Below are 288,358 nucleotides of genomic sequence, written 5' to 3' on the forward strand. Positions count from 1 at the left end.
GAAAAAAGGTCACTCTGTCTAATATTTGGTTGGACCGCCTTTAGCTTTTACTACAGCACACATTCATGGGGCATTGTTTCAATGAGCTTCTGCATTGTCAAAAGATCTAGTGTTGCACTAATCTTTCACCAAGATCTTGTATTGATGATGGGAGAGTGTGAACGCTGGGCAAAGCCTTCTCCAGCACATCCCAAGGATTCTCAATGGGGTTCAGATCTGGACTCTGGGGTGGCCGAAGCCTGTGTGAAAATGATGTTTCACGGTCAGTAGGCCGGTCCAATTTTGAAATTCGATGTATTGAAGCAGGAAAATGTCATGATAAACGATTTTGCTGACTCTAAAGATACTAGATATGTTCAACTCTAAAGCATGAAAATCACCGAAACCTGTATAGATACAGACGGCATCTCTGGCATCACTAACATGATCATCATCTTAGCATCATGCTATGCTAATAATAGCTACTTAAAAACCTGCTGTCACAAAGAATAAATAGGGGAAAATGCAAATAAATGTACAGACGATAAACATTGTATAGTTTATCTGTTGTTAATGCTTCCTGGACCACTCTTTCACAATGTGAGCCCGATGGATCCTGGCCATGTCACTTTGGAAAATGCCTGTGCCATCAGGGAAGAAGAAATTTACTGATGGAGTAACCTGGTCATTCAGGATGTTCAGGTCGTCAGCTGAACCTAGACCTGACCAACTGCAGCGACCCCAGATCATAACAGTCAGCTAAATCCAGGTGGACACTTTTTTATTTTGGTCAGGCAGTGTAGGTCACATTCAGGTTCCACAAAGTGATGACGTCATAATCTCAGACGAAGGGCATAGATTAATGTGATCATTATTTGTGAGGGATTAGGACTTCAAACCTGTCATATTAAGCTTTTGCCTGAAAGTCGTTACAACTAACCAATGTCACACATGTTTTTCATTATTTCCACCACCACCATTATAGGAAAATAATTGGACTTCAAATGTGCTGGCAGAGAAGATGTTGAGCTTGTGCCAGTTCTTTTTTTCATTTTAGTTTGTTTTAAGCAGAAAAGCCCAGTAATTAGAGGTAAGTCAAAGAAATCAGCATTTTGACAGTAAAGTCGTGCACGACACCACGGATTTACAGAACAACTTTGAACCAAATCATTACAAGCTACAATGAAGCTTAGTCTGTACATGACAAGAGAAAGAGTGCAGCCTGAACAATTATTCAGCGTTATCAAACACCCGAGGTTCCTTTAGGCGCCACAGACACCGGATCACGCTGGACGCTTCATATGAATTAGCAGAAATTAGAATGTCTAGACACGGCTCGCTGCCCGGAGAAAGTGCGGAGAGCGTTGTGTGGCTGTAATGACTGCGCCGATAGAGCCGCTCTTTGTGGCGTGCTCCGGTATTGGCTGCCACCTGCCTGCCCCTCTGCCAGCCCCATCACTCGCCTCCTCTGTCCCACCGGCTCCAGTCACACTCCGCTGGGCCCCGATAACGCCATGAAAGGAAACAAGCATTCCTCCGACAAGAGACAGGCATTCCTCAGGTGAGAGAGAGAGAGAGAGAGAGAGGGACGGCCCACCAGAAAGTTATGTCTTTTACTCAACACAGGGGTAACTAAAAAGACAGTTTGGGTAAAAATATAAATGATACAGTGTACACACATGGTTTGAAGAGAATGTAAAGGCCTCGTTCATACATTCACCTGTTTTCAAACCAAAAAAAGGAGCTAGTTGCGGATCTCATTACTTACTTCCCTAATGCACTCCAAACATCCCAATTCTTCGTGGGGATGACTTCATAAGCTTCAAAGCTTGTGCTACACCTTTCAGGGAGTAGAGTAATGTTCACAATCATTATTCTGCACAAGGTGTAGCGCAACTCTCGGGTTTGCGATAGCTAATATCTAAAAACACATCACATTTGTAAAGACAGGTGCTGTATAGCCAGTACAGGCTGGAAGATTGTGTATGGCTACTAGGGCTGGGACGATCCACTTCTGCTACGATCCGATACATATCACGATACCCAGGGGCCGATCTGATACATATTGCGATTATAATAAGTGATATGTTTACCTTAAAATGTGTAAAGGGTCCAAAGTTTATAAACCAAATTCCATTTGACATTTACTGAAGTGTCTAGATTGAAAAGTGCATTAAATGTAACGTAAGTGCTGTGTAACTGTTACTGGAAAACAAAGGAGTATGTGATAAAAAATGCCTCCGAACACAAGTATACAAGATACTCGATAAAGTATCGACACTTGGAGTTGCAGCACAAAGTATTGCTATCCAAGTCCGATCCGAAATATTTCCACTAAATCTCTTATGTAAATGAGAGAATGCTGTATGTAAACGCACTGCACATGGTTCTTTTGGGACTCTTCCAAACGTTACGCAAGTATCATGAAAATGGATACAATACATACATGGATACTCTACAAGGAGGCAAAGTGGATTTCTTTGCATTAAAATTGGCCTGGAAAAAATAAAATAAAATCCAGTAGTGTCTCCAAAAGCTGTATCATTTTATTTGTATATGGGTATATTTGGTTAAAGTCTTATATATGTATCTGTATGTATGCAGAAGCTCATCTTCAGCAATTGTCCTGAGAGGGTTTTTCAGAGATAAGTTAATCTTGCCTTTATTTGGGAAAGCCCTATGCAAAGTCAACATGTCTGCAGTCTGCAATGGTTCTTATTAAGTGTGTAGCATTAAATTACTGTGGTTGCTTGTGTTTGACTGTGCTTGTTGTGCATCTTTGGTAAGAGAAGCCCGTTTAAGCCTCTACAAACCCGTTCTGAGACGCATGTGATTCTTGGTTTGGAGACTTCTCTCAAATTTCAATGTTCCTCAACTCTAAGAACAGAATCACAAATGTAAACACGGGCATAAATAACATTTATATTTTCAACAACTGTCCAGCTCGACTGTATTGCTAGAAAATATCCTGAATTCCTGTGTGCATCTTTGAACTGCATGGAAAGCATTAAGGCCCACAGTTGGCGAGATCTAAGAACCTCGGTGCTGTACTCACACACAGAGAAAAGTCAGAGGTCCAGATGAAAAGGTGTTATTTTTCAGAGCCGACAGACAGTCCTGAGGAGAGCAGGTGCCATCTTGTCTCCATGTGTGGACAGAAGACCAGGGCGAGTCTGGACTAAAGGGATTCCTACTGGAGCTCTGCCAAACACTGACAGCTCATAGACAGCTTCGGGTGAGAGGGGCACTGGCCTGCGCTTCATACAGACATGCAAAACACACACTGGACTAAAGGCCCGGAGTCAGTGATGTGGACGCAGGACTCTGGACACTAAACTGTGGGGTCCCAGGACAGCATCGAAGAAAGAAAGTGACCTGGTTGTTTCACCGCAAATCAATGACATTGTTAAAGTAAAAGTAACGGGAGCTGCCTTACACTACACTTCTGCATTATTCTTCTCAATGAATAATCAATCCATAGAGACAGAAAGAAGTGATTGTCCCTGTAGGGAAACGTGTCCTCTGCATTTGACCCATCCTTCAGAGCGGCTGGGGAAACATGCTCCACACAGAAAAGCACCATTAAAACAGTGGTTCACAAAGTGGGGGTCGTGGGACACTGAGGTGGGGTTAGTGAGATTAAAACTGTTTTTGTTTATTTGGTCACGACAGTGCATGATAATGAACACACAGGGAACTCATGCATGTAAACACGCCACGCCAGGTTGTAATTTCCATCTGTTATCCCCCAGTCGCTCACTCAAACACTTCCTCACTGTTTTTAGTGGGAGGGGAAAACATAAGAGTGTAAACGTAGGAAACCTATGCAGACACGGGGAGAACAGGCAAACTCCAAACAGAAAGGAGCACGAGCACTAACCGATGCGGCATTTATCCAGACAAACATCACTGAACCAAAATGACTATAGAGATGCTACTTAGGTTTTACATTTGGGGGTCCCATATGTAGTGAGGTGGGGTAGGTGTCCCTGCGTTAAGCCAATAGAAAGTAGGGGGCGCACTATAAAAGGGGCCTCTTCCCCATCACCTGCCCTCTCACCTCTCTGACGTCACACCTGCTGCGAGGCTTCGCTAGCGGCTAGTCTGGGGTTGTCTGGTTGTGCGTCGTGTCGGGAGCGTCAAGCCGGCGACGTAGGCTTAAGGCCGTCAACTTTGTATGCAACTTCCATGCCTCGATGGTAAGCGTGTTCGCAGCTTGTGTCTTGTCATGCGGGTACGTTTTGTAAGTTCCTACTGTTCACATAGCGCTGCTGATGCCGGTCCGAGTGGTGTCGTATAGCTGGACGTGGTCCGGGGTCTGCGGGCTCGTAGGGTGTCGCTTCGCTTTCGCTACCTGGTAGGATCTTTTTGTTTTTGTTTTTGGCACCTGTAAAATGCATTGTTCCGTACTCATGTTAAATGTAATTGCAGGGTCCTGGCAGCACCATCATGCCTCCCCTGCCTGTATGTCTGTCCACTTGCTCTCTTCTGAAACCAAACTTAACTTTTATAATAAAACAAAACATGCTTTTGTAAATCATTTGCCTCTGCCACGTCCTTTTAACGAACCTGTGTGCCTTAGACTTGTAAAGGTATTTCCCAGTTATACTGGGTGGCGTTGTGGCAACATATTTATTCATTTTATAGTAACCTCCACTCTGCTACACATAGCTCAGTGGTTCTCAATCTGAGGGTCGGGACCCGCAAGGGGGTTGCGAAACAAATTTGTGGGGTCGCCAGATCATTTAGATAAAATAGCCATCATTAGCATATAATCTGATATTTTATTGTAGCATGTGTTTGCTGTTAACCAGAGTGCCATTATTTGTTCGTAGTTTGATGAATTTCATTTTAGCCATTTTGTTTTTTTCTTTGTTTTTTAAGAATTATGTAGGCTACTATTTCTATTTCTCACGGTGTGACCCGAGCGGGGGTCACAAACCCCTGTTAAAATGGGGGTCGCGGCGCCAAAAGGTTGAGAACCACTACCATAGCTGTTGATCAACTGAGTCACGTCCCAAAATGTGTGTGGTCCCGGGTCTAAAACCTGTACAGCAGGATACACTGGGGACCAGGAGGTAAATGTGTTTTTTTACTGGATGGCAGGGGAATATTATGAGAAACAAAGGTTAATCCCTTATAATAACGCTTGTGTTGCACTTTACAAGTTGACAAGCTTCTCACAGTGCCACACCAGAATGATGGTCAGGGTTTCCATTAGCCGGCTGTAAGCGGCTTTTGGGCCGGTTTTATACAAGCAAATGTCCAGTAAATAGACTTTTTCCAAATTGACCGAGAGGAAAAAGATGGAAGAAATCTATTGGGAGTCTATAATCTTGCCTAATTTCAAGTAAGTTTCTCTTATTTCAAGCCAAATCAACCTACTTAAAAGTTAAAACCAGTATTAATTGTCTTAATTCAAGCACGTTTCAAGCCATTTATCTGAAATAGGTGATATTTTTTCCAGTAGCCACAGGTGCCCTGGTTTTAGACTGACGGAAGCACCCCAGACAACTCGCACACTACATTCACATACTGTATGCGAGGTGGTGGGTGAAGTGTCTTGCCCATGGTTGCAACAACAATCTGCACCTCGGAGCTTGGATTCAACCCGCCAACCATCCAGTCATGAGACACCCCGCCCCCGCCATGATCTGAACCGCCTTCCCCTATCATCCTGGAAAAAGGAAACTGTAAAAGATCTCAGTGGAACTCTCTCAGTTAAATAAAAGAAATAATGTAATACAGAATACACTATAGCATGTGACTTGTTTCCAATCGTTGCTGATTCATCCATTTATATTTTAATTTTTATCTTTTTTTTTCATTTTCATTGACAGATTCTGATAAAATGAACCACATTCATCGTTGAGATCCATGACCTTTTCCTTCGGCTAAACTGAGCCTGGAATATCCACTCATTTCCCTTTTCACAAGAATAATATTTAGACATTTAGCCGCTGATATTACTGCAACCCAACCCTGTTAAAGCATTGGGCTGAGAGTTTTCGGGAATAAACAACATGATGGGGCGGTTTACGGTGCCGCTGTATCCTGCTCCTCGCTGGGGTCGGCCCGGGACACCGCCTCAAGGGAGCGGCCTGTTAGTGCGTCTGAACTCATTTAGGAAGAAGACGATGATGTTGTTTGGGCGTGTCTGATGTGGGGTCAGGAAAGTTACCGTAATAAACTTTCACTGCGCTTTAGTGTTATTGTAGTTTTTGGTTACGGGCGACCTTCTGACCTCTGGGTGACCTCAGGGAGTCTTCAATGACACAAGCCGATGTTGGTTCTGTAAAACCAGGGGGGTAGTTAGTGTTATTATCAATAACACGTACAGAAATGATGTTTTGTGTGGTGTGATTTGTGTGGTGCTACTCACTAATGGCTAAACCAATGCAAATCCGAGTGTTAGGGAAATTGATTGTCTAATTTTTTAACGTTAAAGCAGAACTAAGTATCTCTTCCCCTAGAGGCCATAAGCGCAACTGTAGGTGTCGTGGCATGTTGCGTTGTTTTACTCATGAATTGTCCATGAGAGTAAATACTACGCTGACAGAAAAGACAAAGGGAGAGAGGGATATTGTTCATCCAATTACACAATGGAGATCATTTTTTTCACTGAAACTTGGCTGTAAATACGGTTTAAGTGGTGCTACCCCAAAGTTAGCTTTGCCCGTTAGCCTGTTAGTTTCTTTGTGATTCTTTTAGTGTGTATTGGGGCCTCCAACCCAGAGGCAGGGAAGTTGCAATTGTGGTTTTCTGGCCAGAGGGACTACGGAAAGGATTTATTAAGGTAAACAAGTTACTTGGTACTGCTTTAAGACACTTTGATGTCCGAAGAATGATAATTGACAAATCAGTACATAGCAAGCAGTAACACCTTTCAAGACATTTTCTTATTTTTAAGTGGCCAATGGCCATATAACGCAAAATTGTAATGTAAAACATAATTTGGGTGATATTTTATATGTTACAATTAGCGTTCAGCGCTGGCTAGCTGAACGTCGTTCATTCTTGCAATTTGACTGCGTTTTTGGAGCCAGCTCCATTATATAAAATAGGACGACACCAACGCGTGCAGGTCAGAATGACAAGCCTGTGATCGATAATGACTTAAAGAGGGAAAAAACTTTAACTGGAATGTCGACAGGAGCCAAGAACTTCCGGAGCCAGCCGCCATTCCCTTACAGTTTCAGGAAGAAGTCGGCCACAATAAGTTAGTACAACTTAGTTTTACTGTCAGAGACTCACAGATTGCCTAGAGTGCCTTCTGCAGGTAGTAGTGGGAATGACACATTATAACAGTGAAAATATGTTTCAGACTACAGCACTGAGGAACACACTTTGTGCTCAGGGCTCAAAGGGATAAGTGATGGATCTAAAAATGTGGGCGACTTTTGCAGGGCTCTCAGGAGCACTTCAATCAATCAATCAATCTATCAATCAAAACTTTATTTCTAAAGCGCTTTTCATACAAGGTTGTAACACAAAGTGCTTTACAGATTAAAAGCAGTTCCCGCCCACCCAACCACCCACTCTTCCAAACAGACAACACTGCTCTTCCCACCCCCCTCCCCATAGCCACACACACGCACGCGCACACGCACACACACACACACACGCAGCCACACACACACACACACACACACACACACACACACACACGATGAGGTAATGGACGTAGTGCTGAGTCTGGGTACAGATGAACCAGGTAAGGAAATGCCATCAGAGGAGCCGTCTGCACCGGGAGCGGTACATCAGCCACAGCCACAGGGCACCACCACCGGACACCCAGCGGAGGTGCAGCAGAAGCACCTCCATCCGGGCACCCAGAGGACAGTGCCCACACACCCACAGGGCACCACCACCGGACACCCAGCGGAGGTGCAGCAGAAGCACCACACCTCCACCCGGGCACCCAGAGGACAGTGCCCACACAGCCACAGCCGACCACCGCTCCCAGGGCAGAGGGCTCCCTCAGAGGAAACACTGGAAATTCTAAAAATGCAGAACTGCAATATGCAAATAATAACATTAGAATAATAAAAACATATATATAAAACTAACTAAAAACTAGTATAATAAGATAATTATAAACATAAATAATAATAAAAATAACTGAATAAATAAGTAAGTAGAAATCAGCTAAAAGCTAAGCTAAAAAGGTGGGTCTTGAGCCTGCTCTTAAAAACATGAACGTTCTCTGCAGCCCTGAGCTCCTCCGGCAGGTCGTTCCAGAGGCGAGGGCCGTAATATTGGAAAGACGCCTCGCCATAAGTCTTTTTGTTGACTTTAGGAATAACAAGGAGACCTCTGCCAGAGGAGCGAAGTGGCCGTGAAGGTTTATAGGGTAAAAGCAGTTCTGAAAGATAAGAAGGACCAAGACCATTAAGACATTTAATAACCATTAAAAGAACTTCAGCAGTAAAGATGACATGATTAATCACTTGTTGTTCAATAAATGACAGATAAACCATACAGTATTTATCGTCTGTACATTTATCTGCATTTTTCACTTTTTGACAGAAGCAAATCCTGTTACATTGTATTTCATGTTTTTTGCAACTTGCTCTTGATCTTTAGAATCAGTATTATCGTTTATTCTAATATTTTCCTGCATCAATAAGTCAAACTTCAAATTTAGCTGTTGTGACAGGCCTGTTCAGCAGTAGAAGGAAAAACAAGCAAAGATTACAGTCTCACTCAGAACTGGGTGAAGCGTGAATAACGTGGTTAAAAGCTTAAAAACAATGGTTTGTCTATTTAAAAGTAACAGTTGGAGCTGATCAGCGCTGAGTGTGCACATACATCTGGGTCAGAGGAGGTGCTGGTGGTCCGCTGTGGTTGACTGATGGGATCACGGGTATCCTACAGTGGGACAGACACATTCCTGAGGGGCACAGTGGGTCCTCTCAGACTGTCCCGTCCAGAGACAGCAACCCACCCCCCATTCTGCTTTAAACACTATCTACTGTACAAGAGAAGGCCCCAGCGCATATTTGACCTGAGGTGAATTCTTTTTTACTCTGAAGCCGGCTACTGGACTGCACTTGTTCACAGCAGTTACAATGTGAATCGTGTTCATGAATTGTGGAATTGCTAATGCCATATTTTGGAATTTACACTTGGCTTTTCTTATTTTTCAATAAAAATAATCAATGAAAAGTGCGAAGTCACAAAGTTTATCGATACCACCCCCTACCGGAGCTTTTCAGACAGTACTAAGCAGGTACCGTTTAACGGTACCCAGCCCTAATCAACACTGGTGAGAAAGCTTGCGTGGCCCTCAGTCAGCTGTCCACCTCCATCTCAAAGCCACCAACCACTCCTTTGAGGACATGAATTTTAGCGAAACGAAAGCATTGGTTTGAAAGATGAGTCAAAAATGCAATTTCTATTGAGGTCTGAGATTTCATCTGTTCCCTCTGTACAGCAGCCTCATGAGCCCTAGGCCTGGAGGGCTCTGTTATGCTAATGAGGCTGAAACTCAGCCCAGGACAGATCCATGGGCAGGTAATTAGCAGTGATCAGCTGAGAGTAGGGCTGTTGTGACTTAGAACTACAAAGGTTTTTAACCTCCCAGGGGTCTTTATCAAGTCCACGTGAGTGCTGGAAACTTTAGTGTCACTGACAAAGCCTTTTGGGAGAGAGGCGAAACGTCCTACACTTCAACTACAGAGTACAGCAGATGACTCAAGAACCTTCATCGAAGATGTACAACTCCTTTACGACTGAGACTAAACACAGACACACAAAGTTATAGTACCAAATGCTTCTTGGGTTGGATTTTTTTTTTTGGGTTGTGATTGTCCCGGGACGTAATAACAGGGCAGTCTGCTCGGAGTCCAGCCGTCCCTTCATCCAATCCAAGGTCAAAGTCAGAGCTCATGTTTCAAAGACTGTAATGTTTGACATGTCCAAGGTGTCTCCACAAGAAAAGGAACAACTTCCTCTAGTTTTAGAAGTTCAATTTCATACAGACTTTACATAAGCAGGCGGAAAATTGAGATTATTAGACTTTTGTGAAAGAGGGGTCTCAGATAACACTCTGAAGAAAAACTGAAGTTTAAAAAATAAACTTCATCTTCTCAACTTCAAACTGTCATAGACGTTTGCTTCTTTGATGGACATAAAACCTGCAAGCTACTAGCAAGTGTTGATGCTCATGTTCCTGATTCTATCATTATGCAACATTACATTTTCTCTGCAATGTGAAAGTAGCAGAAACGTTCTAGTTCACAAGTTACTGAGTAAAGTGTGTGATAATCTTAATGCACTGCCGAGACATCGAAACATTCCAGTAAGTCACTTAAACCTACAGCATAATTATGATCAGACAAATCCACAAGAAACTGCATCAACTTTTGGCCCTGAACATTATCTGTACGTTCACTCATGTACTGTGGTCATCTCGTATCCTGGCGACACAATTACTACACAAACACGCTCTCCCGCATTAAAAACACATTTTTCTGTTCAGGATAAACTTGTCACAGACTGTCGCTGACGCACTGTTGGTTTAGAAAACGATACTCCCTGAGCAGAGATCTTCTGAAGAGACACTTATCCTGGCACTCACGTCTATGACATCAGGGGTCACGGGAGGTCGGGCTCACCTCCTTCACTTTCTATGGTTCAAACATAGATATCTCTTCTTTGTTCAATAAACGGGACAGGAACAAATTACATTAGATTGATCAATTTGATATCATTGACTTTGATTTGGTAAAGTTTGATTGATTTTGTGATGATTTATGGCCCAAATTTAAAACCTTACAACATGGATAGTTTGGCTTTAAGCTTAATAGATTTATATCTGCTAAATGTGCAGCTTCACATCAAACACCTGCTAATGCTTTAAATTCAGCCGATAAATTGTTAATTGGGGTGACAACTGCCATGCATTTTTTTTTTATCTCAAAAAAAGTTATAAACCAGTCCTATTCAGCATTATCCTTTTTGCAGTCCAAAATAGCTTGATCAATATGGCTTTTTCTAAGGCTGTTTTTGAATTTCTTGTTTATAATCCTCTGTATGATGCTTCTAAACGAAATGTGTTGAACTGTGACAGCAGGGGGCGCTTTATTACGGGCTTAGGGCTGATTCATTTAGGACATTTATGTTTAGGAGGTACTTCAGAGTAGGACTGGGAAAAAAATCGATTTGATTTAAAAATGGAGTTGGTAGGTCAAGTCGATCGGTCATATTTTAAAAAAATCGATGTTTTTTCTAGCTCTCTGCCCTCTGCTCAGAGCGAGAAGGTCCTGCTGTACAAATGTGCCTGAGAGTTACCTCAGGATGTTTTGTTGTTTTATTAGCTCAATCCAAATACAGTATAAATAATTTGGATGTTAAATAGTCTTTGTCGCACCATGACTTTTCAGTTAGAGAAAGGGTTTGCCTTTGCAATTTTGTTTCTTGATGCACTTAAATTAAATACAATAAATATATATTTTCTAAATATATTTACAGTTCGCAGTTATTTGGTTTTAAATCCTTCCGTTGTCTACGATCCACCTACCAGAGCCATGTGAGCGAGTGAGCGCTGGAAGACTCTCCAGATCTCGTGCCAGGACTTAAGCCATTCGACTGGAGGATCAGTGTACTGGGCATGTGTTTTGGGAGCTGACAGGGGAAATTGACCAGAGTATTGTCTAGAGTAAGTTACGCACAAAGACAGGGGGAAACCAGCCAGTCTGTCACTGTGACACTGGCTCCATACTTTTGATTGATTATAGAATTGCTTGATAATATACATTACCAGGACTGTGTAAAATTGCCCTCACACTGGACTGTCAAACGGAGGGCACGGGTTGTTATTCTTGCAAGTTGTTGCAGAACAGTGTTTGCCGACTGGCTCAGGAAAGCCACTTCTCTGACGTCAGAAAATGCCAGCAGTGACAAGGCTGATTTAAAAAAGGCAGGTGAGCTGCGGCAGAACAAAGCCACTCACTGAGACCTGGACTGTCATAGGGTTTTTACAGGGTCAAAAACATTAACTATTATTTCTCAATGATCAAAGAAGCCCAAAACAAGCTTTCAAAGACACAATTATTACCTCATAGAAACAAAAACATAGTCTATAGAGGGACAATTCAGGAACTATAGATGTGGTTGTAAATCATATATGGTTGGGCAGAAACAGCCTCCAAAAAAATCTCTCTGATGTATGATCTTAGAAGTCGGTCAACTTTCCTAAAAAAAAAAAAAAACACTTTGTCGGACCAAATTTCAGTCTTGTTTCACTTAACTTGTCTGCTGCACTAACAATCCATCTTACAAGTTCTGATTTCAAGATTTCTTTTAGTTTGCTACTTTTTTAACGAGGCAACATGAATAGGATAAATGATCTTTTTGTCTTTTCTTCTTGTTTAATCCTTTAAAAAGGTGTCAAAGTGAGTCAAACGCTGTGCTGCTGCCTGTTGTGAGCTGGACACCGTGATAAATGAAAATATTGTTAACATTATTGCGGAGCTGCTACTCCACATTTCTGAAATACCAGTCTCTTCAGCACCACTTCCATCTGGAGAACAGTCACGAGCATCTGGTCCAGGTTAAACTCTCACTACAGCTGCCCCCGGCGGCCACACGCAGTACTGCACCCAATCAAGCAATTAGAGCAAAAACTAGTGCATAAAACTTTACATCGTTCTTTGCAAAAGCATAACATTTTTTGACATGACTCAACAAACTTTTTGGCATTGTAAGCAAGAAATAGTTTAGCGAATTCTGTGACAGGGTAAAACCAAAATTATTTTTTTTTGAGAAGTTTTGAGAAACGTCTGTAATTGTTCTTACCTGGTCGATGACAGCTCCACGTGTCTTTGCTGAACGAAGACGACGCATCCGTGACGTAAATTCCCAATAAATTAATCAATACACACAGAGCGATGTATTTGCGAGAACAAGGCATGGCTCTAATGACTAAAATTATGCATCTACTGAACTCAGTCGGGTCATATCAAATCTACGCTGCAAAAGCTGCAAAAGTCTGGACTTGTCATCACAGTCTTCACTTGTCAGCGCGGGGTTATAGGGTTTTATTCATCAGGGTGAAGCTCTGTTGGGTCAGTGCAAGTACTTCCGGTCAGATTGTTTCAAAATAAAATATAAAAATAAAACTTTCTTTTAGCTCACGGTTAATACTCAATACACTATCGGTATTTTTTGCTGAAATATTGATCAAATGTTTTATAAATTGATGAACTGAAGAAATAAATAAGCCAAAGTGGAATTAGGAGATTATTGGACTTTTGTATACAAAAGTCCTATAATCTTCTAATTATTTTTATTTTTTCAGTTGCTAGTTTTTAATCAATTTTATTAACAAAACAAACCCATTTGCAAAATCTCTAAAATAGGTAACGTGGTGTCCCTCAAAAATAGAATTTTTTTGGAGAAAGCAAAAAAATATATTAACAAAAAACCCTCACCCTCCCTCAGCCACATGTTCTGGTCTTGTTCGCACTTAAGCAACTTTTGGGGGACCATTTTCAGCACATTATCTCAACTACTGAGCTTTAGGCTCGAACCAAATCCCGTATTAGCCCTTTTTGGGTTTTTTGAAAATCAAACATATCTCAGCGCCAACAAAAGACAGTCACTAGTCTTTGCTTTGCTTTTGGCACGCCGGGCCATTTTACTTAAATGGAAGGAGGCCTCCCATCCGTCACACGCACAGTGGCTGCAAGATGTCATGTCCTGCTTAAAATTGGAAAAGATAAGATGTTCGCTAAAACAAACGCCTGGTACCTTTGAGGATACTTGGGGCCCATCTTACTTGCATTTCCAGCTCTGTGATATTGTATTTGTACTTTACAGTGCCTTCATTGGTCTTGGTCTTGGTGTGACGTCATTGTTTTGGCAGTAATGGTGGGGTTTTTATTTATTTTATTTTTTTATTTTTTATTTTTTTGTTTTGGCCGGGGATTTTGTTTTTAATATACCATTTTTGTACCAAACACATGTACATATGTTTCATCTTTTTTAATATGTTAAAATTCAATAAAAATATTCTTGATTAAAAAAAAAAAAAAACTCACAATTCGTTATGTCAGTAATATACAGGATACAATCTTTCCAAGAGATGTCTTTAAATCTATATATGTATTTATTTTACATAATGCCCTTTGTCTTGCCTTGAACCCAGCGGCTGGTCGCACTGATGCCATAGATACAGAGGGCAAATGTCATGCAAGAGGGCGTGGCCTAGACGAGGGGTAGAAAACCTCTCATGGGAATCACGATATTTTCACTGTTTATTTTTTTAATCAGTTTTCTGGCTGACCATAAACATATTTATCATATACCAATGAAGTCAAGCCAAAGTCAGGTCCGCACGGATAGCACATTTTTCAGTAGAGGCGTAACGTAAGCATATGTAGCATGAAGCTAATATAGCTTCGTATTTATGCTGTTGAACCACCTTGCTCCCCTCCATGTCTCCGTATCTTTATTTAGTAGAAAAATATATTCATGTATTAATTAGGGCTGGGCGATTATGGAAAAAAAAATGATCACGATTATTTCCCCCATATTGATCGATCTCGATTTTCAATTCTATTTTTTTGTTTTAAAGAAAAACGCAATAAATGTGGTCTTTCCTGGACGAGCATGTAAACAGATGCTGCGGCCAAACTGAAAACTGCAGCTAATTCAGCAGCAAAAACAAACTAAACACTTCACAGTACAGCCTCCCCATGGCACCCATTCAAGAAGGTCAGAAGCAGACAATGAGCGCATGTTTGTGTGCGGAGCCTCAAAATGCCACGACGTCACGGAGTGAAGCGCTAACAACTTAAAGGAGAGTTTAAAAATGTTCAAATTAAGTATTTTCCTCCCCCTACATCCTGCAATGTCCTAATGTGTAGAATGAGCCCAGACCTGTTCACCACAACTGCCTCTAAAATCCTGCACTGTCACTCAAAAAGGTGTCAGGTCCGAAGTGCCGAGCTTAGAAGCAGCAGTTACACGTATGACCTGAGGTGGCAGTAGTGAGTATAAAATGGCTAACTTGCATCTAGCCCATTTCATATTTACAAAAAAAAACAAGTAAACAGCGCATTTATTTGGAAAAAAGACGATCAAACTTACAATTAGCTGTTAGAATTCCAGCTAATCCACGGCTGCAGCCTCAAAACAAATCCACATGGTACAAAGAGTAATCAATAGTTTTCCTCTTCATCCCGTGCACGTGTCCTGTTCCTCTGAGGCTCCTCGCGAGTTTCTGTTTTGCCCTTTAGACGAGTTAGTTTGTAGCTGATTTTAAAATCACCTGGTCCTCTCCTCCGGCTGCCGCGTGTGTCATCCGTGTTTCCTGTTTGTTTGGGCCGAGTGTTTCCCTGGGATTGACCTGACAGGCACTGCAGCATTGCGCCGTCCATATTCTCCTCGATTAAAACACACCGCGCGATTACCGTGATAGACCTTTATTAAAATCTCGATTAGATTAAAATTCGATGAATTGCTCTGCCCTAGTATTGCTGGTTTGCAGGTTCTAGAATGTGATGATGTCATCGGACCCAGTGGGGGGCAGGCGCCAGTTTTTCCTATTAATAACATTACACTTTCACAAGTCGTAGCTAAAAAGAAAATATATGAATTTAAAAAATGATCTTTAATATCAGTCACTGGGTCAAAGATCTCTCTGTACAAGACCAAAAATTTCCTCAAAAACAAAATAAATTTTCCTCTATATAATATTATAGGCCTTTAGAATGCTGTGATGTCACCTGCAACCCAGCAATTAATTCAGTATTTGTTTTCTTTCTTCCTTCCTTTTTTCCCCCTCTGGCTGCTTCAAACATGACCATATGGAGAATTCCAAAGATGCAATGCTGGGTTTCAGGTGACATCACAGCGTTCTAAACCTATAATATTTATACAGGTGGGGCGCAGGTCAAATTATTTTGTTTTTGACCTGTGACATCATCACATCCTAGAACTTAGAATGTGACATCATCACATTCTATATCTTAGAATGCAGTGCCATAACCGGCATTCTACTGTTGCCGAGAAACAACGAATGTTTTTCCCGCCTCTGATTGGCCGATCATATTCTACTTCCTGTGATGTCACAACACATCAGATTAACATATCATTTCTGAGTGGAGCTGTAATCAGTCAACGCACTCATTTGACACACAGAGCAGCAAAACTCAGTTCTCGTTTGCGTCACAAGCCCTGTTACTTGTAATAATTGTAGCTTTAAAGTTTGGAATAAATTAATTAATTGCTATGTCTAGCAATACAAACTCAAACATGGGTAACGTGGTAATGGGAGGCAGCGTGTCTAATGGAACTTCGGAGAACAGGCTTGTTGAGACGAAATCTGTTTTGGAAACCGCAACGTCGGAAAACCAACTCTGTCAGCATGATCCTACAGACGCACAAACCGAAAATGGCATTGAAACAGAGCAGAGGTCCCTTTTGGAAGGCGCTGTGCAGAAAAACCAAGTCCCTCAACCCGAACCTATCGTGCAACGGCCCAGTGTTCAAGGAAACAGGACTTTGGATGCAAGCACGCAGCGTCAAGAAGAAACAGAAGCTCTCAGAAACCAGTTGAGTGCTGGAAATGATGCCCTTGAAAAGGAGTTTGTGGAGCTTTGTCAAAGACAAGAGCAAAACGGCTCAGTGGAAGTGCATACAGACCTGGAGAAGGAGATTGCTGAGCTAATAAGGCATCAAGGCTTTTTGCAGAACGCGATCAAACGTAGGGAATCGAACCTGCAAACTCAAGCGGCCTGGAAAGAGCGATGTGTTGAGTTGGAAGCGGAAAAACTTCGCATTTGTGATAGCAACAAGACATTTGAAGACAAACTTACAGAGCTAAGTACCAAAATCGAACCACGATGGTCCATGGATTACTTTAATCGACTTCAAAATGAGATTGCATCATTTAAAAGTCACAACGAAGTTTTGCAAAAGGATATTGAAAGTGTTGAATCTAAACTTGAACAACAGGCCATTGTGAAACAGCAATGTCTTGAGTTGGAAGAAGGAAGGAATCATGTTAGTGAGGAGAACAAAGCCCTCGAGACTGCACTTACAGAGCTGTCTAAGCAAATAGAGTCACAGGAGTCCATGGATCAGTGTTTGGAAAAAGCTAAGGACATTTCAAACGAGACCGCAGCGCTGAAAAGCCACACAGCTGATTTACAGGATGAGCTTCGGAATGAAAATGCCAAACTGCAGCAACAAGTATCCGTGATGGATCACAGTTTTGAGTTGGAAGCAGAAAGAGATCGCATTATGGAAGAAAACGATTCAATATGCCAAAAAATCAACGTCGTGATCAGGAAAATTGCTCACGAGAAAAGCTGGGAGCAAAAATTGGATGTGATGAAGGTGTCAAAAAATGTCATGGGAAGCGAAAATCGGCTTTTGAAAGAGAAATTTAAGAAGCTACAAAAAGAATTCGACGCACAAGCGATCACAACGTACAAATACAAGCTCATGGCCAATGAAATTGACGATTTGGGGAGAGAGAATTACCATCTCCAACAGGATGTCCATAACTTGATGAGCAACATGAGAAATAGCAAAGCTGAGCAGGAGAGGCATGAACAGATCACCAAAGATGACACTCAGGTTAAGGCAAAGAACAAGCTGTTGAGAAAGAAAGTGGAGAAGCTTACGAACGAACTCAAGAAGCTTCCGTGTGTGGAGAAGGCTCATGAGGATTTAAGAAAGAGCCAGGACGAATTGCGAGAAGAAAACCGCATTTTGTATGAAGAAATCGAGGAATTGAACAAGGGTATTGCGAACAGGAAAATGCTCGAAGTCCAAATGACGAGTCTGAGAGCTGAGCGGGTGTGGCTTTCGCAAAGAAACAACGACCTGAGTCAGAGGGTGTTGCAGCTGATGGATGTTCAACAGGAGCCGTTAATTGACCACTGCGAGGCGTGGGTGCAGGGGAATTACAACTTAATGCGACAGAACGAGAAGCTGCGGCTTAAGTTTGTGAACGAGTTTGTCAAAGGGCACAAAGGAGAAGTCCAGGAGATTCTAAGCTTCACCTTGATGAGACAGCATGAGCGCATGGACAAGATCAACCAGAAAGTAACGGATGAGATTGTGAAGCTTAACCCCACCGCGGACCTGAGCTGCTAAATTCTCCAAACACAGTCTTCTGGGGCTTAAGGTTTTTGAAAGGAACCCTCTTAACTTTATAATATCAGATTATGAAGGTAAGAGTGTGGGCCTGATCATCAACCCGCTCCTCCAGAGTCTTCTGTAGCACCCGGTAGACTGTGTAAAGGTTTTCATATCTGTCATCAGGACTGGGCTGTGTCATCTGAGTAGCTTCATCACATTCATTTGTTGATCCTTTGGTCGTCATGCTGGTTTTAAGGAGTTAGATAAGGACAAGGTGCTTTATTTGTCCTTATATAACAACCGTACAATGAAATGTGTCCTCTGCATTTTACCCATCCCTCGACGCTGCTGGGACGATGCGTACGGAGCAGTGGGGGGGAGCAGCAATGCGCCCGGGGATCCCGATGTGGAGCCATGCTGATGGTTACAATCACTTGGCTGGAGGATTCACCTGTTGTACATGTTTCTAGTGGTAGGGGAAACCGGAGTACCCGGAGGAAACCTACGCAGACACGGGGAGAACATGCAAACGCCACACAGAAAGGCCCCGTCTGGGTGGGAATCGAACCCAGGACTTTCGAGCTGTGAAGCACGAACGCTAAAGTGCCGCCCAGCGTTATACGTTTGTTAAGTGGTGACGTCACAGCTCTACTTCCGGGGTCGTAGATGTGTGAGAAATGTTGAGTTTCTGAAATATTGATTGTTGTATTAAAGAGTTTGCTAGGACGCGTAAAGAGTTTGCTAGGACGCGTAAGTCGTGACGTCACACTTAACAAACGTATTGGTGTTTAAAGGAATAGGCCACCGTTTTTTACCTGAGCTTAGACGAATTGATGCGTATCTGTCTGGTCTTTATGGTTGTTGTCTTAGGGTTTAGGACTAGAGTTAGGTCCATTGGTAAACTTGGAATATCTTGAGTTTCTACACAGGAACTCTCAGTGATAGGGCTGTGGTAGCTGGTTTATTGTCTTGTAGTAGCAGTAGAGAATTCCCACCCCTGTCTGTCCAAGGGAGATGGATCTCTCCTTCAGTGCGGTTCTCCTCAAGGTTCCTCTTTTATCCCACTGGATTTTTGAGTTTTTCCTTGCCGTGAAGGAGGGTCAAAAAGGGGGCGCTTGGGGGAACTTTCCATCTCAACAACCCATCTCATCTTTGTGCATCTGAGAGGAAACTCTGTTGCTATACAAACAAACAACGTGATTTGCTTTGCTGTGATAATGTGAGAGCTAGAAGCTAGTTGTGTCTGCAGCTCATAGTTTAGACTGACTTTTATGGCGTGAATATGGCACTATATGGATAGTGCAGGTTTATTGATAATAAGCTCTGACAATGTTGTTTTAATTGACTGTTTTCAGATACCTCGCTTGAAAGCCTATAGAAAACACAAAGTTGTAATTTTAGTTGCATTTCTTTATCTTGGCCTAGAAACTACAAATAAAAGTTTGTAGTTGCTAGTGTTGTTGAAAAAAAATGTATTTTTATACAATTTAGTGGGCTTCAGTTTAACAATCAACACAGCAGGCTTCAAACAGAGCCATAATGTATTACTTTATTAATGGTTATTAACTATCTAACCAACTAACTAACATTGTCATTCAATCAATCAATCAAACTATATTTATAAAGTGCTTTTCATACCGAAAGGTATCACAAAGTGCTTTACAGATTACAACATTTAAAACACCCTGGCACATCCTCCCATATACACTGCTCACAAAAACTTAGGGCACACTCAAAAAACACATCCTAGATGTCAATCAATTCGATTTTTCGGATGAAAATCTTTATTCATAGTGTAGGGCAATGTGTTGAGAACAAAATAACATAAGAATGATAAATGGAAATCAAATTCTCAGCCCCTGGAGGTCTGGATCCAAAATTATAGTCAAAATCAAAGTGACAACTCAGGTCACTGGTTGATCCAAACGAGTCTGTATCATCCTCAGTCGTGTGTGTGGCCTCCACGTGCCTGAATGCACTCCCTACAACGCCTGGGCATGCTCCTCATGAGACCACGGATGTCCTCCTGAGGGATCTCCTCCCAGACCTGGATTAGAGCACCAGTCAGCTCCTGGACAGTCTGTGGTGCGATGTGGCGTTGATGGATGGACCGAGACATGATGTCCCAGATGTCTCTATTGGATTTAAGTCTGGGGAACGGGCAGGCCAGTCCAGAACATCAATACCTTCATCATGCAGGAACTGCTGACACACTCTTGCCACATGTGGCCTGGCATTATCAGGCATCAGAAGGAACCCAGGGCCCACAGCACCAGCAAATGGTCTTACAATAGGTCTGAGGATCTCATCCCGGTACCCAATGCCAGTCAGGGAACCTCTGGCTCGCACATGGAGGGCTGTGTGGCCCTCCAATGAAATGCCTCCCCAGACCATCACTGACCCACCACCAAACCGGTCATGCTGGATGATGTTGCAGCAGCAGAACGTTCTCCAGGGCGTCTCCAGACTCTGTCACGTCTGTCACATGTGCTCAGGGTAAACCTGCTCTCATCCGTGAAGAGCACAGGGCACCATTGGCCAATCTGCCAATCGCTGTGTTCTCAGGCAAATGCCAATCGTGCTGCACAGTGTTGGGCGGTAAGCTCGGCCCAACTTGTGGACGTCGGGCCCTCATACCACCCTCATGGAGTGGGTTTCTGACCGTTTGAGGACCAACATGCACATTTGTGGCCCTCTGGAGGTCATTTTGTAGGGCTCGGGCAGTGCTTCTCCTGTTTCTCCGTGCACAAATGAGCAGATAGCGGTCCTGCTGCTGGGTTGTTGACCTCGGTCGGCCCCCCCCAGGTCTCCTGGTGTACTGGCCTGTCTCCTGGTATCTCCTCCAGGCTCGAATGGACGTGCCATTTTGGATGAGCATCACTCCCTGAGCGACTTCTGTGGGTTGTAGATGCTCCTCATGATACCTTTAGTGGTGAGAACACTGGACAAATGCAAAAGTGTTCCAAAAATACGGTACAAAGGATGAAGACAGGGAAATGGTCTGTGGTCACCACCTGCAAAACCATTCCTCTTTTGGAGTGATCTTGCTAATTGCCTCTCATTTCCACCTGTTGTCTGTTTAATTTCCACAACACCAAGTGAAATTGATTCACAATAAGCGTGGCTTCCTAACTGGACAGTCTGATATCCCAGAAATTTGACTGACTTGGAGTTACATTGTATTTTTTGAGTGTGCCCTAAGTTTTTGTGAGCAGTGTATTTTATATATTAGGACTAAATAAATAGATGTCAGTCCATCCATCCATCCATCCATCCATCCATCCATCCATCCATCCATCCATTTTCTTCCGCTTTATCCGGGGCCGGGTCGTGGAGGCAGCAGTCTAAGCAGAGATGCCCAGAATTCCCGATCCACACACACCTCCTCCAGCTGTTCTGGGGGGACCCACGGGCACCACTGATGCCTTCACCCTCCAGGTTTTCTCCAGCTCTTCTCTGAGCCCTGGTATTTCTCTAGTTTCTCATGTTCCTTTTTCCTGATGTTGAAGTCGCTTGGTATTGCTATGTCGACCACAACAGCTTTCCTCTGGTCGACATAGCTACATTTCTGCTCTTTGTAATTGGCAAACACCAGATTTTACTATAATAAATCAAATTGTTTCAACCACTCACAGTAAGTGGTCACCAAATATTTGTTGTTGTTTTTTGACATGTTGTTTTTGGCGCAGGTGGTAGAGCGGGTCATCTGGGGGTTCCACTTTCCGATCACCTGCAGGTGCACACTGTCATTGTGTCCTTGGGCAAGACACGTCACGTCACCCACCTTGCCTCCAGCGTCTGCGTACAGTGAACGAGACTGTGAATGGGTGAGTGGTTCCTTGATGTAAAACAATTTGGGTAAAAGCTAAAGATGCACCGATCCAGCTTTTTTGCAAACGATACTGGGCTGGGTTTGAGTATCTGCCGATATCCGGTATTTACCGATACCAAGAGACTCTTAAAAGTGGCTTTCTCTGAATGAAAAATTGAATTGACTATTTTCTCCATTTTAAGATCAAATAGATCAAATTATCTATTGATAAACTCTTGGATAAACATTTAACAAGGATCACTGGACTTTTCTACACTTATTATCCTTGGCTTTAGGTTACATTAATATAAGCAACTCACATTAAGTGATCTGATCATTACAAATGTTAGATCAGTTATTTCTTAAACTAGAATACAAACATTTGGCTTCAGCAGTGGTTATTTTATTTTAGGTATTTCTATCATAGTTTCTGACCCAACCTTGATTAGTTTTCGTTAGCATTAGCATGTTCCCACTAGCTTCAGCATACTGATGCTAACCGCGTAATTTTGCACGGCGATCAGAAATACATTTGCAAAGGTTAAACTAACTCAGCGATTAAATTCCTCAGCTTCTAAGCGTTTGTATTATTGATAATAATTTGATATACAGCATGCCCACATTCACTTTGATAGTGGTGGTAAAAGTTGTTTTTAAGGCATTGAGAGCCAAAACTGGTATCGGTTCAGTATCGGATATTTGTAGCCGATACCCGATATCGTATTTTTCCAGTATCAGGTCTGATATCCGATACCCGATATCATATTTTTCCAGTATCGGCTCCGATATCCGATACCCAATACCAGTATCCGATCAGTGCATCCCTGGTTGAGACCATTTACTATTTTACGCTATTGAGCCATAACTTGCTCCTATTTCATCAATTCACATCATTTGATTAAATCTTACCATTTTCTTCATGATTAGTGCTCGATAGTCTGTTCGGGAGTTACGGTCTGTCTGCTGTGAAAACTTGAGATTTCATGTGACAATGTGACAACTTAGGGTTAGGGTCGCCGAGCAAAAGCAGCGAAACAAAATCAGAGTATAATATGACATGGGCCACATGTTTTCATTTGCTTTTTTATTTCAAGGTACTTTGCTTCATACAAAATGTTTAATGTAGAAACAACAGCAGAATTCAAAGTCTGGCCAAGAAACAGATGTCAGGCAAACAAACATTTCACTGAATCCCAAAGACCCAAAATAAAGGGGGCGCCCCGGACCTGCTGCGCAGCACGGGGCCACCAATACAATACTGCTCTCGATATAAACATGTTTTTTTAATATATATTTTATGTCAACAAACCCCACACTTTTTATCAAATATTAAAAATCAACAACAAAATAACACGCGGTGTCTAAAAGTACTAAGTCTCCTACATGCACATACGTCGTCAGAACATGCAAACATTGTAATATTTTGAGAAATCGCCACATTTACACGGCCAGTGGTTAGCGGAAATGGAAAAGTCGGATTGTTTGACAGGTTTTTGGAAATTTGTTTAAAAACTGGGCATCCATATAAAGGCCGGATCTATTTGTGTAGCCATTTAAAAAATCCCATTTGTTCCCAGTTGGTGTTGAGAGGTAAAGTTATGCATGCAAATATATGTATGTATACAGTTGCTGTAACCCTAAATATTGGTTTTGTTTATTCTTTGTGCCTTTATGTATGTACGGTAAGTCTTTTTATCTATATTTTTTCAAAGCATTTTCTATTAAAACAAGGGGGGAAAAAACTTGCTCACAATCACACAGATGCCTGAATAGATTGGGTTCACGTTTCAGAAGAAGATGGAGGGCAGGGCCCTGGTTTGTGGAAAGAAAAGTGACAGAACTTTCACAAATGTATTTCCTTGGAAACGTTTTGACAGAATAGCACAAGTAATGTTATGTCAAATTAATTGTACTCAAGTAGAAGTTATGAAACTCAATGTGCTCAGAGATGAGATCAGATAAATATTTTTTAAGATAAACAAAAATGAATGGAACAAAAATAATGATTCATTTTCATCTCATCATGAGGCTACACCTATATATTAAATGTTTTCTAAGTCCTGTTACACAGAACATTTTCTGGCCTCATTTTAACAGTATGTTCTATTGAGTCCCCACTGCTCTGAGTTACTTTGAATAACTCTCGTCAGAGTTCTGTCTAATGCAGAATCTCCATGACTTCCTTCTTCAGCTGTTGGTCTGTGACAGACTGAAGAGCAATTTTACTGAAAACAAAGAGCACAGTGTATTTAGTATTATGTTACTGAGACTCATGGTGTCTGACCTGAAGTGTAACACAGTTCATTCAAAGTAACTCAGAGTGTGGACTCAACAGAACACACTGTGTTTAGAATAATGTTAGAAGTATTACCGTGTGTTAAACTACTAAACGATACAGTACAATTATTTTAAAATGTCAATGTAACTTAAAACTACCTGCATCTGTTTGTCAGTGATGAATTACTATAAATATATGTAAATGTAACATTGATTTTTGTTTTGTAAAGACATTACCTGTGTCAGTGTGGTTTGTTAATACTTTGTAACTTTAGCCTCAGACCATCTTGTATTGTTTTATTGTGTTTGGAGAAAGAGCCACCTGTTACAAGCTTTCTCTTCTTTGTGCTCCTTTTCAATCATGTAAACATACAGTGTAAAGCTATTCGTGAAACAACATGAAAAAAGTAAACAATTCGACTGAAATAAATCAAAAATGAAATTAAGTCAAAAACAAACCTGTCATATTGAAGTCCATTCACTGAGAGAGGGGGTATTATGCTTTGGGGTAAAAAACTGTCTCAAATGCAATATTGATCTAAAACAGCTGAAACAAATGATCCAGTAGTTTCACGTCCTGATCCGTTGAGCGAGCTGAAATAAGCCCCTCCAACTCCTTTCCTCTTACTGTTTTTTGTTTTGCTTTGAAAGAATAGCTGCCTGGGAAGATCCAAAGATTACTAAAAGATGTGCCGGCAGCTCATAACACAACTCACAACTATGTTTTTAATGAGAGAGAGCAACATTGTAACGTTGTAAAAGCTTGAAAAAGTCAATTTTGCATAAACCCCCCTTGAGGACTGTGCAATTGAACAATATGGCCATTATGTGAAAGCAAGTTCATCTTAGTCAATTTGAGAACAATACACTTTAAGGACATTTTTGTTTCAGTAATTACCAAAATATTAACCACAAACCAGGTCAAAACATCTGTGACTTGGAAGTTACGAGACAAATCCAACCACAGATCGTTTTAGTTGCCCCGTCATCTCATCAGACACGTGAACACAACCCATTATAGAGAAGACCAGCACAGAAGCTACAGATGAAAGGAGAAGAGAGGGTCGTCGTGTTGCATAGCCCTAAAATCTTCACAGGAAAGTGGCCAGGCCTCCCAATGTCGCTTACTACACGTAACCATACAATTTTATCCGTAAATGTCTTCAACTACATCTTAATAATGCATATTGACAGACTTTAGCATATCAAAGTACACTTTTATTTACTGAAACAACAAAAAAACGTTTTCTTATGCAGAGCAACATTGTTTTAGCGGCTAAAAAAAAAACATGAATTCATTGCATTTTGATCACTAAGGTCTGCATAGGGCCACTTTAAGATTGCTCTGACCAATATGACAGTAATATTATACTGGAAGAGTCACTCAAATCATCAACATCGAAGCCACGATTTTCTGTAGAGACAAATTAAATCCAATCTACAGTTTGGCAATGTTAGAAAAATGAGTCGGGATCTAGAGTCGACCACTTTCTTCCGCTTTACTCCTGGTACTGGCCACGGCGGGAAAAGACCCACAGACGTTGCATTTTTTTTTTGGAGACGCTCATTACATTTCAAAGTAGCCCTTGTCATTTTCCATTCAGAAAGTCTTGCTACTTAGTTGGACGAAGAAGATCCAGCTACGGTACTGGCTGGAACACATCACTGTTAATAGCCTGGCCAGCATTTATACATATTTCCAAAACATAATCCAAAACAAAGTTGGATTGAAAACCAGAGCGAGAGGAAAGAAAAGGAAATGTTGGAAATACACTGGTGACTAAAAGACGAAAGCATTTGCATAAGGTCTGTATAGATCACAAAAACAACACATCATTTGAGAGGAAGACCGTTTAAAAAGGACACGCTTCACATCGAAATGACTGGCCAGGCTACGCTTTTCTCACAATATCACCCATTGTCATATTCAAAGGAAACTTCCCATCTTTTGCAACACAAAGGTTAAATTATGAATGTTTAGGCTTGCTGCACCTAAAGAAAATATGTCAAATTAGTCAAAAACTGGTAAGAGTAGTACATTACTTGACTTAGGGAAGTTTCTGACGAATCATCTGCGAAAGGAAAAGTATAATTCCCTTTGAAATAATAAAAGAAGAAATTAATTTATTTTATCTATTTATAGGCAGAACATTTGGCCATAAAAATGAAGAAAAGAGTTTATTTGCAAAAACAGATAATCATGTATTCATTTGTTTATGTCTAGGATGATTACGAGTGACATTGGGTGAGTTTCGGTTGATGAGGAGTAACTGAATATTTGTAAATCTTTGCATTAAATATATGCAAAGAGAATATTACAAACAAATGTCCCCGTGGCAATTTCGTTTTTTGCAAATACACTCTTGAAATCTTGCGCTAGGGCTGCACAATATTTATATACTTATTTCATTTATTTATTGGTTTATTTGCTGTGCTTACGAGTTATTACGAGTGCTAACCGCTGCGTCACAATCACAATTTAACAGCCTAAAACCTTTTTTGGAAACACTTTATTTTACTCTACCCCTGATACATTATATCTACCGAATTTAGCACAATGGAATCTGCGTTGTAACAAAGCACAATAACCTATATATCCACAATGAAATAATATGCATTGTAGTTTGGAGGTACATAATGTAATAAGACCCTTATTTAGGGTTAGACTGAGGGTCTTATATCTTGTTACGTTATGTACCTCCAAACTACTAAGACACGGTATTCCATTGTGTATGTACTACATGAGTACAAGTTATTACACTTTGTCACAACACAGATTACATTGTACGAATCCGATTACATATTAAGGTAGTGTAAAATAAAGTGTAAGCACATTTTTTGTTTTACGATGAGTAGTTTAGGTACAACTGTGTGCATGGTAACTTAAAAGTGTTATCATGCAATGTTTTCGTTTTGACTTGTTTCAGCTCTGATTTATTATTATGTAAGTCTTGTTTTACAATGATTTGATAAAGAGTCAAATTTCTTCCCATTCTATATATTAATATATCTTTTTTTCTCATATTGTGCAGCCCTATTGTGCTAAAAAAGAAGCTCATGAACTCATGTATCTTATTGATCTAAACTGAACGACTCAAAAACAAGGTAAACATTCATCATGTAGATAGGTTTTTAGTGGCGTGAGATCTCCACTGTTGTGTAGCTGCTGGAGCAACGTGACGCGTTAAAGTTAGTCACACATTCGACAAGATGGTACAAAAATATGCATCAGGTGGACCCGCACTGGGGAAAAACACGTCCATGACTTTACGCACACGGCTAACGCTATAGGCTACATTTTTAAAAAATAAACTGTGTAGCCTCCACAAAGTCACTCTCTCACGTTCACATTCGCGCTCCTTAAAGTCCAAACAGCGAAATCGAAGGCAATACACGAGGTCCACTGGGTCATGACATCCTTTTTTTTTTTCCCCCACTAGAGAAAAAAGAACTAAAAATCTACACCGTCTTTGCATGCACGTGTTACTGTAGTTAATGTCACTTCTTTGATTGATATAGTCATAAGCAAAAAGGCTAGCATTGTATTTTTGCACAAAGTTGATTCTTGCTCCACCACAAAACAAACAAAAAAAAGATTTCAAAACTCAAACAAAACTTTAAACCAGGGTCGTGCTATCATTCCTGTTTGTAAAGCATATTGTAGGTGCGCGTCTCTGCGTTTAAGGCTTTCTGTACAACTTGTTTTCCGGCAGAGCTACATACAGAACGAACCGAGTCGATGCATTTAGAAAACAGTTGCTTTTTTTTTTACTCTTATATATAACTCTACAGTCGTTATCTAAAAGGAGAGGCACTTTGTCTTCAAACGTCGCAAAGAAGTCTGTAAAAAACATCGTAGACCTGAAACAATGGTAAGCAGAAAAACTCACGATGTCATACAAAAAACGTACACAATGAAACCTTTGAAATAAAAGAATAAAAAATCAGAAGTACACCTCACTACCACGCGTCGCTTCTCGTCTCTCGGAGCGCGGTCAGCCTCGAGTGATGGGCCGACGGAAAAAGGGAATGTAGAGATTCGGCAGCGTCATGGAATGGCAGACTCCGAAAATAAAGGACTTCTCTTTGTACAGCGTCTGAACGACTTTGAGGTTGTTCTTTTTTTTTTTTCTTTTCTTTTTTTTTTTTTTTTTTACACGAACACGCAAAACCAGACTTCGAGACTCCCACGGACGTTAGGTTTGAGTGAAACGACCGCACGGACACACGAACAGACCCCAAGGTGCAGATGTTTAACAGACAAAAGGGACAACAATTGAACGTAACAGAAGTTGTCTTGTGTCCAAAGCAAGTAAAGGAATAAAGATTTCACAGCACTAGATCTGGAGATAGGTCCAAAATTGGTGAAGGATGGGTCAAATGCCATTAAGTAAACCTTAAACCTTTGGGCAGGGGTGCTCAAAGTGCAGCCTGGGGGCGAAACCCGGCCCCTCAAACCAATTTTTGGTGACCTTCAGGCTTCAGTTCAGAGATGGTACTTTTAACATCATCAAAAAGAAACATTTTATTCTGAGCCAGAGCTGGCATTAAAAAGGACCATCTTATCCCTTGCATTAAAGGGATATTTCAGGATTTTTGACATAGGGCCTCATTTCCTAGTTATCCAGAGTGTTGCTGATTTCTGGAGATATTTTTTTTTGTAATTCATGCAGTTCTTATATTTGAGGAACTTATGGGTGCTAGGCTAATGCAAGTCTATGGTATCAGAGGGCCTGCATTAGAAACAGTCTGACACACTCCACAGTGCACCTGAGGCAAATCACTTAACTGACCTTGTATCACATGAATTACCGCATTTTTAGGGACTATTTTCTAGCAGATCACTCCGCCGCTGCGTAGCACGAAGCAGATGCTGCTCAAATATAAATGCAAAACAGTTATAATGATTCTATTAACACAGACATTTATATGGTTAGTCTGGTGTTATAAGTGATTTGCCTCAGGTGGACTGTGGAGTCAGACTGTTTTTAATGCAGGCTAGCTGATACCATAGACATGCACTAGAGTAGCGCCACTAAACTCTTCAAATATAAGAACTGCATGAATTTAAGAAAAAAATATTTCCAGAAATCAACAACACTTTGGATAACTAGGAAATGAGGCCCTATGTCAAAAATCCTGAAATATCCCTTTAAGGTACTTTATGCTGAGTTTGAGTCGACATGAATTAAGATGAAATCAACGTTAATGCCAATGGAACAACTTGAAATCAGGCAATTTCTTTATCACTTAAAACGACACAAAATAATCTGAATTGAGAACAAAAAATAACTTGTTCCATTGGCAATAAGAGGTGTTGTCTTATCCTAGACCAAACTTTTAGTGATGGGATTCACGGCTCTTTACTGGAAGCCGAGTCTTTGGGATCTGTTCATTTCAAAGAGTCGTTCAAAAGGCTGGCTCTTCTTTAATATAAAATTTGAACAACGCCAGCCAGATAACTCACAGTATCGAAGACGCGGTAGAGAAAAGGCACACGCTTTTTATTTAATTAACAAAATGACAATGGGACTGATATTTACGCTTTGAAAAAATGTGTTTTTGAATCAAATCTTGCACCACGAGTGATTAAAAGAGGCTGCAACCGTCTGACAAATCCTTTTTAGTGCATTTAGCTTTAACTTTAGCGCAGAAAACTATCACCTGTTTGGCCTGCTCCAGTGTTGGGCTGATTCTTGTGTTCATTCAGGGGAGTTCTGGGTAAAATTGAAATTGAAAAAAGATGTGTCTCTTTTCACGATTGAGATCCAGTTCGAACCGTTCAGCGTAAAAAGCCAAAACTTTAGATTTTAATCTCTTAATCCACGTACATTTAGCCTATGTTATTCCTTCCTTAAGATTATTATTCTTTTTTCCATTGTAAGCCTAAATTAAAGTGTGGGGCACAGTTTGAGCCTCCTGTTTTATACACCCAGTTAAAGGTTTCACCGATCTATGTATACACTTTAATGATACAAGTTTGGGCACCCCTGCCTCGTCCCCTTAAGTTCAACTTGCTTGTAACAAACCCGATCCAGATCACCCATTTAAACAGTATAGTTTATACCCTGATGTCCCATTGTACAAATAATGTTTTGTTAATGATTCGAGTGGAGGGCAGTACTGACCACATTGTTCCACATGAGCTAGAGGAAACAGCTCTGGAAACAATCTGAAAGACAAGTAAAATAATAAAATAGTAAATAATTTAATTGAAATATATCACAAGTGGATCTAAATATAACCATAATGGGTCTGTTCAGTCAGAGTGTGTCTATTTGGTGGTTTCACCTCAACAAGGAAGTCAAAGTAATTCCAGCATTAACTGTAAGACATCTCAAACTGGCAAAAGGTCCACTTCCATCTAACGCCTTGAGCACTTTCACCCACACTCGCGTCCCTCCTGCCTGTAACCATGCGCGCTCACCGAGGAATAAAGTACAGCATTTAACACACAGTGACAATGTAAACAACGAAAGCCTTCAAAGAAGATGATAAAACTCATCACGATTTCTCCAAAATGCATTAAAAAGGTTGCTTTAAAGCCATGCTAGCACCATTCGTCCTCTTCCGCCTCTTCGTAATACCTGGCCGCCCGGGGACCGCCAGGGCTGCTGCTGCTCGGGCTGGTTCTGCCCCCAAAACTGAGGTGGTACCCGTTGGGCACCCCCAGTCTCTGCTGCTGCTGCTGTGGGGAGGAGGGCAGGTTGGTCCGAGGAGAGTGTCCCGCAAAGGGGAAGACATCCAGCTGCTCGCGGAGGCTGCTGTAGGGGCTGACCTCCACGCGTTGCCCCCCTCCCAGAAAGGGCTCCGAGCAGATTCTAGTAACGGGACAGGGGAAGTAGTGGGAGCCGCTGTGCCGGAGCGCGACGTGCTCCGAAAGGCCCCTACTCAAGCGTCCCGAGCTCAGCGAGGGAGCCTGGCCGGACACAAAGTGCACTGGGGAGGAGTTCGCAGTCTTGTAGGCCACCCCAGGGCGAGGGGTGTGGGGCGTCTGGGGCAACTGTCGACGACCGCGGACCGGAGTGCTACAAGAGGAGCTAACCCAACCACTGCCCTGCATGAAAAGTGGACAAGCAGTTGGTTTGTTTTGGAGACGATGAGGTAGTGACAAGGGGGAAAAGGGAAAAGGGGCACGAGAGAAAGGACACGGAAATGTGGCACGGGACAGAATGAGGGCACACGGCAGACGGGACGAGACACAAAGGAGGCGATGGAGGAGAAATGACGACACACAAATGAATGGTGAAAGCAGAAAGTAGAAAAAGAAGGGAAAGGCCATAAGAGGCAGCACCACAGGAAGACAGAGAGAAAGAGTCTGCATGCATCCAGTTAGAACTCGATCAGTCTGTGCTGTTTTATACAACGTAATGTTAACACTGAGGAGCTTTGCAATTGGATCGTAGCTTCCTCTTTACATTTTCATGTACCTGAGCTGTTTAATTAACACTTTTACAGTAAAATATATATAATAGGATGGAAATAGTATGGAATCTAACAGCGTAAAAACATAGTAATTTGGAAATAATTACCTGGAAATAGTTAACGCTGAAATTATCTTCAACTTTTTCAATACTGTACGTTTAAATTTAACGTTTAATTTAAATTTAAGGGGAGACACATAAAGGGAAAACTCTTTTTTTTGTTTTGGGCCAAATTGGTCTCTTAGCATATAAACTTTCACCTGGAAACAAATAAATACCTAATTTTCACAACAACATGTTTAATTATTGCACTGATTCAATGTTTAGCGACAGATTTATTTGCGAAATTGAAAATTTAAGGGCCATGTCTCTCACATTCTCTGAATATTTTGAAGGGTTTTTTTTAATTTCAGAGGGATCTTTTCTTGTCTAATTCCTAACATGTTTGAGTATGGAATTTCGAATTAATTAATTAATTTTGTAATCTCAAAACTAAACAAGATATCTAAAATCCCCTCTAAACCATACATTTAAACCTGGAATGATCCATTATTCAGATTTTTTTCCGAAAATCTGGGAAATTTGGGGCATTTTTTTTACGTAAAAGGCCTGATTTGTATATTAAAAGATAATTCTTGTTTTTTCGTCTCTTTTTTTGTTCAGTTTTTTAATGTTTTCTTTTATTACTTCTTGCTGCTTTCTTTTTCTTCGCTTTTTGACGCTTTTTTTGATTGTGTTTTCGTTGCTTTTTTTCCGTTACTGTTGCTTCTTTGTCACTTTTTTGCAGCATTTTTGCACTGTAGAGTACAGTATTATTGTCCTTCTTATGTCACAGACACTTTGGCCCGAGCGGCCCGTCCACGTTGTCCCACCTGCTTGTTGCTGGTGTCCTGGCCCTCGCAGGGGGAGGCGGCACAGCTGGCGGTCGCAGACTTGGTGCTTTGGTGGCAGTGTTCCCTGCTGCAGTAGCGGTCGCAGGAGTAGTACCGCTGTTTGTCGGCGGACGAGTGGTGGTGCCGCCTCTCGTGGGACCGGCCGCGATCGTGGGTCCGCTCCCGGGGCGCAGGCGGCTCTGGCCCGGGCTCCGCTGGGGCACCTGGCGGGACGGAGGAGATTTCGGTTCATCATGCGTTATTGTGGTCAAATTGAAAACAAGGGGTATTGCAAGTGCAGAGTATCCCACTTTTTAAATTCCTGAACAGATTTTTTCACTCAAACATTCTGATAAAGTTATAATTCCCCGTGACAGAGCATGAAAAGTATCTACTGTTACCTTAGGGCTGATAAAGATGGTCTGTTGTACATATGGATTGCCACACTGTGTCGTGATAACTTTTACAGCGCTATGGTTTCACTTTAATTTATAGGAATACCTTTGTGCTCACGGACAAAGGGAAACACCCACAGGTCTTCACATAGTTTTGGTATCTCTGGTCTCTTTAACTTTTCCTCACCTCAACGCACAGAGAGGCAGCCCATAAATCTGTCTAAGGCTTTGAACAGGCTCAACATGCAGCATGAGGGTTTCTAAAATACAAATGCTGGACAAAAAAGCATGGACAAGTGACATGCTTCATTCGTCCATTATTGCCTCTGGAGTTCTTTCATAATCTTAAAGTAAACACGATGTGGCAAATAGTGGAAAGTTGAGTTGTTTTTTTCTGTTTATGTATGATTTCATGTGTTTGTGAATGAACATTATATCCTTTACACGAGGGGTCTCCAACCTTTTGTACCCAGCGAGCTACTTTTACACAACAGATGCATCAGAGAGCTACACTCATGTAAAAATGCGACTTAAATGTGACTCATTGAGCGTTTGAATAATCTAAAAAGCCACAAGATTTTTTGACCCCGAGCTGATGAACGTAGTGGATTGTTCCTTTATTGTTCAATATACTCATTGTAGACGGCTTAAAGGAATAGGTACCCACCGATGTTTACATAATATACTTAATACTTATATACTTTTATACTTAAAATTGATTTTCATTTTGTGAAACTGTTCAGAATTAAAGTGAAATATCTCATCTATATTCATTATTACAAATTGTGTCAAAAAAAATTTCCTGGCCCACCTCTATAATTTTCCATTTGTGCTAACTTCAGACTGACACAAGAATATGACTGCACAATATGTCATCAAATTAAAATTATTACAGTATTAGCCATAACACATCGCAAAATCTCTAGGCTCTTCCCATCTGAAGATGAAAAGAAACTTAAAATCTAAGCAAACGTTAAAATGTTAGCTTGGTTTTGGTCTGGATTTAATACTAATAAGTCTTGTTTTTAGCCAATATCATGAAAAAAGTTAATTTATTGGAAATGATCGATCACAATATCGCAATATTCAAAACAGTTATCTAATCTTTTCCCTCATATTATATTATGCAGCCTTACAAAACAAGTATAGTGACTCTTTAAGTTACAAAAAAGGATCAAATGGCATCAGTTTGTGTGTGCAGGTTTACGTCAGACCCACCAGCAGTAGTATTGGAGGGCTGTCCCACTACAGGAGTGTCTAAAGACCTCTGTCTCTTCTCCCTGTCCCGCTCCCTGTCCCTCTCACGCTCCCGTCGGTGGTGGCAGTGGTGATGGTGGTGGCGGTGGTGCGGTCTGCTGTCCTGGACGGGCTTCTCCAGCGTGTAGTCCATCAGGTTGACCTCCTGGGGGCGCTGTGGGGTCACACTGGAGGCAGAGCGCTTCATGTCTGGAACAGTCTAGTGCACAGAGGTGATGCAGATGCTTGTTTTAGGCATAAGGACCAGAGACTTAAGTACTTTTAGACTAATTCATAATATACCAGGTTAAACAGGATTAAATTTAGTCTAAACTCTGACAGATTAGGACAGAACTGAGTGTCCTAACCTTAAAACAAGGAGCAAAACTGTCAGAAATGAAGCTTTACCATAGTAATTGACAAACATACCCATCATATAAAATGTGCAGTACTTATAGGACGTAATCATAATACAAAAATAAGTAAAACACATTAAAAATGGACATACAGTGAGATGATTTCCTGGAGAGAGACACGACTGACGCTGTTGAAGAGAAGAAACAAGATTCACTACCAATCCATCAATATACCAACAAAACATAGTTTTCAGCGTAGACTCTACAGGTTAATCCTGAAGGAAATGTTTAAGTGACAAAGGAGCAGGAGTGTCCTAATGTCCAGTGAGAATCTACAAAGCAAAAGGTCTTGAAATAAAAATAAAAAAACAATAAATAAAAAAGAATCGTTGGACTGTAAGTCATATTTGGCACCTTTGTTTCAGAAGTCCATTGAATCACTGAACTTAGTCTGAGTCTAACAGAGGCTTTACAGGGGTAATTTCTACAACAATGCATTTATTCAAATTAAGTTGAGAAATAGCCTTTGTTGATCTCACAACGGAGAAATTTACCTATTACATCAGCTCTCAGACACACTCAGGGTGTGCAAATAAACAAACAATGAAACAGTAAATAGTGGTATCTTATATAAAAAGCTTTAAGAATATCGAAATGTAGAAAACCTAAATGTCAGCATTAGCAGTGCAACGTTTTACAGTCATAGTGCAGGTGGTTGATAAAGTGACGTGATACAGAGAGTATTGCGCTTAGTTTTGCAGAGGAGTTATTGCACATGATGAGTTACTTTACAGTAGCGTTGGGGATGGGACAGTGGTGGGGATGAAGGACTTAGGTGGTAGCGCTCTTTCCTGCACTGAGGGTGTCTCAGTCTTCCACTGAAAGAGCTGCTCAGCCCCTCTAGTCCCGTGCAGTGGGTGGGAGGCGTTGCCCATGATGGATGTGAGCTTGGCTAATACCCTCCTGTCCCTCACCTCATTCACAGACCAGCTTGTTCAGTCTGTTCTCAAAATGAAACAATGGCGTGTGTCAAAAAATGCAGGTGCAGTAATCGGGTGTAACCTTACAGAATAGAGGATATTATAATAGCTTTTTCTTTTTTTCTGAGCTTTCTCTTCATTTAACCCATTCTCAATGCCTCTGGGGCGACCTGTAGGAGCAGTGGGCAGTCAGTGTAGGCCGCCGCCTGGGCCGCGGTGAAGCCATGTTTGAGATTCACCTGTTGTACATGTTTTTTGCAGATGGGGAAACCAGAGCACCCTGAGGAAACCTACGCAGACACGGGGAAAACACACAGAAAGACCCTTTCCGAGGATCAAACCCGGGACTTTCTAGCTGTCAAGCACAAGCACTAAATGCTGCGCCCGCGTGCCGCCCGACTTGCACTGAAATGTTCTGCCTTTGGGCGAATAACCCCGAGCTCAGCCAATACAATTCTATACAAATCCAGCTATAGCAGACCGAGCAGACACTTCTCCAAGTCCTGGTTTAATTGAATTGGCTGAGGGATTTCCTGCCGCAGCTCCAAAAGACGGAATAAGCCACTCAACCCAAAGAGGGAACCACCATCTCCCCATTGATCCTCCTCCCAAGCCTTTCATGAACACTATATAAAACCTCTGCCTATCTCTCACTCTTCACTCTTTCACCTGTGAATCTGGATCATTTATGCGGCCTTCGGAGACAATATCATTACACTTATTCGACTTCGGGCTGTTGCAAAGGGGGGGAAAACGACACCACGCAGGCAAATCGCTGGCCGACTGCCACAGGATGATCTGATTACTGTAGACTTCTCCAACGCACAAAGCGGGAGCAGGATCAACAAACGCTTTTCCAATTTGGGGGCCCTGAAAGGAAAGCACTTTTAAACGCACCAATCGATCAACCTCAACATCACTCAGGAAATGGGGAGCGTATTATTATATTTCTTTGGGCCTTAGAAGGATTCATTCAGAGGTTTTCGGACTTTAACTTAATGCCAGTTCCAAGCAGCGATGATAGGCAGAACATTGAATAAAAAACACTTAAGTCATGATAAGAACGAAGCGGGCTGTGAGCTTCGAAGTGAGGGCATGGATTCAGAGTTGTGGTGCATCGATGGAAACGCAGGAGTGAGAAATTCAGGCTTTGGAGGTTTTCCAATTCCTCCAACGATTTAACTACCACCACATTGTAACTAAATTCGCTCATTAGAAATATGCAAAGGTAAAACTGGGTCTAAGTCTGTACCTACAATCTCAAGACAAAAAATATTCCTCACAGCATCTGATTAACTCCTTTTCAGAAGTTTCCTGGCCAAGTAAATAATAATAACTAGTACACTAACCTCCGCGTTGAGTCGAGGCATAGAGGCGGCTCTGCCCTGGTTCTCCAGTCCTGACCCTGGGACCGGTAACGTACTGCTGGCACTGGGCTCCATCTTCGTCATCTCCACTGACTCCTGGAAACAACACTTTATAATATCAAAAATGTAGAAACACATACATTTTTAAATTTTGCACGAACAAAGCATCTTTATATATACTATGCAGCCACCTTCATCTTTCCTAAACGTAACACTAAGTGCAGTTACATAAAGCTAGATATAATTTATACGAATTCTTTGAAACCTGTGCAGCGTTGTCTGGGGTGTCCTCTGAAGGGTCCCGGGACATGGGCCGTTTGGTCTTGATTCGGGGCAGGTCTTTAGGCATCTCCGTCACCCATGAAGAAGACAGCCTGATGCTGGGCTCGTGACTGGGTCTGTTGTATTAGTAGGTAATACAATAGCAAAATTAAATCTATTCTTGCTTCGGCCCACTCCTTTTGAGCAGAATGTAAACTGCTGAAATAAACAAATAAACTAAACTATTGAGTACTCAGGGTCATCTGCAATTTTAGGCTTTCATTTCATTTATGCCTTAGCAAAGCATTTAAATTGTGTATTTTTCAGTTTTAGGCATCATTTTGTCAAATTTAGATCTAATGTCTGATGATATTTGAAAGGTCAAATATTTGATGAGGAGGTGAAAAGTTTGAGAGCCATGCGAGCTGTCCGGCTGTGGTAGGCACTTTAATGTTTTAAATCAATTATGATTGGCAAAAACAATGCTAACAAACAGGGCATAGCTTCCCTTGTGCTATAACAAATTGGTAATTTTATAACAGTTGGAGGTCTTGATGCATCAGCCAATCACCAAAACATCCGGGGAAAATCGAGGAAGTAAACAACCTCGGAGGGCGCTCATATTGACCTGCTGATGCAAGACAAGTTTGTTTGAAAGCACAATTCATACACGAGGTAATTCAAAGTGCTTCACTGTTACATTAAATTACAGGAAGGCAGATCGAATCAATCTATAATAAAACAACAATTCACAGTTTCATTCAATCCACAGTCGTACACAGCAAAAAGCAAGCTAGAAATACGTAACATTTTCTTGAAATAAGTAAATTTGCCCCTGATTTGAGTATCTCATTATGATGTTTTGTGTAAAAACATTCCCCATGAACAGATTTCTTGAAATGAGTTGCTCAAATAAAGAACACATGTTCTTATTGCAGGAAACTTGAACTACTTACTACTCGATTGCTTTTTGTTGTGTTCATTCTGTGCTCACCATCACACAGTCATTCACATCTTTGTCTGATAAAACACAACATATTCAAACCCAGTACAGACGACGAGTTCAAACCAGGACTGGACTGGCCACGAGCACCAGGACTTTCACCCTGGGCCGACGTTTTTTTGGGCTAGATCAGGCCCACTTTGCACCTCACCAGCCCACGACAGAAACATCGTTATCCACTGTAGTGTAGAGCAGTGGTTCTCAAGTGGTACAATCACAACAAGCTATATAAATATAAATGAAATACTGTATTATTGCTCATAAACTATTGTTGATTAACCATTTAATATGCCTTGCACTATTCTATATAATTGATTCTGTCTAGCACATTTCTATACCCCTCCGTAGGCATGCTTTAATGCTCCCCAGATAATGCTTGAATTGTTTTTGTAATATGGCCATTTGTTTTGCTAAAGACCTCCTCGACTGGATCAGTTGCTTCAGAACTCGTCTGAATCATTGATACTGAGCAATTTGTAGAATAATACAGTATTTATTAATAGTACTAAATAGGGCTAAACAATACAGGAAAAAATACCATGTACTGTTGTATGCTCCAACAAAATCTCATTGCTGTTTTTAAATGACATTGACAATAAAGCTTAGTTTGATTGCAGAAGTTTTGATGCCTGTTGGGTCAAATAAACGATACAATATAAATAGTATTTTATTATTTTTCTGTTAAATGGTTCTAGAAAAAGTAAAGCATTGCTAAGGTATTGGTATAAGTATAGTTAAAGTACCGCTATTGAAAATAATTTAGTAGCCCTAGTACTAAACAACTGATTAAAGATGGGATTAATGGTCATGTGTTTTCACTCTATTATTTAAAAATTCTGTAGCCTTCCCTCAATCATTAGCTTATACTGTGTATATATAGATAGTGCAGGAGTTTCAAACATACGGCCCTGATTTAATCCGACCCCTGCCCTGTAGAGCATAAATTCCAGAGTATGTAAAAAAAAAAGTAAGTCTCTAGCCCATTCCTGCGTGGAGTTATGATTTTTTAAAGAATAACCAGAATGCTCATTCTAGCCACTAGGGGGCATTACATTTTAAAAAGAAAATAGTTCCACAGGTGTCCAGGAGAGGGCACTGACATAATAAGAGCTCCGGATATGAACAACACATTATATAGCCATGTGATAAATGGACAGTCTGCCCCAGGGCGGCTGTGGCTTCAATAACAGCTTACCGAGTGTGGAGTGAATGAACAATGACTATTATATAGTACTTTGAGGAACTTGTGACACAGGCCTTTAAAGTGCAATACAAGTGTAAGCCGTTGTTATTAATGAAGCTACAGTCAAGTTGGAGCTTTGACCAAATCACAGCTTATACTTATTCATTTATTGGACATTTTTTCTCTATTAGATGCGGCCCGCGACCCGCCGTGGGAGCTGAATAGATTTTTCCTGCCAGTCCAGCCCTGATTAAAAACATTTCCATTACTGTATAGACATCTTGCTGTGTTCTATTCTTATATATTGGACTATCATGAATGTCAAAATAATATCCTACTGCGGTCCAGACTTACAGTGCTCCTCCATTGTTGAGCGAGTTGGAGCTGGGTCTAGTCTTGGGCTTGTGCTGAGGCTGGAGCATGCTGGGAGGCTCTGTGCTCCGCCCCATAGCGGGCGGGTCTTTGGCTGGGAGCTCCTGCAGGTGAGGCAGAGGCAGCAGAGGCTTAAAGAGAGCCCCGACCCTGCACTGTGGAGGAGAGACGAGGCCACATGCTCAAGGAGTCCAGAGGCAGCAGGCAGAATATTGTAAGACCCAAACCGGACAGCAGGGGGCACCGCCGCTGTGTCAAGCTTGGGCCAGAATATTCATCAAAGTTTCAGTCATGCTTTGTGACTTTGTGCATTGGGATGTCGGTGTGGTGTACATGCAGGTTCATACACAAGGCTCTGAAAAACTGTTTAAGCCAGCTTCATTATCAGCCAGTGTGTGTCGCGGTGTTATTGGTCCTAAATACTTTTCATTCGAGATAATCCTGAAAAATGAGTAAAAAAAGCTTCGATATGTGTGTGTTTGCATGCACGCATTTACCATGAGAGCAGCTTATACTGCTCTGAAAGTATGGCTTTGTTGTAATGTCTTTAAGTCAGATCGTGGCGGTAATTACACATGGGCCAAACTAACAATGGATATAGCAACACAACTTTTCATTCAAAAGTGTCTAAAAGGTAAATATAATACATAATAACAAACAGATTTGACTGTATGAATGTGGTTGATTTGTGAAGTATTGTACAACCAATTCAGGGACAGTAAATAATAGTATTTTATCATAGAAATAATAATTTTTGGCCATATTGATATTTTTTCACACTAATTAGAAGGCTTGTCTAATTATGATGTAAGATGTAATTACGCTCTAAGGCCAACTACCATTAATAACCCCAGTGTACTATAATTTATAAATGAATAGTCCTGATTTACGTGTAAGACGGTACATTCACATGATACTGATGGCTATACCGAACTCGAGATGCACCGATCCAGCTTTTTGCTTCCGATACTTTACGATAACTTAACTTAACTTTCTTAAAAGTGGCTGCTTTAAGTAAAAACGTGATTGGTGTTCTTTACTCGATTGTGAGATCCATAAAGTCTTATCTTTTCTTACAAACGAGATGTTACAGATTAGTTATGAATCTATTTAGGATCCGAGGACTTTTCTACACTACACACTGGGTATATGACAGGCTTAAGGTTACATTAAAGCAGAACTAAGTAACTCAAGCCCCTAGAGGCCATAAGCGCAATTACAGGTGTCGTAGCATGTTGCGATTTTTTTACTCATTAATTGTCCGTGAGAGTAAATACTACGCTGACAGAAAAGATAAAGGGAGAGAGGGATATTGTACATCCAATTACACAATGTTTTTTTTTTTTTCACTCAAACTTGGCTGTAAATACTGTTTAAAGTGCCTCTAGCCCGCAGTTAGCTTTTCCCGTTGGCCTGTTAGCTTCTTCTTCATGATTCTATTAGTGTGTATTGGTTGCTCCGGTTCAGTGGCAGTCAAGTTGCAAGTGTGGTTTTCTGGCCAGAGACACCAGGGGGAGATGAAACACCCCCCAATCATCCCATCAACACTTGTATTACCCCCAGAGGGACTACGGAAAGGATTTATTATGGTAAACAAGTTACTTAGTATTGCTTTAAAGTTTAAGTTTCTGTCCGAGCCTCAATTAGTTGACATTAGCATTAGCATACTGCCGCTAGCTTTAGCATACTGTTACTAGCCTCTGCATTTTGTGTGGCCATCAAAATATGTTTGTGGAGGTAAAAACTAACTCAGCGATTGAATTCGTCTGGTTCTGAGCTTCAGCATAATGCAGGTGCAGCACAATATTTCTTTACTCGCCACTGCCACCTCAGGTCTTACGTGTAACTGCAGTCTCTATGTTAAGCTCGTGCATGACGATAGAGATAGTTGGTATTTTGGCCCTAACACTGCAGGCGTTCAGCTGCAGTTAGGAAACATTAGGACATTGCTGGATGTAGAGGGTGGAAAATACATAATTTATGTCCCTTTATGTTGGTGAAAGTTGTGGTTTTAAACAAGTGAGAGCCAAAACAGGAATCGTTTCAGTATTGGATATTTGCAGCTCAAATATAATATCACATTTTTCTAGAATAGGATCGACGCATCCCTAATCCAAACCCATTTTACGATTCTTGAGAAATAAACTTGTAATGCACAGCGAATGACAACAACAAAGAAGCCTTGTAAACCTGTGTAAAGTTATGAAATGTTAATGACAAATAAAGCGAATAAATAGTTGACTTGCTCATTCAAACTTAAATAAAAAAAAATAAGCAGAATTTCTGAACGACTGTAGTTTAGCCCCTGTGTCATTATTCTTTGCCGCCCGTGATATGCGTTCATCTCGGCGTGCGCAGGCTTGTGTTGTGACCATGCAGATTGTGTCTTGCATCATCTCAGGTGCATGTGTAGTCCGTGTAAATGCGCTTTACAATGAAACAGGCATTTTGTGAGAGTGTGCATCGTGTTATTGTGATGTGCTACCTGTGATCCGCCGTCATCCTTCAAATGATGCTTCCTCAGGCGGTTCTGCTTGTAGTAGTCGAAAATCATCAAGGCCGCGTACACCTTACCCACTGTCAGCTCATTTGCTGAAAGGGAAAACCAAACAAAAGTGATTGATACAAACAGAGAATACAATTTTACTAGAGAGCAACTACTGAGTTACTGTCATGCTTTGGGTAAATCCATTTTGAAAAGCACAGAGTCATGTGTTTTGTCCTCCCTTAGTAGATTGTAAACTTACACATTTGTGGGAAAAACATTATGCATCTAATTGTAAAGCAAGCATCAATTTCATGACCCCAAGTGACTCTGAAAAGTGATCCTGGCAAGCTGAGAAATGGGCCTATATAGGAGGCAAGTCCATTTTAATGCCCAAATTCTATATTTCATCAAACAGAAGAAAGGGAACGGGACAAAACAGGAAACATTAGAGCAGAAACAACGTGGTCAATTTCAGCTAAAACGTCCCAACTGGAGCGGCGTCAGGACAGTATTAAACAAGCCAAAAAAGCTGAAATTATGACAAAAACCCAATAACATTCATTTTCACAGACTCAAGTAGTGATTCTATACTTTCCCTGTACATAAATATTAAGAGACATGTATATTTCCTGGGAAAGGTTCACGACCCACTGAAGACGGTTCCGCGACCCACCAGTTTTAGACCATAGTTTTGGTATTTTCGATTACCTACGACAAAAAGTGTTGAACAATGAAATTTTTTTCCAAGAAATTACAATTTAATGCCAGTTTGAATCACATTTTATGTTTTTTTTAATGACATTTAAGTCCTTGATTTTGGCACAATTCACTTATCGACTTGCCGGCCCCGTGAAGAATTCCAATGCTACAAATATGTTTAAGTTAGAAATGAGTTTGGAACACGACTGACATTTAAATTTAGTGGCTTCCTTTTTCATTGTAATGTAAAAAAAAAAAAAAATCAGGAATAGGGCCTTTAAACAACAATGGCTGTAAGCTAAAATGCAGATTGAAAGTAGTAAATACTGTATAATATTAAAGATAAGCTTCTGCAGCGGTTCTGAGGTCCCCCTTTGGGAACCACTTCTCTAAAAAGATTGCAGATGTGTTCAAAATGTTCCTAAAAACAGATATCCATACATGTATTACGTATGAGCTGTATTGCCACTACAGTAATCCAATTCAGATCATCAAGATTATCTAGAAATGTTGAAAGCCTTTGAGTGCTACCAGGAGATTAGCAAGAAAGAAAAAAAACATGGAGACACCTGCTGTAGAAACCGTAGGGAAAGCAATGTGCTGAGTCATTGGTCGGACTCCATTCATTTTTCTATTAATATGTCAAACCAATATTGTAGTTTGAGGAAGTAACCTGCTTATTCTACATTAAAGTTATTCACTCTAAGTAATCACGCGGAATTTTTAAGTTTTAGCTAAACAATTCGAGAATCAAGTGTCTTTAAAATGAGACATAGAGGTGAGACTAGCACTTTTTCACCAGTAGAGGGCAGTATAAGCAAAGAAGTGGTATCACAGCTGGTTTGGTGTGGACTCATTGAGTAGAAACTTCATTTCAGATGAGGATTGGCCAATGAAGGGAACATATTTCATAGAATAACTTGAAATACAGACCAACACTATTTTCTTTAGGACAGTGAGACCCAAACTGTTGTACAAATCAAGGGGAAAAAGCTGAAGGTGAGGCTGCTAAGATAAGCACTTACGTTTGTGCGGCGTCACTAGTAGGTCCATGGTTTTCTGCGAGAGGTTGGGCCAGACAGTGGACAGTTCCTTCTTCAGCTCAGCGTCGCTCAAACGCTGGGCCACCATACCTGCAACGACCACAGGCGAGCGCCTCATCAAACATTTAGATACGTAGAAATAGCCCATCTTCCCTGCACTGAATGAGATATTTGAGGGGACTTAAATATTACACTGAAAATAAAATATACATACACACTGGGCATCTGTATTCTGTTTTAAAACCTAAAGCAACACTGCGGAACAGTCCAGATTATACATTATGTCACGCTCATATCATTCAGCGAGGGCTAGCTGAAGCTCATTCATGCTATTTGGTTTGGTATTTGGTTGGGTTTTTGGAGCCAGCTCCTACTTTTAGAATAGTGTTTGCAAATAGACAAAGAAATTGGAGACAATGCGCCACGGTAAGAATATGTTCAATAAGGACTTTACATGGTTTATGCCTGTATAAGCAGTCAAATGTAATGTTTTTAATGCCCAAATACTCTATTTGAATGCCACAATCACAGAAAAAAAGAGGCATATTTCCTTTCTTAGGATTTGCAAACATTTCGTCAAACAGAGGAAAAATAATTGGACCAAAAAGGCACATTGTTGGCCATAAAATGTGGTCTATTTCAGCCAAAACTGCAACTGAACATGTTTTAGACCATCATTTTGGTATTTTCAAAGAACACATGCAGTAAAAATTGTATGTGTCATAATTTGCAAATAAATTGTCATAATTTGGCAATAAATGTAGATTCAGTGGCCGTTCGAATGCCTCGCAGAAACCCTGCTGTAACACATTGAGTGCCGCGCTGTTTTTGGGATTTAGCTGTAGAGTGCCAACAATCCAGACCATTTTTCATGATATTTGTAGCGGCACAGCATATTCTATGTTATAGCTATGGACACATGCTATGGCTCGTATGAAAGACGAGACTCTAAGCTCTCTGTAGGTGAAAACAGTTTAATTCTACGTGCCTCGGTTCCTGAGAAATCTAAGCTAAACAGAGGCTAATTTTGATCAAAATCAATCAGATTTTTTTCTTGATTCGCAGATAATGCGTCATGTATGAAACACTCTCCTCTCCCCTCCTCCTCTCTGGATGGACACTAACGTTATGGGAAGAGGAAAATGCTTAAATATACTAGTTTCAAGTCCATTTTCAAGGACAACATTGCTGATACGTTCTGAAACACCACGTGTTATCAATCGCTTTCGCTCATTATCGCGTGTGCATTTAAACAGCCTGGTTCTCGGTCTGAAGACCTAAAACGGATGTTTCTCAGCCGTTCTTGGACCGATTTTGACCATTTGTAAACTCAGAGAAAAGCTAAAATCTCAACTGTTTCGATCTTTCCATGGGAAGCCGCTTTGCGTGCTCCAGAGAGTGAGAGAAGTGTCAGGTTTACAGCTGCTAGCTACACAACACCACGCCCCCTCGGACCATAAAAACAAAAAGAAAAGAAACGCACTAATATATAAAATGTCCAGATTGTGATTTTTCACAAGTTTTTGATCGTCATTTATTTAACTTCTGTTCATCACAGAGCTACCAAAATCACACATAAGGTGTATTAGAGTAGAGTTTCATAATTAAGTAAGTAAGTAAGTAAGTAAGTAAGTGCGTTATTGTTGTTGTACAAGTGTACAACGAAATAGTGTTGGTGCAGGTGTCAGTCCTGAGCTGCTGCAGCTGAGCCGCTGCCACTGTTCGTCAACCTGACCCGCATGACCTAAGTGGTGCAAAATGTTTTTAATGGAAACTTCATTACAGCAAGGAACTTCCAGAGCCTGTCCCCATTTCTGATAGGCTTCAGCAGCTAACACCAAAGCTACGTCCGTGTTTTTCACAGTCTATGGTTGGACCATAGACTGAAACGGGGGACACAAACACCTCCAGGTTGCTTTCCTCTCAACACTTTCAGTAAGTTAAGGTGTATTTTATTCCTCTACATTCGACCCATCCTTCATTATGTGAAATGTTTTTGCATGGATCCACTTTGGGATTGAGAAACCCGATGTCTCACTCTTGCGATAGTGCGGAATGGTGCTATTTGAGTGTTAAATTAGCAGTCTGGTTAATGCCAACGTGTCGCTCACTGACAGATGCTGGCAGGTGTGAGCTCTCAAAACACGTACAGTTTGAGCACATCCTAGTTGCCATTGCTTAAACATTGTTGAAACTGGTTATCTAAGACTGTTTAGAAGAAGACTACTTTGCACTGGGAAGAAAATAGAAAGAAAAAAACTTTGGGTATGGATTTTTTAAGATGTGAACAATACACCACGGTTCAAAGCTCCAATCTGTGGGTTTAGCATAAGACTTCTGGGCGCCAAAAAAAGATTTCCTTATTAAAAGTGCAGATCGAGGCGCTGAAGCAGACACAGCCAGAGCAGCACTAAGTCTCCTAATGAGTCCAGAAGGGAGAGAGATTTACTCCTGAGGACGAAACAACAGCTTTCATATCAAGAACGCAGCTGCTGCAGGGTACGAGCTGCGGATGGAGGGGGGAAGGCGATAATAGCACAAAGTTTGGGTGCATCTTAATATCATATTAAATCTTTCGCCTTGTTTTTGACATAAAGGTGGGAAAATATGTTTGTTTTAAGACCCCAAATGGATCTCTGCTTCTGTAAGACTGACACAGACTGACGCTGGTAATGGTGAACCAACCGGACGTTTGTGGAGGAACAGCAGAGCGAAGCCGCTGTTGGTGACAAAGCAGTTTAGAAATACTGTAGTGAGGGCCCGTCTGGATGGTTTGTACCAAGGGCTCAGACTTTTAAACGACACTCCCGCTTGTTCATTAGAGTGATGTTCTAATAATAGTTAGAGCAGCTGCCATGTTATTAACATTACCCTTTGTTGAGTCAATTGTGATTCTAGAAGTTTGTGTTATGTGTCATTGTTGGTATTAGAACAATTGTTATGTGTAATCTTTGTCTATGTCACAATTGTATATGGAGTTGGGTTTGGCATAACAAGTCTTGACTTCAGCCAAAACCCTTTCGGTCAGGCCTCATTAAGCACTTAACATACATGTATTCTTATTTTATAATGTACCAGATCAATGAAAATATGTGACATGTTCATAATGAATAAACTACTACTAGTCACAACATGTGTCTCATCAAGTATCTATGCAAGCAATTTCATTTAAACTTTTAAATGTGTTGCTAGTCACAGTATTTACAGTAATTTAGGGAATCTAAGGATCAGGCTTTGGTCCAAATATAATGACAAGTCACTTTGTTGACTGTGTTACTTTGGATACAGCGACCTGTAGGACAGTGTGTCTTAAACAATAAAGCTAAAAGTAGCAGTGGAGGTAGTGAACCTGTAACGCTTTGTCAGCAGAATCTGCTGGTGCCTTGTGGCTGGGAATCAATTCTCGTAAACATAAGTATTGAGCTGCGTGCTCAATCTTTATACAACATGTTTGTGAACTGAAGACTTAACTTATCTGAAATTTAAGAACTGAAGTCAGCGCTGAATAAGTAAAGATTCAATTGAAGCTAATAGGAGCTCTGGAGTACGCTTGAAAAAGCATTTGGCCCTAAAAGACATTTTGATCTATTCAGTTGATTAATTCGTGTTAAGTGATTCAATTAAACGCTTTTACACCATTTTAAGGGGCTTTGATTGTCATTGTATGACAACTGTACAGTGAAATCTACAGTTGACCGTTTTGATGCCGCTGAGATAATCCATTAGGAGCATGTCCAGGCCTATGGTCAGAATCACCTCACTGGAAGATTCACCTACTGTGCATGTTTTTGGTTGATGGGAAAACTGGAAACCCATCAATGCACAGGAATAAACCTGTAATCTCCACACAGAAAAGTCCATACGGATATCGAGGCACGGATTTGATTAAAGTATCTGAAAGGCTGTAGTTTAACGTCCAGGACCTGCAGACGGGGGCCGGACCTGTGATGAGACCGAGTTTCTGTACCTAATCTCTACCAGAGGTAAGACTAATATTCTCAGGGCCTCTACATCAAATGCCCTAAAAGCTACTGAAGAGGGAAAAAAAAAAAACATACACTAACTTTGCTGTAAAATGCTTGAAAACTTCTCACTTCCCTTGGGGGCCTTTTCCCATGGTCCCCACGCAAACCTACGCCCGTGCATCCTTATCTCACCTGAGGCCAGCTTGATCTCCAGCGCGGTGCGGATCAGCGCCATCAGTGTCGACGTGAAGTGGACCGAGTTGTCGTCCGCGATCGGCATGTTCATTTTAACCAGGCGCTAAACACAGAAACATTGCAGTAAAGAAACAAGCGAAGTTAGTGAAAGCCAAAGACCTTCACCCCCACACTGAAGACCACCCAGAGAAGTCCATCTGTGTGCTGTTTGTAGCTGTACAAGTGCAACTAACAGATCAAACCGTGCGGAAGTTTGACAAATGCAGCTCTATTTTGTAAATGTTTGTGGAGTAGCAGCGCACAAAGAGCCTTCTCACCCAGAACATAACAAAGAAAGAGGAGACAAACTACTAGACATCCACATTCAGTGCTAGAGGCTACAGTATGCACTACGCCGCAAGTCAAGAGTGCACTGGTGCAAGACTGACAGAGACCGGAGGAAGAAATAAATGTGCGAGAGACAGAGATAGAGAGGCATGTAACGCATAACCATGAAGGTGCGTCCACATCTTGGGAGCTCGACTCTGTTGTTGTATTGAAGCTAGGTTTCGCTACAGGGTACGTTACTCTGAGCTTAAAGCAAGCAAAAACGTATATCTATTCGTTATAAAAGCTTGAATTCAGAATATTGGTGTATTTATATATTTATATACCAATATGGACCAGTTATTAGGTCTGGTTTTACTCTTTGGGTGCTCCGTTTGTGGAAAAAAAGGGCAGAGATGACAACCCAATTTGAACCCAATTTTGTTTTTTTGTTTTTTTTTACTTTAGCAATGGCAGCACCCTGTGTCCTGGTCACGGAGCAGTTCATCCCCCGGCCATTGTCCTCAATCTGTGAGACGTTTCTGTGACGCCCGTACAAGGTCTCCAAGGAGATCTCAAAGAGACTCCATTGGTCTCTTGTTTGCTATATTTCCACAACTGCTTGAGATCAGAGACTAGAGTCTCCTTGACCGGCGGCAACTCTAGTCTCCAATTAGTCTCCAGGCCAGTGAGATAGGCCCTTTGTGTGCGCGCCATCAATCCCAGTTGTGAGGACGTTGCAGACAGACTGCCAGTCCCAGCTGTTCCCAGAACGTCTCCACAACTCTCCTCCGGTGAGATAAGCCCTTAAGAATGTAAAACCAAATTTGGATCATCAAGCTACGTGGAAACATTTGGATAACTACAAGACTCCAGAGCGACAGATTGGAGAAGTTCAGAATTCACTTTATTTATTACTGGTTCCCACGTTTTCTTGAGTCAAGCAAATTATTATTATTTTTTTTTCCTTGCCGTACTGGAGAGTCTAAGGACGGGGGACGCCCACGCCGCCCATCGCTACCTTTGGACATTATATTTGACTGGATTCACCTGAACTTTTAATTGTCATATTTATTTCTGTGTTTTATTGCCTTGATGTTTGTTGCAGCCCTTTGAGGCGACTTCTGTTGTGATATTGGGCTATACAAAACCATTAAACTTGAAACTTGAACTTGAAAGTTCAATCCCCGGACAGTGATGCAATGAGCTAAGTTAAGATTGACATAATGGATTCAAGCCCTTTTAACGAATGCACATACATGTTCTTAGCTCGTGTTCGGCACTGTTGCATTTGCTGTTTAGTGTTGAAACCGTCTTAAGAGTTGAGCTCCCCTGAACACACAGAAGCATTCATCTGAACATGTGCTTTCAAAGGCAGTGCAGAGAAGAAGAGCCACAGAGAGATGGGGATGTGAGAGTCGAGGAGGGACAGACGCTCGAAACACATACACACCGATAATAAAATCAACTTTCAAACGCTGTCCAATGAAACTGGGGATGACTCGGCAAAAGACAAACGCACGAAACTGAGCTCAGGGCATCTGAAATAAACTAGTGACATGAAATATAATAAAACCATATACTCGTTTTGCTGAAAGGTCAATAACGCGTACAACCGTACAACATAATTGTGTTCAGGTGTTAGTCCTGAGCTGCTGCGACTGAGCTGAGCCGCTGCTGTATCGCAGTATTTGCAGGGCAGCAGTAGGATTAGTAATAACACTAGTAATAGTAGGAGTAATTAAGCTGGTGAAGAATACGTCCCTAATCCAAAAGTCAGCGGTTCTATCCTGGACCCAGCCTATGAATACAACTGCTTTGTCCTTAAAGGCCCTTTACCAGATTTTTTTTTATAGCAAACAATGAAAGAGGAAGCCGTTAAATTAAAATGTTAGTTGCACGGCTACTTTCACAAAAGACAATGCGAGGAAAACAGTCTGAAAGTTCATGAAATGGATACAAATGTTTTACAATAAAATGTACAGTGTTTTTTCCCCACAAATGTTTGAGTTTAAACTGAAGGAGGACAAAACAAATTTTGTTCCATTTCTAGAACAGGAATATAGTGCCTTGATGTGACGCTCTACATAAATGTGACCATTTTATGTTGCCTAAGGAATTTGATCATGGGAATTAAAAAGCTCAAACTCCTTTTTGTATTACACTGGATGGACAGTGTTGGGCAAGTTACTTTAAAATTGTAATATATTGTATATTAGTAGTTCAAAAATGTAGCCTAGTTACACTACTTTGACTTTGGCAAAATATAAACTGAAAATAGTAATAACGCCACAGAGCAAAAGTTCAGTCAAAGATGTCATTTTCCTTTGCTTTCCCTCATTCTCTCATGCTCGGTTTTGACATTAACTACACGTAACTGCAGATCTTATACGCCAGTGTCCAACTTGGTGCTGCATTTTATTTTGTGGGAGTTTGGCATTTTTTCTTCATATATTTAAATGCGCCTCCTGGAACCGCCACCTTAACGTGATGGAGGAGTTTGAGTGCCCGAATGATCCTGGGAGCTCTGTTGTCGGGGGCTTCGTGCCCCTGGTAGGGTCTCCCACGGCAAACAGGTCCTGGGTGACAGGTCAGACAAAGAGTGGTTCAGAAGCCCCTCATGAGAGACTAACAGGCCCGAGTTGCTTGAATTGTAATAACTAATATATTACCATATTTAGTTTAAGTAATACATCATTGTAAATGTAATAAGTTACCCCCAACACTGTGGATGAACTTGGGTCTATAGTACGCACTACATTTGAGTGTTGTTTTCACCGATGACAAAATCACATGACAATAACGTGACGAGCTAAACTCTGTTTGGTGACTAGAAAGACAAGGCGTGTGCGAGTTTTCATTGATGAGACTGGACGAAAATGTTAGTTGGTCTAGTAAGTCTGTGAGACGTTCCCAATTATTTATTTATTAATTTGAGAAAGGAACTGACAAAAAGTTTAAAAGTGACAAAAATTAGACCAAAACATGTTTTGAGGTTTTGTCGAGTCAAACTGGACTAAAACCATCTCAAATACTAAGAGTAAAACTTGACTTAAACTACTGAGCATTTTCATCCGTAAGACTTCGGAGAACACTGCTCCACTTTTGGCAAGAAAAGTTACCACAGAGTACATAAAATACTTGCTCTGCACTTTGGACGTGACGGTGGTAACTTTTAAAATCTTCCCCTCCTGCACAAAAACAACCATTTGCTGCAGCTTTTGCTAAACCTAATGTTCTGTGCGTGTCCTTGAAGGTCCATAAACTCCACAATGCCAAATGTTGATCTACTGGTTCCTCCGCTCATAACTCAACCACAGACTGTAGCTCTGAGGAGGACTCTGCTCTTCACTTTTGTTCTGCACAAACGCCTTGCTCTGCCTCATCAAGACTGGTTCCCACAGAGAAAATGTCAGCAGAATTCATTTAGCAGCTTTTCTTTGTAAGATTATTGCTGATGGTTAGCATTAAGTTGAATTGAATGCTTTTTAATGTCTTTTTTTTTTTGCCAAATGTTTTGAATGCCACAAAAGGCAAAATCCATGAGTCTTTACTTTCTAAGACTTGCATACAACCCAGTACATAGAGGAACATAGGAACATTTGGGATTTTTAAAAGCGAATTAGACAAAACTGAAAACTTTTGAGCAAAAACGTGAAATTACAGAAATGTTAGCTGTAGCAGAATGTACTTTTCGAGCAATATCACATTTTCCAAATACCTTCCAATTTAATGACTATCGGAATTGCTTTTTAATGACAAGTAATGCCTTAATCTTAGTCTATTATGAAGGTTTTCAGTTTATAAGTACACAGAAACATACTTGTGGCCTGTTATGTGAATAGTCTGTGCAAGTCTTTATCTTATATCGAACGTGTCTCGCATAAATGAAATCTTTGCTCCGAGGGATTATCAGACAACTGGGCGCTCCATTCCTCTGTGATCATATATTAATACGTTCCCAGCATCCTTAGCTTCTGTCCACAGTGAGGCCGAACAGGCAGGCTCACTGCTGTGAGGGAGACGGACAGAAACAAGGTCAGGAGATTCATTCGGACAGATCAAGCCTCTTTATAGTGTCAGCTCAGACTTGTTAGTTTACCCGACTGTTTGGACAGAGCTTCATCTGAACACACACATTCAAGTGAAGTTTTTGAGGAACAATGAGTGCTGTAAATAACTGTGTTTGAATGATTAAAGGCCCTATACTTTTTAGTTATTGGGATCCAAGTTATTTTGCACTTAAAATCTGGAATTTGTGGAAACAAGTCCTTCTAACTATTATCAGGGTTTCTACAGGCGGCAGCAAGTCAAATTTAATGCTTTTAATCCCTAAATACTATATTTTTAATGCCACAAATGCAAAAAATCTTGGCATATTTGATTTGTAAACATTTAATCAAATAGAGGAATGAGGGGAAACATTAATATGTGATGTGATTTCCCGTTTTTTTAATTCAAATGTATAATTTCATGTCACTAGAGGGAACTGCAGGTTAATCGAGCAGCAGAAAGAAAGTCTGGAGTGAGCAAGAAGCGGAGGCTACTCTTAGAGAAGAAAACAAAACAAAGCTAATCACGGTCTAAAAGCTAGATGGCCACAGCGAGAGGAACGAGTTTGCAAATGAGAGCTTGAAAAACGTGCTGCCGGGAGAGGCTTGTCAACGGTGAAGTTACGCCTCCGTGACCTGGTAGTTGCCAATTCGATTGTTACACAGAGGATGAAGTTAAATGGATTTAGTGATTTGGAGTGAGATGGAGAGTTTGTTATGCTCTTGTTATCTGAACTGTTTATGTGACGTTAACATACCAGACACCTATTTAGTTCATTGTTTATGCTCCATGTAGCTAACCATCAATGTGTTATGTTAGCAAACCGTACACCTATTCAGCCTCTTGTTTTTTTCTTCATTAGGCAAATTTTGGCTGGTGCGTCTTATCCTCTGGAGCTACTTATGGTTCGGAAAATACGGTTATTCAAAGTAGGACATAGATAGGACACAACAGGCAACTTTTGAGCAAAATTGGGTTTTTGCCAAAAGTATACAGTAAAAATGGTTGAGCAATGTCATAGCTGTGGGTTCTGTTCTTTACGAAAATATCATCTGGTCTCAGAATGCCAGTTTGAATCCAATCTTGGCATAATTCCTTACTGCCTTTTAATGCTTTTAATGCCCCACGGAAACCCTGATGTACTTTTATCAATTGTAGCTACAGAACAGGGAAGAGCAGGGTGGAGTTGTTGTTTCATAAAACTTTACTGATTAGAGCATTACATCATTTCAACTCGCCAGACGAAGCATTTGATAAAAGGGTCAGAAAATGATGTTACTTTTTATGAAAGTCATTTTCACGGCTCAAATTTGGCACAATTGTGACAAAATGAACAAATACAAAAACATACTTTTGATTTCTTTGTTTTTTGCATTGTTTCTTGAATGTTCTGGGTTTGTTTGAGAGAAGCAAATTCACATTAAATAGCACACTTACTTAATTGTTTTTTTCAGTGGCAAAATGTCATAATTTGCATCAAGACAATTTCTTTAAAATCACAGATGCTCCTTAATGTTTTTAGAAATGCACTCGGAACAGAGATGTCGCCATATCTACGTAAAGGGGTATTATATGTAATATTGTTTATATATACTAATCACAAAAGCAGAAAGTGCTAACATTCACTCACTCCCTTTTCATTGTTTAAAAAAAAAGAAAAAAGAAATCAGATATAGGGCCTTTGAAGATGTGTATGTGGCAAGTTATCAAAACATTTCATAATCAAAGCCTGTGTCTGCTAAAGTGAGGTGAACTCAAAGACGTAGAAGTTTCTCTGGTTTGCGTATTCTGTTATGACTGTCAAGTTACTAATCCTATCAGAAAGCAGAATCCATCATCTGATATAAGTATTTGGGTCGTATAGGAATCGAGTCCGAATGATTTGCTTTCAGTGAGTCGAAACTGAATGACAAACTTTCTACTCAACTCGAGAATAGCAGACACCCTCACATGCATTCACACGAGACTGAAATGTGTAGAAAGTCGCCGATGGAGATGACAGAAAGATGAGAGGAATGCGATGGGGACAGCAGAGACAGAGGAGTCAAAAGCTCAACACCAAAAAGTCTTTATCCCACAGAGAAGCACAGACTGGGACACACTTCACACTGCTCCACAAAAGAAAGACCCCACTACGGCCAACAGCTCAAAGAAAAACGTCTTTTCCACAGAAACTTTACTGTAATCCTGGCAGAGACTACTTTTAAGTAAATTGAGTAATTATAGGCAAGGAGGAGTTATCATTGCAAAAAGAAGAAAATCTACTTTTGATGGATAGATTTCAGGACTTTTTAGGCCTGGATTCATTGACATCTATTTTCTTTGATTAAATTAAAACCCTAATTAGCAAATTGATAAAGCAGAAAATACTGAAAACAGGGCCATAAGAAAACAACTCAAAATTCAACCTTCGTACTTTGGAGGAACCAGCAAAGATTTCAGTTATGAATGATTCAAGAGTTAAGTTTGCCTGTTTCCCCAATCGTCCTACATTTACAGACAAAGCAATGTCTGTGAGGAGATACTGTATTAAATATATTTTATAATGAGTAAAGAACCAGCTGTAGTGAAGCTTGAACTGTCAATTCGACTGAGTTTGGTTGAGTACATTTCGCTTCTATTCCCTTCTTAGCTTGTGGTCAGAAAGTGTGACAACGAGACCCAAGGGATGGTTAGGGTTAGGGGCGACAAGACTGGGGGGAACAAGATTGACAACACTCATCAACTGCAGTTGTTTACAGCAGTGGTTCTCAACTGGTGGGTCGGGACCTAAAAGTGGGTCGTGGAACTGTTTTCAGAGGGTCGCCTTTCCCAGAGAACAATCTTTGAATATTCATGTATAGAAAAACTAAAGAATCTGTTGTTAATAATAATAAATAATAATATGTTTTAATCATAATTTCAGCTTTTAGGCTTATTTAATGCTTGTTCAACAAAAACTGGTGAGGAAAATAAAGATTTTATATTATATTTTACAAGTTCAAGCGTTATTTGGGTCACGGCGTGTTAGCAAGTCTTTGTTATGCTTTGATGCAGAGACTGTGATGAGAAATTAGCTTCAACAAAGGAAGCTCGTTCACCTGAGGCCGTTATAGAAAGGACACATAGCATATGACTCTAGGGGTCACACTCTAGGGGCCACAACTCAGTCCAGTCGACAATTAAAGCTTCACTAAAATGAATACCTCATGGACGAAAGAGAACCTTCACAAACATAAAGAACCACTGTTTAAAAACTATTAATTAATTCATTTATTCATTAAACAGTCGCCCCTCAATTGTCAGTGCTGTGAACATTGTGAAGCTTGATTCTTAAAGAAGAACTAACTTGTTTACCTTAAAGCTGCACTATGCAACTTTTAATGCGAAACATTTTTTTATATTTGTGTCTTTGACTTTGTAGTGACCTCCCGGCTGCATGAGTTGTCAGCATGGTGCTGATTGTTTTGTAGGTTTTCTGGTGAGAGGGTCTGTACCGCATTGGTACTGGAACGTCCAAAAGACCACAGTGATGGAAAGTAAAGGCGCCACAGTGACCACTCATAAAGGCGCTGGGTCACTACAAGGTCAATACGCACAGATATTAACTTGTTTTCCACATAAAAAGTTGCATAATGAACCTTTGATAATCCTGTTTGTAGTCCCTCTGGGAATAATACAACTGTTAATGGGATGATTCGGGGGTCTTTCATCTCCCCCTGGTGTCTCTGGCCAGAAAACCACAATTGCAGCTTTCCCTGCTCCGACCCGGAGCCACCAGTACACACTAATGGAATCACGAAGAAGAAGCTAGCAGGCTAACAGGCAAAGCTAGCTGCGGGCTAGCGCCACTTTAAACAGTATTTATAGTTTGAGTGAGATAAATAATCTCCATTGTGTAATTGGACGTACAATATCCCTCTCTCCTTTTGTCTTTTCTGTCAGCGTAGTATTGACTCTCACAGAGTAAAAAAACTTAACATGCTACGACACCTGCAGTGGGTTATGGCCTCTAGGGGCATGAGCTACTTAGTACTGCTTTAGGTCAACAAATCAAGGCCTAAAAAGAGTGTATAAATAATCACTCCATCACTTAACAATTTCACATTATTGGAAGTGATAAATTTGTGCTTTCTTTTCTTTTCTTTTCTTTTCTTTGCAGTGTGTTTAAGGGAAGGACTCGGGGCTTACACCAAAAATATCAGCAAATAAATAAAATAATAAACACGGCAGAGCACAGACAGTTGCCCAGGGGCAGTTGACGCCAGTGGGACAGGGGGAAGCACAGGGAGAGGAGGGCGAGGAGGGTCTACCTTGTAGGCGACTCTTGGTGGACATTTCTTTCCCAAACCTAAAGGTGGGGACATGTGGAGCAGCATCTGATACATATCGAGGTACTTGATACGGCCGCTTCACGGGGTTGGAAAACAAATGCCAAAAAAAGAAAACGCAAACAGAGAAGGATGGGGAGTTAGAGAGAGGAGAGGGAAAAGGGAACAAAAGAAAAAAGGGAGAAGAATGTAACGGAAAGGTACAAAACACAGAAATCTGGTGTTAATAGATTTCCAAGAGTGAGATGACGCTTGGATGGCATCCCCGGCCCGCGGCAGAGTGTGTGGGGGCGCGAGGATGCATCGCTGTGGAGCCCTGAGAGGAGAGATGGGATGGGACAGTTTAGTTTTGGCGATGGAGGGGGGTCGACCCACAGACGGATGGAGCTGATGAGAGGGAAGAGAAATGACAGCATCTTAAAGAAATGTCTGCTCGGGCATGCGACAGACATCCCAGCTTCAACCACGGAGACAAAGCTTTCAGAGCGCGGTGTGTCGTTATGGGGAAGCCACGAACAAGAGCCTCACTTTCCTTGGGTTTTCCGCACAAAAGTCTCCTTTTCGCTTTGTCAAATGCCTCTCTTCGCATCATTGCTGGATCCACAAGTTCATAATAAAACTGGAGATAGGACGTTGCCATGGTAAACGACTAATGTCCAGCTCTGGCGGCCATATTGTGATCGTAAATTCTACTCAAGGATACTTACAGAATAAAGATGACTCTTTAAAGGCATTTCGACTTCACCAGAGAGCGCCTTGGTTTTTCAATTTTTTGAAAGACTTTCCCTCCCCCAAACATCACCTCTGGTTTTTAATCAGACTCTGTGGAGGTCCAGGAACCGCTTCTCATTTCCTCTTTTCGAGACTCTTCTCTTTATTTGGGATTTCCTTTATTTCCCTTGAGGATGTGACTCGTATAGAGTATAGGGTCCATGTTTGACCATACTGATCTGAAAACACTGTGCTCATAAAAGTCTGCATTAATACTAATTGGTGGGAATAAATTGAGCAATTATGCAAATATAATCAGAAACCAGGGCTGAAGGGGGTATTTTTTATTAAGTCACTGAATATGCATTTTTTACTTTAACTTTTTACTTTACTTTCCAATGAGATTTCTAGCCCTCGTTTTTCATTATTTCAAATTCGAATTTGGAAAATCCATCTACCACAAGATGGCCGCATTATTTGCCATGGCGACGGCTGCCGTGACCTCTCATGAGTTTTATTATAACCCTGTGGCTGGATTCACTCACTAATCTTTACAAAAAAGAAAAGTCAGGCATTACAGAAGGCATTTTGGGGCAATGCCTTGGCTTTGAAAGCTTTGTTTCCTGCCTGGCATCGTCAATCAAAGCCAGTCCGTTTGAAGGGGCGGTGCCGGTGTAAAAGGCGATTCCATTGGTGCACAGCCATTCAGTTAAAAGTATCTTGGCAGAGAGGTACGCAAAGCACCCTAGTGACGGAAATGTCTGGTTGCAAACCTTGTATGCTACCCTATTAGGGCAGTTCTTCCCTAAGCCAAGGGGGGGCGAGATAATGCGTAACAAATTGTACATATCCTTATAGGAAATCCGTCCGCTGCGGAGAAGAACAAGCACATGAATGAACACGTAAGCTCAAATTAAACAGATTGAAAGGTGCGCTATCTGCGAAAGGCCTCATCGGTCCCTTAGTCAAAGAGGAAGAAAGAGTGAGTTACGTTCGAAATACAAATATCCAGGAGGCAAGGAGGGAGGTAAGACGCACCACGCTGCAGGGTCGTACTCAGCCCAAACCCTGATGAACTCGTCCAGGTGATGCGGCCCCAGGATGGAGGAGTCTCTGGTCAGGTACTCAAAGTTATCCATAATAACAGCCACAAACAGGTTCAGCATCTGCAACACAAGAGACAGACGGACCAGTTGACCAAGCATTTAGAATAATGAGCAAACTGTTCACATGTCTTTCCTCATTTGGGACGCACACAAAAATGAGTGTTTCACTTGTTCTGAGATGTATCAATACATTTAGTCCTTATTTGAGATTAATTTCTTTGCCAAACGGTTAAGAAAATTGCACTTGCCCCATTGGCAGTCTTTCAAGCGAATTGACCTCAGAACCAGTCAGGAAAAAAGTTCTAAAACTGTGAAAACTGCTCAAAACAAGATCAATATTCTCAGTTCAAGTCATTTAAATCCATGCTCAGTACTTACTTTTTGTAGTGTACCCTTTTATAGTTTTGATTACAATATTTAACATAATTTTTCCTCATATTGTGCACCCCTAAAAGACATCATGCGAGATCTAACGATGTGTATGTGACTGACCAGGAAGGAACAGAGGAAGATGAAGGAGACAAAGTAGAAATAGGCAAAGTCACTGCCACACTCTTTGCCGGGGGTCCCTGACTTTTCGTCACACGGGCGATGGCTGAGACAGGACAGCATGATCTCATGCCACGCCTCTCCTGTGGCACTCCTGGAAGGAAAGACACAAAAAACATGCATTTTTTCATGCAGTGGAATATGTAATGGGTTTATTGACATCTTTTTGGCTTCAAGTTTAGGCATTTATCTTTCAGAAAATTATTGCACTTGTATTTTCTGTTTTGCTCCAAAAACGGAACAAAGGTATAATGCTTTAAAACGCATCTAATCACAAAAATTGGAGGGGACACATCAAAAGAAAACAATTTCAAATAATAAAGAAATGATTAAGCGAAAACAGTGGATGGTGCATTGACTTCCTTTGTTTATTGGCAGCCAGTCTTGCTGTTTTTGTAAATATGAATAAAATAGAGAGAGACAGAGTGGATATAGAAATGGAAAGAATTGCCCCAAAATGCCCTTGCTGGTCCAGGAATTGAACCCAGGACCTTCTTGCAATGACACACGTATGCTACCCACTACACCACAGCGCTGCCCATGAGACACTACCAACATTTAAGAATGACAAATGATTAATCAATTGAAGTAGCTTATTGCTCATTGGGATTTGATGATATTGAGCAGGAGGTAATTAGTGAAACCCATTAATAAGTCCTCAAACCTGAAGAGCAGCATGAGCGCCTGTAGGAAGGTGCGGAAGTTGTTGTGGTGATTGATGGCCGTGTCCTCATTCAGGTCGATGTTTCCGAACACCTGCGGCAAAATAAAAACCCACTCAGGAAAAGGCCACATCTGGACGTCAAGGTTTCCTGTGTCCCAGCCATCACACCGATGGGGGGGAGAGGAGGGAGAGAGAAGGCGAGAGAGAGAGCCCTACCTGCATCCCGATAATGGCATAAATGAAGAACAGCATTGCGATCAGCAGGCAGACATACGGCAGCGCCTGAAGGGAGAAACGGGAAACCAAACACGCTCAATATTTAATGGTTTGAGAATCATTTCAGTCAATGTGTGCTGCAGGGGACTGCCGGAAAACAGTAAAACACAACCATGGGCGTGTCAAAGTCAAACATAAAGCATTTTTACCTTGATTTCAATGACAACATATTCTTTTGACAGTGCAGTACCCTCTCAAGTTAACAATGACTCAATTGAACGAGATCCCAAGGAAACTATTTAAGTAGGTCACAACATTTTTAAATCTGTATTTTCATGCTTTTATGAACAACTACACATCACTTTTAGTTTATTCTCTTTATCTTTCTTCTCACTAAAGCATCAACTTGTAAAAAACAGTGGGGAGTTTGTTTTTTGTGATGTTGTGTGATATTTTTAAAAATTGTATTCAATATCATCTTCATTCAATATCTATCTATCTGACGCAGGGTTGCCAGGTCTGCAGTTAAACTGCAATTTTTTTTAACCATGCTGTTTTTCAATGTGATCAAAATCACAATTTCAAATGACAAAATCTTAAATCCAAGGCTTTGAGAGCTGTTTTTTAAATAAGAGAGAGAGAAAGGGGAAGTTTCTCATCATAACAGGAGCACATGTGCTTTGCTGACTAGTAAAAAACATTTCATATTACAATCCGGTAGTATGTCCGTGGTTTTGAGCAGTTTGTTGATATTTCTGAGCGGGTTCGGCCGCTGAGACCTGGCAACCCAGATCTGACGGCAAATGGTCAGTTTGAAGCAGCCAGAGAAAAGAAAAAATGAACTTTCTCCCATTACTCCACCATTACTTTAACAAATGCTGAATTATGTATATTGTTCTATTAAAAAAGATACAGAGACATTGAGAGGAGCAAAGTGGTTCGACAGCCCTTAAATACTTAAAAAACTGACAATTCTAACAGGAAAGTTAATGTTAGCTTCATGCTACATGGTAATGTTAGCTACAAGTGTTGTTTTTCACTTCAACTGAACAATTTGCTTTGAAAAAAACATCCATATGGGCCCGATTTTGGCTCGATTTTATTGGTAGGTGATAAATATGTTTATGGTCCACCAGAAAACAGCAAAAAAGTCATCATCTCCATCATCTTTCTTTCTATCTACCTACTGACAACCTGCCGACCTTTTTAGAATATGCAAAAGAGTTGATACCTTGAATGACTGTACGAAAGTCCAGAGCAGGATCCTGATGGTGTAGCCCTGTCTGAGGAGTTTGATCAAACGCGCCGCTCTGAACAGCCTCAAGAAACTCAGGTTCAGCAGTCTGTCCTGTTCAACAACAACAACAACAGGACATCATCAGCATTTCTTACCTTTATTCTGATTACTCCATAAGAAATGATAAGACATGCAGATAATAGTAGCGTCTTTATAACAGGTTCTTTCATTTGTTGGTGGAGGTGGGAGAATGGATCAAAAAGTTGCATTCACTCACATGTACAGTAATTTAATTTACTAAAACCTTTACGGAAAGCCCCACACTTTTGCAGGGAAGCACTAGCCCAAGAGAACACCCTACTGTACATGTTTTAGTGGTGAGGGAAGCCCCAAAGAACCTGGGGGAAATCTACGAGTCGAGTACATGGGAGAGTTGAGCATATGATAAAAGAAGCGGTTGAACTTACTGTCGTCTGGGCAGGGAGGATCAGAGCATGGCGAACACCAGTGACCACAATAACCACAATGAGCAAAGAGACCACCACACGAGGCACAGGAAAACAGAGAGAGATGGAGAGACAAGAACAGTCATATATTACAACATAAACACACAGTTAGGCTGGTTTCCATATACTCATTTACACTGGCATCAACTAAAGTGATAGAAATATTTGGCTCTCTTTGAACCGCCAGATCTGTGAGTATAAGTCTAATTTACTATGTCAAAACTCATTGTGAACAAGCCCTGAATTGGCTCAAAATGAAACAAAGGCAAGAGCTGCAAAGAAGCCTGAGTGTCACCACAAGACGCGTATATACGGCCCGTGATGTATCACCAATAGTGGTAACACCAAATCTACAGTGGCTCCTATAAACTAGTAACATGCTGCTAACTTCCTAGGATAACAACTGTTTCCTGTGTGTGTTTTATACCCATGAAGAGTTAGCCGTGTCTTGTTGAAATAAGTAGAAAACATAAAACTGCTGGATAATCACTGACAGCATGTTAAAAACTTATCTCAGGGTGCTTCTGAAAAGCTTAGATGGGTAAAAGGTCTAATCCCAAACTGGATGTGCATCAGCGACCGCCACGATAAGAAGCATCCGAGTAGAGCTGTCAGTAAGGAAGGAGGCAGGAAAAGCAGCCTGTATGGTTCATGTCATTTCTCCTTTAGCATAGGGACCTCTGGAGGTTCCTCACCAGAGGTTAGGAGCTACAGTATGTACCAAATGTACCAACAAATGTAAAAATATCTCCACTATGTGAAATATTCTTTATGACACACATTTGGCTTGACATTTTTGTTGAAATGTTGACAGGAAGAAGTCTTTACCCGACACTGGCCAAGAGGAACTTAGCTAAAAGCATTCAACATCAGTGAGGGGATGGACTTCTAGCAGATTCATTTCCTCTGGAGGCTTTAACCATTATTTGGCTTTACCCAACTGGAGTAACAGCTCATAAAACATAATTCAGGGGCTCACAAAATTTCAAGAAAAAGACAAATTGACATTGCATTTAGAAAAAATATTAATAGAGAACAGCAAATATTTGTGAACTGGGGAAAAAAATAAACAAAGATCAAACAGATTTTTAATGTTTTGCTGCTTGATATCATTGTAAGCAGCAATTACTTTTTACACTGGTGTCCCTTGTTGCTTGTTTAAACAGTTTGGGAACCCCTTAATCAAGTAAAACATGAAGTAAAACATAGTTTGGAATTTTGAGACTGATAAAACTTATGGGCCCGATCTTCCACCAGGCACAAAGACAGCGTTGCTCCATACACAAGGTTGGACACAGGCCGCCTTGCATGTGGTGCAGCTTTGGCATAATGTGCCTGAGCTACTGGCGAGAGGGCTCTCTGCTCTCCTATGACATTCTTTTCCTCATTTATATTGTGCCTCATGTTCTTCTTTTACCAATATAGGCTTTTATAAGCTCAGTCAGGTCAAACTAAAACTTTATTTATACCACCGTGGGTTAAACACTGTTTGTGTCCAGTGTCCTGAGAGAAAGAGATCGACAGCCAGTCCCTCTGTGGCGCGGGTCTACTGTATGTCTGTGGTCTGCACTCGACCAAAACGTGAAAACAAACAAAAGCCCCACTCCCCTACCACCCCTTCCCGGCCGCACGAGTCTGGTTGGAGGAAAAAGGTTAATTAACCGTAATTATTAGTCAACATATTTAGCGGCTCGTCATTTCTATTTATCAATGGAAAATGTATTGTGTAACTGGTTAGCAAACACAGCACCCTAGCTTTTACAAAACCTAACCTTCAAACACGTCTAGGACCAGAGTTACCTTGAAATAACAATGCCTTCATCTTTGCCCCCAGCGACTCGCTTAATAAATCACCCGTCGCTTGTTACAGCTTTTATGCAGCATCCTTCCCATAACCCTCCTCCTCCCGCTGCCTTTTCTTTATGTCTCTTCTAAAGGCTGTCTGGATCCCTGCCACGCCATTGTCTCTGCTGATGCGGCCTGTTAGCCTGTTTGCTGTATAGGCGTCTTTGTGCCATTAAAGAGGCGGTGTTTACGTAGATTAAAGGGCTAAGCAGGAAAGTGGCGCGTCTCTTACGTTGATTTCCGTGACGAGGATGTCCGTGATGCTGCCGAGAACAGTCACGAAGTCAAACACGTTCCAGGCATCTTTTAGGTAGTTCTAGAAGACATTATTAGAAGACAAGTTATAGAGAATATTGTGCATCATTCATTCACTCCATACCCGGTGGTGCTAAGCTTCCTCAAAGCGGCATTGACGGAGAAAGGGAATACTACTCACCAAAGGGCCGAATGCGATGATTTTGAGGATGCACTCCAGCGAAAACAGGGTGGTGAACACAATGTTGAGGTTCTTCAGCATCGCTTCGTAGAAATCAGGAGCTCCGTGAAACTAGGAGAAAGATGAAATATATAGGCAAGGTAAACAGGTTTATTTGTAGAGCACACAAGAAGGCAGATAAGGATATGGATAGAGAAAACATTAATGAAAGAGGCAGGATTTGTGCATGTCTTGTACCTTCATCATGAGCACGATGGTGTTGACAGCGATCATTATCATTATGGAGTATTCGAACGGAGCAGACACCACAAACTTCCACATGCGGTACTGAAACGACTGCGTGTTCTCCGGCATGTACCGCGTCAGGGGCTTCGCGTTGATGGCAAAGTCGATACACGCTCTCTGCGAGAAAGAAACATGTGGCCATAAAGATATGAAAACTTCTCAGAACGCCAGCGTTAAGGTGTCGCCTGTTTCACCTCGTTCTTCTCCAGGCTGCACTCGGACAGGGCCTTATCTCCCTGCTCCTGAAACGTGATGATGATCAGAGCCACGAAGATGTTGACGAAGAAAAACGGAAACACCACAAAGTAGACGACGTAGAAGATGGACATTTCGATCCTGTATCCGGGACTGGGGCCTGTGTCCTCAAACGTGGCATCGACGGAGTGCTTCAACACACTACAGGGGCACAGACAATAACAGATAATAGAGGAACACAGTTTCATAATTTCAATTTTGAACAAGGTTGGTGGTTGAATGAGAAAGGCATTACAACTATTGCCTGAATGTGCCAGAGTAAAATCTATTTATTATCTATAGCACATTCACACCTCAAGCTGCCTTTAGTGTTTGATAAACAATAAGCAATAAAATGAAATGCACAAAAACACAATCTAAAATCAATGCGTGAGGACAATTGTGGTAGTCAGTGAGACTCTTGTTATAATACAGTGCCTGGCCAAAGAAAAAGTCTTTAATATTTCTTCGGACCACATTTAGTTTTGATTACAGCTCGCATACGCTGTGGCATTGTTTCAATAAGCTCTGCAATGTCCAAAGATCAAGTGTTGCATTCATTTTTTACCAAGATCTTGATGACGAGTGAGAGAGTGTGACCACAGCACAAAGATTCTCCAGCACGTCCCAAAGATTCTGAATGTGGTTAAGATCTGGACTCTGTGGAGGTCAATCCTTGTGTGAAAATAATGTTTTATACTTCCTGAACACACCAATATGAGCTGGATGAATCCTGGAAATGTCATCTTGGATTATGCCCGTGTCATCAGGGAAGAAGAAATCCATCGATGGAATAACATGGTCATTCAGGATGTTCAAGTCATCAACTGATCTCATTCTTTGGGCTCAGAGTGTTGCTAAACCTAGACTTGGTCAACTGCAAAAAACAATCGCCCAGAACTGAGCCGAGATCGCAGAACGCACTCCCCAGACTGTGAACAGGAAACGGGGGCATACCAACTTTCCCACACCTGGGGACACAGTTCTGAAGAAGTCGGACTGCAGATGGCGCCTGCTACTACAAGCAGGAAGACAGAGCCAAAAACTGTTTAAATCAGCTGACTAGACACGCCACAGAAACACCAAGTGGCACCTCTGAGGAAGGCCAGGTGGCGACTTCTTTTTTTTGGTCAGGCTGTGCAGCTGCTTTGTCATTCTGCCTCCTGGAATCTGTAGCAGGCAGCCAATTAATAAAATGTAATTAAAGCGTTTCTTTCAGTAAGCAGGAGATGCTGCTCTGACTACAATTAGCCAAACGTGAGCTTTAATTTCTCTTTTAAAAAGTCCCAACAATGACAGATAGATTTCCCTGTGTTATAAGTGCGCCAAAATTACCACTGCATCATTTCTAAACTTTTTCAATTAAGCTAATTTCCCTCTTTTTTCATTTCTTTCACTTACAATTTGGCTGTTTGTGGACAGAGTTTTAATATAGACGGAAGTAATTCAGGAAGCTATATTTGTCTGATCTCTTTCTTTGGTCACATGACTTTGTTGAACAAACCCATCCAATGGGAGACTCGTTCCTATTGCTTTAAGAGTCCTTGTGGTGTCTTTTATGACCAGAAAGTGTATTTTTATTGTAGTGTGATGTGTTTCTTGGCAACTGGAAAAAACAGGAAAAGTAGCCTCTGTGGATACGGCTCTTGTTTGTCTATTATACCACAACATTTGAAAGTGACCACAGCAGACTGACAACAACACACCAGAGTCCTATTTAAGATCCCCCTAAACCAGTCCCGCCATCACAATGTAGTAACTCCAATTTCTTCTTGTCAAATCCTCAAGGACAGGATTCCCTCCAGAGGCTCAGTTTATCCCACACATTTGACAGGTGCTATTTAATGTAGTGGTGCTTTCCAACAGAGCTGTGAACTCGAAGTGCACTTACGTGGGCCAGCCCTCCCCGGTGGATACAGTGAAGAGGGTGAGGAAAGCCCACAGCACGTTGTCGTAGTGAAACTCGTATTTCTTCCACTCTCTGGGCATGGCAGCCACCTCGTCCTTGTCGTAGTCCAGAAACTGTCCCCTAGATAATGATAAAAGCAATTTGTGACCAGAGTAAACAGTCACGGGTTATTGATGTTGACATTTTCAAAACTGTGGCTCCGCTGGTGGTGCGTGTGCGACTGCTTTGATGTAGTTAAAAGATTTTGTCCTGGTTTTGTACAAGTCCTTATACATGACTAGTTTTAATATGCCATTATTTACATCGTTTTGTATTTACTGGGGCATATATCATGGAAAATCCACTTTAAACGCAGCTTTAACCATGTAATAATGCTACGATAATAATAAATAAATAAATAAACAGAGCCAGTCTGCGCAGGTTGCCAAAAGTGATGCTTTCCGAGTGCCAGACAAAAGTCTCACTTGTTTTGACATGTGTTTTTATGTAAAGCACTGGCAAGTGTTGTCGTAAAGTGTTCAAACAACAAACTTTGATTGATTTGGAGGAAGTGCCACAGAAATGCTATGGACTCTAAAGTAGCTATACTGTAATGAGTAGACTCAACTCAACAGAAAAAGACACTGGTAAGATTGCCTCTTTTCATAATTATGCCTAATGAATTACGTGATCATAATTGTTTGTTCTTTTATAAACAAGGCCAGAATACAGATGAATCAAAATGAAATTGCTGTATTTTCTTTCATATGTGCATATTTCAGTTCTCCTGCATGTTTAGTCCGTCTCCCGAATCCGCACTCAACGCCAGCCCACACTTTAAAATACGTCACACTGAGAAATCCATGAAGTTTTCCATTTTAAGGGGACACACTACAGGCAAAACTCTTTTTTTCTATGTTCAGCTTTTGGACCAATTTGGTCCCTTTAACATCTAAACTTTTACCTGGAAACAAAAAAAAACAACTGCTAAATTATTGCACTGATTCAATGTTTTGTGATAGATTCATTTGGGCCATTTTCACAAAATGCATTTTTCTCACTTTGGTGTGACAGCAAGTCCACCAAAGTAGCTCCTACAGACTTTGTCCAGCCTTGGACTGAACAATATTTCTAAGGTTTTTTTTTATTCCAAAGGGATTTTTTAATATTTTATTCCTAGCCTGATTTATTGAGTTTTGAATTTCAAGAAGAAGGCCATTTTTTTCTATGAAAACATAAATTGAGATAAAACTTGCAATATATTTTTCTCCTCATATTTGTCAGTAATCTGCAGCCAAAGTTTCAAATGGATACCTCTAAATTTACAAAGTTTACCTATTCACCTGCAGCATCTCGCTTTAAAGGGACCATACGGAGTTTAAAAAGTAAAAAATATGTTTCTTCCTCCCCCTCACATGTTCCAGCATTGTCCTAATGTGAAGAATGAGCTCAGACCTGTTCACCACAACTGCCTCCAAAATCCTGCACTGTCACTCAAAAAGGTGTTAAGTCAGGTCCGAAGTGCCGTCATGCACGAACTTAATATAGAAACTACAGTTACGCGTAAGACCTGAGGTGGCAGTAGTGAGTATAAAATGACCAACTTCCATCGAGTCCCTTTAAGGCCCAGTCCCTTCACCAAACTAGTTCTGATCCAGCACAAATTTACATATTTTTCAGTTGCATCTGATTTTTTGCACTTCTGTGAAGAGGAGGAAGTGGACCTTCTGTTTTGCTTTAGACTTGGGTAAAAGATTGTATTGAAAAGCCGTCTGCTGCATTTTCTCGGGTGTCTTTGAATGTGTGAACGTGAAAACGACAGACGTGGTCACGGACGCACTTGCAGTCTTTCTCCAGCCCCTTGGACTCGTCGGTGCAGTAGAAGAACTTCCCCTTGAACAGCTGCACCGCGATGACGGCGAAAATGAACATGAAGAGGATATAAACGATGAGGATGTTCAGCACGTTCTTCAGGGAGTTCACCACACAGTCAAACACCGCCTGCAAAACAAGGAAACACACATATTTATGATAAAGTAATGTCAGTGTTGTATTTAATCAGCTGTACCTTGAGTTTGGGCAGCCGTTTGATGGTTTTGAGCGGCCTCAGCACTCGCAGGACCCTTAGAGACTTGATAGTGCTGATGTCTTTGCCTTTGGTCCCCCTGCAGCGACAAACCAAGTTAAAACACACAGAAAAGCAGGCGCGGGTCAGGCCTGGCCACCACACTTCACCTTCCTGTACAACTAACAAGATTATGGGGTCAACGTAAGGGTCACTAACACAATTAGACAGAATTAGCTTAGACTTTTCAGATGTGTGTGAGCTGTCATTTTAGGATTTCTAACTGTGCGTCTCTGTGTACTGACAAGTGTACTGACACTTCAATTACAAAACAGCTAATTTCCTATTATTTTGTACTTTAAGCAATTGCAGTTTTTCTCACATATTTCCCAAAACACTGCTCCCTGTTTCCTTAAAACCTAATTCACAAAGCAGTGCACTCTTGAGTCAAAAGTGTTCGGGAAGGCTTTGTCAAATAATTAATCTGTAGCAAAGCTGCTCTTCGGTGTTGTTTAGGGAGCAAAATCTTATGAGGGAAAAGTAAAAAAAACAGCCACTCTTCCAGCATCAAAATACAAATTATTTTAAAACTAAAAGGTTTTTAAAACTTTCTGACCCACTGACACTGGTAGTAAATCAAACCGATACTGGTTTTGGCTCTCACCGTTTTGAAATCACACCTTTCCCCAACTTAATCTTAGTGAATAGTATAATCTCAGTGAATTTGTTCTTAAAGCAGAACTACATAACTTGCTTATCTTAATAAATCCTTTCCGTAGTCCCTCTGGGGGTAATACAAGTGTTAATGGGATGATTGGGGGGTGTTTCACCTCCCCCTGATGTCTCTGGCCAGAAAACCACAATTGCAACTTCGCTGCCACCGGGACGGAGTCACCAATACACAATAATGGAATCACAAAGAAGAAGAAGAAGAAGAACAGGCTAACGGGCAAAGCTAATTGCGGGTTAGCGTCACTTAAACAGTATTTACAGCCAAGTTTGAGTGAAAAAAATAATATTTGCATTGTGTAATTAGATGAACAATATCCCTCTCTCCCTTTGTCTTTTCTATCAGTGTAGTATTTACTCTCACGGACAATGGGTTCTATGCACAGTGACCCCACGTGATTTCCGACTGGACAGTAGACACTGTCCTTCCTGTCCGCTATCTCTTCCCATTAAAAATTAGCAGGGTCCCACAGAAGTGAAGCGATAGCTCAAGATTTGGTAAAGGACAGCGAGTAAAAGTTTGGATGTGGCTGGAGCAAGTTGAAAAATATTGCGTGAGACTTAAGGACTTCACTGAGGAAACCTCAGTGTTCATAACGGTGGATGTTTTTGTCTTGAGGCTAACGCGACTAACAAAATAAAAATTAAAACGAGCACATTTTTTTTCAACACTAGCCTTTAGCTCTAAGATAAAAGCTCCTACCTTACGACAGCTGGCGTTTCCTTTGGGGCAGGATTCACAGTGAACATGATGTTTGTAATACGTTGCTGTGACTCCATCAGTAACTCGTTGTCCTAAACCAGATCCTGAGCTATCTCTTTATTTGTGTGGGACCCGGCTAGTTGTGAAAGTAAACGATCCCCAACAGGAAGTACACCGTCTGGCTTACTGTTCAGGAAGGTGGGGAAATTGTGCATATAGCCTATTAATGAGTAAAAAAACGTAACATGCTACGACATCTGCAGTGGCACTTATGGCCTCTATGGGCACGAGTTACTTCGTACTGATTTAACCTGGAGAAGTCAATTGCTGAGTTAGTTTTTCACCCCGAAAACGTACTTCTTCTTCGGAGAATAAAAACAAGATCATTTTGATGCAGGAAGAGAACCTTGGTTTGCCTTTACTCTCGTGTAAACTTCGTTATAATGTGTGTGCTTTCATATTGATCTCCAAATAACGATATGGCCACTGTTTGCTTCTGGGAACGACAAGTGTGTTAAAAAGAGCGCGAATAAGCCCATTGATCTGACAGAGCATGTTTCAGTGCAGGTTTTTAAGTCTCAAATGTGGATGTGAGATCAAACTGTAAATCCGTGGTTTTAATTACAAGCTTATCTGATGTTCACGAGCTAATAAAACAGCTTCAGAGCATTTGCTGGTGTGACTGTGTTGAATCAATTTAGATAAAGTGGTACAATATTCTGCCTGCAAAATGTGTGCTATAACGAAATGATTTAAGACATGCAAATCCCCTGCCACGCTGCTATGTTACGTGAACTAGCTACTACGTTTCCACAGTAGAAGAGATGAAAGAAGAGCTTATCTGTCATTTGGCGTAATCACATTGTACGGAGGATGTAGCAAGTCTTTTTCTACTGACACTAATCTGGTTAAGTGCGACTTATTTGTGCGTAATTCCCACACACGGCGCATCCAGAATGCATGCGCTAAACACTCGCCGTTCGGAAATCACGTAATCCGCATTTACTGCTGCTTCTACTCGAAACATGCACCGGACTTTATGAAAAGGCGCCGTCTTGGCCTTTTGCTGAGAGAACGCGCGGTTCTCCATGCAGACGCGTAACTGTGCATCAGGGATCAGCATCGCCAAGATTTGACATTGAGAAACTTGGTGATGCCGATTGCTTTTTAAAAAAAAAATGTATTCAGAGGCGAAACGCATTCTACGTTTGAATGCTTGAGGTATTCATTAGCTTAAAGTGCAAAAGAAAACAATTTATGAATCACATTTTTGGGTTGATATACTGTACCTTGATTTCAAAGGTGTTACTACTCATACAAAAGCATCAACATGAACTAATATGAGTAAGACCTGAAAGAATCAGTTCTAGGTTGTTTAAAAGAGATACGCACCAAAGACAAAATTGGCACATTACAGGGATAAGGCACAAATCCTTGGAGTTCTTCAAAGTAATAGCCAGCGCTAGAGTGGAATTTTAATGAAGGAGCCTGGCAATAATAGGATTTGGGACTTGATCCCAGTGCATTTCAATAGAAAATCTATCTATATTTTGCACATTAACATTCACTTGTTTCACATTGTAGACGTTGATGATCTCCAAATCTCAGTTGAAGGATGGGGGGCTACATAACTCCTAGAGAGTGCAGAGTTTTTGACAGCAACACCCACAACCTATATTTCCGGTGCTGCTGTTCCCCGCTGAGCCTTGTTAAGCCACATTTTGTAATAACAACAATAACTGTTATTCATAATAATAATAATAACTGTTCAAAATGAAATGAAATGTTAAATTCATTGCGTAACACTTTACAATAGCGTCACCTTATTTAGCCTTAATAAATGATGAATGAATTCATCATGAACAATTCATTAGTTAAGTGGGACTAACTCTCTCACAACTTAACTACTACAGTTAATGCCTAACTCATCTTCACATACTTCACTTATTCATTGTTAAGTAGTTAAGTGTTAGTCACACTTAACTAATGAATTGTTCATGATGAATCAAGTGTTAACTCATCATTTATTAATAAATAAGGTGTAGTTATCAAAAAGTGTTACCCACAATTCATTACTCATACTCCTTTTGTAATAGAATTGATCACTACACACTGACAAGCAGTCAGTAATGCATTGTTAAATAGTTCATTCATCCTTATAAGACATTTAAACTGTTTGCTAACCATTTTACATGTACAAGCATCTAAACAGATAATATGATGATTCTGAGCGGGGCGGTAGGACCAGCTATGAGCCTCCACAGTGCTCTAGAGCCTGTCAATCATAGACTTAGGCTTCCACTCTTTATTGCTGATGTACAAAAACCAGTGAAAAACTCTTCGGAGCCAGGCTTTTAAGCAGTCAAAACGAAGTCCAAAGCTACATTAGAATCCTTTTTCCAAAGAGTCTTTGGAGTCGCCCCTGGCCACCAGGAGGTGGTATTACAGCCATGTCAGCTCCCTGCCATGAGGACCAAAGAGAAGGGATTTCCTCACCCATTGGTTTAAACTTATTCATTGACTGAACAATAAAGTAATCACTATTTAGCTGCTTATAAATGAGTAATAAATGATGAGTAAAGTTTGGTAAATGTTCTAGAAATGATAAGTATTTACAAATGCTTTCATGGTGTGCAGTCATAGTGTTACCGCACATTTAATTGCATTATACAACTGGTTATTGCAGAATTACAAAATGAGGTTTTATTAATACAAAGAAGCGAACATTTTCTTATATTTTGAACTGTTATTACAAACTGGGGCTTCGAGGCTTGATATCGGACCAATCAGTGGTGAAGGACCTGGGGACATGAGGTTGGACCTCAGCCCAACCTCAATCGTTTACGCAGAAACATGTCGACGTAAAGCTAACATCGCGTTGTCTTTGAGCTTTATTCTCATCTCATTTGCAGCTCGACTTGATTTCCATGCAGCAGCGTCCATGCTCTGATGCACATTATCGTCGCATGCGTTTAGTGATGTAGGCCTGAGGACCTTTAGACCGTACACTCACACAGTCACAATGAGAGCTAAAGGATCAATCACATCAAATATCTGATAGCTTTCAATGAATGGGCCTCTGAATGCAGGAAACAGCAGAGTCTGGACTGTATTGGACTATATACTTGTACGTAAAGCTACTCTATGATTTTAATAAGATTGTTTTTGTCAATAAGGGTAGGAGTTGTAAAACTGCAGTTTTTCTCAAAATAAATGTAAAATAAAAGTTTAACCCCATGACATCCATAATACTGGGGCTAGAAAGTATCCAGCTCCACAGGGAGACTGAGGCAGTGCAGTTCAGATGATAATGAGGGTCTGGCAGCGATACGACCGGGGCCACAGGAGTTCAACTGTGTTCTGGAGCGAGGACAGAAAGGTCAGCCTTGAATCCCAATCCATCTTCCACCAAAGCTATTTTTATCCTCAGTCTTTGTCCAATGGTTTATTGATCAAACTTTTGGCAACATTTGTGACCAATTTCAAACTGTCAAGTTGCAATAAATGTACAAGTCCGTGTGGTGAACGGTAACGGCAAAGTCACAATAATGACTATTTCAGCTCATTCAAGTGAGAGATAAACTATCCAAGATTTTTCAGGCAATTTATGTGATTGTTGCAAAAATGGGTGATTTTGTGGACCATTCTTTTTCTGCTTAAAACAATATATTTTACATTGAAATTTGACATTTTACAGCAGTTTTTACTGAGACTCTGGGGAATAAGAAAGACTTAAAATAGACATTGTTTTGAATAGTTCTATTCTACAGTATGTATGTGCGTCCCTGGAACAGACGGGCACTTGTCACTGTGAGTGCCTCAGAGTCCACACGACTCTGATAAAACAGAGCCCTGAACGAGGCTCCGAGGAACAGAACAGACAAACAGACCAGACCAGACCAGATGACGAAGTTCTTTCTATTTCCCTCAGGCTTGGGCTCCGGTTTAACAGCATTGTGACTCCTTAAGTTTGTGCCGCACATGAGGACAAGATGCGATCTAAATGCACACGCAGCATTTATCCATCAAATAAAAGCCTATCGCGACGTAAGGGTCGGACAGAGAGCGGAAGGAGCCCGCAGTGGTGCTCGCTGTAAAGTTAGACCTAGATGTGTGAGAGGAGGACAAGGAACAGATGCAACAGTCCTCTCTGGGCCCTGCTTCAGGTTGAAGGATTTAAACCCATGGAGGCACTGGACGCGGCTTCCAGCTGTTCCTGCTTTGACTTTGACAAAACCACATTGCATGTTGCTAATTTGTTATAGCAAAAAACACCAATATCCTTTTGTCATTTGCCACTTGTTTCAGTTGAGAGCTATCAGATTGACGTCACTGTCGGTCGAGGGAAAACTACGTCTACGTCAAATGGCTTTGGTTGATGTTGTACAGGAAGTGGATCATAAGAAAAATGGGAGTTAAGAGGGGTCGGTTTGGGGGTCGGTTTTGGGGTCGGAGGAGGGGGGAAGGGGCGGGGGCAAAGGGGAGGTCCCCACCTGGTCACACCTTGTTGCGATCTACTTGGGGGAAAACAGTGGTAAAACAAGTAGAGCACATTTATGGATGCTTCACACACAAACAAAATAAGTAAATAAAGCATAATGTGTGTATCAACAACAGCACGATGGAGTCTGCACTAATTGGACTAAAGCACAGGCACATTGGACAACTGTGTCGAAGTGTGAAACCTGTAAATGTTTTAGAGTTTAATCTGTGTTTGCCTACGACTGAAGAAAATAATGTTTGCAATTGTAACAGGCATCCTTACAACTACTGTAATAAAGTGTGGAAATGCTGTTTAACGGTGTATGAAGAGGACAATTATTTTAAGGGGAAAAACACAATGCACTGTTTCTGCAAATAATAATGATTAAACTTACAGTTTGAATGAATAATTAAAACATAAGACACCGTCCTGTTTATAGAGATATGTTTGTATTTATTAAACTTTTAAAGATTTACTCCACAGAGGAGTGTCCAATGTGGTCAGAAGGGCTGCACAATATTTAGGTGATGCAATGTCTATGTTACAGGAAGCTACAATAAATCCGTTATTTTTCTGCCTTATCGTAAATTCCGGACTATTGAGCGCACCTGAATGTAAGCCGCACCAACAAAATATATAAAAGATATTTTGTATATTTGGCCGCACTCGTCCACAATGTTCCTCGCTCATTTGAAGCGCCATCAGGACTGGAAACACTGGACTTTTCTCTTCATGCACAATCAAATTTTCCAAGAGAACGTTGACCTAACGGTAAATGTACTTTTATTAAAGTGTCTCACGAACTTTGATTATATTATTGATAATATTATTTAAACGCGCATGTGTTCAGTGAAGCCAAAGCGCTGCCCGCACAACGACTTTGGCCGCGTTTAGAGCCGCCCTCCATGGCATGTTAGCGCTCACAGTCTGTCGTTTTCCGGTGTTTGAAGCTGCTTACGGCAGGCTTTTAAGAGCCGCGATTTGCTTAACCCTCCATAATGTTTCAGTAAACACAACGGACTCAGGTGGAGGAAAACAGCAATAATGTGACGGTGACAAAATATTCAGTATGGCCATAAAAATCTATAACTTTGCCGCATTGTTTTAACAGCCGCAAGGTTAAAAGCACAGGAATAAAGTAGAGGCTTATAGTCCGGAAATTACGGTATATATGTGTATGATTTCCAAATTTAGTTCCATTTTACCCTTGTTAGGTTCTTATATAGTATTTTGTATGAAAAATCACCCACATTCATTTAAATTGACTGAAACTGCAGTGAAATAGCTTAGTAAAATATCGTTGCATTATTCCAAACGTCAATATCGCATTTCCTTCTCATATTGTGCAGCTCCAGTGACAGGTTGGTGTAAGATGTGAATGGACTTTGCAGAAACATTACATTCTGAGTTGGGATTTCAAACATTGCCTTTTCTAAACGCAATCATACAGGACTCTGCAAAAGGGGCGCTGGTGCGGTTTGCAGGTCACACCAGAGTGAATCAAACAAACGGCACAGCTCTCCACTCGAGTGACTTTGGTGATGGCACAGATTCAGGCTGTTGTTATGGTCCATTTCGGGCGTTGGTGAAGCAGATGGTTCAGAGACATGCATGACCAGTGAGTGACAGCTCCAAGCCCACTGTATCTGCCAATACCCGACTCGCATGGGGCCGATGAGGTGTGCTTATGCATGAAGACTAAGGGGAGATGTCTGGACGAAAATGATCGTTTCCGTAATGCTAATGTGAAAATTTCCCCTATAGAACGAGCCATACGCCTAGATTCACTACAAAACAACAAAGCATTTATTGGCGACCAGTCAATATTGTTTAGGCCACTGATTCACTACAGCATCTCTCACTGGTAACATGATGAATCTGGTCCCACAGTCTTTTAGCGCCTGTATTTTCTTACAGACTCCTCTTGCTTTTCTGGCCCATTAGCTGCTAAACGCTCCACTCTGTTCCTCTGCTACTATTAGTATTATGCACACTCAGCGCATTTCTCCCTCAGACAACATCTGCCAGACAATGTCAACGCTTGGCCTTGCAAAGCTGACAAGCGCTAGGCCAAAAATAGCTGAGAATTAGACATAAATTGAATAGTGAATTGGATTTAAGGGGCTGATTTTGTAATAATTGCAATGTGTAGCAAAGTAGCAAAAAAAACGAACCATCTAAAAGTTCATTTTGAAAGTGTCTTATTTACGACAATGTAACACTAGCATCACGTGACTCATTTTCTAGCTTTATTATTAATTCCAAATCCCCATTTATGAGTTAAGCGTCACAAATTTGGAAAGTGCCAAGTTAAAAACCTTACTTTGCAATATGTTATTACACACTGGAAAAATACATTTTGTAAATGTACTTTAATTATGAGAACACATCAAAAGTTTAGTAGATTTGGTCAGGAACTGTTCAGATTAGTTTCACATTTCAGGTGAAAAATAAATCTTTTTCAAAGTAAAAGTTATTTTGTCTGATTTCAAGTGGGATTTCTGCTTGTTTCATTGGCATTTTTATTATATTTTAGATGAGTTCACACCAACTCAAATTTAACATATCCTTTATTTAAACAATTTTAAGTCCTTTATCCCGTTAAAGATGGTCATTTTTCCAGTGTAGGTGTGTCTTATTTATAGGCCGTAAAACCAAAATATAAAAGCAGTTTTATGTTAGTCAGTGTAGTTCTGAAATTAATTCTAATCTACAAGTCAAGAGTCACAAATCTGGCGAGTGCAAAGACAAAAATGCCAAAAGCCATCCATCTAAAGTTTAAGAAGATTGCGCCCTATTTCTATAACAAATGGCTCATGATGAAATGCAATTTTAAAAAGAAAGTGACAACTTTTAATTTGATGTACATAACTTACTTTATCTATAGGCTCTGGTCAAAACCGAGTCCTGATGTCTATAAATAATAGGTTGCGTTGACGTTCTAGGAAGTCATGTTATAATAATGTCAGATGGACCAATGTAACTCCATGGGAGAAAGGCAGCTTTTGAAAGTAATCTCCAAACAGAAAATTTATCAATAGTTGACCTGATCATGGTTAGTTTTTCGGATTACGTCCCAAAACCTGCCATACGAATGTTTTGAGTTGAAGGCCTTTCTACTGACCAATATCACACCAATGATTCTGAAAATTGCCACCACCTTGGACCTTACTTCATTTGTGCGGAAAGAGAAGGTATTGAACTCTGTGCCAGTTTTGCTTCATATGGATAGGGCCCTAGAATTAGAGATATTAGCCAAAAAGCTAAATGGAAAATTCTTTAGAATGCTGGGATGTCACGCGAACGCAACCTATTTGACCGATTTCTGGCTAATAAAAATACGCTGCGGGCCGAGGAAGTGATTGATTTTATGCAGTATCGGTTTCTATGTAGCTACACTATTAGCACCAATCGGCCTCTTTCAAATCTGTCAAGTTCTTTGCTAAAATTAGCCAAATAAATTAACCCTCTACAGTTTAATGACATGGCCTATAAGACATGGGCTATGGGGCTCGTAATGAGATCGATTTTTACACCAGTTCAAAGTGTCTGACAGATACAGGCCATGCAGAGAAATGACGGAGCTACTTCACACCGTAAACGTGACGATGAGGTGACGGCGCGGGCGATGGGCGGTCATTAAAAACCCATAGCTGACAGCATACATGTGGTACAGTCTATTTAACGCTCATGCTATAAGATCACATGGGGAGGGGGGGACGATCAATACCCCCCCGCGATACACTCAGGCAGGGGCTGGCTGGTTACATTAGCGAGCCCCTACTGAATTAATAATGGCGCATGAGGAATGAATGGTTGAGTCGCTCCGGTGGCAAAGTGCTGATGGAAAAACCGGAGGCTGCCGGAGAGGAGCCAGATGAGCCGGTGGGGAGAGAGTGCATGTGGTTCGTGAGATAAAGGTGCAAGAGCCAGTCAGGCACGAGAGTCTAAAATGAAAACTACGAGACGGATGTGGATAAGAGTCTGCAAAAGGTACTCATCGGCAACAAGCAATTTGGCTTCAGATGCGGCATGTCTAACTACTTTATAATCACAGAGATTTACCCAATCATGGTATTTAAGGTTATGACATGTAAAGAATTTGTAGCACTTTTATTTAACAGCACAGTGATAGTGATAGAATAAAAGGATGGAACTAGCACGGTATCCAACAAAAAAAGTTTATTTCCAGGTAATATGGTGAGGCCTCATCCTTACCCAGAATCAAGTCGATAAATTGTCTTGCAACTTACAGTATTTTCTTGGTAATATGGAGACAGAGGCATCCCATGTTACCATGCTATGCTACTCCATCCCATTACTATTTATTACTGTGTGCTGTTAAAGGACAGTTTGAGACAGCAGTTACAGTAGTCAGTCAAAGGTTTGTAAACACTTGTTCTGTTCTTGTTCTGTTAAAAATGTTACAAATCTTTAATAAAAAGAAAAAGAAAATTGTAAACACTTTTTATGTATAGGTTTTTCTTTATTTCCAGGGCTATGTGTGTTTATTTGTGTGATTCTCACAGAAGGCATTAAACCAGACTTGTCAAACAGGCGGGCCGCGGGCCAAATCCGGCCCCTGACTTGTAGACCATAAATTCCTGCTGATGTCCAAAAAAGTAAGTCTCGCCCATTCCTGTGTCGAGTTATGATTTTTTTAGGAAATAATAATTCCACACGTGTCCAGCAGAGGGCACTGACACAATAAAAGATGGGATATAAACAACACATTATAGCCACGTGGTAAATGGTCAGTCTGCCGCAGGGCGGCTGTGGCTATAATAGCAGCTTACCACCACAGAAATAATGACTACAGTGTAATGACTACAGTGTACTTTGAGAAACTTGTGACACAGGCTTGTAAAGCGCAATACAAGTGTAAGCAGTTATTATTTTTTATTACAGTCCTGTCGGGCTTTTATTTAAAAATCACAGCTCATTATTATTCATTTATTGTAAAGATATTTTCTCAATAGTATTCTCCTGTTAACATTATATGCTGCCCGCGACCCTCAGAGGAAGCTGGATTTCGGCCAACAACCTAAATGAGTTCGACACCCCTGCATTTCTGGTGTCGACAAAGCCTCACCTTCAGTGAGAATCTACAATGTCAGCGGTCATGAAATAATAGAACAACCAATACATAAAAAACAGTTTCCACACTTTTGACTGGCAGTATATCTAAGGTCTATGTTAATCTTTTAACTAGGGCTGTTACAATAATAAATATATGGACATATACACAACACATTTTAGGGCTGAATATTTATCAGCTGTGCATTTATTTTTTAAATGTAATAGTTTATTATTTACCCTAAGTAGGTTGTTTATGTTTATCATGGGATAATTTAAGATTAAGTACTTTCGAAACAAAGCTTTGCTGTCATTTTTAAGTTTAAGAGGTAGTAGGTAGCTAGAGGTAGCTAACACATCGAACTTCTGTTATTGTGACAGGCCAATTTTTAACGCTGCATTTTTAAAATCTGCCCATCCCTGTTCGCTGTAGCTTCTCTCGCAGCAAATTGCATCATGTCCTTGATTATGTAACAGAAAAGAAGTTTCAGAGGCTGACCCACATTTCTGTATTTAGGCTTAATTTTGACCTGGTATAGTCATGTACTGGGCTGCTGGGGTCCCAAACAAGCCGGGACCCTCAAAATGATTTTTATTCACATTGTTTAATTTGCTATTTCTTCATCATTGGTAAAACTGCTATCTATTTCCTTATGTTTAAACCTGAGTTGTCTTTTTGTCATCTGCCGCCGTAGTGAGACCACATGCTGAATGTGAAGCAATTGCTTGGCATGGCTTTTGCAGCTGTGTTAGTAAAGTACAGTGTATAGCATGTTGTTTATGCTGCATACAGTAACAGAGTGACGACACACACAGGCAGCATGAGAGAGGTAGAGGAGGCATTACCCCATGAAGCTCCTTTACAACGAGTAAGAGGATCCCGCCACAGAAACAGAAAGCGTTGGTCAATTAACAACACAAAACAGTAAACAACAGAGACATGTATCACGCCCCGCTGCTAAAGGCTGCGCAGCGCTTTACGACAGGCCCCCACAACAGATTACGAGCTGCCAACTGGTTAACTCAAATAGACACAGTCGGCTTTAATCAATAGTAGCTCTGGAGAGGTCTTAATCAAGGACATGGAGGAGGTTGTACTCACGAAAATGCAAAAGCCACCAGCGCCCCACTGACCACTATGAAATCCAAAATGTTCCACAAGTCTCTGAAGTAGGCGCCGGGATGAAGGAGCAAGCCCAGGTCAACCATCTGAAATACACACAAACAAAATACGTTTATGATTAATTATCTCTATGTTACTGGAACTTTGCTCAGAACTGTAAGAAAAACTGAGACTGTGAGATTAATCACAGTGGAATGAAAATGGCTATAATAGTAGAGAACTAACCATTATGTCGCCTCCCCATTGAATCTTATGTATAAAATATGGTAACCCTGTAACCCCTGTCGCACCTGATTAGCATACTTCTGAAAGTGTTTAATATGTGCACTGTGAGCTTTTAAAGCAAAGCCAAATGATGCGAGATTAAATGTAAACTGGCTAATTTTCAGCAAATGGAAGGAGGACGTACCTTTATGACCATTTCAAAAGTAAAAACTCCAGTGAAGGCGTAGTCCAGGTATTTCAACACCTGCAGAGATTAAACAACAATGTGGTCAAAACCAGGCTGCCTGAGGACATGGCTGAACATGGCTGTAAACATGCAGTGTCTGCCTCACGTTGTTACGAGGAGCGTTGGTCCACACTGGGTCCTCAGCCGCCAGAGCGATGCTGCTCATGGCAATCACCACCAGGATGGACATCTCGAAATATCGCAGAGTCACGATGTAATGGCACAGCCTCCTCACACTGGAGAGAATCACACACAAAGGAGAAATGCAGATACACAGGTTCATCAATATGATAAATGGCAATATGATGAGACGCTGTTGTCGTTCAAGAAAAGTCCAGTCTGTAGTAGTGATGGGCGATGCCACATTTTTAAAAATCGATACGATACCGATACTTTTGGAGTCATGTTTGTTGATATTGATATTGATACTGGTCATTAAGCATGAATGCATTTCAATCAATAGACGTTTCTAAAACTTGTTCTTTTATAAATGATTAATATGTAGATGAAAATTATTCTAATTGCTTAATTAAACAGTCTGTGTGAAATTAAATAAACAAAGTTTCAAAATAATACTTTCATGACAAAAACAGAAGCTAGAATGATATGGACGACTCAGTGGACGCTGCTGTGGAGTGTTTTGGTGCAGAACAATTAAGTGCTTTGTCTTTTTGTGTTTATAATTGCTGCTGTGCCTTCTTTTTATATATGCAAATTAGTATAGATACTTTTAACCCAGTATTGATACTTAAAGCAGAACTAAGTAACTCATACCCCTACTCATAAATTGTCCGTGAGAGTAAAATACTATGCTGACAGAAAAGACCATCGGAGAGATGATATCGTACATTGTGCAACAACTAAATTACATAATGGAAATATTTTTTTCCCCTCAAATTTGGCTGTTATTACTGCTAAAGTGGCGCTAGCCCACAGTTAGCTTTGCCCGTTAGCCTGTTAGCTTCTTTTTTGTGATTCTATCAGTGTGTATTGGTTGCTCCGACCCAGAGGCAGGAAACTTGCAAATATGGCTTTCTGGCCAGAGACACCAGGAGGAGATGGAACCCCCAAATCATCCCATTAACACTTGTATTACCCCCAGAGTGACTAAGGAATTATTAAAGTAAACAAGTTACTTGGTGCTGCTTTAAAAAGTAGCCGTTTGGTAATGATGTAGCTGTCCTTACTTTACGTGGCTATAGACATTTGAACAAAAACTTTAATAATGCATTAGTCTTATAATGCTTTACAATTTTGGGCATTACTCATTCACCCCATACTTCACACCATATTCATTCATGCTGTAGCCACCCTGGGGTAGCCAGGCAACCAGTCTGCGCCATTTCCCCCTCCAACTACCACCACCAATCACTCACTCACACACTACATTTACACAGGCTTCCTGTGTTACCAAACAGTCTCCCATCCAAGTACCGACCAGGCCCTTCCCTGCTTAGCTTCCAAGATCTGACGGGATCAGGCAGAGCAAAAGTGCTATGGCCACAAAAAAACATTGTACCTTAGTAGTAGCACATTGTCCCATTTCCACCGGGTTCAATGATACCAGTATGTTATTGAAAAAGAACTTTAGGTACTTCTAATATTGAAAAAATATAAGTGTGGACAGCAGGTAACAGAAAAATATTATATCTTTGGAGACCGAGGTTTTGATGCCTATTTGATCCAGGGACAGCATTAAAGAAAGTTCACCTCGAATAAATGATACAAAATTGAAGAATAAATGAACATACCAAAACCAAGTATTGTTAAAGTAAGTCAACAAATGTAACAGTACCCAGCCCTAGTACTGACCAACAAAAAGATTTCCTAAAAATACTTACTGACAGTAACTTCAATCCACTTTTAAGTCTGCAGTCAGTATAGAAAAAGGCTCAAAAGCAATGTATTTCCAGCATGTTTCCAAGGTACACATTACAGTGAATGCTCTGTCATCACTGTTTGTACACAGAGACACCGACAATACAATAAGCAACAATATTCCACCATATAGGCGTCATGTCAGCACTCTCTTTTCACACTGCAGACAGTTTATTGTATTCGCGTCTGGTCTCGCTGCAGCGGTGTGTCATCATCATAAAGAAAACACCAACTTTTGAAATATTGCATCATGTAGACAGAGCAGCAGTATTTATTATTGTGTGGGGATAAAAAAAATAAAAAAGATCTACTCACGGATTCGCCTGCCCAAAGATGAACATGGAGCTGTAAGGCAGGATGGGCCGGGGTCCAGTGGGAATCAGATCCTCCAAATTCTTCTCCGTCATTGGCATCGTCTCAGAGTCAATGCTGTTCACTAAATAAAAGCAAATGCAAATCAGTCACAAAACGTCAGCATTATCGGAGTCCAGGAAATAATCTTATTGACACACAATAGACTCTTTGACAATCATTCTCACCTCCATGTGTTTGTCTTAACCCGTGCAACAACATGCTATATTTTTCCCTTATTCTGTTATATGTTATCATTATTCTGTATAATAGAGCTGGCCACTAAAACCCACCCAAACTGCTAGCATGAATGAGTTTCGTTAGCCTGCGCTGAACGCTGTGGGGGGGAAGCATCGCCTCCCTCAGTCCAGCACTATTTCACGGTCTGCGGGATATTCAATATACACAAGGTAGTTTTTTATCCCCCGTGAGCAACTTTTATAAAAACAAAAATGCCAGAGAGCGGACACATATACAGTTTTTGTCATTAAGACTATAACAATATCATCTATTATATTATGAATAGCTTAATACAACCGGACAGCCTTCATCCCTAAATTCATTTTTTGAAATACTAATGCTTAATTACTTTTTAAATGAAAGACTAAAACTAGACTAAAACTTCATTGAGTTTCTGTCGACTTAAACTAGACTAAAACAATCTTATTCAGAAATGACTAAAATATGACTAAAACGAAAAGCATTTTTGTCCAAAAGACCAAGACTAAAACTAAGAGTGTAGCTAAAAAACAACACAGCACAAAAAATGCTATTTTTGCAGTGGGGAATCAAAGAATAGATTTGGATGAGGACCTAACCTAATGGTGCGTTCCAGGCAACTGGTATTTTTACCACTTAAAAATTATGACTAAAAACCTCAGAGTTCCAGCTGAATAAATATCTGTAATAAATCATAGATTTGATGTCATTCTATTTTTGGGTGAAATGATTACGCGGTGTGGCTTTAAGTAACTAGGGATTTAGGCCGAGGCAGGAGTACACCCTGTACTCAACATAAAGAAAGAAAATTACTTATGTTTCCTCTTTCCTCTCAAACATTGCTATATTTATACCTAAATGTTTGTGGATTGTGTTCGTCTTGATCATAGCTAAATTCTTTGACAATCAAAGACATACAGGTATGTCTCTATAAATATCATATGTACAGTATATGGGATCCCTCTCACTTTGTATGATGGTGGTGTCGCCTGGTGGGGAGGTGATGGTCACTGGGGGCACGGACGCAGAGCTCTGTCCTGTTCGTCTGACGTTCCTCTGGTTGTCTGAATCCTCGAGGGGCCAAGACTCTGTGCCCTTCTGAGGGGAGATCGCAAGAGACTCGCCCTCCGAGTCGCCAAACCTACAGCACAAATGACAGAACGAGTGTCAATAAAACATATCCCACATTGCTACAACTGCAAATCTCTCGCTGTTAAATAACACTCAAACATATTTAAATTTGTTACAGCAGCTACAACTGTTTACTAAGTGTTTATTCATGCTTGAATTTGTTGCCGCTGAAAAACAAAACTGAAGTCCACATGGCTAAGTTGCATACACTATAAGAATACTGCGCAGCTGTCGCCCGAGAAGCAAACGTTTCTTCATAGCTCCCCTTTCTCTCTCTCGCTCAACAAGAGGTGGAAAGCAGAGCTGATCTCAGAGACTGAGAGCTGCAAGGGCGGAGCTGAGAGGGGAATAATGGACTGTTGCGCCCCTTAAAAGAGAACTGGTCCATTACATAACAAATATATTTCTATATAATTAGCCTAAACAAATGAATCAAAAATGTGTCCCACTCCCAGCTGCTCTTTATCGTTTTATATGTCAGTTAATTGGTCACCCCCATCTCCCCCCTCCGACTGGTAGAAAATTGAACACAACACCACTGCATTAAATCAGAAGCCAAAACCAATTAATGCAAGTTGTTCAGTAAAAAAAACATTTGAAGTACTAGAATCATTCATTAAAGAACTTCACGCACAATTAAAACCACATCACATAAATAGAATTATCCCAGTTTAAACCCACAAATGTGTTTGAGTACCTCTGACAGGGAGGCTTCTCCCCATCGTTGGCCTCCTCTCCATCCATCGTGGACTGCCCCCTGCACCCGTGTGCCCGGTGCCTGCGCCTCTCCCCGTTCGCCCCGTTCGAGCTCCTATCCCCGTCTTTGTTCCGTCCATCCTTGTGCCTCCTCCTCTCGCCCCTGCCCCCGGTGTTCACCGTCCCGTTGCCCTCTCTGTTCGGCCTGTGCGAGTGGTGATGCCTGTGCTCCCTTTCGCTGGTCACCCCCGCGCTGTCGTCCACCGAGCTCTGGTGGTGCGGCCTCCTGCTCCCCTCCCTGCTGCGGGACCGCTCGTTCTTGCACTCCTTGCTCCTGCTCCCGTCTGGATCTTTAGAGCGACTGTGGTGCACGTGATGCCTCCCTTCTTTGCCGCTGTCCCCGTTTTCGTTGCTTCTCGTTCGATTCTTGTGCCTGTGGTGTCTGCGGTTCTGGCACACGGGGGCAAAAGGCTCCGCGTTGGTTTCCGCCTCCTCCGCCCCGTTCGGCGTCGGGTTCATCGCGTGGTCGCCGAGCAGGGGCCCATCCCGCGGCTCCACGACAAGGGGCCTGTCCCGGTGGGTCTTCATGTCCGGTCTGAGGGGGCAGAGGTGAGGCAGGTCCTCCGGGTCGGGTTCGTCGTACAGGGCTTCGCAGCTGGCGCGGTTGTGGCGCCGCAGCTGGTTGGCGCGCTGCTCCCAAACGGACATGGCCTTCAGCGACTTGTGCTGCTCCTTACTGAGGTAGGCAGAGGCAAACGCGTTAGAAACATTTGAAATAGGAAAGAAGCCTAGTCACAGGAACAGAAGATTATTTGGACAGCGGTTTGCAAATACACACAAAACACAGCAGCATTACTATAAATATATGAATAAAAGTTGTAGCTGAAAGTGAGTGAAAGTGGAAAAACATTTGTTGATGTTTGCAAGTGAAAGCTGCCAGTGGTTAATGACTTTAAATACATTTGCTCTTGATGATTGCCCAGGCATTGTTCAATTTGTGAACAGAACCCCAATCAAAACCTCTAGATGTCACGATGTTATGAATAAAATTCGGGCTGGACGATATGGCAAAAAAAAATTATCAAGATTTTGTTGATCGATCTCGATTTTCAATCTGATTTTACTATTTTATGATAAAAATAAGTACATGTAGCTGATTCATCTTTAACACACACAAAAAATCTTCCATTGTCGATTATTAAGTCCTATGACGATTATTGAGAGACTGCCATTTCAATTACATTTGGATTAATTGCCCAGCTCCAGATAATACATAATCTATTGTAGTCATTATTAGTAGTATGATTTTTCATCTACATTTTTTCCCAGCAGCAATGTTTATCCATACTTTTTTTCAACCATCTTCTATCTTTAAAGGTCCTAGTTAAGGAAACCTACACAGACATAGAAAGGACACAAAAACTCCACACAGTAATTGCCAATATTGCACTCTGTAACTTGCACTTTGTGTTTGTATTTTGAACTTGTAGTTGTAAATTGCCTTTTGTTATGTGATGTAGGACCACAGATGGAAATTAGCATAGTGCTAAATCTGGTGCAACCATCTTTTTAATGCAACTGCACACCGTCCGTTCAATAAACTAAACTAAACAGAAAGCCCTCACCCAGAATCTTTTTTTTACATTTTATACTATTTAAAATTGTATCCATCAAATTACGAAACTACAAAATATAAACCACTATTGAGATTATTGAATACTTTGATTACTCCACTCACATGAGCTTTAATTTAACAGTCACTGCCACTCTTCCAGACCGTGTTTTCCTCTAATACTTTACGACTTCACACTGGCAACTTGCACGAGAAACAGCAGTATACTCTGTTCTACACCGCGTCCCCTGATGTTGAATGATTTACAGTATGACCGAGGTGCAATGGAGCTTTCAAACACGCCGTCTGTCGCTGTCATAAATCAAAGTTGTCGGCCGTGAAAAGAAGCTCTTCCATGGACTATGCCTGAACAAAGCCAAGCATGGCCGCGGCACCATGCTCTGACACACAATAGTTCCCCATTGATTGCGAAACAGCACTTTGAAATGATTGATCGCATGCACTTTGGATACTGTAACCACAAGAGAGGGGTACAAATCAAATCATTACGGATACATTTGAAATTATATATCAATCCTCCACTAATATTAAAGCTTCCCAAATGTAAAGCCTGCATAACAACCTCAGAGCATTCCCATTCCAAGAGCTGTCTATGATGAGCTCACGATAAATTTGAATTCTGACTACATAATGTAACCAAAGACTCAACAAGTATTAAACATAGGCCCCGATTTAATGAAACAGCCCAGTGTTTGTGGGAAATGTTTTGAAACAGTCCAAGACTAAAAGATTTATCAGTGGCTAAATCAGTATTAAAGGAGCTGCATCTACTTTTTACTTGTGAAATCCATTTAAGCCCCTTGCAGATATTTGTGGAATAAAAGAGACCAGTGCACAGTTTCTGCAGCATATTAAGAACTTTTTTTTTTTAGTAATCATGAACTTGTAAGGATCACTATTCCTACAAACACATGGGCTGGTTGTTGTAAACATTATTTTACCCAGTGCTTAATTTGGTTTGAGTAGATAAAAATACTCTAATATCACCTCAAATCTTTGCCAGAACCTTCGTAGTTGTTCCTGGATCCTTTATCACAAAAAGATGGAAATGAGTTCCCCAGATGAAACTGACTAAATTAAGATTGTAAACCCCCTGCACAATGTGACACAGGCTTATTACAGGGTTTCTCCAGGTGGCAGAAAGGCAAATTGAGTGATTTTAATGCCACTTTAATGCCTCAATACTATATTTTTTTATACCACAAATGCTGAGGAAGATCCATTTGGATCAAACCGTCTGAATAAATGCACTTTCATTGGAGTAAGTGTGCAGGCTTTTGACTGTTCACTGTTCACTTTGGCCTTGCACCTAGAGATGTGCATATATTAAAATGTGCAAACATTCAATCAAACAGGGGAATGAGGGGAAATGTGACATTCAAAACTAAATTAGACACAACAAGAAACTGTAGAGCAAAAGATCGTGCAAACTTTCAGTCAGAACAGCAGCCGAATTTGTTTTAAACCATAGTTATACTATTTTTGACAAATGTGTGCAGTAAAAACATTTGAGCAATGTCAGTCGGTCTCTAAGGAAATTTATATGTTCTAAGACATGTGTATAATCAATGCCAGTTTAAATCCAATTTAATGATTTTTAAGGCCTTGATTTTGGCATTATTCATTTAATGATTCTGAATGCTATTTAATGCCCTGAATAATAACCTCATCCTTGCAAAGAATCAAGATGATGGAATACACTATAGCCACATTCACATATGCGCCCCCCCCAGGCTAAAGTCCTGCTAAACTCAGGACTTTCTGCCAAAAATCCTGAGTTTAGCAGAACTTTTATGTATGTGTGAATGTGGCTTTAGAAAGTTTTTTTTTTTTTTTTTTTTACATTTTAACTCACTTCCTTTCTCACGGTCTAAAAACAGGGACATTTGGCATAGCCAGGTTAGTTTGACAAACCACTTCATAATAATTTTACCAACCAACAACCCGATTGACCCCTTATTATCTCCATAATAGATATAGCAAAGGTGTATTCACAAGCATTTAAACAGAAATCAAAGCCTTTCACTGTGATAAATCCCATGTTGACACGATGTATAATACCAAAATATATACTTACCTTGCTAAACTGAAAGCCTAGTTGGATGATTAACACCGACAGGACACAGATAATGACATAAATGCTCAGCATGGTCAGATGTAATGGAAATGCAAAGGCCCAAGGGGGTACTGACGAGACCATAGTGTAAATAACAGCACTACATATGTATTTATGCGTGTTATTATGTTATAGCCCGCCGTGCTAACAGGCGGTGGGTTTACCTCATGTAGTGATGAACTGGGGTGCAGACATAACTCCTATAGACACATAAAAGAAGCAACAGAAAGAGAGCAGAGACTTCAAGGGACAGGAACGAGACAAAATGAAACTCAAGGACGAGAAGAGAAACGGCCACATGATATAGAATACATTTCTTGACTTTTGTGTAAGTTAATCTTTGCATCCCACTTTGAGATTCTGGGGTTTTAACACACCTCCCCCGGTCACATCATCTCATTTGTTCTTGGACTACTGTGTATTCAAATCATATTCAATTTCACTTTACATCGACACAAAACACAACAGTAAAGAGACTATGGACGAAGTGGATGAACGAAGTACGATGGGAAAACGATGCATTTACGAAACCGGGTCCAGAGACACAATATTAGAGAAAATACACCATATAGATGATGAAGACAACTGGAAAACCAACCCAGTCCGAGGTAGCTGTTAAACATTCTCATGAAACGCAGCACACATGGAATAAACGTTTTCCTTTAAAGGTGAACAAATTGTATTTATCATGTGGAACTTCAAAACCGGCTTTTGGGAACCTCAAGGATAATATTTCACATAATTGTACTTAAATTATATTTTGTGCATGGACAGTATACACTGCCTGACCACAAAAACATCCATCTTAAGTCAATGGGAAATGAGTCAAACGGCTATGGAACTTAACCCCTATGTCACTTCCTGTCAGTGGCTAAAAATGTCAAATGAAACTAACTTTTCTGCCAATCATTTTGTCATTAATTTGCTGCTTCACTGAAATGAAAGGATAATTATTACTTGAAACAGATGTTATCCAATTAAATAAGTCATATTTACAATAGCATTAAACCTGTCATATGCACTTAAATGCTCTGTCTCACAATAAAACAGTATTTTTTTGAGGTTGAATTGTGTCTCGAGCAATGTGCGCCAATTCAACAAGAAGCTCGAGGCTGCACTTCGGGCACCCCTGCCTTAACCCCATTGAGAATCTTTGGGATGTGCTGGAGAAGACTTTGCACAGTGGTCACACTCTCCCATCATCAATGCAAAATCTAAAAATCAATGCAACGCTGAGTCTTTTGACACTACAGAAGCTTATTGAAACAATCCCACAGGGAATGTGAGCTGTACTTGGCGAGTCAAGACTGCTCTTTTAGGGATCTCTTATGTTGTTTGGAGCGTGTAACATGGAGAATTGCATCTAATATAATCCAGATACAAGCCACCATTTCCTTGCTTAAAGCATGCTAACAAATGGATGCCGGTTGAGTGCTCAGAATGTGTCCAATGATGGTTTATGGGCTTTAAAAATGCAAAGGACACGTCAACAAAATCCAGGAAATAAAGACCGGAGCATTTCACCAGAAGAAGAAATGCCCAACGTGAACAGGATTATTCCAAACAGTGTGAATTAAGCGATAATAAAACTCCAGGTATGTTTTTGACGAGGGAACAATGCTGTATCATGGTTTAACGCTCGAACTGTAATTTAGCATAACATGTCATATTTTACATAAAAAATCTGAAGATTATTTTTACCAAAAACCTGTTGATTCCATGTGTCTTGGATTTCAATGAATGTTAAATAGCTCCACATTTTAGGATTGGTCTGTGATATCACGAATGCAATGCTCAACACAGACAAATGCAGAGTGGAGACCAGACAAAAGAGGAATATTTCAGAGATTGACAGAAGGGTAAATGCTTTTCAAAAACTTCAAAGAATTGTAGGTAATAACTCACAGTGAGCTAACGCTGCAGAGGGATGAGCTGCTAGAGTGCGCGTTACCTCGACTGCGCGTTAGAAAACTGCACATGCACAAAACAAAATTGCATGAAGTCAGAGAAACCGCAAAACCCCCAAAAAGTACAGTTCATTTGTTTTAGACAATTTCTCTGCTTCATTGTGTCGTTCAGCTGCCCATCACAGTTCAACATAATGGGAGGTCGAAACACGGGCTGAGCTGTAGAGAGAGAGGCAAAAGATGGACGTATGGACGGCTTTAGAGAGAAACCAATGCCCAGTGGTAGGGATGCACCAATACCAGGATCAGGTATCGGCCTGATACCACATGCTTGTACTCGTACTCATTAATGTGATCCCAATACCAGAAACCAATACCACTTGACGTGCAGCTCCTCTCCGCTGAGGAGAGCAAAGAGCAACAAATGGAGAATTCTTAAAGCAATTAACTTGTTTACCTTAATACATCCTTTTCGTAGTCCCTCTGGGGGTAATACAAGTGTTAATGGGGTGATTGGGGGGTCTTTCATCTCCCCCTGGTGTCTCTGGCCAGAAAACCATAATTTCAATATCACTGCCTCCGGGTAGGTGCCACCAATACACATTAATGAAATCACGAAGAAAAAACAGGCTAACGGGCAAAGCTAACTGCGCCACTTAAACAGTATTTACTGCCAAGTTTGAGTGAAAAAAATCATCTCCAAAGTGTAATTGGATGTACAATATCCCTCTGTCCCTTTGTCTTTTCTTTCAGCGTAGTATTTACTCTCACGGACAATTAATTAGTAATAAAAAACTTAACATGCTACGACACCTGCAGTGGTACTTATGGCCTCTAGGGGCATGAGCTACTTAGTACTACTTTAAAGGGACTATACAGTGTTTAAAACTATTAAAATTAGGCATTTTACTCCCCGTACATGTTCCAGCTATGTCCTAATGTGTAGAATGAGCCTAGACCTGTTCACCACAACTGCCTCTAAAATCCTGCACTGTCACTCAGAAAGTTGTTACTTTGGGTCCGAAGTGCCGTTATGCATGAGCTTAATATAGAAGGTGCTGTTACACATATGACCTGTGGTGGCAGTGATGAGTATAACATGGCCAACTTGCATCTAGCCCCTTTAAAGAGACTAGATGCAAGTGGGTCTTTTTATGCTCACTGCTGCCACCTCAGGTCTTAGGCGCAACTGCAGTCTCTATATTAAGCTCGTGAATGGCGGCACTTCGGACCTGAAGTAACAACTTTTTGAGTGACAGTGCAGGATTTTAGAGGCAGTTGTGGTGAACAGGTCTGAGCTCTTTCTACACATTAGGACATGGCTGGAGCAAGTAGGGGGAGGAAAATACTTAGTTTTAACATTTTTACTGTATATACTAAGAACTTACTTGTTACCTTGTACTCGCATCGGTATTCGGTATCGGCAATGACTCAAATCAAAGACTCGTACTCATATCGGTTTTAGAAAAAGTAGTATCGGTGCATCCCTACCAAAAGGTCTCAGTTTGTTTGTCAGTTTTACCTTCAACGGGCTGTCAAAACGCTTGGCATTACAGCTTAATCTGATTTACTTGACTTTATGAAGAAAAAGCGAGGGAAAAAAACGAATAAGGGATGGCACAGCTTCTCACTACAGCCCAGGCCTGAGGAAGAAACTGTGATACTGAAATCCAAAAACAAGCAGAATTTCAGTATGACCGCTCATGCAAAACCAGGAGGTCGATACAGTGTTCAGGTGGGTTTATTCAGTCAGGCAAACACATCAAAAACCTACAGCAAATAAAAAAACACTAGACATTATGTTATTTCTCAAAGACAAAAAGTCAAGTTTATGAACTAAATGTAAACTGTAATATCTAGGCTCCTGTTCCAAATACCCTTTTATGCTTTTAAAGTACAGGAAAAAAAAGCCACCATATCTTAAAAATATCATAGTCTTGCCTTTTCTTTGTTGAACTTAAAGCTATGCCACATTCATAATAGTAAAGAGACATAGTGGGTTAGAAGCGCTCTTGAACTAAACACACCATTCCCTGAAACTAATGCTATAATCACAACCACATTCATACATCAACATGAACTAGTTCTTTGAAAAGTGAACCTAACACTATTAAAGCAGACACAACAATATCACTGACGATGATAGTTTCCCGTGACTTACGCGGTGATGGAGATGTTGGCGGCCGACATGGGGCTGACCTCCTTCACCTCTTTGGCTTTCTGTAGAGCCAGCTTCTTATTAATGGCCTCCTCCTGCTCCTCTTCATCCTGGAAATGATGAGGGAAAAAACAAAAAAACAAAACAATGCACAGACGTCTACTTAGTTGCCAAGATTTCTCGTCATACTTTACGAGCGAATGGATCAATAAATGGGACTTGATAAAAAAAAGTTGTTTCACTAAGACATTAAGCTTTGGCGAAGCATTTGAAAAGAGCCACTGTTAACCAAAGTTTAAGCAGGCTAGGTTTAGCAGCAAAAAAACAACAACCCTATAATGATTATAATTAACTTACCTTACAATCTATAATTTACGCACTCCGTCTTTCATGGTTTGTGAACACATTTTTAATAATCAGGTATAGCGCCTTTGTGTCAAACTAATTTTATACTTCCTTTTGCAGTGACTGAATCAAAAATAAAAATGATATTTTTAAATGGAAAAACACCAATAATGTGTGATATTATGCACTTAGTGGTTCTCAAATTTGTCTCACGTACCTCTTGAGGCATTAGACTATACTACGAGTACCCGCACCACGAGGATTCTGCCAAAATGTTTACAGAACCAAACCAGGGGAACGGGGACCTGGGGGTACTTGGAAGAAAAAAAAGGTGAAACTGAGTAGTATTTCAATATTACTTTCAAATAATGATGTTATAAGTAAAAGCTTTGCCTCTGAAAGTATTTGATCAACATTATGAACATAAAACTCTACTAAATAAAGAAAAATGTATATTAAGTTGCTCACTTTGTTAAAGTTTTGGCAGGATCCTCGAGTTAGGGGGTCACTCAGAGCATTAATGAAAGCCTCAACGACAAAAAAGGTTGGGAGCCACGGGACTAACTTATGCTTATCCAGTATTTAGTAGTGTTGTGTTCAAAATAAAGTAATTGTGTCATTGTACAACTGAACAAATTGCATTCAGATGGGTTAGTCCTGAGCCGCTGTGACTGATCGTGCCGCCGTTGTGGGCCAACCTGACCAGCATGTTTTGGAGATCTGGAAACCGATCAGAGGAGCCTTTAGTGATCCTCTGAAACGGTGGGCTTGTCCATGTTTCAGAGCGTGGTGTCCTGCACTGGTCAGCTCCTACACCTCCTACGCAGCTCCCTCCGCTCCACAACAGTCTTTCACCATCTCCTGGATACCTCCTTGTTTGTTCCTTTATTTGCTTCATGTCGCTCCTCTTGTGACGGCTCCACTGTGCTGCAGGTGTGGGGAGCTCTTGGTGCCTCTTCAGTGTTTCAGAAGAAGAAACGTGTAGGTCTCAGATGGCTTTAGCTCAAATGCTAGCTGTTTGTTTACCTTTAAAAACATGGGTCCTTGATGGCTAGTACGGACCGGACCCTGCAGCAAAAAATCCACTGAACCTCTCAAGAATCACAGCAAAGATGTACAAAAGTATCAGGGGGTACATGGAATAATTCAACATTCACAAAAAGGTGAAATTGAGAAGTATTTCCATATATCTTTCAACAAAAGCTAGCTTTAATTATGGTAAGGTTTGAATTTGAGACTATTTGAGCTAGTATGTAGCTTTATTTTGAACACATCACTCGACTCATCCTTAATAAATCATTAAGTTTAGTCGATAAGTTTGTAAAGATGTTGGCAGGATCCTCGAGGTAGGGGGGGCAAGGATTCTAAATTACTATGTCAAAGGGTACGCGAGACAAACACTGCTGCTTTTTAAGTAATGAGCAACTTTTACGCAACCAAATAACCAAAAGCTACTCATTCTTCAAAGAAAACATATAACTTAGCGTCTTAGGTGGAGTTCACCTTCAGCCAAGGTGAAAACTTAAGTCGTTTTATTCTTTTTTCTTTTTACTATATTATTATTTCACCATGTTCAAAACGAAATATGACTTAAAAAGCATCTGTATAACTGTAGAAAGCCTTTGGGGAGCTATTTATAAAGGGGCAGCGAGCTGCAAGCAGACTCTTTTAGACACCTCTGTCCAAGCTAATATTGATATAATGGTATTCGAGTTTATGACCCAGAACCACCTCCCTTTAAATGCGCCCGAGGACCTTAACCATCCAACCAACCATATAAAAATGTACATTAAAGCAAGAAAACCACCGTAAATCCTGCCCTGACCTCTCACCAAAGCAGTCGAGCAATGAGTTACCTTCGTGAGCTCTTGCGCGTTTGCCAAGTTATCGACGGCAATGGCCAAGAAGACATTTAGGAGAGTGTCTGGTGGCGTTCGGCGTTAAGGGAAGCAACAAAAAAAAAAAAACGGAATCAAGAGATCGATAAAGGCCGATCAATGCCATACCAGTGCGGCTGTTTATCAAATCGAAAGTGAATGTGTGTAAGACTGCCCGACAGCCGCGAGGGGAAAGCGATCAATTGCGCAGGATACAGTTTCCAAAGAGTGTTAGAACGATGAAGTAAATGGAGGAGAACATGCCCCCGTGGACCCCGCCCTGCGACTCGATGCCGTGGTACATGACAGCGTTCCAGTCTTCTCCGGTGAGGATCTGCAATGAGAAAGTTTAAAAGAACATAAGGCGGAGGGGTCAGGCTTTGAAGCCGAGGCGGGTGGTGGGGAATTGTGTTTACTCCAGATAACTTTTGCCATTTTGTACTTTCATCGCTATTTGAACTGTTTGGGATTTGACTTTGGTTTGTTTGCTTGTCCCGGACGCACGTCAGCACTGAAGGATCGAGCTGAAAAACCTTCTGATGGTTGGAAAACTGTGCCACCGTTGCCCAATCTTCTTTACACATTTGAATTTCTACTTGTGCAATGATAATGTGAGCTGTTGTGCACTATATAGAATATATCAGGGTTCATTAATGCACATGGTTTATTTTTATGCCACAAAAAGACAAAATCAGCGGTTACTTAATATTTTATGGTCAATTTCGGCCAAAACTGCAACTGAATATGTTTTAGTACAGGGGTAGGCGACGTCAGGCCCTGGGGCAAAATCCGGCCCTTCAGCGAAGCACCTTTGTTCCCCAAGACGATTTTGAGATATTTTTAAGGGAAAGTGGCCTTAAAATGCTGAAAATACGTCAATTACTTCCAAATTTCCTGGAGGATGCCCCCAATTCCCATATTAGATAGATATTATGAACAATACTGGGATTTGGAGAAATTTAGCTTTTACTTTGGGCCACGATTGGGAGGTTCAACCCCTGGACTTTGGATAAGACAAAGCTTATAGACCAGGGGTCCTCAAACTACGGCCCGCGGGCCAAATCCGGCCCGCGAGATGATTTAATTCGGCCCCCGACTTGTAGAGCACAAATCCCTGAGCATGTAAAAAAAAAGTAAGTCTCTAGCCCATTCCTGTGCGGAGTTAGGACATTTTAACCAAATAACCAGTTTACTCATTCCAGCCACTAGGGGGCAATTTGAATAAATAAAAAATAATTCCACAGTTGTCCTGCAGAGGGCACTTACATAAGAGATCAGAATATAAACACATTATAGCCACGTGGTAAATGAAGCTTACCACCACAGAGTGTGGAGAGAATGAATAATGACTACAGTACTGAGAAACCTGTGACACAGGCTTGTAAAGCACAATACAAGTGTAAGAAGTTATTACTTTGGTCACATTACATAATGTTTTATTTGAAAATAAAAATAAATGGAAATTAAAAGAAAGTGTGAAGACTTGATTACTAATTTTGCAAACCACTACAGGTAAACAAATATGTGCCTGAATCAAGTGTTGATCTTGTGGATATAGTAGTGGGGGCGACTGTGCAGGTGAGTCATCTCTACTTCACAAAGAGGCATTTTGGTCTGAGTCATACAATTATATGTTATAGCCAACCCGGTCCGGCCCCCCATCACAGTCAGGAACAATAATGTGGCCCCCAGAGGAAAAAGTCTGAGGACCCCTGTTATAGACCATCATTATGGTATTTTCGATTAACTTATGGAGTAAAAATTGTTGAGCCATGTCAGAATTTTCCCCAAAATTTAGATCTAATGCCAGTTTTTAATGATATTTAAGGCCTTGATTTTGGCAAATTCATTTTGTTTAATGTTTTTTATTTTTTTATGCTTTTAGTTGGCAGTCCCGGTTCCAGTCGGCGCAGACTACCATTGTATCCTTGGGCAAGACACTTCCCTCACCCTGCCGCTGAATGTAGTATGTGTGTTGTTGTTGGTGACTGGAACGGCCAATGGCGCAGATTTGGAGCCACAGTATTTACACACAGTGGTGCCAGGACACAAGCCTCCTCTAGAGCTGACTGTGAGGTCCTTTCAGAAGAACAGCCTTTGGACATAATGCTCTATCTGAGAGGCCTGTAAGTTATGGAACAATCTTTTAGAATCTTATATATAATATTTTGTTTTGTGCAGATGTATCTGAAGCAGCACCAGGTGCCTGAGACTAATTTCCACATTGAAAAACAATAAATTATACCATAAAGTCAAAGCTCCCTCAATCTCGACAGAATGGGAGATTGCCTCCTTCACAAAGGAAGCAGCTCAACCACTGAAATGTGTCAAGATACAGCTGATATCTACACTTGTCATTTCATAAGAAATCATTGAAATATTCTTTTATTTGAAGATATAATGAACATTAGTACTCGTTCAGTATTTTGCTAAAATAAGTCCGATGGGGCAGTCTCTGAGTACAAGAAACTTTCAATCCTTTGCATGACCTTAAACATACTTCTGTTTATGTCCAACCGTCTCAGTCTTAAGTGAATGGCTGACTCTTCCACCATTTGTCATGGAGTAAAGTGCGAGAAAACACCATGCTGTTGACCTTTACCTGGAAGACGGTGAGGATGGCTGCTGGGAACGTGTCAAAGTTGGTGGTCGGCGTTTCATCTTCAAAATTGAACCTGCGGGGAAAAAATCACTCCAGTGTAATCAGGCTCAAGCCAAGCACAGCCAATAACACGTCCATCACCCACTGGAGAACGGCCATCAATTCACTCTGCATAAGGGCTGGACGTAAGGAGCGCGGGCAATGTAGAGGGATCATGTTTGCAGAAACAATGTACAATGTAACACGGTGCACTCATATTTTAGAATCCTTTTACCGAAGGATCTCACAAACGCACTGCTTCATTTCACCCGTTTTCATAGCAGCAAAAGCTCATTCTGTGATATATATGTAACTCAGCTATATTATCTCATTGCCTGGAAGCATGGCCGTAGTGTCCGGGTAATGCTGACATTTCATATCGCTGTGTGTCTGTGGAGGCCTCATTACGTCCACCCCCCCGTCGTGAGGAATGCGGAAACGAAAGGTTAAAATGGCACCCAAATTTGTCTTGTGCCTTTTTTTTTTAAAATTCTAGATACATGTGAGATTAAAGAAACCAGGAAACTGCACTGTTGACAATTCACAGCACATGACTATGGAACCATTGTGATGTCTAAACTACTTCTGGCTGCGATTACGACACTTTACACAAAGTAATAATAATCATGTTACTGTTTCGGTTTGGTGTTCTGGTTTTAGACGACTTTTACTCACCTTTTAAGTCTTGGAGGTGATAAGAAAGTCAAAAATAATTGCTAATTAAGTGCTAATTCAGTCTGTTCTCGTCTGTGTTATAATAAAATGGCAATTGTGTTAATGTTTTTGTCCTCTTTTGGGCTGTTTGGAACCATTCTGGCCATGGTTTTGTCATATTTCGATCTTAGCCCTAATTTAGATTGTTATGCCTGTCATAGTCTTGGTTTAGAAGTGATGGGACATGAGGAACATTTTCTATTTAAGGTAGCATTCGCCATGAAAAGCTTAAGTAGTAATGATAATTTATTACATTTCTGATTTATTTCATTGAGTTTACTACTGGCATCAAGTAGGAAGAAACAAAAGTAACAAAGCAGAAAACTGTTGCTCTATAGAAGTAGAAAACCTATAGAAATAACCTTTGATTGATAAACTACCTAAAAAAGCTCAACCTTACTATGATAAGATCGACAGGTAAATTTAAACTCACTGTCCACCAAACAGTTGCATTCCCAGCAGCGCAAAGACCACGATGAAGAGGAAGAGCAGGAACAACAGGCTGATGATGGACTTCATCGAGTTCAACAGAGACACAACCAGGTTTCTTAGAGAGTTCCAGTACCTGCGCACAGAGGATAAGGGGAAACGTAAGGGTATATGAATAAATGTGCACACAAGGAATGAGGAGGGGGAGGGCTTTTTGGATTTCTTACTTGGTAACTTTAAAAATGCGGAGCAGCCGCAGAGCCCGCAGCACACTGATCCCAAATGAGGCTCCTGGTTTGATGGCCGCCCAGATTACCTCAAAAATACTTCCGATAATAACCTAAAATGGGAGATATTTAACATGAACGTAGTTTAAATGTTGTCTATAAAGTAATTTTAAAACCGGCAAAGGGTCCAACAGTGCGTAACAGAAAACAATAGTAGAATAAAAATCCAAGAATAATCACATTTGTTAATCTATTTACTTTTTAAATAAAGTGAGCCCTGAGTTTGCCTCAAAGCTAAACTAACCCCAAAGTCAAAGCAGTTGAATGAAGAGTGAAAGTAGTTCTGGGGTCCGAGTCCGTACATTTTCATCGACATCTCGGCTAAAAACAGTCCCAGAAAGACAAACTCGGCCAGATCTAAAAAAGAGACAGAGAGAGAGAGAGAGAGAGAGTGAGAGAGAGAGGAAACACAGATCGATGTCGGAGGTTAATAGACACTGCTCCTGTTGATTTCTTGGGCTCGATTGGCCCACAGCGCTGCCCTGAAGAGAGAGGAGCGCTCTGTGGGAGGCCTATGTTTACATGCTCTGAACCTGCTGTAACACACAGAAGGGAACAGTGAAAAAGGCAACTGTCTGCACTGACTGTCCGCAGTGTCTGACCTTTGAAGGTGTTTGCTACTCATTTTCGTTTTTGCTTAACATGTGGCTTCAATGACGTGCGTGTGTTAACTGCATTAGAATGGAAATTTGAGTAGCTTACTTAAAATGTATTTAAAGAGTGAAACAAAAGCAAAAGAATACTTTTATAATTTCCCCTGCAAAATCTGCAAAACTTAAATCTATAGTACCGGTAGCTTATCAGTAAGCAGTTAGTCGCGAGAGGTGGGCGGTAAAGAAGTAAATTGACTGTGCTTCTTAAAGGAACAGGCCACCGTTTTCGATGCGTAACTGTCTGGTCTTTGTGCGTGCGCTCAGTCACGCAAATATTGTTAGCATTTAGCCTCTTCCAGTGAAGGTATAGCTCCAAACTGGGGAGCACTTCGACGTTAAAGTGCTCCTAAGGTGTTATTACGCCTTGCAAAAATAGTGCCCCTTTTTATCCGCTTAGAAAATCGACATGTTTAATTTTGTGTAACTAGACTTGGATTGTAAAACTACTCACGTAAAGTATTTTTATAGGGACTAACTTAACCCCAGTTTGGAGCTATACGTATGCTGGGAGACATTTGCGTGACTGAGCGCACGCACAAAGACCAGACAGTTACGCATCAACTCGTCTAAGCTAAGGTAAGAACATATCTCAGTATGGAAAAACGGTGGCCTGTTCCTTTAAGTAAACTTTCAGAGGTTCAGTACTTTATTTGAGCGGCATTTTTGTTCAGAACTTTTTTCTTTTACTCCACTACATTTCTACAAAGTCTCAAAAGTTAATTTGGTGCATTATTAGACTTAAAGTGATAGTCTGTAAGGTTGGAAATTGAAGAGAGTGAAATTTCAAAGTAAACAATCAAGTTCCTCCCCTCCTGATTGGACCGGAAAGCCACTCCTGTTTTGCAAAATTAGGAGAGCGAGAGCAAACTTTCAAAAGTAAATGATCAAGCTCCCTTCCCCCTTCTCCTGATTGGACCAGACAGGCCGGTTCACTGGTAAGCTTGTCTAATTTGTTGTAAGTGGCAACCCGGGCATTCTGACTAGCTGCTGAAATCAGCGAAGGGGAGGACTTAAAAAAATATTATTATTGAATATTTATTTAATTTTCAAGTTTCGTCAAATTTCAGGCCCAGATGGTCAATTATAAGCAGTTGTAAAACTTTTAAACTTGCAGACCATCACTTTAACAGTCTAAATAAATACACACTCTATGAACAGAAAGTGGCGCTGTGCAGATGTACTGTCAAATGCCAATTACTCAAAACACCCATCGTGTTGCTGTACCTGTGAGGAATTCGGAAGCAATTTTCATGGCGCAGTAATTTCTCATAACATAGCACTAAAACTGATTTGTACTTTCTGATTTTAATACTTACTTTTTTTTTTTTTTTTGACTGACCCACCAGTTGAATACAGACATATTATAGACAGAATTATAGCAAGGCCAAACAGTCTGTATAGTCTGTAACAACACGGTCATCAGCAACAATGTTACATAGACACATAGAATGTCGAGACACATTTCGCAAGATACATTCCTGTTTTTCAATTCCCTGGGATAGAACTATTGCAAGTCACAGCCTTTGTCGACTCTTGCATCACCCAGACCTAGATGTTTTATTTTGAGCAGTCTTACTCACACAGTGCGTAGGTGAGCCACTCGGGCTGGTCGTAGTGGACGATAGCCACACACAGAGTGTTCAGTCCCACCACGTACAGGACGGTCCAGTAGAAGCTCTGGGACTTGACCAGTCTGCGGATGGTGAAGCGGATCCTCTTCTCTTTCCTCCTGAAGTACGACGAGTTCTCGTTTTTACTCTTCACGCTGCCGCGGGCGAACGGAGAGCCCTGGGGAGCTGCTGGGACGAGAACAATTGTTAAAAGTAAAGTATTTTGTCTTATTCATGAGTAACTGCTTTATTTCAGAAACAAAATAGTGAGAAAATACTGAAACGTCTGGACAAATAACACTGATTATCTGCATTAAAAGAGAGGTTTTCAGGAAAATCATGACTAAAACTGAAGATTTGTATGTTTTAAGTAACTATAGATTTTTATATCTGGGCTGTGTTCTCAGTCATGGTATGGATATTGGGTCACCTATTATTGCGATAATGATAATTTGGTATAATCAATCAAACTGGGATGTTCAGCAGATGCGTGTAGCTCATAACAAGTGTCCAAATCCCAAAGAGAGAGCTTCAGTTTTTCAGTTTGACAGTATGTATCTGTGCCCAGAGTAAAACCCACATCCCCACAACGTAATGCAGCTCATTGCCTCTCCTCCCCGAGAACCTACCGTGGCCTGAACTATATTAAACTTTCTGTCCCTTAAATTAAGCCATAATGTCAAGTAGTGCTGGACTCAAAAAGAAGAAGAAAAATGGGCCTATTAGGGTTTCATTAGTAGCACAGGAAGCACAGCGGGCCAATCACTTCCTGCTCTATTTTAATCCGTAGATATGACTCAACACCTGGTGACCCACTCCAGACTGCGCCGTGCTTCAATCCAATTATTGTTCTTTCAAAGTAATACGGAGGATTCGTTTGTAAACGTTTGACTCATACGTATGATCAAGCTTTGCAGGAAGAGATTTTCTTCCCCTGTGAGTTTGTACTGCACAGTTACAAACTCGTCCCAAACTCAATAGGACTAACCTTGATTAAAATAGATAGAGATGAAAGCCTCCCACATAAAAGTGTTTGCCCAAAGTACGCAGCTAATACAGTTTCTCTTAATTTTCTATCATTTGTAAATTACTATAGTATTGTGGCTGATGGCGATGGCACAAATACACAAAAATGGCATAAATGCTAATAAAAGACATTTTACTTTTCATATTGTTGTTTGATGCAGACGGCAACGTGTCATTCAAGCGGCTGTGGCCTAGCCGAGGGAGGAAAAAAAGCTCTCATGGGAATCACAATTTTTCACTTTTCTTAGCCGTTTTCTAGGCTAAACATATTTATCACACACAGATAAAGTCAAGCCAAAATCGGGTCAATATGAATGTTTTCTTCACAAGAAATTGTTCAGCAGAAGCGAAAAACAGCACTTGTTAGCTAACGTTAGCATAATGTGCCATGAAGCTAATGTAGCTTCCTGGTTAGCATGGTCCGTTTTGTAGTAACCACTTTCCTCCTCTCCATATCGCTGTGTCTTTATTTAGTAGAAACATATATTCATAATTCAGCATTTGTTAGAGTAGAGTAGCCTAGTGGTGGAGAAATGGGAGAAAGTACATTTTTTTCTCTTCTTTGTTTTCTTTTCCTGCTCTAGCTGCGTCAAATATCACATATGGGCAATTTCAGAGATGCCGTCTGTATCTACTTTGAAAAGTTAGTCACGACAATCTATGACTGTTTGTTCTTTTGGTAAGACAGAAAGGTTTGTGTGCCTGCTTTAGTGAGGTAAACAAACCTTTCTGTCTTACCAGCAGAACAAACAGTCATAGTTTAATCGAAGAAGACAGTATTAACCTTTTACAAAGTATACTCACCGACAGACGATATGTCAGTGAAGTGGTCCTCTCCTTCCTCTGCGTTGATCAGGTCATTCTTGCTTTTCTTCGCTCGCTTTAGCACTGACGGTAAAGAAAGCAAAAGTTAGGGCAAGAAATAACAACCAGATTCAGCTTTCAGGGGGCAGAGTGACCCTGTTTACAATATTAGCCTTCACCGGGCTTGTTGTTTTTAGCATCTGTGCTCCTTCCAGGTTTTCAGCTGCTCATGACACAGCAACTGAGAACAGCAGCCGTTATGAGCGAAAATACTTAAGAACCAAACAAGTAGGCTATACACGCAGAGATATAAAAGGTGTGTTTGAAATAACAGTGTGGAAAAACCTGTCTACCCATCATTAGTTAATCAGTCCGATGTGCTTACATAACATCTCCTCTTATTCTCATCCTCCATCCTTAAATGCTCACTCATGTCTTTAGCTTTCTCTGCAGCTGATCATGTACAATATTGGTCTCAGTTAAAAGGCCCCCTTTTTCGTAAATTCCCATTCAGCTTCCTTGTTAAGTGCTGAATAAAAGTCAAGGAGGGCGTCAAACCCTCCAGAGCGGAGAGTATTAAAACTAGCGTGAAGGGCCTACACTCCCACGCTGCCTCTGAACTGCAGTTTACTAATCCTAATCACATTAGTGTACGGCCGTTATAACTGTGGCGGGATACTGACAGCGGAGAGGGGGAGAGAGAGACAGGACGGACCGGGTAACGATGGAGTATTCAGTTTACCCACAGACTTTTAGGGGAAAAAGATAATCCAAAGAGTTAAAAAAAAAAATATTCCACAGGTCAGACTGAAGACCCGATTTTTGTTGGCCCCTGACATGATTTTTATAACTGGCCTGATAATTAATTGTATCAAAAACGTTAGAACTACCTTTCCCCAGTGCTGTAGCGATGTTAATGCTGACAGGGAGAAGAAGACACAGCTTTTTATGGGACTTCCGCCGCTTTAAACCTTTTTTTCAACAAAGACATGTACAGAGGACCAGAGGACGGAGAGCACAGATGTGTCTGAAACAGGTGGGACAGACTGACTAAAGCCTTTCTGTGTTCAGCTTATCATGTGCTGGTGGAGTTGACAATCACATGACATTGAAAAGCGAACATCGCACTGTCTCTTCGGAGAATATCCAAATCCGTGTGTAAAAGTGTCAGGTCGTAACTGTGAAGTGAGGAGATGTGGCATGTGGGATGTGTCTCGTGCGCTGCATTTGACACATGCCCCTTTCTCCCTTTTTCTCCATCTTTTTTCCAGAGCGCCATAAAACGCTCAGTTTCTCTCAACATCGAGCACAATGTTATGTCACGAACAGACAGGACGCTGTTCAGTATGTTGCTGCACTAATGAGTCCTGTGGAGGAGGAAATATTCAAATGCTGAACCTAAAGCAGCTGCAGAGAGCCACTGTTTCAGAAAAATAAAGTGGGACAGATGAAAAACCCGCCTGATGCAGGTCACTCTGTCATTAATTAGTAACACATGGATTATTAGCCAACATGAGTTTATTACAAAAAACACAAATTGTCTGTGTTTGTGGCCTTTGACTTGGTATTTCTGACTTTAACCTCTTAACCCCCACCTGAACCGAGCCTATTTTCTCCAGTTTGTCATTACCGAAATCTAAAAGCTTATTGAAAAAGGCTCAAAATAGCGACGAAAACAAGGATGAAAACGCAACAAAAGAAGTGTCAAAAAAGCAGCAAAAAAGTGGCAATAACGTGACAGTGTTTTTGCCGCTCTTTGATGAAAAAGCAATGTAAAAGTCACAAAAGAGCAACAAAAAACGTGACAGAAACGCAAAACAAAGGTTGTGGGTAAAGACATGCAAATCCACAGGTCTAAGTCAGTGTGCTGGATCAAGGAATGAGAAATAATAAAGAAATAAAAGATCAGCACAACTTTTAGCTCCCAAGCTTATTTAATGCTCACCAAGTGACCTTTCGGGCCTTAGCCCTTCTTCAGACAATTAAAAAACAGCTCAAACACACCTGTATATATGTACATTGCTTAATTGCAGGGGTCATGTGTCATTGTACGTCACATGACGCAAGACATGTCACATGATTTGAGTCCAAAAAGAGACACATACATAAAATGTTGCCACGTACAGGGACCAAACCTATACAGGTTCCTGTACAGGACAGTGGAGACAGATATACAACTACGGTTCTATGAATCCCGAATGACTGCCAGATCTTCTCTGTCACTCAGAATCCTTGTGTTTCCGCGAGACGATTCTGTAGGACCAGCCGCTTGCATGACGTGGGACTATATAGCCTCCTGATTGGTCATCCGGAGGTCACATGTGCATACATATTAAAGGCATATCAAATAATAAAAGGTGGTCAAAAAAAGGCTTCATCTTCGGCCCGACCAACACTATATTTACATTTTTGGCCGCTGCTCCAAATGAGTTTGACACCCCTGGTACAGGCTCATTAAAAACGCACTAAAACTCGCTTCTCACATCGTCAACCATTTGCAATGATGTTTCTCTAATAACCTCTAAATGCTATTCAGATGCATGGAAAAACAGCTGCCAGTGCTCACCTGAGTTGCTGGCTTTCTTTTTGTACCACGCTGCGTCCAGAGATTTCTCCTCTGCGTTCTTGTCTTCTTCAGCGAGCATCACCTCCTCTGCAACACAACACAATACATTATTAAAGTTTATGACACAACAGTTCAGTACAAGCTTCTTTTGACTCATACACAATATCAAGCATAAAATGCCTTGGCCTTTGAGGTAGATAATTGCTTATATTTGATAGGCGATATCGCTCAGACTGTGTGATGGTAGCAAATCAAGTGGAAAAGGTCACATTTTTGCAGCGCTTTTTCACTTCCTTGACTCACACATTTATCCACCAGTGCGTGCAGACAGTAGCAGCCGGGCATGTCAAGTGTCTTACCCAAGGACCATGATTACATGATTACAATGTTTGCTCATTTCTTACCAGCTTTGCAGATCCACTCGAGGTACCCGGTCAGCTCCCTCTCGATCTGTTGCTGTCGGCGGAGCTTCAGAAACTCCTGCCTCTTCTCCACTCGCTCCCTCTCTTTGGCAAACTCCCTGCAAAAACCACAAAACCAGCGTTCACCGAATGTGATGAGATGACACACAGAGGCTGGATCAGTGCAGTGTTGTTGACAGGGGAGTAGAATCCAGAGGGAAGTATCACAGATGGTTCATTATTAAGGCAAAAGAAGTCAAAGTCAAAGTTAAAGTTGTATTGTCCTTTTCACCTCATGCAAACTGCATACCGGGATTATGTAACTCTCAATCTCAAACAGTACAGATCAAAATCAAGTATCTAAAAATACATGTACATAATATAGGCACATTTCGGAGTGGAGGCGATGTGGTTTGTAGGTACGGTGCAAGCAGAGGAAGATGAGGAAGGGAGCGAGTTGAACTTCCTGAAGCCCGAATTTAAAAAATAAAATAAAATTGAAAATGCAAATGCAAATCATTACTTGTGAATAACCACATTTTTTGTTTTATGTTTGAAATATATCCCATAAAGAATATATAGTCCAGAATTAATATTTGTACACAGGCTCTGATATTTTGTTGATTAAAAGTACCGTCTGTCAAAAGATCCAATGTTGCGTTAATTTGTCTCCAAGATCTTGTATTGATGATGAGAGAGTGTGACAACCAGGCAAAGCCTTCTCCAGCACATCCCTCTTCTCAATGGTGTGAAGATCTGGACTCTGTGGTTTCCACTCCATGTGTGAAAATTAATCCTAGCACTGTCATCTGGGAATAGCTCGTGCCATCAGGGAAGAACAAATCCATTGATGGAAAAATCTTGATTTGGATGTTCAGGTTGTCAGCCGATCTCATTCTTTGAGCACTACTGCCCCATTCCCACTGGCAGTCCCTACCCAGCCTAGTTCCTGGTGCACCCTGTTAAGTGACCACTGCCCAATCCAGGCTGACCAGGTACAAGTTTTGGGACCGAGCTCAGCCCTGGGCCAGAGCGCACTGAACTGATGCTAACGTGACGTGAACAGAGTGAGGCTCTGATTGGCAAACGAGAGAGAGGACAGCCCTCACTAAAACAGGCAGGTTATACGAGACTGAATATTTTATAACATCACACTGCTGTTGAAAAAGGTGATGTTGCCAATGATAGCATTTAGCCGCGGTTGACACAACTTTAGCTGGTGTTGGCATAACATCGCCATGTAGCTTAGCTTCGTAGTTCGTCTTTTAGCTGCTTCTTTCCTTAAGTTTTTACCTTGGCACCTCTGAATAATCCCGTAAACCTCACCAAAAGGCATTATTTGTCCACATTGTGTATTCTAGTAACAAGTCGCGTAGGCCACTGCGACTAAACCGTGCTGAGTAGAAGAGCACCACGTGGAAAAGCCCAAATAGTGTTGCTGAACTTAGACCTGACCAACGGCAGCAACCGCAGATCAACAGTTAAACCCAAGTGGCAAATTTGTTTTGGTCAGACAGTGTATGATTGTCATAAGGCTCGATGTTGCTTTAAAGGAAATGGGATTTCCAGTAAGCCAACATTGTTCAGTAACATTCACCAAATGCTCTGTTCACTGTATATGCAACACTCCAATGTCCAAAGCGACTATGACCTCCTCAAATCAACCAACAGTGATCATTGAGGGGGAAATAGGGAGACAAAAATATAGGCGAACTAATGTAAAATTACTCATGAACACTTGATGATAAACAAACCTAGCATACACCCATTTTAGTGGAAAGCGAGCTCTAGTCTTTTGTTGCTGCTGGTAGACGCTGTGGTCCTGTGCTGTGCTGTGCTGTGAGGTTACATCAAAACCCCACATGACCCCGAGGCTGTGCCGCATTTTAATGAGCTGCATTGTGAATGAGAAATGTGAGCACTAAGGCCATGCTGAGGACCCGTCACCAGGGAAGTGGTGACGGAAGTGTAAGTAAAATGAGCACTATCGGCTGGTCAGCATAGGTTGTCAACATTTTTTTTTAATAACTAAGAAAGATAATGGAATCAAACCAGAAGCTTAGAGGGATTTTCACTGTTAAACAAAAGTAGCAGTGTATTCTTTGTGACATACTAAAGGCATACTTTTGGCAAACCAATGCAAAGCCAGAAGGAAACTGACACAGCCTGAAGCTCAAATCAACGCAATGCATACAAAAATGTAAGTATTCATATCGTGGAGAGTTTGTTCATGTTTTTCTAGTAAAAAATGTTGTTTGGTTGTGAGCCTTTATGAAACCATTGTATATTCAGACTGACTTTGTGCTCCACAGTGCACTGAATTGATATTGGTGTAAATAATCTGATAGAAATGGGGCTATTTTGGGATTGAGAGACCATTCTTATGTTTGCTCTACAGCGAAACAGCGTTCAATTATTTATATCTAATTTTTGTACAGCTGTTTGTTCAATGTTAGTTGTTTTTAAAATGCATTGTAAATAAATCTGCAGCTATCTTTGCATAGGAAATGATTAGGCAAGTAATTAGGGAGAGTAAAGGGGTGGGATGAAGGGAATACGAATGAACTGAAAACAATCTTCCACGTTTCATAGTACACGAAAGCAAAACATGTGTAATTGTGTATGTTTATCACGTGTAATGAAGCTACACAGACAGAAGTAGTGATTAGACAGCGTGATTCGAGACTTTGGTTAGGAGGTTTAGACCAATACAAAAGACAACGACGCGGAGAGAATAGAGCAGACATCCCCAGTGCAGGGATCTCCGTCCGTCCGCCCCCGCAGCCTCTGATTGGTGTGTCTCCCTCAGTGCCGCCGGGGGAAGCTCCTGCAATGCAGTAGCTGTCTGCCTCGCTCTCTCCATACGTCGCTGCCACTGTCTCGATCTCATTGTGTAGCCAGTTTTAGCAACTGGTTGTTTTCACATGATCGCTAGTACTTCATCAATGGTTAAGACTGAAACTATAATGATTGTTTTTGTTGCTCAATTCATTTTCCATTTCGTCAACTTGTCACATTTATACTAATTGTGCCTTAGGGGAATTTGCCAAATTTTCACCGAGCTGAGGTAAATATGAAAAAATGAAAATAAAGAGCCAAATAAAGGTTTCTTGATTGAAATGAATTACATTTAGTATTTACACATCTTAATAATAATAATAATGCATCGGTTTTATATAGCGCTTTTCTGGACACTGAAAGACGCTTTACATTGCACTATTCATTCACTCCATACTTGGTGGTGGTAAGCTATTAATGTAGCCACAGCTGCCCTGGGGTAGACTGGCGGAAGCGAGGCAACTAGTCTGCGCCATCGGCCCCTCCGACCACCACCAACCACTCACTCACTCACTACATTCGCCATCTTGTTCATGATCTTACATTTTGTCTGTCAAGATAATGCTCTATTGATGGAAAACAGCTTCAAAGTTTCCTCAGCATGGACTTCAAATCACCTCTGGCCCTTTAAGACCTCACCCAACCACCAAAATATTGCAATACATAATATTATTGACAAACTTCAGGAAAATCCACAGTTACCATAGAGATCCGCCATCTGTTTGCAGCTGCTAGCATACATTTTCCATAGACTAACATTAGAAACAGTACAAAAAGTATCTAACATCTAACCCACTGTGGTGTCCAAATGTTTTAATGCGAACAACAACATTTAAACTTCCAAAATCTCCATTAGTTTATAATTGCTGCTAATCCCGTGATGTTTAGCGATATAACATCACATTCCCAAACACAATACAAGGGTGTGCGCGCTCTAGCCGTCGGGGAAGAAAACCTCTCATCTGAATCACTATTTTCCCTCTCTTTCGCCTTTTTCTGGTGGACACTAAACATATTTATCCCACACCAATAAAGTCGAGCCAAAATTGCGTCCATATGGATGTTTTTTCACAGCAAATTTTTCAGAAGAAGCGAGAAACTGCACTCGTACCTTACGTTAGCATGAAGCTGAAACGTAGCTTCCTAGTTAGCATTGTCAGTTTTTTAAGTGTTTATGGGCTTTTGAACCACTCCAAGTCTCTGTATCTTTATTGAGTAGAAAAATATATTCATAATTCAGCATTTGTTGAAGAAGTTGTTGAAATTAGAGAAAGTTTAGTTTTTTTCTCTTCTTTTCCCCCCTCTGGCTACTGCGAACATGACCATATATGGGCAACTGCAAAGATGCCGTCTGTATATCGGTGCCAGTATCAAAAGGTGCTGCAATGCGTTTCATAATAGCAAAGTTTCAGTGGCTTTTTTACATCTCACTGTTCTATGGAGGAAGGGTAAGCTACGCCACGAGAGCGAGAGCCTTGGGACAGCGATTCTTGGTTGCAAAGTTCTGTAGAAGAAGCTCAGAGACATTGGTGGAGCAATGTATGATCAGGATCCAGTGCGCTTCGAAGAGCTGCAGTAGGTGATAGTGGGAGATTCAAATATTTTTTCTCCCAAAAAAAAAGCTCAGATGATTTTGAATAACATCCTCCCCTTTAATTTGGAATGTTTTAGTTGTAATGTATATTGTAGTGCATCCCAATCCAGGAGGACTGATTTCCGTAATAATTATACATTTTCTGTCATCTCGATCAAAATCTACAGGCCTAAATAATGTTGCAATGTCACATGAAACCCAAGAATAACTACAGTATATGCTGAGCGAGTTGGCAGCCGCGAGTGTTGTGTGAGGAGGAAGAAAATGAAATCGTTGCAGCTTGTATTTGCAGTTTTGTAACAGCGCTCTGCCCACAGGTTTGCACTCTGTCATGGGAATTAAGTGCATATGCCAGGAGCAGTTCAAACACAGCGCTGAATCACTGCAAATGAGATCATAATAACACTTTATTAATTCACTTATCCTCTGTTTGCATTACGAGGGGATAGAAAAATAACTATGGACGTATCGGGGCGCAGCCTAGACATGATAAATATAGGCAGACATACATTCGTGGCACTAAATACAAAAGTATTTATTTATTTGACATTTTGAAAGACAACATTTCTAAGCCAAGTTGTGCCATAAACCTAACAGACGGACAGCTGAAAGTGTCACCTGAAGACTCATATCTCATGCCCGTGTTCTGCCCACGCTGATGGGATAAAAGCCTGGCCCAGAGTCCCGCGCCGCTCCCCTGGGTGTGCGCCGCCGCTCCGTCCCGCTCTGAAGCTCATACCGTGGCCTTTAAGCGGTGACATGGCCCCCACATGGCCCTGTCAGACTGGATCAATGACCTTTCCCCTCCAATGAGGCTCCGCCTCATCTGACAACTTCTGTGGAGGGATCCGGAAGCAAACGGGACGGCCTGGACACTGCGTGGGCGGACACTAAAGGGTAACTGCGCGAATGGTCAGAGATGCCGTATTTATCCTTGAATTTAAATGGTTTCCATACACATTATTATCTCAATGTCAGTCGTGACATTAATGATATTACACTTGGCTTTATGGAAATAGTTCTGGACACATTTTACATTTACACTATAGGTGCAGCATGCCCACAAACATATTCATGCTATTTTCCAGCTTGTACTCACTATTTAACACCTGTCTTTTGATACATTACCCCAATGGAAAGCATGTTCATTTGATCATCTTTTTCACTAACACAATAAACAGCTAAAACAAAACATCCAGCAGTTTCCGGTCATAAAGAGTAAAAAAAACAAGTTGGTGTGGCTGAAGTGAACTATATCGAGTGTTTTTTATGTTGCAATGAGAGAATTTAATTCGCTTTTCCTGAGTTCGTACTGGATAGGCAGCACCCCAGGAGGAGTTTTCTGCCACAGTATAGCCACTGGAGAAGATTCAAAGATCATTCGAAGCTTTGCTAGTGGCTCGAAACACAACTCCAGGTATATTTTTCATGAGAAACCCACTTTGTAACATAGTTAAAGCATTCTGAATTGGTATTTCTTATTTTTTATTCTTTTTTAAGTTTAAATAAAAACCTTAGTGGCACAGATTATTTCACTTTCACAGGGAATGCTCAGATGTCCAGAGCTGGTATTGGAGAATGGCTCCTGCTGAAATAACTATTGTACTTTACGTTTTAGTTGTAGGGGAAGCGGAGCACTTGGAGCAAACCAACACCATGAGGAGAGCATGCGAGCTCCATAAAGAAAGACCTGGAGCTTGCATGTTCTCCTCAAGATTAAATGTTGGGTCAGATTGTAAATGCATTCATGGAAAAACTTTGGTAAAATGGTCAACATTATCTTCTGTTGTGTATTGGTGCAGAAGTCAATCCAGATTCTGCTGCTTTAGATGGGGCACTGCACATCAAAAAGACATCCTACCAATGGCCAGATCACAAATAGCGTATTACAAAAATGGATCCCTATCAATCCAGGGTTAACATAGCTGACTCACTGGTGTGTTTTGAAAGGTGTGTTGATGATAAAGCACTCACAGATCCACAAGGCGGAGATGCCGACTCCATTGAGAAAGCCTGCATGTTTTTAAATCAGCAAGTTTTGATATCAAGGCACAGCTGGAGAGGCAAAAACATTTTCTAAGCTCCCGAGGGCTCACACGGATATTGCTTTCTTACTGAGAAAACCTGAATAAGTTGCATTTTCCCTCCCTGTAAGTAGATGCGGGGACGGGCCGAAAAAGATGTTCTGCAAATTACTTAAAGTCTTTAAGGCACAGTCGCTTGCTCTCTCGCTCTAATTTCAAAGAGGAGCGGAGTGAGCAAATGGATTTTACACCAGCGGGACAAACGGTGGCTTATCAAGAGAGGGCAGGAGCAGGCAGACACGCAGTACTGCAGCTTCTATCCGCGTCAGTGACCCACGACCGGGAAAAAGGCAACTTAAAGAGAGAGCTTTCTGTCTGTCTATTTCAAATGTGGCAGATAAAAAATAGTCAACACTGTTTGTGGGGAAAGAATGCTGCACATACTACGACAAAATGATGTGCAGAATGTAAAAAACAAACAAGAACATATTAACAAAAGCAAATCTACACCACCAATTTACAGGTATATCTAATGTGGGTAAAGCGTCTTGCCCAAGGACACAATGATCAGAAGAAGCCAAGATTCGAATTGCTGACCTTTGCATCTGTGGCCAAATGCTCTAACCACTGATACACTGTCATACTTTAATTACTGGATGCAAAAAGTTAAGGTTTTTTAGATGTTTTGTTGCACAGAAAACTGTAACATAAATCATCTTGATAAATGAATCTGGGAGCAACTTTTTGGCCAGATTTTCTTTTATTTATGATGCTTCCCAATCCTTTTTGAGATTGACCTGTTATCTGCAATCTTAGAGTTATTTTCTCTGATTATACAAAGCAGGGACCAAAATTAAAAAAAGTATTTGGACCCAAGCAATGGCCGCTTGTAGCAGAGACAACCTAGAGACGACGCTAGGGGCCAACATTGCCCTCCATTGTACCTCCATATGGGGCGGCAGAACAAGCTAGTTTTCCATCAGGAAGCATTGCATTTTAGGCACGTTAAAAACAACTGTAAAGCCTGGTGCCTCATTTTTTAAAACTTTTTGCAACTAGATATTCCTCCTGTGATAACGCTGAGTGAGGCACAGTAAAAAGGACCAGGCGGGTTTTCGCAACGTACATTTCAGAAATCTCGTATACTAATAAGGGCCGGACTTTGATTGACAGGCCGCTAGCATTAGACCGAACTACACGTCAGGCGAGGGCCGAGTCTACAGTGAAGAGCCCGCCCTTATGCCCTTTTTAGGAGCATGCTCGATCATAGGAGGAGTCTGTAAATCCGACATGGAGTCCCCCTTTCTATTCGAACGTAAACGGGGAGGAGTGAGGTGGAGCTGTCTATAATTTTTTTACACTCTATCGATCCTAGTTTTCATTCTGTTGGTCCAGGGACAGCATTAAAGGAAGTGACTTGGTTGCCCCCTGCCTCCATGTATGGATGTGATTTTGACTTGACTATATAAATGTGCAAATCTTCCACAAGTTATTGTTCTGTCATCTGGTTCTAGCATATATATTTTAGTATAGGTCTCGGAAAAAAGTATCACTCAGATATTAGTATCGAAAAACCAAGTATCATATTGCAAAAAATGCAACGGTAGCCCTAGTGATACCTCATTTGAAAGCCTAGACCTTCTAGTTTCTAAAAATTTGTATAAGATCTGGTTGAGTGAAACTTAAATGATATTTGTGGCTCCCATTCCTTTAAACACTCGCATAACCACCACAGGCTGGCAAAGATACAAGCAAAGCGAGGTAATTGTCCTGTTCAAGTAACACAATTGCCTTTCTGGGTACTATCACTAGAACTAGGTCTTTAACAGGACTAAACCAAGTCAAAATGTGTATTTCTAAACAAGAACTGAGAGCTTGAGAAACACTGATCAACACCAACTTAACCACTGTCACCCTTTCCGCTGTATTAATGGCTAACTTCCTCCGTTCTTTCAATGGCGACGCTTGATTTATTTCAGACGAGGCACCACGTACAAAACTGAGGTTCCAAATATCAGGAGACTCCCAACTCTGAAGCAAGATGTTAATAACTGCAAGGCAATATTACAAAGGAGACAATAAACACACAGCCCTATCCCACGATGATATTTCCCCGGTTATGGCACATACAGAGGCGCCATCTGCCACCGAAGCCCGCTGAATTAAACGGAGTGAGCGCGCAGAACTGGCAGGCTCTATAATCACGTGAATCTATGTTTTAATAAAAGTTCATGAATATTATATTGCTGCGGATCCACTAAAATAAATGAGTGAAGGGGAGGAGAGACTGTGAGAAAGAGAGGAAAACAGAGAAAGCACAGAGGCAGATGGGACAACAAATAAAGTATAAAAATGCAGTTTGTGTTTTTTAATGGACAAAACTATGCCAGGCAGCCATCACACATCTCAAGAATGATACATTTTTATAGCGTTTCACCAACAAATGCAGCGTTTTTACTTCAATTAACCACTCGTCCATTCACGTACCGACTTTGGGCTTTGTTCATTGGCAAAACAAGCGAGTGACAACCACAACAACGAAAACGGCTGTTTAATACTGGCTCTGAAGTTTGGTCAACAACAAAAATAAAGCCAGGGAAGACTGTTGGCTACCAGGCGATCACTGGGGACAAATATGCCATTGGATGGTTTTTTAGAAGACAAAGACGACAGAAAAGTAACTGAAAGTCGTACTATCAAGGTAAGTTAACCTTCATAGTAGTTATTGGATAATGTTTCTAAAGTAAATGTCAAACTGAACTTGAATTGTACTCACAAAACTACTAAGTGCTCTTCTATCCTGCCTTTCTCACTTTTTCAATGTCACAGAGAGGCAACAGGAATAACTGTGGGATACTGCGTAAAAATGCAAACTCAAAGCATAAACAAAGCAAACAATTCTGAAAGAATCTGCTGAAAGATGCCGTGTACCATATTTTCCGGACCATAAGTCACCCTTTTTGTTTGGCTTGGGGTGCGACTTATACTCAGGTGCGACTTATATCAAAATATATAATTTCACATGTTTGTTACTTTCACACTGACTGCCACTAGAGGGCCCTCTAGGCTGGTCTCAGGTATCTGCTATTCCTGTGCCACTGAAGATTTAAAAAACGGTAATCGAGCAGCAGAAAGGAAGGTTTGGAGTGAGCGAGAAACTTTTGAGGGACTGGCAAAAAGCGGAGGTTACTCTGACTGCAATGAAGAAAACAAAAAAAGCTAATGACAGGTTCAAAGCTAGATGGCATCTGCAAGAGGTACGAGTGCCCATGCCCAGGTACTCGCCAAGGCTGGTGCGACTTATACTCTGACGCGACTTATACATGTTTTATCTTCTTTATTATGCATTTTTTGGTTGGTGCGACTTATACTCCAGAGCGACTTATAGTCCCTAACCCTAAATACGGTAAGACAGGCACCAATGTCGATGTTATGTACAGCAGTGGCCCCTTCCTAAGCTTTTCTCCCATAGACCGTACCAGACTGAAATAATTTACACTCCTGCAAGAGGCGGCGTACTTTAGTATTGAGCCGTTCTTGTATGAGGAAAAAGAACATTCATTTTAATCGGATCCGGCCAACAAAACAAATTTCTAGAAACAGGCTTGTGATAGCTTCAGGCGTTTCTATGATTCCTATGGATACAACCCTGTCTTTTTCAAAAATCACCCATGGAGCGCTCTTTGAATCGCAGTCCAAGTGTATATTTAAATGTTGCTCCTCTTACTCACCCAGAGAGCACTCCGAGGACCAGGTTCAACATGAAGAAGGAGCCGATGATGATGAGGGGGATGAAGTACAGCCAGTTCCATGTGTTCCCTGAGGCGTCGTTGGCCTAAGACACAAAGCAAAGAATGTTTTAACACATTTTTAGCATTTCAGTAATACCCACTGAGTTCTGTTCACTCTATTGTTAAAGCCAAAGCAACGTTAAGTAGAGCCAAGCGGGAAACTTTAGCTGTAAATTATATTCGAGCTTCTTAAGGTGGCAAACTGCATCCCTACTTTCTTTGTGAGATGCTCTGTCCCCATTGTGCACCATGGGCCTGTCTTCTGTATATTAATGTTTGCACAAGATTAGATTGCCCTGTTTTTCTAACCTCCAGCTGAAGCCAATTCATTTCAGTGTGTGCCTCTACAGATGTGCTCCATTGTCTGCGCAGATAAAGGAGTCGCTCCATAATGGTCCCGCGCACAATAAGGTTATTATACTGTTTAATTAGAGGGGGAAAACGCTGACTTTTAACTCACGCGTGCACGACAGTGAATGCAATCCGATACATGTCACACTGAGAGTAAACAAGATCGCTGTCATATCAGGATGAGAGGAATTAAGACATGACGGCAAATAAGAACATCTACATTGGTAAAAAAAAGGCCTGAATATTGCGTTACTACGATTGAGATTAGGCCCAGATTATTTCTCAGGTTAAAGATGTCAGACCTGCCTCAATGGGCAATTTATCAAGATGTATTTTCTGTCAACAAATAAAAAAAGCATCTATCTTATTTACCGGAGTGGTCAAACCTCGAATGAGAATTTCTGTTTCAGTGTTGTCCTGGCCCAAGAGGTGAAGAACCACAACAATGTTCACAAACGCATCCGAGAAGCTGGACTACCAGGAGCGATCAACTTAATAATTGTGAACACATTTTGCGAACATCTTTTTGACCTCTTAACCCCCGCCTGAACCGAGCGCATTGTCTCCAGTTCGGCTTTACCCAAATCTAAAAGTTTCTCTACTGGAGAGCAACAGTGTCGTGCCTCATTTGAAAGCTAAGACTTACAAAAGTGATCCTAACTTCTTTGAAACGTTGTCGCCGCGTTTGTGTCACGTTTTTGAAGGGTTTTGCTGTGTTTACGTCATTTTTATTGTAATTTATTTATTTTTTGTCACTTTTTTTTTCTTTTTTGCTCATTTTTTGTCATGTTTTTGTCCCTTTTTTGTGTTTTTGGCGCATTTTCATTGCTTTTTTTGTTGTGTTTTTTCGTCACGTTTTTTTGTCACTTTCTTATTGCGGCTTCGTCACTCTTTTTTTAAGCTTTTAGATTTGGGTAAAGCTGAAGAAAATGTGCTCGGTTCACGTGGGGGTTAAGAGGTTACAGCACTTTATTTTTTTATGGCTTCAGTGTGAACAGCAGAGTAAGTACAGGGAACACTGTGCATATGATGGAGAAATCAAATTGTTACATCTAGATCAGTAGATGCAAATAGACAGGAAAATGTGCAATCAAGTAACAGTAACAGGTAGCTTATATACGCATAATGCAGGTGATTGATAAAGTGACACTAATGCAGAGAGGACTGCACGTGATTTTCCATTTAATAAAGAAACCTTGAACCTTGAACCTTATTTTAAGTTTGGGAGCAGGACCGCACCTCACCTTCCTTTCCGGTCTCTGTCCTATACATACCTCCTTGTCCCTTCTCAAAGATGTGTATGTGAACATAAGGGGAAGGTTGGAGCCTATTTAAAGCTTAAAAAAACATCCCTATACCAATACATTATCAATTATTGCAGTAACTAAAACATTAAATGGACACGAACACTAAACGCTGAGCCCAATTGGAGCAAAGCGCTGGTGTAGTCGTGGCTACAGCAGTGCGTGTAATGTAATAATGCCACTACAAATCACCATAAGCGCTGCTCGTCCTGTCCGTGCTGCAGAGTCACATAAACAGGTCTGTCTTAATTAAATCCACAATAAACGGCTGCCATGCTCACAGTCAGCTGCCCCTGGGCTGTTAGAGCTGCAACATGGCAAACACGACTGACACGAGAGGAGCCATTGTCTGTGTGTGTAAACTGGGTTTTTTCTATGGGAGAACCGTTGAAATATTAGGAATTCTCTGTGAGGTTTAATTAAAACAAAGGTAAATCTTTGCCTGTGATCACCGTAGACAGTCAGTTTATCCCCACAGAGACGATCTTGACAGCGTCCAAGGCTCTTTTACCATCAGTCTCACTCTCCCCTTGCTGCGATGAATCATTTGGGTCTTATCAATAGTGAATTTGGACGGGGAAAAGGCACAGCACCAGCAGCTTTGGACCGGTCTAAAAGACACACGTATTCAAAGCACAGCCCCACAGGGGAGAGTTTAAAGCAGGAGTAATGAAGACAAATGTACTTTAGCCACTACAGAAGGAAAACAGTCATCAAGGGCTAAGGTTGGAGCTTTGTTGTTGTCACTGTTTAATTCAACTGAGAGGCCTTTATGCTGGGAATTATCTGGGCCTAATCCAGGTCTTAAAATCATAAAATATAATTGACTGCTATGTTAAGTCTGCAAGCCATAATCAACACTGAACTGAAATGGTAACTAAAGCGCTAAATGGTTTTCACTTCACCGACTGTTAAAAACAAAACAAAAACATTCATTCAAAACTATCATTGAGAACATGCCAAGAATAAAAGGTGGCAATTGTGAAGAATTGAAAACTGCACCTTCAAATCTGACGCTCTCATGCTGAGCCTCTGGAAGAGGGGGTTAGTTACCCTTTAAGCTCGTGCATGACGGCACTTCGGACCCGAATTAACACCTTTTTGAGTGACAGTGCAGGATTTTAGAGGCAGTTGTGGTGAACAGGTTTGGGCTCCTTCTACACATTAGGACATTGTTGGAACATGTAGGGGGAGGAAAATACCAGTGGCGGCTGGTCCATTATGGGCGGTGGGGCGCTGCCCCTCCTATCAATTTTGCAAATAAAATAAAAAGTTTTAACTTTCTTATGTACAGGTGTTTTTACACTGGAGGGAGGGGGAGCGGAGGTGAAGGAGTGTGTCATTTTGTCTGCCTGGTTCATCTTGTGCTGCAGCCGCTGTCACAGCATCATAAATGTGTAGTTTTGTGCTTGGGGCGGCGAGGAACAGCGCCCACACGATCTAACCAATGGCGCTCTACTATGGTATAAAAACGTCACTGTATATCATTAATTCAACCAATCAGAGACGCGCAATAATAATTCTATCTATTCTAATAATTCTCCGATGGGCGCTGAGGCCACGCGCCTCATTCATTCACTGAAGGAAACAGAGGAGGAGCTCCAGGTGCCTCAGAGGAGGACTCTCGGTTAAACGTAAGCTGCATTTTATTTCTGAGCGGATTATTTGTCTGACGGTTTATACAGGTTTAAACCTGTGGCTCTGAGGCTCATAATGAAACCATAGCAGGTCTAGGACTAAAACTGTACATGAAATCAAAGAGGAAACACCTCCTGCCTTTGTTCTGGTTCTGTTGGTACAAAACACTAATCAGTGGTGCACAACACAAATATGTATAGTGACTATCGTTACACTTTAGTCAGAAATTATTTATTTTTTTGTTGAATAAAACTAAACAATAAGTTTTGAATATATTCTACATAAAATAATAATATTATTACATGCCCCAAAGCTAACTTTCTTTTTTAAGTTAAAAACAATGTTTATAATTATCTTCTAAAATATAATTGAAGGTAGGTAGAGGCAACAGCCCCCCCTGGTTTTCACATCACCAGCCGCCACTGGAAAATGCATAATTTTGACATATTTAAACACTGTGACCATATATGGGTGAATCCAGAGATGCCGTCTGTATCTATTGCAAGTTTTCTGTCATTTTGTGTTTTCATATAAAAATAAGTAAAGGGAATGGAATTCACGGCGGCCTTGTTTCAAAAAGCTTCTGCAACGTCAAAAGATCCAGTGATCTTGTACATAACACTAACATTTTCAGCAAATTTATAGTAAATCTGAAAAAGTAAATAGTAAATGGTTGTTTATTTTACTGTGAATAAAATTGTTTTAAAACCTATGACAATACTTATTTGTTTTCACATAAGGGTCTGGACCTGTTTGCCCCGGGAGATCCACCATTGTGCATCGTTTTGCAGCTTTTTTCAGAGACACGAACCATTTTTTCCGGTTTCAACATGAAGCTCTTTGGAAAGAAGCGTTCGTCCGACGCCACGGTCGTACAGGAGCTACTCCTCGCGCTCTGTTCGGCCGAACAGCAGGTGCAAAGCGAGCGTCTGGATAAAGCCGCGTTAGCGAAGGCTCTCGACGAGAAAACTCTGTTCTCACAGAGTCTCCAAGATGCGCTGACCGTCAACAATGAGACTCTGACGGCGCTTAGAAACCACGTCCAGGCTCTAAACGCCCAAAACCAGGGTCTGAACGAGGAGAACGACCGGCTTCGAGCCTCCGTGTCGGACCGGGACGCTAAAATTCTCCTCCAACAGGAAAACGATAACCAGACAGACAGTATGAAGCTGGTTATCGACGCCCTGAAGACAAACTATGGACAGCTCAAAGTAGCAGACGCGAGTCTTCGTAAGAAGATTAAAGACCTGGAACACCAAGTCGGACAGAAATCGCTTTTGCTACAGCGGCAGGACGAGGAGCTGGCAGAGAATCATCTCAAGTTTGAACAGTTTATGCTGCTTGAGATGAAACACGCCGCCCTGAACGAGGACGTCCACCAGATGGAGGGGGAAATCAAGACTCTTCACGAGGAGCAGCTGTCCATGAAGGAGGCCAATAAAACCTCCACAGAGGAAGCTCAGGAGACCATTTTGGCTTTGAGGAATGAGATAAAAGTCCTCAATAAAGATCTGGATTCACTGCAGAGAGCAAACCAGACTCTGCAGCTGACCCTGGACAAAAAAATGGTCTCCTGTAAGAGGCTACAAGACCAGGTCCATCAGACAAGTCAAAAACTGATGGCAGAGGAACAGAAGTCCCTCACGCTCCAAGATGAAGTCTCTAAACAGTACGACAGCCTGGAGGAGAGTGTGAGAGAAAGACTCCACGCTCTCCAAGAGTCTCATCGCATGTTCGAGACATTTCAACACGAGAAATTAGCAATGAAGACGGACTGTGACAAGGCAATGGAAGAAACGGACAGGTTTAGGCAAGAAGCAAGCGTTCTCCGTGGACAAGTTGAGAAACTGCACGAGAATTTGAACTTTTCTGCAGCTAACCGAGAACTACTACAGATAGATATTCAGGACAAAGTTAAAATAATCAGCCACTTTGAAGAAATAAACAAGTCACTTGTGTCTGAAAAATGCGTCCTCGCAGAAGAGCTCAAGACGTCTAAAATGCAAACATCTGGGACCATATTACGGCTGGAAACCCAGCTCCAGGAGGCCAAGATGGAGCTGGAAAAATCAAAGAACTTCCAACAGCAGCTGCAGCCGAATATGGAAACAAACCTGATCCTTAAGAAACTTGAAGAGGAGAAATTAGAAATGAAGGCGGACGGTGATAAGGCCGTGGAAGAGGCGGACAAGTTGAGATAGGAAGCTCGGGTTCTCCAGATAAATAATAAGGTCCACCAAGGCACCAACGTCTATGTGGAAATGAAGTCCGACATAGAGGCACTTCGGAAAGATTAGCCTTTTACGCCAAAACATCACTTATGAGAAGGCAGCGAAGGCAGCAGCCGCACAGCAGGAGATGAACTTGGCGGCACGGTAGCACAGCGGTTAGTGCTTGTGCTTCACAGCTAGAAGGTCCGGGTTCGATTCCCACCAAGGACGGGGCCTTTCTGTGTGGAGTTTGCATGTTCTCCCCGTGTCTGCGTAGGTTTCCTCCGGGTACTCCGGTTTCCCCGGTTTCCCCTACCACTAAAAACATGTACAATAGGCCAGGATGTATGAGAGTGTGTTTGAGAGTGCGCATGGGGGACGACGGATGAAAATTAGCCTAAGGCTACAATCCGGTGTGGCTTGTTCATTAACTTGCACTGTCCCTACCAAATAAACCATAAATTTAAAAAAAATAAAATAAATAAAAACCACCAGATCTGCTGAAAACCGTGGAGCCAGAGAGGAGCTCAGCACCTCAGGACACACGGGCCAACAACTACGCCTCGCAAGACTACAGGAGCCGGAGCCAGAACGACCAGAGGAACTATTCCGACCAGAACATGCCCAACAACTACGCCTCGCAAGACTACAGGAACCGGAGCCAGAACGACCAGTGGAGCCTTGCCTCCAGTGTCTGACACTGGTGTATAAATGGGTGAGTGGTTCCTTGATGTAAAGCCCTTTGAGTGCCTCAGGCAAGTACAAAAGGCGATACATATATGGGACCATTTACCAGTTTTGTCTGTCTTCTCTCTCTCTCTTCCTCTTCCTCCCTCTTCCTCCTCTCTCTCCTATATCCTCTCTCTCTGTCCTCTCCTCTCTCCTTCAGTCCTCCCTCTCCTCTCCTGAAAACCATCTCGTTTTACATCCACAGACCTCCTCTCTCTCGCCTGTAGTCTCCTTGTCCTCGAGCAGAACCTGTGTGTCCTCACCGCTGAATATCACGCTCCTCAGATGTGACTCTAATACCTGACTTCTCCTCTCATCGCTGATTATCTATTTGTCTTTCTATTTGTTTCAGATGACCGCTCCAACTTCTGGACGTTCTTCCACGGTCCACAGAGGGACTCCCATCAGCCCCCCCTTATTTACTTTAATAAAGTATACAAACAAATATAAGTGTGCTTTCTGATCATATTAGTATCATTTTTTCTCAACTGAGGGTTTTGCTTTTGTTCATTTTCTTCACAGCACAACCCGCGGACATATGGCGCGGCTGGAATTTTCAACATTGTTCACTAGTTAACAGAGCCCATGTGCTCCTACGATGATGAGAAACCGCCCCTACCTCCCTCCCTTATTGAAAAAGCAGCTTACGGAGCCTTGGATTTGCCTTCGAAATAGTGATTTTGATCAATTCAACATTGATTACAGCAAGGCAAAAACACCGCGGACACTTTTTTTCACCCGCAGAATGGCTTTAAAAAACGCCCAATTTCGCGGTTTCACCGCGGACCTGGCAACCCTCCATTACAGTGAAATAGTTGAAGCCAATGATCCACAAAACACAGAACTGGAAGAACTCCAACCATTGGGGACCTATGGGAGACGATGGAAAATCCAGTTCCAACGAGGGCAGCACAGGTTGTTGTGAGGTTGTGGAGTCGGTGTCATTTGGTTAGAGAGGAGAACAAGATCTCACTCAGTGACAGAGGCACAATCACGTTCAGCTGAAACAGCATCTCGGGGCGTGGCCTCTTTTTAGCTGATTTCTGGTGGAATAAGAACTTATTTATCACATACGAATAAGTGAAGTGTAAAACGGGTTCATATGGACATTTTCTCAAAGCAGATTGTTCTGTAGAAGTGAAAAAACGGCAGTCATGCTAACATGTAGCATCATGTCAGGGTTACCAGGTCCCCGGTTAAAATTGGGCGGTTTTTAAAGCCATTCCGTGGGTGACAAATCTGTCCGCGTTTTTTTGCCTCGCTGTAATCAATGTCAAATTGTCTATTTCTATCTTATTTTTGATCAAAATCACTATTTCTAAGGCTCTGTAAGCTGCTTGTTCAATAAGGGAGGGAGGTAGGGGCGGTTTCTCATCATCGCAGGAGCACATGGGCTCTGTTAACTAGTAAACAATATTGAAAATTCCAGCTGCGCCGTATGTCCGCGGGTTTTCCGCGGTTTTCGGAAATTTTTGGACGGGTTTGGCTGCCCAGACCTGGCAACCCTGCATCATGTTAGCATTCTCTGTTTTTTTTAGTTGAAGGCCTAAACAGTAAACCCTAGAGAAAAGCTATTCCTAAATAATAATAATTATTATTAACTTCTTAACCCCCACCTGAACCAAGCACATATTCTCTCGTTTGGTTTTACCCACATCTTAAAGCTTCTTGAAAGACAAGCGTCAAAACAGCGAAGCAAAGCAACAAAAGAGTGACAAAAACATGCTGGAAAAGCAACTAGAACACAATAAAAAAGCACAAAGAAATACAAAAATAAAAAAGCTATGAAGAAAGGCCCCACTCGGTCAGCGGGTGAGCACAACAGACTTCAAACTTTCAAACTTTTGAAGGATTTTCCAGAGGCATTTTTTAATATCTAATTCCAAGCCTGATTTATTTAGCTTTGAACCCCAAAAAAAAACAGGCGGAATTTGAGTTTTTATAGATCTTTTCACTTGTGATTAGTTAATTGAAACATAAGTAACATAACGTAACTTCGCGGAGTAACACCACTCCGCTGCGCGTCGTGGTGTTCTTGACTCCGCGTCGTGCATTATAACCGTCGAATGCACGGCTCCTCGTTGTTTAATCCGCTTATACCATGGTCCCACAAATGTAACATTTATAATAAGTATTTGTTTCATTTACTTAACTCACTAAATATGCCAGACCACCGGGACTATTTTATGTTGGTTATTAGCCGGTCACCGAAGGCTCGTCTCAGAGCGAGTCATTCTCCGCAGTTACGAGGATCTCAGTCAGACGCAACGAAACAACATAAGCACACGCTGCATCGCCAGAATCACAACACAACAGGACTAACCCGGCACTTTTCCGTGGAAGTAAACACCGATATGCGGCACTCGTGGGCAGGAGTTGTTTCACTTTTACGCTGTTTAATAGATCCATGTGTTTAACCTGAAGCTAGCTAGCTAGTTCAACGAGCTCAACTGTTTATGGAAACAGCTGCGGTGGAGTCCGCTTTCACCTGGCCCCCACGAACTGAAACTTTTATGATTGACTTTATTAATCCAGACAAATATGTTTAAATGCAGGATCATTTTATGTACGCCTGAAAATCATGAATAGTGCCTTAACCGTTTTCAATAGAAATGGAAAGCTCATATGTTATTAACAGTAGCTAACCTAGCTGCTCACTCTCCTCTACTTCCCATTTATCAAACATTTTGTTTTGGCCAAAAACGTTGAAATTAAACAAAATCCATCTCATACGTTCCTGTCAGTCACTAATTATGTGTTTATCTGATTCAGCTGTGTCATGCGTTGCTATGGCGATGCCCACAGCGGAGTGATATCCCAGTGATTTAACTACCGGACTACGTGTGCGGTTATACCAAAATAATGCACGCTTGTTAGCACCCACCAGCCAATCAGAATCGAGTATTCACCCAGACCATGGTATAAATGAAAGTATAACAGCAACAGTATATCCAAAATATCCTCTGGAAAAATCTCAGTTACTAATCTATTATAGAAAACGCAATCTCAATGGCCGCCGCCTGGGCGCCGCCATGTTTATTTCCCATACCGACTTTGAAGCTAAGCAGGGAAGGGCCTGGTTAGGACTGGGATGGGAGACCGTTTGGGAACACCAGGAAGCCTGGCGACAGTACTGAGTGTGTGCGTGGTTGGTGGTGCTGCTGTCCGAGGACAACCCGCTGTCACAAAAACGCGAGTGCACGAGATCTGACTGCCGTGCGTGTGCGCGCATCCAAACAGGGCGATGTGTGTGTGCGCGCGTGTGTGTGTGTTCGTGCGTGTGTGTATGTATGTGTGCGCGAGCATTGAAACAGGGCGATGTGTGCGTGTGTGTGCGTGTGTGTGTATGTGTGCGCATCCAAACAGGGCGATGTGTGCGTGTGTGTATGTGTGTGCGTGCGTGCCCAAAACCTGCTCAAACACGAGCCTCTAATCAAACGCGCTGCTCCCACTGATTTATCCTCCGTGTGAGTAAAAGCGAAAATGAAACTACCAGTTAACGAGCGCATGGCCTGCACTGCGTAGGTTTTTTTCTTTTTTTTTTACTTTGCTGCTGTACCATTTGTTTTCTATTTTCCTTTCACGTATTGTGAGCCCAGAGGTACATTTTATTCTAAAGCAGCTTTGAACGCATTGCCAATTTTATTATAAGGTTATAAATACTGTCTAACAACGATCATTAGGCTATTTCATTTCAAAACCTACTTCTTATTTTTTTTATTGTACACTACCGTGATGGACCAAACCACGGGTCCTGCACCGTGAACCAAACCGTTAAAGCTGAACCCCTAATATTTCTCAATAATTATTCCACTGTCTCTTGAATCCTGTTCCCTGAGTTTAGCGAAAATATTGTTGTAGTTTATAAGAAAGGAGCACGGGTGCATCAAACACTCCAATTGCAGTTTGTTTGAAATTGTTTTTTGCCTTCATTCTTTTACTCATTTGTAGTGGCCATAGTTTTTGGAATGGGTTGGGAACCACTGGTCTACAGCTGAACTGTGTGACGGGTTGGACATGTCTTTGTAATCACTCACAATCTCAGGATATCAAATGTGGAGACTAGCGAGGCCCGGCCGAAGGCCGGGTCTCAGCTAGTATGTCAATAAAATAAAACCATATATTTGAATCTGGCTCAATCCATTATTTAGATTTTGTTGCCCAAAAATCGTCAATTTTGGCCATTTTGGCCAACACTTGTGACCTGCCGCAGTGTCACCTATATGTCATAATGGTAAAACTTCAATGACCTTGGGGGACCTCTAAATGTTGCCCAAATTAGCTAAAATTTGGTGTGTAGTTTCATGGAGTCATAGTGAAACTTTATGGGGGGACTGCATTGCAATATTACAATTTTAAAAATGTCACTGTAAAGCCTGGGACACCCTACTGTATAGTCCCTTTAACTAACTTATAAACCTTATAAAATCATAAATGTCTTTGACCCAAAAAGACAAAAAGTGTTTCCAAACTTCCTTCAGCTTTAAAGCTACCTCCTTTTTAAAGAGGGGGTATTATGCTTTTTTCAGCCACATAGCACCAGTCTATAGCACACTACAATGATGACGAAACCTTCTGTTGGTCTGTCAATGCAGTAAATTAGAATAACTGCCTTGTATAAAATTGCTCTTTCAAAATGGCGGTAGCAAATGGCTTGAAATAGGCCTCTGTCTCTTTAAGAACCTCTGACCCTTTTAGACACGCCCCCTCCACACGCTGTCTGTGGCATCACAACACTTTCTCCACAGTATTGACACTACGATCGGTGCATTTTAATTTTTATTGTTGGAAAGGAGCTACTGTTTATCACTTTGGGAACAATGGCCACACAGGATATTATTTGAAGACGAACCTTCCACACCGGACGCTTGGAAGGGGCTCTTGCCTGAAAAATAACTGCTGTTTGGAGGCTCTCTCTTTGCATCTGCCATGCCCTATGGATCTAACTATACCCCCATGGACGACACCAGGATCTGCAGGAGCCCATACGATTCAAAGACGGACATTATCTGTGCAGGTGGACAATGGTTTTTACCCCGTTAGCTTGTTATAATCGACTACAGCTCATTGTTGATGAAAAGTCTGCAATAAACCACAAATGTGTAAAGCCAGGCTCATTGTGTGATCATCGTAAAGGCTGCTTCAAGTAGTTGCCTGCTTTATTGACGTTATTTGTGCATAATATGCTGCCTGTTTTCAATGAATGTTGTGAAGGTGAAGGTTGTTAGCTTGCCGTGGCTAATAGTGCCGTAGCTCCTGGAGAAAACCACTTGTCTATGACCCATTGTAGATGAAATGTGAGCAATAAACTTCCAAATCAACAAGCCTGGCTCCGTGTGTGATCATTGTTAAACGGTTCTTTATGTGTGTGGTGGTTTTATTGACTTTATTTGTGCATATTTCTCGTTTCCACGTGATGACTCGAGGTTTAGCTTAGCATTAGCTTTCTCCGGAGGCTCTGTGCATCATCAAGGCCCAGCGCAGAACCAGACACTGAAATAAGTGTTCTTGTCACCGGTTTTAATCCTCGGGGTTCTGCTGAGGGGCAGTGGTTGGTTACTCGGCTGGTGACGAAAGGTCGGAGGCGTATCCTGGAGGTCGAGGGCGTTTCCTGAAGGAATCAGGCGTTTTGTCCCTAAAATGGCTGCCATCAGAGTTTTTACAGACTACTCGAAAATACGTGAATGTGCTAAGGCAACACTTCAGGCATGGTTTTAATGAGGGAATGACATCATAACATGATGTAAAGCTTGAAAAAGTCGATTTTGCATAATACCCCCCCTTTAAGTTCTCACAGGACACCCTACAAACTTTACAACAAACAAGCCTCCAGCTCAACACCCCGTTCAACCCACTTAGCTACTGCATCAGGTCTGAAGCTGAACATTTCACAGAACACCAACACGAGCGGCAAAGTCTAGTCTACAGGCGGCGTTTAGAAACACAAGATCGAGCCCTAATTCTTCTGCATGAACAGCCAAGAAACTTACTTTATTGATGTTTGTCTGTGTTTAGTGCTCAAAGTGTGTTCATCATGACGCGGTGGAGAGTGAACGTTTGTTTTCACTGGATATAACATGTCATTACCACTACTGCCTCTAGAGGGCACTTCAGCTAAATCCTCTTTGTCTTTTCTTTACAGACTGATCTAAAATGTCAAAATGTTAAAAATCAAGGCTGAGGGACCCAAAAAATCAAGCCTCAACTATGCACTTTTCCGTCATCAGTGATTTATGCCATAGATCAGTACAGTAAGGGCGCATCAGAAGAAGTCACGTGATCTATGCCAAACCGCTGGATCCCATAAGACGACGCAGCGTTGGGAAGAAGCCCGTCTCATCCGTCATAAAGTGGGAGTGAGTCGGCTATTAGTGCATTAGTTGCTCACGAGAGGCACGCGGGCAGAGCGCAGCAGGCAATAGAAAAGCCATTAGCAAAGCGCTGTTCTGCCCCCTTCACACTGTTAGCCCCGAGGATACGCATCAAATCAGCAGCAACGCCACACCCATATCGCTACCGAGCTACGAGCCGGCGGGCCGACGGGGTGTGGGCGAATTAACCAGCGCTGGAAACTAGGGGCTGTTAAGATTACAGTACAATGAAGAAAAATGGGGGGGAGAGAGCAGAGGAATGTACATTTTCAATAAAGCTAGACACAGGGGGTTTTGGGGGTCTGGAGGAAAATGCCAGTGCTGAAATTGCAGGAAAATGTGCAGTGTTATTCAAAAAGCATTCATCTGGACTGGCTTTGTTTTAGAATGAAACAAGTAATCAATCCCGTCAAGGGTCCTTTTTGACAATGTTTAAGCCAACTTAGTTGTATTGAGCTTTCGGGTTTGGTTTACAAGCAATTTAACGTTTTAAATTGTTTGTTGTGGTCCGAACTCATTCCTGAAACTTTCCAAACACTTTTTCAACATCCCGTTTGTTGAAAGGGAGTTTGAGGAAGCAAAATTGTCACGGTAATGTAAACATCAATAGGCCGCTAGATCACAATCGATAAAATGGCTTTATATTATTTAACACACATGTGTGCTCTTACGATATAGTGAAGAACAACACATATTTATTACATTACTAGAAAATAAAATCAGGCATAGGGCTCTAAAAGGTGCTATACCTGATTTTTTTTCTTCTGAGTTTTACATACTAAAGGAGGACCTTTAGTATGTAAAACTCAGACATTTGCTGGAAAAACAATGTGCCTCTAATTATAATTTAGATTTTGATCAATTTTATGAACTTGTAGGCTAGTTTTGTAGCCTTTCTGTGAGAGAGACCCTATTAAAAGTGACCCTGCAAGTTGACAAATGTGCTGATAAACTTGCAGCCGTGAAGAAACAGAATGCCACAAATATGTAAATATGTCAGAAAAGTTAGGAATGATTTAGATCACAGCTAAAATTTAAATTCTCTGGCTTCCTCTTTCATCATTTGTTTTTCAAAAATCAGGCATAGGGCCTTTAAAGCTACGCTATACTCTGGAAAGTGTTTTTGTCAGTAGTGAACCCTCTCCTCACTTGACTGCCCCCTTCAGCCACGCTTCTCACACCCCTCCACACGCTGCCCTTGTCATACGTTCAAAGACAGAAGGGAAATATCAATACTCTTCTGTGCAACACACATTATCAGCAGAATAAATAAAACATGTCGCAAAGTAAACAATTTGAGACTTGCGTATATTTATTTGCTGTATATTGGATCATTAAACAAAGACATTCAAGTGGATTTCAGCTTCATCAGAGCAGGTCGCTCAGATCAACTTCTGTGATAATGCTAAACTCTGTGCTAGCCGCTAACTGCTACTGTGTCTGCTGCTTCAAACATTTACGATCCCCGCACGTGTTTGTGTTGACATGGTGAGGGTGACGGGTGTGTTGGGGGCTTGCTGCTTCGAAGATGGTGCATCTATTGATGCAACGTGGGAATGCAACCATTCTGGTCCGGCAAAATGGAGCAGCTGAGGGCGGCTTTTAAGTATCTGTACATTGTTGATTCAAATGCATAAGCAAAACTAGGGGGCAGATAAAACAAGATTGCTCTTCTATCTTTCAGTTCCTTTTTTATCTAAGCTATTGTGATGTTAAACTGTTTTGTTTTAAAATCTTATACCACTGTGAATTGAATAATTACATGAACATATAGTTATTGTTTTCAACTACGTTAAATAACAAGTAGTGCCTACAGTTTGTACAGTCAAGCATAAATCCAGACACTACAGCAGATCAAAATCAGCTTCAGCACTGTGACAGCAAAAATGACACAGGTCTATATTTTCAGTTAAAAACAACCTAGCCTGACTTTATAGTGAACAGGTCCGGGGTCTCTTAATGAGAGGATCCCAGTCTGGGTCCTGCCCTCGGTCCTCGTCTGAAGACAAGGCGAGACAGAATGGGACGGCAGCCGTGATGGATGTCTGCTCCAGTGAAGAGGCCACAGCTGGGTCTGAGAACATGGCACTTCTCCCCAGACGATCCAATTACAAACGCTACCAATCATATCCCAGTCGGGCAAAGGTTTTCAGAAAGAAGGCGTCTGAACTGGCATTTCCCTCAGAAGAAATGCATACAATAAATTTCCAAACGAGAGGATAAGCCGTGCTGAGAAAGCGTTATTGATTCCTTACGCTACAATTATAAACAATCCAGTGCATTTGACTACTCTTTAAAAAGATACAACGGATGGTTAAGGTTAAGAGCTTACCCAACCAAATAAAAATCAAATCAAATCAATGTCTCTACTTTTTAAAAATACTGACAGCATAAATATAAAAGCCCATAAAGGAAGAACACGAGGCAGCGCAATGTAAACAAGGAAAAGAATGTGAGGCTGACATAGCAGCAGTGCTCAATGTTGCTTGAAATAAACCACCTCTTTTTTTTATAAGGAGCTGGATGGAGTGTCTTGCCCAAGGACACAATGACAGCTTGCACCTGCGGGACCCAGGATTCAAACTGCTCTACCACCTGAGCTTCTGTCGCCCCAATAAACCTCATCTGTTGATTAATAATGGATGTTTTTAGAAATTGGCTTCACCATTGATCTCTATGTGGATAGTGTCCGATAGTAGACTCCATACACACACACACAGATCTAAAACCTACTTCATTACTTTTTCCCTTAACTATAATTGTATGTACTTTTGTGAACTTGTCTGGCCAGTAACTGCCTTTATATTTCATGAGAGAGTAAGCCCTGGATAAAGCGCAGACGCACTTAGTAAAAGGCGATGTCTTTGATGTACGAGGATTGGCTGTCGACCCCCACAACCTCAGGGGGACCATACGGACTAATTCTGGATTAGATTAACACTGCGCCTAATGGGGGGTGTTAATCACGCCACTGACAGGAGCAGATATTATCAAGGCAAAGGTCAGGAATCAGTCTGTCACATAAACCGGTGTGAAGTCAGGCAGGGTCAAGAGGAGGGTCGATACATAAGCGTCTACAGTACATGCAATATCTTGAATGCATTGAGTGACCTGGTTCTGATTTGTTCAGACTTTGTAGGTGGAGGGAAATATCAGCTTTCATCTCTTGCTAACACCATGTTAACAAAACGATTGCATCGTAATTGACCTTCCGCAGAAGCCCGACCCCTAAGGAAACGTTAGCTAGCTTCAGCAAAAAGTGGAGTTTAGCATAGCCTATCCCATAATGGGAGGAAGTGCCAGTGACTCTAAATGGTGCAATCCCAGCGCAATATTGTCCAGCGAGGCAAGATGGGTTGCAATGTACAGTAAAGGAAAATATCTATTATATGCAATGATGATTACTCTTCTGTAAGCCTAGTATTGGTAAAATATGAGAGTTATGGTTAAGTTATCTGCTTGCTAAACTTACTATGGAGCCAAGCAGCTCACAAACCCCCGCTATTGGCTGCTGTGGCTCTGTCTCCTCTGCGTCTAATTCGGCAAGGTAACATTTTAGTCATGGTTCTCAAGCCGCGATGTTACAGTGGAGGCACAGTAAACATGCCAGATATTCCAGTGGCAGAAACAGCTTTTTTGTGACGATGTCCAGCAACGACAGCACGTGAAACTCTTGGCAAACAACAAGACGGATGGTAAAAAAGCATTAGCTTGGCTCAAAAGTTAGTTTCAGCTCATTTATCAGCTTTGAAAGGGGTGAAAGGACCCGCTCTATTAGTTTCTATGGGAGGATCGTCTGGAAGCCACGGTCGTAATGAGGTATGATTGGACAATGATTGTTTAGGGAAGGGTTTTGTGAAAGGTCAGTTTAAGTTCAGAACCGCTCAGAACAGGTCCAGGGATGGTTTATGATAATGTTCGGAAGACACTTCTGGGCTCGATCTATGACTTAAAGGAATAGGCCACCGTTTTTACATACCGAGATATGTTCTTACCTCACTTTAGCCGAGTTAATATATCCCCGTCTGGTCTTTGTCCGTGCGCTCTGTCACGCAAACGGAGCACATACGCAGCCTCTCCCACATGTCATATAGCTCCAAAAAAGCTCACGATAGAAGCTACCAAGCTCTTCCACGTGTTCCCTATTTAAATAAAGTTACGTAAAGTGTTTTCATGCGAAGTATATTTACACAGAAATGTAGCATGTCGATTTTATAAGCAAATAAAAAGGGGGACTATATTGTGAGGCGTAATGATCCGAGGAGCAAAACGTCCGCGCAGTAACTCCTAAAGACTTCCCCCGCTACTTCGCATGAAAACACTTCACGTAACTTTATTTAAATAGGGAACACGTGGAAGAGCTTGGTAGCTTCTATCGTGAGCTTTTTTGGAGCTATATGACATGTGGGAGAGGCTGCGTATGTGCTCCGTTTGCGTGACAGAGCGCACGGACAAAGACCAGACGGGGATATATTAACTCGGCTAAAGTGAGGTAAGAGCATATCTCAGTATGTAAAAACGGTGGCCTATTCCTTTAACAAAATCCAGGAAATACATCAAAGTGCCTCAAAACAGAATTTTTTTTCTCAAACCAACATGAATTCAGAAAAATAACACTGAAGGCATGTTTTTGTTCTGTGTCTTTTAACTCTTACTGTGCCAAACGAGCATTTTTTGTTCCTTTGGTTGCGTAACAGCTGCATCGGGGACACTGTCCTTGACGTTGCAGAAACATCACAGCCCTGACTGCTCTTCCTCTCAGTAACTAAACTGCTATTGATCTTTGCGCTCAGTTCTCCAGTTCTAAGAGACTTGCTCATGCAATTCACACAAAAAAAGGCTTTTTCTCCACTTTACGCAACGCATAATTTAACGTGCTGCAAAATTGTTTTTTCCCCACATCACACAGCTGACTTTTATGCAAATGCGGCAGGACAAACACAAGGCAGTTTTAATGTGCCGACTTTTCCGATGACTGGGTCCATGTAACGCACTGCCTTTAGCTCATGTTGCTTTATCTGGTATCTACGTTTAAACATCTAAAACAAATAATGGCCCTCCATAAAACCTGCTCTGCTAAAAGATGTCAGTCTTTGGCTTTAGTCTTTCTTTAGTAGATACATGTGATAGATACAAAAACAGACCAACTGTTTGCAGCAAAAGCAAAAATGGTTTAGAAGACTTATAAGACTGACTCACGCAATTCATAATGATGTATAATCTAAGTCATTGCGTAATTATCCTGGATGACAGAGCTGACTTTATGCAAATGACACCAGACAGGGATTTGCCTCCAGCCCGTGGTGAAGTGAGGATGCTACGGTCCTAACTGGAGCTGCGTGAGTCATCCTTTACCGACTCTAGGGCTGGTTTTAATCATGAGCTGGAGGAGTCCCGAGAGAAAGAGGAGCAGCCGGGGGGAACGTACAGGTTTTTTTGGTTGTTTTTTTTCAGTTTAAGAATTTGAAAAGAGCTCTTTTGGTCGTGCTCGAAAAGCTCTCAAAATCTCAAAGCGGGCCCGTTTCCAAGAAAATTTATTACTGTATAAATAATGAGGAAAATTGCTTAGTCACTCTAGCTTCAAACAAACTGGAGAGAAAAGACGAGATACTGGAACGATTCATGCACTGAGCTCCACACAGCTTCACAGTGAAAAAAGTGCAGGAAATTTCACACTGCATATGGAGGGGAACATTCAATTGGGTAAACTTCAGAGCAATTTAAACCTTTACTCACACCTTGCATACTTTATGCATGCCCTTATAGTCTTATAGTTTTAAAGTTTTAAAGTTAGTTTATCATTAATCTACCAAGCTTATATTATATATTATATGTTTTATGTTTCATGTTGCACAATTGAACGGAAGAAAATTCCTCGTTTGTGAACCTGTTCACTAACAATGGTGATAAAAACAATTCTGATTTTGATTCTTTACTTAGGCTTGGAACCTGATAAAGATGCATTATGGGACTTTCATACAAAAAACAAATTTGATAATCATCAAGTCAATAATTGACCGCTTTGTGACCCAATGGCTTTATGTGCTTAGCAAGGCGTCTTTACTTTCGATCAAGTCTTTACTTCCGATCACAATGGCCTCTACAACACTCCGGGATCAATTGTTTTCTGGGAGGGTCCGTCAGCTGTGAAAACCTACCAGAAACTTTCAAAACAATTGATCCTGGAGAATCATTGAGGCCACTGCGATGGACAGTAAAACCGCCATGCTAACAACTAGGCCACTAAAAGGTCAAATACGCTCAAATAAAAAGTTTTGTTAAAAAGTTCCATAATGTCCCTTTAATGCCAGCTCTGTCTCACAATAAAACGTTTGTAAAGTATTATCTCTGGCGATGTGCGGCAATTCAACAAGAAGCCCGAGGGCCACCAAAACTTCATCTGAAGGCTGCGTTTGGCCCCCAGGCCAGACTTTGGGCACCCCAATCTACAGAATCACCCTGAAACTGGGAAAAGCCAAATCCCATACTAAACAGTGTGCAAAAGCCGCTATCAGAGTTAAACGTTTTACAAAAGATGATTTAGTGAAATAAGGGTTTGTTGAGAGGGAGCGAACTCACGTTGTAGAGGATGTCCACCCATCCCTCCATCGTGATGCACTGGAAAACGGTGAGAATGGCGAACAGGATGTTGTCAAAGTTGGTGATGCCAAAGTTGGGTCCGATCCAGTGCTCCTTACAGATCGTGTCGTTGGGGCAGGTCCGCGCCGGCGCCTCGAGGCCACAGGGAAAGTCCGCCGCCTGCTCATCTGTACAACGCAAAGGTGAGCATTAGACAAGGTGATTTGGGTCATAATTTCCAGGTAAATAACAAGGTCAGAAGGTGGAAATAGTAAAATTTACACTAATTTGATTATGTTTTTTGGCCATTTAATAAAGTTTTTTATTCATAATACATAAGATATCTTCATTATACTATTACTTGTTTGCACATTTACCATGTCCCTCTTTGATCGCACATTTCCTCACTACTGTTGAGAGCTGTTGTTACAAGTGAATTTCTCCCTTCAGAAATACGTGCTTGGTCAATGAGTCGAGTTGTGCATGCGCAAACAAGGGTTAGAGACAGATACTTGGACCATAAACATGGAAGCATTTCCCAGCCACGCAGAGAAACGGTGCAGTGTTGACTTGTTGGTGCAAATGAACATTGGACATTTTACACAAATCAGTCTACTATACATCAGATTTTAGAGGCGAACATTTTTTCATGTGTCAATACAATGTAAGTGCCGATCCGTGGCATAAAGAGGCACAAGTGGGCGGGGCGTAATAAGGTGAATAGGTGAGACGCACCCAGAGCACACATGGCTACTTAGTATGCGAAATAACAAGGCACGTACTTCAGTACTACAGCTGTTTGACACCATTATGACTCTACTCTAAAGGCGACATGGAAGCGATGCAAAGGTAAGTTTTTCCTAACAATAATTACTTTAGCACTAGCCGCGTTAGCACTAGCCGCGTTAGCACTAGCTGCATTAGCAGAAGTGAATGTTTTGCGCTTAGCCTATTTATTATTAAATCAGGGTCATGACTGTACTACAGAGATGGCCGTAAAGCATGACCCAATATGATAAATTACAATCCTTTTAGACTGTGATTAGACTGGGTTGCGTACCTATGTCCCCAGTTTTTCCCCCCCACTTTTTATACTGTTTTAGCTAATGTTAGTCTATGGGAAATGTATGCTAACATCCAAAAACATGGACGATCTCCATGGTAACATGGACCCAACAGTGAGTTGGGGGTAGAATTAATTAATTACAATGAAATAAAGTAAAATGACAGATGTGTCTCGTTTCTATGAGTAATAGCCAATAAATATAAATACTTTTAGATACATGCTTCCAACCTAGTTGTTAGGTAATGTTATTGTTACTGTGTCTATATACAACATCCCCTACAAACTAATCTTTTTCATTTAACTGAAGAAAACAGGGCTAAATTGTGTATAAAATTATTCTAAACTAGGACTAAACTAGGATAATTTAAGGACTAGGCATCGTGACAGTAACATGTTTCTTAACAACTGTAGGTCTACGCCGGGGCTAAACCAGGTCTAAACTAATGTATAACTGCATTTACAACCAATAGCACATGAATAGCACAGATTGAGAACCGCTGAGCTGTGAGGTATTTTTAGTAGGAGCAGAGGATGCATTACGTAAACATATCTGGAGCAGAAAACACTGTCTTATAAATGATAGATGCCTTAAACTACAGTGATACACGAGTTAGCGCGGTGCATTACTGCCTTTATACACTATATAGGGAGCTAAAGGTTTAAAACAGCTGCTGAATATTTAATGGGGGAATGTATTAAGGCTCTTACACTTTACTTACAAAGTTCATTCTATGTTTTCGATTTGTTTAATAAGAAAGTCACCAAACATTATTGATCTAACAAACTAGATTCAGACATAGTTTCATTCATTATGATTATGATGAGACTATCTACACTGAATTGACGATGGAACAATCTGAACCAGGTTATTGTTCAATAGGAAATTTCACAAATAAACCACCAGCTTCTGGAGCTTGGACTTCAAAGCGGTTATTTTTATCCCAAATCAATTTTGCCCCAGATCAAAAATGACAAGTCGAGGCCTCCTTACTATAAATATGATTCCATGTTTCACAATATTACACTCACAAACTACAGAGCAAGTAATCAGTTGGGTAGTTTTTAATGTGCGTCTCTCGCTCTCTCTCTACATCATCATAATACATTATTTTTGATATAGGTTTAAATGATAATGATAAGTGAAAATTATATTAATGTCCAAAATACAGCAATTTTTATCAGATGGTTTGGAAATTAACATACTCTCTACTACAGTACTTCCACGCTACTTCTGAGTCTTAATTAGTGTCAGTGCCAGTGTTACAGCTCAGAGACTGAACTTTGGAGTAGGGATGTTACAATTTCACATTTTTGAGTCATGATTATTGTGAGAGAAAATATTGTAAGTATACGATTATTTCCGATTATTTTCGGGATGGGACAGCAGGCCTCGCATGAACCACTGATTTCCACGTGTGTGTGTGTGTGTGTGTGTGTGTGCCGAGTTTCCGTTTCACTTTCCTTTCAGTTTATTACAGTGAAATAGAGAGGAGCGCATTAGCTTTTTGAGTGCATCCCGGGCCAGTTGTGGAGGCTTTTTCTGAACATTAGGACAACTTTATTGGGGATTATACAGTTTGTAACCGTAATTTGGACATTTACAGCGAAGGATTATCAAGAAGGTTTACCAGAAACTATTTGATTCTGGTGATATTTCCATGGACTGTAGCAATAGAGCGTTCTGAAAAGCTGCCAAATGGTCCATGTGATAATGAAGTAACTTGGTATCTCACCTTGACCAACGAACAGGGCTGGACTGGCAGAAAAAATCAGCCCGGGTGTTTTGGGTCAAGACCGGCCCTCTATAATATCAGTCATACCATAGACGCTGATTTATGTTCTTCCCAGTGTGCGGGGGTCAGGATTGAGCTTACAAACTTGTGGTTATGAGCCTGGCGCTCTACCTATGGAGCTAAACAAGCGGCCACACTTAAATTAATGTTATGAACCGCCCCAAAAACACAAGCGCAATGCAATAGTCGAGGCCATTAGCAACACAATAAGCCCTTGAACTAAACCAGTATAAGCTACAAAACCGAGGACAATAGCTGCATGTTGTTTCTGCCGAATTTGAGCTAAGCTTACAGGCCTGACATCTAGTCAGGTCACACCGACCCCAAAATACATCGGCCCACCAGTAAAACTCCTGGTAGTCCCGATGGCCAGTTCAGCCCTGCCAATGACTACTGAAAAAAAGCACATGGTTCTTACTCGTGTCTATCCTGAAGCACGTCCGATGAAACTTTCCCATGTAAAAGTCCAGGCCGATGATGGCAAACATGAGGATGGCGAAGAACAGCAGGAGGCCGATCTGCAGCAGAGGAACCATGGCCTTCATGATGGACTTCAACACCACCTGCAGACCTGGAGCGGGAGGCAAATGAATATTAGTAAACTGCAAAGTCAAATGGCAACTTCGTCTGACATTATTTAAACCGAGAGAAACAAATGGCTGAGGCGTGAAGGCTAGTTTACAGAACTGCAGTATTTTTTGCATTTTAACATTTTCATTGGCGTATAATCAAATATGTTCCTTTTCCAGACACAATCTCGAGCTCCATAGACCACACAGGAAAAGATGTGAGTATGATGGTAGAAAATTAGTAAGCAATGTAGTAAGCTTTGCAGTTATGCTTGGTAAATTTCAATGTCAAATTGGATGAGATGGAGAGGCTCAACATACAAACATTTTGGCTTGAAATATTTTAGCCAACTGTTTGAAATAGATTGACTACACAGGAAACTTTAATACATAGAAAAATGTGAGGAAAAAATTGTACATGTACTTGTGTTAGATATAGTAAGTGTAATCAAAAGATTGCATCAGTTTAAAACAAGAATTTGTGACAATGGTTGTGCTTTTATTAAGACTATTATTAGGACCATGAGTTAATAAAAAAAAAAAAACTAAAGGTGATACTCACTGGGAATGCCAGAGACCAGCTTCAGCGGCCGCAGCACTCTGACTGCTCTCAGAGTCCTCAGGTCAAAGTCGGCTCCCACTGTCGCCAAGATCCTGCCAAACAAGAGACATCAAACATCAGACAATCATCAACTTATTATTTTAATACAACAACTCTTCAAGCTGTCAACGTTTTAGAGCTTTCTTTCTGCCATGTTTCAATGTTTTACTCCAACAAAAATGATAACACAACACTGAGCAAAGAGCAAAGACAGCAAAGTACATATAGATGGGGAGTGAGGGGAGCACAGCCTAAAAGAGATGGAGGCGACTTTGCAACACATCAAAGGGAAATCAGTCCAAGTGAACGCTTGAATAAGCTGTATTAGATCAATACAGGTTTCTTTAACCAACAAAATGTAAGATAGTGATCGAGTTTGAAATTACCACCAAATGCCTGAAATGAGCATAATAACACCCTCCAGGTCATGTCTTTGGTGGTGTAGTACTAAACAGTCTTGATTTGCATTCAAACATAGACGGTAACAAGATTTCCATATAGAGTAGCTGGCAAGACCTGCATCCAACAAACTTATGACTGTTGCCAAAAGGTAAAGTCTGAATTATTGTCTGTATGGCTGTCGTTTGACTCTAATCCTAACATTAGTCACATGACCTCTCTCGCCGCAGAGAGTTGTGGAGATGCTGTGGAGACTGCCGTGACTGGCAGTGTCTGCATCGTTTGCTGATTGCATGCATACAAAGGGCCTATCTCACAAATTGGAGACTAGTGTCGCCTGCTGGTCACAGAGATGTCTCCGATCCATTCTCTGGCAATAAGGCGAGTCCCAGGTAGTATCGGTGAAAAGAAACAGGTTACATTTCAGTGGAGTCTCCGAGAGGTCTACGCGGTCTCAAGCAGCTGTGGCAATGTTGCGAACACTATTTGTTATATATACATTGTAATATGTATGTAATAGTGTCCTGTGAGACGTTTCTGTGACGTCCCTGCAATGTCTGAGACCTGTTGGATACCAAGAAGATCTCAAACAACACGGCTTGAAACCATAGTCCTGTTATGGAAATCTGAACCATTAATTGTTTATTCCTCTCGTCATGTCACATAATGCTTTATGGGCATTTGACCATTACATACAGTGACCTATATTCAGTGAGCATTACCTCATTTACAAGAGTTCATGGACATGTTTGTGTATGAGTTGGTGCGATAGGGCGGAGGATTTCTGTCCTCACTCACTCGTGCTCTCACATCCAGCTTATCTCTCACTCATGGTCATTGGCAGTTGTTTACTTGTCCACCTTATGTATCTCAACAATGTAAGACAACTTTGACCATTACATCATTGGGTCCGCTTGACCGGAATTTAAGATATGATGTTTGTGTCCTCGCTTTGGCGACACTTGTCTTATACATTTCGTCAGTATCCTGTTACACCATTGGGGCATTCCATAATCGTATGATCATTGTGCTGTCTTTGTGTATAAATACTGTGAGTTGTGAACTGTTCTTCAGAGCATCTTATATCCAGGTTCTTGGTGTGTCTCCATATGCATATGTTAAATAAACCTGCACGCTTGATTCATGACAACTTCTCTCAGGTTTTCATTTAATATGCTCTCAATGTTTACCATAACAGTCCTCTGAGGGACCATGCGGAGACCACATTGAGACTTTTTCAAGGATCCACGCAGTCTTCGCTGAAATCGAACATGTTCATTTTCACTTAGACTACCTGGAGACTCCTTATCTCCAGGGGACGTCTCGGAGACATCTCTGCGACGACTCGTCTACAACTAGTCTCCAGGCCAGTGAGGTAGGCCCTTTACTGATCTTGCCTATGATGTACACACAGCTCATTAATGCGCTGGTAATGGGGCTGCGCTGGATTGTTGTACAGACAGTGACAAGCAGCTGCTGCTCGCTCCAAGTCTAAATTACAATCAATATAGCGTGTTCTCCTACAGTGGAAGTGACAGAAACTCTCACTTGGCTTAAAATATATCCAAACGAAGCAGGATTAAAATGCAAATCATCTTCTTCAGCAGCAGCCGAAGCGAATCATCCTCTGCATTTGAACCGTCCCTTTACCGGGGCATGAGAGCGACCTGTGACCGGTCCGTAATCTCATTCCCACACGCTCCCTCGCTTCTTCAGCGCACAGCATTTGTCCCATGCAGCTTTAATTACCGGCACAAAAGGAATCCTCCTCTCAAATGCACATAATGGACTTGTCGCGCATGTTGAATGAGTCGTCGGACAAACTGGCAAAATGCGAGCGTCAAGGAGCTGCGCAGGAAGCACTTGTCACCATTGTGCTGGTGTCAGAGCACAGAACAGGTAGGAGCCACTCAAAACGCCCTTTAGTGGAGCCTGAAGGACGCACTTTCTTTTGAAGCGTCGTAGTCAACAAAGCTTTTCTTTTGTGTGCTTAGAGCGGCTTGCAGCGGCACCTGGTTTTGTGTCACCAATTATCAAGTGTTTTTGAACTCATCTCACACTTTGCCCGTCACTGCTCTCTTTCACAAAGCACTAGACAAACTGTACTGTAAAGGCAAGACACTTGTGTAGTCAAATATCAATGAGGCAGTTGTCTATTTTGCCAGACAATCCGCTAAAAAGGTCGCACCGCCTGACGCCTGTACAAGTTTTTCTTTGTGACATGGACACGCTAAAAGGGATTTGAATTTCGACAGGGTTTTAATAAGTGCAAAAGAATGATGTAACGTTATGTAAGATGCTCAGGCGGGAAAAGGGAGTCCTCTGGAAACACTGAGAAATCCAGTTTTTAAGACAAGTCCATGCACTTTATCAAGTCTGGCGTTTTATAATTCATTGGTTCTCTTTACTCATCCGAGCCCAAACGTAATTGTAAATAATGAGATGTTGAAATAACTTCTGGAGAACTTTTCTGTTTTATTTTGCAAGTGTATGACTAACATTCAAAGACCCATAATGCCCAAAAGGGACTGAATGTGTGGGTATTGGAGCTCCACACCTCCACAGGAAAAAACGCCAATGACTCTCAATAAGACGCTTTTAGTAAACTCCACTATCCTTACGGTTAAGATCAGGGTTAGGTTTACGGTTAGTTTAAGCGAGTGTTGTCCTGTGGAAGGAGCTCCACTGATCACATGCCTCTGAATCGGCTGCATCCAGATCCGTCTTATTACGCTAGAGCGTCACTTATGTGAGAACTTGCTGAACTAATTACCATAGCCGTACCAACTTGGGAAAGGCCCATGTCTGAAGTTAAGTATACAAAAAAGATTAATTCTCCTGAACAGTTGCCTATTCACTCATTATTCTCCAAAATGCTATAAATACTAATATAAATAATCAGAATTTCAGCCCATTGTTAAAAAGTACCAGTAGTAAGTTAGTAAAGTCACACAATCTTGTCAAAACATGCAATTTGTTCCATTTGATTATCAGTCAATATGGCTAGTTATTCAATATTTGAGATGAGGCAGCACAGTGTTAGATTTGTTGCAATTTTTGGCTCCCTGAGGGTTATGGGTTTGATTCCAGGATAACAGGATAACCTTTGTGCATTTGCATAATACTGTATTTCCTTTGGGTGCCATTTGTCATTAAACATGCATAATAGACAGAGTTTGGAAGCCTGTTTTTATTCACCGTCTACCTGCCTAAATGCTCCCTGTGCTCTATTTCTATAAAAACGCCACTCAAAGCTAAGTCTCACGGCGACACTTTGTAATCATTGGACATTTTGGGGCCAAATATCCGTTCCCCTGAAGATCACGTACTTACATTTGCAGGGGAAGATACATCTTACTGTGGGGTAGGTCTTTGTCGACGTCTTTAAAACTCATGTTGGGAATGATTAAGGTTTACATTGGCTGCACTGTCCTCTGTTCCCCCTGGTCTCCTCTTCGTCGAACTCCCCTCTGCATACCAACTATACTGTATCGAGTTCATCTGTATGCCGTAAAGTGGTGCATGGGGCGGACTGTAGCAGGCTTTGAATACTTATGAACCACTGGGAAAAGATCTAAAAATAGACTCAGTGATACAGTTAAAGATGTGAAGCGCAAGAGAGATGAATGAAAGAATAATGTCTCTTACGCCACGGAAAGCACTATCAGATGCGGAGCGATGCACTACGTGTCACATTTAAATATACTGTTGGTGCGGAGCAGGTCTTCATGGCAATGCTAGCAAGGGCTGGACGACATCTCATACTGATCAATCTCAATTTTCGATTCAATGTTATTTCATAATAAAAAGTAAATACATGTAGCTGATTCATGAACTCAGGCAGACCTTTTATACAAAACAAAAGCTTTTCTCCAGTTTCATTTAACTCGGGTTTACTGGAAGTTTAATAATTCTACACGATAAAAAAACACAAAAAGTTTAATTGTGAGACAGAGCTGACTATAAAGGCGCATTGTGCAACTTGTGTGAAAAAATCCCACAAAAAAACAACTTGATATTTGTGCTAATTGTCCTTCGTGTGACCCAGTGACGTTCCATCATGGTGGTTTCTACAAGGCTCAAAGGATCAATTGTTTTGTAGGTTTTCTGGTGAGAGGCTCCATCGGCATTGAAACCTGCCAGAAGCACTTAAAATAATTGATCCTGGAGTATCTTAGAGGTTCTAAGACTGTGATGGAAAATAAAGGCGAAATAATGGCCCCTGAGACACTGAAAGGTCGAATACGCACAAATAAAAAGTTTATTTTTTCTCATGAAAAGTTGCATAATGCACCTTTAAGGTCCTATGCCTAAATAAAGGTGAGGGCATGGTTTAAAACTCTCTGCACTGACCATCAGTCTTTGGCCCTCTACCTCGTATACTCTTTGATATGCTACCTTCGATGACAAAAGTTTGGACACCCCTGAAACACAAAGAACTTCCATTGTCTCCAAACTCAAAAAGGAGCTGTTTCTGCCAAAGAAACTGCTGTAAATCTGACAATTATAACCAGATCAGAGTAGAGATTAAGATTAAATTTCAATTAATTGCACAGCCCTATTACAAGTGCTCTTGGCTCACAGTAAGAAAGTTCTGATTCCCCGACAGAACAGGTCTTTTGCATGTTATCCCTATGTCTGGATGGGTTTCCTCCTTTTTTCCCTATCAACCCAAAACATGCACAACACTCCTTCCATTCTCACGGTCGGACGTCGCCTTTTTCTGAGCAACACCAGCCGTCGTGTCACGGGAAGGGGCAAACACACCAGCGCCAACTAATGATGGCGGTGGTTGAAAATGGGGTAAATGCGCCAGTACATTCAGGATTATTTAGGTGCTGATTCGGCTGCAGTAAATGAGTGTGTCACTGTTGTTACGATGAGCATAGTTAGAAATGTTCTGCTGCAGTCGATGTTTAAGACTATGCGAGAAAACTAGTTATATTCCATCCCACTGTGGTTTGGTTGCTATCCCCGAGATTTAGGATAGCGCCTACTGCAGTTGCACCCTATGGTTTCCTATGAGCTGCTGCCTGATGTTTGCCCTTTCACCTTCGTAATTCAGGTAAGGCGGCTCAAAATTCCCGTATGTCTGATCTGGAGATGGGTCACACCCTATAGCACCACTGATTAAAGCCTGAAGAAACACTATTTTTCACTCTTTTTAGAGATTTCCTGGCGGACTGAACGGCACACTGAATGACATCTGAGTCAAAATCGGGTTCTAAGGAAGATTGTGATTCTTACATAGGAAAATTATGCAGATTGTCCAGAAGAAATGGACGGCAGTGGAAGCTAGCAGCTAGCATGAAGCTGTAATTGTTTGTAGATGAAAGAGCAGCTCTTCTCCTGGTTTGTCTTGTCACTTGTGTTCTCAAAGATGCCATCTGTGTCTATAGGCTGTTGATGAATAAACTAAATATATAATGTTACAAGGAGCTATAAATTGCCATTGTCACATCTTTGCCATGACAAGCGTATTCCAGTGTAGGTATCGGTCTTAAGCAGTGCATTACAGCAAGACTGATTATATTTTTATGAAAACACTATGAGACAATAATTTAATTACGATGGACAAGTGCCCAATTCACGTACAGGCTATAAGTGAGAGTGCAAACCAAGCACCTTTTCATGTATTACTGGATAGAGACTATGACACACAATGGAGCAACTTCCCGCCTCAAATACAGGCTGCTTTGGTAAATAATATTCCGTAGTAGTAGTAGTAGCCATAAGCTGCATAAAAAAAATCAGGAATCTGCGTTATGCAAGGCTTTATTTGTTGTGGCGTTTGCACTGCTTCTGTCTTCTCTCTGTTCAGTCAACAAGACTTTGACAAATCTGTGCTACAGTATGAGCAGCGGTGCCAAATCCGAAGTGTTGAGCGTCTGTAAACAAAGTCACATGACCAGGACAACTCTGCCAGGAACACGGAGCGAGTGAGTAACACCAGTGGGAGGCTGAGAGCTGCTTCTGCTGCTACACAACGGCAACGTGCATCTACAAGACTGTAAAAGGCACTCAAGGATTAGCCTTGTCTACAGTGAGAGCTCTCAATCTGTCTTCAATCTGACCAACTTAAATGAGATAAGTTAGATTTTATGCTGATTTTGAGTTGGCTTGGACTAGTCTTGAAATACGACCGCAAATCGAAGAAGCCTTAATCGACCTGAAACAAATAATAATAATAATAATGCCTTACACTTGTAATGCGCTTTACAAGCCTGTATTAACAAGTTTCTCAAAGCGCTACATTGTCGTCATTATTCATTCACTCCATACTCGGTGGTGATAAGCTACTGTTGTAGCCACAGCTGCCCTGGGGTAAACTGACGGAAGCGAGGCAACCAGTCTGTGCCATCGGCCCCTCCGACCACCACCAACCACTCACTCACACACCACATTCACCCCAGGCTTCCTGGTGTTACCAAACGGTCTCCCATCCAAGTACCGACCAGGCCCTTCCCTGCTTAGCTTCCAAGATCTGACGGGATTGGGCATAGCAAAGGCGGTATGACCTTGCACAACAAGGGATTTTAACTTTTAAATGAGACCCCAACAAATCCAAACTGTTTGTATAGTTGTCATAATTTTGTGCTATTTGGCCTTCTGACATTATTATTGAACAACTTTGTACAATCAATTTAAAGGAGCTATACCTGATTGTACAAAGAAACAGGGTCACTCAAATTTCAAATTGCTATTTTCTGGCCCATCTCAAACTTTCCTAATGCATTTACAACATCAAAATTCACAGGGACTGAGTTTAAATCAGGTTTCACAACTTTCAGGGAGGAAAACTGTCACTTCACAGTAAAAAATGCCTACTAGCCTGACATTTTATGACTGTTTAAAAGGCTTTAAAACCAGTGTTTTTTTGGATAAATGTCTGCTTTTACCATATACTAAAGGACAAAACAAATTTTATTCCAATAACAGAAAATATAAAAATCAAGGAGCTCCTTTAATCAAGCATTATAATGATAATAATAATGCCTTACACTTGTATTGTGCTTTACAAGCCTGCATAACCAAGTTTCTCAAAGCCTTATACTGACGTCATTATTCATTCACGCCATACATCGGTGGTGGCAAGCTCCTGTTGTAGCCACAGCTGCCCTGGGGTAGACCGGCATAAGCGAGGCAACCACTCTGTCCCATCGGCCCCTCTGACCACCACCCCCAACCACTCACTCACTACATTCACCAGGCTTCCTGGTGTTTCCAAATGGTCTCCCATCCAAGTACCGACCTGGCCCTGACCTGCGTAGCTTCTGAGATCTGACGAGATCAGGCAGAGCAAAGGCTTTATGGCCAAGGAACAGTGTTCTGAACTGGTAAAAGTTGATATTGTGCAATGTGTGTGATACTGCAAATTAGCCTGGGCTAAAACACTATGATAGAATAAGAATCAGAAAAGGTTTATTGCTTATGTCAGTGAAGGTACATTTACAAACAAGGAATTTGTGAATGTACCTTCTAAATGCAAAAAATATATAAATGACAAAAATTCAGAGTAAACAAAATATGACACAATGACAACGGCGCATATGGTGTGTTCATTGCATAAAGCAATTGTGGGGTGAATAAATATAGTGCAAATACAAATACACAAATGGCAGGTAACAGATTATTTACTGTTCATGAGTCTGATTGCAGAGGGGAAAAAGCTAATATTCTCATAGATAATGTAAGTGTATGTTTTCTGTTAAATAAACAATAATTATGTAAAACAAACTGCTTGTTTGTTGTCTTTTTAAAGTCCAAGTCCAGTCCAAACCAACACAAATTCCAGATACAGTGGGGCAAAATGGTATTTGGTCAGTTCCCCATAGACTTCCTATTGAATTTCGGCCACATACTTTTTTGCCCCACTGTACATTAAAGCAGTTCTCATAAGTCGGGCCCGGTCTTCCACCTGGGGCAACAACATTAGCGTTGCTCAAGACAAGGTTGGCGTCTTGTGTGCAAACAACGGTGCGTCTGCTTTCCCAGCACCTGAGGGCGACGCTTAGAGAAAAAAAGGGGTTGGCAAGATCATGGTGTACAAGCAGCGCTGACTACAAAACGCTCTTTCTTCTTCCTCTTTGCTCTCCTCTTACTTTACATTACCCTAAACACTGTCCATGTCCCGAAAATATCGATGGTCCCACTCCAGGGCCAGTATTAAAGTACACGGGACAAACTCCACGCAGAAATGTGATCAAAACACCAGCATGTGCGCCCCTCACACCCACCGCCAGTAGCCTTTTAGATAATATTCCACAGTCTGTAAGAGGAAAAGGTTGGAGAGGGACCACTGCAACATCGCCATGTGAGTCTGTCTGGCTCCTGTCCAGCCACTTACTGCATCAGGTATGAAGCTGAAGATTATACCCTCCGTCAGCACAAAAGTCTAGTCTGCAGTCTTAGAGATGTAAGATCGGGCTCCAAGTCTTTTAATGTTAAGGAATACTTTATTGTTCCCATCGGAAAATGTGTTCTCTGCTTTTGACCCGTCCTTTAATGTTGCTAGGGCAACCTGTCAGAGCAGTGGGCAGCCTCACTGCAGGTGCCTGGGGACCCATCTCCAGATGTGGAGCCAGGCTAGTGGCTGGGGGATTCACCTATTGAACATGTTTTAAGTGGCAGGAGTACCCAGAGGAAACTTCTATGCAGACACGGGGACAACATGCAAACTCTGCACAGAAAAGCCCCGTCCGGCCCGAGGATCGAACCCGGGACCTCCCAGCTGTGAAGCACAAGCGCTTTTATCCGATTTAAGATGGACATTTCTCCCAGTACAGAGTCAGATCTTCACCAGAGCTGGAGGTAGAGACAAAGACAGAGCGTGCAGTTGCCATGGAAACACTTGGCGTGGGAAAGTCGTCCTTCTGTCTAAGACCGGAGATGTGCTCATGTGAAAAACAAGAGGGCTTCCCCAAGGTTTACAGTCGCTGATCTTGCAAAACAGCTAAAACATTTATAGCGGATATGTTTTCGTGTCAAATACGGGGATTGTGCAACTTAATGCCTGGATTTAAACAAGTGAAAGCTAAAACCTCGAGTTGGTGAAAGGCTAAATGCAGGGAAGGGTTAAGAAGAAAGTGGAAATGATGAAAGAGCAAAAGGCTGCATAAAATGTCGTACTTACAATAAAACCCGCTAACCCTGATTCAGACTAAAAACATGTTCAGCCTAGTCCCAAATGAGAATGAGAATGTGAATTAGAAAGAGGGGAAAAAAAGACCTTCCACTGTATTTTGCAGTCCCCATAAATAATAACTACTTTCAGCCACTGATTCAAAATGTGTTCTGGATCTGTATCGTGATAAAACCACTTTAGCCCTGTTGCGATGCTGTTTTCCTGTAAAACCACGGCTAGAGTTTTTGCCTGGTCTCATTTATGCATGTTGGGAGTAATCCTGTACAGCCCATCTCCGGGCCAAGAGATACAAAACACCTGATGTCATTTTCTAAGCCAAGAAAACCTTCACTGAACCTGTTCTGGTCATTTCAGTTCTCAAAACCCCTCCAACAACAAAGCATGCTTCACTGGCAGGGCAAGTTGTTCAAAGTGACATTATCGTGACCCCGCAAGTTGTGAAATGCATCGTTAAAGTTGTCCTTGTGAAGAATTTGGATGCAACTCTTCTCTTTTATTGTCTGCAATCCAAAATTCAGGTATAGAGTCTTTAAGGCACTGATAATCACAGTCAGTAAAACCCTAAAATACATCCTCTCCCATTGAGTTTTCCTGTAGAGAGATGTTACTACCGCTACCATGTGCACAGCTCTCCCCTGGGATAGGACGCTACAAACAAAAGGCTGAGCTAAATATAATTCGTCTCTGCTCTCACCGTCTCGTACTAAGACAAAGGAAATATTACAGGAATAAAAAGGTGCTGAGCTGTCATCTCCTGCATTTTAGCTCCAGCCTAAAGGGCCCACTGTTCTGCTGATATGAGGATACGCGTGTCTTATAATAGCCTTAAGTGCACTAGTATTTAAGGGCACTTTTATCAAATTGCAAAATCGTAATTGCTTCGATTTTCGGTGATTATATAAGGCCACTCGGAGGGGGCATGGTATTCTCAAGCCGCCTGCAATTTCTGCTGTTTTTAATCTTTCTATTCTTTAAACAATTATGAACTTCCAGCGATGTAAATGTAAGTGCTTTAGTTTTAGTCATAACGAGAGACAGATTACACAAGGCCACAAGCCACAGAAAATTAAAGAAACACATAAAAGCTGTTAAAGAAAATTAGCCTTGGACATGAATAATGTGGGATATTTGATTTGAACATTTGTATTTTGAATATCGGTAAATACTGTACGTAACAGACAAAAAATATCTGTAAAAACTGTGCATATTTAGAGAGTTGGATATGAACGATGACAGATCATCTGGAACTCACTTGAAATTGTGCATGTTGTATGTCGTCCCTTGTAAAGTGCTTTGTGACAATGTCGCTGAAAGGTTTCTATGTTTTCTCAAGTGAAAAAGTTTGTCACAAACCGCAGCTTCATGTTCTGTTGACTTCAATCTACTCCTTTCGAGTGTTCAAATTCACTCCTTTTCTTGCTGTAAACATGTGTTGTTTTTATGCTGCTCAAATAAACTAAATTAACTTGAGTAGTTTTAGCTTAAAGGCACACTGTGTAACATTTTTGACCATACTGTTTCCATCAGTACAAAACATGCTCTCAATGATCAGCTCAACACAGAAAATGCGATTACTGCAGTGAGTAATCAAAGAATGGATTTGGATGAGGACCGAACCCATTTAAATCTCAAATTCTGCTGACTTTAGTCACGTCTCCATGGAGACGAGCTGGAGATGTACCCAGGATGTATCCTGGTAAAGTTACAGTCATGTCTTAGGAGAGCTGAGCCGCTCACAGCAAAGGCTTTGTTTGTACATTCATGAGGTATCTGTCAAAAAATAAATCCTTGTATTTCAATTTCATTTATTGGGTAAAATCCTAAACTAAAAAATAATAATAATAGCTGAGTTTGCACGGCACATATTATTCTTAAGTATATGTTATGTATTTAGAATAAGTTATAATCAGAAAAATGCAGTAGCAAGTGGAATATTCCTGTTTATTTCCTTATATCTATTGCATATAGGATTAATCTAACTAAGGGCATTCTAAAACAGCATTTGCAAAATATTCAGCATTTGCTTTAATTAGCATTTTGACCCCAAAAAAATCCAATTGTGTTTGTTTTTTGTTTTTAGAGGTTTTGTTTCTTGTTCATGCTGTATTGTAAAAACATTAATAAAATGTATCTGGAAAAAAAATCTGTCCAATATTGTATGTAACTCAAGAAAACAACAACAGAGATCGCTTCTATTGGCATCCAAACCTTTTTCCTCAAAGGGCCAAAAAGGAAATGCATAATCATACCAAGAGCCAAAAGCAATGAGGCTTAAAGTGTAATAAAGCGTCGTTAAGATATCAAATGCAAACAGATCTGTCATTAAGAATTGGATTTCTTCATCCAGGTAGATTTAAAGTCTTAAAAATCAAGTCTTCTGTCAACATGAATCGATGTTATGAGATCTGTTATTCACTTTCCTCTACTGTAATTGCGTTTGGAGAGATTGGTTTGACCCACCTCCTTGACAGTCGCACAAATGAGATGCAGTTTATACTCAACAGAAACTCACACTACACCTACATTCACCTGCAGCCTATGTTTTTAAAGCCACACACAGCTTTTTTACCCTGCTGGATCTTTGAATAGTTAGTCTTGGTTTACAGTACCTCACGAAAGTACTAATACACCCTGAACTTTTGCACATTTTGTCTCAAGCTCTGTCAAATTAGAAGAAGAGCGTTTATGAACAGCAGATTTTCAATATGATTTACAGTAGGTTAGGACTTTGACTGGGTCATTCTAACACATTAATATATATATATTTTTTTAAATCATTCCATTGTAGATTTATCTTTGTGTTTAGGGTAATTTGTCCTGCTGAAGGTGAATCTCCGCCCCAGCCTCAGTTCTCTTGTGACTCCAGCATGTTGTCCTCCGAAATGTCCCTGTATTTTGCTTCATCCATCTTCCCAACTATTCTTACAATCTTCCCAGTCCCTGCTGAGCAAAAGCAGCCCCACAGCATGATGTCCCCCCTCCCCCATATTTGACCCTGGGGATGGTGCACTCAGGACCATGAGCAGTGTTATGTTTGTGCCATACATAACGTTTTGCATTTGGGCCAAAAAGTAAATTTTTTGTCTCATCTGATCAAAGCACTTTCTTCCACATGGAGCTGTGTCCTCCATATGACTTCTAGCAAACTTCAAACGGGATTTCTTATGGCCTCCTTTCAGTACTGGCTTTCTTCTTCCACTCGTCCATGAAGGCCAGATTTGTGTAGATACGACTTATAGTTGTCCCATGTACAGATTCCCCGAGCTCAGCGGCAGGACTTCACAGCTCCTCCAGAGTTATCTTGGGGCACTTGGTTGTATTTCTGACCAGTGTTCTCCTTGTTCGATCTAATATTTTAGATGGGCGACCGTGTCTTGGTAAGTCTGCAGTGGTGCTTTACTCTTTCCATTTCTGAATGATGGATTGAACAGTTGCTCCGTGAGATGTTTAGATCTTGGGAAATCTTTGCATAACTTAACGCTGCTTTAAACTTCTCCACAGCTTTATCCCTGTCCTCTCTGGTGCTCCTTGACCTTCATGATGTTGTTTAGTGACCAGTACACTCCGATCACAGCTCTGAGGGCCTAAAAGAACTGCTGAAATTATACTGAGAGTAGATTACACACAGGTGGCCTCTATTTAATGGCCAGGCCAAGGTGTGAACATTCTGGAGTCATGAGGAATGTTAGAAAGGCAATTTAATGCACTCAGAAAAGTGCTGTATGAATACTTATGCACGCCCCACTTTTCATTTTTTGAAAAATAACACTCTCGTGTATCATTTTGCTTTCACTTCACAGTTGTCTGTTGTTGTGTGTGAACCTTCAGTAAAAAAAATGAAAATAAAATCTTTACAACCATAAACATGACAAAATGTGCAAAAGTTCAATGTGTGTTAGTACTTTCGAGAGGGTAGTTCTGGTCTGGATCAGTTCATCGCCATCATTTATTAAAATAAACATTAACAATTCATCACTATGGTCAATGAATGACTAATGAAACAATCTCATCTGAATATTTGGACAAACAAACAATTTGGCAACAGATTGTATAATGTGTTTTTGAACAATAAGCCAACATTTTTGATCATTTCATCCTGTTTCAGTCCCGGGTTTCGGTTTGGTTCAGCTGTAACAATCACTGCAAACACACTAATTAAAATTGGTAGCGGCTCTGTGCGGAAAATAATTTAGTATTTTCTGGAAAAAACAAAGTCCCTTTGGATCCAAAATGTTGCAGCAGACCCCTGCCCCGAACATAAGTGCCTTGTAGAGGTTAAGTGTAGCCTGTTGTAAAACATGACACATTTCGCATGATCTGATCTCGGTCTGCCGTGTGCAGCCCATATCACATCACCAACACTATAGAGTCAATCTGAAAACCATAAATCAAATCCTCCAGTTTACGCAACGCTGTGACCACCACATCAATACTAGTATCTCTCTCTCTCTGCCTGCCTTGTTTGTTTCTAATGAGATCTGTATTGTTTCTATGGCGACACGTCCTGCGAGCCTCCCTCTCCCGCGCCGCTTCCCTCCCTCCGTCTTTCTCCGTGTGTTAGCAGAAATGCTCCTGTCTCAGGGCTTGCACCAGCGTCACAGGGTCACTATATCTCTCCCATAGGTTTATAAGTCTACAGAGGGAGACGCTGAGCGGAGGAGCAATAGTAAACAGTTACAAAAGCTTCTCGTGAAATCACTTTTTGATTGAAGAGTTTGTCCTGCTGCCAAACGATCCTTAGTTGCTGACGAAGGCGCTTGCAGTGAGAGCTGAAATGTACTCTATACTAAAACAACCCAGTACAAATGATGGCTTCAAAACTGTAATCTAAGACAATCTAAGACGAATTTAGCTATGGTACGTCCAACTGAGAGCTTACACTAATACATATATCCTTATGTAGCATTATTGTATTGTAGTCAGTGTTACTCCTTTTGGAGAATGTATACAGTACATGTAAATACCATCTTGTAAATGGTCTTTTGTACCATGATCAAATACTGCAAGTGTATAGAATTATTATTTATTTTTTTGCACTATGTTCCTTTGTATTGCTATTGTGTTGCTTTGGCCCACACCTTTTGAACTGCTCAATAAACTAAAATAAACAAATATACCAAATTTTCTGGACTATAAGTCGCACCAGCCAAAAAACGCATAATGAAGAGGAAAAAAACATATATAAGTCGCTCTGGAGTAAAAGTCGCATCAGCCACCCTGGTGCACCGTTCACAAGCCTCTCCCAGCAGCACGTTGTTCAAGCACCATTTGTGAACTCGTTCCTCTAGCTGACATCTAGCATTTAGCCCACCATGAGCTTTTTTTTGTTTTAACCCATTACTCCAAAACTACTACAACAAAAGCTGAATGTATTTCCAACTAAATAAAGACACAGAGACATGGAGAGTAGTAAAGTGATTCAACAGCTCATAAATACATAAATATAGGAGAATGCTAACTATTATTCTAACATTAGCTTCATGCTACACGCAAAACGCTTGCTTCGAGTGCCCTTTCACTTCTACTGGACAATTTGCTTCACTTTTCAATAACAGAATGAAACAAGACGTTCACATGGACCTGATTTTGCTTGTTATTTGTGCTAAATATGTTTTGAGTCCGCCAGGAAAAACAGTGCACAGTTGTGATTCCCATAACAAGCCTCTTGCCCACTCAGCGAGGCCACGCCCCCTTGTGCCACTCTGTATCTACTATGGTTTGCCATTTTGGCAAGCGTTTTGAAACACTACACTTGGCCATTTTTTATTCGCTCCCAACACTTGGCGGCGCGTGACTACTGTGACTAAAGGAAACATGGCTGCCAGTATGTGGCAATGGCCTCAGCAACCACCGCCGCCTATCACTCAGTCACCCATAATAACAAAAATAATAATGCATTAGTCTTATTTAGCACTTTTCCAGATGCATTTTAAGATGTACTGTTATCAGTCGGTTAAGTTAATGCTGGGTTTCTCTGGATTTGTGAGGCACACACACATTTCATCTGAATATCAAAAATCTGTCACTAAACTCATGATGAATATATTATACAGCGCCATGAAAGGCACGAGTCTGAACCAAGCTGCACATAAGGAGCATGTTCACATTTGTAAACATTGAAATGCAACACTCGTATTATAATGTGAACGAGAAATAAGCCTTTTTCTTGTAGTCATCTAAATTCTGTGTAAGCCACGATCCACAATAAAGGACTTCTCTCGCCGCAGCTCAAGGTGCTTCCTCCTCTTCCCTCACCGCCTCTCACTGCCCATTGTTTGGGCGACCAGAGCAGGTTTTGTGCTAAGAGCATGTTTCCATCTACCTTGCTAGAAAGTTATAAAACCCTCTAATCCAGCGTTGTAGTCTAACCCTCAAGGCAAGTCAATGAGTGCATTCTTCTATTTGATTACAATAGATAAAAGGACGAGTACTGTATGGTTATTGTCTGTTTTTAAAGCTGATTGATGAAAGCAGACGTGTCATTGCTTGTCATAGATGCCGTCACAGCTGGATATGTTTCCTGGATTTTGCCCCAAAAAAAAGGATCATAAAAAAGGATCATGTGTGAAAAGTCAGGATTGATTTTTCAGGGAATTGGATTTGCAATTTTCTGGTCAAGACGCTGCAGATTTCCAGGAAAATGACTTGGCGCCTGCAGAGCCTGTGAAAATCGGTGAGACAGATTTTCCTTCTTTAAAAAGATGAGTTTCGTGCAGCTGATACAGTCTAGCGGTTAAGGCTGCAGCACATACGGACGAACACAAACAAAAACACATTACAAAAAGGGTTTCCTACAGACTATTATTCAGAGAGGTAGGTAAAATTGGAAGATCAGCAGTACCTTGAAGCCATTATTAAACTTTGTAGAAGTTCAGGCAGAGGGATTCACAGTAAAATTGATTAAGTAACTTTTTACGCGAAAAAAGTTTATATTTTTGCATATTTGACCTTTCTGAAAGGGGTGGTTAGGATGGCGCCTTTATTTTACATCTCGGTGGCCTCTAGGACACTCCGGGATCTATTGTTTGTAGGGTTTCTGGTAGGTTTTCTCTGCTGATAAAGCCATCGCCATGGCTACGCATACATTACATTACACCTACCCTTGATCCTGGTGACATAGAGGCCACCGTAATGGAAAGCAAACACCCATTCAGCCACTGAGTAAACATTTTACTGCATAAAAAAAATATAATGTACCTTTAATATATATTTTAAAGCCAATTCATTGTGCCCATGTACAATCGATACATGCATTACTGAAAGAATTGCACATTTCAGCTCTTTTTTTTCTCAATAGGGGACCTTGTTGACAACTTTTCTAAAAATGTACCCTTTCCTGCATATGATCAGTAAAACAAACTACACTTTGTTGCTGGTGTGGCTGTATTGTTATAGTAGTGTGCATTTTAAACAAGTCCAAGAGCATTAACATTTGAGATAACATTGAAACATTAACTGATAAAGTAATGCAACAAGAATCGCATGCATTTCAGAACATGTTTGTCGATCAGGGTCACCAGGTTTTGTAGAAACAGTAATATGACCCTTTATGTGATATTCAATTAAAGCCACTGAAAGAGGGTGAGGGTATACTTAACCTCCCAAAGGCATTTCTAACATCCCATTTCTTCACACATGTTTGTCCATGAAGGCCATAGCGCTCTTGTTTTAGGATGATCTAGTCTAGCACCAACCTTCAACCATTGATGCTGATCATTCAGCTTTGACTGATTCGCATATGCGAGCTTGTTAAGGATATTATAACACCAAGGACATTCAGAAACATTCAGAGGTTTAAAAAAAGGCAGCAAAAGTGGGCCAAGTTAAACTACTATACAGTGTAATACATTTTCTCCATTCAGCGTGGCTAAACTGTTGGAAAAGCTTGTGTGATGCCATTTCTAAATAACACCAGTGCAGAAGGGTTTGTCTCTCCTCGTGCTATTTTGGTTCATGTCAGCAGCAAAGTGTCAGTGTCAGAGAGGTGAAAATGAGATCGTCACATCTCGTGATTGAGACTGAACTCTCCGGGGACCTGTGCCGTGAAAATAATTAAAAGGAGTGTAAAAGGAGTGAGGAGTGTAATGATGTGAAAGGCGTTTGTCTGAACCAATGAGATTTATTCGATCAATTCAATGTTCTGTTGTTTTACAGGTTTTAGATAACAGGAGACACGTAGCGTATTTGGATCAGGGTGTTTCGTTGCTTCGTCCAATCCTGATGGCAAGCTAACCAATGATTTACTGTATTTCTATTGCTAACCCTGTAGTTTAGATCTTTACAAACACATGTGATTCCTCATTAGTTTTCTTCTCTCTTTTTAAACCTTAATTAAACTAATTATGCAACAAGAGCTTTTCACCATGTTAAAATGATGTTCTCTCATCTAAAAACAAATACCGTAGTGTTTTGAACTAATCTCTGGATCTTCACCATTCACCAAATTCTTAGCAAGTGCTCCTCCTGAGGCCCACATGTATCCAGGAAATGCTTTCCAATCCTCACCTAAGCTTAATCCTCTCATGGCACAGTGAAAATGGTATCTCACTTGGAGAATCATGAAGTGAATATACATGATATTTTGTTTCAGAACAAAGTGTAAGATAGCGATAAAGATGTACTTGAGATAATTATGAAATACCTGCAAAAAATATAATACTGCTCTTTAAAAGGGAGTCCTGGTCCAAAAGTTGAAAAGTTCAACATTATAGTTAATGACACAGTTAGTATAGTTTAGTTTAACAGTATTTATTAATTTATTAATTTATCTACATTAACGTTACAATTAATGTTTGCAGCTGATACGATGCATGAAGAGCTTTTAGCTCGTGCTAATTCGCAGCTCATGTCCCTGGTTGGGCCTTTCTGCACAATTTACAATAATAAAATACATTAATACAACATTTGTATAAAACTGTCAATCACATGCGCTCACACCTACATTCACACAGACTCAGTGCTATTTACAAATGGGTACAGCTTTGGTTTGTTTTCAGCAAAGACTTAAGCCTAGAAATGAACATTTTAAACCCAGATATGGTTTCAAGTTCTGTGGGTAATGAGTTCAACAGCTTCGGACCTGAGTACGAGATGGCAGACGGACCGAATTAAGTCTTTCGGTGTGGAATCGTACATTTGTTATTGATGGCGCCTCTGATGACTTGTTATTGTTTATTTCTTATGCTCTTGAATGTGCAGTTAAAGCGCAGATATGTTTGGGTGGTTTGATGGTCTAGGGCAGGGGTAGGCAATGTCAGGCCCGGGGGCCAAAACCGGTCATCCAGTATGGAACTTCTGACCCTCAAGAAAAGTTTTGTTATAATATTACACATTATATACAATATAATTACACAAATCAGAGATCAAATACCTGTGAAAGTGCTCTACATATGTGTAAAAATGCTGTAAATTCCTTTAAGTTTCTTAACAAAACAGCCATTTAGATGATGTACAAAACTGGCATTTGTAGAAAGGGGTGCTTTACTTCAGCCTACAATTGGAGGGTCTGGCCCTTGGTCTTTAGACGATGAAGAATATCAGCCCTCCACCAAGCACACTTGTCTACCCCTGGCCTTAAGGAAAGGCATGTGGTAGTGATGAGGCAATCTTATAAATGTCAGGCAAATAAGTCTGAGACACAGCCCAGTGGGCGGTACCAGTAACAAGGTAAACCTCTCTCAACTCGATCAGCATATATTCAACTTGCTGCTAAAATGTCATTCTTTGCCTCGTGACATAGCCTGGCCTTAGCCATCTGTAAACTCCGGTCAATTCTAATTTCCCTACATGTACGTCTGGGTCCGATCTCAGTGGCCGTGTTACATCGGTTGAATTTCAACCTACCCGTCAGCGAGCGGGAGAGGCGGGTGTTGTAGGTGACGTCAAGCATGTGCACCTCATTTGCGGGTTGTAGTTTGGCAATGGCGGCGGATATGAAAGTAATGGAAGCTCTTCAATCCGTTCTGTCTCGGCTCCCAAATATCCAGAAACTGATGCCTCGGAATGTGCAAGGAATGTCCCCAAGAGTTTTGATAGCTGGTTCAATCACTCGGGCGCATAACATACATCACGACCAAACACTTGCGAAAATCTGAACCCATCATTTCAAAGGAGTTCACCCCTCCCACCTGATAACGGAGCTCAATTGTGAAGGTCCAGACCCTTGTACAAAACGCAGTAAGTACGAGGGTATGCTAAAACCAGGCTACTCTTGACGTGAGATGCAAAACCAAATGAACTAAAACAACTCAGAGTAGTTGACGTCTTAAGAACTAAAACATTAGTAACAGAGAGTGTGAAAGACCTGATTTGCTCATGGCCCAATGGTACAGTATGACACAGCTTACAGTGTTCTATTAAAATGTGCTTAAAAATATGCCATTTTCCAAAATCATTCAGCCCTAAATCAATAGCAACACATCCTGTACTATCACTATTCGCTGTCAGATGCATCCTATTGTCCTATGTTTTATAGGTTTAATTTTAGCCTGCGCGTTTATACAAAGGGGAACATGAATTTCCTTTGTCATCCCACAGCCATTACAGTATAGAGACTTACTGTAGGCCATCAGTCAAGCGTGGCGTACTATTCGGAGCATCTCAGCGCTATAAAATGTGACTCAGCCTCTCTGTGATGGACACTAAGTGCAAATCAATGCTTTGAACTGGGAGCCAGAGCCTGTATTCATGTAATGGACATCAGCTTAACATAATGGCATCGCGGCGCTCAATAAACTATCCTCATCTGGCATTCGAACACGGGGGTAATATGACCGAATGGGGCCGAATAACCAGTTCTAGAAACAGTCTATTTGTCTCTCAGAGTTGGGCGTGGCTCTTTGTGCAGGAAACGCAAACGGCTTTGTGGAGAGTCAAATACTGTCAGGTGCTGCTATTGTTCAATGTAACTTGTCGTCAGATTGTTTCCTGCCATGGAAAAACAAGCGTGTGGAAGAAGGGATTGTTCGTATGGGCAAGGGAATAAGAGAGCACCAGCCTAATAATGTCTTAAAGCCACATTGCTTAACATTTCACCCAGCAAATGGAACAAAATACAAGAATCCTGGATGTAGACTGTACCCAAAAAGAAGTCGCCATATTGAACATGGGCAATAGGCACGCATGCGTCACGTGACTAACGAGTGGATCCTCAGGAGGCGCTGCTCTTCCTGGCCCGATATTTTCTGATGAGTGAGTAGGGGTGTTTTGTCCAAATAAATAAATAGATTACATGGCAGGCAGTGAGTTACTGGTGGACAGTCACAGCATCATGTTAAAAACACGCATCAGGAGCAAATAATTCACTGGAGGAATCTTCCTGGTCATCATGGTGTTTTTGTCTCAAACTAACACAAAATAAAAATGAAAATAGCACCAAGAAGAACAAGCCGCTCAAAATGGTCAGCCTGTCTTCAGTATGAACACTTTTCAGTTGTTAATGGAAGCGCTATATAAGCACATTTATATAGCGCCTTTCTACCTACTTTAGGCACTCAAAACGCTTTACATCAACCATTCACACTCTCATTCATGCACCAATGTACGCAGACACTGGAGGCAAGGTCTGGATACGTCTGGAGGATAAGCACAAGCAATCTAAAAGTATTCACATATTCAAGTCAATGTATAAACAACTCATAATTGCCAAGTAGGAAATTGAGGAAGAAATGTAAAAGCGCATATATACTGTCATTGAATTTTGTGTATATTATGTTTTCGTCTATTCTCAGTGTTCAATGTTTATAATTGATAAAAAAAAGTTATATCTATATTTTTTTTGTAAATGGGGGTGGGAATAAAAAAGTGAGCAAGAGAATAAGTTTGATTATGTATCCCTTGTTAGGGCTGTGCAATTAATCAAAATTTGATTACGATTTCGATTATTACAAAATTCGATTATTACTAAACGATTACAAAATTAGCATAATCAGGGGAAGAAAAAACACTATTATTATTTAAAAATATATATTTTTTTTTTCATTTTTCACTTATTTTTTGCAAAGCGGACTTGCATTATTTCATGCTGGGATTATTTTCCCTTCGCATTTCACATGCTTTTGCCTGACATAAAAACGAACGGCGCTGTGTGATGATGTCATCAGGCCGCGCTGCTCAGTTTACTTGCACAGGTGTGAAGGTTGGCCAGCAGGGGGCAGGTGTGAAACAGAGACCTCTCCTTAATCAAGGCACACATGAAATCATTTGTACTTTGATGACTGTTCAGAAAACAGAAAATATTCAGCCTAGTTTTTTGATTATTTAAATGAATAAATAAATAAAATAAAGATAGACTTTTTCTTAAAGGCAACAAATAATCGGGATTTTAATTATGACTAAAATAATCGTGATTATTATTTTTTCAATAATCGAGCAGCCCCATCCCTTGTATTTATGATATTTTTTCGTATGTAAACATAATGTCATATGGAAAAATGTATTGGTTTGTAAGTTGCTCGAATAAAAATTATCATCAAGGTGGGTAAAGTGTCTTGCCCAAGGACACAACAGCAGTGTGCACTTGCGGGATTCGAACCACCGGCCGTGCAGTTACAAGACGACCCGCTCAACTAGCTGCGCCACTGTCACCCAATGAACACAGGCGTTTCCAGCAGTCAAAAATGTGCATTCAAAGTTTTTAACACTCTTTCACAATGTAAGCCCGATGAACCCTGGCATTAGAACTAAGAAATCCATCCATCCACCCAACCATCCGTGTGTCATTTGCCAATTGAATTGAATTGAACTGAATCGTATTCTAATCCCTCTTTCACCATGAACAAATAAAACCTTGACATCTTCACCTCTGCAAACTCTAGTTCATCTTTTCAATCCAGTGCATACAGTCAAACTTAAAGCCCTGACCAGCTGCTCTGCTTTCTCGAGGTGAAGATGGAGAGAGGGGAGAGACACCTTCCCAGTACTCATCGATCGGAGCCTCAGACACATCCGTCTAAGCTGAAAAAAAAAAAAGCACTTCAGCCACTGCGCACAGTCTGACTGCCTGCCCCTGTCCGGCTACATGGGAGCGTCTGTGATGCAGTGTTGGAGGAGCATAGGGCTGGGGGATGGATCTGTTAAAATAAGCTTGAACAACACATGAATGAAAGTCCAAACTCACAACAAACAAGCTGAGAAAATATGAATTCATGCTTCTTTTAACTTAGCTTAAGTTCCACACAAATCCCACACACAATAATAGTCAGAATTATGCCAGTTCACAGTCAAACGAATTAGAGAAAGTATAATTACTGAAGCTTTTGTGGTATAGTCACTCAAACACGGTGAGTGTGCTCTGGTGTGGATTATGGGCGAGTGTCCTGAGATGGCCTGCGCTCTCTCTTTCCCTCTCTGCGTGTCTCTCTCTTTGATGGATTGAGGGTGGACACTGTTTTAAAGCAACACTCATATTTCACAACTAAACAATCGATGCCCTGAAAAAGGAATAAAAAAAAAAGGTGCTTTAAACAAATAGAACAGGAAATAAAGTTCATGACTGCTCGATGTTTCACTCCCAGTCGGAAAATTGGCTCAAGAAAATTGCGGTTTACGTCAAAATGGTAAAAGACTGGAAGTTTCTCATGCCGCAAATCTTGACAGGTTGTAAAGGGTTGAACATTACAGGGAGGTTTTATTGCTTTTACAGGCCAAGGTCAATTAGCCAAATGACAAGCTCTTAAACTTAATAAAGTGTTTATTAAGCTGTAAATTGCGCTTTAACGACAGAACTGACGAACATCGCGGAAAATCTTGGCATAGAGCGCAAGAGTTAAGTTATAATAAATTATGGGGTGTGTAAAGAGGAGTAACTTCACAGTAGACTGTGCACAGTAGAAGGTTGAGTTTATTTTCAGTGGTTGCCATCGTGATCATAGAAAAAAAAAAGGGAGCGTTCGATCCTAACGTATGCAGGCAGTTTGCTAGTCCGGGAGACTTTTCAGAATACGTTAGCCTGCTCAATGTATCTTTCCTATAGCTGTTAGCATTAGTCATCAATTATCACAAATTATGAACAATCCAGATGTTTTCAACTGTCAACCCATCAACCACATTTAGGTCAAAGCCTGGCAAAAAATCCTTAATGAATGTACAGACCTTTTGAGATTTTATTTTAGATACAGATTAGCGTAGTGTCCTCTGAGCTAAATGCTTGAATTCAGTTACGTTTTTGCTTTTTGTGGGTTAGGGTCGGATAGACATCCAGTGGCCACTGAACTTAATTTTATAATATGTTAATGATAAAAACGTACAGGAATGATATAAATGCCATGGAAAGGACAAAACATATTTCCCCATACAATAATAGTAGTCCAGATCACTATGTTTAGATTTCCACTGTTGTGGGATTTCCGTGGAAAGTATGAAAACTATATATTTTTGGAAACCTTATGGTATAAGCAATGAGAAAATCAATATTTCCATTTGCCCTTGTCATTTGGTAAAATTGTGCACCATTTTTCCATTAGAGTAAATGGGGAGTTTTGGTCGTCGCTATGGTAACTCCATGAAACATATGACAAGGGTTTCATTGACTTTTTTCATTGGAACGTCCAAATGGAATTTTCTGCCAAATTTCTTAATTTCTGCTGAACTACATTTTTTACTCCCCATAGAAATGTTATTATCGCTACTGTCACACTTTTTTTTCTTTTTTTTTTACATATCAGAGCAAATGGAAACATCATTTTTTCTGATTGCTTGTTTAATAAAGTTTTAAAAAATGTATACTTTCTACCTTCCAACCCAGTTACACCACAATCCCTCCCCCTACATTGTTCTAACCCTAACATTGAGCCCAACCTTAATCCCTAACCATAGACATGTGTAAAACTACAATATTAACTTAATAAAGTCAACTGAAAAAGCTGCGTATGGTGTGTCATCCAATGAGAATTCACCGGGGCGTGGCTTATGGCATTACTTTGTTGGAAACCAAAATTAGGAAGGATAATTACTGACATCTTTGCGAAACAACAAGAAATTGAACATTTAAGGGGGCAAAGGGGGAAAGCACATCTCTTTCACCTATTACCTTATATACTTTAAAAATGCTAAAATATGGATGTATTTAGCAACAGAGCTGTTCCACTGCTTTTTTCTCCACTTTTTATACTGTTTTTAGCTAATGCTAGTCCATGGAAAATGCTTGGTGTCTAGGATCCCCATGGTAACAGCGAGGATATAAAATGTGTCCACCCTGAACTCCTGAAATAACACATTAAGCAAAGTCTTTTTAGTTTCACACAATGGAAAAACAATCTATCATCAACCCGTTACTTCTGAAGCAACACCTTTACAGCTGTAGTCAGTGTTAATGTTGATCTCTGTTTCAATGTAACACAATAAAACGAAAAGGAAAGGAAACGGCCTATACAGTGAGTATCAAAGAGGCGGCGATGCACTTTCTAACTGAGCTACTTCACCCGTGGAGAAAGTCATTAATTATTCATTTATTTGTTCCAAATGTGCTCTTCAGAGACGACCTGATTATTGCGAACGCCTCTTCCTCAGATTTAAGCAGGAGGGCAGCGTGCATTAGGGCTGACCACAAAGCTATCATCCCAGAATCGAGCTCCGCGACTGAGCCATCTGCCTCGACAAAACCTCCCCCCCACATACACTGGAGCCAGCTGCTACTCCATAACAATATTGCTGATGCTATACATGCAGAAAGTAACAAGTAAAAGTGACACCAGTCTAAATTGGTTTAAAAGTGAAGCAACAGCTCTTCATTCTCAATATGACTTGTCTGTTTTTAAACGAAGTAGGAGCTGTCCATTGTCCTGAAGTTTAGTGCTTAACTTTCGTAAGCAATTGCATTTATTTGAACGTATTGCTTTCTTGTAGGTTGGCAGCGCAAGTCCATCCGAGTTTAGACCAATCTGACAAGGACAAGACAAGACAACATCATTTGCACCACCTCATCCAATCAGAGGACATCATTCTGTGACCTTCTTCTCCAGATAAGTCTGTAAAAACGGCTGAAACCCTCGTGACAATTGCACAGTCGAAAGGCAGAACTTGTCAGGTTGGGTTCTTACCTGTGTAAATGGTAATTGACATTCTTTAAAAAATACTAACAATGATCAGCTACACTGGGAATACCAAGCAAATATGTTTTTAGGCACTTTTTAAAGAGATCCACTAAGCAGAAAGAGCACATGCAGGCCAAGAGGAAGTTTGTGACGAAGTTGAGACGCAGCAGCTCTGAAATTGTTTTTTCTGTGTTTTTAGGTCAGATTGTAACTAAGTAAGCAAATGAAAGTTAAGTAACGCTTGTTTCTGTTTCTGTTTAGTTGCTCTTGTCACGTTGCCTTTTTACTGGTTAACTTCCAGAACCACGACTTTGCATTTACCATAACATTTTCCTATTCGATGTTTGTAGGCTTTATTTGACAGGGCAGTTCAGGGTGAAATGGGTGAAGGCCTGGAAAAGACAGTGCTCTGCCATATGTGCAGCAGCCTTAACCACTAAACTACACTACACATCTGTCTATAGTTTTGCCGTATTCCTGTAGCTCCAGGCACGGAGCTGGGAGCCTGTTTGCCAAACTCAGCCTGGGCCCTTTTCCCCGCTGTTGGTTCAGAGGGAGGTGCGGATCACAAGACGTTTGCACAGCTAACGCAAACACAGTCTTGGCACCGTCAAAGCTTTGGGCCTGTTACCGACGTGATGTCGGCTTCAAAGTGATCAAAAACAACACGTGTTCTGCGGTTTTGGGCCCATTTCAGTCAAGAAACACAAGGCTTTTCATTGTCTTTTTTGAAATAAAGTCGAATCAGGACAACTCAGCGACTGTGTAGGGAAATGCTGTCTGGTTTCAGTAAAAGGGCTTTATGTAGAAATGAAAATGTCATGCATAATACTGGAAAAGGCTGGAGAATTTTATGTCCCGAATTTCCACTTTTGATTTTGATTCAAACAATAAGCAAACAAATAAAACAATTATAAATAAAACAAATAGTTATCTTAAGTTGGAAATGTTGCTCCTGTCATTCGGTTTTCAAATATTTCTATTATATATATAAGACCTGACTTGACCTGAAAACACTGCCTCAGCAATTTCAAGTTTCTGGAATGGAACAAATCTATAGTGTGCAAAATCGTGGGTCAATATCAATCCCGTGTGAGATCAAGTAATGAAAAGAAAGTCAATGCCAATTCAAAAAAAATAACATCTTCCATCAAACCCACATCTTTGTGCAGATCACCGTAGCCCTCAAGTGAAAACTCTGCACCACATTACGGCAGTCGTAGCCTCTCAGGTGAGAATAACAATAGTGCGATGGCTGCCTGAAATGCAACCGCAGCAAAAAGTAAATCTGGGCCATCCTTCTCCCTGACAGTGAACTAGAGCAACATGCAAAAATGAACCGAAAAACCAAGAAGCGGATCATTATTAGTGATGGGGCTAACGGCAGGGGACAATCTGATTCAGGCATAGTAATGGACAGAAACAGATGTCAGCTATGAGAGACTAAACTTAACTTTTTCTTGCAGTACACTCAAATTATTTTTGAGCATACTGTAAAAGGTGGTAGAGATTTAGATATTTTTGGGTTGGTGGAGTTAAAGATGTTTCACTTCTTTCTTCAGAAGCTTCTACCTGCTCTTGAAGTCATAAGTAAGACTGGTGAAACACACAATCCTCAGAGCAGTGGTCAGGGCCATAACCCCACCGACTTTATATATTTGTTCCTTTACATTTTGACTAGTTCGTTGACCAGCGCTTTACAGTAAGGAACCAGTCACCCATTCACACACTCATTCATACACCACTGTACGCAGACACTGGAGGCAACTAGGGTCAAGTGTCTTGCCAAGGACACAACAGCAATGTGCATTTGCGGGAACTGGGATTCAAACCCACCACCTTCCAATCACCCCGCCCCCTTGTATCTATGGCCCTTACTCCTCGCTGTCCTTTCACTTTTTTTTACGTGAAATATTCTTTGTTGGTCTAACACATTGGTAATATTTCCACAAATTCTTTATGGAGAAAAAGATTTCACTCCAACATAACAAACCTTTAGGTACAGAGCTTAATACTGGCATTATAGGGTCAATGTTGCAACATTTATGGAGTTTTTTCTTTTTGTATTAAAGACAGGGACGGCTGGTATCAATGGGGTAGGTGGGCTAAGCCCCTGTCATTTTTTTGACAATTAATTTCCTTTCATAACTAATTGCCTAATGTCATTACTGTGTATAATCATTGTAGTATTATACATCTGATCACGATTTTTACCTCAAGAATAAAAAAAGCTGGTTATGATAAGTTCCAAGAACACACATGAATATGACACAGTGATCAATAGATGGGAGTGCTTAATGTTCCCGCCTCCAGCACATACACGCACATATACTTGGCTCTGGGCCAATCACAGAACACACAAACCACCCTAAAGACTCTTCATTGGTTACTTTCACTTGCATGTGGTCTCTGGAAACACTATGGGAATCTAGCAAACACCTGTGGATTATTCAGATATTCTTTGCTTTGTTCGACTCCTCACAACGGGACTTTTCGCTGGCGACACAAGATGAGTGTGTTTATGGAGTTTTAATGAGGCTAAACAGACGTAAGGACGTGATGCTCCTCAATGCTACGGTTGAGTCCATGTTTACACCACGGTTCACACCTGTCCGGGTACAGCTGTTAGCAGGACTTAACAAATCCTTTTTGCTCTCATTTCTGTTTTCTCGCTTCTAATTTTTTCATCAGTTCGGTCAGTATTTGCTGATATGTGGTAACATATACATGTAAAAAAAAAAAACCCAAACACAGTGGCACAGCCCCACCTAGAGTTTACATCACCAGCCACCGCTGATTAAAGACTTTGCAGCACAGCGACACTGTGACAGAGACACCTGGGTTCAGTTGGAGCCTTGGGCAGTTTGATTCCTGTCAAAACCGTGCTCGTCAAGTGCCTCTAAAAAGCCCCAAAATGCTGCAACTGTCTGGGCACATTTTCCCAAACAATACCCAGGTCGAGATGCTTTATACACAGAACACACAAAAGTATCTTTAGCTCTCTGATAGGGCTAAATAATAAATCACAAGCATATGAAAACATTTGTTGGCAAAAAGAAAGAAAAAAAACATAGTGCAGCGCAGATGACGGCTGCGTTAATGCTTGTTGCCCTATGGGAGTTCAATGACGTAAGCTCACAGCACAAATAGAGTTAGTTATTAACTGGGCTCAGTGCATCCTCTCAGTGTCGTCAGCCCCATTTGACTCCATGGGAAACGGCACAAACAAAACATGCAGTCGTAAAACCAGTTGTGTTCAAGTACAAGCAAACAAACTCAGAACTAAACCAGGACTTAGCCAACAGGACACGTCACAGGGTCTAAACCAGTGGTTCTCAACCGGGATGCTGTCAGGAGTGGACCCACTAAAATACTACGATGGCAAGCCGCGACCCAAATAAGAATTGAATTTCTCAGATATCATGTAAAATACTGTATTTTCCCACATATTAATATTGAATTAACGAATTAACATCAAACAATCCTATAAAGCTGAAATTATCAAAACAACAGTCATATTACAGATCCAGATGTTTCTATACGCTTACAGAAGATAAATATTGAAAGAAATGTTCCACTTTTAGGTCCCGACCCACCAGTTGGTTTAAACCAGCAAGTGAGGGACGCTAAGCCTTTTCCATTGTCACCACACGCACAGCACAATGCCCATCTACTCTTGCTCTGTTGCAATTTGACTTAGTGTTTGCGTCCCAGACCCGGCTCATTTTGTAACCGCCTTCCCTCAGGGACAAAGCGAGCCATGCTGATACTAATGTGATGTGAACCGTTTATAGCTCACTCCAATGGAAATAAAAGTCACACGAAGAATACGGGATGTATTTCCAGTGGATTTAATAGTAAAAGGTTGGTGGACATCAGCACCAGAGACCGAGTAGACAGCAGAGAGAAGTAGCTGAATAGTTCGACTTCAAACACAGCAAGTGCCACTATTTTTGCGGTTGAAATGTAGCTGGGAAGTGTGGTTCATGTGAAGTTTTGGTGAAATAATATTCTGCTGCTTAGAGTGATCTGAGTGGGGCTGTCGACATTACCATAATTCCAGACTATTGAGCCCACCTGAATATAAGCCGCACCAACTCAATTCAGAAAGAAAGAAGAAAAAGTACATACAGTATATAGGCCGCACTTTATAAACTGCAGGTGTCTGTCCATGTTGTAGCTTTGGCCGAGAGTTGAGCGAGGTTACGTGCACGGCGTACGAGCAGCCACACAGACAAGAGTCCCTCCTCTGCTGCTTCATTCTCCTCCGTGCTCGCTTTTCACAAACGTTGCGTTGCATTTTCCATACTTTTACGCAATGAATGGACACCAAACTACTTATTTAGCCCATTGTGAGCAGTTTTCGTGTGATCTGACTATATTGTGTTGATCGATCATAATGGTAATGACAGCAGTGCTCTAAATAATAGTCCTGTTGTTCATTATTGTTGTGTTGATTTTAAATGTGCCTTGTGCTTTTATGGGAGTGTGTGTGCATGTTTTGAGCCTGTCGAAGACGAATTTCTGTCGCCTTCGGGGACAGACATCTCAAGTTTCTAAAAGTTTCTAAACATTTTCAATTGGCCGCCTTGTTGTGTAAGCCATATGGTTCTGGGCGTGTGAAAAAAGTAGCGGCTTATAGTCCGAAAATGACGGTAATTAGTTGTTGGTGCCACTGTTCTGACAGAGAAATCAAAAGGGAGGAGCTACGGTGTTTGTCTGTGTGTATTTCACTCTGTCATTGGCCACTGCTTTCTGTGTGTTCACTTTTGGGACGCTAAAATCACCCACGCTTCTCCTGTGCGTCCAAAATCGGTTGTATGATTTCCTGCGAGTTCCAGTCGTGACCACCCCACACTACCAGACACGACTGTGCAACTGCTTTCGACTAGTGAAGACTCAACTGTAGCAAAATCGGGCAAAAAAATCGTGTAGTGTGTACTGAGTTTAAGGCACATGTGTAATATTCATGTGGACTAATCTGAATCTTGGTATGATTTTGAGTTCACCCCATGCGTTTACATTTTTGTAGAGTGTATCTATCTTAACCTGGCCTTAATCTGATATAATCCAGGTCAAAACCTAAGGCTAAGAAGAGAACTCTGGTGAGCACATGTAATACCTGCTGCACTCATTTCTGTATAATGTCCTTTATGCAAAACACAAGCTGGTGTTCTCTGGGATGCGCACAGTGGGGACGATCCATCATGAAAATTGGAAAATGCACAATAATATGCAACATCTCGTATCGAAGAAGTGTGAACCCCCGAAAATGCTGCTGGAAGCTAAAACCCCACCTATTTTCCGCGAGGCTTGCAACATTTTCTAGCATGTATTAAAACGTCAATTTGTGCAAGAAGCTAAATCACTGAGGCGCATTGCAATAGATAGAAAATATATCTACTGGCAGGAGTCTAAATGATCACTTAAACCGAGCAAACGACCACAGCGTGAAGCCAAGGGAGAGAGTTCAGAGCCCAGACTGGACCCACTCCAGGACAAATCTGGAATACGGAAGACATGATTGAAAAGTAGATTTATGTGACAGGGAATTTCATTAATAAAGACCACAGATAGATCAAGGACATAAAGAGCTCACCCTGGTAAAAGTAGCAGTCGGGACAGCGCTGCAAAAGAGGAGAAACTACACTGCCATTCAGAGCTAATCACCCATCAAGTGCTTTATGGAAACGGGGACAACATTGACTCACCGGACTGTCTTTGCTAATTCATTTGTTTCTAACCAAATCAAGAGAAATTGGCAAGACGTTCAGGAAACCTCCACAGAGTCCAGACATTAACCCCACAACGATAATCTTGATGTGCAGGGGAAGGGTGACCATTGGTGTCACGATTCTGAATTTTTGAGTTATGAATATTGTGAGGAAAAGTAGTGTGATTTCATCGATTATTGACGATGATCAAAATTAAGGACAAACCAGGGGTGCGGGTAAAGAAGATGAAACTCAATTGTATTTCAATATGATTTTAAAAGAAAAGTATGTTTTAGTGATATTCTCCTGTAAAAAGTTTGCATTTAAGAGACACTACAAAAATACTCCAATACTTATACTACAATAAATCTGAGCTTAGTTGATCATTTTTGTAGACAAGAACCAAAGCTTTATGTTGTGTTTTTTCTAAATTTTCTAAATTACTCTCAGCCGCGAGATAAGGCATACTTTGAGTAGACATGAAAAACTTAAGAGGTATCCGACGCTACAAGAGTTGGGAACCACTGCTTTACAGTTCACAAAAGAGACGTACACATTTAAAGGTGCACTATGCAACGTTTTATGTAGGGTAAAAAGTTGATATTTGTGTGTATTTAACCTTGTAGTGACCCAGGGTGTATGAGTGGTCAGCACGGCGCCTTTACTTTCAATCACAGTGGTCTCTAGGCTCAATTGTTTGGGAGGTTTTCTCTGCTGATGGTCCCTCTCACCAGAAAACCTACACTACAATTGATCCTGGAGCGTTGTAGAGACCACTGTGATCGAATGTAAAGGCCCCACTAACCACTCATACAGCCGCTGGGTCACTACAAGGTTAAATACACACAAATATCAACTTTTTTTTCCCACATAAAAAGTTGCATAGTGCACCTTTAAGGGTCGTTTTAATTGAAAATCTATTCAACATTCAGCCTTTGTTATTTTATATCTTTATGCTTTTACTTATTTTACTTTATTAAAAAAAAAAAAAAAACGTAGTAATACTAATCATAATAAAATAAGGATTTTACAAAAATACATAGGCAATAGAATATTGTTATTATGTGCCATATCTAAAGGAAGCAAGCTGGTGTGAATCTTTTCCAAATATTCCCTCTCAACCTTTCTCTGATCTGTGTCTCGTGAATTCACTATAATTGCAAAAGACTTCCTTAACAAATGGACAAACCTATCAGCTGATTTCCTGACGCTCCACAGTTTCACTTTCATTTCTACCATGACATAACAAACGCTGCACATCGTTCTTTTGGGACTCTTCGTTTTGGCTCATGAGACGTAACAATGGTTTACTGTGGGTCCTAAAATGTTAATTCATCTCGATGTCCCTCATTGTGACATTGCAGAAGTTTACTGAAAGCTTGTTGCAAAAAGTAAAAACATTCTAGTGTGTGACCTCTCTTTCGGCCGGGTTGTGTATTTTTCGGAAGCAGAATACTGTAATGTTCGTGCAATATCTTGAAACTTTTCTCCCCAGTCTTCCACCATGTTTTCCGACCTGAGCAGCGCTGCCCTAACCTGATTCCCGATAAGGAAACTTCCACTGCAGCAGTAGCTTTGATGCTCCTGGTCCCACCTCTATGAAGAGAAAGAGCGAGAGAGAGAAGAGAACGTATTGCCTTTGCCTGCAGCTCGATACTGTATTGATCCGGGCGGGAGCGTGTGGGGAGGGAGATGGTATATGCTCTTATTAGCGGCTCCTACATCTTACTGAAGCAGAGACGGGGGTGGGGTCTGGCCTAAAGGACCTAAAGTCAAAACCCCATGATGAGATAAGGAGGTTTCAGACCCCTGTGTGAACGGAGAACGTGCAAAGTGTGAGGGAGGATCAATTGGGGGCGTGTTACAGAGCGGTAATGGTGTTACGACGAGGCAGGCTACATCTGTCTATTGCCCGATCACAGCTCTGTTAACACTGCTTTAGCCAAATCACGTGTTAGTTACCAGAAAGGCTACACATGATATCGCCCTGCATGGTTATTGCAGTGTTAGGTGACGCAATATCCATATCGCAAGAAACCACAGTACGTCGGTCAGGTCTTTCATCTGATCAGATTTTTTTGCTAAGAACAAGCAATGTGAATTTTCATACTTTTGTTAAATTTTAGATACTTTAGTTTTGGGCCTGATTTTATACTATTTAAGTCTTGTTTTGACACAACTCCATCCATCCATCCATTTTCTTCCGCTTTTCCATATCCGGGTCGTGGGGGCACTTGGAGCTGCCCAAATCACATTGCACCAGCCCCTATGGCTCCTCCTGCAGGTGGTGGGTCCACGGCCTCATGATTCTAACCGGGCCTGTTGGTCTCTCATAAGGGGCTTCTGAACCGCTCTTTGTCTGACCCGTCACCTAGAACCTGTTTGCCATGGGAGACCCTACCAGGGGCACGAAGCCCCCGACAACAGAGCTCCCAGGATCATTCAGCCGCTCAAACCCCTCCACCACGTTAAGGTGGCGGTTCCAGGAGGGGTTGACACAACTCAATAAAAAAAAACAAAAAAAAACAAATATAAGGTTTTGTTGATTTTAGTCATTGCAATATTCAAGACAGCTATTGAATATCACATTGCTTCTTTTCAAATCATCTAGGCGTACTCACCGGGAATCAAATAATGTTCCAATAAATGTATGACTATCCCCACAATAAAAAGGAATCTTATACTGTATCAATCAGCCAAATAGGATTCTAAAAGGCCAGTGTATTAGTTTAGCGGTTCATATCTCAGTCTTCTCTTTGGGCCTTTGAACTGAATAATGATATAGTCCTGATCAAAAGTTTAAAGCCAGTTGAAATATGTTAAAAAATGCACATTTTGCACGGTTGGATTATTTTGGGTCTTCCATTTGACCTTTTTATTCCATAACCCTCAGGTCTTACTGCGTCCCCCGTCAGCAGTTATGGCGCTCGAGAGGCCCTGCTTATGCAGCTCAACAACCCAAACACTGTCTAAACAAGAATTATTTCATAATCTATTCAGAAAATTGATTTTTGCACAGATTTGGTCCTTTAAAAGGCGTGTGGTCCTAAACTTTTGAACAACTGCAATATCAGCCTATTTCAGTTTATTTGTTGTTTTCAATTAAAGGTTTATTACAAAATGATTTTATCTCACTCATATTTCTTCTTGAACCGGACTGATAATGAATTGGAAATGTTATCATAGTTACAATATGTGTTCAAAATTAAACTGGATATCCTTTCAAAATAGTGCAGCCTTGGATGGAGTAAACCTTTTTTTTTGCCAAAGATTTCTTTTCTTTTGCAAAAAGCCACATTAGAATGACTAAAGCAAGTAACATAGGAGTGTTTGAGTTAATAAAGACCAAAAAACAGCTCTTTGAAAGATATTTGCACCTCCAATTGGCCGACGGGCGAAGAGTTTCCCGAATGCCCCACTTTTGCCCCTGAATAACACCAACTATCATTGTATCATGTTAACAATGAAAATGGCTTGTGCTTTTGGCATAAAATGGCAAAGAATGTTATCAATAAAATGATTACTGAGCAGAAACACCAGTCTCCAGACCAATCATCTCCTTCACCCATCAACAATTATTTCTGTTTGCCTCAGAAAGTCATAATTTGCAAAAACTCAAGCATGAAATTAGGGGTATATCAACCAAACTTGGGTGTTTACTTTATAGTGGAAATTATAAATGCCACAAAAATAAAAAAAACACAGCCTCTAGAGCAATACATTTTGGAAATTAATAGGGCTCATTCCATCTTTTATTATGCTACTACTGTATTTTGACATCTTCTGTGATAATTGTGTATAAACTACTGCCTCATAAATGAAACAGCGATGGTACAATATGGAGAGAGTAATATTTATTTTAAAATAAACACTTTCCTTCCCGTTCTGCGGCTGCGTCTGTGACTTTTTCTTTAGGATATAAATAACAAATGCCCAGTAGACACACTCCTCCTCTGTGGGAAGTCAAAATGCATCCTGGGAAAAACATGACAACAAGAGCGAGTCGAGTCCAAAACAGAGTGAGAAGTAGTAGTAGTAGTAGTTTTTGTTGTTGTTAGAGACCAAAAAATACAAAGACCCTGCTGTTCGTTGCAATATGAATTCATAAATCCTCTATATGTTCTTCCTCTACCTCAGAATCATTTGCATATGTATTCACTATCCTCCCTCTGCACAGGTCTCATCTCGATGCAGAAACGCAATCTTCAAAACATGTAACATACACTGTGCCCTTTACTCTCTCCTCATCCATCCTAACCATCGCTGTCATGAGGAAAGAGAAGAAAAGCCTCTTCAGCTCTGTTCCCCAGGGTGACTGTCTCTAAACCGTATATCACTGATGATGGATAATCATTGTCTTGCACACCGTATATTATTGGGAAAAAAAGACAAATTGCAGTGTTTTATCGCAATCTCCAATCCTTCAAGCGCAAAGGCTTAATCTCAAGTGCCGACATAAATTCCCTCTCAATTGTTTATGCTAACATTGGAGAAAAAAATAGACCCTTTAGAATATGAGGGGTGTTCATGATTAATTGGTTAATCGATCAATGGCCATCATCAGCTCAACAATTAAAAGAAATGCTAATTATTGATCATTAAAGGGGAAAAAGGAAAAAAAGCAGAGGTGGGAGACTCGAGTTTACACAAAAGTTGAGGCATTTAGTGGCGACTTTACGCAGCCACACAGAGTCCAGTGACAGCGGGATCGAAGGCAGTGCAGAATCGATTCTGAGCAGGGGCGAATCCGAGCATACAGGGGCGGGGCATTACAGGGGAACCACTGACACGACTTGAGGTAACTTGCCGGCGAAAGCAAGACTTGACCTGCTTGACTTGACCCTATGACCAATTGACTTAGACTTGCTTGTGACTTGGACCTTCATGACTTGGACTTGACGTACTTCCACCTCTGGAAAGATGACAACGTACCATCTGAGATCTAATAAACAAGATTAGGCAACAGTTTCCTAAAATATACAAGGCTTAGGGTTAGGGTTAGGGTCAAGCCTCGAATTTGTCCTGGGTTAATCATTAGACTTTTTAGGTTCTGGTAAATGATTATTTCTAGAAAAAAGCAATTCTTAATACAAAATCTACAATGCGATACAGCTGGCGGTGAACAGTTAATTGATCATTCGGTCAGGCAACAAAGAAACGGATCAGAATGAGCAGCGTTCCTATAAAACATTCATGTATTTGCTGTAGTGCAGCAGAATAAACCTGCAAACTATGTGTTCCAGTGAATTCCTTATCATAAAAATCAAATAGTAACTTTTCTCCCCCATTTTATATTGCCCTATTGTTATGACAGCCGGAGCACTTCCAATACCGTCACATTATTGCCGACTCAGCAGTCTGCGGACCGCGGATATTGCACATGTTGATACTGCAACAATGATAAATTTAGCTTATATTGCGCGGCACCACGGGGCCGGGCTGTATCGAAGGCCTGTCTGGCTGAACTGAACGCTGATAATAGGTGAGTTGCGGTGGGTTTTAATGTGTCAACACAGCGTAATATCCTACAGTAATGTCCGGTTCATGCGTGTTAAGTGCATGTCTGTCGATGAGACTTATCTTTAAACCATATCTGATCTAAAACAGGGCTGAATTGTGTAGCGTAGCACTGATACAGACGTCCACAGCCCCAGTAATGACCAGTAATGACCATGACGATGCTTTGTGCTTCTACGTACTTTGACAACAGCAATTGCTAATGCAGTACTTACTTCTGCAGCAATGCTAACATACAGCATTGTGCCAAAATCATGCAGCGATATCGACCTAGGGCCTCGGGTAAGTCCTGACTGTTTTCTGTCTACAGCTTTCGGATGGTTGATGAACATTTTGCAAAACATTGTTACTTGGTTAATCTCGATCAGAAGAAGCTAACAGGCTAATGGGCAAAGCTAATTGTGGGCTAGCGCCACTTTAGCACTATGTACAGCCAAGTTTGAGCGGGAAAAAATATCTCCATCGTGTAATTAGGTTGTGGCACAATGTACAAAGTCCCTCTCTCCCTTTGTCTTTTATCAGCGTAGTATTTACTCTTACTCTACACTGTCTTAGACTTTGTTGGTTAGAAAATACAATATTGATCTAAAACTGCTCCCCATAAGCCTCTTCCACGCCCTCCTCTTGCTCCCCTTCGCTGTGCAGCTGTCACAGTGAAGAGCGGAAAAAAAACATATTCTCTGTGTAACTGTTTCTATGGCTATACAGTCCACAAACATTGCACTATTAAATTTACCTCTAAACCAGGCTCATTCCGGTAAAGCAGCATTATTAAATTTTCCTCACTCCTTCTCCTTCATTTGGAGCCAGGAGACACAGGAGCTTTAGTGACTTCCAGGGCAGGGCGGGGCGAGGCCAGACTGGGGACTTTGATGAGCCCGTTGGGAAATGGCCAAGACTGTGTTCGCTGCAAAGAGGTTTCTGCAAGCCCCCATAGATAGACCAAATAAATCCTGGCACCATTATGTAACAGGATGGAAGCGGAGAGCATCCCGGGACTTTCTCTGGTGTAGCAACATCTCACACCGACCAGATCACCAACCCCCACCACCTACGCATGAAGCTGCTATGGGCTTTCCCCTGTGTTACAGCAAACACAAGCAGCCGATAGCCTCGACCCAACATTGTACAAAACAGGAATAGTTAAAGCACTAGAAATCTGAGTATAATTTGAGCAGTTACAACGGCTAGGATGACAAATATTTACATTTTATATCAAGCTTTTTATATTTGCGTTACAGGGGCCATATGATGTGTTCTAATTGTCTCAACTGCAAACTAAAGGGGCGTCCTCTGGAACTGGGAATACGCTTTTCCATGATGAAAATGCACATTAAGGTTGGCACAAGTCAAAACATGTTGCCCGGCTTCCTCGCTTGAGCAGATTCATTAAAATCCTTCAAATATGACATTTTTAGTTGCTACTTTTATGATTTCATTGTGCGCTCCCATTGTCCTTGGAGTACATTGCAAGACAAATGCCTAACTTTGATGTTTGGCAAATTGACAAGAGCTAAAGATAAATTAATATGATCATTATAAACTCATGAGGCCAGTGTTCTTCCACCTGGCGTAACAACAGTGTTGCTCAGGACAAAGTTGGAATCGTACAAACAATGATGCGCCAGTGCTTACAAGGGTCGCCTCAAAGGGTCACTTAGAGAAAAAAGGGTTCCGGGTTGAGGCGCGTTGTGCTATAAACAACGCTGACTACAATGCTTGCTCTCCACCTTCGCTCTCCTATTCTTTGCAGTAACATCGTGCCCAGTCTCTCAATTTACAAACTCTTTCTCTCACTGTGAGTTAAACACTGTCCATATCCCAAATACATCAATGGGTCCCGCTCTAGCGCCAGTATTAGAGACCAGGTGGACAAATCACCTGCATGTGTCCCCCCCACACACACACACACCCACCGCCACCCACAGTAGCGGAAAATATTCCAGTCTAGTATGGTCTGTATACGGTCTGTGTATGGTTTGCCATCATCTAATATTAGCGATAACTTTGAAAGCTGGTCTATTCACATTTACAAGCACACAACTGAGCATCTTTGCACTTTTGTGTTTAAATACATCAAAGGCACAGTGTGGTGAAGGTGAAGATTTTACATTGCGCCCCCCGTCTGCGCAACAGTCTAGTCTAGTGTTGCGTTGCATTAAGATCGGGCCCTACATCTCAGTAATGAAAGAATTTATAACTGTTATCAAATCATCATCTCATCAAAAAATCCACTGAACTTTTGTGATGACAGAGTGCATTTAGGGCATATTTTCACAAGTGATAGTCATATTTCCATAAAGATGTAATTAACTGGCAACAACATAGTTTAGGACGTCAAATTTCTACAGAATAAAGCAAAAAGAAATCCCACCAGTCCAGCACAGCAGCACAGTGTTTGGATAGATTACTTCAACCTCTCGTCTGTGCCTCGAACACAGACGCTGCAGCCTTATCAATCGTTTATTCTTTCGAAACAGGAAGTGCAGTGGGAGCCATCTGGACATGCTCAGCCTCTGCGGTCATTAGAAACACAACACTCTCTGCCTCTCAGCGCTAATCTGCCCCGAACCATCAGTGCATTAGGCCGGCCATGCGCACCCGGGCAAGGCCACCGCAAAAGTCTACTTAGTCACTTTACAGGTACTGCTCACTGCTCATTTTCACAATTACAGACATTTCCGTTCAGTTGAGGCAGCTTTATTGTCAATTCTACCACACGTGAAGCACATAAAAGCTCAAATTAGTCTAAAATAGTCTTTACAACTTTAATGCCGAGTAGCTTCTTAGCAAAATCTTAATCATGTGCCTTTGGGGGCTGGATATGGGACACAATGAGCCAATGTTGCAAACATAAAGTTAACGTTACAGACTAAAAGTAGAGCAGCAAAAGCGGCAGTTTAGTCCTTATATGGGTTAAAAGGAGGGTTTGTTCGGCCAAATGTAGATTTTACTAACACCAATAAAACATTGATTTATTCACATTCTAAATCTCTTTTTACATGATAGACAAGTTGTTGATTTTGTATGTTTGTTTTGGTTTGCCAGGTCCAATGGCTACACTGTGGAAAATAAGTACGAAATAGTAACAGTTTCATATAGTATTATAATATGGTTAATTTTCCCCCGATTTGAGTTGGTAAGTGAAAAGAAATCTGATAGAAATATATCTCATTGCGATTAAAATTACATTAAATCTCAATTTACTTGAATTACCGTATTTTCCAGAGTATAAATCGCCACAGAGTATAAGTCGCACCAGCCTTGGCAACTGCCGGGCCATGGAGGCGCAACTGCACCGTTGACAAGCCTCTCCCGGCAGCACGTTGTTCAAGCTCCCATAATCAAACTCGTTTCTCTAGCTGTGGCCATCTAACTTTTAGCCCGCGATTAGCGTTTTTTGTTTTCTTCATGGCAGTAAGAGTAAGAGTAATGAATATAGAAGTCGCACCTGAGTATAAGTCGCGCCCCCAGCCAAACTATGATGACTATACTGTGATGGAAAGTAAAGGTGCTATGCTGATCACTCATACAGCCACTGGGTTTTATACTTGGCATGTCAAAATTACTCATTAAAGTGAAATATTCCTAATTTGGCCTTAACCGCCTGATGCTGTTACAAACACAATAGACAGGTCCACTGCGCCTGTTCCTGGCCTCCAGCAGAGAGAGAAAAGCAGCACTCACCCCGTCAGAACCACCACAAAGTCCATGACGTTCCAGCCGTTCCGCAGGTACGAGCCCTTGTGGAAAGCAAAGCCCAGCGCGATGATCTTGATACCGGCCTCGAAACAAAATATTCCAATGAAGTACGGCTCCGTGTCGTCCTGTGGGGGGGGACAAGGAGAGTGCGGTGAGTTACTGCGGGATAAGACACTGTAAATTATTTTTCCCACAAAAAAAAAATATATATATATAACTTGGGCAAACATAATGCAAGATCAAATTTGTGAACCACTGAACCATCATGTGCAGAGTCGCCATGAGATACAGTCAACACTGCGGGCTATTGCCTCATGTAATTGTCTTACACGGTGCAACAATGGCTGTGAATAGACCAGACGGATGCACCTGCTCTTGGCCACCAGCAATGAGTCGAACCCCGCCCTGGACCAACGAAAGACAATCACAACACAATCTCACATAAATGTAGTGCGCAGGAAGGTAAAGGCAAGGTTAAACAAGTCAACACTGCCTAGTTATGGCAAGATTTGAATCATCTATTTGGCGAATTTACTCTGTAACGAGGGCAGAGGAAGAATACTCTAATGAAGTAAAAATTACAGCTAGGGCGAATTTTGAAGCCTGTTCTGGGCACATTTACAGACAATAAAGGGACTATACAGAGTTTAAAAATGTTAAAATTAAGTGTTTTCCTCCCCCTACATGTTCCAACAATGTCCTAAGGTGTAGAATAAGCCCGGATATATTCACCACTACTGCCTCTAAAATCCTGCACTGTCACTCAAAAAGGTGTTAATTCAGGTCCGAAGTGCCGTCATGCACGAGCTTAATATAGAAGCTGCAGATACACGTATGACCTGAGGTGGCAGTAGTGAGTATAAAATGTCTAACTTGCATCTAGCCCCTTTAAACATTAAATGAAATACATAGATAATTGTCTTGTTGACTACATTCTTCCACTTTTGAGCAGCCCTACTGACAGAACTTCAACATAATAATGCTACACACGTTTAAGAAGATGCTGTACGACACCAATGGATCAGCAGCAGGGTCATTAGCACCTTTTTTACTCATGCAGCATCCCCTCTCTCTTGTGTATCAGATTTGGGGCTATGATACAGGTACCGTAATACAAGATATTTCAAATGGTAAATTGAGTGCAACAAAAAGCCCATTTTCCAGCGTGCACTCGCTATTTAGCACCTGCCTTGATAAATGACACCTGAAAGCCAGGACTATAGAAACAGCAATATTGCTTGAGGTGTCCAAATGTATTCCAAAAGCTTGTATAGGTGCTCTTTGCAAAGAGATTCAAATTGCAAAAAAGCAGCAAACCCAGGCAGGAAGGTTGAGGGGCTAAACCAGGACTATACTGAACTAGGAATTAGTCCACACGCAAGTGGCAACCACAGCGCCATTTTTAAACTACAGCATAAACCAATTGCAATAATGAGCTTCTGAATACATCTTTTTGCTGCTGTTTCCGCTATTCCTCTTCTTATGTTGGCTTTGAAATGTCTTGTATGTCTTTGTATTTCTTGGCTTGTTATATGGTCACTGGGCCATCAGAGCACATTTCCCGTTTACATATTGAAATGGCAAATTAAGAACTCTGAACCTTGACTCTTTACAGTGCATTTGTCTTTAGAACAGCACATAAATAATTAACATGCCGCTTGCCTGTTGTTGAGCCTGATCTCACCATCCTACACTTTGACAAAATGTGACAGAAGGCTTTGGAGGCTCAGACATGGTCCTAATCAATGGGCATTATCATCAAGTCTGCCTAGTGTCTATTAGACTAGACTCCGAAAGTGCAGATCAATGGGGCAGGCAGCTGGGAGCCTCTAGCCTGGGGGGAGTGACATTTCATTCTCAAAAAACGAGCCCCCTGTCCCGGTATACCACACAGGTCTTTCAGACTGAACTGAGAGAGTGCTCCTGTCTCTGCCGCACCTGTCTCTGCAGCCTCGTAATGGAAAAGGCTTCACTGACGGAGCGGGGACAGCTCCGAGGGGAAGGGGAGCGTGGGGGCTGGCGGCACAGCGGGGGTAACACGAGGTAACGGCGCCCAGGGACAGAGTGAGGAGCCTGGGATCAGAAGCAGCCGCATGGGGGTCTTCTCCCCCTGCAGGGCTGTGGAGAGACACCCCGGCACGCTAACACAAGTCAGCTTCATTAAAACAAGCCAGCTTCATCAAATGATCGAGCAGAATGCAAGACTGGTGTGATCGAGGGGCGTCAAGGTTTCTAATTTTGGGTTATAATTATAAAGACACTATTTTCACAACATCACAAAAATAAACACATTAAAAATCCAAGCCAGTGATAAAATTTAGTATACTTAGTAACCCAATAAAATGAGCTGGATGTGTAGGTTTCTTTCAAGTCCTCCGGTTTCCCTTACCAGTGACCACTAAAAACATGTACAAAAGGTTGATTTCCAGCCAGGTAATTGTGACCAATAGCCTGGCACTACATCTGGAGATGGGTCCCCGGGCGCCTGCCTATACTGCAGCTGCCCACTGCTCGAACAGGCTGCCCCAGCGGCAATCAGGGACGGGTAATCGACAGGTTTATAGACGTTTCTTTGGCAGAAACAGCTCCTAGTTTTGGAGTTTAGAGACAATGGAAGATTTCTGAGGAAAATATCCTTTTTTTTTTGTTTTAGCGGAGGTTTGTATAAAAGATATCATCGATCAACATGAGGGAAAAAATAGTAAATTCTCCTTTTTTAACCATATTGTCCAGCCCTAATGCACATTTACAAACACCCAAGTGAGCATCATTTCTTTATGTTTTATAATGTTTTGCACTTTTGTTGTGTTATGTTAAAGGCACAGTGTGTAACATTTTACACTCCTGTTGCTTGTAATACAAAACATACCCCTAATAACCAGCTACACACAGAACATGATGATGCAGAAAAAAAGGGGAATTAATGAATATTTAAATCTCATATTTGACAACCTTAAGCCAACATCTCCATGGAGACGAGCTGGAGACGTCCCGTTGTTTGTTCACGCTTTAGCATTATTTTTCTTCTATATACAGGGTGAAAGGTTATGTGGTGTCACACAGTATTTCAAATACATACATTCAGTTGTCCATTGTAGACAAAGAATCTTGAGCCGTCATTTACTTTCTGAAGTTACAAAGTGTTGAATGCTTCGCCGCACATCAAAGAAGCTTCAAAGCCCGCCTGTGGCTGGAGTTCGTTCGTGTCACAGACAAAACTTCTTGGACACGTGAGAGTCATTTTTGACACTTTATTCAACTATTCAAAGTATTACGACGCCTGCCTCAGCGTCTAAACCTACAGCCACCCATTTTGTCTGTGGCCCTTTTGCAGAACAAGAAGCAAAAACATCCACTGGAGCTTCGTGACAACAAAACAACACTCTGCAGCCCCTTCGGAACGATACTATAGCACCGATGTCCGACAGTTAACTTACAACCAAGAGGCTGGGAGAGACAGAAGAGGTTTGTTTTGATGTGGAGCATGGAGAGGATGGACAGATCTTGAACAAGCCCTTTTGGATCACTACATTTATTGTGTTTAAAATGATCGCCAAATACCAGAAAAAGCACCCACCCTAACCCTACCCATCTGCATCAGGAGCAAAGACGCTTCACCGCCTCCAGCTGTGCCGACAACTACACAACATCTTGTAATTGTTGCTCAATACATTTTAAAGTTACCACCGCCAAAAGGGACTAAGCATATGTGTAAATTACAATAATCCATAAACTAATTCGTGTTTGCTTCTGATAACGTGCTGCCCTATAGCAAAATTCATTCATATGCTGCGCGCTCGAGGAACAGAAAACCAGCAAATTCGAGAGCTGTAGGATCGTCAAAACTTTGCCTATGGTGTAAACAGTGCTGTGGATACATAAACACAGCTGGCAAGAAGTCACAGAAACTGAAGGATTAGAAAATATACAGTGACTCACCAATCGTTCCGACATTGGCGTCTTGTCTGAGGCCGGTAGGTGTTGCTCCAGAGCCAGCACGATGCAGTTTGCGATGATAGTAGCCAGGATCATGTACTCAAACGGAGTGGATAGAGGGTTAAGGAAACATGGGAGACAAGATTACAGCAGACATTGAACACATTTACCAGAAAATGTCAAAGCGAATTTAATTTAGCAATGTTCCACTTTGAATTTTAACCCGCCGCCTTTTCCCGGTGAAGAGTTTAGATCTGATTTATATGAGTCCTTTTTGAGTCTAGGATTAGTCCTATATGATCCACGATTAGTCCGAAATAATAAGGACTGACTCCAGATCGGGTCAGAGCACACGTTTGTCCAAAACAGGACTTTGACAGGTCACTTTTCACCAGAGCCCCATGTAAAGATCTTATAAAGTCCCTGCCTGGACTAATTTGTGACAGAAACCAAGTGCAAGGCATATAGCTACTAAATGCACAGTGTGGCCTTCAACAATCAGCTAATAGTTATGAAAATACATCTGTTATTGCTGCTTCCTGTTGTATGGAAAGGTCAAAGGTTATCTCATCGGGAACTCGGGCATGAAAAATTATCCAGTGGTGTTGTACGTGCCATTTTCTACTCGGCAATTATTTAACATAATTACAAGACCACATGAACAGAAAAATTAGTTTGTGAACCTGTTCTCAAACAACACAAACTATGTTGATTGTGGTTCTGATGAAGGCAGCTAAAGTCTTCACATTCACAGTAAACATACTAAAAAACATCCATAAACATTAATAACAATTTTAATATTTTGGCAATTATGGTTTTGTATAGTCCATGAAGTTAAGCAACAGGAAAAAGAAAACGTAATGAGTCTGCTGAACTTAAAAATGTAGGTTGAAATTAACAGGGGGAAAAAACGTAATGAGTCTGCTGAACTTTAAATTTTTTATGGTAAATTGTCCAAAAAAAAGTAATATGCATAAGTCTACTCAACTTAAAAAAGTACGTTGGATGAATCCACTGAACCGTTAACTTTTAAGTTGGATATAAAGTAAAAAATGTAAAACAAATTGATGTTGTAATCGAAACATTTTGCATTTTGTAACAAGTAAATATCTCCATTGTGAGATCAATAAAGGTTATCTTATCGTATCTTATTTAGCGAACTTGTTTGTTTACAGTGCATCTATACGTAGACAAATGTTGTGAATAATGGTTTTGTACAGTCCATGCATTTTAGTTCATTGTTCATGTCAAACACACCTTGAAAACCAAATACATCATAGATATTTAATCATCTGCAGGCATTATAAGACAGGTGAATGCTAAGGGTCATGAAATGTTAGAGCCAGGAGGAACACCCACAGCATCAAGTCTGGCAAAGTGCAAAGCATGTGTGCGCCATCATAACCACTAGGCTATCAAACACCACAAACAAACACTCCTATTGTCTTGATTATTGCGGAACTATTTCAACTTCTATTGTAAATGCAACATTGTTTTCTCTTTCATTAAACCTTAACATTTCATCTTATTCACTATAAATGCAAAGCCCATCAATATACTGTACTAACCAATGACATTTCATAATAGCTGTTATTTATGTCTTAATAAAGCTGTGCATAGCAGGAACATAAATATACAGCTTATAAAATCTGACTGAGCGGCCACAGTAAATAAATTTGATGGATGTGGTGCTTGGTAGTAACAGGGGCATTGGTATGTGCAGTTGATCGGTGTGAGTTAGCTTTAATCCCCCATAAATGCTGATATAGCTATGAACACATATGTTACGGGGCTGGTAAAGGCCCCCCGAGGCCCACTAAAGCCCCGCCAGCCGTGGGAGGGGGGAGAGAGGGGGTAGAGAGGAAGGGGGGATTTTGGAAGAACGAGCTGATGGACCGTAGATTGGGCCCACAGCCGCTAAGCACTGTAATGGATCATCCTGTCTGCTGAGTGGTCGTGATTGCAATTCACCGCACGGGTAAAATGAGTGATATGAAAAACAATATGGGCTGTAGCAGCAGATTCTCGCTAAAGATTTCACAACAAATCACTTAAAAGGTTGAATGGAGGGAAGGTTATGATTTCTCCTTAAACTGTAAAAAATAGCAACAACAAAAAAGTGAGTATCAAGGCAAAACATGAAGGATAAACTTGGTGTAAAACTGAGCTCAATTAGGTTTACGCATGAACTAGACCTGGACTAAACCAAGGGCTAAACCACGTCGAATAAATATAGAAAAAAAGCTAGATTGGAACAGATCCAAAACAAGCCCCGAACTGTACCACCGTTTGAGAAGCACTGCATTAAAACCTCCCACATCCCGGCTTCCTGAACGCTGGCTCAGCATCTGGAGCTAACCAAGCAGCCACTTAAATAATGTACGCCATTACGACTAAATTTGAATTAATTGCAATGCCCGTGTTCCCTTGCTGACTTTGCCACGGAAAGTATTCAATTTTGCGACAATGAAAAATGACTCCGCTTGCGAGTCAATATGCGAGAGTCAACAGGTTGGAGGGGGAGAAAATGATCCATCCGCGGCCTGTTATGAACCGGCACTTGGTAATTATTCGCTTTTTTTCTTTCGTAATGAGCGAAGACCGGTTTGTCACACCCCGTGCTGAAAACGGCTTGACGCTCGCACAGTCTTGAGATTTCAGCACCCTGGACAGCACCACGAGTCACGACCATTACTGAAGCAAGGCGTTACATGACACACAATGGTCGGGAACAACAAACCACAGCCAAAACGGGTAGAAATGTCAAGTCGGGAAGCTCTAAGCCCCCAAGTTCACGTCTGAATACAATTAGAGACACACAATCAGACACAAATGCCCCTCAAATGGCCTAGATTTCATCACGTGTGTATGACTGCTATTATATTTAGGACAAGCCACAAAGTTAGTGGCTTCTATCTGCCTTTTCACATCAAACCTTACTATAATCTTGCCAAATGTGAGGTGGCCACATATAAAGAAGTTCAAATGAAATCCCAGTTTCAATTGTGGTGTTTTTTTGCAGTTATTATGTAATGCTGAATTTGGATTCCCACCATCAACAGCTAATCACACATTGATCCCAAACGAAAATGAAATCTAGACAAAACTTTTAAGATCGGCTGATTTTGCACCAACAATTAAGTAATAGTGTAGGCACACTCACAAAACCAACATACAGTAGTATTGACTAGAGCTGTAAGAAATGAGAATACACAAATATATTTCAGCACAGCATGTTATATTACAGGCAACTGTGTCAAGTTTTGAAGTATGTGCTGGCTAACAATAATGTACATTTCAGTCATCTGGAAGACCACGGTGATTTTGCGACATATTGTGGTTTATATAAGAATATTGCTTCAGCGTAATAATAATATTGCAATAACAATAATTTGCATCTTTGTCACCTCTGGTTATAAAAGGATATGGCCACTCTGTGATCTTTTTGGCGTATTTGCGTATGATGTTGTCCTCGCTGAAGATGAAGAGCGAGCGGTTGACGGTGAGGCAGCTTTGTTTGACAGGGATGGGGTTGTACAGGGCCATGGTCCGGGCCCGCTGAGCCATTGACTGCTTGTACACCCTAGGCCCACCAGGAGGCGCCACCCCTCCGCCCCCCGGCTGCCGGCTCGGCCCCCTGGCCTGGCCCGAGAGACAGCCCCCTCCATAGCGGCTGGACTGTTCCTCTTCGAATCGAGCCATTCTTGGATAGCGCGGATGTTGCTGCTACTGGAGAAACCAAAATTGACACCAGAAAGAAAATGGAGAAGAAGCATCACAAACAACTGTCGTCCCAAGTTTTTAGCCACGTGTGTTTTTAAATGGAAAAAAAAAAAAGCTTGTAAATACTTGGAGCCCCTGGCAAAAAAAGGGGGATCCAAGTTTGTTTGTTCGTGTTCAGATCAAGTTGGTTAAAAAAAAAAAAAGAAGAAGAAGAAAATGTAAAATTAAAAAAAAGTTCACAACTGGGGCCCCTGGAAAATTATTAGCCTGGGCCCCTAAGAAATGTACAATCGCCACTGCGTGTATCGTCCTCGGTGGTGTTACGACTCCAACATTCAGCTCAAAACAGGTAGGAGAAGAAGAAAAATCAAGCCTTTACCTCCTCTTCTCTAGTACTTCCCACGTTTTTAGTCTCCCCGACATGAAACGCAAAGAAGTTGAGGCTTTCAAAATCCATGATGCATCATTTTCTTGGGTGTTCCCCCCTTCCTCCGGCTGGCTGGCTGCCTGCCTGCCCCGGTGCTCTGACAGGGAGAGCTAAATTTCACTTGCGACAACGCCACAAGTCCATGCTATCTGCAGGGCGGGCATGTGCCAAAGAAAAAAGAAAAAAAAAGAAAAGAGAGCACGAGCGAGTGAACTATCGCAGGAGTGGTGGAGACGCAAATCCAAAAAAAAATATGTCAATTAAAATACAAGGCAATTACGCTCCTTCAGTGAGTCGTTTTGTTGACTTCAAACCCCCCGTCGGACCTCGTAAGGCAGCGTCTTCACGAAGCCAGCCGCTGTCAGCCTCCTCCGGGTGGTTTCTGGCGGAGAATTCCCGTCTGAGCTGCTCCGCGGTGTTTCCATGAAGTCGGCGTTACGTGAATGCAACACGCTTCAGCTCGAGCTCCTCTATGCTCGGGAGCACGTGACCCAACCTGGACCAGCCCTGTCTCCATAGCAACAGGGAGGAGAGACAGCAACACGCCGCGGCAACAAAACATGCGAAATGAATGAGATTTCTACTGGTAATTCAATTAAAAATACATAACATTGATTGGGTGTATGCCTCCCAAGAACATACTTAGCATATTCAAATGAAGTAAAATATATAAAATATATATATATAAAAGATTTACTTTGATAAGCTCAGAGCCGGTGCTGGCCCTTCTGGGGCCCTAAGCAAAAATCCACTCGGGGCCCTTCAGCAGGCATCCCAAGGCTGTTTGAAGAAGAGTGAACTCATTTACGATCAAAAGCAGTTATACTGTGCAGTAGTGCAGGGCAGAAGTGGAACATAACCTTAATTTGGGCCCTGCCCCACTAACCACTAAACCACTGTTAGACTGCGGTGTAGGAGGATACTAGTCTATTTCCCGCACTTTTTAAAATGGTAAATGGTCACATTCTCTCACCTGAGGTCCCTGACCCAGTTTGGGAACCACTGACTTCAAACTAACTGAAACCTGCACCTCACGGTTATATTTCTATCAAACCACTGAGAATTAGCCTGATAATAATTAGTTTTAGACCAAGCACATTCTGAGAACTAGAGTTACTGAAAGTAGGCTTCTGGGGAAGGCGGTCTCTTCTGCTCACCGACTTCACACTGCTCCGTTTCGGTGTTGTATGTGGCAAAATAGGCGAACAGTGAGTGAATCAGCAAAACAACACCGTCATTTGACTGAGATGCGGGGCCCTTGCGGCTGCGGGGGCCCCACGCAACTTGCATAATCTGCTTATAGGAAAAAACGGCTCTGGATAAGCTTGTACAAGAGTATACAAAACACCAATACATTTATCAGAAAGTTTAGTCTTAACCCCCACATGAACCGAGCACATCGTCTCCAGTTTGGCTTTACCCAAATCTAAAGGCTTTTTGAACAAAGCGTCAAAATAGCAACGAAAACAACGCTGAAAACACAACAAAAAACAGACAAAAAACTGTGCTGGAAAGACAACAATAATAAAATAAACGAGCAACAAAATCACTCCTAAAAAGTGATGAAAAGGCCACAAAACATGACAAAAAACACAATGAAGAAGACGACGAAACACGATAAAAAGAGACAAAAACATATTTTAGTCACTTATCTGTTGACACTTTTTTCAAGCTTTTAGATTTGGGTAAAGCCAAACTGGAGAAAACGTGCTCGGTTCAGGTGGGGGTTAAAAAGTTAATTTTTATGTCAAATTGTTTGCTTTTCTCTGGAGACACTCAAGTCTAGTAACACACATGAACATGTCGCGAATTGTAAACCAAATCCATTCTGTAATTTTGATATCAATTGTACTTGCACTATAGCATATTAGACAATTGTGAAAGTAGCTGAGCCTAAAACACCGACCCATTATTAAGTAATGGCAAAATAGGACATGGTATAACAAAACACACGCACAAGTTTTTTTTTTTTAACAACTTCTTTACTAATGAGTAGTACAAAAACACTACAAGTTAATCTTACTAGTAAAGCATGATTCAGTAAACAACAAACACATTTCTTTAAAAAAAAAACAACACTTGATAAGAAATATAAACCAAGAAGTAGTAATTTCTATGCTGATGTTGGCTACAGTGACATGATTTGGTCTATTGAAAGTATGTCTTTGGAAATTGGACAACCAAGTTCAATCTATAAAAAGGCTCTGCTCAAAACTAGGACACAAAAGTACAGAAGATTATAAACCTGACCAATTTCATGTAAACTGTAAAAAAAAAAGAAAAAAGAAAAGAAAAAGACAGGCAGTTTGAAGGAGCATACAGGAGAAATTAATCAAAACTGAATCATTCAAAAGTAAACGTAGCAGAAATTTATGGTACAAACAATTCATCTTGAAAATAAAAAGTCGAACTCCGAGGTCGCACAATCGCACGAGGATATCACTTCATTCATAGCATAAAGCTGGCGAAATGTATTGCCCAAGGACACAATAGCACTCCAACCAACAACCTTTCGGCTCGCAGGGGAAACTTTAAACAAAACTCTCCTACTGCTGCTATAACAGAGTCACAGTAGACAGCCATTAAAAAAAATACTTTTGTTTTTGCTTGCACATAGTACTTTGTCATGCTCATTTGTTAGCAATGAGAATTACTTTTTTTTTTTTTTACTGCAAATATACAGCCTACAGGGCCGATATCTATATCTTTATCGCTCACCATGGCTCAAAACTGCCTCCCAAAACGAAGACTGTGCTGAGATATTAGTTAACTATTCCTAAGCAACGTATACAGGCCACCATCTACAACTTATCGATATCATACGTGTTGTAAGAAAGATAAAAAGTCGATTTTACCTGGATTTGAAAAGAGCCCTACAGTATGTAAAGTGTACACAGAGTATTTTGGAAGCACAGTTTCTCTGACAGCGTTTTTTTTTTCCCGTTTTCTGATACAGAAGATGAACTATCGGCTGGCGGACGGGTGGCGACACTTGGCCGACCCGCACTGGCAGCTGAAATACTTGCTCTTAATTTTCCAGTAGTGATCTCCGTAGTCGAACCTGCCCGAGAGGAGACGAAACAAGATCGAATGAGTATAGCAGACACGATTTAAAGGGAGTTCTGTCTTCTCTTTTGTTAGAAATCATTTAGGTTTACCGACCCTATCTGGTCCCCGGCTCTGATGGGCCGGCTGGAGAAGAAGGCGATGCGAGGGAAGCGCAGGTCCTGGTGCATGGTGAACACCTTCACGGCCAGAATGTTGGGCTCGCACAGATGGTTCAGGAAGCGCCCGATGTTCCCGAAGAGTCTGGAGTCGATACAGTGAGCCTCCCCCACCTGGAAGACAGGGCATGACATCACAGTTTTACCCACACTTTGAATCCACTGCTACCTCCCGTCGCAACAACGTATGTCTGCACAGGGGGCATTGTTTTACTCACAGTGGGATACATAAACTTTATAGTTTGTCTAAGCAGATCTTTTGAGCTGTGCATGTGGCAACTGAAAGTATTGTATCTGCTCTTTTAAAGATTGTACTGATGTTTTATGGATTCATTTTCATCTGCTTTCTTGTAATTTCATGTACCTGTGAAGCCCTTTGAATTACCTTGTGTATGAATTGTTCTCTGCAAACCACTCTGCCTCATCTTTCCTCGTTTGTTTAAAAGGATGTAGCCTAAATGCTGAATGCGATGTAAAGAAACAGATGAGAAGACGCTGCCAATTGGAAACTGACTCTTTTTTTCCCCTAAGGGATTGGCCGCAGGCACTGACACAGCAGGTATGTGCGCGCAAGATACCCGCCTCGTCTGGACCAATGCTGTTGTTGTGCCGGGCGGAAGATATTCTTTGTACAACTTAAAAAATATTAGAAGATGTACTAAAGCTAAGCTGCTCTCACTAAAATCATTCTTCTTTTTATGCAACTTAAACTCTTAACCCCACCGTGTTAACCAAGGTAATTTTCTCCAGCTCAGTTTTACCCAAATCTGAAAGCTTCTCGACAGCCAACAGACCATTTGTTTTCTTGGGGGGTTTTCGTCTTGTTTTTGTATTTTTTTGTGTTGTGTTTTTGTTGATTTCGCTTTTTTCCATTGCTTTCTCACGGGTTTTTTGTCATGTTTTCGTTGTGCTTTTGTCACTTTTTATTCGCGTTTTGGTCACATTTTTAATGAATTACTGTTTTTCCAGTACGTAAAACTATAGTAAAGGGATATAGCAATACATGTTTCAAAGTAGTCTTATGGGCAAGGTTATGAGTGGACGTCTTCACCTGCAGGTAAAGGAGATAAAGTGTAGGACTATAACCAACAACAGGAAACCTTCCTTTTTTAAAATTTGACACATTTCTAGCACTTCTTTAATGTTGCTGAAAAGACACAGAATGCATTGATTGACTGCCCTCTACTGGCCGCCCAATGCGCTGCTGCTGTAATATTCATGTGGAATAATAGCATTACCTTGTTTCCCAGAGTGAAGAGGAAGGAGTCGTCGTCTCTTTTGTCGGCCTCTGTGTCAGTTACGATCTCACCCACGTATCTGCAGAGGAGGCAATTTGGAGCACGCTCAGTTGAAAAATTTATGCCGCCAGACAGTAAATTTAGTAGTGGCTCTTAAAATATGGAAACAAGCCTGGCCGTACTCGCAAATGAAGGTCCCCTGTGGGATGTCCTGCATGGCTCGCACTCCCCAGCCCATCGCCTGTGTTCTGTAAACCTGCAGCCGCACTCTGTAGCAAACAAACAATATTTACTCCACACAACGGTTTCAAATGATATCACAACATCCAACAGACCTATGGTGTTTCATTTAGCAAATAAACTAGCTCGGTTTTGTTTTGTTTAGCTCAATCTTAATTTGACAATTTCAAGAATATGCTGCAATGCTGCTGAATTCTTTTGCAAAAAAATCTGTGCATATTTTAATTTGTAAGATTTGCAAACATTCAATCATTTTGGCACAGTTCATTTGATGCCCTGTAGAAACCCTGCTTTAGGCAAACAAACATCTCGAAGTTTTAAAAAGGTCTCACCTCAAACCATTTTGGACCACTCTGTTTCTGCAGGTCCTCCAGCAGGAGCAGGCGTGGTTACACTCAAACAAAACCTGAGACTCGCGCTGGCAAAAGTCCAGGGGAAGACGCCCCTCCTTTAAGAAAGACAATGGGAATGTTGTTTATTATGTTTTGATGGTAATAATAATAATAACAACGCACCGATTAACCACTTAACTCCCACCTGAACCAAGCACAATGCTGGTTTGGCTTTACCCAAATCCAAAAAGTCAAAACAAAAAAGTTACCCAAAAAAAGCAACAAAGGAGCTACAAAAACACAATAAACAAGCGAAAACGAGACAAAAGAGACGAAAGCACATCAAAAACGTTATAAAAATGTGACAAAAACACAACGACAACGCAACAAAAAAGTCCCAATCAGTTTTGTAGGTCTTTCAAGTGAGGCGTTGCTCTGGCCTATAGGCTGTAAACATTTTGGATTTGGGTAAAGCTGAACTGAAGAAAATGCACTCGGTTGGACGAACAGGCCACTGTTTTTCCATACTGAGATATGTTCTTACCTGAGCTTAAACGAGTTGATGCGTACCTGTCTGGTCTTTGTGCGTGCGCTCTGTCACGCAAAAAAGACCTGAGATGTTGTTAGCATTTAGCCTCTCCTCCTCTCCTCTATGGGGGTGAAGTTGAAGCGACCAAGCTCTTCCACGTTTCCCCTATTTAAATACGTTTAGGTGAGTAGTTACACGATGCAAGCATAGTTACACAAAATTAAACATGTCGATTTTCTAAGTGGATAAAAAGGGGTATTATATTGTAAGGCGTAATAACACCTTAGGAGCACTTTAGGGACATCGCAGTCTGTGCAGTAATATCTTCACGAATTCAAGAATTCTGAAGATACATTACTGCCCCGACGTCAAAGTGCTCCTAAGGTGTTATTACGCCTTACAATATAGTTCCCCTTTTTATCCACTTAGAAAATCGACATGTTTAATTTTGTGTAACTATGCTTGCATCGTGTAACTACTCTCCTAACCGTATTTAAATAAGGGAAACGTGGAAGAGCTTGGTCGCTTCAACTTCACCCCTGGCCCCATAGAGGAGTGGAGGAGAGGCTAAATGCTAACAACATCTTTGGTCTTTTTGCGTGACTGAGCGCACGCACAAAGTCCAGACAGGTACACATCAACTCGTTTAAGCTCAGGTAAAAACATATCTCAGTATGGAAAAACGGTGGCCTATTCCTTTAAGGCGCAGGTTAAGAGGTTGAATTATTATAGACAATATAGTATTTTAACACGTCACTCGAGGAACAAATGAAAGCAAATCCACAGGTAGTTTGAGGTCACAGACTTACATTGTCGTACCAGCATCGCAGACTGAGCTGTCCGCACATACAGGACACAGAGGAGCAGTCGTCTGTACAGTTGCAGTGCTGAAGGAACATAAGTAATATGAGTACAAGTAAAAATCGTGAAATATGTTACTGCATACCTGTAGGTGCGTGATGTCCTTGTCTATGTTGAGTTGCGACGTGATGCAGCTCTCTGGGATGTATTTGAAGTTATCGGGACACGGCTCGCTGTCCACGCCGTTCACACAACTGATGGGAGCCGCCTCGTAACCGCGGGAAATATCGCTGCAAAAAACAACATTATATCAACCTCATAAGATCATTTCATTAACGTCCCATCCCAAACTCTATCTGAAAGTACCTGCTGAGGACTCGCTCTCCCTGACAGTCTCTTCCTCTTCGGGCGTCCGTCAGCTTCTTGTTGGTGTTGAGGGCCGTCCAGACTTTAGAGCCGTAGACGCAGCAGTCCAGAGGCGTCGCTCCCCCTTTGTTCCTCTGATTCACGTCAGACCCACGGGACAGAAACAGCCTAACAGCAGCACAGGATGACGTTAAGTACAAGTGAAATATCTACTCAATGTGTGCCTGGAGTAGCGTGCTGGTTTAACGCACATAACACACTCTTACATGACACAGTCGAGGTGGTTCTCTCGCGCGGCGATGTGCAGGGACAGGTCTCCGTGAATGTTCAGAGCCGTGAGGTCACAGCGCGCCTCCAGCAGAGCCTGAGCGATGTCATCACAGCCCGACAGCGCCGCCCAGTGGAGGCACACGTTCTCCTCCTGCAAAAAGTTTTTTAGTTAGTTAATTTATTTTCTTCGGTCATTATGAACATTTAAATCCCATGTCACATGTTTTCCAAATATCTTAGACATTTTACAATAAGAAAACACATACATTAAGAATTTAATCTAAATGATGCCTGACCGAAAGGGGTTTAGGCTGAAGCCAAGACTTATTCTGCCTAACCCCTTTTACAACTGTGACTCTGTGTCCAAAGATGACACATTATACACTTTCTCTAATACCAACGATGGTAACACTTAAGCACAAAACTTCAACTTCAACAATCAAAAATGATGCTTTGTTTCCTCGATCGATTTCTTTTCTAATGGTCTTCATTCAAGTGTTCTATACTTCTCTATCATGTTTAACTTATACATTTTCTTAAATGCTTTAATAGTTTTGGAGCCCTTAAGTTGAATAGATAAACCGTTCCATAGATCAACGCCTTTAACTGATAAACACCTCCTCTTAGTATTAAAACACAAGGCTCACTGTGAAGAGGGAATTTTGATGCTAGGGTTAATTTAATAGATCATTGTTAAGGTATGAAGTATGCGTCTAAGTCATGTCTGTTTGTCACATTTTTAGCCGTATTTTCGGCTTTTTTGTCACTATTTTGTCACTTATTTGAGTCCAATCCAGGATTCATACAGGCAGAAGCAAGTCAAATTTAATGCTTTTTAATGCCCAAATACTATATTTTAATGCCACAAATGCAGATAGAAATCTGAGCATATTTCATCAAACAGAGGAAAGAGAACTTCAGGGGAAAATATCAGCTAAAACTGCTGCTGAATATGTTTAGGCCACAATTTTTGTTCGATAAACTTTTACAGTAAAAATTTTTGCGTAATGTCATAATGTTCCAATCAATTTATTTCTATTGCCAGTTTGAATCCAATTTATTGAGTTTTAATGACATTTAAGTCCTTGATTTTGGCACAATTCATGTAATGACTTGAAACCCTGCCATATAAAAGTAATAACTCTAAAAAAAAAAACCTTTTAGGCCATTTTAGGATAATTAATAACATAACACGGTCTTTTCTCACAAACATTTGTTGAGTCAAGCATTGATCATATAAACCCACAGCAGATGGTCCTGCAACCCGCTTTTGCATAAAGGAGCTGCCTACAATGACAACTGTAGTTGTTTTTAACAAACTGTCTCAAACTCACTTAGAGGCTTCCAAAGGCAGTAACTGAATGAAAATGGTCTTAGCATAATTTAAAAAGGCCATTTCTGAACGTTTAATCAAGTTGAAATCATAAACACAGTGAAATGTATCAAAAAACAACAGTGTTTTGACCTTATCTCTGATGTTGACGTCAGCCCCTCGGGATAGCAGCAGGTTCACGATCTCTTTGTGCTTGTATTCGATCGCCCACGTGATCGGAGTCCAACCGCCATCGTCCTGCACACACACATGGTTACAACAAATCCACAATCGCACTGAAGTTAAGGAAAATAAGAGAGAAAGAATATGATAGTTAGTTGTTACCTGGCAGTTGATGTATTTGGACGCTCTGGAGAGGAGGTAGTGGATCATGTCGTAATGTCCCAGTTTAGCTGCCAGATGCAGACAGGTGAACCCCATAATATCCTGTAATAATAGTAAAGTAGAGCAAACACTATGACTTATGTCATTCAGTTTACTTTTTATACCAAATTTATCAGACTATAAGTCGAACTTTTTTTCCATAGTTTGGCTCCGGGTGCAACTAAAATATCAAAATATATAATTTCACATGTTTGTTGTTTTCACACTGACAGCCGCTCTAGGCTTCTGTACCACCATCTGCTACCCCTGTACCACAGAAGATAAGAAAAAATGGAAATTGAGCAGCAGATAAAAAGTGTGGAGTAAGCGAGAAACTTGTGAGGGAGGGACTGGCGAAAAAGGTTTCTTTTACTGCAATGAACAAAACAAAAAAAAGCAAAAAGCTAGATGGCCACAGCGAGAGGAACGAGTTCGCAAATGGGTGCTTGAACAGCGTGCTGCCGGAAGAGGCTCGTCAACAGAGCAGTTACGCCTCTATGCCCAGGTCGTTGCTAAGGCTGGTGCGACTTATACTCCAGAGCGAGTTACATGTTTTTTTCCTTCTTCATTATGCATTTTTTGGCTGGTGCGACTCATACTCCGGAGTGACTTGTAGTCCGAAAAATATGGTATATATTTAGGCAAAGGAGCTCCAGTTCAATCTTTTGATATCATGTTGTTATCTCTAATAGACAGTATTCACTTTAACATGAGTTTGACTGTTATTTATTTCAATAATGGGATGTGTTCCACACATAAACCCTGGCACGCAGTCACAAGCACATCTTGAGATGAACAATCAATAGCTTGCAGTATTTTAAAGGAGTGGGCAGTAGCAACCCATCACTCAAAAACACTATGGGGCCATTCTACCGCCTGGCACAACATCATCATCGCTCAAGACGTGGCCGGTATCTTGCATACTAACAGCGGTGCGCCAGTGCTTGCAGCCAGTAGCCTGAGGGTGTTGTAGAGAACAAAACCGGGCCAACTGAGGCGTGGTGAGCTGCAAGCAGCGCTGACTACGAGCGCTTACTGCTTCTTCTTCGCTCTCCTCATTTTTACACTGACATTGTGCGCGGCCTCTGGTACTACTAACTTCATTTATCCCACTGAGAGTTAAACATTGTCCGTGTCCCGTGAGAAAGCGAGTATGCCGAAGGTCCTGCTCTGGCGCTGGTAAGAAAGCAGAATCTCCACGCCACAGACACGTGATCAAAACACCACCCACAGTCCACGGAAAATAATCAAGTTGTAGGAGGAAAAAGCTTGGGGAGGGACCATTACCCTATATAACATACACAAACCGCTACTTTCTCCGCCATGTATGAAGCTGAAGCTAAATACGTCAGCGCAAAAGTCTTGTGTACAGCCTGCGTTTAGAAACACAAGACCATGTTCTATGTGTTTTTACTTTGTTCCGACCAGAGCCTTTAAAAGAGCCACATGTGGCCTGTGAGACAGTGGTTCCCCTGAGACAGTGTGACAGTCTGACACGGGGCAGAGTGCGGTGACAGGGCTGACCTTGTGGCTGATGGTGGCCCCGGCTCTGAGCAGGTACTTTACTGTGTCCAGGTGGTTGTTCTCACAGGAAACCATCAAAGGCGTCCGCTGATCCTCGTCAAACGTGTCCAGGTTGGCTCCAGCCTGTAGAGATACATGAATGAACAAAGCACATGTTTTATTAGTTAAAACCATGTGTTAACATAAGATAAATGTTATCAGTCAGCTGATTTCTCAATTAACAGGCAGCCAACCTCAAAACAGATGGCTGAACTAATAAAAGAATGAGAATCTGTGGCAAAGAATTTTCCAAGAATCAGATTAAATCAAAAGGACTTTGTACTTACTTACGACTGGAACATAAGGTTTGATGAAGTAAATTATAACAATAAAACACACAGTTTAATCGTAATCACAAGTGTAATGGTTGCAATTAGCAAATTGCAAAGACAGTAATTCTTTGATTGACCACATCAAAAAACCTGCTGAGGAATGCGATTGTGATGTGATTCCTGTATTAGTTTAGCACTTCTCTCACATGCTAAAGCTCCTGGACGTGTTCATAATGTGTACTGTGTGCAATATATCTTGATTTTAAAACAGTAATAAATAAATTGGAAATTCAGCAGAGAAGGTTTTTGCTCAACGACTCGCACATTATCTCCCATCCACAAAAACACAATGTCAAACACCGGCAAAATGAAATAAATAAAAGGTGCGTGTCCTCACCTGAATGAGCATGTGACAGATCTCTTGTTGCCCCACAGCGGCTGCAGCGTGAAGAGGCGTCCGTTTGTTTTGACCATCCACGTAGTTCGGGTCCTTTCCATCAACTGCCAAACACAGACCCATAAATCTCCACCGTGTTTCAGCAGCGATTTGTACAGAGATGAGAAACGGTTCACCTACCCAGAAGATGGATGACTTTCTGAAGATCGCCCTGTTTGGCAGAGATGTACAGCTGCCGGGCCGGGAACTTCACTTTCTTTGGTTTCAAACTGGAAAAGAATAAGACCAAGTAAAACATCAATCTATTATTACTCACTGAGCTGCCGCACTGTGCAAACTCGAGTAAAAGAAAGGCCTTACTTCTCGTCTTCCAGCGCAGACAGGATGGTCTCCAGGGACTCATTTGGTCTGTCAGCTTCACCTTTTGACCTGAGGAGTACATGTTAACAGTTCATACTAAATAGACTTCTCATCAACAATTTCACCATCCTAAATGTGTGAAGAAAGCTTACTAAAATGGCCTCTAAACTAAAAGTTTCTGTTTCGTTTTCCGTTCACGGCAGCTAAAGCACTCACGGAGCAGCGTGTTGGATTTGAGGCTCGTGTTTGGGCTGTTCTGGACAAAATTTGGCTTGGACGTTAATGAAACAAAACCTATGAGGCCAAATGGCAAGAGTTTGAAGAATCAAAGCAGCTGGAAATTTCTTAATACAAACAGCTGATATTTCGGTCCAGTTGCATTGATTCATTGGACTCTGATTATTTGTCTACCAGGACGTTCAAGCCTTCTTGTTTAATTTAATAATGCCATTTATTTATTCTCTTATTTAAACTGCTCCCATCCCGTTTCTGAGTCCATCACCGGTAATACAAGATATGCCTGATATGTATATATATATATATATATATATATTACAATATCGCTAGCGGCCGATATTTTTAAAATGAGCCCTCCCACAACTTCCGAGGCCTCGAGGGAGAGGAGGAACCTTGTGGTGAATATCGGTCACAAGTTTGTGCACCTATTTTATATATTTTATGTTGTAGACTTTTATGTATAATTTTGAAATCAAAAGAGATAGGGACTTGTGTTTTTTTGTTTTGGAATCTGTTGATTCTGAAGTACCTACTAAATGAATGAACATGAACATGAATGTCCTGAATAAATCAGCCCTAAGCCCCTCATACAGCGCCCCCTGCTGTCACAATTCAACACAGACACGTTTACAAGCTTCATACACAGGATTTAGGCAAGACACTTTTTTAAAAATGTGGCTAAAATATTGTTGGTGCATATCGGCATTGGTCTTAGATAGATATACTTCTATTTCTTTCAATGATTTAAACCTTTACTATAACAATAAATGTTTAACTATAGGCTATAGCCCAACCCTCTTCATATCAGTATCGGGCCCCAAACATCCATATCGACCCTAATACCCACTGTACAGGGAATGACATAAGTTTTTTCTCAAACGTTTACTAGAACTATGGACCAGGATTCTGTTTCCTTAAAGGAATAGGCCACCGTTTTTAAATACTGAGATATGCTCTTACCTCACTTTAGCCAAGTTAATATATCCCCGTTTGGTCTTTGTCCGTGCGCTCTGCCAGGCAAACGGAGCACATACGCAGCCTCTCCCACATGTCACATAGCTCCAAAAAAGCTCACGTTAGAAGCTACCAAGCTCTTCCACGTGTTCCCTATTTAAATAAAGTTACGTGAAGTGTTTTCATGCGAAGTATATTTACACAGAAATGTAACGTGTCGATTTTATAAGCAGATAAAAAGGGGGACTATATTGTGAGGCGTAATGATACGAGGAGCAAAACGTCCGCGCAGTAACTCCTAAAGACTTTCCCCGCTCACTTCCGTCAATAACCTTTAGGAGTTACTGCGCGGACGTTTTACTCCTCGTACCATTACGCCTCACAATATAGTCCCCCTTTTTATCTGCTTATAAAATCGACACGTTACATTTCTGTGTAAATATACTTCGCATGAAAACACTTCACGTAACTTTATTTAAATAGGGAACACGTGGAGGAGCTTGGTAGCTTCTATCGTGAGCTTTTTTGGAGCTATGTGACATGTGGGAGAAGCTGCGTATGTGCTCCGTTTGCCTGGCAGAGCGCACGGACAAAGACCAGACGGGGATATATTAACTTGGCTAAAGTGAGGTAAGAGCATATCTCAGTATTTAAAAACGGTGGCCTATTCCTTTAATAAAGCTTGAATGAATGAAACCACAGACTGAACATTTGAAAAATCTGTGCACCATAAAACACCATCTCATACTTGCTGGGGCTCTCGGCTCTGTTCTTCGGTGGCTGGAAGGTCTTCTTTGCCCTGAGCGTCTGTGGGACGGCTGGCGTGGTGGAGACCGAGGGCAGGGTGGCTACGGTCGGCAGCGAGGGCCCGGGACTGGACTTGGGCACTGAGGGGGAGGGCTCTGGTTTGGGAACGGTCACATCTTTGGCGCCTGTGGCGTCTTCTCCGCAGTGAGGACAGAACCGGCGATCCTTCAAGATGGAGGCGCAGTCGCGGTGGAAGCGGTGAGAGATGTTTCCGTAAGGCCTGCACTCCATGAAGGAGCCCTGTCAAATGAAAGGACAATAATATATACACAATAATTAATAAATAGTAAATAATAACCCATTCACCAATTGTAAAAAGGGAATTAACTTTTCTTTACAGTAATAACATGTTGGATGGAAATAAAATGGTAACGAGAGATACCAGGAGATAATTAGCCTGGCTATAGCCAAACAAAATATCACAAGTGCTATTTAGTGTGGTTTACGATCGTCCATAGCCGTTTATTGGGCGCTACGAATGTCTATCTATGTGTCTGCACGTAGCCATAGCCAATCGTATCAATTGTGTCCGATGACGTCTAACGTACCCGCTGTACACTTTCGACCTAAACTATTTAGAACACAGTCTAAAGCTTGATCGAAAGAAGGAGTCGCTGCTGTCATGTTGGATCTGTAAATAAACTTTTATAGCGCGTCATCGTCTTGCCGTCTCTCCTCGTTCTGTGATTGGTCTCCAAGTCCATGCGAAAATTTCGGTTATGGTCCCCAGGCTGCTGTGCAGTTCGAAATGATTTGAGCGCACACAGCTGCATGGGTATTCCCAGGCAAGGAAAGACTGCATTTTCCATATCAATACAAGCAATGTTTCATGGTAATTTCACCGTTTTAGGTTTAGGCTTAGGATTAGTCCATCGACTTATATTTGTAGACCATCATTGCACACTAATTCCTCATCATTAATTAATTACTCCCTTCGAGGGAGAATCCACGATGGCTGCTAAGTTTCCTCCTAAAAAGCATGGTCCAAAAAAAGGACAAAAAGGCGGGAAACTCCACACCCATGAGGCGGGCCAAACAGCCTCCACAGTGCTCCAGGGTCAATCAAAGCCTCAGGATTAAACTTTTTGATTCTAACAAAACCAGCGTGGTAAAAAATACAGTGGGGAAAAAAGGATGTGGTCAGTTTCCCATAAACTTTCAATTGGATTTTGGCCAAATCCTTTTTTTCCCCACTGTATAATACCTTTCCCTTAAGCAGTATTTGGGAGGTGTAAAGTCTCGAAGGGAATCCATTTTAAAAAGTGTCTTTTGGAGTCGCCCCTGGCCACCAGGTGGTGGTATTGCTACGAGCGCCAAAGAGAAGAGCTTTTCTCGCCCATTGGATTAGTCGATTAGTCATATTACCACAACACAAAGAATTAGGTGTGTGTCCATGTAATTAAATTAACTTCAGGAGCCATGGTATTTCTAACATATTACAATCGTATCACTCTGCTGGACAGTAAAGTACTCCCAATAATAGAACTCTCAGCTTGACATTTTCATTACCGGTACCAAAATACAATAGAAAGATTCCAGTAGATAAAGAGCTGGTTTGGAAGTGTTTTAAATGATTCAAAGCTCACCGCTCGGCAGAAGAGCCCGCAGCCGGGGCAGCACTGGTGTTTGACCATCCCTGCCCTGTGGTCCTCACACAGAACCAGCAGGTGCACAGTGTTGGACGGACGCATCATCTCCTGCTTCAACACTCGCCTCTGACAGCGACTCAACTGGGAAAGAGCATAAAAATGTTAAGGTAAAGTGAATGATATACAGACAATAGCTAGCTACAATTCTACATGTGTTAATTATGACTGTGGGAAATCATTGTTATACTATCAGAACAATGACACGAGTGACTGCCAGGCTCCACTGACGGTCAATTACCATGCCGTCGTAGCTCTCCATGGCCATGCAGGTGTGGTCTTGGGCAGAGAGACTTCCACCATTGTACGGCGTCTCCATTCGACAGCAGCACAGCGGCAACTCCTCTGCAAGGTCTGAGTCAGTCACAGGAGCGTCTGCTGTAATATAAAATAACAATAAAAAGATGCAAGAGTGCACAAAAAATGGAATGAGTGAAAACATTTTGAGAAAAAGATATTTGGATGGGCAACTTTTTAGCTACACAAAAAAGCTAAACTCGTGTCGTGAAGCAATGGCGAGTGTGTTTACAACGCAATGGAAGGATAAAGCTGCTGCCGCACTGCTGAGAATAGCCACTGGAGAAGATTCAAGGATTACTCAAAGATGTGCAAGCACCTCAAAATACAACTCCAGGTATGTTTTTGATGATAGAACAACATTGTAACAAGGTAAAAAGCTCTTAAAATCAACTTTGCATAAAACCCCCGCTCCATTGCCCCGCTTAAATTGGCCATTATTAATCTAGTGACCCATAAATGTGCTGCAAAAACCCTAATAAAAGATGTGTTAGCAACAACAGCAGGCCAGTAGTAGTTATTTGTGTTGAAACAATTCTTCTGGTATTTGTTCAAGTTTCTGCTGGAAAGTATGTTTATTGAGAGCTTTTATCTATTTGAGAAACAGTGTAGAGTATGAATTTTGAAAAGTTGAGAGGAAAAATAAAAACTAAGCAGGATAGTCACCGGTCTGAGGAGAGAGCAGTGCTTCTTGGGCTGTGAAGTCCAAACAGTCCAGGTCCACCTCTGTGTACTCTCCAGGCTCTGTGTCCAGCGCTGGGTCACTGTGGGCCATAACATGGTCCACTACCGGCTTCACATCCACCTCCTCCTGCAGCTTCTCCAGGGCGGCAACAGGTTCTGCCTTCTGAAACAATATGTACTCCTCAAATTAACCACTTAACCCCCACCTGAAGCATCAAAAGTGACCCAAAAAAAAACTTTAAAAAGTGACAAAAAACACACACAAAAATGCTTATAGCCTTTAAGTTCAAGAAGCTTTTAGATTTGGGTGCAGCTGAACCAGGCAAAATGTGCATGATTAAGGCGGGGGTTAAGAGGTTAAGGATTTTGCTTATTATTATTGACTGTTTTGCTCACTGTAAACAGCCTTTAACAAATGTTTTCCAAATATATGTGTTGCAAGTTAACTGGGTGTGACTACTTATCAAAGTACTGATGTTATATTTATAATTAATAAATGAAATCATAAATGAAATAATGTCTATAGATGGATTAGACGGTACGTTGGCTAGTGCTGGTGAGAAGTTTGCCTGGTGCTCCCCCCGCAGGCAGCAATGGGAATGACTTAAAAACAAAAACACTTTGATGAAGCATTCTGTGGTTAGCAATTCCTGGCCTGTGGAGAACACACTTACAGCACAGAACTGTGGAGAACGAATCCAATGTTTGATTATGGGCTTTATATAAAAAGGCACAATATAACCAAGGAAGTACAGATCGGAGCTTCAACAGTAGAAGAAACCAGGAAGCACTAACCAAAGTATTACTAAAAACTGTGTGAATGGAGTAAAATACTGCTTTAGGGATCTTTACATTACAGCATGGTTTTTAAAAAAAAGTCGATTTTGCATGATATGTCAATAAAATTGAAAGGAAATGTTTTAGAGGACACTATCATCAGCAACAAAGTTTCACTGTACCAAAAGGCCTATAATAGATACACAACCAGAGCATATCTCTCAGATTTCTCATTTCATTGTCATATACAAAATGGAGTGTATGGTGTGTATACCAAGACCAACCATAATTTGGTGAAGCAACATACAAAAAGCATAGTGAGATAACTCAGTCAGTGCCAGAATACTGAATATACCTTGTCTTGGAGTTTAGTGGCTTTCGCTTTCTTTTTGGGCACCAAGTTGTACTGGCCAAGTTTTCTTTTTCTTTTCTTCACAGCTAGGAAACGCAAAGACACACACAGATTGCAGTAAAATGTACAATTATGGGACTTATATTGGTACGCTTTGGGGGGAAAAAGAAGGCGCACCTGTTTGTGGTTTGGCAGAAGTGGCCTTGGCTCCTTTTGTTTTGCCTTTTTTGTTTGGCGGATTCACTTTTTGGGGAGGAGGGGCCGGCTTTGACGTCTTCACAATAACTGGCCTTGTGGCTTTCTTTATTGTAGACTGTGACACACAAAAATATATCCATGAAAGACACCGGGTTTATATAAAAATGGAGGTTAGTCTAGCAATAACATCACAACCAGCCAAACAAAGCACAGAACCCCGACAAATATTAGTTAAAAGATGGACATATATGGAATAGCACGTCATCATCATCTGTTTGTCTTATAAGCTGACAAAAGAATCTCGGCACAGTAGACATAACATAAGTAAAACATTGGTACAAACAGTGCAAAGTGAAATCTCTGAATGAGCTACATCTCACTCCAGTCGACAATGCAGGCCTCTGTTCAACTGTTCACTTTGCAATTTATTTGGTATGCGACTGACCTTGCGTGGTGAAACAACAAGCCAATTTCTTATTTCTTGACATTTACAATTTTATGTTAAAACTAGAGGCCGATATTTGCGGATTTCACAATCATTGATCTAGCACTGAAAAAAGCCTTAAACATCGGAATGAAATGTGGTTAGCTACAAGTTCATTAAATACAAGTTTCACTAAACCTCAGTCAATACAGACTTCCTACATGTCATTTTGAAGCACAGAACCTGGAGAATTTGATCATCGCTGAGTTAGTTTTAACCTCCACTATTGTATTTTTGATCACCATGCAACATACCGCAGCTAGCAACAGTATGCTAGCTGCTAACGGCAACATGCTAATGCTAACGGCAACTAACAAAGCTGGGACAGAAAATATGATTGAATCAACTTAAGTAATAAAATATAATCGGCCACTATTGGAGTGGCAAATTATTATTTATTTTTTTACAGGATTATAGACCGTACAATTGGAAAAATCTGCCAAAAATATCGGTCAAAAATATGGGCTGAGCATATCGGCATCGGCTGATAAAAATCCCCCAAAATTGGCATTGGCCTGAAAAAAAAACCTATCGGTCTACCTCTAGTCAAAATCAAAACCATTAAGAAGCTGTTTTCTGAAAAGGGATTGATACTGGTTGACACTGGTTGCACAAAGAGAGATTAATCAGTTGTTGTAATAGCCTATTCAATGACTTGACAAGTGACAGCATCGTAGCCAAGCCATATTCTTCATATCCCACAGACTCAAAGCAAACTCTACCTTTGTAACCGTCGAGGGCGGTGCAGAGCTGGACACAGGCGCATGTGCCTCCGTCCATTTCTCTGTGAAAAGATTTCGAGGAGATCCCAGAGGTTTCCCCAAAACGTCAGCTCCAACCCGGCCATTTTTAGACAAAGGCGAATGGTGGAAAGTAGTGATCTTTTCTTTGCTCGTCTTTGAACCGGTCGCTACAGTCCCGGAGGAAGCAGGTTTTTTACTCTGTGTCGGCCCCTCACTGGCTCTGGACAGGTCCATGGCTGAGAAAGACAAAAGTGTAGAGGACTTCTTTATTAGGGAAAATCATTAAATATACGTAGCATGCTTGTGTATTGAAGATATCAGAGAGTTTTTCAGTCTGGTAGAGGTTTTTCTGATTCATAAACCGGATTCTGACTCATCTAAGAACCTTCTTCACACTTATCTGTTCAGTCACTGGTGAGGCACGGTGGTAAATGACATTGATTGAACCCTCGACCTGATGGGTGGAGCTACAGCTGCCGGAGCTGCGTCGAGTTCTTGCTCTGCATCTTCATCTAATATTTATGATACAGTGAGGTCAGAATTTTAGGAGGAAGGAGGAAAAATCTGTCCCATTTTCTCAGATCAAGATGACCACAGAAACAACAGAGTAATACAAATGAGAGGTGCTTGACCCAGGAACTTAAGGTTTTCCCCCAGCTCAGGACAATGGTTAGGTTGATGAGTAAAACCGGGTGCACACACTGCATGATTTTGCAGCGTCGTAGGGAAAATCTTGTAGCTCAAAAAAGCTTTTTTAGCTCATGCAAAGGGACAGGAATAAAGAATGAAAATTAAACCATAGCACGACCAAAGACGAACTCTGACAGATATCAAAAAGTGTGAGGGTGAGCCATCCTCTCCATGCAAGTAAGTAACAACATCTGTCATCAACAAAAAACACACTGTCGGCTAAAGAAAAGCACTGCCCAGCTATGAACAGACCACACTTGACTTTTTCTCTAACATTTCAGAGGAAATACCCTCAGCTCACCATGACGCCTACTTCATATTGGGTTAGCACAATGTTCCACCACATAATCGGTGAACTGTGACATTCTCAGACCAAATAAATATTCTGATGTACCAATGCATCATTTTCTCCTCTGATTTATGGTCTGGGATGAGGTCAGGGATTAGGACTAGGATTGGAGTGAGGACAGAAGGCCTGACATTGGACCCTCCAGTGAAGGAGAATGTGGGGAACATTGGCTGGGTTAAAGTTAGGGTTTAGAGCGGTCAGTGAGTAGATCAATTTTCAGTGGCACTACCGCTGTTCCCCAAAGTTGAGGAGGAGGAAACACCGCAACACCGATGTTCCCCCTTCCATAGAAAAGGAGAAACACACGGGAAAAACATTGAAACCGGTTTAAACCCGCTCATCGGAAGCCTGAAACTTTCTTCCTCCAGCAGACTTTGGTCGTAGTTCCGATTCAGTGTATGACCTATCACAGAGATAAGACTGACATCCAAAAAATCAAGCAATGCATAGCCGTTTTTGAGTTAAACAGAACAAGGGTGGTATGTGGCAGATCCAAATTCCTCTCGAGTGGAGAGATTACGACCAGCTCGAGCCCAAGAGTTTGAATAGATGAGCATAAAGAAGCTTCACGGATGAGAGGGGAAACATTGTCAATTCAAACAACTTTGAAAAACCTCTACTGATGGATACATTAATAAATATGGCAAAATATTTCATCCAAAGAAGGAAAACCGTGTGCTAAATATGGAAATGTCTTTGCAATCATAGAACTTTACAGATTTATTATCATATGGAGCGATGTCTGATGAAATTCTTAAATATATGCGTAAATAAAAGTTATAATAGCAATTTTATTATTTTTGTATTTACATTTGTACATTGTATTTAATAGGATGTATTTGACTACAACAATTTTCCACCTTCTTTTTTTTTTTTTTTTTTTACTATTTTGAGAAAAGACCAACTTCAAAAACACAAGATAATTTGTGAGACGTTACTTTCCCTATGAGCTAAATCAATGTAAGGATTAACTCTGATCAGAAGCAAAAATGGGAAGAGCTAAACAGACATTTATTATTGATATTTACGGACGAGCGCTGATGAGCCGAGCGTCAGTGCACCTCTCAAAGTTATCGCATCAGGAGCCGCAGCGCGCTGGGAAATACAGAAACTAAAGCGCACGGTCGGTAATCGGATTAAACTTGGGTGTATTGTGCACGTAAAACTGTCCAAGTTTCATATAAAGTGAGAGTAAAAGTTTAGTGATCGGAGTTTGATCGTACCAGCTTTGGTCCTGTTGTTGTCTCCACATGAAGGCAGAAGGCAGGGCCAGCGTCCGATGGAAGTGGGACAGGAAGTTGCCAAAGTTGCTACTTCCGCCTCCGCCCGCCGTCACGTGACCAACCGTGCATTTTTATTTTATTTTTTGTGAAAAGAAATGAAAACAAAACAAAACAAAACCATTCCCAGTTTTTCTGCTCCATTTTTGAATTATTATTATTTATCAGTTTATCAGAATTAACAGAGGAACTGTTGTGAGTTTGCTTGCTGAAATTTCAATCTGTCCTAGTGGTTTTCTGGTCACATCTGTATTTATAGTCTAGACTGCAGTTACTATTCTTAATTCATTTGTTTGTTTTAAATGTTAGCTAAAATAAGCAACTTTTTTGAAGTATTATATAGACAAGAAAATAATGTAATCTTTATTAGATTGTTTCTCTGTTAGATTAGTTTTTATTCCCCACAAAGGTACAACATTTTGGTGCAGTGTCCAAATCCTCACACCAATTATAAATCTATGGCCCAAACAGATCCAGAGATTCTCAGTGGGCCCCACCCCCTGGATATGCTCGGTACGGGCTAACCCTGGCATTTCATGTACAGTGATCAAGTCAACCTCTCGCTGCTGCAGCCGGTAATAAACACTCAATTTATTATCATTATATTATTAGCATCATTAACTAAAAAACTCCATTCTAGGCCTTAATGTAAATCTGTCCTTTATGCAGACCAAGTCAAAGACTTTAATCAACACTCTTTTTACATATTTCTTTGGTGCTTTGCCACCAACATGGAAAAATACACTTTCTGTCGTTGCCTTCGATCAACGCACTCGCTCAAAGATCCCACTGGGCCCCCAACAATAAACAGTTTTTCCTCATGATTTTCTCAGAAATATACTTAGCAATTCACACATTTCTGACTAAAAGCCAAACACAGACTGTATTTAAACAAATCCAACTTATTTTCATGTGAATGTGTGGATAATCTTTGAAGGCAAACTCAGAACCACACTTTGGTGACCACTGGATTATGTAGTTTTCTTTGAATAGGCACAACTAATAAGCAATATTATAATAATTCCTTCAATTCATAAAACTGAACAGTGGAAAAGGAACACAACTAGTAGGCTTATGCATATCTGGTCTTTATTGAAATCCAGACAGATGGAAAACATTCAAAAATAAATAAATACAATTTGTCTTTGTGTATGCTGATCAGAAAGAAAAAAATACTTGTATAAGTGACGCCGATGATGCACAACTAAAAATTAAAATTACACTTTAGCCTCTATACAATAAAAGATTAAAAACAAAAATAAAACGCTCACTTAGCAGCCGAACAGTATCAAATACAGTGACTCCCACAATCAAACCGAACGTTTGACACAAAACGAATAAAAATGACCAGTGTTTTAAAATGTGTAAATATCAGGTTGTTCATTGCTGCTCAAAAGTAAAAGACATGGTAACTAATTTACATTGAAACAATAGAAAACAGGACATAATGGTTGCTTTGAATGCAATAGGAAATATAAAATTGCTAAACTGGACATCACAGACACCAGTATTTTTTTTAAACAAAACCAAAAAAGCTCCTCTCTCGTAGTACTGAATGTTACCACTATTTAAAAGTGCTGTGTTATGTACATTATTTATATTATTATATCCGCCTATATATTATGAAGAGCCTGATGGAGATTTGGAGGAAAATAACTTTTTTCCAACCAAAATGTGTGAATCAAGTTATACCCTCAGTTATTTTCCAAAATGTCCATCTGTGTCCAACACGATGAAAAGGATCAGGTTTTGGTTTCCTCAGTTTTCTCCAGATGTTGATGTTAGAGATGGGCCCTGTTTCAGATTGACTCCTGCGCGTGTTGATTCATGTGTTGCAGCTCTCATCGTAGGACGGTGGAGCGTCTGAAAGACAGATGTTAAAGAAAATCGCTCTGAATGTCACATCAATACAAAACACACTACGTCACGGCCTCAGGCATGCACCAAAGCATCAAGGTCCTGTTAGGAGAGGCCAAATTTGCCACCAGATGTCACCAAATGCCAAGCTTTTTTTTAATCCAGTTCGCAAAGCGTATAAACTTGACCAGCTAAATTACTGAAAATAAATAGAGGTAATTAATAACTTTTTACACATACCTATAAAAGAGTTCTTAAATTATCACAAAAACAGAGCTGCAGAAGACCACCAAAAGCTGCCCACACAGCCGTACAGATCCCCAAACCAACGCAGTTTGATACAACTCTACTTATATTTGCACCAACCATTTGAATCAGTCATAACACATCGGTTTAGGTTGATTTTAGGCTGAAACAGAAGATAAAGGTCTCATATGATTTCAGGTGGGAACAAGTCCAAGTCCAGTCCCAAGTCAATGGACATGAGTCGAATCCAAGTCCTATACTTTGAATTTAAAGTGATTTCAAGTATTTGTAGAATTAGCAAACACTAATTAGCAAACAGAGACGCCTTATTGTTGGTGAATTTATTAATATTCATTAATTATTTTTAAGGAGAATATGGTCCAAGTCTTAAGAAGGAAGAAAGAACTTTATGTGTATAGCTTCAGACATGGTCACAAAGTGCTTTACGGTGGTACACTTTGTATGTAGCCACGGCTGCCCTGACACTCATCTGCACCAACAGACCCTATGGCTGGGTATCGATTTGGATTTCCCAAATCAATTTGAATCAATTCACTTCCAATTCGATTCACGATTCAATTTGATTGATTTTCGATTCAGTTAATCACCCTGTATCAATTTTACTTGGATATGGAAGACTTTCTCAGAAGAACTAATGCTGCAAATAGTAGAAACTAGCTCCAACTTGGTGCAGTAAAAATATGAATATATTTAACCCAATGCAGTTACATTAATCATGTACTTGTTATTTAACATGACTTTACCAAAACAAAATGCAAGAAGTCACATGGCATTACTATGGGGAAAAAGATGTATTAAAAGGATCAATTTTTTTCCACACTGAGATATGTTCTTACCTGAGCTTAGACGAGTTGATGCGTACCTGCGTGCCTTCAGTCACGCAAAACGACCAGAGATGTTGCTAGCATTTGGCCTCTCTCAACATATTCCTATAGCTCCAAACTGGGGTGAAGTTAGAAGCTACCATGCTCTTCCACGGGCACAAACACCAGACAGGTACGTATCAACTCGTCTAAGCTCAGGAAAGAACATATCACAGTATGGAAAAACGGTGGCCTGTTCCTTAAAGGGTTTTTTGAATTGATATCAGGCTATTCAAAGGAAAATCGATTAAACCCAGCCTACCTTTGACCACCACCATGCACTCACTCACCGGCATTCATCCGGACTATTGTGCATGTTTTTAGTGCATTTGATCTAAGTCAAGTCTTAAGTCGTCATGTCTGACTCGTCTCCTGTATTTTTGTCCAACATTAAATAAGTGACTGGCTTTTCTATGCATCACTGTTGGCGTTCTAAACCTTTTTGGGACCATGAACAACACAATTATAAACCTTTAAGGACATATAATTTCAAAAACTATCAACATTATTATTCAGGGTTTATACAGGAAAAAACAAATCCAATTTAATGCTTTTTCAAGCCCAAATACTAAACTTTAATGCCACAAATGGGGCATTTCATTTCATAAGGATTTGCAAAGATTTAATCAAACAGAGGAAAGAGAATTCAATGAACTTATACAGTAAAAATTATTGAGCCATGTCATAATTTACCAATACATTTAGATTTTATGCCAGTTTGAATCCAATTGTATTGCTTTTTGATGGCATGGCCTAAATTCATTGAATGACTTTTAAAGCCCTGCGGAACCCCTGATTATTAGTAAAGTTTTTTTTTTCCCCCTACAGCATTTCAGAGCAGCACAGACTCACCTCTTGGATACGAAGGTGCGCCGTAGTCTGGCGGCAGAATGAGCGGACTTGGCATCGTACTCGCTCTGTTGTCTGTGGGATAGGGAGCAGTGGCGCCCGTAGCAGGAGCCGAGGGGTTATTATTATTCTGCTGATTCTGTGCGAAAAACAGCCCTGGGGCGTAGCTGAATGCGTTCGGCGACACCAGCTGAGACTGTCTCTTGTTGGGATAGCCGCCGTCCACTGTAGCGCCCCCTTCCGCCCCCTCTGGGAACTCAGCTGGGGGCGCGCTGGGGGAGTAGGAGGACATCCGGGCGCGCGGGGCAGGCTTCGGGGCTGGGCGAGGGGGTATCGTGGGTGTGGTGGCAGAGGGGGTGGTGGAGTCTTCAGGGACAGGGAGAGAGTTTGGTTCAGGTTGAGGGGCTGGTGAAGAGGCAGGCGTGGAGGCGGCGTGAGGGCCGGATTTAGTTGATGGACGGTGCTTTTTGTCGAGTGAGACATTTCCGATGTGAATGGGTAATGTCAACATGACGTCCGGGGACTTAAGACTGACCTGAAAGGAGAATAAAACACTTTTAATTATTTTCAAAGGGTAGTTTTGCTTTTTATTTACCTACACTATACAACAGCTCTACTGCCTGATGCCCCCAAAAAACGGCCCAATAAAAAGGTCCCATTCGCGGTGGTATTGTTTCAATAAGTTTCTACAATGTCAAAATTTTCCATTGTTGCATTACTATATTGTTTGTATAGCCTAAAGTTATAGTCCGTACAATTTCTTTTGATGTTCAAAAAGGAGACCATGGAATAGTCAACATACCAATTTAGTCTGATCAAATACAAAATATATGCATCTATTCTTTATTCAAATAACTTTTTTAAACTTAACGATTCCCAGGTTATCCTTTTGTTTGATGATAGAAGTATAAGCGAGCATTGCAGTTTGTCAAACATACAACAAACATATGCTTCCTTGAATTTGTACAAAGTTCTCCATCAACATTTATAGAGATTTTGTTTGTTCATCTCGCATCTCTACAGTAGGATAAATGAATTTGCAGTTCCCCAATGCACCACCAGGTGACACTAAAGCTCCTCCACGTCACACCGAGGTCAACCAAGGAAAAGAACGACACAACACACACTCCATGCTGAAAGCGGTCCGTACTTTGACGTAGTATTCGATCTTGATGAGGTCGCAGCCGGTGAGCGCAGACTGGGGCAGAGGTGGGACGATGATCTGCTCTTTCCACTCCAGCTCCTTCCCCGCCTTCACCACTCCCCCCTCCACCTGCGCGATCACCCGGAGGTCATGGGTCGGCCGTTTAGTTTCGTACGTCACCCGCTGAAAAGACCAAAAATGAATCACAAATCATTGCAATAGTGCTGCTTCATCAAACAATCGAGCGACAAAACATCCTTCCAACGCCTTTTAAAAACTCACACACAGACAGTTGTAACAATTTCATGAACTTGCAGGGTAGTTTCCTTGTATTTCTGTGACAGTGGACCTGCAAGTTGTGAAACGTGATTTGGGATGTTGAGTTGAGGTTGCTTTGAGACTGTGGACATTTCAAACACCTGAGCACTGTCATGTATAACTGCCCACTTTAGGACAGGGATCTGCAACCTTCAACATCAAAAGCCAGTTTTTAACCGAAACATTTCAAAAGAGTCACAATATTTATTGATAGTATGATGAATGAATGAATGAATGAAAACTAAGAAACTGAATTGAAATATAAGCGGATCAGGATGGGCCTTCCCTGCAAGCCTTTGTCGTGATGCAGATTTTGCCACATTATTGCAGATTGTCACTCTTATAAAAACACTTTATGGGTTTACTTTTTCATCCTCTACAGGATACAGATGATGACTCAACAACCTGCATCTAGGATTTGTGTGATTAAAGTTTAAAAGAGCCGCACCACAGGCTTTAAAGAGCCACATGTGGCTCGTGAGGTACTGGTTGCCTGCCCCTGCACTAGGATCTTGTGGGACACCATCATTGGCGAAGCCTTTTAAGAGCTACAAAACATGGTTTATTCTTTATCCCAAGTACTTTGGAAGCAGCTTATGTTTATGAAATCCATCATATTGTATACATTTTAACAATGATTACCACATTGCAGTTACCTGCATGAGGCTGGCCGTGACGTTGCCGCTGCTCTTCCCTGATTGGTTGTGGACATTGGCAGTGACTTGGATCACCTGACCAGGTGTGTAGCCCTTCTGGTTGGTCTGAGCCTTCAGGACCATCGTTCCAGTTTTCATCAACATGTAGGTGAACTGCTGCGTCACCGCCGACTGGCTCGGGCCCTGACAGAGAGAAAAAGCAAACCTGTGTTGATGCTGTGCTTCAGCTTAGTTTCAAATCTAAAATCTTCAGCCGTCTTCCTGTAGATGTGAGATCATCTTTGAATCCCGGCTGAAAACATTTCCATTTACCTGTGCATATGACAACCACCTTCTAAGTATTATTTTATGTACATTCAAGTTCTGTAAAGAACTTTAATCTCTTAACCCCCGCCTGAACCAAGCACGTTTCTCCAGTTCGACTTTACCCAAATCGAAAAGCTTCTAGAAAAAAGCTTCTAGAAAAAAGCTTCTTGAAAAAAAGCGTCAAAGTAGCGACAAAAACGCAACACAGGCAATAAAAAAGTGATGAAAAAACACCAAAAACGTGACAATAATCTGTCAGAAAGGTCTACAGCTCATGAACAGTGCGAGAAAGAATCTTGGATCAGTTTTGTAGGTCTTAGCCTTCAAATGAGGCGTTACTTTGGCCTGCAAGCTCCAGTTGAGAATCTTTTAGATTTGTGTAAAGCTGAACTGCAACTGTAATTTAACCATTTACACTCGCTTAAGTTGAGCATAAATGGTTAAATTACTTTTTAATTATCCTGTGTACAAATTGTGCACTAAATAAACTTGTCTCCAACTTCAAGCCAATGCCATTATTTACAACAGTTGAAATTATTTGTCTTATATCTATCAAACTTAATCCATTGTAAATGTTTTTTTTTAATAAATATAATTTTCTTTATTTTGATTTTAAAAGGCAGAGACCCAAACAAACTATCTCACTCAAAGGCTAAAATGACCTGAATATAAACAAATATACTAGTTAAAGATAACCAAAGCACATAATCTTGCCCTCACCCAAATGTCTGGCACTTCGTTGAGGTTGAGGAGGCTGAGCAGGTAGAAGGATTTCTCTGTGCTGTAGTCTTTGGCGAATCGTGGCGTTTCGATAAAAGTCCGGACTCTGTAAATGATCTTCCCATAGTTTCCTTCAAACGACGTGGGAGCCGTGGCTGAAAAACATCAATAACACAGTCAACTGCAGAAATCAGATGAACAAGAAAATATTATTAATGTATGTACACTCCATGAAAGTGACCCAGGATACACAAGACTTCGAGAAAACAAAATATTACAAAATTTAAAATGCATATCATGTGTTTCCCATTACATTGGAGCAATCAAATAAAATGGAAATGTATTCTTCCACAGTAAAATAGCCAGAGAGAGCGCAAGAGAGAACTTGCCCGAGAGATTTCATAAACCAACATAATCATTTAGTAACTCGGTAAAGCCAGAGTTTAACGATGTTGAGGCGATATTTGGAGCGAGCACATGACAGAAGGAGCTGCAGGCGTTTCAGGTGACACTGGGACCGGTTTGGTCAGTTTGAGTTTCTGTGATGAGAAGTAGCTCTCACTACGAGCTCCGTGGAAATAAAAACGGAATTACAGCCATGAGTGAATGGAGAGAACGCATCAGGGATTAACAGAGAGGAAGCTTATGGCAAAGAAAGCACTGTACGTTAGCGTAATGTACGGGGCAGGGAAAACATGTTTATAATGAATTTCATACGTATATTTTGCAGAAATCCAAGCGATCAATCCTTTATTTACATTTTCTAGCCCAGAGACGAGTACTTGAAAGATGACTTGAAATAAATGAATACATATCTTTTAAAAGTATGTTAAAGTAAAATTTGCAATGACACTTCTGTCCCGTATCAATGTTTTACTGCTTCGACTCATAACAAACTAAATTAGTTTGTTATGAGTCGAAGAATAAAACCTGGGAGAGGGAGGTTAAAAGTCTAACCAGAAACCTTATTGTGAAAGTAAAAAACTTCAGTAAATACAGAAGTAATACTAAGTTGCTTTATTGTGTTCTGAGAAAAAAACGATTGTAATTTATTTGATGACTTGCTGCTTGCTATAATAATGATATTTTCTGAAGGGTTTCTGAAGGGAAATAATATGGCTTAGTCAGTCGAGTGTGCTGGTTCACTCAAAATAGTAAAAAAATCAGTCCAAATCCTTGTGTAGTTCCCCATTTTCACATTGTACACAGTGCAGCATTAGCGTTATTTATATATTATAGTTATTTCAAAAGAATTTCTAAGGTTTTTTCATTGTGAACTAGATAAAAATCTCTATGTCAGAGGTTTGTAGTGCGTAATGGGCACAAACTGAGTGACATCACCGTGATGCTGCATTTAACAACAAAGTGGAGATTTACAGACACGCCTTTACAAGATTAAAATATCTTCATCTAATCAATAACTTTTACAACGTCACTTACTGCAATCTGTCATTCTTTTGTGCTAAATACATTGAAAGCAAAACATCTTCAACTATATTTAATGTATCTGTGCACAACATTTTCTCTTACTTACCAGGCTGTAGTAATTGTTTAGTTGACACACTTAAGTTGTCACACATCATCTTTTATTACGCAATAAGATTACGTCGGGTTATTACCATGAGCCCAGTAGGTCAGGGGATTGTAAATGTGGTTTTGCTTGTTTCATTGTCAGAGAGGCTACGCATGTGTCCATTCCATAACACACAAAATAAATGTGGCTTTAAAAGTGTCCGTGTTGTTGTAGAAAGTAACAAGTATAGTAGCTAATTATTATGTTACAGGTTAGACACTTCAAAAACAAATCACTTGTAACTTGAGTTCAATTAAGCATAATGGAAAATGAGTTGAATAAAAGGTGGTCAGAAAAGAAAAAGGAAGGTTTAAGGCTCGAGCTGTTGCAATATTGGTAGCATTACCTTTTCTTTTGTCATTTCTAATGTTCAATGTTTGTGTGTGTTACCATAGTTGGTATTAGAAGAATAATTGTTTTAGTATGTGTTATGTTTGGTCACAATTGTATACGGGGGTTAGTAATAATAAGTTTTGACCTCAGTCTAAACCCTTTCTATTCGGTCAGGGACTGACTAAGCACTAAAACTGCATGTCTTCTAATTATATACCAGATTACTGAAAATATGTGACACGTTCCAATTCATTCAAGAATAAAGTACAAATCAAACAGAACCAGTTTAAAAGTTGCGGGTCACGCAGACAGTTTTATGTTTTCCATGAAATCTTGTATGAAACAGCCTTCATTTCTCAGAACAAGAATAAACGGTTGAGGGTAAAAATGAACTCACAAATGCTCAAGATACGGGCTTAAAGGAAGGCCAGTTTTATTGCTAGTCTAATCAGCTCATAAGTTTTCAGCTAGACAAACATAAAGCACCAGGGTTTGCTAATCATCAATTAGCCTTTAACACGATTAGCTAATAAACACTGACGTGATGATGGAAATGCGCCTCTGCGCACACATATAACATTAAAAATCACCCTATTTCTAGCTAGAATAGTCATATTTTTCAATACTAGTACTTACAGATACCTGAAATATACCCTTATCGATACCTATAGTAAAATATTTGTCATCTAGAACCAGAAAGCAGGTCAATAATGTTAATTTATTCCATAAAATACAATTTATTCTTATTTTGTATCATTCATTTGAGCTGAAACAACCAATTCACTTCCTTTAATGCTGCCCAGGGATCCAACAGGCATCAAAACTTGGTATCTAAAGATGTAATTTTTTTCAGTACCTGCTTTTGGTACTTCTGCTTCCTTAACTTTTTGTTTACAATGCCATACTGGTATCCAGCTCTACCAACCTACTCTTCATTGACAAAAAGACATTTTAAGTGACCCCAAACTTTTGAACAGTCTATATAGTACAAGTGTGGGCACAATGGCTGAAAAATGAACTTGTATTTGCATTTTAAAAAGAGTTTTAAGAGTTACATAAGAATCCCTATTGAACATGTTTTTATATGTTATCCATCTAAATAAGTCAAATTTTCAAAAGCGTTAAAACCTGTCATATGCACTAAAACAAAGAAATACTATACATTCCACACAGTGCCCTTCGACACAAAAACGTTCCCATTGTACTCCAAACCAGGTGTTACCGCTGTAGGATTGGACATAAACCTGTCAGGTAAAAAATTTACCATATGCTGGATTGAAGTTCAATTATATATTAATTGTGCCATCCCTTATGAAAACATCATCAAATCCCACCCATTTGAACGTATGTAATGAGTGTGTTATTTGCCTATTCACTTTGCTGTGCACTAATAACAGGGTAAACACTGGGACATGTCGGGACATGTCCGAAACCTTATGTGCACCTCTCGCCTCTCTGGTCCTCTACAGTGGAAGCTGTCAGTCCGCGAGGCTCTTACCTGGGATGAGAAACTTGAAAGGAAACGTGTGTTCTCCGGGCTTCAGAGTTCCTGTCCAGAAAGAGATAAGAGGCCGTTAGTGGAAACCTATAACGATCCCTCTGTGTGTTTTTTCCCAGCATGCTCAGGGAGAATGCCTCGGGGAAGAATACACAATGACTACAGGCTGGGAACAGGCGCGCTGCAAACAGACAATATCTACGTCAGATTGTCCCACAGTCATGTTGTGGATTGTGGTTTTCCTAAAGACTAAATTCACTTCATATTTGAAAGGTACAAATATTTCATGTTCAATGTCATGCAATGTTGGCCATAGTTTTTTTAATAATGTTAAAACTAGTATTGGCAAGTATCTGTCCAGAGATAGAGAGCACTACTTAGTGCATTAATACTGTACAAAACCATGGCTCGATTTAGTGCCGGTATGCAAAATATACTGAATAAATCCACGCCCGGGGTAAGCTCATTTGCATTTAGCTGAAACCCGTTGAGCCGCCTCCACTGTGATTGGTCCAATCTCATACAGGTATCAAAAGAACCAGTGTGTGTGTGACTGTAGGACTCCACTGGATAAGAAGTTCTTAGAGAAAATATAAATACCTTTGTCTGCAACGGATACAGTTGTGTTGAAGTACTGCTCCTCCGATGTCCAGGCCGTGTCGTTCACTTTAGTCGTGATGCCGCAGAAACCGTTGCAGTTCACTTTAATGGCTGCAAAAGACAAGCATTTTATGAATCATTTAACCATAGTAGAGAATGAGATTTGAAGTGCGGGATAAGAATCAAACTGACATGACATGAACACAAAGGGATTAAAAAGCAGCCTCAGACGATAGACACAGACGGCAACTTTGGTATATGGGCATATATGGGCTTTCTCCCATTACTCAACCACTACTTTAACAAATGCTGAATTATGAAAAAAATAAAATAATAATCCACTAAATAAAGATACAGAGTCTTTGGAGTGGAGCAAAGTGGTTCAACAGCCCAAAACTACGGACAATGCTAACCATGAAGCTAAAGGTAAAAAAGTTAGCTTTGTGCTACATGCTAACATTAGCTACAACTGCCGTTTTTTCGCTTCTACTGAACAATCTGCGGTGCAAAACCATCCATATAGACCCAATTTTGACTTTTATTTATTTGTGTTTGATATGTTTACAGTTAGCTACAAATGATGAAGAATTTAGGTTTTCGTGAATATGACACGTTGCCGTCTGTATCGATGAGGAAGATGATACAAGCATAAATTAAGCAAATTTATATTGTGCCAATCTGTACTGCAGTACAGTGGCACAGCGGTTAGCACTCTCAGTTTACAGCAAGGAGGAGGTAGGTTTGATCCTGCCCAGGTAAACTTTCTGTGAGCAATTCAGTGTTCTCCACGACTAAAAACATGAACAATACGGCAGGCCCGGATCTACATGGGTGCAAAAGGGTGCAATGCAACCTCATTTTGAAATGTTTCCACCCTCAGTTGTAGTGGCATCACTATATATGTCAATGGCGAGAATTACTAATAGTTACAGCCTTTTGAAACCGAAATTCAGTTTGTTCTGGAGTCGGTCCTGCAATAGGGTCCCATCAAGGCCAGGACTCCCTTGAGTCTCAGAGGGACCTTCCTCGTTAAATAAAGGTAAAAAACAAAACAAAAATCAAATGCCAACAAATAAAAATGTGTATTTGGGTGATTTTAAAGCCACGTAACATTTCACCCAATAAATAGAATAAAATACTGGCATTTATTCTTTTACTATTTTATTGTTGTAAAAAACCTAAAAACTGAACAAACCAACGTGCCTTTGCTGTGAGCTGCTCAGCTCTCCTAAGAACTGGCTGTAACCTAAAGGCAGCCAAATATCAGATTAATACAGGTTTGGTCCTCACCCAAACCCACTGCTAAAATACCATCTTCTGTGTAGCTGGTCATTAGGAGCAGGTTTTGTATTGCAGGCAACAGGATAATCCAAAATGTTGCACAGTATGCCTCTAGGAACTGGGGCATTGTCAATTATATCCAGTTCTCAAATTTCAATTGGAGTGCAATGACTTGCTTAAAAGACAACTTTCAGCTAGAAAACGTGAATATCTTTGTGGCTATGTATTGTAATGTAAATCTGTATCGATTCCATGAGGTCTGTTCTCGTGAGAAAGAAGTCCCGTCACTCAAGATTTGCATTTGAAAGCCAATCCATGCCCCACAGTTGAACCCTTTGTTTGTTGTATTGTGGGAGTTGACTGTATAGAAACTGTGACTGTATCAACTTTAGAGACACAAGTATTTGATTTCTGAAGAATTTGTCCTGTGATTTTCTTGTTTCCAGCTTGTCTAAACTTTGGGACAAAACTAAACTGTACAGCGCAATTATGTACACATCATTTTGAATAAAAAGTTTCCACCGTTGTCACAATTAATTTGGTTCGGTATAGTATTAGTATATCAGTTACCACTTTCTCTTTTCCGATTTGTCTGATGACGGAAAAGTCACTGTATAATGGATAGTATTTAGTGTCTGGTCGTAACCTCACCTCATCACTGAAACCAGTAGTTGTTCCAAGAGTCCTGGCTTGGTTTACTGACCGCTGTACTGACACTTGATCGAAGTCGGTTGACAATGGAAACTGACCAGAGCTGATGTGACCACAGTGGAAACGAGGACCAGTGAGAGGCTGAATTTATTACTCAGTGACAACAACAAGAGCAGACCAGGACAAAAGGAGGACAATTTACTGACCTGCTGCACGAGAAACTTATTTTAGAGTTGCTAGGCCACCCTTTTGTTGTACAAGGGTCTGTACCCAGCTCATAACGTAGGGCTGGGTACCGTTTTTCGATACCGGAGCTTTAACGATACTGGTTCACTATACCGATATTTGAAGGATACTTTAAATTTTTTGTTAGCTATACTAGAATATTTGTCATCTAGAATAGAGATGCACCAATCCAGCTTTTTTGCTTTTCATACACTTTGGGTTTTATCTGCCAATATCCGATATTAAAACAGAGCAATAATGTTAATTTATTCTCTAAAGACTATTTCTTTTCTTTGTTTAGTGCTGTCTCTGGGCCCAACAGGCATCAAAACTTGGTCTCTAAGGAATTGGTTTTTTTTCGGTACCTGTTTTCAATACCTTTTTTGAAATACCAGTTTCATAAAATGTTTAAAAACTTCGATACCATACTGATTTTGTTTAACGGTACTACAGCCCTACCTGAGCCACTGCCTCTTAGTTCACACGCAAGATAAATCACACACAAGCTTTCTTTAAAATACCACACCAGTGACAAAGTTGCTTTCCAAGTCAGATCGCTGACAATCAACGCCCCCTTTAACTTAGCACTCACAAAGGCATTCACACTTTCATATATTCACTGGTTGACTGAAGTGTTTTGCCTGGGGACACAACCGCAGCCTGTTCTCATCAAACATCCATCAAACACTTAAGTCATACCATTCAGTCAATTGTTTTAATGACAGGCTCTTTAGAAATAGAAGTAATAAGGTCAAATTGGTTTTACTGATGTGATTAGGTCGAGGTAAGTGTGCAATGAAGCATTAATCATTTACACCAAACTTTCCCTTTGTATGTAGTCTCCCGCTCCAATCATTGTACGATAACAACACTGCAAACCCATTTTAATAATCTCGGTCAACATTTACTCAGAGATACAGCCCGGGCTGGATTTCATAACCTGGTTTAGACTGGGAGGTGTGAGAGAGTTTGTTTCCCGGGAGGAGCCAGAGTGAGGTCTTTAGTTAAACGAGCTTAGCCTGAAGAGGAATGTAAACAGACCGGAGAGCCCACAAGTGTTCGCACTGAAACTCACACACAGACGCGGGACCTGGATACGAGCGACGGATGGGCTATAATTATTCCAAGACTCGTAATGTCTGGATGTCTTGGATTGTAAATTGTAAATTCGCCATAAACTGCATACAAGTCCTACTAAGTCCTACTTATAATCGACTTAATCAGTGATTTGCACACTTTTCACACCTCAAATATTTGTTTTTCCAAGTAACATTTGGGTCAACAACTTGGCAACGATAGGACAGACACAAATAAGCCGAGTCATAACTTTAACTAAAACAAATAACTACAGAATAATCACCTTTTTTTAATGGTATATGTACTGCAGTTGAAAATAGGGCTTGGCAATATTGAAAAAATATCTTTGAGGACTAACTCAATAATGATGAAGCAACAGGCCAAACATGTGCTTTTCTTTCTAACTTTATCTAAAAAGCAAACAAAAATTAAAACGTCACGATTGTATTAATGCTCCCCTCCCACTGACAATCAAAATCACTTCTGAGTGCCAACACATTTCCCAAGAAACCAAACCTCCTCTCAGGCAGTTAGACACTTGCTTCACTGGTTTGCTCTTAACCACAATCTAATGAAAGCGCACGCACAACTATCCCCTTTGTCAAGTATTCAAATTCTGAGAAAATGTCATCAGGATCCGATTCCTAATGATTCCTGTATTACAAAGAAAGACTAAAAAAACTCCGCCAGATCTTTTTGTTGGTTCGGTAAAGCAGACAATGACACAGGCTTCTGTTATGTGTGGCAGCTAATGGGCCAGTGAAAACATGCTTTAACAAAGAACCCGCTTCAAAAGGCTGCCAAGTGTGTGTTAATTAGAAGGTGAGGAAGATGCTTGCATTTTTACAACTTAAATCAACTTGTATTTATTACCCGACCATTTTACTATATTGTCCAAACAATGGATACACTTCTACTGATGTGCTATTCTGGGTAAGAACAAAGAAACTAAATTGCTTTTGACAGCAGTGTTTTGCACTTGTTGTTTAAAATGCTGGCTGTGCTGACAATCTTATTATTTATGAATTGTATGGCTGCCGGTCACTTGGTACACAATCTATAAATAACCACAATGGTGCAACTGAACTAAAATTGACATACAAGTAAAATCGCAAAGGTTTTCAGTTACTACTTCGGTAATACACCGTTTTCTGACATCTAAATTAATCACTTTCCATTCATCTCTAAAAAGGACCACAGGAGGACTAGCAGATAGGAAATGAGCATCCTAATAAAACGATGAACCAGTAAGCAATGTATAAATCCTGTTAACTCTATTTTTGGCAGCTCTCAGACTTCTTGTTGAATCGGTTCATCTCCTGAGATAGCCCTTGTCACTGCAAGTATCATTATTCCACATAATTGAAACCTCAAAAACTAACATTATTGTGAGACAGAGCTGGCATTGAGATTCCAAGCCTGAATAAAGGTGTGGGGCACGGTTTGAACCTCTCTTAAATGCATCCAGGTGAAAGTTGGACTGCACTGAGCACTGAACTCCCACCACACCATGTGCACTTTGATATGTGGCCCTCGAAATGCATAAGATTGTTATTTAGTACTGTAAGGTATAATTCATATGTATTAAATTATTATTCACAAATGTATTAAATGAACTGAATCTTGATTTTAAAGTCACACAGCATGCCATTTTGGATTACACTCCATTAATGCAAAACAGGCTCAACCAGACACAGGAAAAGCTATTTTTGTGGAACATTCTGGATCTGTAGGAGGACCTAATCTATTTAAATCTTATGTTTGGCTGCGTTTAGTCAACATCTCCATGGAGACGAGCCGGAGATGTCCCGCTCCCAGCAAAGTTACAGTCAGCTCCGAGAAGAGTTGAGCTGCTCACAGAAAAAACACGTGTTTGTCATTCTTAGGTATTTTTCAACAATAAAAGTATGTGACAAAATAAATTCTTACGTTTTGCTCTGTGTATTGGGTGAAATGTTTCACCACGCGGCTTTAAAATGTAAATCTAATCTAATTGGAATGGAAATCCCATTCCTTAACAATTTTGAAACTAAAAGTGTGTAAGCAGATTTCATATACTTTGTTTGTAGACTAATGTACTGTAACTAATCACACTTTTAACATCAGATACTCAGTAAAGTAACATTTTCACACGCTTTTGCTTCACTAATCATTTAGGTCACTACCTTTTACTTCTACTTGCTCGAAATCATTTTTGAATAACATAAATGTAGCTTGAGTTGGAAACCTGCCTCTGACAGAATCACAAAAATCCTGAAACGGGAAGCGTCGTCTTGGCAACAGTTTCCCGGTGCCTTCTACCTGGAGTTGAACGTTACAGAAGCTACAGTCAGATCAGCTTTTGCCTTTTGTTCCCTGGGACAGCTGGAGATCACAGACAGTAAACACTGAAATCTGATGCAGCGTGTCTACAGTAAGCTTTTTCCAACGGCATTCTCTCCATCAAGCATATAGCAACACAAAACACTGGTGAGTCCATTGAAAGTGCTGCCCCGGAGGAAGACCATGCTACTTAACCCCTTTGTACAGTCAGCTGCAACGCAAGGAGTTTACGGTATGTGTAATCCCCCAAACTACCGTAATCCCCATAGGCTTTTACAGAAGATAAACAAAGGATTGCCATTTGTTTGTACAGAGGTTGTGGTATATTTGTCATTGAAAAGGAGCCGATTCGTGTTATTTTGTCAAGTTATTGTTTATTGTCGAGAAATATGCTTATAAGGCATGGTTAATATGAATAATTTGGCACACATAAACACCAAAGATTCCCTGAAAGGTTTGAATTAGAAAGTTTGACACAATGGTTTCCTTACAATTACTTTTGCATTGACAAGCAAACCACATATACTTAGCGGATGGGGAAACTTTTGGACAAAGATTAAGGCCTTAAGCAAACTCAATGGAGAAGTTTAGATCACAGAGGCGCTACACATTTATGTAGGCCTAATCCCAATAGGCAAACAGCAAGACAGCAACACCCTATTCCCGTAAGGCAACCAATAAAGTGACAACAAACAGCAAGCAGACAAAAACCTACCTTTATTTATCTACAAGACAAAATGACCTGTGCTCTACTTGGAAACTCTGACTCAGGCTCACCAGCATAGTGGATAACTATGAATTGATTTTGACCTCGAGTCTTGTCTTGTCCTACACAAATGTAACTTCCTTGTTGTTAGAAGCCGCGTACAGACGACAGGTGAGTTTTCTTAACTTTTAAATCTTACCTTTACAAGGAACCGGCTGCGCCACTTTGATTCTCACGGTGCCGGTGATGGACTCTCCCGGGCTGTAGACCACTTTATTCCCGTCAAAGGAAATCTCAAACTCCTGTAGTTTCCCCATGGTCGCTCCCTGTGAGTCCTCGCTCCACAGCGACACGGCTACACTGAAGACAGAGCGCTGCACCTGTGGCACGTACACCGCGGCCCCGCCCAGCGTGATGACCTCACTAATCACCTTGACGACACGGCAGATTCACCGCGTGACAACAACAGGGCCTTTATTTTTCCATTTTGACGACGCGCAACAAAAATGAGATTTGACAGGCAGCTAAACTGTTGTTGTTTCCAGTTTTACCTGCTAAGATAGGCTAGAAGACCAATAGCCATTCTTATTTTAACAGGGCAGGTGGTTTTCGTTTCTATTAATAAATGCTGAAAGGCATCACTTGACAGGTTTGCACCACTAATAAGAAAAAGTTTCTCATGGTAAATCAGGTGCAAAGTGCTATGAAATATGTCCAATTTTGCAGTTAGTCAGGCCCCATGTGTGTTTAAAAAAATACTGAAGTTTCATTTCAGGAGAAATGAATGGGCCGTAATTTGTTTATTTGAACAGGGACAGTGTACAACATAGGCTACATTAACCTCGAAAAGGAGAAATGCATTGTACCAGGTTGTAGCACTTGTCTTTAAAAAAAGATGCACATGTTAATAATACATTTCCCCAAAACAGCATTAAAATGAACACACCATTCATTCCAAAGCATTAATTTGCACACTCTTGCATACACACCAATTACAGTACATGTAGCCTATACATGTACATGCTATGCAATGTAATTTAAGTTTAAAAAAATATTAGAAGCATATATAAATATATATATATAAATATATAAATATATATATATATATATATATATATATATATATATATATATATATATATATATATATATATATATATATATATATATATATATATATATATATAGTGAAATATAGGGAAATTTGTGGTTCCTGAGTAATCATCCATACTTCTATATATAGGCATAGGCAGTTCTGAACATAGACTGTGGGGTGCAAATTCACTTGAAAATATGCCATTGGCAAACCACTAGAGGGAACTATTTTCATTTGAAATTCTAAATCAGGCCTCGAAGAAGTATAGTCGCACGGGCTGCAGGTTTTCTTTTAGAAGGGGTTCACATTGGGGTTCATTGGTACAGTGGACCAGCACAGTTCTCTCTCCCATTCACTATGGACATGGATACTCTTAAGGTGAGTAGGATTTTATTCATATTTTTGAATTCGAAACAATTTCTGTCAATATGAAAAAAAAAAAAAATGTAATATAAAAATAAACAAATAAAGTGAAAGTTCACATTTGTGTGTGTGTGTGTGTGTGTGTGTGGGGGGGGGGGGGGGGGGGGGATGACTGTAACAGTAAAGTTTTGCTTTGCTCCTTGAAAATTGGGAAACATGCTTATGTTATGTAGAAATGTGAGTTGAGTTAAGTTAATACTAGGTTTGCACCATAGACAATAATAGTCACCCCTCTCCATTTGCATTAGTGACAGGGAGTAGAGAGAATTGGCAGGTCTGACTCCTCCTACTACAGATCATGTTAAAAGAGAGGCAGTGTCCCTTTCCAGTGTGGACAGAGCATCAATTCACCTCTGCCCGATCTAGCTTGTAGGCTAAGTTTTCATAGAAAAGTCTCCTTAGGATTCCATGTACTGCTCTTTCTGGAGTCGATCCGAACCACTTGGGGGTAGTATTGCTGAGATGTCAGCACCAATTACGACTCCAATGCCTTTAAGTTACAAAACAAAATGAAATATCAGTGGTGTGAAGTATTAGAAACAGTGCAATTCACAATAGAAAACCTGAAAGTGTAAAGAATGTCTTTTTTATAATTGATTTGCCGTAGTTTCTGAGTCACTTCTTCCCGGAGACTCCACCTGCTTTATTCTGATAGACCCAAATGCAACCATAAAGCTTTGAGATCCGAAACAGTAGAGCAGCGGGTCTAGGCAACCGTTCACTCCTGCAAAAATCCATGAAGCGTAGTAGGCCGTTTGAAAAGACTGCTGCATGGAGCACCATTGAGGATAGTATTTTATCAGCACCACTCCTGTGGTTCTGATCACGTTCATGGGCAGGAAGCAGATCCCGAAAATGATCAGACACATCCGTATCATCCTCTGGGACTTTAGCTTGACTTTGAGGCCTTTGGGGGTGCTGGTGTTAAGGCGAGTTAGCGTGTTGGCAAGGCAGAAGTAACACGTGGCTGAGATGCTTAGAGGAAAGAGGAACCCAACTGTAAACAGGACAAAGTTAATGCCAAAATAGATGTGTGTGAGTTTCTTCTGGCTGAAGTTGAAGCATTGTTGACTGCTGCCCTCCTTTGTCGACGGAAGTACCAAGGCATAGACCAGAGATTGCGCCAAAAGCAGTAGCCACACCCCGGCGCACACCTTTTTGATGAAGCTTTTATTTTTCAATTTGCAGCTCCTGTTGAAGCGCACCACCGCCGTGTATCTGTGTACGCTGATCAGAGTGAGGAAAATAGTGCTGCCGTAAAAGTGCGAACTCAGAAGCGCTATCTTGGCCTGGCACAGGAACTGTCCAAAAGTCCATTTGTTTCCCATGGCAAAGTACACAGCCATCAGGGGAGTGACGGGAGTGGCCAGGGCATCGCTCAGAGCCAGGTTGAACTGTAGGACGGTCCCGGCGCTCCACGAAGACAGACGGCAGCAGAAAACCCACAGACTGAAGACGTTCAGGAGGAAACCAACGAAGAACACCAAGCACATGAGGACGGTGATGGACACGTGGCCTGTCGCAGGTAAACAGGTCTCATTAGAGTTGTTCATTGTCATTTACGAAGAGTTTTCAAATCTATTCAATGAGAAACAAACAAGTGTCAACAAAGTCATTGATATTAATAACATCTTTAATGTTTATAGTAGTGCATTAGTTAACATAGCACTTAAATAAAGAGGCTTTACATTTAGCATTATACAGTACATTCAAGACAAGGCAAGTTTATTAGTAGAGCACAATTCACACACAAGATAATTTAAAATGCTTTGCAGTTTCAGAGTTTAGGCCTGTCTCACATACTCATGAAGACTATTGCAAATTTTAGCTGCATGAAACTGAAATGCAGCCTCACCTTGTTTATTATTGACTCTGGTAACCACCAAGTCACCCCTTCCTGAAGTTCTCAGGGCCTGAGATGGTTCATATGACTCTAACATGTCAGAGATGTATTGTAAACCACAAAAACACTTGTACACAAGCAGAGATGTTTTAAAGTCTATTCTCTGAGCGATAGGAAGCGGAGACTAAAGCACTGGACTATGTTCGTATTTCCTGGTTCTGGTCAGGACTTGAGCAGCAGCGTTCTGTTAGTTAATTTAGTTAATTTATTTTCTTCGGTCATTATGAACATTTAAATCACATTCTGGATGCACTGCAGCTGTCGGACAGCTTGTTTAGAGAGGCCAGTGAGCAGTAGTACATAGTCTAACCTGCTGGAGACAAATGCATGGATATGGATGTGATTTCGAGACTACAGTATATCTCTGATTCACTGATTCAACCTAAACGTTTATTAAACAAAAACTGTATTACAATTATTGTGCAAAAACAGATATTTCCGTTTTACATTTTTTACAAAATCGTTTTGGATGTTTGTTACTGTACTCTACAGTTGAAACTGTAGATATATTATATTTTTATGGCATTGAAACAGATCTCATAATGAAAAACACTGCTATGTGAAGAGAAATGTACACATTTTCAATAGCACTTTTCGTTTTTTTGCAAATTCATTCTTCCTTATTTTTCCAATCACATTTCCAATACTGCAACAAAAATTCACTTTAAAAGATCAATGTGACCGGTTGCTCTAGATGTCCAAATACATTTCAAAAGTTGGATAAAACTGCCAAAAAAATGGAAGTGGAAGTGCCTAAAGGTCATGTCATGTATCAACCACCAGGTCTTAAATCGGGACCATCATTTGAACTAATTGGTTTTACATTATTTCTATGAGGATTATTATTAGTTTTTTTTATTAGCCACACAAGGGGCACTCCAGGTTGTCGCATTTGTAGAAAATAACTTCCTTTTCTTAGAATTATGACAGGAAGTGAAAAGCAAACGACCACATGTTACAATATTACGCCTTAATACACATTTGTGCAATAGTTCCTTGTTGTGGTTGAATGCCCTTTTTATTGTAAAGCGCAGCCAACAAGTGGTGTGCAAAACAATTCGAGACGTTATAACCTCACAGACAGAATTGTGGTGGAAATGAAAGTGCCATCCGAAACCATAGTGTGCAAACAGAAGCTTTAACAATTTGCTCTTGGACCAAGCACATTCGATTTTTTTTCTGCTACAGGAAAGAAAATCTGGTGCAAAGACTTTAGTTTGTTGTTTCTCTGCACTCGGGGCAATATATCGCCTCGATTTGTTGCAGGGATCATGTCCACATCCATGAATCTTCTCTTAAATTACCTTCCCAAACCATAACAGTCTCAAAAAATGTGGCTGAATTATATCTGAAGTGAGTGAACCGCATGTCCAGACCAGAAAAACACAAACCTTCATGCATTTCTAAAAATATATATGAAATTATCTGAAATCATATCTATATCTGTAGATGATGCTGAGTATCACCTGAAGAGGCCCGGTCAGTAGTATGCAGTGTTGGGGAGAATACTTTGAAATTATATTCACAGTTGTGCTCAAAAGTGTACATACCCTGGCAGAATTTGTCATTTTTTGGGGGCTATTTTTGAAAGAATATGAAAGATAACACAATAAGTTTTCACTCATAGTTAGTGGTTGTGTAAAGACATTATGGTGAGTTTGCTATTTTTTAAATCATAATGAAAACAGAAAATACCAAAATGACCCACCGGATCAAATAAAAAATTCGGACACTGTAGTTACAGAATACTAAACACTTGCCTAAAAATGTATTTAGTAAGATATTCCGTTACTTTTCTAATCAGAGAACTGTATTCACGTTGATTTGCATTATAATCATGCTTAAAATGGGCAATGGTTAAAAACATGCAGCTACACTTGATAGGTGCATTTACAAACTTATTTGCCACTAATTCAGAATGCATGAAAGCACTTTGCAAATGCCCACAGCCCCAAAATAGAGCTATGAATGTACTTAAGAATATGAAACTGAAATTGAATTATGAATTAAGTGCAGTGTATTCCTTTGATACTAGGAAAGTAACTGTATTCTAAATACCCTCAAATGAGAGAGAAACTTTACCAGAAAATAAATACATGTATTCAGTTCCCCAACACTGGTAGTATGCATATCACAGTATAAAGCTATAGTAATAACATGTTTCAAACAGCAAATTAAGAAAGTTGTTCTTTAATTGAAAATGCCAATATGTACATTTCTCTTTTTTCAAATGTCTATTCAGCTTAAGAATACTTACTTATGTTGATGATGTTGTTGGTTCAGAGTCTTGAGAAACTGCTTACACTTTCACACTGCTTCTTCAGTTTAGAGCCCGAGGAGGAGTTTTCTGATACCAGAGGAGGGTAGTACTCAGTTACATTTGCTCAAGTGCATGTACTTAAGGAACTTTGTGAAGTGACTGTACTTTTGCAAGTTTTTTCATACAACTTTTTACTTTGTAGTAACTCATGCCACTGTGAGTAAATCTTTAAGGGACAAATCTACATTTGATGCGTGAAATAGATGTATTTTGTGTTTTGTTTCTTAATTCTTCTGTTTCTACCTTGTTTTCTTTCACCTTTCACATTATTTCGCGTTTTGTTTCTCATCATTTTTGTCACGATTGAAACATGTATCGGACTTTTACGCTTAAACAGTTACTCAGTTACTCACATTAATCACGTAAAAGTTTCTTCAAGTACTTTTTTACCCTTACATGAGTAAAAATATTTGGCTACTCTACCCTGTTTAACACGTGTCTACTTTAACTTTCAGAAGCTACATATTTAAATGAGGGAGAAACTGTTTTTTGTCCGTGACTTCTTGTTTCCTCTAAATGTCACCTACCACCCCTGCCTCTTCGGTAAATCGTAGTAGTTTTGCATTTATTCATGTAAACAATATACTGAGGCATCAACCTTTGTACTTGTGACTGCAAACCAACAATGATATGGAAAACACTTTTAGCACTAATTAAAGGTGAATTAACTTTATTTTTTTGAAGAAATAAGATGTCATATGAAGAACACACTTTTCACACATTTGTGTGAATTAAGAAATGAAAATTGGCAATTGTCGGCCTGTTTAAATGTTAGCCATTTAAGCAAACATGTAAATATTGTAAGTGTAAAAAGACACAGGCAACAGTCTGTTCATTAATGTATGAAGAGATAAAGAGATAAAGAGCTGGTGCAGAGGTGAGAAAATATTAGGATTACAAAGTTTGGGTTTCTTTTCATAGTGTTTAGAACAACACGCATCCATCTTGAGGTGCTGAGGAAGTGACTTGGTTAGTCATAAAACAGGTTTTTTATGACTAACCAAGTCATAAAAAACTGTAAGCTCGAGGTCTTTTGATTGGTAGGACTTTCTAAATTGACCAAATATAGGCCCAGTTTTCAACCACAAAATCATTTATTGAGACACTGTACAAGTAATTTGTGAAATAAGAAATTATTTTTTTCTCAAAATGAAAGCAGCACAGTCAAAAAACATATTTCATTTTAGTATGCAACAGTGAATAAGAAGAGCAACGTTAATGTCAAAATGTAAGCAGACCTATTATTTTCACACTTTTGTGAAATCACAGATGTTTTTCCAAGCTGGGTTAGAGGTTATTCCTGTGATGTCATACATAACAACTTAGCATTCCATTACGGAAACAGCAGAACATTGAGTGGCAAGTTTGCAAAGTTATTCAAATTTGCCACACTATTTGCAATGTTAAAAGCTCTACTTCTACTTATAGGAGTGTAGCCCTTCGCATACCCACAGCAATCTGATTAGTAACCCCATGTGCCACATAGAAAGTAAAAGGAGAAGCGGCGTTCGATCCTAACGTATGTGGACGGTTAGCCTGCTCAATGTATTTCTTCCTATAGCTGCATTAGCCATCAATTATCACAAATTATGAACGATCCAGATGTTTTCAGCTGTTGTCATCCCATCAACCACATAAAGGTGGGGTCAAAGCCCAGTTAGAAATCATCAATGAATGTACAGACCTTTTGAGATTTTACTTCAGATACAAATTGGCGTCAAACAGTGTCCTCTGAGCTAAATGCGAACTCAGATTCAGTCAACTTCCTGCTTTTTGTAGGGTCAGATACACATCCAGTAGCAAATAAACATCCTCTTATAAGGTGGGAATGATAAAGAAACCACAGAAATTTTAAATATTCCATGAAATGGACAAAACATGCCTCGCCATACGTTAGTATTGTGCCTGTCTTTCCTAATCATTTGTATGTGGATGGAACAGTTTGAATTGGTCCGAGATTCGACGGCTAGCAAAATGTGTGCATTTATGAGATACCACCCCAAAGCAACTTTAAGCCCAATCTGCATTTCTACTCTCACCTTCAGTGTTAGTTGTTTAGTTTTAGTTTACCTCTGGTCGTGAGTTTTGGTTAATGACCTAAACTTAAAGGATAAGGTCCATCACAGGGTGGACTCTTAATCAATTCCTTTACGTTGCTAAGGTACTTTACAGGAACGAGGTCAGCTTGAAGTAGAGCTGCGGCTCCACCACGTCAAGCGGAGTCAGTAAGGAGAGCTTAAGCACTTGTTTCAGATGCCTTGTGGAAGAACATTGTTGTAAAGGGAATTTGAGAGATGATTGATTTTAAAGATACAGTTGCCTGTTGAAGTTGGGATATTCATGCTAGTAATTTGCTGTAGTCTCAGATTCACTCCCTTGCATATTTTCAGTTTGCCCTCTCTTTAAAGACGGAAAAGCATCCCTGAAATTCTGTGACCCAAAAACATAGAGCAGCGGGTCCAGGCAGCAGTTCAGGCCGGCCACAATCCAAGAGGAGTAGTAGGCGGACTGGACAAGATGGACTGTGTGGCACTGTTGTGGAAAATACTTTGTTATGACCGCTGCCATCGTCCGAGTCACGTTCATGGGCAAGAAGCAGATCCCAAAAATGATGAGGCACATTCGGATCATGCGCTGGGATTTGAGCTTCACTTTGAGGCCTTTGTGAGTGCTGGTGTTCAGGCGAGAAAGTGCGTTTGTGATACGGAAATAACAACAGGCCGAGATACTGAGAGGCAGGAGGAAACCAAAAAAGAACAGTACAAAGTTGATCACAAAGAGGGAGTTGGTCAGAGTCCTCTGGCTGAAGCTGAGACATTGCGCACGATTGCCAACTTTAGTTGGGGGAACGACGAAACTATAAACCAGAGACTGTGCAAGAAGCAGCAGCCACACTCCAGCGCACAACTTCTTGATGAAGGTTTTGTCTTTCATTTTGCTGCTCTTGTTGTAGTGCACCACCGCCGTGTATCTGTGGATGCTGATCAGAGTGAGGAAAACGGTGCTGCCGTAAAAATGGGAAGTCATCAGAGCGATCTTTACTTGGCACAACAACTGTCCAAACGTCCAGTTGTTGCCCATGATGAAGTAAGTGGCTATGAGCGGAGTGACGGGGGTGGCCAGAGCGTCACTCAGAGCGAGGTTGAACTGCAGCACGGTCCCGGCGCTCCATGAAGGCAGACGGCAGCAGAAAACCCACAGACTGAAGACGTTCAGGAGGAAACCGATGAAGTAAACCAGGCACATCAGCACAGGGATGGAGATGTGCTGAGCTGTGGGCAAACAGATCTCACTGCTGTTGTTCATTTTCAATGTTTTGTAACCTGGAGAGAGAGAGACATATTACGTCATCATGAAAACATATTTAAAAATATATATTTAATGAGATATTCACATAAAGTTTAACCCCATGAGCTGCATCTTGAACCTGGGGTATTTCTGCAGTTCAGTCATTAAAGGCACTATACTGAATTTTTTTTTTCTAGCAGTGAAACAAATTTGTTCAGTATTTTGAAAACACTGCCCATCGAATTGTAAATCATTTGCAGATACATTTCATTAAAGAGGGGGTATTATGCTTTTTTCAATCACATAGCACCAGTCTATAGCACACTACAATGATGACGAAACCTTCTGTTGGTCTGTAAATGCAGTAAATTAGAAAAACTGCCTTGTATAAAGTTGCTCTCTCAAAATGGCTGCAGTGAATGTCTTGAAATAGACCTCTGTCTCTTTAAGAGATCTATCTATCTATCTATCTATCTATCTATCTATCTATCTATCTGTCTATCTATCTATCTATCTATCTATCTATCTATCTATCTATCTATCTATCTATCTATCTATCTATCTATCTATCTTTTTCCCCCCTCAAATCATTAGAGTACCATTTAAAAAGGTCATGGTTTAGAAAATAACTTCCTTTAATGATATTCATAAGAGAAGTGAAAATTGCTTTTGGCTTTACAGGCATATTTTATACACGTAATATACAGTATGTATGTATTTGAATGAGTTCAAAAGTGATTTATAATAATAATAAATAATGCATTAGTCTTATGTAGCACTTTTCCAGAGACTCAAAGTCGCTTTACAATTTTGTGCATTATTCACTCCATACTCGGTGATGATACGCGAGGCAACCAGTCTGCGCACATCAGCCACCACCACTCACTCACACACTCACTACAATCGCTCCCAAACGGTCTCCCATTCAAATCCTGCCAGGCCCTTTCATGCTTAGCTTCCGAGGTCTGACGGGATCGAGCATAACAAAGGCGGCATGGTATTTGTCCAGTTCTCCCAAATTGAATTTATTTATTTGAACAACATATAATAAAAATGGAATGAACAGAATCACTCTGGTTCCTAGCAATTTTATAACCCCTATAAACTTTGTACATAGTAAACAAATATCTTAACTAAATGACTGTAGTCTTAAAGTCGCTCATACCTGTGCGGATGCGGAGTGTGGTCTCCAGTGCCCAGTTCTGCAGGAACTGTTGGCTCAAGACTCTTTCACACATTAAAGACTGACAGAGGAGGAGTCTCCAAAACATCATTCAACTACCAGTCAGTACATGCAGCTTTTATATGTGAGAATATATTTTTATTTCTCAATTACGTATTTACAGTGCGTACAAGATAAGTGAAAAAACAGTTTCAGGAAAAGATGATCAGACCATTATGTGCAGGGAAACAATTTTTACAGTTGAAATAATAGTTTAGAAATAGATGTCCCGTAGAAATCACCAGTCCATTTTTCTGTTCATTTGAGTTTATGCTTGAATGCTACTCACAAATCAACTCAGACATTTTCTCTACGATGTGTGGGAATAAAGTATCATGATAAAGTCAGCATCATTTTGCTTTCGGGGATGTTTCTGCGGGGTTTAGACGCGTCTTTGAGGGTTCAGGAACGGAGTTTTGTTAGACCTGAGGTTGCAATCGTACAAAAATTATTTTAACATGAAATGCTAGATTAAAGGTTATCGTGATGTGATCCAGAAATGTTTATTCTTTACGGGTTTGGTGTCATTTCTGATTCACTTTTTTGCAGAGGCTCATCAGACTTCTTCTTAAACGACGGAAAAGCTTCTCTGAATTTCTGTGATCCAAAGTAGTAGAGCATCGGGTCCATGCAGCAGTTCAGTCCAGCCACAACAAAAGAGGAGTAGTACGCCGTCTGAATATGACTGATCAAGTGGCACTGCTTAGGATAGAACTTCATCAACACCACAGCCGTGGTGCGGATCACATTGATGGGCAGGAAGCAGACACTAAAAATAATGAGGCAAAGTCGGATCATTCGCTGGGATTTGAGCTGCACTTTGAGGCTTTTGGGCGTGATGACGTTCAGGCGAGTGAGTGCGTTTGTGACACGTATGTAACAGGACGCAGAAAAACTGAGAGGCAGGAGGAAACCGACAGAAACAAGGACGCAGTTGATGATGAAAAAGGAATTTGTCAGACTCGTTTGACTGAAGCTGAGACACTGTTGCACTTCCCCCACTTTGGTAGAAGGAATGACAAATCCATAAACCAAAGCGTGTGCCAGCAGAAACACCCAGACTGCAGCGCACAGCTTCTTGATGAAGCTCTTGTCTTTCATTTTGCTGCTCTTGTTGTAGTGCACCACCGCTTTGTACCTGTGGAAGCTGATCAGGGTGAGGAAGATTGTGCTGCCGTAGAACTGTGAGCTCAGGAGTGCGATCATGAGAGTACACAGTACCCTTCCGAAATGCCAGTCATTCCCCATCGCAAAGTACACAGCCATTAGAGGGGTGACCGGGGTGCCCAGGCCGTCACTCAGAGCCAGGTTGAACTGTAGGACGGTCCCGGCGTTCCATGAAGGCAAACGGCAGCTGAAAACCCACAAACTGAAGATGTTCAGGAGGAAACCAACGAAACAAACCAGGCACATCAGCACAGGGATGGAGACGGGCTGAGCTGTGGGCTCACAGGTCACAGAGGCACTGCTGTTGTTCATTCTGACGGAGAGGGGGCTCCAACCTGTAAGAGATTACTTGTGATGAATGTCGTGTCCAAAACCAAGGACACTAACACTAGAATCCAGGGAAAACTGGTTGAACAGTCTCTGAATTCGAGTACCTATAGGGACTATTATTGACAAGGAATCCAATACTGATGCTATCTGCAAAACGGTGCAGCAAAGACTGTTCTTTTTAAGAAAAAATAATTAATTTAGAGTTTGTAATGACAATTTTTTTTTACCAGTGTTTTGACCAGAGTCAGTTTAGACTTTTTGTTTTGTGTCTTGGTTCAGGCTCTTTCTGTGACCAACAAAAATTGTGTGACAGAGTCAAAGCAGTGGTGGAAAGTAACAAAGTAAAAAGTGCAAGTACAAGTTAAAAGTACAAATTGCAGGTACTTTTACTTTAACTTCACTGCATTTTAAAACCTGTATCTGTACTTTCTACTCCACTGCTTTTTTCAATTGGGTCAATTACCTCTCTACGATGAACTGGTTTAGACCTTGTTTAGATCTAGACCTGACCTAGTTTAGTCCGGGTTTAGACCTGGTTCACCTTTTGCTTTTGATCTGTGTTAGTGGTTCACTCATTTAGACCGGTTTGATTCAAATTATAAAAAAAAATCCTGCACATTAGACTCTTAAATACTTTTTACTTATAAAGTACATTTTACAATGCATACTTTTGTACTTAAAAATGTATCAGGCACATTGAGTTGCCTTGTGTACAAAATGCGCGGTATAAATAAAGTTGCCCTGCCTTGCCTATCAGATACTTTTACTTCAGTACATTTTTGGTCCTGTATCCGCACTTTATCTTAAGTAAGAATATTGAGTACTTCTTCCACCACTGAGTCAAAGTAGCAGGTTAACTCATTGGTGCACAGCAGTCTTAGCTGCATGACCTCTACAGCCAAAGGGGTGCACGTAAAGCACAACAGATAATGAGGTGTCTGTACCATCGGCTCTGTAAGTAGTTTAACTTACTCCCCTCCAGACGCAGGCTGAGAATGCCCTTGGATGGGAGGCATCGGGCCAGGGCCTCTTTTATTCCAGAGACTGTTGTTGAGATAAATGCTCTTATGTCGGTCATACCTTTTCATTCTGTTTAGATTTTTACTTCCTTTCAGTAAAATCACATTGGGAAGTGAGAACAAAGGTACATTCACTGTGGCATTTGTCCAGAAAGCTTTTAATTAAAAAAAAAAAGAAATTTTTATCTCTAGTTGAAACTATAGCCTTTCACAATATACAATAATTCATAAACCCTGTAGGTTTATGTGACTACACAAAAAAAAAAAAAATTGTGCATCTATGCACTCTCTAGAAATAAACTTGTTTCATGTAGTTTCAATTTGACGACTGAAAATGTGTCTCTTGCTTTCGCTTTTATATCATACTAAACTAGATACAGGAATATACAAATTAATACATAGATACTATACATAGTTATTACTTGCTGATACAGCAGTCAGTGGTGAATTCTGAAGGGATAACGGAGAATGACCCTGCACAAACTTATATAAATAACATTTAGTTCATGCAAGTAGTATTTTGATAGACTACATCACAGTAATCAAGAAAAGGGAGTAGTAATTGAGTGACAAACCTCTTTCTCACTGAGAAACTAAAGCAATTAATTGACTGGTAAAGTAATTTCAAATGATGTAGAATTTTATTGGCAAAGGAATGTACAGTGAGAACCATATGTTTAAATACAATTTTTTTTAAATCTCACTGTCTGACATGAAACCAGAATTAACTTTTATTTTTCTTAGGTCAATTTTGAAACATATTTCTATTTGTCATATTCCAAATGAAAGAGAAATAATTTTCTACACAATTTTTTATTTCTTTTTACAAAGTCAGAGGTTTACATACACTAAGATTACTATACCTTTAAAGAATTGGGGAAAGCCCACATGACGACGTCATGACCTTGGAAGCACAAGTCTGGTTCATCCTTGGGTGCAATTTCAAGACGCCTGAAGGTGCAACAATAATGGAAATCATACAGCTCAGAAAAAAGGCGGGTTCTATGTCCCAGAGATGAGCGTGCTGTGGTCTGATATTTGAATATCAAACCAGGAACAGATGCAAAACACCTGGTGAAGATGCTGAACCTGGCAAGAGTTTCTCATTATCCAGAATGAAACAACCTCCTGTACCAACATGGGCTAAGAGGGTACTCTGCCTGGAAGAAGCCCTTATTCCAAAATAAAAATAAAAAAGGCAGATTGGAGTTTGCAAATAAAAAAGGATAATTACATTTTTGGAGACATATCCTGTGGCCTGACGGTAAAAAAAGGAATAAATTGGGCCATAATGACCGGGGGAATCTTGCATGCCTGAGAACACCATCCCAACTTTGAAATACGAGGGTGGCAGCATCATGCTGTGGGGTTGTTTTGCTGCAGGAAGGACTGGTGCACTTCACAAAATAGATGACATCATGAAGAAAGAACACTATGTGGAAATATTTGAGCAACATTAATGAAAAATATTAATGAAATGAATGTAAACTTTTGGTTTTGTAAAAAGTTATGAACAAAAAAACTGTGTCTCATTCTTGTGGAATTTGACAAATAGAAATATTTTTTTCAAATTCTAATTGACCTAAAAAAAAAAGAAGATAATTCTGGTTTCATGTCAGACAGAAGAAAATGCAAATGTGTCTTTTTACGAAGTGTATGTAAACATATGGTTCTCACTGTATGTGAGAGATAAAAGAAAGGTTGGAGTCGAGCCATAACCCAGATATTTATACATCTCAACTGGTACAATTGGTGCATACAAACCCAGGAATTGAACCTAGGACTGTTTATAAGCATTTGGTGAACCCACTGAAATGTATCTAATGTAATGGAACACAAGGTTATGTTACGGCAGTTGTGAAATTTGATGAAAAAATAGAAGCAACGCACACCAGAAGTACTCTCAGAGGTGCAGATGTTGAGGAAAATCTTCATAAATCCAAAAAACAGCATCGCACACTCAAGTAGCCAATGTCCAATATTTAATCAGGATGATAATGTTTCGGCATGAGCCTTCATCAGATCATTCTTTTTTTCATCTTAGAACCACAGTGTGTGAGTAGTAGTGAAATTTGACCCATGAAGTAAACATGTAGTTAGGTATTGAGGAACTACTTGGAAAAAGCATTTTTCCCCAAATATATTTCCTGCTGAGTTCTGAAACAGCACTAAAGAAAGTTACTTGGCTGCTCCAGCTGAAATAAATGATCACATCTACAGGTTTTGTTTCTGAGAGGGTAAATAAATAATGTAGGTCTGATAGAAGTATCCCAAAAAATGTTGCGACTGTGAACCAAGCATCACTGACGTATACTGGTATAGAAAAAACTGAAAGGTATGGAGCGCTTCGGTAGCTCGCAAGCTACAGGTTGGAAGTAGAGTTATGTTCAAGGCCGGATTTATGAAGGGGCTTACAAGGGCTGGGGGGACCCCGAGGCGACACCAGGCCAGCTCGGAGACATAGTCCCACCAGCGTGTCCTGGGTCTTCCACGAGGCCTTGTCCCACTAGGACATGCCTGGAACACCTGGAGGCGACCAGGATTAGTGACTTTATGTTTTCACGGCACTGAAACAGCCCTGGTCATGAAAAACACTGCTACTGTATGTGAAAAGAAACCTGCAATTATACGTTTTTTTTTACCGTGGCACTTATTTGTTTACATATTGCAAATGAACTTACTGTTTGCATCTATGCAAACTCAGGAACTTTTAGAAACAACACACACATTGTCCACATCCTAAAAGCCGTTTTAGCGATAACTTTTCACAAACTTTAACATTGACACACACAAACACAAACATTTAACATTAACATTTAACATTTAACAACAGCTATTTTTTTTCTGACAAATTCAATTATACTGTTTTAATTTGATTCTTACCGTTCCCTTTTATGCTAAAATGACAAATGTATCGACTTTCCTGATAAACAAACAATACACAATAAATTCCAATCATGAAATCAATTATTTCATGTTGCATTGATGAGGAAAGAATCAAGGTTTATGAGATATTGTTCTAAATATATTTAAATATTATATATAATAATATTATTATTATAGAAAATATATGCCAAAGGAACTGCATATAAGTTCTTTCATCCAGTACAAGACTGTCCTTTTTTACTTTTTGTGTTAAAAAAATAAATAATTACAAACAAGTCGTACCTGTCGGCTCCAGCGCTTCATGAAGTGTTAACTTGATATGAGTTCATAAAGAGCAGAGGAGGAGTTTCTCTGCGATAAAATCAACTGAAATGTCAATGCAGTCATTTCCTTTAGAGACTTCCATGTTTCAGTATAAAGCTTAGCTTTGTTGTTGCAGTGCGTCATGGAAATATATTCATAGTTTAACTAAATTATTCCTTTACAAGTGTCTTCCACAATGACCCAGTGAAAATGCTTCACATCGATTTGGACAATATAACAAACACCCTGTTTGTGAGATAATACCATAGATTTAATAAATAAATAATACACAGTCAAATTCATACTGGGAGCTGAAGTCGGCACCATACCAAGAAAATGTTTGAACATAAACAAAGAGCTTGATGAAACGTTATGGTGCTATGCTCCAGATCTCATTTCATTTTATAATTTTGTTTATTTAAACAGTAAAGGGTTATAACAATTGGGTCTGGCTCAGCACAAGCTGACTTTTAGCAGGTTCTTGCTCAACAACGTAAAGTGTTGTGACAGAAAATGGATGAGTACTGGGGCGATAGCTCAGAAAAACCACACAAGCCGGTCCCTAGTAAATGCTATGGTATGCTCTTTGGATATCAAGCTGGATGACACTCTTCTGAGTGGGCAGTAGGCTATACAGTTGGCCTTAGGTAAGATTATAGAGTCTCATTCTGTGAAAGGCACAGCTGACTGAACTTCATCCACTAGGCTTATAGGCTGCATATACAAATATAATTTTGATTAAATATGGGTTATATTATATGACAGAATTGACAACAAAGCTGACTGGGCTGAACTGAACAGAATGACGAGAAAAATGTTTTGTTCATAAACACCTGCTGTTTGGTGTGATTCACTTTTTTACAGACTTAAACGACGGAAAAGCTTCTCTGAAATTCTGTGATCCAAAGTAGTAGAGCATCGGGTCCAGGCAGCTGTTCAGTCCAGCCACAATCCAAGAGGAGTAGTACGCCGTCTGGATATGATGGACCAGGTGGCACTGCTTAGGATAGAACTTCATCAACACCACAGCCGTGGTGCGGATCACATTCATGGGCAGGAAGCAGACACTAAAAATAATGAGGCAAAGTCGGATCATTCGCTGGGATTTGAGCTGCACTTTGAGGCTTTTGGGCGTGATGACGTTCCTGCGAGTGAGTGCGTTTGTGACACGTATGTAACAGGACGCAGAGATACTGAGAGGCAGGAGGAAACCGACAGAGGCGAGGACGCAGTTCATGATGAAATAGGAGTTTGTCAGACTCGTTTGACTGAAGCTGAGACACTGACAAACTCCCCCCACTTTGGTAGAAGGAATGACAAATCCATAAACCAAAGAGAGCGCCAGCACAAACACCCAGACTGCAGCGCACAGCTTCTTGGTGAAGCTCTTGTTGTTCATTTTGCTGCTCTTGTCATAGTGCACCACCACTTTGTATCTTTGGAAGCTGATCAGAGTGAGGAAGATTGTGCTGCCGTAGAACTGTGAGCTCAGGAGTGCGATCGTGAGAATGCATGCCAGACTTTTGAAATGCCAGTCATTCCCCATCGCAAAGTACACAGCCAGCAGAGGGGTGACCGGGGCGACCAGAGCATCACTCAGAGCCAGGTTGAACTGCAGGACGGTCCCGGCGTTCCATGAAGGCAAACGGCAGCTGAAAACCCACAGACTGAAGATGTTCAGCAGGAAACCAACGTAACAGACCAGGCACATCACCACAGAGATGGAGACGGGCTGAGCTGTGGGCGCACAGGTCACCGAGGCACTGCTGTTGTTCATTCTGACGGAGAGAGGGCTCCTGAAGAAAGGCAAAACACATTGTTAATACATTTGTTTTATTGGATGGTGCATGAATGCAAGGATACCATAGGGTAAAGATCTGACCAGACAACATTGGGGATCTCATTGATGATCACTTCTTCACATTAATATGACATAATACATAGATCTAAAGAGTCGAGTACCATGACAGTAAACATCCGAACTGTGTGCGCATTGCAATCATGAATAACTCTGACAATAACAGTATCCATCATCACACAAGGCCAAACAATACACGCAACGGACCAAGAGACTGAGTACAGTCAGCAAAAAGTGGCAGGACAAACAAAATATGCCAGTGTTATCCAATCATCATCATCCCATATGAGCCTCAGAGTGTAGAGAGTTATCTTCTAGCTTTGAAACAGTTACATAACAAGTTGGTGCACTGAACTGTTGTGAACATTTTACGTTTATGTGTAAAGTCCCTTTTTCTTTTTTTATTCGACATAAACAAAATTCACTGTGTCCATCACCAAAAAGCCAAATCAATGGAACACAGATAGCTAATTAAACGATAAAGGACGAAGGCGTATCAGATACTTGTGTTTTGTTATTACTTGTGTACACTGTAAACCAACAATATGTAAAGAGAAATGATAAAGATGTATGTGTCACTTAAGTAAATACCTTTTTTACTTTTTTTCAGTCAAACCTCATTGGGCAGTGAGTACAAAGGTACACTGATTGTGCCGTTTGCCTCGTCATTCTTGATGAAGCTATAGCCTGCACTTCTGTAGCATAATCAATAAGACACATGTATCCACAGTGACCCTCAAATAACAATTTACTTTTAACTCTTATTTTTGTTTAACATCATTAACAACAACAATAATAATGTAGGGGCATTTTACAATTTCTAGAAATGAACCTTCTGGCTCAATAGTTTGACAACACCATCTGAAAATGTCTAAATGATAAAACATAGTTATTGCTACAAATATGACTTTTTGCCGTGTTATAAATATTATTCATAATAAGATGTACCTGATGTTGATGTGTCCGCAGTCCAGCAAGAACTATTGGCTTTTGCTTCACTCTTCAGACTTAAGGTGTCTTTCAGAGGATGATTTTCTCTGTGATAAAATCAATTGATAAGGTCAATGCAGTCATTTCCTTTAGAGACTAAATAAGATAAACTTTATCTCTGCTATTGCAGCGCATCACAGTTATGGAAAAAGAGTCATAGATTTGTAACTAAATTATTTATTTACAAGTGTCTTCCACAATGACCCAGTCAAAATGCTAGGCAAGGCAAAATAACATGAAAAAAGTCTGTTTGGACAATATTGAAAGAACAAACACAACAGTAAAAGAATCCTGTTTGTGAGATAATACACAGCCAAATTCATGCTGGGAACCAAGAGGCACAAATGTTATTCCGCATTACAAATAACAGGAAGTAGGCGCTATACCGTACCATACAGTAATATCTCAGTGAATTAGTTCGTTGTTCTAACAAGAGGTCGACAGATTAAATGTGCAGCTGTCAAAATGACAGCAGTGACCATAGATTGTCCTTAAGAATAGATCAAGACATAAAACTGAGATATTTCTCTACCCACGAGCTTAATAGCAGTCTCAAGATTAAGCCACACAGATTTATAAGGAGGTTTGTGGATATTGTATCTGACAGTCCAACATTTGGTGATCTCTGCTTTGTTCATCATAGACTCAACAGAGGTCTGGGGTTCTCATACAGCACACTTTCACATGTTTTTCTGTGGTCAAGTGAACCCAGCATTTCAGCACACAATGTCTCCAGTTCTATAGAGATGAAAGCTCAGTTCTTTTAGTGTCCCATAGGCTTCAGCGCGGTGTCGAGGGGGTGGTGGGTGTGGAGCTGGTGGGGGCCACAGTCACTGGGTGCAGCCCCAGGTCCAGAGACGGCGGCTCGTCGACTGCAGGAGGGCTCTTCTTCTGGGACTCGAGTTTCTCCGTCAGCTGGGTGTAAAGCTCCTTCATCGGTTCACTGCACTATGGCACCGAAAACAAGAGCAAATGTCCAAAGTCAGAGGTAGGCAATAGGCATAAAACACGCATATTTATAATATCAGCTATAGAGGAAAATGGAAGGAGTCCAACAAAAAACTAGCCGCATAGCAGGGGGAGCGCGATGTAAACGAGGAAATGTCAGTGGTGCTCCCATCAGAGCAGTCACCTCCTCTCACAACGCCCTCTCACAAGTGGCGAAGGCGCTTAGGCAATAGCTCGTAAAATCTCAGTTCGCCAGAGGCCTGTGCCAGGCACAGGATCTGGCCCATGGAGTTTAAAGCCTGACAGACACTAATGAGCTATTTGCTAACTACTGACCACAGCGTCGATATTTTACACTTATGCTTATTACTTGAAAACACGGTTAAATGCTTTCACAAGGTTTTTACCCTACATGTAACAGTAATGTCCTTATGTATAGAATGGGCTCAGACCTGTTCACCACAACTGCCTCTAAAATCCTGCACTGTCACTCAAAAAGTTGTTACTTCGGGTCTGAAGTGCCGTCATGCACGAGCTTAATAGAACCTGCAGCTACGCATAAGACCTGAGGTGGCAGTAGGGAGCATAAAAATGACCAACTTGCATCTAGCCCCGTTAAAGCAAGAAAAAGTTGACGATTGTTGGATTTTCAACAAACCTATGCAATATTAAAAGTATAATAAATATTCATACTATTTCCCCCCACAAAATTGATTCAATGCCAGTTTGAATTTAATGCTTTACAATCACTTTTAAGGCCTTTATTTTAGCACTATTCATTTAATGACTTTTTTTTTTTTTTTTACATTTTGGTTTAAAAAGTTTTGGATATATTGTCAAATATTATTTTCCATCCGCCTGTGGTGCAGTTGCTCATGTTTCTAGGCAATAGAGGTTATGCGTGTGATACTGTAACATAGCGACAGAAAAGGGAGTGGCTATTGCTGCATTCATGTTGGGGCGTTGCTTTTCCTGAGATGTGACATAATTGTTCTCCGGTGGTTTGTGTTCACGTGCTTTTCATGTCGGAAACTGGGTATTTAAATGACACCAAATAAATCTTCACTGATTAGCGTTTAACTGAGCAAAACATTTTGGCGTTACCTTCTCAAAAGCTATACTTTGGCTCAGGTGCGGATGTCAGGAAGCTCGTTTTGACCGCAGCTGTTTCCCCTAGGTGAGCGAGTGTGCGCTTGATTTGTTTGGACACCTCTGGTCGATTGAGATTTTGCTTTCCGGCACCATTAGGTAATAAGCGGGATTGCACAGCTCCACTTCTAAAGGCAAAGGTGTTTAAAAATATTTCAAAAGGCCCATGAAAGCCTAGTTTTTCTATACTGCCGTGCTATTCACTGCATCTTGTGTCCAGGAAACATAACCATTAAAACAGATTTGGTTGATCTGAAACTTGTGAGTCATTTTGTTGGGTATGAGATGATTGTGTGAAAGAAGGTTGTTAATATGTTGCTGTTTAAGTTGTGGTTTCGAGAACAGTTTGGTCACTATCTGCGAACATAATAAGGCAACATGTAAACTACTGAAACAACATGATAGAGCATGTACACAGAGTTTAGTTTGAACCTGTTTGGGAGGTTCCAGTGTCTTCATGAGGGTCTCCATGTAAGAGGCCACAACTTTGTGGTGAAGGTGGACCAGCATTCGTAGAGTATGTCTATGGACGTTTTCTTTACTGCAAGAGAGGGAATACCTGGTTCAAACTTTGTGGAGACAAATTTAGAGCGAATTAAAGCAAATTTAACTCCCAAACACAATATTCAAAAATACTTCAAATATACAAAATCGATGCATTTTTTAAAGTTTTGTAACAATTCTATTATACAGATACTTTTCAGAACAAATGCACAGGAAAAATTACAGAAAATTTGAACCCTGTATCAGAGACCTGGTTTCCTGGTTTGTCTTATGGGCTCGGCACATGGGAGGTGGTGTTGCTCGCCTTCAAGAGGCTCTATGCACGCGAGGGACACGTGACTCCCAGTGCGATCTCTGGAGGTGCGGTCCATCCTTCGCTCTCCGAATGAGGATGAGTGATGTTTTGCACAAATCAACGAACAGCTCAATAAATCGTCAAGGACAGTGAGATACTGATGGAAGTCACTGGCTACGTGTTAAAACATTATGTTGGACGGAAATTCTTGAATTCTTCATGGAGAACTTTGTTTTTGTAATCTCAGAGCTAACGGGTATTATCAAAAAACAACACCACAAAACTTTAAGGGACTACATGTTCCAGCCATGTCCTAATGTGTAGAATGAGCCCAGACCTATTCCCCACAACTGCCTCTAAAATCCTGCACTGTCACTCAAAAAGGTGTTAATTCGGGTCCGAAGCTCCGTCATGCACGAGCTTAAAGGGATATTTCAGGATTTTTTACATAGGGCCTCATTTCCTAGTTATCCAGAGTGTTGCTGATACCTGGAGATATTTTTTTTGTAATTCATGCAGTTCTTATGTTTGAAGAGTTTCGTGGCGCTAGGCTTATGCAAGGCTAGTGCATTTCTACGATGTCAGCTAGCCTGCATTAAAAACAGTCTGACCCGCTCCACAGTGCACCTGAGGCAAATCACTTATAACGCCAGACTAACCACATAAACGTCTGTGTCGATAGAATAATTTTTGGAAAATAGCTGACCTGCATCACATGAATGATCGCATTTTGAGGGACTATTTTCTCGCAGATCACTCCGCCTCTGTGTAGCTTATACAACCACGAAGCAGATGCTGCTCAAATATAAGGTGTTTTAAATGCAAAATGGTTAAAATTATTCTATTGACACAGACATTTATATGGTTAGTCTGGCGTTATAAGTGATTTGCCTCAGGTCCACTGTGGATCAGACTGTTTTTTAATGCAGGCTAGCTGATGTCGTAGAAATGCGCTAGCCTTGCACTAATTACACTAATTGCATTAATTACAAAAAAAATATCTCCAGGTATCACCAACACTCTGGATAACTAGGAAATGAGGCCCTATGTCAAAAATCCTGAAATATCCCTTTGATATAGAAGCTGCAGTTACGTGTAAGACCTGAGGTGGCAGTAGCGAGTATAAAAATGACAACTTCCATCTAGTCCCTTTAAACAACTGAAATGTATTTATACTGAAGACGGCTTGTTCAAACTCTTGAAGCTATTTAAATTGTTGTTTAGTGTTACCCGTTGGCTTCAAGAAAAAACACGGTGATGAACCCAGAGGTTTCCTCCAGTGAAGTCTTTTCTCCTGATGTGATGTTTATAACATGACGCTGTGAAGATCCACAAGACACTCACTGCCTGCCATGTAATCTTGAGCTGTTTAATTATTTACATATTTATTTGGACAAGACACCGCTGCAAACTCATAGGGAAATAACGGGACGGGAAGGACAGAGGGTCCAGTCTATTCATTTCCTGTGGAAATAACGCATCAAGGCAAAAATCGCCTGTCCTCCTCCAGCCAAGCAAAACAAGACATTCATGCAATGTTCGTTGCCTCCATTGTGTTGGTTTTCACCTCGAAGCCGATGAGCTTCGTGTTGTTTGCCGTCTCCTGTATGTCGAGCCCATTCGGTGGTACTTAGTTTGTATTAGCCCATTTGTACAACTTGTAAATTGTGAAATAGTTTTTGGAAACATACTGTACATATTTGCTTCCTAAGTTTAACTTGTGCATCACCGTTGGAATAAAATGCACCTTGAAAATGATGTGAGTAAAAACCCATCGAACACGACGGCGCAGAAGTCTTCAGAGCCAAACTCGTCTGAGAGCAGCGTGAGGTGTCCCATCAGCAGGTGCAGGAAGATGTCCCCAAACGCCATGTCATTGTACGTCTCCACTGAAACACAGCACACACTTCCATAAGAGAAGAAATCAATCTGACAAAGTGAAACATTGAAAGGTTAAGTTTTCAGTGTCCTTATGTGTGTGTGTGTGTGTGGTTGGGTTTTGTCGATGAATAAAATGGGTAGAAAGCTGGACTGACCCAGAGCTGGCAGGAGCCTCAGAAGTGCGTTCTTATTTCTCAATTTGGCGATGTGCAGAACGTAGTACAGACCCATCTCACAGGCCACTCTGTTATCCTGAAGGTATCTGCAAGACACACCATTACATTTCAATATATTTACAATACAAATCCTCAATTTACAATGAGAGTCTGGTGTGTTTTTAAATCAGCTTTTCTATCCCAACTGGCAACAACAAACCGTTCAAAGTCAAAGCCACCAATATGAACCATGTGTTACTGTGTTGCTGACTTGTTTATAGAGTTCAGGATGTTCCAGGAGTCAGCAGTCATCAGCTAAAAACAGCATAACAAGTGGAGAGAGAACCCCTTTTATTTTTTATTATTATTATTTTCACTCTTTGTTCTGTTTTGTTAAAAAATGGAAAAAAATAATAAAATAAAAATCACTTCACATTTTGCTTCCAAAGATTATTATTGTACATAATCTAACCTAATTAAAAAATGCTAGGAAATTGAATCCGTGGATGGTTCGTTGTTCGTCTTTTTCATTTAAAAGAAAAAAAGTGCCATGGAAAAACTCCATTTGCTGCAGTCACTGCTGCTAAGCCCCTCTAACACGCTGTAGCGTTCGAATGTTTTAATGTAAAACCACAGTTTTAATCTCCCTTAGTTTATTATGGGAAAAGTCCGCTGCAAATCCCATGATGCCTGAACTCTATAGTAGTAGTAGTAGTAGTAGTAGTAGTGAAGTGGAGCTGATATTATTAGGGAAAATATGAAGAAATGTTTTAAATGAACAGGTGACGTGGAGCAGTTACAGCAGCAAAATTAATTAAAATAGAATGAAAATCAAAATTTTAACAGCACATCGCACAGAATGCCATTATTTAGGTAACAGAGAATCCTCTAAAGAAAGCAAAGACTCTAATTCATTTGCATTTATTATGCATTAAACTTATTAACCCTGTTGTTTAAACCAGGGGATCCCAAAGTGGGGGCTGGGACACCTTATTTATAACGAATAACTTGATGGATTTTATAACTATATATTTTTTGTCAAACATGTACCATCAAAACAAACCTGAATTTATTATAAATACTAATTATATTTCACAGTGGAGGGTTGTTCGTCGGGCGATTATGAGGGTCATGGCCCGAAAAGTTTGGGATCCCCAGGTTTAGATCAGGGGGTCAACACAACATTAAATATTTGATGTATTTTAGAGTGAAAACAGTTGGAAGTTATTTCAAATCTGCACCGACGCTGATTAGAATCAATGTAACTACGCAGTCTGAAAGCTCGTATGTTGCATGCAGCCAGAAAATGTTGACAGCTTGTGCAATAGTAGTTAGCCTGTAGTTATTCACACCTCTGTGCAGTGAGGAAGTGACATAGCCATAGTGTCGAAGTCTTCGCACGCTAACCTGATAAAGGCGTCGGGCAAAGCGGTGGGGTAAGTTAACGAGCTCTTCTCTTCGCTGGGCAATTTCTGCTCAACGACGTGAATGTGGTCGTCAACAACCACGGACATCATGGCTGGCAGGAAACGCGTCACCACCTCCAGATCCTGAGGAAAGACGGTGAGAATGAATAAGACGTGAAAGATGAGATTTAGAGAACAACAAACAAACCGCAGCCAGTGAAGTCATCAGAGCACACAAAGTACAGACGAGAACTTTAAAACCTTTTTCTATCATGGAAAACTGTTGGGCCTTTTAACCTCTTAAATATGACAAAAAATCATCAAGAAAAGTGTCAAAAATGTGACAAAAACACAATAAAAAAGCCACACAAAAAATCATCAAAAGCGCAAACACCAAATGTGACAATAAAAACGATTAAAAGTGAAGCAAAATTCTCAAAAACTACATTACCCTTTGCCCTTATGGTCTTGGAACAAAAGAGTTCTGTTTCAAAAATGTGATTCCCATGCCAAGTGGGCCCGTTCTGTGTGTTTGTTATTTTGCATTTCCCCCCTTGCTTACAAGGTTTCCTCCACATGCTCCGGTTTTCCCTCACACTAAAACATTTAAGACAGGCCAGAATGAACAATGGATGGAAATCAGCACAAACAAAAAAATCCCTGCACTGCATAATTCAGTCTTACATTAAACTAATACAGTAATTATATTATCGGCTATCAACAAACATGTTTGATTAAGTTCCAATTAAGTTATATCAATTTTAGTGCAATTTTGTGTTAAATCTCCCCACACACCAGAATACATTTAATATATACTCTGTAATAGAAAAACAGAGGCATTCAGTTTATTTCTCTTGAGTTACATTTTCACGCCTCAAAGACATTGCACTTGAATTACCTTTTGCTCTCTTTCTCTCTCTCACATTCTCTCGCTCTCTTTCTCTCTCTCTCTCTTTCTCTCTTTCTCAATCTTACTCTCTCTTCCCTGTACCGGCCTCCGATTGAGAATAATTGTGCGGATCTCCAGTGGAGAGTGGTGCATGGGGCCGTGGCCACTAGCAGACACGTGGCCCACGTTGACCCAAGGTCCGACAGCCATTGTGCTTTCTGCACAGAAGAAGAGACACTGGAACACCTGTGGCTGTCATGCCCTCGCCTCTGTCATGTTCACACTCCTGACAGACTGGATGGAGCGCTTAGGACAGACTCTGACCAGGGAACTTTTTGTCTATGGCCCTAAATTCTCCATAGCGCTGCGGAGGAAAGTGGGTCTGATGAACTATATCCTGGGTCATGGAATGGCGGGTTCCGGATGCACAGACCCCAAACTGCTGCTTCAGAGGCTGGTGGCAGCGAGACTGAGGGTGGAGTTCCTATACAGCTTGTTGGTGGGGGAGCTGGCGGACTTTGAGGAACTGTGGGCAGTTGGGGGGGGTGCTATGCACAGTGAGGGGAGGGGAGTTAGTTCTGTGTGTGTGTGTGTGTGTAGAGTTCTGGGGGGTGCCTGTTGTCGGACTCTAAAGTAAATGGATGATTTTAATAATATTGGTTTTATGAGGTGTTTTTGAGTAAGAAATTGAAAATAAATGCATGTGAAAAGTCAAAAGAAAGTATCGCGCTCTCTCTCTCTCTCTCTTTCACTCTCTCTCTCTCTCTTTCTCTCTTTACTCTTATCTGGCCTATTGACCCTTTAAATGTTTGTAAACATTCTGGGCTTAGCTGGAAGCGGGAAGATAGATTCTTAACTATTTCCATTGTAGCTGTTGTCATAGTAACAATAAACAAACTGTTGTTGGACTTTTGTACGATAAACCTTATTTTATCATCTCAAATGTCATTCCTTTTGTTCTGGTACATTCAGCCACAACAGGACCACATTATTTAGTTGTAGTTTACACTTATAATTGCTAGTTTTAGTTTAATCTTATTTGTCATGATCACTTCCTGCCTTCAGCTGATGTCACTATGATATAAGCAGTGAAAAGGGTCTATAGGCTGCATAGCTTTAGATTTGGATAAAAACGGAACAGGACAAAATACAGTCGTTAAGGCGTTGGGTAAGAGGTGAATATAAACTGAGGAGACAGACCAGTCGTGGCTCTTTGAAGACTTGGCTGTCGATCATGTCCCACGCTCCCTGTCCCAGAGACAACATCCTCAAGAGCAGCATTAGGTCTGGGCTGTCCTGTTGAAAAGAAATGAGATTACACACATAATTTAAAAAGCAGGGCATGGGATAAACAAGAAGTTCTCTGTGTTCTCACCCTGGGCAGTGCATCTTGACTGAGCAGCTCCTGTACGTTCTTTATGATACTCAGCACCAGAGTATTACAAGCAAAAGGGTCACAAAGGATCATGGACAGGTCTCTGGAAACAAAACAAAGCATTATATTCATCATATTCTGATTCTTTTGTTCACAATTGCATGAATATTGACTGACCCGAGGACTTGTTCTTGTCCTTTCTTCACTCCGTCCAAAAATCCCTGCAGCTCTCGGGCTCGTTTGCCGTCAACAAACTTCTCCCTGATGCAAGCGTCGAGGCACCACGTGAACTGTCAAAATATAACAGAGCGAAAACTGGAAACACAAATGTTTTATGACATTTAAAGAAGTAGATAATACTGTCTTTTTTACATGAATGAACTGTACGTTTTTAGATTTGAAACTGGTTTGATTCTCTAATAAATGTTGGAACCAGGGTATTTCTGCTGAGCCATGTGGATCCCTGTACATTCAGAGCATACATTTACAAAAAAGCTTTTACTTTCCACTGTATTCTTACATAATATCCACCCCTCAAACAAATAATTTTCCTGGTGGTCTATAAGTCTCTAAATTCTGTGGGTTTATGACTGATCTTTGGGTAAAACGCTTTGGCAACATTTGTACTTGAAAGGTGCTCTAAGGTAGTGGTTTTGAGTAACATCCTCACTTTATGGCAGGGATCGACGGAGCAGATCTCGCTGATGTCCAGGTCATGCAGAGACATGAGCAGCTCGGCTCGGAGCGTGCAGTAGTGAACGTTGCGAGTTCTTAAGAAAAGTGTCCGGAGAAACTGCAGCACCATGTCGTAAAGCTTCACGTTCTTCCCGATCATCTGCGTCAGCTTTAGCACCACCTACACGCCATGAATAATGATAAGTAAGACACATAGGAAGTAATAAACCATTTATGATGATATCCTCTTCTAGTTATTCCTGCTGCTATAACCATATATACATTGAAATTGATCATGTACGCAAATTGAAACTAACCTCTCCTTGCCGCCTTGTTTTGGGCGATGGGCTGAAGAAGTTGTGGAGGATGGAGAGGTCGCTGCTGAAAAGAGCCGACTCCTTCTCCACGATGTACTGCTTCAGGAGCGGAGAGACCTCGTCGCCAAACAGCGCCTGGTTGTCCTGCCAGATCTGCCTCTTCACCTCCACCGCACACACTTTGTACAGCTCTTTGTCCGCCATTACCATCTTCAGTTTCTTCTCTGGCACCTGCAAGACCAGCATGTGGATGTGCTTTTTAACAAGTTAACAGTGAGGGGTAACATTCCATTACAGCAAAATGATTAAATGCCCAAAGCTAAAGTATAGTTTCCCAGCAGGGGTATTTGCTCCTTTCCCAAATAGACAGAAAAAAACGTCCTCTTTTTAACCATTTCATTTAATTAAATATTTTTATTTTACCTTTGGGAGATGTTTGAGGACCGTCATCACCACTGGCTGAATCGAGGGCATTTTCACCAAAGGAAAGCTCTTCTCCAGTAACTCTTCAAGTTTAGCATATCTGGAAGAAGAAGAGCATAGGAAACTTCATAGCACCTCATCTCAATGTTTTAAAGGTGAGCAACAAAACATTACCTGTCGTCCTCTTTCCCCTCTGCGATAATAGCTACTCGCTCCATGAGGTTTTCCCGCAGCTCGTCGAACACAGACTGGTGGAACTCGAGCCGTGGTGTCCCGTGGAGGTCCAGGAACGGAAGAGCAGACTGAAGGGTCGGCAGCAGGATGCCATTTTCCATCTGGGAGGAATAGACAACAAAGAGAATGGCCTTTTTTTAATCACACACAAAACCTGGGAGGAGCTCGGAGCAGAGTTGCTGCTCCTTCACGTCAAAAGGAGCCAGCTGAGGTGGCTCGGGCATCTGTTCCGGATGCCTCCTGGTCGCCTCCCACGGGAGGTGTTCCGGGCATGTCCTAGTGGGACAAGGCCTCGTGGAAGACCCAGGACATGCTGGTGTGACTATGTCTCCGAGCTGGCCTGATGTCACCTTGGGGTCCCCCTGAACAGCTGGAGGAGGTGTGCGTGGATTGGAAAGTCTGAGCATCTCTGCTGAGACTGCCTCCGCGACCCGGCCCGGATAAAGCGTAAGAAAATGGATGGACGGACAAAACATTACATATGGGATTCTTCCTTGTTCACCGCACAATGTAAGCCTCTTTCATTTGTTATAAATCAGTGGTTCAGGCCTAGATCTTGATCCAATCAGGACTAAATGGAGTCTAGAAACAAGCCCTAAATTGGATAAATGCCTCAACTTAACCAGAAAAAAAAATCTAACATACATGCCTTTCAAACCTCGATTATTTCTGATTAAAATGGATAAAGCTTGAAACTACAGAAGTCAAAATGATCACCTGATGGCCGCGTACCACAGCTTGTGAACAGGGAGGGTCACTGTTATTGTTTATTTCCGCGATTTTCACCCGATGTTTTGGTGAATGGCGGGCAAACAGCTGATTTTTCCAGGCGTGAAGAAGAGCTGTTTATATTAATCACAGATCTTTTACAGCGCAGATCTTTTCACAGAAGCAATGCTCTGTTTGTGACCATTGTCTTGACCCACCATAGAACTATTACTATCTATTTAACACATTAGCGTACCGTTGCCAACCAGAGCCTCGGACGTGACGACACCGCGCTCACCCATTATTTACAACCCTATTTTTGTGGCATTGATCACCGTAATAAATTGAATAAAACAGATAGTAGACTTAAGGTACACACAATTAATGAAAGCACTATAACACAATCATATGAACATTTTAGATTTTTCGTAATTTTCATCGACCGTTGCCAGTTTATTTACATACCTCCATTTGCTAATGCTAATAGTCTAATACCCACGCTTTGAAAATAAATTGATTAAATAAGAGCCCACATTGATGATCCGAGTCCGACATTCACCTGAAACTGGTCGATGGCTTTGAGAGGCTCAGTGCAGTTGGTGAGAGTCTCCTTTAAATCCTCTCCGTTGGAAATCCCGAGCTCCGGGAGTCCCGCAAACATGCTGGCGATATTTATTCACTCAAATAACAACTCGTGCATTCGCTACGTGTCTTGTCTATGTGGCGAATTATAGGTTAAACTTGGTTATAATTCAATCACATTTGTACTTTTCCTGTCAATGGAATCGTCCCGCGTAACGACTTTGTATCCAGTCCCCGAGAAACAAGGACCGACCGAGCAAAGGTTCCGGCTACTTCTTGTTCTGTTTGGAATTGTGCTGCCCTCTACCGGCAAATACAGGACCTACACTTCAGGCGGCTGTGGTTTCCATCAGCAACACTTAAAAGAAGATTTTCTGTGACAACTTAAAGACTTTCTTGGTAAAGAGTTGTATTAGCCTACCTGTCTGGTGTGCACACTTCACTACCCTATCTCAATACATTTCGATTAAGGTTTGGTTATTTTTATTGATCCAAATACTAATAATACTAAAAAGGAAATCAATGTATTTCCTTACATGAAAACACATAATCACTTTGCTATAACAAGTTCTTTATTTAAATCTGGTTATATTTTTTTTTTTGACTAGAAAACTACTCTCACCTAAATGTTCCCTTAGTTACATTGTGTTGTTCAAGTGTTCCCTTTAATTTTTTGAGCAGTGTATATTTAAACAAATTGTGCACTATGAAAAATTGTTATACAAGAGTAATTCCAACCATTCTTATGTAAATGAAGCTAATGATTGATCAAGGCTAGATGTCAGTGTTAGAAATGCACAAAGGATTTATCGGCAACATGACTGAAAACATCTAACTGAGGGCTGATGTCATAAAAATGAGTAAAAACGAAACATGAATGACTCTTGGTGTGATTTATGTGGGTGTTTAGTTTCACATTGACTGAAAAAAGACCATTGTATGCACACAATCACTGCTTTTGTATTGATAAAAAAAATATACAAAAAACAAATAGATATTCTGTTTTACTGTCAGAATTGTGGAGCAAATATGGTATTACATCAAAAATAATGTCGGTCTTCAACAACATTATGTGGATGACAGAAGCAACGCCACCACCAACAAACAATGTTTTTGTGGATAAATAACACACCGATTCATAGTTCAATTACTTCAAAAGTGCTGTTAAAGAATTCCACATAACATGGCAGGGACCTAAAGTAAGTTGTGGACATGTGTTTTTTCTGTATCAGGCAAACAATGCAAACAGATGTGATTAGATGTGAAAGACAAAACAGTTAGACGAGTTGAATTTAAGTTTTACACAAGACAGTAAATATTTCAAATTCTTAATAATTGAAGTACATGAATCAAAGTTATTCAATCTATCCACTCCTTTAAACTTCAATGTACTGGCATCATTTTTAACAGTATTTAAAGTGCATATGACTGGCTGAACTTCTTTTTTTTTCTACATGATTTTTCACAACACAATTCTTTACAAGATTTTGTTTCTTCTGGTTTGACATGGGCACACACATGCAAAAGGGTAGAAACGCTAAAACTTTAACTTGACAATACGGGACTCTCTCCCTTTCACCATGACACTCGAGTTGTAGAACAGTGGTTCCAGTTGTTTTTTTCATGACCCGGGGTTTACCTGTGAACACATTGGTGACAGCAACACCACTATCTCTTCAGACAAACTGCTGTATCATAATTGAGGATTACATTCAGTCATATTATTTTCAGTGGTTTACTATTCTCGACAATATTTAAATACAAAATAGATTAAAACATCATCCTTTCATTATGCTTCTATCAACACGGTATAGTTTAAACTTAGCAAATAGGAAAAACATGAAACCCTGTCACATGCACTTCAAGTACCACAATCCCTTACGCAATATACATGACTGCTTCTTTTAAACCAACTCCATCTTCGCCCTGGCTTTCCTGCAGACCACCACCAACTGAACCAGGGCCATGAGGAGCAAAGCGGCGAAGATGATCAGGAGTCCAGACCAGGGGCCTGACGGGATGGCCTTCAACACGCTGACGCTCTCCTTCGGTAAATGACTCGTGAGGCTGAGCATGTAACCGAGAGACCAGCCCACGGAAGCTCCTCCCGCCTGCAGAAAACCCCCCCAAAACCGGACAATTAATCGATTGCCTTAACCAAGAGCATTTTCTTCAATTCAACATTACCCAAATCTTTAAAGCAGAACTAAGTAGCTCGTGCCCCTAGAGGCCATAAGCGCCACTGCAGGTGTCGTAGCATGTTGCGTTTTTTACTCATTAATTGTCCATGAGAGTAAATACTACGCTGACAGAAAAGACAAAGGGACAGAGGGATATTGTACATCCAATTACACAATGGGGATAATTTTTTTCACTCAAACTTGGCTGTAAAAACTTTTTAAGTGGCGCTAGCCTGCAGTTAGCGTTGCCCGTTAGATTGTTAGCTTCTTCTTTGTGATTCCATTAGTGTGTATTGGGCCTAGGGATGGCAGCAGGGAAATTGCAATTGTGGTTTTCTGGACAGAGGTACCAGGGGGAGATGAAAGACCCCCCAATAATTCCATTAACACTTGTATTATCCCCAGAGGTATTAAGGTAAACAAGTTACTGAGTTCTTCTTTAAGCTTCTGGACTGAAGTCTTTAGGCCAGTGTAACGCCTCATTTGAAAGCTAAGACCTACAAAATTGTTCTAGACGGATCTTTGTCCTCACATGGTTGCCATGTTATTTTTTTCCATCGCTTTTTTGGGTCACTTTTTGTTGCTTATTTGGCGCATTTTGTGGCTTTTTCATTGCACTTTTGTGTCACGTTGATGTCGAAAGTTTGTCACTTTTTTGTGTGTTTTTTTGTCACATTTTCCTCACACGTCTGTCACTTTTTTGATTATCCTTTTTTGCCATTTTTGTTAACTTTTTTATTGCTTTTTTCAGCGCTTTTTTGTGGCTTTTTTGTGGCTTTATTGTTGCGGTTTTGTTGCATTTTTGTGTCAGTCACATGGCATAACTTTGGGGAGCTTTTTAGTTGCCCTTTTGCAGCTTTTTTGTGACATTTTCATCACTTTTTTGTCACTTTCTTGTTGCTCTTTTGTGGCTGTTTTTGGTTGCGTTTTCATCTTTGTTTTTGTCGCTATTTAGACGCTTTTTCAATACTTTTTCGGTGATACATAGCAAACTGGAGAAAGTGTGCTCGGTTCAGGTGGGGGTTAAGAGGTTAGTCTGTTCAACAACGCAACAGGTGAAGGCGGGTGCGTCCAGTCTTGAAGGATAATTTACCTTTTTCTCAAATGAAATCATGGGCAGCGTGGAGTTGTTGAAGCCGTAGCCCTGTGTCAGAAGCACCTGGATGAAGTTGGCGATGGCGCAGACGTTCTTCATGTACTTTTCAGGCTGCTTAGTGATGGCCGTCATCTGTGAGAAGACAGGACAGTACACAGGCCGGTAAACATTTAAATTTGCTCTTTCATTCTGAATAAACACATCTTGGTATTTGCTGTTTTGTTAAGAGTTAAAAAAATTAAAAAGTTAGATTTTTGGAAGACAGTCAGCAACATTGTTTTGTGTCCACAGTTATGTATAATAAAGTATGATCTACTGTTTTCACCTAATCCTGGAGTTGTTCCTGGGCGTCCCATTGAGAAGGGAATACATCCGACAGCGGTTCTCAAAAAAAATCTTTTGACGTTTATGTACAGAAAAGAACGGAATCACTGCCTGAGTATAAAATGACTGTCGTTGGGTTATTTAAGGCGAGACACCGCAGGTGAATAAGGAAACATTTTCAAATTTAGACACATAAATTAGAAAATTTTGCTGAAGATTACTGGCATAAATATGAGAAAAGAATGTATTGCATGTTTTTGTCAGTCTATGTTAAAAATGCCTAAAAATGCCCAAAATGTCCTAGATTTTCCGCCCCAAAATCTGAATAATGGATCTAGCCAGGTTTAAATGTATTACTTTATTTTGTTGACATATTAGTTACAAAGACTTTGTCAGAGGGGATTTCGGATATCTCGTGAAAAATCTGTGAAAATTGAAATTCAAAACTTAATAAATCAAATTAGAGATTAGATATTAAAAAATCCTTCTGCAAAACCTTTAAAAAATATTAAGTCCAAAACGGAAAAGTTTGAAGTCTGTAGAAGCTACATATGTGGAGATATTATCGGACCAAATGGCTCTTGAAATTACTATTGAGAAGAGTTATTGTGAAGATTGTTTTCTTTTTTGTTTGTTTGTTCATGTGTTAAGGGACCAAATCGGCCCAAAACCTGGATATTGAAAAAAATAAAAAATAAAAATTAGTTTTGCCTGTTGTTTTCTCCTCAGCATTGATCTGTGATGACAATACAGTGTTTTCTACAAGTTCGGGTCTTGTTTGCGTGGTGGTTTGTCATCCCAGGGTGACTGTGGGTCGCAACGCCAAACCGGTTGAGAACCACGGACCTAGGACATGCTGGATGGACTACGTCTCTCGGCGAACCCCCAGTAAAGGTGTAGGTGTGCATGGACAGGGCAGTCTGGGCATCTCTGTTCAGACTGCTGATCCTGATTAAAGCAGAAGAAATTGGACGGATGGCTTCCTCCAAATGTGGAAGTCAATAATTTTCTCAAGAAACACACTCACAATGATGTCTTTCATAGACTCGCTTTCACATTCAGAATGAGCTGTGCACTTATCTGTGGTTCATGTCATTTGCAGAGTCTTTTATTCTGATTGAAAAAAATGTCAGAACTTAACTTTGACACTCATTTTGGTTTCTGTAATGCTGTGACATCATCTGCAAACCCTCCACACCCTCTGTTTTGTCTCACCTGAGTGATGCTCATGCTGCAGACGCGCTGGCTCGCCTCCTTCATGCGCCGCGGGTCTGAGATGTTTGTGAGTGCGTTCACGTAGCTACTGGAAAAGTAAAAGGCGGAGAAAGCCTGTGGACATGAAAGAAATTAAGTACATTTTTAGATGGATCAATATGTTCTTAAAAAAGATAACTGTATACAGGTCAAGCTAGGATTTCAGTTACAAATTTCAGTACCATGAATTTGCCAGATGCGGCGGGCTGGTAGATGCCATCGAAGCTGCATTTGGAGAAGTCGCACTTGTCGAAGGAGAACAACTTCTGGACCGCGGCCAGGCAATTTTGGGGATGTCCCGTTCCGACCAGCGTCACGCTCTTCTGGAGGTCGATGTCTTTGGTCTTGTATTCCTCGGTGCACGACGAGCTGAAGACGTCTTTCCCCAGGATCATGGATGTGGTGAAGTTTCGGGGATAGCAGGGATGGGACACACTGCCACTGCTTAAACCCTGAGTCTGAAAGAACAGGAGATGATTTTGATTGATTGTTCATTTTGTAGCTTTGACTCGAAGAGGCTGATCAGAGTGAAAACATGAAGCCAAAAGGAAGACCAAGGAAGGGATTTAGAGAAAAGGAAGCTGTATGGTAATAATGATAATAATGATAAGCATACTTTGATGAGGTGAGCCAGCAGTCTTCGTAGGAACTGGTCCTGTCCGTAGCAGAGGAAGCTGTGCGTGTAGAGCTGGTAGTTCTGTCCGTACAGCGTCAGGCTCATGGAGGTGTCGGTGCTCTCGGCCTTAACGTCTGTCTGAAACGTGATCTGAGTCGAAGCGCCGCCCAAATCCAACGCTCCGATCGCGCCTTTACCGGGGTTCAACCAGCGACCCACAAACCCGTACTGAAAAACAGGAAAAGGTATTAGCTTCAAAGTGTTTACTTTGTACTCGGCTACATTTTACCTGCTTAAGGTAAAAGTAAAAACAAATGCTTGATGATGATAATGCTGCTTGAACATTGTTTGAGCATGACGGATGGATATATGTTTTAGTTATTAGTGTTTCCAACCTTCTTTGATGCGCATACCCCTTGAGTTGTTCTTTTATAATCTGAGTACCACATACCTCGAGAATCTTGCCAGTATTATAACAAAGCGACCAACTAAACGAAGATTGTTCAGCATCTAATAGTGTGTTGTGTTCAGAACTGAGCTAAAAAACTCTTAAAGTCAAACCTTTTACTGACTCTACTTTGAAATGAATATTGAATATGAATATTCTACTCCCCAGGTTGGGAAACACTGATGTAGGACATAATTATAATCACATTTGAGACCTAAACATTTCTTCCTCTGAAACACTGAAGAGGCACCAAGAGCCCCCCACAGGAAACAAAAGAAAGGGACAAACGTGGAGGTATCCGGGCAAGACAGCTAAGCCACTCATGTCTTCTATCCCTACTATTGTTCAGGACTGTGATCATATCACTAAGCATCATGGGATTTGCATCAAAAATGAACTTATGGAGATTTTAAAAGATGATGAAAGGCTGTTGTGAAGCGGAGAGGGAGTTGGGCAAGAGGAAGAGGAAGGAGGAGCCACGTTTTGAAATGGGAACAAACCCAGGAGGTGCTTCACCATTTCAGACGATCAGAGGAGACTGAAGGCAGCCAGCCAGGTTTGCTCAATGAGCAACGGTTTCCCCGACCTCCAAACACATGATGGTAGGTTTTGGCCCATAGTAGTGGCGCCAACCTGGTGACTAGCACTTGAACTCAATTTTGTTGTATGGTTGTACAATGACAAATAAAGCACTTAATTACTTAATAAAGTTCAGGTTGAGTTGCTATCACCAAAAGTGGAGTTCAAGTCCAAGTCTGGACTTGAGAGCCACAAAGTTTTTGGTGGCTCTCAGGCTTCTTGTTGAATTGGCAAACATCGCCAGAGATGGTACTTTCACTGGAATCTTGATCATTCCACAGAATTAAAACCTCAAAAAGTAACATTTATTGTGAGACTGAGCTAGCATTACTTTATCAAAGCCGAGGTGTGCGGCATGGTTTAACCTCTCTTAAATGAACCCAGTTGAATGTTTAAATGCATGGCGCTCCATGCTGTGAACAAATTTTAGACCGAACTACCTGGCTCTGAGGATTAGTCATTCAAGAGGCTGTGAGCGTATATTTCCAACCATCAGCCTTGAAATTTGACCTTTCTATGCATTAAAATAACCCTATCCTTTATAAATGCAAGAAACACAATTTATTATTTGGCAACAGAGGTATATGAGCTTTTGTCTTATTGCTCATGCTACAATAAAGAGGAAGGATATTAGAGAAGTTTTTTGTGTGGTGTAGGTGGTGCAAATTTTGTGTGTAAGCAGTTTCCAGTGACATTATGTAGCTGTACATTATAATAGGAGAGACAAGATACTGCAAAGTAACGCTGTATGAAGTAATATAGATACATGGTTTCTAGCACCACATTTACTCAACAAAATGAGACGCATCTGGACAAACGCGCTGTGGTGAGGTGAGAATAGAGCACATACCTTTGCAAAGTTCTCCAGCAGGTAGTTGACTGTGACCCAGCCGTAAGCGCCCTCCTCCTGCCCGCTCAGGACGGCGGAGCCTTTAAAGCTGAATGGATACGACTTCAGTTTGGCGCCGACCTCCTTCAAAACCCGCTGGGACTCTGAGGCATCGGATTTTCTGTTGGTTAAATGTGGAAACATATTTACAAAGTTTACAAGATACGCTTCACAGACAGAGAAAATCTTTAATTGCAAAGAAGCTAGGATGCTGTTTTAAGCTATCATAGAACTATTCCACTTTTCTCCCCAGTTACTTGGATAACTTCAGGATTAGTGGGAAATGCACGTGTCTATACATATTTTGTCGCTTAAATGCCATTGTAAGGCTCATCTACTCACTCCAGCAGCCTCATGCCCGCCGTAGCACCCAGGTACAGAGGGGTTTTACTGTGTCTGGCCTTCGGGACGCTCTGTACGGCCTTTTGGAGACACTCCTCCAGACTCTTAGCTGCTCCGCCGGGAACACCAGCGTAACTCGAGATGCCCGGGCCTTCGAGGACAGAGGGAACAAGAGAGAGACACAAAGATTTGAACCTATAACCCAAATGTGCTTAGTTTGACCTGTGTGACACTCAAGCTTCCTTTAAAATAAACAGATGTGATGGAGCAGAAAGGTTTCTAAGGAAATCCAAACAACAAACTGAAGTGAGAAGAGGAATCACTGCTCCTGACTAAGATGGCACGAACAGCAGGGAGAGGAACTAAAACTCTCTTCTTACGAAATAAAAACAAAATCTGACCATGTCCTGGCACGGTCACACAGGGGAAGTGAAAGGGACATTTTTGTAGCTCCATAAGGGGGTTAAAAGGTTATGTAAAACTTCTATCTTTACATTTTGCTGGATATATAACTACAGGTGTCATGAGCAATCTCTCCGACAGTTACTTAAGAGCAAGCAAAGTGTTTTTAATCCAACTTAAGGAAGTACTGCAAAACTATTTTTTGGGCAGCACAACAAACAAGGATGGAAACTGCATGGACGATATAGGAAACAGAATCGCAAAGAGATCTGCTACAATGTACAAACTAAATAACATTTGGAAATCAAACAACAACACTGATCAAGTGTCATAGTAAAGATTATCAATGACGATATTTAAAAATCTCGACTCCATCCATTTTCTTCCTCTTATTAGGGGCCAGGTCATCCGGTCTCCACTGGAGAACCATGCAAACCGCCGCAGTTCACGCTGAAGGTGAAGGTTTGATGAAGCCAACAGAGCAACATCGTCTGCAAACAGCTGAGATGAGATCCTGAGGACACCCTCCGGTCCCTGGCTACGCCTAGAAATTCTATAAAGAGGGCCCTGGAGCCCATACTCCCGGAGCAACCCCCACAGGGCACCACGAGGGACACGGTCGAACACTTTCTCCAGATCCACAAAGCACATGTGAACTGGTTGGGCGAACTCCCACGAACCCTCAAGCACCCGATGGAGGGTATAGAGCTGGTCCTGTGTGCCGCGACCAAGACAGAAACCACACTGTTCTTCCTGGATCCAAGGTTCGACAATCGACTTCAGTGCTGATATGATAATTCCCGGACGACTAACTTTTACAACTGAGAAAGAAGCACATTTCAATAGGAGTGGAAGGAGGTTGAACTTCCTAACTTCTGTTTGTTTAGGCTCAGGGGTAGGTACCCAAACAGAATAACACATGGAAAACCGGCTGATTATCTTCCAGTGCAAATGTTTGCTGTAAGAAGAATCTTCAAAATCCCACGGTAAACCGACTGACCAAAAGTCTCCACAAACAAAGGTCACACCCTCAGATATTGGTTGAACCGCCTTTAGCTTCAGCACTCATTCGCAGTGGCATTGTTTCAATAGGCTTCTGCAAAGTCAAAAGATCCAGTGTTTTTTTCACCAATATCTTATATTGACGATGGGAGAGTGTGACCACTGTGCAAAGCCTTTCCAGCTCATCCCAAAGATTCTCAATGGGGTTAAGATCTGGACTCTGTGGTGGCCGATCCACGTGTGGTGATGACGTCTCATGCTCCCTGAACCACTCGTTCACAATGTGAGCCCGATTAATCCTGACATTGTCATCTTGAAATATGCCCGTGCCATCAGGGAAGAAAAAAATCCATTGATGGAATAACCTGATCGTTCAGGATGTTCAGCTGATCTCATTCTTTGGGCACATAATATTGCTGAAGCTAGACCTGCAGCACCCTCATTTGAAAGCTAAAACCTACAAAACCCATCTAAGCTTCATCCTCATTGTTACTGTCATGTTTTCGGCCTTTTTAGTTGTGTTTTCATCGCATTTTTGATGCTATTTTGACAGATTTTGGTCACATACAAACAAGGAATGCACAGTCAGAGCTTGCAAATTGAAGACTCGACTCGTGTCTTTGAATTGAACAATCGTGACTTGGCTATATCTCATTACAGTTGGCAATAAAGGTGGTAAGATGTGTCATACGTATAGTACAAAAAGAGCGAGGAGGTGTCAAACTGCATTTTGTATTTTTTAACACATTTCCTGTGAACTCACCAATCGCAAGAAACCACAGAATCAGACGAACCGTGTAGCTGCCAGTGAAGCTGAATCATTTACCTTTGACATCGCACTCGTCGTGCTGCGTGACGATGCCAGTCCCGTTCTGCTTGTCAGCCGGCCATTTGTAGATGTACATGGACGTGTGCGAGGAGCCGGCGTCCAGGACAATACCGTACTGAAAAAACGACGTGGGTTTAAGTGGCAAATAATCGCTCCATTTCTCTTGCAGCAATTCTCAACACTCAACAAAAATTCTAATGCAGCACTTCTGTTTTTGCTCTCATTTTGCATGGGGTGAACTCAAACTGCATACAACTTTTTTAAATATACAATAGACCCATTTCTCTGAAATTTTGTTCACAAGTCTGTCGTGGTAGTGTGGCAAATCAAGATGCTGATTAAAGCGCATGAATATTGCACAGGTGTGAATGAGGGTGTCTACAATAAAAGGACACTTGAAATGTCAAGTCTCTTAAGTCTTTTGAGAACACCCCATGAAAAAACAAGCTTTTGTTGAGTGCACATTTATTTCCTATATCACTGCATTCATAAATATTCCACTGAGCATCTTGTCAAAGCTATTTCTACCCATATATTCACAATTCCTCCAAAGTCTAATCCTGGGAATTTTCAACATTGGAAAACTTTTCAAGAGAATGAATGGGAATATATAGGAATTAATTGAAATAGATTGGAATAAATGGGGGTAAACAAGAAATAAGCACAACTCAAGGTTGCTTCTTTACAGACACATATAAACTGAACAAAGAAATTTGATTTGAAAGTTAATCACTGAAATATCTATCACAGCAGAAATTAAAAGTCTCAACGAAACCTTCTGGGCTGTGACTTCACTCAAATGCGTGTTTTATTGTAAAAAAAAAAAAAAAACATGATAAATGGGTAGTAGTTCAGTTCAATAATAGTTCACCAATTGTTTATTCAACAACAACAACACCATTGCAAAAGATATGTTTTTTGTTGCCTTTTTTTTCTTAACTTTTGCAAATTCCCCAAATTTCCGAGCTAAAGTTCCCATTGAACGTTTCCAGAAATGTATCGGGAATCTTCCGCCTCTTTGCAAACCCTAAAAACCTCACATTCAAGATGTCCAAAGCACTTTACATTGGATCATTCACTTTGAGAAGTCCCATTGAGCTATGTTTGTAGCCACACCTGCCCTGGGGCTGACTGACAAACACATGCACAATAACTTACACAACAGGAAAAGGCAACCTCAACTCCCTCCAGATGATTTAGAGGAAAATGACAGTGCATAAAATGGACCAAAACAGCTGTTAAAGTCAACCAAATACATCAAATATTGTTAGTCTCAACAACTATACCTCTCTATATTCCTTATATGCACCATTGCAAATAAATGGATCAGTTATTGAAATTGTGAAAAAAATCAAATTTCTTGGAGTAATAATTGATGATGAAATTCGATGGAAAGGTCATATAGAACATATTGGGAACAAGATATCAAGAAACATTTCTATAATGCAGAAGTCAAAGTACCTTTTAGATCATAAATCACTTCATATATTGTATTGTTCACTGGTATTACCCTATCTAAGCTATTGTGCTGAGATTTGGGGAAATAATTACGAAAGTTCACTGATTTCATTAACTCGTCTTCAAAAAAGAGCCATGAGAATTATCAACAAATCTGGTTATCTTATACCAACATATTGTTCTTGGAATCAAAAGTCATTAAACTCACTGACCTTGTAGATTATCAAACAGCCCAAATAATGTTCAGAGTACAGCAGAACACCTTACCAAACAATATACAAAAACATTTTCTCACACAACAAAATGTGTACAGCCTCAGGAGTACTGATGACCATAAATTTACAATACAAACGTTCAAATCAACTATGAAAAGTTGAAACGTTTTTGTGTTTCCATTACTGGTGCCAAATTATGGAATGATTTAAGCTCAGATCAAAAACTGTGCTCAAGTATGAATCAATTTAAGAAGAAATATAAAGAAAACATTTTTTTGAAATATGAGACAACAGAACTTGTTGCTATTGTTTTTTTTTTTCGAGTTTTGAGTAACTACGTAGGAACAGGAAACTGATGTTATCAATCTGTTTTTGAAATAGGGGGTGGGGTTAAATAAGTCAAACTTCTCCTCACTCCTTTTTGGACATGTGCATTTTTATTTGGTTTCTCAAGGGAACTGGCAAGTTTGCTTTTGTCTTTTTGATTTGTAACAGCCTTTACGTTTAAAATTTTGTAAAGGTGTGTTGTGTTGCTCACATGTTCAAAATAAACAAACAAACAAATATTTCCCAATTCAGTCTAAGCAAACATTTCTGTTCTTTAATCTATCTAAACAATTGCCAACTCTTATTTGACTCTACTACACCATTATATTGTGTGATGCCCACGCTCACCATAAAAGGAAAGGGACCTGACTTTTAGATCTGTCAGGATGTGGCTGACCCGACCGTTGCAACTTTATGACTCTGCCACTTCTATTGACAGCTGAGTTGAAAAGAAAAAGGACTCTCTTCATTTACAATGTGCTCCTGGTATTTTATTTTGTAGCATATAAACTTCATTCACTTCATTCATTCACTTCTTAAACGGACATCACAGTTGTACCACAGATAATAGCACTTCTTAAACTTGTGTCTAAGATTTTGCACTAACATGTTGAGGAATGGTAGTTATCGTAAATTCTTTACATGAGTTTTCAAAATGTTGCCTTCAGGGACAGGTGCTCATCAAGACCATAAAAAAGCTTTACTGTCACTGAAGGGAAATGTGTCTGGAAACACATGACCGACACAAAGCAACTGTTGCACATTATAGCTCTAATTTTGTAGTGCCCAGTTACTGTCTTATGAACTAAAGCATATCAGTACACAATTTATATACTGCAATCAATTCAAGTAAAGTAAACATTGTATACAAGGCTTATGCCATTGAAGTTTAATAAGTAATCCCTGCACCTTCTTTTCAGAGCAAATATTAACACTTTTATGCAATGTTTTTTTAATCGTCGAATGTAAAGTGCCACCCAAAAGGCTGAACTGTGGCAATGATTTGGACAATGACACGAATGTAAACTCTTTAGTGCTGCATTGTTGCATTTAATCTATTTTGGCGTCTTAATTTGTTCTTTCATTTCTTAAAGGCTGTAGGTTGTAGGTCCAAGCCTTTTACATATGTCATATGTCATATGAGTGCATCATCTTGATAGTGAATTTCTCCATTGTGAGATCAATAAAGGATCATCTTATCTTATCTTGATTTAATCATTCAGGTAGAGCTGCTTGATTATTGAAAAAATAATAATCCAGAATATTTTGGTCATAATTGAAATCCCGATTATTCAAAGATTATTTGTTGCCTTTTTAAAAAAACGGCTATCTTTATTTTATTTTATTTATCTATTAATCAAAAAACTATGCAGAATATTTGATGTTTTTGAACAGTCAAAAAAGTACAAATGATTTCAAGTATGCCTCGATTAAGGAGAGGTCTCTGTTTCACACCTGCCCCCTGCTGGTCTGCCCGCACACCTGCGCAAGTAAACTGAGCAGCGCGGCCTCATAACATCATCAAACAGCGCAGTTTGTTTTTTAAATAATCCCAGCAGCATGAAATAATGTAAGTCTGCTTTGCTAGGAATAAAAAACACGTTCCCCCCCCCCCCCCCCCCCCCCCCCCCCCCCGATTATGCTAATTTAATAATTGTCTAGTGTAATAATCGAAATCGTAAGCGAATTTTGATTAATTGCACAGCCCTACATTCAAGGAGTGTTTTCAAACTAATGTAAAATGTGAGGATTGTTGCCCCTGCTTCTTGGCCAGGACACTTAAAAATTAGACGGTTAATCCTGTAATAAGGTAAAATGAGTAAGTAAATTGGTGAACACTACATTTTTGACACATCATTTTGGCTATAAACATATTATGGCAATGTTCATAAAAACAGGAGATCCCACTCAGTCTTTTCACGGGAGTCCTGGCCCCCAAACAGACCCTCATTGTACATGTTTTAGCTGAAACCCGAAGGAAACTGCCGGGGAGAACATACAAACTCCACTCGGGGTGGTCCCACAGTAACTAACATGGCTGAAATGCTTTAAAAAACACCATCTGTGAGATTGAAATCTTTTACTCTTACCTCATATTCCGGCGGTTTCTCCAGCTCTCTCGTGGGAAGGACCAGGAGGAGAATCCCGATCAGCGCCAGTAACAAAAGTGCAAAGGCGGGGATGGTCTGTGCGTAACGGAGGCTCATCCTGGAAGCGCACGGACGCACGATGCTGTTTCTGCTGCTGCTTCTGCTGCTTCGGTCTCAGTGGTTATGTGGCATGAAGCGCTTTTAACTGAAACACAGACTGCGCAGACCACGGTGCCAAATAAGGGCGTGTATTTAGCGTTCAAAGTGGTGCGTGGGGGGGTTGCACCTTTTGACGCATCATGTTTCATCCTGTATCATCGTAACTGCTTCCTCTCAAGCGTTATTTCATACATTCCCTTATAGCATGGTAGAGCATAATGGACATCCGGCTCCACTGCGACCTTTAGGTTATTTGAACATCCAGCCACTGACTTCTAAAATAACAGAGCCAAAAGGTTTTTATTTACAATAGTTTGAGGTTACGCTTCAAATTATCCAGTCCAGATTGTTACCTCAGAGTCTTTATAAGTAAATTCCTGTCATTTTTTAAGGCTGCTTTAACATTTCGAAACAGGCCGTTGTTTATTCCCTATAATTTTCAGCAATGCTTGTGCTCAAGATGCACAACAGAACGGGTGACCACCTGTCCCTCCTTTGGTTGCACTCACAGCCATTTAGGCCTGTGTCCCCCCCGACACACCTATTTACATCATGTCCCACTTTTACAATAAAGTTAGATTTACACAGAGAATGACAAATGATCCTCCAGTGTTTCCCAGTTTTTTTTTTTTTGCCATTGAAGGAATTTTGCCAAAATAAGGGCCGTCGCTGAGAGAAATCAGGTTAGAAATCTAGGAGAAATCATGGACTCTGACTTGAACTTAAAAAGCCACATCAAAGCAATAACATCCTCAGCATTTTACCATCTGAAAAACATTGCTAAGATCAGAGGAACAGTGTCAAAATCAGACTTAGAGAGGCTTATCCATGCGTTTGTCTCCAGCAGGTTGGACGACTGTAACATCCACAACGCTGCTGCTTGAATCCTGACAAGAACCAGGAAATACGACCGTATTAGTCCAGTGCTCCGGTCTCTGCACTGGCTTCCTGTCACTCAGAGAATAGACTTTAAAACAGCTCTGCTTGTGTACAAGTCTTTTCATGGTTTAGCACCAAAATGCATCTCTGACATGTTAGAGCCGTATGAACCATCTCGGGCCCTGAGAACTTCAGGGAGGGGCCTCCTGGTGGTTCCCAGAGTCAATAATAAACACAGTGAGGCTGCGTTTCAGGATGTGAGGATGTGAGACAGACCTCAACTCTGACAATGTTCAAATCCAGGCTGAAAACAGTTCTTTTTGCCCGTGAATGACATAACAACAGTAATACAGACGTTGACTTGTTTCCTGTCTGTGAGTCACAAGTTTATACGCAACCAATGAATCGACCCACTAAAACATGTGGTTTTATGAAAATAATCTGATTATTATTATTTCTTTTTTTTTTCAACAATTTGAAACATCCTAATATTTTTGACAGATTTAGGTATTCTTTTTTTATTTATTTTATTAATATGATAAAAGGGCATATGTTTTCATGTAGGTCTATATTTAATCCTATCTTTAACTTCCGATGCGCGTGTAACATGTGTCGTTGCCTCCACATGTCAAAAGCCAAGTGCAAGTAAAGGGATTTTCTATTGTAATGGTAAATGGATTGTAATATTGTAATACCCCCAAGTAGCCGCAAGATGGCGCTGTGTTCATGTTTTTGAGACAACAGTGTTTGATTCAGATGAGTACATCGCCTGCTTGTCCTGTATGTCCAATATGAATCTCAACACTTGAAAGACTTGAGCTTATTTACAAATGGCGTTTGGAGACAGAGACAAAAAACCGAAACTGGAAATTGCTGGAGAAATACTTATACTATAACCTCAACATTTAGGCCTGTCAAGATAATTACTGTATCACCTTCTCGCCCAGTAAATTACAGAAAAAACTATATATTTTAGGCTCAGCATAATTAAAAGTGTTTGATTGAGTTTCATGATAATTGCAACTTGTGTTTTATGATAGATGTCAATGCTTACTTAGAACAAGGCATTCCTGAGACTTTGGTTGGTTTCAATCGTTGATCAAGTGGTCCTCAATAATACTGTTTACTCGAGTAACTTTTTGAAGTAATTGTACTTATTAGAGTTGTTATATCATTCCGTAGGTTACTTTTTACTTCTACTTGTGTAATATTTTATGAAAGTATCTTTATTGTTATCTGAGTAAAAAAAAGTTACTTGTGCTGTTGTGAGAGAATTTTAATGTTACAAAAGCATCATGACTACATTTCTTTTATATGTGTGCATTTCTTTCCATTTTCAGTGTGTAGCCTCTGGCTGACAGTGCACATGTACAGTGGGGGGTTTGTCAGGGGGGTTTGGGGGGATCGGGGTGAGGAGGGGCCGTGAGGGGGTGATTGCCCAGACAGAGAGTTGTGGGTGACACAAATGGTGCGAGAGGTGAGAGGTCGAGACATAATTCTTAGATGAATCGGAGGAGTTCAGGCCACTTGGTCCAAACACAGCACCTGATGATTTCTGTAACAGTCTCCTCGCGTGAGTGGTTTTTATAAATATTATGTATTATTATGCCATTATGTAGTATGTGAGCTGCACTTTGGCACAGTGGTTAGTCAGAGCTCTTGCCTCACAGAATAAGCTCCCAGGTTGGATCTGGGCTGTGCGTGTGGAGTTTGCATGTTCTCCTCATGTCTGCGTAGGTTTCCTCCAGGTGCAATGGTTTCCCCGACCACTAAAAACATGTGGGGTCTGGACTGCACTGAGAAAGAGATTCTAAAATCTCAGTGGGACTTTCCAAGTTAAAGGTGCACTACGAAGCATTTTGGACTTAACTGTTCCAGAGCTGGGTAGAGGAGCCAAAATAATCAAGAGTAAAAACGTACTTCGAGAAAATTTTACTTGAGCAACTGTTTGGGCGTTAAATCTGATTCATGTCTCAGTAGTGAGAGACAAAGCCAAAAATAATGTGAAAATTGTAATATTTTCAAAGAAAATACCATAAAAATATGTAAAAAGAAATCATTATGAAGAATTAAGTAACAAAAACACAAAGAACATCTATTTTCCATCAAAATTAAGATTTGTCACATAAAGATTGTATTCACAGTGGCACTTTTTTTTTACGTAAGAGTACAGATACTTCATTATAATATTACTCAAGTAGAAGTAAAAAGTACAGTAAATACTCAAGTATTTACTTGAGTAAATGTAACTGAGCACTACCCACCTCTTCCACCAATTCAAAACTGCCCCTAATGAACAATTAGACACAGAAAGTTGCTGACGGGTTTTAGGAGAGTTGAGCCGCTCACAGCAAACACATGTTTGTCTCATCAGTTTTTTGGTATTTTGCAACAATTAAAATATCTGTGATCAAATAAATGCTTGAGTTTTATTCTGTTTAGGGGGTGAAATGTTACGTGATGTGGCTTTAAATAAAGAGGATAAAATAAATACATAAAATGCACCACAGCAATAATTTAACATTTCTGTGTCATTGGTTTTTCACAGTGAATATAATAATTTATTTTGTAACCAGAGAGAAACAGCATGGATATTTCCCGACAACTAATGTAGGAAATAACCACGTGGTGTCTCTTGGTAAATAGTTCGGTTCTAATTCTATCGGAGTCACAGTGCAAATATTTGAAAATTCTGATGCCATTGTTAATTAAAAGCCCTATACCTGATTTGTATTATTATTATTATTATTACAAACAATGAAGGAGGAAGCCACTATATCAAATTGTTAGCTGTGGTTCAAAGTCATTCCCAACTTTCCGAATATATTTGTAACATCCCAATTCTTCACAGGGAGTTTATCAGCACATGACATAACTCAAAGGGTCACTTTCACAGATATGTTATATGAAAACTCACCTGCAAGTTTGTGAAATTCATGCAAACGCGTAATAATTAGATTAACTGTGCTTTTCCCACAAATGTATTAGTTTGCAATATACCATTACGAGAACAAAAAGTATAATCAGGTATAGTGCCATAAATTGGGCGTAAGCTTTGCTTTGGGGCCTAGTTTAAGTGGCAGGAAAACGCTTCTATTAAGTGATTGATAAAGTAGATTGGACAGTTGTTAGAAGAACTCTTGTCTCAGGATTGTCATTTGGTGGACTAGGATGCCAGAAATATTTAATGCATGTGTCAGTGAGGCTGCAGGTTAAAAAGTGCAGTCCTGGTCCATCTGAAAGCGCTAACAATAGAAAACTATTTTGTCTGACAGTAAACTCACACACACCAGGCACTTAAATAATGCATCTGCTTTACTCTTTTTCTGTATTTACAATTGATCATTACAGGAATATTACTTTAGACTTAAGGCATTTCACGTCTTTTTTTTTTTTCCTATCAAAAATATACAAAAATAAAATCTGTGTCCGTTTGTCACAGCTCTCGTCAGTCCGTTCAGTTCGGCGGCTGTTCGTTAAGAGGAGGAGGTCGTGACATGGGGTTTCCGGTTCCGTTTTGCGCGGCGCGTCGTCGGGAAGCGTATGAACTCGAAGTGTTTGTTGTGGTCGGTGTTGGGGAACGGGGGCGGTCCCGTGTGCAGTCTCTTGATGAAATGCACCTCCCTTTGGTTTTGCCGGGTCCGGGACGCCCGGATGGGACGCCCTTTCCGGGTGAAGGCCACGTACCAGCCCACGTACTTGGCGTTTTGGAAAGCTGTGTAGTTGTTCTCCAGCACGATCTCGGTGAAGATGCAGTCCCTGCTGCGGCCTTTGGGCTGTGGAGGCAAAAGAGGTTCTTTATAGGAAATTGTTGATTGAGTACAGAAATGACAATGATCAATGACATACAACATTAATAATGAGCCATGAAGAGGCACCAAGAGCCACCCACACCTGCAGCACAATGGAGGCGTCACAAGGAGGAGGTATCCAGGCAAGACTCACAGTTAAGACACACAAATCTTCTATTCTTACTATTGTTCTGACTAATGTTCATTCACAAGAGAATATGACGGATTATATTTGTCTGCTACGCTCTTCCCAGAAGATGGTAAAAGACTGTTGTGGGGCGGAGGGAGCTGTGCAGGAGGAAGAGGAAGGAGGAGGTGGAGGAGCTGACCAGTGCAGGACACCACGCTCTGAAACAGGGACAAACCCAGGAGGAAGTTTCGAGCACTGAAGGCAGCCAGCCAGGTTTTCCCCGACCTCCAAAAACATGCTGGTCAGGCTGGCCCACTGTGCTGGCGCTCAGTCGCCCCGGCTCAGGACTAATCAGACACCTGAACAATTGTACAATAACAAAAAAAGTACTTACTTACAATAATGAGCAAGAAGAGCAGCAAGGCTACTCTAAAATCCGCACCTTTTCATAAATGATTGCTACTATTTTGCATGCATGGAGAATTTTTTTATCTTCATCACAATCTCAACAATGGTCAATCTTGAATATTGTCAATTCTGTGGCAGTTCTGTGTGCTCTGTTAAATGGTCCTGGATTGAAAAACACTTTATTTAAGCACTTTGTGTTTCCTTGAAATGTAAAGTGCAATATAAATACAATTGATTATTATGATTATTATGATTATTATTATTTATTAAGCATTCAGTAGGAAGAGGTTTATATAACAGGTCTTTCTTGTCTAAGCTCATAAAGTATATTAGTATAAGCTATGTTTATTTGTCTTGAATCCAAAAGCATTCTCCAGACCAAGAGACTAGACTAGACACCAGAAGAAGAATGCTGATTATATTGAAAAACTGACTTGATCGTTTGACCCGTAAAAACATAAACAAAACAATTAGCAAATAAAATAAGTGAAGTGTCTTTTTCTCGTGTATCCTGTTAACAGTGCCAGTTCTCAAACTTTTCACTGCAAGTACCACCTCATGAAATAGATTGCCTTCCAAACACAATACCATGAAGCAAATTTCAAGATCAAGTCAGGGCTAAACCACGTCTAAAATGGACTAAATCATGTCCGAACCCGGGTGTAAATGACATGAAATATATAATCAATCTATCTATCTCGAATATAAAAAAAAGGATCTAAAAACTGCAGATGACCTTTAGTACCACCTGATGACGCTCAAGCTCCACCATTGGCACATGCACCACAGCTTGAGAAACACTGGATTATTCATTTTGTGTGTATTGGTCGAAAGGAAAGCTTGTTATTTACGATATATTATTCACGAAAGATTCATCAGGTTTGCGAACGACGTCTCATCCAAACCCTTAACTACGTCAGGAATTACTTACAGTTAGGAGCATATAATTAGGTCGCCGAAGATTCCCGTGCAGCACAATCTGCCGTGTGAGTGCAGGAATCACTTGTCGCTCTGCGCGCCTCTCCCTTATCTCTGCGCTAACATCGCGACCGCTGCTGCTCTGACACCTCTCAGCCTTTTGCCTTAACAGATTTACGAGCCTCATCTTTGCTGCGCACGGACATCGAGCTTTTCCGTTTCCACAGAGGAAGAGCGGCGTTGACTTGTGACCGAATACACGGGCCCTGCCAACGCATGACGTCTGCGAGAGGCGCCCGGTTTTCCGCAACAGCAGCTGATAATCTGATCATGTACAGTAGACCAGTGACGGGCCTGGGGTTTCTGGTTTAGGTGTGGTTCAAACCCAGTTTAGACACTTCATTTAGATCTATTTTATTCCTGATTTGATCTAGATGTATGCTTGGAAGGTAAGATCAACTTGGGCTACTTGCTTTGATAAATCTTGTACAGACAATATTCAAATTACCAATCCAAAGTGTATTAGTTTAGACGGTCCACTAATCTCTATCGTGATAGTGCCCCTTGACTTAAAGATGCATTATGGAACATTTTTGTGAAGTTTTTTTTTCTTATTAGTGTGTATACGACCTTTTATTGACCCAACAGTTACCATGGCGCCATTACTTTCCATCACAGTGGCCTCTTAAATGCTCCAGGATCAATTGTTTTAAGAGTTTCTGGTTTCTCCAAAAAAATGAAAAAACAATTGATCCTGGAGCATTGCAGAGACCACTGTGACTGAAGGCAAAAGCGCCATGCCACCAATGGCTCAGTGTAAGGAAAGTTATGCTCAAATATCACACAAAGTTTGTTTTTTGGCATACAAAGTTCCATAATGTTCCAACATTTCCTTATTAAAATTGACTCAAATCATAACAACGCCGCCCAAGAGGTGACTTCCTGTTTCGATCCAGCGCGCCAAAATAAAAGCACACAGCTCGTCTCATTGATTAGTTCAGCAGGTACTTGCAACATTACAAGAATGTGATCAAATACACACATTTTAAGTGTTTTGTCTGTTAATAGTTAGGCAGAACGAAGGTTGAACTAATGAACTGCTGAAATAATGAATGAGATGGTGCTTTTATTTTGGTGTGCTGCATCGAAACATTGAAGTTTGTCCAGAGTGGTGAGGGTTTAGCATCAAAACGATGTAACCCGTTTTTTTTTTAATCAAAGTCTTCACTTTGAGGCTACTGCTTTCCATCATATCGAGTTACACGATTACTGCAATAGCAAATGAGTCCTGCTGCGGGACAATGATTGAATAAAAAAGTTCAGAAAAGTGTGAATTTACCTTCCCGATGAGCTTCCCTTTCCGGTTCATGCAGAGGTATCGCCCGCTCTCCGCTCCTTGTATCCGCACGCGACTCCCGAAAGTGTCTGTTTCTACAAAGAGGCGAGCTGCAAGAGAGACATTCGAGTCAAGATTAGGTCACTTTTAAGATGTTTTTCCTCTTGTTTAGAGATAAAGCGTTCATGATGCTGATGCTGTTTGTCGACTCGCTTCTCGTGCATTGATCGCGTGTGTTTAGATAACCCTCCAGTGACGGTATAAGCCGCAGCGTCAACACACACCAGCTCGAGGAGAGGCTTCAGAAATGGCCAAATGATTGAATAAATGTTAGCAGTGGAACATTAGAGGGCTGAATATACATAGTTAAGAGACTTTATCCTGCAGTTAATTAGGAGCATTGGGCATTACAACAACAGTGCGTATTGGAAGTGGCCCGAACAAAAGGCGTGTTAATACGCCAGACGACGGCCTCATAGGATGCAGCAGGGAGTGGATTTACATATGGGAGTGAATGGGCTCTCGGAGGGAGGGCCGAAACCGCGGACAGGGCCTGGGGACAAGCCTCCACAGCATGCGGCCCGACCACTGCTGTCAGGAGTCTAAAACTTTCTCACTACACACAAGGCAAACAAGGGAGAACGTGTTAAACTACTACTGGTATAGAAGAGTGTGCGCCGCAACACTGGGGCTGTGAGCCAAACAGAAACTGGTGGGATGTTAAACAACTCATAATAACCATCGTCGTTCTGTGGCATATGAATGTAGGCTGTATGTTTACAAAATGTTAAGATCATTTCATTTATTTATTTACTTGAGCGGCATTTACAGAAGGACAAAAGAGTGACTGCAACTTTTTTTCTTCTTCTGACAACTTGGTTTAGCCCGTAAAGTATTTGCTTATTCATTTTTATTTTAAATTGAGACGGCACAGTCAGACATTTAAGCCACACGGGCCCCAATGCCATGTACGGCAATTCATTTCAGCCTAAAGAAGCTAATTACAGGAAAATGTTCACTGATATTTACTAAAATATACAGTGGAATCGGGAAGCATTCTCCTCAAATTCATGTTCTTATCATCTTTTTAGTCAGTGTTCAAATCTTATTAAAGGTGAATATCTGCACAGATCCACACACCTAAAGCATGTTTTTTTTTTTACACAACATAAAAAAGAAGAAGAAAAGAAAATGGAACCTCTAAAAACAACACAAAACAAAACCGGCCCTTCTGAAAACAAAGCCTCTCCTAAAGTATGTTTTTTTTTTTACATGATATTTCTAATTTTGTATCTATTTTGCCTATTATTCTGTATTTTTAATTCACAAAACACTCATCTTTGTATCTATGAACTTCCCAGAACATATTCCCAGCTTATAAACAATTGTATTATTTGAGGAATATTAAGTAGCCTAAGTAAACGATACATAATTCCTACTAATAGACAGTTATTTTTTTTCATTTAGACAAGATTACATTTTTAGCTAAAATATGAATAAAAACAATAATTCATAAATAAAAATAAATAAATAAAACGCTTGAAGGCCTTACATCATTTCCAACCATTAGCCTCGCGTGACTTTTAATTGCGCAAGGATGCGTCTCCATGCGCTATGTAAACAGTTCATCCCCGGTGCACCTCCCGAGTGTCTCCCGTTCTTACCGTACATGTTGCCGTCCTCCGCCGTGGCGCTGACCCTCTTGCCGTGGATCTGCACGTGTTTCCCGCTGGTTCGGCTGTACAGCTGGTAGACCCGGACCTGTCTGCGGCTCAGCTGGTCCGTCACCGCGCCTTGGCTCCTCACATACTGGTTAAAATTAGGAGACGGGTGATTCTCCCCCTTTTCAACGCGAAGGGAGAAATAAAGTACGTAATTTTGTCTTTTCTAATCTGTGATAACAACGTCGACTGCCGCTACTCTGCGTAACATTGAAAAAAAAAAGTATGATGTGGAAACGCGCTTACCTGTGCGTGGCACCAGAGCACGAAAAAGTGAAACGATCTGGAGAGAGAGAGAGAAAAAAAAAATGAAAACATGTCACACTGAATGCAAAATGAGTCACAATGCCGCAAGCGTCGCCTTACATGTAAATACAGCGCTGGTTTATTCCATACATTCTTCTCTTCGTTCACCCGCTCATCCGTGTGTCCTCGAGGCAGATAAATCCCAGAAGGATGTCGTTAACAAAAATAATAATAATAATAATCCACCGCACTGCACGCTTGACCTGTCCATCCAAAAGCCACCGATGTCGCTCATGTGTGACCAAAACACCCGGCGAGAGGTTACCAAAGTCGTGACGCTGCGTAAAGCTCTTGGAACGACCGTGCGTAAAATCCAAGTGCGTCCATTCTTATGCAGTATGCTTATAACCGCTTGGCGTGTGTCCCAATCATCCTCGGTGAAAGTTGAAAGCAGTGGAGAGAAGAAGGAGAAGAAGAAAAAACGTGGGGTGTCCCTCGTGAGGTCCGCTGGGGTTAATTCCAACTTTTGTCAAGCCTCTCTTTGACACTGTGCTCTGGCTGCTCCACGGTTAAAAAGCTAAAGTCCCTCCCTGAAATGTCTCTCTGCTGGGTGTGGGTGGGCACAGCCAGCAGAGAGCCTTGCCAGAGAAGAGACCCCCAAATGATGATTTAATGCTCTAAGACAAGCCTGTGTTAAGCGCCCAAACAGCTCTCAACACCTCACCTAAGCCTAAAAAGTCAAAGAAAGCCTCAGCCTGTGCCAAGAGCCGTGTTTTTAAAGTGAGTGGTTCTTATGGCACTTTGAGGGTGTGGCAATAAGGTGCTAAAGAAACCATTCCCCCCACACCCCCTCCGTTCTCTCTTTCTTTCTTTGAGAGCCCCCCCCCCCCCCCCCCCCCCCCCCCTTCTCCCAAAAAAAGCTTTTATCTTGCGTTAACTGGTCACACTTCCAAACAAATCTCCTAGACAAAAGGCGGTGTTGCATCCACGCATCGTTCCACAATCCACATCCCCAGAGACGAGACATGTCTTTTCGAAAACGGAGGAGGAGGAGGAGGGGAGGGCGGCACTTTTTCTTTTCTTTTTTTTTACCTCGGTGCTGCTGAAAAGTTTCTATATTTTTCTAGCTGCTGTGAAACGCGAAGCTTCACGTCATGCCTCCTCGTCGCGCTCTGCCCTTCTCACGTTCTTTTGACCCCGCCGTCACCTAAGTGCGGGGCAATAAAGTGGTCAGATGCAGCAGTTAGGCGTCCCTGACATGTCGATGTGGTGGTAAGTGGGTGGCATTAGCGGCAGCAGCAGCAGCAGCAGCAGCTCTCTCTCCAGTGTCAGACAAGTCTCATCAATCAGTTTTCCCCCCCCATCCATCAATAATTGTTTCAGTCAGAAGCCCAAACAGGGGTTGATGTTAGTGGGCAGGGGCGTGATGCATGGTCCATCAGAGCTGTTTGTTTGCATTAGGAGGAGTCTTTGAAGGAGCAGTTTTGATATTTGAGTCATCAGGTGTAACCAAACAACAAGGCTTTTAACCAAAACTAACATGTCATTGTCGGGAGGCTTTGAGGACAGATCCCCTTTGATGGTCCCCATGACTGTCACCACTCCAGGACCACAGTGATACGAGAGCGCTCTGCCTCAAATCAACGGCATTGAGGTGTCTGTAAATTAATTGTCTGAAATGAGAGAGTTTGATTGATCTTCTTGACACGACGGGAGCGCCTGGTCTGACAGATACTCCACACTAATGGAGTACAATTACATCAAGTGAGAACGCATTACTTTCTAGAAACTGTCTCAAAGCCAATCCCATTGTTTTATGAACTTGTAAAAAAAAAACGACTCAGAAATGTATTCAGTTGCATGAATATAGACAAAATGGCCAAACAACAAAACAAGGAAGACCTCAGTCATTTTTTGATATATAATATTGTGGCTTCTTTACGATGAGGAAAACGTGCCATCTGATTTTGCAGAAATGATAATTTGGTGATATATTAGGGCTGGGACGATCCACTTTTGTCCCAATCTGATATGTATCACGATACTCAGGGGCCGATCCGATATGTTTTGCAATAGTAATTAAAAAATGTAAAGTGCTATGTAACTGTTGAAAACAAAGGAGTGCATCAAAATGCCTCCAAACACAAGTATTGAAAGCACTGTGATACTTGATAAAGTATTGTGATAATTGATAAAATGTTGTTTGTGTATAGAATTATACTGTATCAATTGACAGTCACACTAGTAAAAGGTACTGCACATTGTATGACATGCAACAACTGATCTTTTTTATTAAACCTATATCGAGAGAAAAAAACACAACTAGATAAACTTGTATTACTGTAATTAATCAAAGCCTGTTTTTGGAGCCTCCAAGTTGGTAAGAGAAATAGCAAATTTTCTGATGACAGAAACCTATCATCAAAAGGGCTTTGCTGATACAGTTTCACATAATAATAGTTCAATGTGGATTGAGAGAAAATAATGTCTGACAAATCAATGACTAATGAATACATTCTGACTGAAAGGTTTAGTCCTGATTTAATCTTGATCTAGGCCTGGTGGTGCTTGGATTTTGGAATATCAAATAATTTATGAGCTGGTACTTGGTGTAGCTCCAAGTGTCACTTTCAGTCGAATGTGACAAGCCAAAACCCAAATAAAACATTACTCTTTATAATTAAAACAACACTCCAGTTTGACATTGGTCCTGTATTTCCTCACAGTGTCCATTTGAATCAATTGATCAAGAGGCCGATCAAAAACTATTTATCAATGGTTACTTTTAGCCGCAGCCCATTGAAAAATCCCCCGCGACCCCCTTTTGGGCCTTGAGCCACCAGTTGAGGAACACTGATCTAGAGAATGGCCCTCACCTCTGCTTTGTAGTGCAGCGCAATACAGGCTCTACAAAAACAAACAGTAAAAACAAACTGTGTGACAGCGACACCAGCCCGTCTCAGCGTAACGACGTGGGCAGACTGCGCTCTGAATATGTCCCGGGACCTACTGTAAACACTGTACCTCCGAGGGGTCGGCGCGGGTCGGCCAGGCCTCTGCTGGGGTCGGCCTGTGGACACACGAACATGCATCAGATTAATGTACAGTTCATTCAGTTCAGAGCAGGTGGAAAAGTGCATTTCACAGTCAGTAGATGTTTTACTGGCTATAGAACAACACTAAGTTTTCTGACAAATGCTACAGTGATAACTAGATTTGTAACAAGTTACTTTGTAACGCCGTGCTCTAAAAAAGTGGGCATGTCATGCAAATGGAGCTTTAAAAATGACTTAAAAACCTAATTTTGGGTGCCTCAGCTTTGATATTTAAGTGTTATAATTTGAAAATATGTCTTTGTAAGAATTAAATAGTAACAATCAAATGCAGGTGAAAGAGCAGGTGAAGATCTTGACTGGGGCTCCCCCTGCTGGCAGATATAGGAATAATGTTCTTAAAAAATAACTTCTATGTTGGATACGGCGTGTGAGTAACCCCATCTGTGCGTGATAAACACTTTGAGCACAGAGCGGCTCAAAATCGAACATGTTGGATAATGGGCTTAAAAATGTGGAGGACAGTTTTTGGGTTTGAACAATAACAATGACTATGTGGCTCGGGCATCTGTTTCAGATGCCTACTGGTCGCCTCTCGCGGGAGGTGCTCCAGGCATGTCCTGTTGGGAGGAGGCCTCGTGGAAGGCCCAGGACACGCCGGTGGGACCATGTCTCTGAGCTGGCCTGGTGTTGCCTCGGGGTCCCCCCAGAACAGCTGGAGGAGGTGTGCGTGGATCGGGAAGTCTGGGCATCTCTGCTCAGGCTGCTGCCTCCGCGACCCGGCCCCGGATAAAATGAATGGATGGATGGATGGAACAATGACAATGACACAATTGTAATCAGGAAGTACAGAACGAGGCCCTGACACCGTAGAAGAAGAAACAGATACATTGAACAGCTCTGTCTGAGGATTACTCAAAACTGTGTGAATGTAATGAAATTCTCCAGGTCTGCCTTGACGAGGTAGTAATGTTAAAATATGGTTTAAACCTCAAGAAAGTCGATTCTGCATTATACAGTATGTACACTTTATAGTGTATACAGCATGGGGGGCACAGACTGGTGGTCAATACAGTCAAACATGCAACTGGGTGCATTGAAGAGAAAGTTCAAACCGTTCTAGCTCTGTCTCACAATTAAATATTATAATTAAGTTTTCAGCATGAGGACAATTTGACACAAGCGTAAACAATGGAGAGAGGAGAGAGATGAGCATTTTCTTGCTGGAAAGTCACTATTTTGAGTTTGTGTCAGCAGTGTTGAGGTCACTGCTGTTAAAATGCTCTTCCAATCAAGTGAGTATTGGTAACACCGGTTGCCATTTGAGGTTCATGTTCCAGCATGTGATTCAGACGGTCATTATGTCCAGTGGACGACAGGTGCCTACGAGAGAAAGGCAGTTTATGAAAGAAATCTCCAAACAGAAAATACAAATGGTCACCCTGATCATGATTGTCAGGGATGAGGTCTCCAATAATGCCATCTTCATCTTTTGGCTGATAGTCCATCCTAGTGACTATCAAGCCAATGTTTTGATATAACTTTTTGACACCTTCATGGAGGGCAAAAACGCTGGTTTTAAGATCTTTTCACTAATTTCTAGATTACTTTGCAGTTTACAGACACACACTTTGGTGTAAACTACAGAGTTGGCAGGTTTATACTTTTTATAACCCCATTAAACAAAATATTAAATTGTTTACAAAAGACATATTACCAATGTATGTGACTGCGGTCTCTGTGATTTGTGAATGAGTTGAGTTCACTTTTGAGAATTGGATGATGCCATAATCTCAGGGGCCAATACTGGAAACAAATTCCCCAAACTGAACAATGTTGAGCCAGATCATTTTTCTAAGGGATAAGGTTCCCACACCGTCCATACTCATATTTTGGCTTTAAGTCCATCCGCCTGACCATCACCTAACACAAGTTTTTCAATATTGTCTCCACTTTCAGTCACCATTGAGAAAAAAATAAGACGACTTTAGTTCATTCACAGAGATTGAAGACATAAACATAACAAACTGAGTTTTGTAGCTGTTAATTATTTTTTTTCTTCTCATTATTACAGGTTTGTTAGTCAGATTACATCACCGGTAAATCAGACTTTTATGTACAGTTACAGAATACCCAAGCAGGATTTTGTATTTATAGATATATTATATTTGGACACCAGCTTTTCACTTCTGCCTGAGAAATATTGTAAAGGAACATTGCTTTTACAGGAGTAAATGTTTTCGGCTAAACTCTACCCCCGTCTCTGGTAATCTATTAGGGCTAAGAGATTTGGACATGGCATTCCCGGTTCTGAGAGAGACATAAACTACAAAGCAGGTCTCAGGGTCAAAAGTTCAGCGACATGGTTGTAAAGCTGTGATGATGCAGTAAAATTATGCTTCATGGGCTCATCTCATGTCAGCCGCACTCGAGTTGTTTTTCACACATTTGGTTTAACAATTACCAACTTTTATCTCAAGAAATGGGCTAACCGTATGGCTAGTATTGATACTGTACCAGAATTCAAGTGATTACTTTCCACCGGGGCTAGATTTTGCCATTAAATGCAAATTATCTTGTAACATAAAACGTGAAGTTGTTTGTATGTGCCTTATTTTGCACATCCTTTGCATATTGTATGAGCTCTACATGGTCACCAGACCTACTACAATTGTAAAAAACAACAACATTAATTTACATAGTCATTGTCACAATGAGCTGATAGCAAAAGCCGCTATTCCAAAGTCATTCCAAACTTTTCTATCCAATTGCATTTCCAACATCCAAATTATTGAAAGTTAAGACTTTAAAAACATATTTCAAATCACCCAGTAGGGGTTTGTGACAATATATCGATTTTGCAATATATCACAATATTTTGTGGGACGATACGATACTTTTTATTTCGATTTTGATACTTTTGATGATGTCGTGCAAATCAGTGACAAGAATTCAGTCATAGCAGTAGGGGGCAACAACACAATTTTCAGCCCAAAAATAATGAATAATATGTAGTATGTTTAAAAAAAGGGTTAAAAATCGCATGTTTCTTTAAAAATCGTGATGTATTGTAGGTTATTTGTGCAATATATCGATCACCACAGTATCGACGTGTCGCAAGGTTATCGTGAGCCGCATATCGCGTATTGTATCGAATCATGAGGTACCCAGAGGTTCCCAGTCCTATCACCCAGTGAGCCATACTGTCACGGTAATGCAAACAAGAACTACAAGCTGCTAGTTCACGATCAAAAACGCTTTATAATTAGATATGCAGCGCTCAGAGGTCATTTATTCCACTAAATGTGCTTGTACAATGCAGAAAGACAAAACTAAACTTTACAATTAGAGTAAAGCTCGTACAGCTCTGCTCCAAACACTTGTGACGAACAGATTGAAAAGACCCATTTGAACTAAATTTGGGTCGGGGGCATGTTGCAGCGACATTCCTGCAGAGTTCAGGACAGTGAAGTGCATCGGGGCTACAGTAGCACAGGGACAAGGGAAAGGTGGTCCCAAACAGCTTCCACCACATCGTAAAAAAAACCTCTGCCATAAAGAGCAACTGGCCGCTCCGCTCCCTCTGACGCTGCAAAAATAGAGGCAAGAGTTCAGAAAGTGGGTGGTCCCCCCCGGAAATGAACGATCGAACTGGACAAAAAAATTACACAATGACGTCTGAATGCAATTTTAGATTTGTGTCCGTCAAGTCCATGGCTTTGTGCCCGTTGAGCAATCCAAATGCCTTTCGTTAGGTCAACCTAAGCGACATGTAGATGCATATGGAGCCAAAAGAGTTGCTTTAGGTCTGTTCAGAAAGATGAAAATGCTAAACTTTTCTATTTCTATTTTACTATGTAGCAATCTAAAACTAAACTCATGTAAACTTGAGTTCTACTGGGACGACACTGATGACTCTACAATACAAAAATAACAATAGGCATTTAAGTTTTGAAGAAATATTATGAAAAAAGAAAATGAACCTGATAAAATACCTACAGATTCAATGATTTGTTCTCAATCCTCAGAAAGAAGAGGTTTAAAAGATACATTCACAAACTAAGGATTTGCTTCGGTGAGACATAATGAAATAAATAAATAGCAAAGGGTATGGAATAACCCTGTGCAGCTCCATTGGGCACACACACATATTTAGCATTTCTGTACTGTTAGACAGAGGGCAGCACCATTTATTTTGCTATTGCAATATCAGACAAAGCTATATCTACATCACAAGAATTTTTTGCCAACACAGGCAATGGTAATTTAAAAATGATTTTCCTAGTGTTGTTCTGGTCTTGTTTTGGTCTTGATTAGGCTTTTCTCTAGAGCTTGTTTGGATCCAAAATTGATGAGGAGAAGAAATGCTTAGAATTTTTGTGTTGAATTAAAAAAAAAAAGAAAAAAGAAAAAGTCAAATATCTCAGTCTTATTCTCTATCACGCAGCAACACATCTATTAAATAATTCATATATTCATAGTCATGCATTTCTCCTCGTTATATTATGCACACATTAGAGGATTCAATTTGGAATTATGTACTTATGTGACAAACACTTTGGAAAAAAAAAACACCCAAAAATGTCCAACTATGGGACATGCAGACTGACCCCAGGTATCACCCTGCCATTTGCACGGCCACCATTTGAGCTCGCCAAATTTGACACAGCTGACGTGGGTAATAAATTTGAACTGGTTACCCCACCCCCTTTATCCATAACGAGAGTCACCCTGCGAAGCCTTTGGACACACAAGAACTCACATACCGACAACTCTGAAGCGATAATCACAAGGGGAGGGGGAAATCTGTGAC

The 288,358-nt window shown here is 40.9% G+C and overlaps 10 protein-coding genes across 24 annotated transcripts; all 10 read right to left on the reverse strand.

The window, feature by feature from the left end:
- Positions 1-29,970: 29,970 nt before the first annotated feature.
- On the reverse strand, positions 29,971-188,224 carry cacna1ba (calcium channel, voltage-dependent, N type, alpha 1B subunit, a). Of its 15 annotated transcripts, none has more exons than XM_079566663.1 (49): positions 187,753-188,224; positions 184,329-184,434; positions 180,375-180,514; positions 139,843-139,934; positions 139,130-139,282; positions 135,853-136,040; positions 116,611-116,714; positions 106,427-106,542; positions 106,023-106,109; positions 103,457-103,540; positions 101,597-101,812; positions 99,608-99,720; positions 99,304-99,416; positions 99,081-99,212; positions 97,895-97,967; positions 95,509-95,626; positions 95,272-95,339; positions 93,074-93,180; positions 90,911-90,976; positions 89,170-89,205; positions 85,258-85,992; positions 84,398-84,570; positions 83,175-83,295; positions 81,088-81,217; positions 80,940-80,999; positions 80,510-80,616; positions 68,420-68,516; positions 68,192-68,352; positions 66,355-66,492; positions 64,424-64,625; positions 64,182-64,346; positions 63,945-64,055; positions 63,741-63,824; positions 61,152-61,268; positions 59,921-59,986; positions 59,705-59,796; positions 58,984-59,134; positions 58,424-58,551; positions 58,159-58,255; positions 48,003-48,108; positions 43,828-43,935; positions 42,101-42,207; positions 39,598-39,770; positions 37,062-37,194; positions 36,779-36,892; positions 34,602-34,637; positions 34,076-34,313; positions 32,463-32,686; positions 29,971-31,223 (listed from the first exon to the last, which is right to left on the reverse strand). In XM_079566663.1, exons 1-49 carry the CDS (start codon positions 188,025-188,027, stop codon positions 30,717-30,719), a joined length of 7,068 nt encoding a protein of 2,355 aa, XP_079422789.1. In that variant the 5' UTR covers positions 188,028-188,224; the 3' UTR covers positions 29,971-30,716. The 15 variants fall into 15 exon arrangements, with proteins under 15 accessions (XP_079422789.1, XP_079422788.1, XP_079422793.1 ...); XM_079566662.1 differs by lacking the exon at positions 58,159-58,255 and adding an exon at positions 56,657-56,753 and having other exon boundaries at positions 101,597-101,815; XM_079566667.1 differs by having other exon boundaries at positions 39,598-39,719; positions 101,597-101,815.
- Positions 188,225-190,889: 2,665 nt separating this feature from the next.
- ehmt1a (euchromatic histone-lysine N-methyltransferase 1a) lies at positions 190,890-209,282 on the reverse strand. Its single transcript, XM_079563067.1, has 23 exons — positions 209,205-209,282; positions 206,922-207,178; positions 205,695-205,830; positions 205,521-205,603; positions 204,371-204,551; positions 203,649-203,785; positions 203,348-203,491; positions 201,703-202,001; positions 199,764-199,832; positions 199,584-199,672; positions 199,404-199,507; positions 198,696-198,818; positions 197,133-197,234; positions 196,941-197,045; positions 195,472-195,626; positions 195,206-195,373; positions 194,985-195,129; positions 194,848-194,925; positions 193,510-193,625; positions 193,120-193,206; positions 192,938-193,016; positions 191,638-191,813; positions 190,890-191,536 (listed from the first exon to the last, which is right to left on the reverse strand). Exons 2-23 carry the CDS (start codon positions 207,174-207,176, stop codon positions 191,440-191,442), a joined length of 2,928 nt encoding a protein of 975 aa, XP_079419193.1. The 5' UTR covers positions 207,177-207,178; positions 209,205-209,282; the 3' UTR covers positions 190,890-191,439.
- Positions 209,283-210,858: 1,576 nt separating this feature from the next.
- Positions 210,859-226,841, reverse strand: arrdc1a (arrestin domain containing 1a). Its single transcript, XM_079565132.1, has 8 exons — positions 226,707-226,841; positions 220,246-220,356; positions 219,646-219,696; positions 216,242-216,396; positions 215,216-215,398; positions 214,248-214,424; positions 213,101-213,632; positions 210,859-211,124 (listed from the first exon to the last, which is right to left on the reverse strand). The coding sequence occupies exons 1-8, from the start codon at positions 226,822-226,824 to the stop codon at positions 211,087-211,089; spliced, it is 1,365 nt and encodes a 454-aa protein (XP_079421258.1). The 5' UTR covers positions 226,825-226,841; the 3' UTR covers positions 210,859-211,086.
- Positions 226,842-228,613: 1,772 nt separating this feature from the next.
- On the reverse strand, positions 228,614-232,257 carry LOC306962391 (P2Y purinoceptor 2-like; the record flags this gene model as incomplete). Its single annotated transcript, XM_079555511.1, has 2 exons — positions 232,187-232,257; positions 228,614-229,604 (listed from the first exon to the last, which is right to left on the reverse strand). The coding sequence occupies exon 2, from the start codon at positions 229,583-229,585 to the stop codon at positions 228,614-228,616; it is 972 nt and encodes a 323-aa protein (XP_079411637.1). The 5' UTR covers positions 229,586-229,604; positions 232,187-232,257.
- Positions 232,258-234,592: 2,335 nt separating this feature from the next.
- LOC306971747 (P2Y purinoceptor 2-like) lies at positions 234,593-236,775 on the reverse strand (the record flags this gene model as incomplete). The annotated part of the gene is made up of 2 exons (XM_079568117.1): positions 234,593-235,572; positions 236,703-236,775. 2 exons carry the CDS (start codon positions 236,773-236,775, stop codon positions 234,593-234,595), a joined length of 1,053 nt encoding a protein of 350 aa, XP_079424243.1.
- A 494-nt stretch (positions 236,776-237,269) lies between these two features.
- Positions 237,270-238,238, reverse strand: LOC306971836 (P2Y purinoceptor 2-like; the record flags this gene model as incomplete). Its single annotated transcript, XM_079568253.1, has 1 exon — positions 237,270-238,238. One exon carries the CDS (start codon positions 238,236-238,238, stop codon positions 237,270-237,272), a length of 969 nt encoding a protein of 322 aa, XP_079424379.1.
- A 5,076-nt stretch (positions 238,239-243,314) lies between these two features.
- LOC306971920 (P2Y purinoceptor 2-like) lies at positions 243,315-244,241 on the reverse strand (the record flags this gene model as incomplete). Its single annotated transcript, XM_079568359.1, has 1 exon — positions 243,315-244,241. One exon carries the CDS (start codon positions 244,239-244,241, stop codon positions 243,315-243,317), a length of 927 nt encoding a protein of 308 aa, XP_079424485.1.
- Positions 244,242-245,725: 1,484 nt separating this feature from the next.
- Positions 245,726-257,216, reverse strand: nelfb (negative elongation factor complex member B). Its single transcript, XM_079567873.1, has 13 exons — positions 256,831-257,216; positions 255,504-255,664; positions 255,330-255,429; positions 254,907-255,137; positions 254,585-254,770; positions 254,092-254,204; positions 253,915-254,017; positions 253,740-253,835; positions 251,652-251,794; positions 250,245-250,351; positions 249,956-250,097; positions 247,842-247,950; positions 245,726-246,260 (listed from the first exon to the last, which is right to left on the reverse strand). Exons 1-13 carry the CDS (start codon positions 256,930-256,932, stop codon positions 246,093-246,095), a joined length of 1,761 nt encoding a protein of 586 aa, XP_079423999.1. The 5' UTR covers positions 256,933-257,216; the 3' UTR covers positions 245,726-246,092.
- Positions 257,217-258,543: 1,327 nt separating this feature from the next.
- On the reverse strand, positions 258,544-271,112 carry LOC306971740 (ectonucleoside triphosphate diphosphohydrolase 2-like). The gene is made up of 9 exons (XM_079568109.1): positions 270,905-271,112; positions 266,812-266,929; positions 264,582-264,732; positions 264,201-264,360; positions 262,324-262,551; positions 261,890-262,165; positions 261,669-261,782; positions 260,127-260,261; positions 258,544-258,964 (listed from the first exon to the last, which is right to left on the reverse strand). Exons 1-9 carry the CDS (start codon positions 271,019-271,021, stop codon positions 258,758-258,760), a joined length of 1,506 nt encoding a protein of 501 aa, XP_079424235.1. The 5' UTR covers positions 271,022-271,112; the 3' UTR covers positions 258,544-258,757.
- Positions 271,113-275,379: 4,267 nt separating this feature from the next.
- On the reverse strand, positions 275,380-280,673 carry fgf17 (fibroblast growth factor 17). Its single transcript, XM_079576772.1, has 5 exons — positions 280,613-280,673; positions 280,493-280,529; positions 280,190-280,367; positions 278,529-278,635; positions 275,380-275,718 (listed from the first exon to the last, which is right to left on the reverse strand). The coding sequence occupies exons 1-5, from the start codon at positions 280,642-280,644 to the stop codon at positions 275,419-275,421; spliced, it is 654 nt and encodes a 217-aa protein (XP_079432898.1). The 5' UTR covers positions 280,645-280,673; the 3' UTR covers positions 275,380-275,418.
- Between the last annotated feature and the right edge of the window lie 7,685 nt (positions 280,674-288,358).

Source organism: Gobius niger, assembly GCF_951799975.1.
Source record: "Gobius niger genome assembly, chromosome: 1".
NCBI lineage: Eukaryota > Metazoa > Chordata > Actinopteri > Gobiiformes > Gobiidae > Gobius > Gobius niger.

Coding starts and splice junctions, on each gene's coding strand:
- cacna1ba (XM_079566662.1), bottom strand. CDS start 188,027: ATGGCTCGATTCGAAGAGGAACAGTCCAGCCGCTATGGAGGGGGCTGT. Junction 64,626..66,354: donor ACCGGGGAGGGCTGGCCCAC/GTAAGTGCACTT, acceptor GTGCCCCTGTAG/TGTGTTGAAGCACTCCGTCG. Junction 64,347..64,423: donor GCAGCCTGGAGAAGAACGAG/GTGAAACAGGCG, acceptor TCTTTCTCGCAG/AGAGCGTGTATCGACTTTGC.
- ehmt1a (XM_079563067.1), bottom strand. CDS start 207,176: ATGGACCTGTCCAGAGCCAGTGAGGGGCCGACACAGAGTAAAAAACCT. Junction 203,492..203,648: donor TGGAGAGCTACGACGGCATG/GTAATTGACCGT, acceptor GCTCTTTCCCAG/TTGAGTCGCTGTCAGAGGCG. Junction 197,235..198,695: donor GGGCCACCATCAGCCACAAG/GTCAGCCCTGTC, acceptor CTATTATTACAG/GATATTATGGGGTTCACCTG.
- arrdc1a (XM_079565132.1), bottom strand. CDS start 226,824: ATGGGGAAACTACAGGAGTTTGAGATTTCCTTTGACGGGAATAAAGTG. Junction 219,697..220,245: donor TGTATCCGTTGCAGACAAAG/GTATTTATATTT, acceptor CTTTCTGGACAG/GAACTCTGAAGCCCGGAGAA. Junction 211,125..213,100: donor CGCACCTTCGTATCCAAGAG/GTGAGTCTGTGC, acceptor TCTGTCTTTCAG/ACGCTCCACCGTCCTACGAT.
- nelfb (XM_079567873.1), bottom strand. CDS start 256,932: ATGTTTGCGGGACTCCCGGAGCTCGGGATTTCCAACGGAGAGGATTTA. Junction 254,771..254,906: donor AAACAAGGCGGCAAGGAGAG/GTTAGTTTCAAT, acceptor CATGGCGTGTAG/GTGGTGCTAAAGCTGACGCA. Junction 253,836..253,914: donor GTCAAGATGCACTGCCCAGG/GTGAGAACACAG, acceptor TCTTTTCAACAG/GACAGCCCAGACCTAATGCT.
- LOC306971740 (XM_079568109.1), bottom strand. CDS start 271,021: ATGAGCCTCCGTTACGCACAGACCATCCCCGCCTTTGCACTTTTGTTA. Junction 262,166..262,323: donor TGCTGGCTCACCTCATCAAA/GTATGCTTATCA, acceptor CTGTTCTTTCAG/ACTCAGGGTTTAAGCAGTGG. Junction 261,783..261,889: donor CCGCATCTGGCAAATTCATG/GTACTGAAATTT, acceptor TCATGTCCACAG/GCTTTCTCCGCCTTTTACTT.
- fgf17 (XM_079576772.1), bottom strand. CDS start 280,644: ATGTATGGAATAAACCAGCGCTGTATTTACAT. Junction 280,530..280,612: donor AACCAGCGCTGTATTTACAT/GTAAGGCGACGC, acceptor CTCTCTCTCCAG/ATCGTTTCACTTTTTCGTGC. Junction 275,719..278,528: donor AAGGGAAGCTCATCGGGAAG/GTAAATTCACAC, acceptor TTGCCTCCACAG/CCCAAAGGCCGCAGCAGGGA.